Genomic DNA, 267,538 nt, shown 5'->3' with positions numbered 1-267,538 from the left:
GAATGTTGTTACTTGATACGCGACGATTCCTCTCGTTACTCTTTGCGCAGACTCAGAAAGGCCCTTTGAACCTGGAAAACCGACAGACAATAATTTTTGTATTATGAAAGGTCGATGTTTGGAAAAAAAATGAATTTTCATAAAATTTAGAGGATTTTTGGAATTATTTATGATTTTAACAAGGTTTTTAAAATTTTTGGAGAAATAAAAAAAAAATAAATAATTTTTATTTTGAATTAATTAAAAATTTTCTAAAAAAAATTATATTGTTTTCCGAAAATTTTATAATTTTTAAAAATTATTTCTAATTAAAATTAATAAAAATAATAATAAAAATAGCTTATTAAAGTTTAATTACAAATTTCATTTAATTTAATTCCAAACCTGAAAATTTGTCAAATCACAACTTAAAAATTTAAAAAAAAAATTAAAATAATATTTTAAAAAATAAAAATATAAATTAAATATAATATAAAATAAAATATATAATATAAAAACATAAAATAAAATAAATATTAATAAAATATAAGAAAAATATATATGAATAAATTAAGTTAAAAATATTTTTATTATATAAATTTTTAATTTTTATTTTTTTTTTTATTTTATTTTTTTTTATTTTTTTTTTTATTTTATTTTTATTTTTATTTTATTTTTTTATTTTATTTTATATCATTTTATAATTTTTTTACGTAAAAATTTTAAAATATGATATTTAAAAAAAAATATGATGGTTCAATTTTTCAACTAAAATTTTAAACAATAATTGTATTTTTAATTAATGAATATTAAAAAAAAATAAAGAAAATAATTTTTCTAACATCGGAAGCTTTAAAAAAATTAATGTTTATTAAAAAAATTTTATTTTCAAAGAAAATTTAAATAAAAAAGAATTTATCTTTAAGTAGAATATTTTTTAAAATATAAAGAAAATATTTTAATCGAATTTTAATTTTTTGTAAAAAAAAACATAAATAAATAAGACAAAAATAATTTCAACTTTAGAAAATTAAAAAAAATAAAATTAAATAAAATAAATTTAGAAAATTATTTAAATTAAAAACAAACAAAAAATTTAAATATTTTTTAAAGAAAAAAATTAATTTTAAATATCTTACCAAAATTTTTACATAATATTTTTAAAAAAATTTTGTAAAAATCTTTTAAATCAACACAACAAATAAAAAAAACTTCAACATAATTTTAATAAACTTTTATTATTAATTATTTTTTTTACAAGAGATATTTCTAACATAAAACTTTATCATCACTATACTATTTTTTTTTATTTATAATAATATATATATTTATATATTTTGTTTTTTTTTTTAAATTTATGCTTAGCTTTTAGTAGCAAGAAAATAAAGTTCATGTATTTACATAAAAAAAAATCCAATATAACATTAACATAAAGACATAAAATGGTCTTTTTCACATTTTTTCATGATTATGTGATTTTTTTTTCATCATATATGGAAATGATGATTTCTAATAAATTAATAATGTAATAATAATAAGTGTGAAATTGTTATTTGTTTGTTTTTCTCTAAATTAAAAACTATATAAATACAAGTTTATCGATTAATTATTACAATATTGAAACCTACGAAGCTTGTTCTGTCTAAATTAAAAAAAAAGTGTATCTCAATTTATTGCCGATGAAGTATTATGTAAAAAAAATATTCTCATACAGTATTAAAAGAGGACCTATTAAGGCAAGGATATATAATATATATATATATATATAAGATTTATTCATTTTTTTATATGTAACAGAGTAAAAATAGTTCAATTGCCTATTTTCCTATCAATGTTAGCTTAAATTATTATTATTTTTATTTTTGACAGATATATTTTGCTTAAAAAAGTTAAAAACCCTAACAATAGTTAAACGTTTACTTTTTAATACTAATTTTTATATGATCAAACAAGTATATTTTCTGTAGTAGCCTAATATTGTGGTTTAATATTTTTTCTTTAATTTTAGCTTAATTTTAAATAATACACATTTATTCATATTATAGTTAAAGTTTGGAAAGTATCAATTTTTGTTACGTACAGCCACGCAAAATATTGAATCAAAAAATAAAACGACAGTCAGTTTGGCTCATTTTTACATTTTGAAGCATATTTATAATTTTATGTCGTTATTTTTTGCTTATTTTGCGTGTCTGCGGTGTTTAAATATCATTTTATATACATTTGTTTCCTAAATTATTTTATCAAATGATTCATCATCATCATTCAATTATTTTTTTTTTCTTTAAAATATAAATTTTACTTTGTTTCCTATTTACTTCAGTGAGTTGAAATTGCTTGAGGCGCCGCTCTTCTACAGCTGCTCGACGAATTTCGTGAGTTGATCTTGGGCATTGAGGACAGCAACTTCGTTATTCGTTACCATGGGATCGGTGCCGGCGCCCGGCGTATTGCCCTGATGATGATGCATGTGGCCATGCACATCGGGCACGGGGGAATGACTTGTCAAGTGATGCGGCGAAGGTTGAGCGCGCGGCGACGCTCCAGGCCCCGCTCTCGGTGAATTTATGGGACGCGGCGACGGCTGAGGCTGGGGACTGCGAGTTGGCGGCGGCGATCTTACGGATTGCATAATTTGTTGCGTCGTCGGCGGACCCATGACGTTAGTTGGGAGCTGTTGTCCCGGCTGCAACATGTTATTTGGTCCTTTGTTGATATTTTGTCCCATCGCGTACTGATTGTTGTCGTTCATGTACATATTTTGGTAGGTGCCCATTTGTTGCATGCGGGGACGTTGCTGTTGATTTTGCTGGTTTTGCTGTTGTTGTTGCTGCTGCTGCTGCTGCTGATAATTGGGCTTGTGCATGTGCATTAGTCGTTGCATCTGGATTTGCTGCGGTTGCTGACCCTGCGATTGCTGCTGCTGTTGATCGTACCAGTTTTGTTGTTGGTTTTGAACTTGTCCTGGCATGTTGTTCATTCCTTGAACCTTTGAATTTAAATTTTTCATTAAAAATTTGAAAAAATAAAAAATTTCGTAAAATAAACTTACATTTGTTTGCATGCTGCCTCCAGCATTTCCCATGACTTGAACGGGCATTTGCATGCGATTCGGTTGAATTTGGCCCTGTACTGTTTGAATTTGCATCGGATGCTGTTGATTCATCATGATTTGTTGCCCGCCAGGATGTTGTTGATTTTGTTGTTGCTGCGGCATATTTTGCATTCCTTGCACTTTGATACCTTGTTGCTGTTGATTTTGTTCCGTCTAATTAAATTATTTTATAAAAAATTTTAAAATGCGGAAAAAAAAATTTTTTTTTTTTTTTGAAGGATCTTATGCTTGAAAATTTTTCAATACATAAAAAAAATTTTTTTTTAATTATTTCTTAAGCTTCAAATTAATCAAAAATTAAAAACTAAAAAAAAATCGTTTTTTTTTAAATTTATATTTAACGAAATTTTTGAAGAATTTATATTTTTAGGTACTTTTTTAAAAATTAATTTTCATAAAATTTTAAGAAATTTTTCAGTTGTTTAATTTTTTTTAATTTTTTAAAATTAAAAATTTTTTATAAAAAATGATAAAATGACAAAATCTTTCAATTTTCTTTAAAAAATTTTTAATTGATTTTTTAAAAGAAAAAAAGTAAAAAATAAGGGTCTTAAAAAACGTAAACTGAGCCAAGTCCCTTTTGTTTTCAAATATTTTTAAAAACTAAAAATGTGGAGTTTTTAGTCACATACTTTTACCTAAATAATCTTAAGAAAATATTTTTTTTTTTTATTTTTTCATCCATCTTAATAAATTATTTAAAAATAAAAAAAAAATTTTTTTTAAGAATTCCATAATTTGTTCTATCTTGAGCTTGAAAATTTATAAGTATAAAATACGTAAAAATTACGTTAAAAATACGTAAAAAAATACGTAAATTTTTTCGAATATTTTTTGATAGTTCTTAAGCTCCATTATTGGTCAAAAATTTGAAATTTGGTTAAAAATTAAAAATTTTCGATTTTTTTCAAAAATTAATAGTTGACGAAATTTTTAAAGAATTTTTGTTTTTAAGTCATTCAAATTATTTTTTAATAAATTTTTCATAAATTTTTCAGATATTTTTTTTTAATCCAAAAAAATAAAAATGTTTTAAAATTTTGACTCTGAATAATTTTTTTTTTATAAAAAACTAATAAAATTTAAAAATTAAATCTTTCAAGCTTTCAACAATTTTTAGAAAAATTTTTAATTCATTTTTCAGAAAAATAAATATTTTTTTTTTTATTTTTTTGTTCCGAAAAATTGAAAAATATTAAAAAAATTCTTACCTGTTTCTGTTTTTTAATAAGAGACGCCATAAACTGTGGATTTTGCTTCAAAAGTGCCAAAACTTGCGATTGATCTTCCGATCCGCTCTTCAAACCTTGAATTTTTTGCAAAAACTCTTGCAAAAGTTTCCGATTACCCGGATTGTCAGGCTGAATTTGCTGTTGGTTTATCATGCCGCCTTGTTGACGCACGCCAACCATGGATTGTCCATTAGGTCCCATCATGACTCCCTATAAAAAATTTTTTTTTCATAAAATTTTCTTAAAATTTAATTTTTTTTCAAGAAAATCTCACCTGTTGTTGCATTTGATTCGTTTGCATCATTTGCACATTGGGACGCATGCCTTGTCCTTGACTTCCCGATGCGGCGGGGAAACGTTGAACGCCCCATTCTTGCATCGGCAAGAGATTCGCTTGCACATTTCCGGGCACCTGTTGAACCATATTTTGCGTGACTTGTTGTTGCTGAGCATTTGGCATTTGACCTCCCATATGGGGCGGCATTTGTCTTTGCATCTGCGGCGGAGGCATTTTTCCGCCTTGCGCAGGATTAACTTTGCCAAAACCGCCGGGATGGGGAACGGATTGTTGTCGAGCTGCTTCTTCCTGAACCTTTAAATGAATTTTTTGGTTAAAAAAAAATTGTTTTTAATGAAAAATTAAATTTTTTCTTACTTGTTTGACAACTTGAAGTACATTCGCCGGAGGAGTTTGCGCTCCAGGTTTTCCGCTGACGTTCGTTTGTTGATGCGGGCTTCCCAAATTGCCCATGCTCGGCGATGGAATCGGTTGAGCGGGACTCAGGCTTGGGGCATTCATGTTAGAAGCCGGCGGAAGAGCTGCGATCGCATTCGACATTGAACTGGAAGCATTCGACACGCGAGTATTCATCATTGCGACTCGTCGTCTCAGGAGTTGTTGTTGTTGCAATCTGAAAAATTAATAAAAAATTTAGAAAAAAATTCAAGAAAATTAAAAAAAAAAATTTTAAAGAAAAATTAAAAAAAAAAAATTTTTAAAGAAAAATTTAAAAAAAAATTTTAAAGAAAAATTTAAAAAAAAATTTTAAAGAAAAATTTAAAAAAAAATTTTTTAAAGAAAAATTTAAAAAAAAAAATTTAAAGAAAAAATTTAAAAAAAAACTCTTAAAGAAAAATTAAAAAAAAAATTTTAAAGAAAAATTAAAAAAAAAAATTTTTTAAAGAGAAATTTAAAAAAAAAATCGAAAAAAAAAATTAAAAATCATATTTTGATTTTTTTTTTACAAAAAAAATAATTTTTTATCCTTTTTGAAAAAAAAAATTCAAACTCTTAAAAAATAATAAAACTAAATTCATGAAAAATTTAAAAAAAAAATTAAAATTTTGTGAAATATTTTTTTTTCTTTTTAAAAAAAATTATTTAAAAATTAATTCAAAATTTTAAAAAATAAAAAAAAATACCTTTGCTGCAATTGTTGCTGCTTCAATTTCTGCTTGATATTTGGACAGAAAGGTACTAAGCATTTCGCCTCTTGACAATGTTTCGCATGATAGCAACATAAGGCAATGAGTTGCTTGCAAATGGGACATCCTCCGTGCGTTTTTCGCTTGCAATGTTTCGTATGTTGCACGACACGTTTCATCTTTTGACACGATGGCAGACGACAATTTGCATCGCGACATTGACACGCGTGCACGAGCGACTGAATACACCGTTGAATCGATTGTTTTCGTGCTTCTTGTGGATTCGTTTTGGTCGAACCATCGCCCGGAGATGATCCGTCGTCCAAATCTAAACCAAGTTTCTCCATCTTATGCGGATGACCAACTTTTTCATTGCATCCGAGACACAAATCAAAGTCCTAAAAATTTTTTTTAATAAAAATTCGAAGAAAAAATTTGAAAAAAAATACTTACATCACAAACGGTACAATGATATCTCGTTTCAACGTGATTTTTGCAATTATTGCAAGTGTACACGAATCTATCTTGTCCCTGATTGTGTAATTCGTACAACATGCATAACGTACTGAATTGTGCCCGTCGCAGCGAAGAGAACTCGTAGTGCCTATCACGTGCTAACGTTAAGAAGGCATCTCTGCCATCCATTAAATCACATGAAATTAAGGGATCGGGATCTTGAATCGGCTGAAAATTCGAAAAATTCATTTTTTTTTAGTTGAAGAAAATTAATTTTTAGAGGAAATTTTGAACTTACTGCTAAACTAGCGGCAGATTGAGCTGAATGTAGTCGAATAACGAAGAACACTTCTTTGTGTTTTTCCATTGTTGCGAAAATTTTAGCACTCAAATCATTTCCATTTTGGTTATCGTTTGACTTTTTACTGTTTTTACGTTGAGCAGCTTTGGATTTGTTTGATTTTTTAGCCTTCTTTTGGCCCTTTTTCTTGCCGTCAGCAGATATTTCACTGTCGTCGTTCAGTGAAAGGGTCTGAAAAATTTTAAGAAAATTATTTTTAAAAAATGTTTTATTTTATTTTTTTGTCATTTTTCAAATTAAAAATTAAATGAATAAAAAAAATAAATTTGTTAAAATATTTTTAAAGAAAAATTTAAAAAATTCAAATTTCTCAAAAGAAATTTAATAAAAATTTACATTTTCTAAAATATTAAAAAAAAATTAAATTAAAATTTTGAAAATTTTTTTAAAATAAAAAAAATAATTTTCTTTTTGAATAAAAAATGTTAATTTGAACATTCAAAAAATTACTAAAATATAAAGTCAAAAAAATAAAAAAAAATATTTTTTAAAATTTTTTGTTTTTCAAAATATTTTTTTTTTCATTAAAAATTTAGAAAAAAAAGTTAAATTGTTGAAATTTTATACAAAATTAATAATTTAAATTTTTTTTCATATTTTTTTTTTGAAGAATTTTAAATATATTTTTTCTTTATCAATTTGATCCTTTTTCGATAAAAAAAAATAAATAAAAAAATTTTGTTCCACTAAAATTTTTTTTTTTCAATTTTTTTATACTTTGATAATTTTTGTAGGTATCAAAAAATTTTTTTTTTCAATTTTCAAAAATTTTTAATTTAAATTTAAATATTTTTGAAGAATTTTTTTAAATATTTGACTTAAAAAAAATTAAAAAAATAAAATAAGTTAAAATTTTAACTTACATTTGCTGCTTCTGCGGCTTCAGCTTGTTTCCGTTTCTCCTCCTCTTCCTGATCGAGCTCTTTAATGCTTTCTTCGAGAACATTTGGCCAAAAGTCGCCTTCGAAATACGGCAATTCCGTCGCCGATGTCAATTTATCTTCCATCGCTTGCTTCAAAATGTCTTTATAATCCTGTATGATGCGTTCAATCATACCCTTATCCAACATTTTCTTGTACCACTCTTGCAAACGCTTCGGTTTCGGAATCTTTTGCTCCGGCGGATGGCAATGGAAGATGTAATCGTCGCCCTCGGATGGCGGACAAGCCCAAATATGAGCCATCGTGTAGCCCAATTGCTTCGCGTAGTCCATGTAACCGAGCAAAATCTCGTGATAAACTGCCGTTCGGTACTGCTTTGGGCGGAAAAAGTGCACGGAATCCAGATACGCGATATAAACGCGTCGCGTATTTGGCGGCGGGCACTCGCTACCGTACTCTTGCACGTGCATGCCGAAGAAACAAACATCGATGCCATCGACTTCCTCGAAGGCGAAAAGTGCCTTGGCGCGATACGGGAAATCGTTCATCATTTCGTTGTTGTCGACAAAGCGACTTTTCATGCCGGGCTTGACTTCGACATTTTTATCGGAGCTCGAAACGACACGAATATGCACTTCGCCGGCACCCGCTTCTTTCTTCTTGAGGAAATTATTGACACGAGTCTCGATGTAAATGCCCAATTTTGACACGGGAAGGCGTTTCGCACTGAATTTGTTCTCTTTCCTCTTCACATTCTTCTTTTTCAGACAATTATCACACACAAATCCTCCGGGCCAAATTGACTCCAGATACAAAACGCAAATTTGATGTTGCTTTCGCCCACAATCGAGACAATCAACGAAAGGCTCTACTTCTAAATGATCATTTTTCATTTCTTTGAATTGTTCTTTCTTTATTTGACTACAAAAAATTTAAAAAAAATGAAAAACGAGAAAAAAACCAAGAAAATTTCGACTTACGTTTGAGACTGCAACGGATCGTCACCCAAAGTGACTGTGTCTCCGGGAATCTCGTTGAAGCATTTTTGACAGAATGTGTACCTGGGAAAGTTTTGCAACAAAGTACTAATCAATAATAGGTTACATCCATACTTGAAAGTAGTTTTTGGCGAGAAATGAACGGAAAATGGGCGCAAACTTACCTATTTTGGTAGCTGTAATATTTCGCATCTCGTGGAATTGTGCACAATTGTTTGCCGTAACAACATAATACTTGAGGATTAAACGTATACTTTCTGCCGCAACAGTAGCCCAACTGCTGCATTACTGGATCGATTTCTTGTTCGAAGACTTCTGACAACTATAAGGATTTAATTTGAAAAAAATTGTAAGTTTTGGATGTTTTTTTTTAATTTTAAGGAAGTTTAACGGGCAAAAATGTTTCATTTTTCTAAATTTTTTTTTTTTTTTTTTAAAAATTAATTATTTTAAATTTTTTAAAATTATTTTTAATAAATAAAATTTAATAAAAATTTTTAATATTTTTTTTAAATTAAATTTTTAATTTTTTTAAAATTAAATTTTATTTTTTTTTTAATTTATGAAAAAAATCAAAATGTAATTTATCATTTTTAATATTTTTTACCGAATTTGATAAAAAATAAAAAATTTGTTATATGAACTTTTCAAAAATTTTACTAAACGGATATATATGTATTTTTTTAATTTTAAATTTTTTTTATTTTTTTTTTTTTTGTAAATTTTTTTCGACTTGCTTAGATTAATCTCTTTAAATATTAAAATTTTGTAGAATTTAAAAAGTAGAAATTGGTTAAAATTTGTTGAAAAAAATTATAATTTGACATGTAAAAGTATGAAATTTCATTTTTAAAATGGGTCAGAAAAAATTTGAGAAAAATTTTTCAATAATTTTTTTTTTATTTCATTTTTTGAAGTCCTTCAATGATGTTAAAAAAATTTTTTAAAAATTTTAATTTTAAAAAAAATTTTGAAGGATTTTTTTTTAATTTCACATGAACTTTTACTTACTTTATCAAAATAAAATAAAAAAAAAATAAATTTAATTTAATTTTTTTCTTAATTATACGAATATAGTCGAGTCAATTGGTAAAATATTCAAAATATTTTTTGAAAAATTTAAAATTTTTTCAATTTTACAAAAATAGTTTTTTTTTATAATTTTGTAATTTTAAAAATTTTCGACGAAAAAAATGTTCTGAAGAAAGATCAGTTTTTAAATAACAAAATAAAATTTTTATTTTTTTTACTTCTTCAAGTCAAGTAAAAATGGACGAAAAAATTATTAAAATTCACAAAATATATCAAAAGTTTTAAATTTTCTCAAATTTTATGAAAATCTTGCATTTTTCGACAAAAAAATGAATTTGATTTTTTTTTTTTGCTTTTTGAAATTATAAGAGTTAGGTTAGTCAAAAATTCATAAAAAAAATCAGTTTTTTTTAAGTCCAATGGATAAAAAATTTTTATATTTTTTTTTTTTAAATTTTAGGAAAAATATTTTTTTGTTTAAATTCGACAAAAAATTATTTTGATAAATGATAAATTTTTATATACCTATCAAAATAATTTTTTTTTTTATTTTTTTTTTAGGAATTTTTCAAGTAGATTAAAAATTGGTAGAAAAAATTAAAAATTATAAAATATAAGAAAAATAATTTAAATTAATAATTAAAATTTTTGACGAAAAAATGGTTTTAATGAAATTGAATTATTTCTAACTAATTTTTTTAAATTTAATTTTTCGAAAATAGGTATTTGAGTCAAATGGTAAAATATACAAATAATTTTTTCAAAAATTTAAAATTTTTTCTAATTTTTTGAAAATAATATTTTTGCATTTTTTATATATTTTTTTTAATTTTTTAAGAAAAATTTAATGAAAAATTAAACATTTTTGCTAAATAAAATTTTAAAATTAAAAAAAAAAATAAACAAATTCTTACCTTTGTGCAATACCGATAAACGCGCGACGTTTTGCGATTATAAAGCCACGCATTGTCAAACATCAACCAGACATCATCGACATATTCCCACGGATCCGAATACTTCCCTTGGAGCAATTTGTTCTTAATTGTGCTCATATCCATGGGTTTCTTGACGATATCAAAGTAATCGGGAATGCCCAAAGTGGTTGGATCGACAGGTTGCCTAAACGGCATCGACTCGGGATCTTGTCTGTACAATCGCTCAAGTGTCGGCATCAAATGCTGCTGCAACTCCTCCGGCTTAAAGGAGCATCGTTTCTTCTTGTCTGTCGACGCGGACTGAATTGGCTCCGGCAGCACCGGTTTAATTTCCGTTTTAACCACCGCAGTTGTTGCCGAATCGTCGCCTTCATCTTTTTTGATGTGAGCTTTTCCATCGGATTTTCGATCGATATCCATTTTCTCGGATTTCGGTTCAATTTTGACAAAGTCGTTATTGACATTTTTGCCGCCGCCGCAATCCGAGTTGGAATTGGATTCGCTGTTCTCGAAGGTATCCATATCGGGTTTGATATCCTCCTCTTCTTGCTTGATTTCGGCTTTTCCGATGTTCGAGGGAGACATTGGCGAGTTATTCTCCTTTGTTCGGGTCGAATTTTCGAGTGCGGCAAATTGGGAGTTGATATTAACGGATCCGCCGGATGTTCCGATGCTCTTTGGCGACGACAACGACGGCGCTGGGGACTTTTCAGATTTGATATTGGACAGTGTAGTTGCTTGTTCAACCGATCCGGGCATCTGGAGACTTGGGCTTGCCTGCGGAAGTGAAATATTATCGATGACATTTTGATTCGCGCCCGTCATATTTTGATTCACGTTCATATTCCGTTGTCCCGGCATCAAATTTTGCTGTTGTTGTTGCTGCTGCATGAGATTATTGTTGCCCAAAACGTTACCGGGCAACTGCATTCCGCCTGTTTGGTTGTTAAAATTATTATTTCCCGTTAAAGAGCCTTGTGTCATACCCGGCGCTCCCGGAAGATGCGGCATTGTTTGACGATTTTCCGTATACGTGATATTCAGGATGCGTTCAAACTCGTTCAAACTGTTCGGTGAAGCATTTGGAAGGGAAGTCGACCCGTTGGATGTCGACATGAATGCATTATTTGACAAGTTTGACTGTTGAACGATCGTTCGATTCGCTCCAAAGCCGCCCTGATTGTTATTTGGACTAATTCCCGCTGCATTATTGGGCAAATTGCTGTTATTTCCGGGGAATGGAGCTCGTGGATGATTCAATAACGTACCCAACTGCGATGCTTGATGCTGATTTCCGCCGAGTGCATTGCGATTTGTCAGCTGATTCATGTTTTCGTTCGTGCCCTGTTGATTGTTCATGTTTGGAAGCAAATTCACGGAAGGCCCGACGCCACAAATGGCGGTTCCCTGTTGTTGTTGTTGTAACATTTGACTTTCCTTCTTCCGTTTTTGTCGTTTTTCCTCCAATTCTTTCTGAATTTTGTAGATTTTTTCAGCTAAAAGATGATAATATTCCGATCGAGAATTCGCTTGAACGTACATGTCGCCCTCGACTTTTCGCGAATATGCCACGAGATTTCCCATGCGTCGATCATGCATCGCCGACGGATCCGGAGTGGGAAAAATCGCTTGAACTAACTTATGGACCAAGTGATTTCGCAAGTCGGGCGTTACGGAATGATGCCAATCTTTGGAGCCGCAAACTTGAACGGCTTGCACTTGATTTGACTGAAAACCGCCGAGTTGTTGTTGATTCGGGCCGATTCCTGTGCCGGCGCCGGGTTGTGCGGCAGCGTTTGTTTGTTGTAACGCATTTCCGTGCATGTCAGAAGTTGTATTGAACATTGCGGGGATGTTACCTTGAGATTGAGTCGCCCCTGGTTGCTGCAAAGGATTGATTTGCGTTTGATTCGTGGCTTGTTGTTGCGTCGTTTGTGCATTTGCGATGTTAATTGCGGATCCATCGGTAGCTGTTACCGCGGTAGATGCGTTATTTTGCTGTTGTTGTTGTTGTAACGGGTTATTAGGGACCGCAAGTCGAATAGATGCCATCATTCGGGGACCCCCAAGACGATTTGCGTTCATTTGAGGTCCTGCAGGGTTCAAAGTGTTTGGTAAATTGTTCGCCATTTGATTAAAATTCGGTCTTAGCATCTCCTGCGGGTTCGGATGCATGGCATTTTGGGCATTAATATCATTAGTTTTGGTCATTTGAGGACCCACGGTTGAATTTGCGCCTTGCTGCGAGGCGCCTTGAGGCGTATTCATCGCATTTGCTTGAGCTCCGGGCGTATTTTGACCCGGCGTGGCGCCCTGTGATGTCGATTGCTGCTGAATTGCCGCTTGATTGGGAGCCTTTGACTTATCTGAGGAGTTACGCAAGTCATAACAAACGGGACAATCGGTTCTTTGACAACTTTTCCAATGGTTGATTATTTGACGCGACGACGAACAATGCGCTTTCGGGCAATTTTTCTGTAATTGACATGTCGTCATGTGCGTCAAAACGTCTTTCATCGTCGGGCAATGACTGACGCCGCATCGCTGCGGATTATTTGGGTTATCGCGTTCGCGTCGCTGACACTTGTGAGCGTGCAACAGCAATACGAGTTGCTGCTGAATCAATTTCCGTTTCTCCGGATCTTGAATTAACGCACTTCCTTGACCCGCTAACGGCAAATTCGGTTGATTCGGACGAACTTGCGGCGCTGAAGTCGGAGCATTCGGCATATTCGGCTGTTGCTGTTGATTTTGTTGCGTTTGTTGTGTTTGAACGTGTTGAGGCATTCCGCCGCCCGGCATTCCGGCGTCATTTTGCTGAACATTATTCAGTGTCACGCCAATCATCCGGGGATTTTGAACCATATTGATGTTCGGCGGGCGTTGCATTTGTCCCGTTGGCATGATCATTTGCGTGTTAATTGTGTTGTTGCCTTGCACAATGCCGGGTTGATTGCCGCCCGGATAGCCGCCGTAGTTGCCTTGCGCCCCTAAATTATTGACGCCAGGATTCATTTGCATGGGGGCGTTTTGGAGACGTTGTCCGATCATGTGAGGACCTTGCCCGCGATTGAGAATTGGCGGTTGCATGAGACGACTGTGGATCATGGGCCCGTTTGGCATTGCGTTAATTTGATGCATTTGTTGAGCATTCGGTTGTCCCGGTTGCATCATTTGCGAATTCAAGGGTTGTTGCTTGTTAAGCACTAAGGCACCTCCGCTCATGTTTCCCGCGATATTGGAATTTGATAATACCATGCCTGAAGCGGATGTATTGATGTCTGGAAATTATTTTAAATTATTTTTTTTATATTTGGATTTAAAAATTAATTTTATTTTTTTTTTTAATTTTTTGTAAATAATTTGCTCCAAATTTATTTCAAATTGTCATAAAATTTTAAATAAAATTTAAAAAAAAAATAAATTTCTTTAAAAAAAAAATATTTTTCATTATTTTGGACAAAAAATTAATATTTTAAAATTATTTTCTTACAATTTTTCAAAAATTGATGAATTATATTTTATTTATTTTAATTATTTTTTAATTTATTTTTTTTTATTTTAATTTTTTTTTATATTTTTTTTTATTTTAATTTTTTACTTGAATTATTCTGAATCTAATTTTTACACAAAATTAAAAATAATTTTAATTTAATTTAATTGAAAGTGATTAAAAATGATTTTTTTAAAGTCAAAAAATTAATTAAAATTTCAATTTAATTCGTACTTTTATTTTACGATAGATTTATTAAATTTGAAAAAAACAAAAATATTAAATAAATTGTCAAAAAAAAAAATAATTTGAAATTTTTTTGAATATAAAAATTTTGTAAAAAAAAATTAAGATAAATTAAATTTAATTTTAATAAAAAAATTAATTTAGTCATTTTTGTATGAAAATATTTTTTATCATTTTTTTTTTCAATATAAAAATTTCATAAAAAATTTAATTTAATTTTAAAAATAAAATGTTTGTTAAAACTGTTTTTAAAAAATTAAATTCAGTCATTTTTATATCAAAAATTTTTTTATCAATTTTTTTAATTAAAAATTTAGTAAAATATTTTAAGACACATTTAAAAAAAATTATAAAAATAAAAAAAAATTAATTAATCAATTTAAATTAATAATTAAAAAAAATTATTTAAAAATGATTTAAATTTAATAATTTTTGAATAAAATATTTTAAAATAATATTAATTAATTTTTTTTTAAATTTTTAAACTGTGAAAAAATTAAATTCAATAATTTTTATATGAAAAAAAAATTATATTTTATTTTTTTTTTTTTTGAAAAATTTCGTAAAATTTTTTTTTTATGACACAAAATTCATTAATAAATTTGGAGCGACGCATAAAAAAATGCAATAAAAAATTAATGTTAAAAGCAGAAAAAAAACTTACTAGGCCCCGACATCGATTGAACGACAACATTATTTGGCGGAACGATTCCTAACGAGCTTTGAATGTTGACTCCTTGAGGATTTCCTGGATTTTTCGCGTCTTGTGCCATAATGATTTGCTTTTTCTGAGTTTTTTAAAAACAATAAAAAAAAATATTCCGCGTGTTAAATTTTAGCATAATTTCGCAAAAAAAAAATTTGTTTTGTTTACCGTTTGCGTCAACATATGCGACGGATGATTTAGTTGTGAATGCACCATTTGCCGTTGTAAAACACTGTTTCCTGCTAAGGCATTTACATTATCCTCTCCATTAATTTGACCGCCAGGGCCAGGACCTTGCGCCGGAGGTTTGTTTCCCCCGAGCTGTTCTCCCCATGCCGTGCCTGTGCCCATTAACTCGTCCGGCAAATCATTTTCCAAGTCAAACATGTCAATTGACAGTACGTCTGTGTGCGGTGCCGGGGAAGAAGAGAAATTTTTCATTAATTTTGCCCGAAATTTCGTATGCACCCCATCGAGACGAGATTTTTTTTTTAACCCTATCTGACGATTTTTAGTGAAAAGAATTTTTTTACTTACCCGAAGTATCATTTTGTTGCTGATATTTTAACCGCTTTTGCGGAGGTTCATCCAAATGGTCCGTCATATTGTTTTATTATTGAAACTCTTTGTAGTTATTTGACTTCAAACATTGAATATTTTCGTGTACGCTCGCTGTATTTGTCGAAATTTTCGCTATTTTTTCGCTTTATCTCGGTTCTGAGTCCTGTTCACTTGTTTAATGCGCTCGCAATGAGCGTTGCAACTTGAGTTTTTTCGCGTAATTGTCTTTTTTTCACGTCGCGCATTCAATTTCCACTGCCATTTAATAAATAATAATTTTCAAATTTCATAACAATTTTTTTTTCTCCCGATTTTCGTCTATTTTAACGCAACGATTGCCTTTCTATCGCAATTATGGTGAATTTCAAACTCGTTTCGCACAGTATTTGAGGAGTAAAGTTGCAAATGTCTCTAAAATGGGCTTCGTGCAGCCGTGATAAGCAGTCTTTTTGGACAAAAATTTTTTTGACTCTGCTTTCCATCCATCTTTGATGTAAAAATAATTTACAATCACGAATATAGTCTATCTACAAGACACTACACCTAATTTTTCTTTGAAAAAAAATTAGACATATTTCACTTTATACGGATCTCTAGTGTAATAAAATTAACATATTTCTATTTTTCTCGTTCACTTGCACAATTTTAACCCATTATTTGATAATAAATTTTATAAATAGCTGGATATTTATAAAGGAGAAGCTTCCCAAGATATTCGCTTAAATTTCTTCAGGTTCACAATGGCGACCGTGGCTTGTCATGATTTTTTCGCCATACTCCCCTGACTTGTTGTACGTGCGTCGTATACGCGAATCCAGTTACCCTCTCGCTCAATCTTTGTGAAAAGGCGCTCATGCAACATTTTTTTCCGAGATTTTTTAAAATTATCTTATTTCTTCTTTCAATTCAATTTTTTATTTATATTTTTTGAAAATTTTATTTATTTCATTTTATTTTATGAAAAACTCTCATAAAATTATAATTTAAAATTATTAAAAGACCAGTTTCGTTGAGATGATTTTTTTAAACGTTTACGAATGATCATTAAAAGTTTTGAATTTTGCAAGAAAAAATTGATTTTTTTTATGACTTTTCACATATTTAGCTAATTTAAAGTGATTTTTTATTTTATTATTCAAATATTACATTTTTAATATTCTTAAAATATTCTTGCTTCAAAAATAATTTGATGTTTCATGAAGATTCAAATGTTACAATTAAGGTTAAAGTAATTTTTTGAAAAATTTTATCTAATATTGAATTTATTTGTAAAGTTTTATTTTTTTCATTTTTCAAAAAAATAAAATAATTTTTTTAAAAAAATAATTAAATTTTTAATCAACTCTTCGTTGAAATCAGTTCAAATCTCAAAATTTTGTTACTTTTAAGACTTTTGGTGAATAACATTCAGAATCTTTGTTACAGAAGATAATTAATACTCTTCCAAAAATTTTGTTCAAAATCTTTCGATAAAAGTTTTGAAAAAAAATTATTTAATATTTTCATAAATTTATTTCTTCAATATAAAGTCTCATGTCTCAATATAAAATTTTCTTAAAGATTTGCATAATTTGTTTTTTTTTTTCATGGAAAAAAATAAAAATCATTTAAAATGTATTTTAAACACATTTAAATATTTGCCATTAAAAATGTGAAAAAAAAATAAAAATATTTTAAATTTTAAACAAGTCGAGTTTAATTTTTTCTTTGAAATGCGGTTATTTTAAAACGAATTTTAAATTTAATTTAAAAAAAACTTCTTACTTTTTTTAAATATTCAATATTAAAATTTTGTTTAAGAAAATACGAAATTTAACATTTTTGAATACTTTCCTTGTAAAAATTTTTGGAATTGCCCGAAATCACAGAAAAAATGCAAGAGAATAGTTCCGTATGCTTTGAATCGTGAGTCGTATGAAAATGATAAATTCACGCCACAAAGGATACGCGTCAAAAATTGGAACTAAATGACCTGAAGCGCCCTCTGTGTAATTATCAATTTCATTCGTCTCAAAAAGAAATAAAGGAATTTGAATTTTTCAGTTTTTGAGCCAATTTTGAAAGAAAATTCCAGAAGTTCCCATCAACTTTTTTACTTTATTTTTTTTTAAACATTAAAAACATTGATTTAAAACATTTTCAAACAACTTAACATTACAATTCCTGAGGTATACATTTACGTCATTACATATTTTCTTATTTTTCTTATTTCTTATTAAATTGGCAATATTGACAAAAAAAGTCGACTTTTAAATTTAGATATACATTTTTTGTGCCCTTAAAGTGTTTTTTTTTTAAATTTAAATATTTTTAATTCTTAAAAAAAATAATTATTCAAATTTTAATTCAAATTAAAAAAATTGTTTATGATTTATAATAATTCAAAAATTATTTAATTGAAATAAAATAAGGGTTTTCCAAAAAACATAACTTTTTTGCGTTTCCTTCTCATCATTTTTTATTTTATTTTTATTTTTTTCAGTACATCTAATAAAGACTTCATTTATTTAGTCGAAAATATCAAGTTTTTTGGAGGAAAAAGCCTAGGGCCACAAAAAACCTCATCTCTTCTTATTTATACTTAATTCTAACAATTCTTTTTAATTCGTTCTTAATCACTAATTTCTTCTTAAGTGCGTTAAAGTCAATGTCGTTAGAAAAGTCATAATAAAATCTAATGCAGCGCGGGATTGGGGCATTATCAAGGTATTTCCTTGTTGTGGTTGACTGTTGAAGCGGTCTCGGATTTCTAAAGACATACTGGAGGTTTCTTTCAACGAATCTATTTTTCATGACGCTGGATAATCAATGATAGCACAAGGGACGATTATCAACAATTACTCATACATCACATATTGATTTTGAATTACTTTTTTTTATATAAAATTAGATGTAGGGCGTATAGAATGAAGTTGTTAGAAAACAACCCAACCTAAGTTTATTTTATTCTCCATTAAAAAACAAGCATTTTTTGTTCCAGCACTTTGGGTCTATCTCAAATATTCGCCATGCAGTGATTTTTTGAAAATAATTAAATAATTAATTTTAAATTAATTAATTAGTAAGTTAAAATAAATAATTTTAACCCAAATATCGATCAGAAATAATCTTTTTTACTCAAAAAAAACGTTTTTGAACACAAAACAATGACAAAAGTAAAATATCGGGACCAACCATGACGCGACTTAAATAAATTAAATAATTATTTAATTTAATTAAATAAATTAATTAATTAAAATATTAAAATTTTAACGCAAATACATGACACATAAACGGAATTCGCTTTAATAACAACAAAACGGACTCAGATTTTTTTTGATCGATATTTGGCTTAAAATTATTTGTTTTAACTAATTAATTAATTAATTTAAAATTAATTATTTAATTATTTTAAAAAAATCCCTGCATGGCGAATATTTGAGATAGACCCAAAGTGCTGGAACAAAAAATGCTTGTTTTTTAATGGAGAATAAAATAAACTTAGGTTGAGTTGTTTTCTAACAACTTCATTTTGTACGCCCTACATCTAAATTAAAATGACTGAAATTTTTTTTAAGAAAAATTTAGATGTTTTTAAACAATTTTGACATTTTCAACTATTTTACAGATTACATATATATGAACATTTTTAGTAAAAAACCAAGAAGTAATTTTTTACAAAAAAAGGGGCCAAAAGTTTGAAAATTAATTTTTAGAAAACTTTTTCAAATTATAGTTTTTGTAAAAGAAAAAATAAGTCAAAACTACTTTAGTAAAAATATCTTAGAAAATAATTCATAGTTGAATAATTTGTAAATTTTTGTATACGAAATAGTACCAAAAACCGGAAATTTGTATAAAATTTCTATATCCCCCTGAGGATTCTATATCCACGAGGATGGATTTTAACTAAAAATTGTAACGCGAAACAGAGAATATTTTTTCCGTAATTTTACATTACAAACCTAAATGATCTACGTCTCTAATCAAAGCATCAATTTCACTTTGGTTCGTTGTTTGTGCACTTGCGATGTTGATATCCATCTGACATGTTGATCTATCTGTGGCTAAGACAGCGGTTGATGCGTTATTTTGTTGTTGTCGCGGCTTAAACAAAACGCTACAAACGGAACAATCCGTTCGTTGGCAACTGTGCCAATGGTTGATAATTGTACGCGACGACGAACAATGAGGTTTTGGGCACATTTTCTGTAATTGACATGTCGTCAAGTGCGTCAAAACGTCTTTCATCATGGGGCAATGTTTGACGCCGCATATTCGCGGATTATTGGGATTTTCGCGTTCGAGTCGCTGACACTTGTGAGCGTGTACCAGCAATACGAGTTGCTGCTGAATCAATTTTCGCATTTCCTCCGACATATTATCCGGATCTATCTCGATTTTGCGTCCGGTTCACTTGTTTAATTCTCTCGACAACGCTCTTTTAATGCTCTTTTTACTGTAATTTAATAAATAAAATTTTTCAAAATTTCATTAAATTTTTCTCCCTATGAAAATTAAGTAAATAAATAAATGACACGAAGCGCCCTCTATGTAATTATCACTTTCATTCGTCTCAAAAGAAATTTAAATTTTTCAGTTTTCAGACAATTTCAAAAGAAAATTCCAGAAGTTCCCATCAACTTTTTTACTTTATTTTTTTTCGATAGTCAGACAGATTTAAAACATTTCCATTAACAACTTAACATTACAATTTCTCTGGTATACATTTACGATTTTTATGACACATTTTTAATTATTTTTTTCGTCAAATTGACTTATTGTCTTTTAAAATATTGTTGCCGTTCATTAGATCAAGCGAATAAATTTAGAGTCCTTTGTTGTAATAAACGACATCGTCTTTGATATCTGCCTTTTTGATTTTTTCCTTGAGATCGTCCTCCAAGTCGGCAACCTTGATCGATGCGATTTGACTGAACAGCGCGCAACAAAGTGGCGTCGCAAAAGTCAGACAGAAACCGCAAAATAGCGTTTGGATGGGAGCATTTGCCCACGGGTAACGTTTCAAGACGTTGCGTTTTTCAAGAGCGTTCATGAGAATTGGCGTGAATACTAAAAAAAAATTTTTTTTGTGATTTTTTGTTTGAATTTTTAATAAATTTTATGAAACTTACACATTCCAGGAGTTGCCATGCAAATACGACTGAAGACAACTGCTGCAATTCCTTGTTGAGCTGCTTTTTTCGATGGACCGATTTCGTTGCCATTTGAATCGCGAACAACGATTCCTGTTTTCAATTCTCTGAAAAATGGAAGAAAAAAATTAAAATTTTAAAAATTAAAGGAAAATTGTAAAAATTTTACTTACTCAAATCTCATCAATGGAATGTTGATACAATTTGCGCTCCAAACACTGTAACGGAAAATTATTAGAAAAAATTGTTTCTTACAAAAAAATTAAAAATATTTAGGTTGAAAATCAACAAAAAAAAAGTTAATGTATGAAAAAAGGATAAAAGCGAAATAATTTATCAAAATAAAAAAAAAATAAAAATTTAAGCCGCTTTAAATTTATTTTTTTTTTTAAGTTTTTGTTTTTAGAAAAAAGATTCGATTTAATTATTTTGATTTTTAAATAAATTTTAATTTTTTGTCCTCTTTTAAAATTAATTAAAATTGTATAAAATTAAATTTATTTATTTAAAGTAATTAGGTATTTATTTTAATTTATTTAATTCAATTTTTTTTTTTTTAAGGAAATCAAATTTAAATATTTTTATTTTTTTTTTTAATATTTAATCGGATTTGAACCCAATTTAAAAAATTTAATTCAATTTAAAATTTTGAGAAATTATTCACAAATTTTTTAAAAAATTTAAATATTTAATTTTTAAAAATATATAAAAAAATAATTTTTTTTAATCCATAAAATTTAAATAAAATTAATTAATTCATTTAATTCATCGTAAAATAAAAAAAAATAAATTAAATAAATAATATCATCATCTAATGTAAAACCCTAAAAAATAAAATTTAAAAAAATAATATTTTAATCACGTGATCAAATTTTTTTAAGCAAATAAATTTAAATATTTTTATTTTAATTTTATTTCTAATATTTAATCAAATTTGAACTCAAACTATGAAAAAAAAAATAAAATAAAATAAAATAAAATTTAAAAAAATATTTAATTTAATTAAAATTAATAAAAATAAAATTAATTCAATTAATTCATAATGTACCGCTAAAATTTTAAAAGAATTAAAATTTAAATTAAATAAGTAAAAAAAAATAATTAATTCACCATTTAACGTAAAAATTTAAAAAAAAATTAAAATTTAAAAAAATAATAATTTTTTTCAAGAAATAATTTTAAGATTTAATTATTTCTTTAAAGATTAAATTATTTCTTGAAAAAAAATTTTTTTTTTTAATTTTAAAATTTTTTTAAGTTTTTACGTTAAATGGCGAATTAATTATTTTTTAAAAAATTAAATTATTTATTTTAAAGAAATAAAAGAAAATTTTTCGAGACAAAAAAAAATTAAAATAAATTTAAAACGACTCAAAAAAAAAATAAATTTAGAACTTTTATAAACTTATATTATAAAAGTATTTCACCTTATCATCGGACTCAAGCGACCAACTAATGGATGCATGTTCTAAGGGGATAAATTCGTTATTAGTCACAAAAATTCATGCAAATTTATATTTTTTTGTTAAAATCGAAATTTATCATTTTTTTTAGCAGGATTCATTACTTCACACTCTTTTTTGTGCATTTTTTTCATAAAAAAACACAAACTACCGCTAAATACTCGTGAATATTTGTTACATACAATATGCTTGGGTCAAAAACAGAAAAAAAAGTCAAACCTGAAAACTTACCTTGAAAAGCTTATTTAAGCTCAATGCGGTAACGATGGCACCTCCTAAAGCCAAATTTCAATGAAATTTCGTTTTTTCACTTCAAACGGCGAAAAATCTCACCTGTTGCCGCACAATAAGAGTAAAAGAGAGTTTCATTGGAAATTGTGGATCCGCCAGATTTGTTTGTGTAATTGACGATCGCGTTAAAGGACTGATTGACCCATTGCCAAAAGAGAACAGCTGGCGTTGACTTGTAGAAGGTCATCATGCAACCTTTTAAAAAATCTCATAAAATTCTATTTTTAACGAATTTTCGAGAATTTTACCTGTGATCGTCATGTTCATGGGTACTTGAGCTGACATTCTCCCGATGAGGGTCATTTTCTCGCCCGTATCCGGATGAAAAGCCGACTCGTACAAATATTTTGCCTTCCATAACTCGTCGACGGATGTCACATCGGGAACTGGTTTTCCACGTCTACAACGAAAAAAAAAACAAAATTTTATGTATTTCCCAAATTGTTTTTGCCCTCGCTGACCTTTGGTCATAAAAAAAAACAACATAGAAAAAAATATAAAAATTACTTGTAATCATTTACGATCCTCGCTGCTCGATCCAACTCGGCATTGCTGGCTAACACATTTAACGGGTTGGTAACTAAAATAAAATGCTTTGCACGATTGAGATATGTCGATTGCTCGTATCTGTGAAGCAAAAAAAAAGATTGCAAAATAATTGAGAAAAAAATTTAATTTTCTTACCGTGGCTTTGAAATATCGACTTGAGGTAGAGACATCCTGCTGCAAATGTTTAAATGAGTTTATTTTATTTTTTTGAATTAAAAATCAATTTTTTGTTGTTGAACTTACATCGAGTATTATAAAACTGGAAATGACGAAAAAATTCGGAAATTTAATTGAATCACGGGTTGCCAATTAAGTGATATGGAACAGTGTTGTCAATTTTTATCATTTTCATTCATCTCAAATTAAGGGTGATACAAAGTTTAAAAATGTTTTTCGTTTTAAACATTTTTTTTTGTTAATTTTTTTCTCAAAATATAGTTTAAGAGTAACTTTTTACCTTTTCTCAAGTCAATATATATATTTAAGAATTTTTAACATAAAAAATTAACTTTAATTAAAAATTTGTCAAAAGTTTAGTAAAAGATCTAAGATGTCTTTTAAATACCAAAGTGAAAAAAAAAAATACTGAAAAAGTTGAAACATATTTTGAAATTGATCAAAAAAATATTTTTTTCAAAATAAAATCATAATTTTTTGATTTTAAAAAATTTCCTTTCACATAGTTTTGTTTTGAAAACTAAATCAAGAGTAAAACTAAATCAAAAACTGTGTCAAAGCAATTTTCGTCAAATCTTGCTCCAAATGGATAAAAATTTGTCAGAGGGCTCTAATTTATCATTTTTAAGCATTTTCTAACTCAAAACTGCCAAAAAATTGAAACTGAAAAAAAATTTTTTCTTTGACATAGTTTTGTTTTGAAAACTAAATCAAGAGCAAAAAAACTGTGTCAAGAGCAAAAAAACTGTGTCAAAAACTGTGTCAAAGCAATTTTTGTCAAATCTTGCTCCAAATGGATGAAAATTTGTCAGAGGGCTCTAATTTATCATTTTTAAGCATTTTCTAACTCAAAACTGCCAAAAAATTGAAACTGAAAAAAAATTTTTTCTTTGACATAGTTTTGTTTTGAAAACTAAATCAAGAGCAAAAAAACTGTGTCAAAAACTGTGTCAAAGCAATTTTTGTCAAATCTTGCTCCAAATGGATTAAAATTTGTCAGAGGGCTCTAATTTATCATTTTTAAGCATTTTCTAACTCAAAACTGCCAAAAAATTGAAACTGAAAAAAAATTTTTTCTTTGACATAGTTTTGTTTTGAAAACTAAATCAAGAGCAAAAAAACTGTGTCAAAAACTGTGTCAAAGCAATTTTTGTCAAATCTTGCTCCAAATGGATAAAAATTTGTCAGAGGGCTCTAATTTATCATTTTTAAGCATTTTCTAACTCAAAACTGCCAAAAAATTGAAACTGAAAAAAAATTTTTTCTTTGACATAGTTTTGTTTTGAAAACTAAATCAAGAGCAAAAAAACTGTGTCAAAGCAATTTTTGTCAAATCTTGCTCCAAATGGATAAAAATTTATCAGAAGGGCTCTAATTTATCATTTTTAATCATTTTCTAACTCAAAACTGCCAAAAAATTTAAAATTTTTTTTTCTTTGACATAGTTTTGTTTTGAAAACTAAATCAAGAGCAAAAAAACTGTGTCAAAAACTGTGTCAAAGCAATTTTTGTCAAATCTTGCTCCAAATGGATTAAAATTTGTCAGAGGGCTCTAATTTATCATTTTTAAGCATTTTCTAACTCAAAACTGCCAAAAAATTGAAACTGAAAAAAAATTTTTTCTTTGACATAGTTTTGTTTTGAAAACTAAATCAAGAGCAAAAAAACTGTGTCAAAAACTGTGTCAAAGCAATTTTTGTCAAATCTTGCTCCAAATGGATGAAAATTTGTCAGAGGGCTCTAATTTATCATTTTTAAGCATTTTCTAACTGAAAACTGCCAAAAAATAGAAACTGAAAAAAATTCTCTTTATTTATTTCGAGAACTGAAAATTTGAATTCGTGAGTGAATAAGTTAATTTCTTACAATCTAAATTAATATTCTTCAAAAATTTAAATTTTAAAAAAATCAAAAACATTTCCAAAACTTGTATCAGCCTTAAATTATTAAGATATTGTATTCATCCGATCACAAACCCCGTGGGTCATTTCAAGCAAAAACAGCAGTGAGTCGTATTAAAATGATAAGTCTGAATTAACATAAAGCAAATTATCTTATCATTCTCATTCGTCTCGACCATCACAGGTAACGTATTTTCTTGAACTGAACCCACACCTGAGTTTATTGTTCGCCGTAACACAGTAGCCCATAGATCTGAGACGAATGAAATTGATCGGACGACGAACGACATCTTTAATGCGGATTCGCTTTGAATTTTTCCATTTAATTTTAATGTTTGTGAGAAAAAATCCAGCAGAAAAGTGACTTTCTGTGGCTAAAAGTGCGCAAAAGTACATCGGAAACACGGCAAACGATTCCGCTGCACGCACGCGAAAAGTACAAAACAAATAATTTGATGCGGATTTGAGACGCCCCCATTTTTTAGCAAATAAACATTTGAGAAATCTTCTCTCAACGCGAAAAACGAAAGCAAAAACACGCATTTGCGGTCCGCGGGAAGCCTTGAAACGCGAAAATTTCGTGGCAAATTGCAAAAAAAATCACACGAGCTTGTGACTGCGAGAAAAAGCGAGCAATAAAAAAGAGATAAAAATCCAATATCAACAGGACGACAAAAAGGAGAAAAAAGTTGAAAATTAATGTCTACGAAAAATTCGGAAAAATAAAGTCGAATTTTGAGAGAAACGCGTGCAAAATCGAGTGCAAATCGGGAGAAAGTGCGAAAAAAGGAGGAAAAACTGCGATTGCTCGTGGCCCGGAGTGCGAAAAACGACATTTACATAGTATGTCAATAAAGTAAACAAGATACCATCTTGAAATGGATGCAGTCGAGTTCGGATAAAATTTCAAAGCTGAGTACACAAAAGAGAAAAAATTGATAATGAATGGGTTTAAAACATGGAAATAGATGTAAAACAAAGCACTCAAAGATCAAAACGAAGAAAAAGGGCTCAACGCATGCAAGCGGAGAGAGGGAAAGAGGTTGTTCGTGGGGGGGAAGTAGATAGTGGCGAAGAGGACTACGGCTCTCTTAAACGAGACAAATCTGTTCGTCCCCCCGTTCGACGTAAGCGAAACAAAGACATATCGCCAATCTTGGAGGAAGATATTATCGACGGTTTTGCGATATTAGCCTTCAAAACATATGAAGATTTAGAGGTAATTTTCCATTTTTCACGAATTTTTTCCGAAAAAATCTTTAAAAAATTTCATTTTTTTCAGTTTGCCATAAAAATCGCATCGAAACGTAATGAGAAACGCCTGTCATCGATAATTGAGCTGACAAAGTTAATGGCGGACGAAAATATAAGCGACATAATATCCAAGTCTCAAAAGTCAAATTCGACAAACGAGAACAAGCCTCGTGATGGCGAACCAGATCAAAAGGGCAAAATTTCAAATTATATAAATCAAAACGCGTACTGTCAGGTAAACTTCGGACTTTTCTTAAAAAGTGTTAAAAATCCTGAAATTTTTCTCAAAATTAAAAATTTTCTACCTTAAAAATCCAAAAAGTGACAAATTTTTAATTTAGTCAAGAAATTTTCATATTTTTTTCCACAAAATTAATTTTTTTTTCATAAAAATTCAAAAAAAATTTGAAAAAACAAATTTTTTTTAGCAAAAGATTGATTGGCGAGATTAAAAATAAATTCCCTAAAATTAAAATTTACAAGTTATTTTTAAAGAATTTAAATTTTTTATAATTAAAAATTCATTTTTTTCATAGTTTTTAAAATTTTCTTTAAAATTTAAATTTTTTGAATATTTTTTTGACTTTAATTATTTTTTTTTTTTAAGAATTTTAGAAAAAAAAAATAAGTTTGACAAAATTTCTTGTAAATTTTAATGATATCTTTCCAGAAGATTGATATCTTTCACTAAAAAAATTTGTTTTTTCAAAATTTTTTTGAATTTTTATGAAAAAAAATTAATTTTGTGGAAAAAAATATGAACATTTCTTGACTTTGATAATTTTTCTTTTCAAAAATTTAAGAAAAATTTTAAATTTGGCGTATTTTCTTGTAAATTTTAATTTTAAGAATTTAATTTTAGATTTCGCTAAATAATTTTTTCAAATTTAATGAAAATTTTGACTAATTTTTGTATTTTTTTAGGATGCTGGAACTTCTGACGATAGCGGAAGAGCGTCGGAAAGACTCACAACTTCCTCAGTTGCACAACGAGACGCAGAAAGTTCTCGCGATAGGCTAAGTGATGTAAGTTCAATAGCTTAAAATGGATTTTTCAACAAAAATTGCACAAATTTGCTTCGATTTATTTCATTTTTTGACAAAATTGAAGCATTTCTAACAAAATTTTTTTTTTTTTAAAATTGAATTATTTTTAATATTTTTTTTTAAATTTTTTTCTTATAGGCAAGTAGCAGATGCAGTTCTGGAAAGGGTTATATCGTAAGTTTTTCGCATTTTTTTCGATTTTTAAATAATTTTTAACGAAAATTTTCGCTTTTCAGTGTGATAGTGAAGGAGATGACGACAAAGTATCTGATGCGGGATCCGGATTCTCGAATACTCATCCGTTTACAGCGACAACATCAAAGTCCTCGAAGGCAAATAGCACGCCGCCGCCGCCCGTTGTCGATGGCAACGCGTCAACTAATAACGTAGAATGTAAGACTGATGTAGATCAGAAAGTTGCGACAGATCTTCCGCCGCCTGCGTTGCCGCTGTCATCATCGGCTCCCGTATCACAAATCGACAAGCAAAACGTTCAAGTGCCAAGTCGTATCGACGAAAAATGTAGCAGTGGCGACAAAAATACTCAATCCACGAGTTTGATACCTCCGTCGCCCGTCATCACGGTAAAAACCGAGGAAATTAGCGCCGATGTGAATAGTGTAGTGGTAGATCCCGCGGTAGATTCGAAAAACGCACTGAACGACCTCACAAAAGAAACGAAAAGCACAGAAAAACGCGAGAACGAACAGCCCTTCGGAGTTCCTATAAAAGTCGTGAAACACGATGCATCAGCGACAGACCCAAGCGGCAGTTCATTTCTGTACAGATCTCCGTATGCACAAACGCCTCCCGGATTTCCGCCGTATCCATATCCCGTTCCGCCGCTCGTTGATGCGAAAGATGCGTCTTCGATGCCTCCCGCGTTAAATAACAAACCTCTCATGGCATCCGGATCGAAATCCGGAGACAAAATGGAGAAAAACCCGTCGCTTCCTGTGAAGGAACGTGATAATTTCAGTGACATCGATTCCTTATCTGTATCCAGTGTGACGTCAAGCAATACAGCTGTTGTACAGAGCCTGCCGTCGTCAAAAGTTTCGAGTATTTCCTTTCCGCGACCCATGCCCACGAATGCATGGCCCCTAAGTACAACACAAACGACGACAACTTCGACGCCGGAAGTCCCGAAACCCGCAATAAGTGTGGGAGGAGCGAAATCTACGCCTCCTCCGTCGACGGCGACAACGAGTTCGTCGACTTTCGCAACGCCCTTACCGCCTCCAACGACAACAGCGCCATTATCGTTCTCAGCAGAGTCACTTTTCTCAACGAAACCAAAAGGTAAGGGAGTTAAAAGCGATTTTTTTGTTAAATATGTTTTGGATTTCTTTCGAAATTATTCTTTTCAAGTCTCGAAATCAAATTTTTATTCTCGAAATGAATTTTTCTTTTTCGAAATGAATTTTTTATTTTCGAAATGAACAATTAAATTCTCGAAATAAATTTTTTTCAATTCAATTTTCGAAATGAATTTTTTCATTTTCGAAATGATTTTTTTATCAAATTTTTATTTTCGAAATGAATTTATTCAAATTTTTATTTTCGAAATAATTTTTTTCATTTTCGAAATGAATTTTTTCATTTTCGAAATGAATGTTTTATCAAATTTTTATTTTCGAAATGAATTTTTTATTTTCGAAATTAATTTTTTCATTTTCAAATTTTTATTTTCGAAATGAATTTTAAATGAATTTTTATTTTCGAACTGAATTTTTATTTTCGAAATGAATTTTGAATTTTTTATCAAATTTTTATTTTCGAAATGAACAATTAAGTTTTCCAAATGAATTTTTTATAAATTTTTTTTATAAAATAATTTTTTTTATCAAATTTTTATTTTCGAAATGAATAAATTCAATTTTCGAAATGAATTTTTTATCAAATTTTTATTTTCGAAATGAACAATTCAATCCTCGAAATGAATTTTTCTTTTTCGAAATGAATTTTTTATCAAATTTTAGATCTCGAAATGAATAACAAAAACACGAAATTAACTTCTCTGAACATTTCAAATATTTTAGGTCTAAATTTTAAAAATTTCTATGAAATCCAAAACATTTTTCATCATTTTTTGATAAAAAATCATAAAATTCATGAATATTTTAATAAATTTTCTCTCTTTTTCAATTGTAGATCAAACAGATCTGTTACGTCGCGAACTAGATAATAGATTTCTGGATAGAGCTGGTCTCTCAACGTCATCGTCAACGAGTAATCCGCCGTATTTACGGCAAGAGCTACATCATCATCAGCACCAACACACACATTTGCATCAACATCACCAACAAATCATCCCGGCAGTGAATCCCGCTGCTCCCAACACAATTTTCTCGGCGCCTTTATTCAAAGACATTCCAAAAATTGGAGGCGTTGATTCTCCATTTTATCGTACTGGAATTAGTGTGCCCATGTATACAACATATCCCCCGACCATTTTGCATCCGACAATTGGAGCGGCGACAACGCAATTTATTCCGCAAAATTCACTGTCGACTTTTATTCCCAAAGTAAGATTTTTTTCGAAATTTTTATTTGAAAAAATCCAATTTTAATTTTTTTTTTTTTTTATTTTAGAAAACTGGAAGATGGAATGCCATGCACGTTCGAATCGCTTGGGAAATTTATTCGCATCAAACAAAGCAAAATCCGGAGAAAACGAATCCTCTGAAGGCGACGGAAGTATTACGGAATCCATCGCATCTGCATTCCCCCGCATCTGCCGGCGGATTACTGAGAACGCACGAAATGATGCCCGGATCGTATCCTGCGCATTTAATGGCAGGCAGAAATATCTTCGATTCGTCAATGAGTCCACAATTTTTAAGTTCATCTAGTCATTTAGGTAGAAAATTTTTTTGGTAAAAGTTGAAATTTTTATTAATTTTGAGTTTTTTTTCAGGTATGTCACCATTTAGTCGATATAGTGCACCGTTTCCTCCATCACCCTTTGCAACAATGCCTGGTTTCGCGAGAGATTCGGCGCTTGGGGCTCCATTTACGGGACTTCATGATCCATGGAGAAGGTAAAAATTGAAAAAAATTATTAATTTTTCATTGAAATTAGTCAAAAATGTCATCGATTTTTTCATTTTTATTTTTTTTGAAATTTTTACAAGAACAATATTTCACATGAAATCTCAAAAAATTAAGAAATTTTTCTATTTTTTCAACGATTTTGATAAAAAAAAAAAACGGAAAGTAAAAAAACGTAAAGTAAAAAAAATAAATTTTAATTTTTGTATTAAATATTTTTTATTTTCAAAAAAAATATTAAAATTATTATCCAAAAATTTAAAAAAAATTAATTTCTTTAACTAAAAAAAATTAAAACTTTCGTGAAAAGCTAGGTGAAAAGTAAAAAAAAAATTTTATTTAATTTAATTTTTTTTTTATTTTTTGTTAAAGAAATCTCTTAGTTTTTAAAAATAAAATTAAATTAATATTTATCCAAAAAATAAAAAAAAATATATTTTATAAATTTTTAAGATAAATTCTCTAAAAAACCAATCTCTTAAATTTTTTAAATTTTTCTTTAAAATTTTTCAATTTTATAAAAAAAATATTTACAAAATTTAAAAATTCAATTTCATAAAAAAAAATATTTAAAAAATTTAAAATTCGAAAAAAAATTATAAAATTATGAGAAATCGAAAATATTTTTGAAATTGAATTGAATTCAAATTTTAAAAAAAATCATATTAATTTTTTTTCATTTTTAGTTTACAAAGACCTTATTTGCCATCTCCTGCTCCCCCGAATTGGGCAATGAAGCCTGATGTGTCGAATATTGAAATCAGTAAACGTGAAGCGGAAGAAAGAGAGCGACAACTAAGGGAACGAGAAGAACGGGAGCGTTTGAGGCGTGAAAGGGAAGAAAAAGAACGACAGCGTGAAAGAGATCGAGAACGTGAGGAAAAATTAAAGAAAGAAGGTAAGAATTAAAAATAAATAATTAAAAAAAAATAAAAAAAATTAATTTAAAAAAAAATTAAAAAAATGAAAAAAGTAAAAAAAAAATTAAAGAAAAACTAAAAGAAAATTTAAAAAAAAATAAATTCAAAAAAAAAAAATTATAAAAAGATTGAAAAAAATATTTTTTTTTCTTTTGAATAAATAAAATTTCGACAAAAAAACTAAAATATTTTTTTTTATAATTTTCAGCTGAACGTGAACGCAAAGAAAAGGAAAAACGCGAGCAAGAAAGACGCGAAATGGAACGCGAACGAATGTTACAGCAGCAGCGAATGAACGAAATGAAACCCAATGTTCACAACAACGTCATGAGTCACGATCGATCTCCGTTGCGAAATGGCTGCGAACCCGATATGCGAATAAAAGAAGAATCTCGTAAAGATGACGACGTCATGCGAAACGATCCGTCACGCTTTTCATCGTCATCTAACCCAATGATGGGCACTCCAAGTCATGCCTACCTTTCGAGCAGGCACCCGCAACACGTATTAGGCGTTAGTCCGTCACACTTATCCCGCAGTATTTTACCTCCGCATCCCGGTTCGAGTTTATCGCACTTTCCGCCGCCTCCGCCTCCCTCAGTGTGGTCTGGCGTCGATCCGTATCGAGACCCTTATCGATTGGATCCGATGACACCGCTGCGATATAATCCGCTGATGGAAGCGATGCGCGCCGAAGAGGAACGCGCAAAGGCAATGTACTTGCATTATCGACCAAAAGATCCGGCGGCGTTTCCCATGATGCATCACAGGATGCCGACGGGCGGTCCGCCGCCACCCTCGATGAATTCGATGAAACCAAATGGACCATCACATATTCCGCCAGTGAGCTCAGATGCACTGAAAAAGGACGATTCGTCACAAAACCGATGATAAAACTCATGAATTAAGTTCATCTCATCTGAAAAAAACACAAAAAAAACTAAATCGTATTTTATCTGGCTGAGAAATCAGTGAATTAGCCAATATTACTTAAGTTTTACTTTTTATATAGAATTATTAGTTATTCCAAGCTACTTTTACACGAACAATTTACAAATTTTTTTTTTTTTTGGGTCAACTTTCAAGTTGATTTATTCCTCAATTTGCCCAAAAATACTGAAAATTGTTCAAGATGCTTTTGTACATGTAAAATGTAAATTGATAGATATTATTACAGTATGTATTAAAAATTAGGTAAAAAATTTTTTCATTTTTTTTTTAATTTGAAGCCTTACTTCATGCAAAAAATTGTAAATTTTTTAAATAAAAAAATTGCAAATATAAAAAAAATTGTGAGGCTTTCAAATCTTTAATCCATTGTAAATTTTTTGTGATCATGTAATAAAATGAATTACAGTAGTCCATGTGTGTTAGTTTATAAAGAAAAAAAGAAAAAAAAAATGTTAAGAGGAAAGATAAATATACTACTTAATATTAAAGTTGTTCCCGGTACTCTCGATCGAATTTTTTAAAAAATTTTCGGTCGAGTTGGAACAACTTTAAATCCTCTTGAATTACAAAATAACCCATTTTATACATACATTTTGATGATATTGTATCATAATCAACAACGTTTTAGAGAACTTAGCAGTGATACAACTTGATAATTAATTGAGTAAAGAAATAAATAAAAAAAAAATAATAAAATTAAATATTAAATGTAAGAGAATTACTTAGTAGATTTGTAGAAAAATAGATAAAAAAAAAACATTTACGTGCTTCTTGATTTTCCTCAGTAGGCATTTTTGCATTTTTTAGTTCAAACACTCGAAACGTAACAAAATTTAGAGTTAATTAATTTTATGTGTATCTCTACTCAAATTCAGCTTTATTTGAATAGAATTTAGCTTAATTTTTTAAAACAAAATATTTGCATTCAAAAAAATAATTTTAGTAAATTTTAATTGGGGGCGTTTTAAATTTATTTTAAAATTTTTGTCTGAATTATTTGAAAAAATTTAATTTAAAAAATTATTCTTACTGAAAAATTAAAAAATAAAATTTAAATTTTAAATTTAATTTTTTAAATTTTAAAATTTAATTTAAAAAAATTATTTAAATTTTCTTTTAAAAAAAATTTAAAAAAAATAATTAATTAATTGAATTAAAAAAAATAAAATTTAATTTAAAAAATTTTTTTGATTAAAAATTAATTAAATTTAATTTTGAAAAATTGAAATTCAATTTAAAAAATTTAAAATTTATTTTAAAAAATAAAAATTTGATTAAAAATAGGTACTAAAATTCAATTGAAAAAAAAATTAATTTAATTTTCACTTTTAATTTTTAACGTTTGTAAAATTTTATTTTAAAAAAATTAATTTTATTTTTTTTTTTCAATTTTAAAAAATTAATTTTATTTTTTTTTTTATCAATTTTAAAAAATTAATTTAATTTTTTTCATTAATTTTTAATTAGTTTTAAACATTTTTTTTTATTTTAAGACAAATTTTGTTTAGTCAAAGACTTGCCATGATTTTTCTATTTTTTATTTTTTTTTAATTAAAATTTCGAAAAATTTCATAATTTGAAAATGATATAAACCGGTTTCAAAACTTCATTAAAAAATTAATCTTCTAAAAAATTAATTAAAATAAAAATTTTAATAGTTAAAATATTTTAAAAATTTCTTCTCAAAAAATCACGAAAAATTAAAAAAATATTTTTTTGGACAAAATTTTATGAAAAAAATCAAACTAATTTTTTTAAATGAAAAAAGGACAAAAATTAAAAATTATTTGAAATTATTTAAAATTTTTTTTTAAAAAAAATTTATCATGAAAAATTTCAAAAATATTTTTTGAGAAATTTTAAAAAAAAATTAAATTAAATTAAATGAAAATAGAACAAAAAATTAAAAAAAAATAAATTTAAAACGCCCTTAAAATAAAAAAAATTTGAAACGCCCTTAAAATAAAAAACAATAGATAATTCATAAAAAAAAATAATTTAGACTTCTACTGAGGACATTTTGACTTTAATATTCGTTAGTCTCAATGAGTCAACGCACTGTTATTTAAATTTATTTATTTGTCTATTTAAGCATAAACTATGTATAAATCTGATATACTGATTATTAAAGTATGGAACATAAATAATTACTATAAAAAAATTAAAAACCTTTATTTGTCTTCACTTTTGTCATTTTTCATGTCAAGCAACAATTTACAATATTCAAAAAGTTCAGCATTGGCTTTTTTCAACTTTAAATTTTCCTCTTCTAGCTTATTGTCGTAACTACTTGATGCCGGCGTAACTTCTTCTTTAATGAAAAAGTCATAATACCCAAACTGTCTCGGGCATTGGAGCTCCATATTGGGATTACTCAAGTCACATTTGACTCTGTTCATGGTTTTTATCGTATTTTCCAAGCATCCTTCTTTGTCGTATTCCAAGCAAGAGGCGAACATTACAGTTATATTGGTAACTTCGGAGGTTTGTTGCAACACTTTTAACGCCTGACCTTCACTATTCCAAATTACAACTAATTTATCTGAACTTCCAGAGACCAGGCGGAGATTACAAGCCATCATTGCGAGCGACGTGATTTCTTTTTTATGCACCGGAGCGAATTTATTCAAATCTTTCATCTGATTTTCGAAGACTTCGTTCGTGTAAGGCTTGAAATTCGTCAAAATTACTTTGAAAATATTTCCGTTCGTGTCTCCCAAAAACGCACAGTGCTTCGTATCGCTAAAAATCGCAACGCACATGACAGATTCAAAGACAATTTTCAACAAAGTTGCTTTGCTGTTCAAATCGTAGATGCGACAAGTCCTATCCATGGAGGTAGAAATCAAACTCGACTCATAAAAATCCGCCGAAACATTAATATCCGTGATGGGAAGTTGATGATCGGAGAAAACGTGCGAACAAGTCTTCATCAATTGCTCATCGTTCGACAGGACTTTCGTCAAATGCCACAAAACGATCATCCCGTCGTCCCCAGCTGTGATAAAATGTGAACCTTCCTTCGTGAATCGCACAATTGTCACTTGCTGATAATGCGTTTTTGGACATTTAACGAACAAATTCATTGCCGGCTGCCAAACCATCACATCGCTACCCATGGCAATCGCAACGAAACATCCATCTAAAAAAAAAAAATAAGAATTCCAAACCAAGCATAAAAAAATTAAAAAAAAATTACCTCGAGAAGCGGCAACAGCATTCGGTTTCGCAGGCAAAACAATTTTACAAGAAAGCTCTTCTTCCCATTTTTTGAGGTGAAACGTGTGAAGTAACGCTTTTGCACTGTCTCCAATTAAAAGTAACTCATCTTTTAACAAGGTAACGTTATTCCTCTTTGCCGAAGAGTTTTTGTATGAACCTAAAGTGACGTGATTTTGCAAATCAATTACACTGGCGTTCGATGACTGAAAGTTAATTATCGCTATTTCAGACATTTTTGAGCAATTTTAAAGTCAAAGGCATGGATTTTGTTTACTTTTTAAGGGATTTCAAAAACCGGCATTTTTTAATCTCGAGAATCCGGTAGATGGCGCTGCAGTCAGCTTGTCAATATCCTGTTTGGAGCCACCAAAGCGGAAGTGCGGCAACATGCTGAACTAATTTTGAGACGAATGAAACTGATAACGAGCGCCAGAGGGCTCTGTAGGTCTTGTCAACATCCTGTTTGGCGCCACGTACGGCGGGAAATGGAACTAATTTTGGGTCGGCTGAAATTGATAAGACAACAGATGTAAATAAAAATCAAAATTTTGGGACCTCCGCGAAAATAAACCCAAAAAATCCGTGCCTCGTAATAAATTACAACCAAAATCAAACATTTTCCGTCCAAATTAAGGAAATTTTTAGCTAAAAAAAAGCGTAGTTTAAAAATTTAGTATCAAAATCGAATTCAATACTTACAAGAACAATCGTCATCAATTTTTACAATAATCATTGTACAATTCTAGAGTCAAGGTTAATGTTTTTTCTGTTCTTTGTCATGATAAGACGAAATTGACGATTTTATCTCGAGCTATACGTGAAAAAATTATTTGATTCTTGCCGAAAATTTCACTTTTTTTTTTCGACGTAATGAAAGTCGTCCTAGATTTCGTCTTCAAGTGAAGCTATTGTGTTGTAAATTAACTACGGAACGTAGTACATACTTCGAAACTCTTAAAAAATTTTTCATTTTTTTTTTTTTGCAGGTAGAATGTGGAGTCCAACTCATTTGGTTGTTACAGGTTCGATTTTTTCTTAAAAAAATTTTTTTTTTTTATTAATTTTAATTTTTTTTTCAGTTCTTAAAGCGAAAGGTCTTTTAATTAAGGGTAAAAATGGGACAAATAATTGTTTTGTGACAATTGCCTTGGGCAAGGAGAAATTTCAGACCACTGTGCAAGAAAAAGCCTTACATGACGTCGATTGGCACGAAGAATGTGAGCTGTAAGTATTTTACATTGAAAATTTCATGCAAGTAACGGTAAATTCATTGTTTATTTTTAGAACGATTCCGTCACAAGGCAACAAAGCTGAATTGATTTTGACGGTGCTGCATCGAAACAAGTTGGGTTTGGATGAGTTCTTGGGTCAAGTTGCGTTGCCCTTAAATGAATTAGACGTTTACGAGACTCCCAAATCGAAATGGCTTCGTTTAGAGAGCAAAGCTGGCAAAGAAAACAAAAAAGATCGCGGAGAATTGGAAGTTCGTATCTCTTTTACCGTGAAAGCGGGTTCTTTGATGGACTTGAGCAAAGTTGGCAAGAACAAATCATCCACGAGTTTGGCGAATATCGGCGGAAGTTTGTTAAGTTTGAGCACGTTGGACAAACGGAAGAAGATTAAGGACTTTACAAAGTCTCTCGGCGGCAAAATTAACTTTAAACGTAATTCTAAACACAAATCCAGCAATGAAAATGTCTCATCTGGAGGCGATTCGAGGTCCCCAAGTCTTCATAGTTACAATCATCACGATCGATCGGATATGCATCACGATCCCGGAGTCATTAGCGAGAACGAAGACGAATTTATCTTTGAAACGTTGTCCCAAAAGGGCTCTACAAGTTCGCTGAGCTTCACAAAAGACAACAACAGCTTCAATAAATACCACAGCAAGCCATCGACGCTTTCGCAACCACCGCCTGTCGATGAATGGCAACAAAAACTCACGGGAAAACGTTCGGAACTCGCGAAAACTCCCGAAACGGGAAGTCAAGTATCGCTGCAAAAACCTGAACCATCGCCAAGGAACACTTTAGACATCAAACCGAGACCAAAAAGTCTCGAAGTCGAAGAAGAAGAGGAAGATGTCCCCATTTACGAAGCACCTCCAGTTGTCAAAGAAGAGCCTTCAGAAGTTCACGAGAAACCCGAGAAGAAAGCTTCTGTCTTTTCCAAAATTGAACTAAGCGAAAAACCGGAGAAGAAAAATTCAGTCTTTTCGAAAATGGGATTCACGAATAATAATAAAAATAAAATTACGGAAGCGAAAAACGAGAAAAACCATCGCGAGTCAGTTATTCAAGTGAAGAAAACGAATGTTTCTGAAGCAATTAGCAAAAAATACGAAGGTTTAACACGAGAGGATTTGATGTTGCATGCGAATAAATTGGAAAATGACTTGACAGGTCATAAGCAGAAAATTAAGGAATTGGAAGATTATTTGGTAAGTTTTTAAATTTTTTAGAAGAAAATTTAAAAATTATTAAAAAAAATTTTTTTAAGGATTTATTGTTACTTCGAGTAATGGAAAGAGAGCCACGTATTTTACAAAATCCTTATGCGAGAACCAATCCAACTAAGAGGTAATTTTTATTTATTTAAAAAAAAAATATTTAATTTTAATATTTTTTTCTTTTTTTTCAGTGGTTAAAAAGTACTTCATTGTTAAAAATTTAAAATCATATTTTATTAAAATTAAATTTAAAAATAACAAAAAAAAAATCTAAAGTCTATCCAAAAAAAAAAGTTTTTAGTTTCGTTTTGAAATTACAAGAAAAAAAAGCTTTAAAAAATAATTTGGAGACTTAAACTAAATTTTTATCAGTATCATATTTTAAAATTTTTAATATTTAATTAGACAAAAAAATTCCATTTTAAAAATTTAATTTATTATTTCTCTTTTTATTATACTATAAAAAAATTGCAATACCAATGTGAAAAAAATTTACTGTAACTTTGGTGCCTTCTATTCTATTGAAATTACTAACTTTTAAGTTTTAATCAAAAATAAGACGAGCTTCATGCAATAAATTTTAATGATAACAGCTCGCGGTATGTTTTATGAATTATTTTATACCTATACGATCAAAAAGTAAACAAATAAAAAGACATTTTCTTATCAATTAATGAGTTTTCTTGTTGCTGTAAATTGTTTTCTTATGAGTCATGTGTCTCAAATGAACTTGAATAAAAATTAAAGTGAGTCTTTGAAAAATTGATAAATTTTATTTTTTTATTTAAATTTTTGTATCGAGTTTTTATACTTTTATGATAAGGAGTTTAAATTTTAAAATAAGATTAAAAATTTAAAAAAATTCAGCTAAGATTGAATTTTTGTCATAAAAAAATAAAAAATGCCCCATTGTGAAATTTGAATTAGCAAAGACAGATTTAGGCCTATGCAATAAATAAAAATGTTTTCGATTTTTTTTAAATGAATCGTGGGGGGCATTGAACAAATTTCATTTAATTTTAATGTTTCAGAAAAAGTTTTTTTTTCTACATTTTAAATGATTTAGCGGAAATTTTCTTAAAAACCTTCATTTTTTGTAAACTAAAACTAACTTCATCTATCAAAAGTATTAATAAGTAAGTAACATATCGAGGGTCTTAAAAATAGAAACTATCCAAATTTTCTTCTTTCAAACATTTTTGTACTGAAGCCAAAATGTTTTCTTCAAAAATTAAATTGTCTACAATTTTGCGTCGTCTATACTTTCGAAAAATGTTACGAAAAATTCAGAAAATGTTACGCTGTTGGTTTTTCAGATGTCGTTGACCTCTATTTCCAGAGTAAGTCAGAGCATGGTTTCATCCAATAAAACACCTTTGTAACAGCATCTTTCTCTAAAAGCTGCATGTAAATACCCGGATTCCCTTTGATAAAATTGTTGCAAACAAATGTATTTATTCAGCGGGAGTCTTCACAGCCGACATCTATGTAAAATTTTCTTCAAGGAAAAGCAAAAAATTCGGTTGATTTTTTAATTCGTTATCACATTTGTATTCACATAAAAGAAAGTTGAATAATCCGTACCACATTTTAAGAAATATTAAATAACAAGAAATTTCTAAGTGAGTGTTAATATTTAGCTGCCAGATCTTAAAAACTGTAAGTAATGATGAAAACTTCCAATCCGCAGAGTTTCTTATACAAGTTATTGGATCGAGGATCTCAAATTTTTTTTTCTGAAAAAGATAAATAAAAAAAAATTGTTAAAATCAGTTCTAAATTCAAAATTTTCATAATTTTTAAATTTTTATTGAAAAAATTAAATTGAAAAAAATCATTTGTTAATTTTCAAAATCTATCTACAAAAAATATGAAATTTTAAAAAATTCTAAAGAAAATTGAAATTTTTTATACAACAAAAGGTCTTTGAAACCGAAAACATTTTTGATATTTGTATCGGCCTAATGTGTCAAATTTCATATTGCTGGCTCTTTATTTACCTTCTCTTTAAAATGATTTAAAACTACTTATTAACGGGGAAAATTGTGTTGAATTGTACAAAAGATGAATTTTTCCGACATTCTTAATCTAGCAAATAGCAACACTCAAAATGATAAGAAGGCAAGTCTCCGAAAATCAACTTTTTGCAATATGTGAAACTTTTTTTTTGTAACTTCACAGGATGGAAACTTCTACAAGGCCAAATTTACTGCCCCGAAAAAGGAAACGAAAGACAAAAAGCTCTCGGCAAACATCCAAAAGTTCCTGCAAAAGCGAGAGCAGGAAGAAATGATAAAAGCCAAGGAAGCAGAGCAAAAACGTAATGCCCTACTTGCGATGCGCGACACCAAGGCAAAGAACAAAATTCGCAAAATGTTGAAAGTGATCAAATCAGCTGATAAGTCTGTGATTGAAGATGCAAAAGCGGGAGATGCACCTGCAGTAGCTGAACAACCAGATGAGGATGACTATGGATATGTGAGTCACGAAGCGAATGCCTATTATTCGAAGCTGATGGAGAAATATGGCACAAATACGCCCGAGGAGAAGAAACAACGAAGCAATGGTGATCAAAAAAAGTCCAAATTTTCCATCAAAGAAACGTTGGAACGAACAAAATCTCAACTGAATGCCGAAACATCGCAAAATGGAGGACATCGACGTGCCCATAAAGCACCCGAAAGAGCATATGTTGAACCCACAAACACTTCCAAGCCACAAACGAACGGCAGCAATAATTCAGCTGAATCTCAAAAGCCCAAGGAGAAACCCAAACCAACTCACAAAGCACCTCCGCCACTCGCATTTAGCGAATTGCTTAAAATCGCAGAGAAAAAACAACACGAACCCATCAAAATTAGCGTTCCCGTAGTGCCTAAACAGGAAGAGAGATTAATGTCGAGCAAAGAAAAATTAGAACACGAAGAACGGATGCGATTCCTGCAAAATCAAAAGAAACGAAGACTCGAAGCTGAACGAGGCTACAAAGCGAGCGAATCTAAACCAATTCCCAAAATCAATCAAAATCAAACTCCTTCGAAAGAGAAGAAACCCGAAATTGCAAAAAGTTCACAAATTAAACCTTCAACTCCAAAAGCGATGCCCAACAAACCTCAAGAGAAATCGAAACCTGAATTAGCGAAAAAACCTCAAATGCAACAAAAACCTTCCTCTTCTTCGTCATCAATGTCAACTTCAAGTACAAGACCGATCGATAGACATCAAAGACCTCCCAATGGAAAAATTAAGAAAGATCCGCCGCCCAAAAGAAGAATTTATGACGAAGATGACGAGTCAGAATATGATTCGATGGATTCGTTCATTGACGATGAAGGCACAGAAGATGTTTCCTCCTACATTAAAGAGATTTTCGGATATGATAAGTCGAGGTATGAAAATTTTCAAACGTGTAACAATCTTAAGATCTTGAGCAGGGTTGCCAAAAATCGCAAACATCTATAATTTTTCCAATTTTATGATTATTTTTGATACAAAACGGAAAATAAGCCTTAAATATTTCGTTTTGTATCAAAAATAATCAAAAAATCTTAAGTAGAGAAAGGTAAAATATGATGTTTGTGATTTTTGGCAACCCTGATATTAAGTTAAGTTAACTTTCATGAAAAAAAGTACTTTGTCTTATTGAAATTTGTTAATTTTTTTGAAAAATTATCGAGTTTGAACTCAAATTTTCAGTAAAATGAACAAATTTCAATAAAAAAAATATCTGAATTTTCATGAAACTTAACTTAACTTAATATCAGGGTTGCCAAAAATCGTGAACATCATTTCCATATCCTTCTTTATTTATAAGATTTTTTTGATTATTTTTGATGCAAAATGAAAATTTAAGGAAAATAAGCCCTAAAAATTTATTTTTGCATCAAAAATAATTAAAAAATCTATAGAGAAAATTTTTGTTCGCTATTTTTGGCAACCCTGATATTAAGTCGAAGTATTTTTCATGAAAGTTCAGGTACTTTTTTATTGAAATTTGTTAATTTTCTAATAAAAAATTGAATTTAAACTCAAATTTTCATTTTAGTGAACAAATTTCAATTAAAAAAAATTCTAAATTTCCATGAAAAATTTCTTGACTTAAGATCCTTAAGTTATTCTTACGTTCTTAAGTTACACGTTAGTCGCAAAAAAATTTCAAAATTAAAAAAAAAATTTTTTTTTAGATATCGAGATGATTACGACGACACAAGAGACATGGAATCCAGTTTTGCACAACAAATGCGAGAAGAATCGATCAGTAAAAAAATCGGATTGATGGAAGACTTGGAAGATATGAAGCAAGAAGAGCTGGCAAAGAAAAGAAAAATGATGATGAAAAAACGTCAAAGATTATAATGCTTAATTCACGTTACGAAGGTGTTCCAAAAATATTTTTTCTTGATTTTTCTAAAAATAATTTAAAATTATTTCAAGATATTTTTTGAGTATTTTACGAAAATTACGACTAAAGAAAATTTTTTATACAAGTATTTAAATAAAAATAAATATTTAATTTTGACCAAGTAAAATAAAAATTTAATAAAAAATGTACTAAAAATAAATATTTAAAAAAAATATTTTTGTAAATAAATTTTTAAAAAATTTATCAAAATTAAATTATTTTAATTTTTTTCATTAAAAAATTTTCAAAATATTTTTTTTATTTAAAAAAAAATAATTTAATTTTAAATTAATTAATTTTAAAATTATTTTAATTTTATTTTAATTTTTTTTTCTATAAAAAATAATTTAAAATATTTTTTTTTGTCTTTCAAAAATTTTTATTTAAAAAAAGAAGAAATTTTTTGGAACATCTTAGATTTTTACTTAGCTAATTTATTTTTTGTTTTTTTTTCTTTCTTTTGTACAAAAAAGGGAATTTATATATTTACATTTTTTTTCTAAAAATAAAGTTTTACATAAAATTAGAATTTTTTTCATGCGGAAATTCATTCAATGATGTCATTGCCTTTAAAAGATTGATAGCACCTACCGAATTCTCGCAAATCGCAATTCGTTACTTGTTGTCGTAGTGCACGAAAAATCAAATATTTTATTCATGAATCACAAGAAAAGAACAATTTAAATGACGAATGACCTCCGCCGCGAAACTTTTGCATAAACATGATTTTCGAAAAAAAAATCTTACATCACCTTCATCGATCTTCGTCTCTCAAGAAATCAACCAAAATCGCAAAACATTGAAAAATAACGACGAGATGCTTCATTTGAACCGATAAAAATCCATGTTCCTCTTGAGTGACTTCCGAATGACATCTATAAAAGTCACGTCTTGGGGGTGCGCCGTTCTAGTTTGCGCGAAAAAATTGCCCAAAAATGTCGTACATCGGTGAAAATTCCGACTTTGAGCAGTGTCCCGGCGATTCGATCAACCAGCAGCATCACAACCAACAGCAGCATGCGAGCAGTGAAAGTGGCGCAACGCCCAGCAGACCGTTCAAATCGAAGATTGCCATGAGTACAAAGAGCGCCTCACACGCCGCCACGGATCATCATCATCATCGGAGTGCCATGCAGGAATGGAATGATCGCAAAAACTACAAAAGCGACGATTCCTACTCGGAAATGTCAGATACGGATAACTTCCTTGCAAAAGGCGCTTTTCTCATTACGCCATCGCATGAGCTGACAATCGATCGCGCCGCCGTTATTTGTGAAAAAATGAGCTTTAAAGGATATTTCAGGTTTGTCTCTCTAAAAAAAATTTAAAAAAAATATTAATTTATTTTTTTTTTTTCAGTTTAACCAAAACAGCTACGGGAATTTTATTCAAATTTTCGCATCCAGAGGATTTCCAAGCGGTTTTCCGAAAGGGTTTTCATCGAGTAACGGGAGCACGTTTCTACAAAAAAGTCGCGATTCCATGCCGACCTCAGAAGACATTCACGTTGTTTGTGTACGATGTTCCAGGTATGCGGCGCACCTTTCGTCAAAGTCAGTCATAAATCTTGAAAAAATATTTTTTTATTTTTTTTTTATTTAGAGGACGTGCCCGAAGAAGATATTCGTCATTCGTTGTATCGATTTAATTCGATTGTCGAAGTTGTGCGTCTCGAAGTTGAATATAAGAAAAATGCGGAACCTACTTCGCTTCCAGCTAGCGGTAAGAAAAAGTTTTAAAATTTCTCAAAAAAATTAGAAAAAAAAATTATTTAAAAAAATTTTTAAAAAATTAAAAAAAATTTTTTTTGAAAAATTTAGAATTTTTTTCAAAAAAAAAAAAAAAAAAAATTTTTTCAAAAAAAAATGACAAAATTTAAAAAAAAAAATAATTCAAAATTAAATTTATTTTAAAAAAATAATTTTTATTTATAACTTTATTTTAATAATTTTTTTATAATTTTATTTTAAATCGATTTTTAATTAAAAAATTTAAATTTTATTAAAATATTAATTAAAAAAAATAAAACAACATTAATCTTATATTCAAATAAGAAAAAAAAATTGACAAAAAAATTAAATTAAAAAAAAAATAAAAATGCTCAAAAAAATGATGACAAAACTCTACAATACCTGCTTAATTTAAAAAATTATTTTTTTTAAAAAAAATTTTTTTTTTATTAATTTTTAATTTAATTTATTTTTTATTAAAACATTAAAAATAATAAATAATTTTAAATTTAAAAAATAATTTTAAAAAATTTCTAAGATTTTTTTTACAAATTTTTCCAATTTTTTTTATGTTTTTAACTTTTATTTTTAATTAATTTTTTTAATTTATTTTTTTTTTATTTTCATTGAAAAAAAAAAAATAAAAATTAATCGAAAAATACTGAAAATTATATAAAAATATTTTTTTGAAACCCAATTTTTTTCTCGTCATTTATAAGTCAGACAAAAATTGAAAAATTAAAATGATTTTTCAAATTATTTTTTTTTATTCAAGGAACCTCAACCCCAAAACCCGGTCAAAAAATGGAAACGGAGTCAGTGAATCTCACAAAGGAAACAAGTCTCCCGCCAATTCGCATCACGTTGGCATCATTGGAGGAATACAACAGTTTATTGACGAACGGTCTCGATTTCTACGGCGCAACTTTCTTCCCGACAGATGCGGAATTGCCATCGGATTCGATTGCACGTGTAGCAATTCGACGAGGAAGGTAATTTTTTTTAATTAAAAATTTTTTTCATATTTTTTTAATTAATTTTTGTCTTTTAGATTAACATACAAGAGTATTGCTGGACAAGTCAGAGAGTTACTGCCCGTGTTCGATGCTTCAGGATTTACTAAAATTCCGCCGCCAGCCAGCAAAACAATGAGACCCGGATATCACGGAGGAAAATGATTCGAAAAATTGGATGAAATCTCAGTATAAAATTTATAAATTTATTATAACAATTCGTTTTTTTTTTCACAAATACAAAAAAAAAGAAATGGATGAGGTTGAATTTTTTTTTCGAGTAAACACATTAATGAGTACATTCGTTAAAGATCTGTTTGCCAAATTTTGATGCAAAAGTTGCTTTTTTGCACGCCAGATGTAACAATTGAATGACTGTCTTTCGTTTCAATTGCTAAAATGCAATTTACGGTGTCTGAAAAATAGAGAGAAAGAAAAAAAGGTAAATTTTTGAAAAAAATATTTTTAAAAAATTCATAAAAAATAATAAAATTTAAAAAGAAAATTTAAAAAAAAATATTTTTTTTTTAAAAAAAAAAAAGTATTTTTTTTTTTAAAAAAAAAAAAAAATTTTTTTTTTTTAAAAAAAAAAAATTTATTTAACAATAAAAAAAAATTTTAAAAAAAAAAAAAATTAATAATTTAAATTTAATTTTTTTAAAAAAAATTATTTTAATAAAATTTAAATTAAATTAATTTAAACTTAATTTAATTTTTTGAAATTTAATTTAATTAATTTTTCAATTAAATTAATTTAAACTTTATTTATTTTTTTTTTATTTAATTTTTATTTTAATTAAAAAAAATATTTTTTTTTATAAAAAAATAATTAAAAAAGAAAAAAAAATTAAAGAAATTTAGAGAAAAAATTACCATGCGCTTGAAATTCATGAACGATATTTCCGTTCGTTAAATTGACAATTGACACTCTGCCCGCAGAGTCTCCAATCAAAATATTATCCGACAACCATTCCAAGCAAGTAAGATCTATATTACGTGAAAAACAGAACAACGACATTGTGGTCGAACAATCTATTAGAATCATCTTCGACACAAAACACGCAGCGACATTTAATCCATTTTTGTGATATTTGAGTTGAACGCATTCCGATTCGCCATTCATAACTCGTTTGACATTTTTGCTGCTTTCATTCATGTCATAGTCCCACTCGATGATGTCACCATTTTTGCAACCGATTATGATGACTAGGTGATTTTTCTTGTTTGTTTTTACGTCGATGCAATTTATTTTGTCATCAACTGCCAAGCAATCGAATAATCGATTTCGTTTATTGACGACTTCTTCTTCAGACCATTTCCAAATTCTAAAAAAAAATTTTTTTGAGAATTTGATGAAATTTTTGAAAAAATGATATTTACTTGACATAACAGTCGCTACTTCCGGATACAATAAAATTTTGATTTTGGACGTTAATTCCTTTGAGACAAGTTATGGAGTCATCGTGAGCTTCGAATTCGCCACAAACTCTTCCGTAGTCCAAACTGTATGTTAATCTGTAACAAAAAAAAAAATTACAAATTTTTCTTGAATTTTTTGAAGATTTTTTTTTTAATTTTTTAAAATTTTTATTATTTTTAAATTTTTTTTAATTTAAAAATTTTTTTTTTTTTTTTAAAATTTAAATTTTTTTTTTTTTTTACTTTTTTTAGTTTTGAATTAATTTTTTTCATTTTCAAAAATTTTTTGAATGTTATTTTATTTTTTAAAAATTTTCTTCATTTTTTTTTTTATTTTTTTCTGAATATTTTTCAATTTTTTAAAAAAAAATTCACTTTTTGTTAAAAATAATTAACTCACATCGAATTATCCCACGACGAACAAACAATTTGCGAGCTATTAACAAATTTAACACATGCACTCAACGGAAAATCCGACACTTGAACATTCCTAATCTGCTTATGCGACTTCACATTGTAACATTTAAGACTTCCATCCTTTCCCGTCGCTATCAACACCTCGTCGGAGCAACTTAAACCAAGGACGGCATCACGAAATCCATCAAAAACCTTCACAAGTTCCGTATTTAGCGGCTTTATTGCTGAAATTGAGTCCGATAACGACATTTTCGAGAGATGAATTAGCTTTTGGGGATGCGGCGTGGTGAAAAGTTGCTTTGGTATCTGACCAAATTCAAGAATTTGCACTTCCAAAGCGTGTTTAGCAGCCATATCCGAGACGTCAGACAGATTTACGGAACCTTCGTAACACAAATGATAAAAGAGATTGTCCGCTTTGAGTGCTTCTTCGCCGCGTTGCTTGTAACCGAAGATCAGGTCGATCCAATTGTTGATGTTGGCAGAGACATAATCGCTTTCGAGAGCTTCACGAAGGGTTTTGACGAATTTTTCTGCGGATCGTTTTGCCCATGGAGGGAGCTGGAATTAAAAGAAAAGTGTTAAAAATTTGATAATTTTATGAAATAATTAAAATTTTTTATTTTTTTAATTTTTAGAGAAATTATTTTTGTATTTTATTTTTAATTTTTAAAATTATTTTATTTTTTTTTTTTTTTATTTTTCACTATAAATTTTTTTAAAAATTTTTAAAAAATTTTTTTTTTTTTAATTTTTTTTTTTAAAATTTTGACAAAAGCTTAATTTTTGAAAGAATTTTTGAAAAATTAAGAAAAAAATTTTTTTTTTGAAAAAAGCATTTGCAATTATTTTAAAATTTTTTTTTTTTTTTTTGATTTTCAAAAATTTTAATATTTTTATAAATTCAATTAAAATTTTATTTTTTCAAAAATTTTAAAAAATTTATAAAAATTTTCAATTTTTTTTATTTCATTTTTTTTCAAAAATTTTTTTCAAAAATTTTAATTTATTTTTTAAAATTAAAAAAAAAAAAATTAATTTTTTTTATTTTTTTTAAATTTAATTTTTTTTCAATTTTTTTTTTCTTTTTTTTTAATTAATTTTTATTTATTTTTTCAAATATTTTTATTTCATTTTTTTTTTAATTTTCTTAAAATCTTTGCAAAGTCCTTCAAAAAAAATTTTTTTTTTTAAATTTTTGAATTCAAATTTTTTTTATATTTTTTTATAATTAAATTAAAATAAAAAATCACTTACTTGAACATCATTCACGATACTTCCATCCCATCGTTGCCCAAAATTAATTTTTTTCTTGTTTATCAGAAAGTCACACTTTGTAACATCATAAAATTCGGGCGTTAATTCCTTAAAATCGCTCATATTCGTCATGCAATTGTTAAAAGTATCCTGGACTGAGTTAAAAATTCTATCGGGATGATCAAATTTTCCATTCTAAAAAAAATCAAAAATTAAAAAAAAATTTTTTTTACAATAAAAATCACAAAAATTACCTGAAGACACAACATTAATTCCGGATATCGTCGTGCCAAATAAAAAATACAACTGCCCGGCATTGAAAACATCGATCCATACAAATATTTGGGCTCATCCATTTCCGTACATCGTTCTTTCAGCTTGCCCAATCGGTCTTCGTTCAACGCTCCTATGGGTTTTTGAAGATTTCTGTAGACCTTGACGTCATTCAAGTCAATTTCATCCGAGGTATAGTCCTTGATGACCCACGGAAACACCGGATATTGCGTTAAATCGTTGAAGGAGCGATCCGCTAAGCTGTTGAGATACAGCAAATAGTCGTAATTCGAGACATCGCCATGTTGCCATTTGATTATCATGCTATCACAGTTCAAATCTTCGACTTGGAAGGTTTCTTGTTGGGAAATGGCGTCGAAAAACTTGTCGCGGATGTCGTTCGAGATGAATGCGACATACAAAACTTTTTGATGAGATTCTTCCGTGTACTCGATTTCCAGTCCGATTTGTTTCAACATGAAACGACGTTTGGTCAGAGCCGAAATACTCGAGAGATTAATTTTTAGTACGGGATTTGTTTGGATATTATTGAAGGATTGAAAGTACAAAAGACTGTTGGTGAGTAAAAGTCTTCCGGGATTCGTCACTAACGGCTTAATATGGTTCACGGTACTCTCGATGATGACTTTTTCGTAAATACTCTCGAACCACAACGGATCAAAGGCGATTCGGTTATGCCAACTAAACGCAATTGTCGCAATCATCGAATTTTGCTCGTAAATCGGCAAAGTTGACGCTCGCTGCAACTGCTGAATTTTCGGCAAACACTCATCCGTCGACACGTATTTCAGCACAAACGTAAAACTCGTTCTTGCCTTGCTGCGGAACTTGAATGGCGAGATTATGTTGCCATCCAGCATCTCGACGTAGTGTTGCGTCACGATCCGCAACGTTTTGTTTTCACAATTTTGACCTTTCACACCGGAAATTTCCAGGCAGTCTTTGTAGTTGATTTTCGTGAGAGGCTTATCGATTTGCTTCGGCTCGAACACGACACTTTTCGAGCAAATTTTGAGTTTTCCATCCAAGGCGTCGGAGGATGATGGCGGATCGACGAGCATATCGGCGAAAAAGTCCTCGAAGTAGATCTCGTAGGGCTCCAACAGCAACAGACTGAAGCGGCTTTCGATGTTATCCATTTCGTAAACAAAAACAGACTGAACAGCTGTCAAGTGAAGGATTTTTTTGACGTTTTATGAATACGGTGACAAGATGTTGAAATAAAAATGTTTTTGATTTTTTTCTAAATTTTTGAAAAAATCAGTGCAAAAGTCGATATTCTCAAAATTTTTAGTTAAAAAACGTTTGAATATTATTATTTTAATTTTATTTTTAACAAATATTGCTTTGACACAGTTTTTGATTTGGTTTTGCTCTTGATTTAGTTTTCAAAACAAAACTATGTCAAAGGAAATTTTTTTTTTCAGTTTCAATTTTTTGGCAGTTTTGAGTTATAAAATGATTAAAAATGATAAATTAGAGCCCTCTGACAAATTTTTATCCATTTGGAGCAAGATTTGACAAAAATTGCTTTGACACAGTTTTTGACACAGTTTTTTTGCTCTTGATTTAGTTTTCAAAACAAAACTATGTCAAAGGAAATTTTTTTTTTCAGTTTCAATTTTTTGGCAGTTTTGAGTTATAAAATGATTAAAAATGATAAATTAGAGCCCTCTGACAAATTTTTATCCATTTGGAGCAAGATTTGACAAAAATTGCTTTGACACAGTTTTTGACACAATTTTTTTTTTTTGCTCTTGATTTAGTTTTCAAAACAAAACTATGTCAAAGGAAATTTTTTTTTTCAGTTTCAATTTTTTGGCAGTTTTGAGTTATAAAATGATTAAAAATGATAAATTAGAGCCCTCTGATAAATTTTTATCCATTTGGAGCAAGATTTGACAAAAATTGCTTTGACACAGTTTTTGACACAGTTTTTTTGCTCTTGATTTAGTTTTCAAAACAAAACTATGTCAAAGGAAATTTTTTTTTCAGTTTCAATTTTTTGGCAGTTTTGAGTTATAAAATGATTAAAAATGATAAATTAGAGCCCTCTGATAAATTTTTATCCATTTGGAGCAAGATTTGACAAAAATTGCTTTGACACAGTTTTTGACACAGTTTTTTTGCTCTTGATTTAGTTTTCAAAACAAAACTATGTCAAAGGAAATTTTTTTTTTCAGTTTCAATTTTTTTTCAGTTTTGAGTTATAAAATGATTAAAAATGATAAATTAGAGCCCCTCTAATAAATTTTTATCCATTTGGAGCAAGATTTGACAAAAATTGCTTTGACACAGTTTTTTTGCTCTTGATTTAGTTTTTAAAACAAAACTATGTCAAAGGAAATTTTTTTTTCAGTTTCAATTTTTTGGCAGTTTTGGTTTATAAAATGGAAATTTTTTCAGTTTCAATTTTTTGGCAGTTTTGAGTTATAAAATGATTAAAAATGATAAATTAGAGCCCTCTGACAAATTTTTATCCATTTGTTTCAAAAATGATAAATTAGAGCCCTCTGACAAATTTTTATCCATTTGGAGCAAGATTTGACAAAAATTGCTTTGACACAGTTTTTGACACAGTTTTTTTGCTCTTGATTTAGTTTTCAAAACAAAACTATGTCAAAGGAATTTTTTTTTTCAGTTTCAATTTTTTGGCAGTTTTGAGTTGCAAAATGATTAAAAATGATAAATTAGAGCCCTTCTGATAAATTTTTATCCATTTGGAGCAAGATTTGACAAAAATTGCTTTGACACAGTTTTTGACACAGTTTTTTTTGCTCTTGATTTAGTTTTTAAAACAAAACTATGTCAAAGGAAATTTTTTTTTTCAGTTTCAATTTTTTGGCAGTTTTGGTTTATAAAATGATTAAAAATGATAAATTAGAGCCCTCTGACAAATTTTTATCCATTTGGAGCAAGATTTGACAAAAATTGCTTTGACACAGTTTTTGACACAGTTTTTTTGCTCTTGATTTAGTTTTCAAAACAAAACTATGTCAAAGGAAATTTTTTTTTCAGTTTCAATTTTTTGGCAGTTTTGAGTTATAAAATGATTAAAAATGATAAATTAGAGCCCTCTGATAAATTTTTATCCATTTGGAGCAAGATTTGACAAAAATTGCTTTGACACAGTTTTTGACACAGTTTTTTTGCTCTTGATTTAGTTTTCAAAACAAAACTATGTCAAAGGAAATTTTTTTTTTCAGTTTCAATTTTTTGGCAGTTTTGAGTTATAAAATGATTAAAAATGATAAATTAGAGCCCCTCTAATAAATTTTTATCCATTTGGAGCAAGATTTGACAAAAATTGCTTTGACACAGTTTTTGACACAGTTTTTTTGCTCTTGATTTAGTTTTCAAAACAAAACTATGTCAAAGGAAATTTTTTTTCAGTTTCAATTTTTTGGCAGTTTTGAGTTATAAAATGATTAAAAATGATAAATTAGAGCCCCTCTAATAAATTTTTATCCATTTGGAGCAAGATTTGACAAAAATTGCTTTGACACAGTTTTTGACACAGTTTTTTTGCTCTTGATTTAGTTTTCAAAACAAAACTATGTCAAAGGAAATTTTTTTTCAGTTTCAATTTTTTGGCAGTTTTGAGTTATAAAATGATTAAAAATGATAAATTAGAGCCTCTCTGATAAATTTTTATCCATATAATTACGAAATTTTTTTTCAAAAATGTCTCCCCAATTGATTCAAAGTAATGAAGTCACCCTACTCAAAAGAGGCGTTCAAAAATGTGACACTCTGCAAAAAAGGCGCAAAAACTCGAGAAACAAGCAACCTGACTCCTGAATTTTAACTTTAAATCCCAAAAAAACCTTCGTAAAAATGGAAGAAGAAACCGAAAGTCAACGCCCGAAACGCCGTCGCGTCGATAAATCCGGAAGACTTGCTGCTTTAGAGAAAATTCGAAACTTAAAAGGAAAGAAAAACAAATACGATGTTGATGAAATGGAAAACGTCTACGACGTCGTGGATGAGAAGGAATACGCGAGCAAAGTTCATGAAAGGGCCTCCGATTGGATCGATGAAGATGGTAAAAATTAAAATTTCTCAATTTTTTTCAATTTTAAAAAATTTTAATAGAAGTTGGAGGCTACGTCGAAGATGGGCGCGAAATTTTCGACGAATGGGAGGAAGACGAACAACCAAAAGCGAAAAAACGTCAACGAGAAGTCGCAAAAACCGAGAAGGAAGTCTCACAAGCTGCTAAATTAACGAAATACTTCAAAAAAGACCTCGTTGATATAAAGAAGAAGGAAGCGAATGTCGAAAGTGACTCTTTATTGGCAAACATTCTCGGCGAATTGGAAGATCCGAACACGAAAAATACAAAAACGCAGGTGACTGTAAAGAAAGAAGTCAAGGTAAAATATTTTTTTTGAAAAAAAATCGACAAAATTTAATAAAAAAAATTTTTTTTTAGAAAACTGAGACGACAATCGAAAAACCCGAACCTAAATTAGAGCCTAAAACCGTAAAAATTGAGGAAAAAATCACTTCTGAAGCAGAAAAAGTACCCGATGCCCTATTTGAGGAATGGAATGAACCCGTAACTGATACAAAAATCACAGAAAAAGCCTCAAAACCGACAGTTACAACAAAAACTGAGACAAAATCTGAACAAAAAATCGAAAAAATCTCATATCCCGACGCTTTATTCGAAGAATGGAACACAACAACCGCCAACATTGTTCGCGAAGAAGCCTCCGATGACACCCAAGACATCGCCATCACCGTCAACAAAGACGAACCTCTCACAATGTGGCTCTGGGAGGTCTGGGAAGACACTTATCGCAAGCCAGGACACGTTTTTCTCTTCGGCAAAACCGAAATCAACGGAATTTTCACATCAACTTGCGTTCAAATCACCAACGTCGAACGTTGTCTCTACATCCTTGCCCGCAAAACGCATGCACAAACCAACGAAAAGGTAACTTTACAAGATGTGTACGAAGAATTTTCATCCGTCGCCAGTTCCATGGGCATCGAAGAGTACCGCTGCAAGACAGTTGTCAAAAATTTCGCTTTCCAAGTCCCCGAAGTTGATGTTCCGACCACTTGTGAGTATCTGATGGTTCGTTATAGCGGCGAAAAAGCAGTTCCCGACCCACGGGGCAATTATAACACGATCGCTTATATATTTGGCTGTAACACAAGTGCCACGGAAACGTTTTTAATTGAACGTAGTGTCAAAGGACCATGTTGGATAAGCATTTCTAACTCGATTTTACCGCCAACGCCGAGTACTTATTGCAAATTGCAGGTCAATTGCGCTTCAACATCGGATATTACCGTTTTAAAGCATCTCACGAACTCACCTCCGCCATTGGTGATGATGAGTTTGAACTTGCGCATCGTCCTTGCATGGCTCAAAATGCGAAATTGTCGCGATTTCGTGTCTCGTGAACAAGGGATATCACATTGACAAAGACACCCCCGAGCAATTATTCAACGAACATTATTGCTTGTTGTCGCATCCAACGGGAAAGCCATACCCGTTCGGGTTCAATAACGCCATCAAAGACAATCCGATAACAAAAATTCAAGTTTGCGACTCGGAACGGGGGCTTTTAACCTGTTTTCTTGCGAAAATTCAATCACTTGATCCGGATTTAATCATAACTCAAGACGCCTTCGCTCGACAACTGGATGTGTTGTGTAACAACATGAACGCTCTGAAAATTCCCCGGATGAGTCGCATTGGGCGCCTTAAAATGTCAAATATGACGGGATTTCGCAAAATTGAAGAGTTTTTCGTGGGACGCATGATTTGCGATGTTCGATCGTCGGCGGAGGAACTTTTGCGACTCCGAAGTTACGACATGGGGACCATGTGCAAGGAGATTTTGAAGATCCCCGAGGAAAAAAGACGCGAAATTTACTCCGATGACATCACGGAAATGTATGAAAAGACCGAAACTTTGCTCGAATTGGTCCATTTAACGATGCAGGATAACTTATATTCACTTCGTATCATGTATGACTTGCAAATTTTGCCCTTGGCTCTTTCAATCACCAATATTGCGGGTAACTTACTGTCAAATACGCTTCGTGGAGGCAGGTCTGAACGAAATGAGTGGCTTTTGTTGCATGCTTTTGCTGAAAAAGACTATTTGGTGCCCGACAAAGCAAGGAGAGAAGCGAAAAAGAAGGCAACTGAGCCGACAAATGGCGAACAAAGCATCGTAGCGAAGAAAAAAGCTCAATACGCGGGCGGTTTAGTGCTGGAACCGATCAAGGGCTTTTACGAAAACTTCGTTTTACTCATGGATTTCAACAGTTTGTACCCGTCGATCATCCAAGAGTACAATTTGTGCTTCACAACGGTCAAACTCGACGAAGATAATCAAGCAATCCTCCCGCCAGCCTCCGCTCAAACCGGAATTTTGCCCAGCAAAATACGAACTCTCGTCGAAAGTCGTCGCCAGGTCAAACAAATGCTCCAAAAATCCGATTTGAAGAAGAACGAAAAGCTAAAACTCAATATTCGGCAAAAAGCGTTGAAGCTAACCGCGAATTCCATGTACGGTTGTTTGGGTTTCGGCCATTCGCGGTTCTATGCGCAACATATTGCCTCACTTATCACGCAAAAAGGACGCGATATTTTGACACATACGAAGACAATTGTCGAAAAGTTGCAGTACAAGGTCATTTATGGCGACACAGATTCAATTATGGTCCTCACGAATGCCACGAACTTCGATGAGGTGCACGAAAAGGGCGTCGCCATCAAACAAACGGTCAACAAAGCGTATCGCCATGTTGAATTAGACATCGATGGGGTCTACAAATACCTTCTTTTGCTGAAAAAGAAGAAATATGCAGCGGTTGCCATTGCAAAAGATCCTTCGGGAAAACTTGTTGAGACCACAGAACTCAAAGGATTGGATATCGTACGTCGAGATTGGTGCAAATTCGCTCAAAATGCAGGCGAGAGAATTCTCACGGAAATTTTATCCGACAAGCAGATGGATGATCGAGTCGCATTTATTCACGAATATCTCGTAAGTGTCAAGGATAGTATTCGGGAGAACAAAGTTGAGCTCACAGACTTGCAAATTACGAAGCAACTGTCGCATAATATCGAGGATTATAAGGATACGGCGCAAAATTTGCCTCACGTTCAAGTTGCGAGTCGAATGAACCGAACGATGAACAGAAATTTTAAAAAGGGAGATGTTGTTGGTTATGTTATTTGCGAAGATGGAACCGATAATCCGTATATTAAGAGAGCTTATCACTTGGATGAGATGAAACTCAATAAAAATTTGAAAATTGATATAAATTATTATCTGGCGAATCAAGTGCATCCGATCGTGACACGAATTATTGAGCCGTTGCAGGAAACGAATTCAGCGAGAGTTGCTGAGCATTTGGGACTGGATACCCAAAAGTACATTGAAAGGATGTAAGTTTTTTGATATTATTTTGAAATTAATTTTTTTTAATTTTTTAAAATTTTTTTTCATTAAATTTCTTAAATTTTTTTTCATAAAATTTCTTAATTTTTTTTTTCATAAAATTTCTTAAATTTTTTTTCATAAAATTTCTTAATTTTTTTTCATAAAATTTCTTTAATTTTTTTTTCATTAAATTTCTTAAATTTTTTTTCATAAAATTTCTTAATTTTTTTTTCATAAAATTTCTTAATTTTTTTTTTTCATAAAATTTCTTAATTTTTTTTTTTTTCATAAAATTTCTTAATTTTTTTTTTTTTTCATAAAATTTCTTAATTTTTTTTTCATAAAATTTCTTAAATTTTTTTTTTCATAAAATTTCTTAATTTTTTTTTTCATAAAATTTCTTAATTTTTTTTTCATAAAATTTCTTAATTATTTTTTTTCATAAAATTTCTTAATTTTTTTTTCATAAAATTTCTTAATTTTTTTTTTTCATAAAATTTCTTAATTTTTTTTTCATAAAATTTCTTTAAATTTTTTAAAAAACTTCTTAAATTTTTTTTCATAAAATTTCTTAAATTTTTTTTTTCATAAAATTTCTTAAATTTTTTTTTCATAAAATTTCTTAAATTTTTTTTTCATAAAATTTCTTAATTTTTTTTTTTTCATAAAATTTCTTAATTTTTTTTTAATAAAATTTCTTAAATTTTTTTCATAAAATTTCTTTAATTTTTTTCATAAAATTTCTTAAATTTTTTTTTTTTCATAAAATTTCTTAAATTTTTTTTTCATAATATTTCTTAATTTTTTTTTCATAAAATTTCTTAATTTTTTTTTTCATAAAATTTCTTAAATTTTTTTTTTCATAAAATTTCTTAAATTTTTAATAAAATTCATTTAAATTTCAGGCGAATTCTCGGTCAAGGCGTGCAAGAAGACGTAAGCTTATTCCATCAATCCAAAGCCGAGCGTTTCCGTTTCTGCCACAAATTCATCTTTTCGTGTCAAGTATGCAAAAAATTGAATCCCGTAAGGAAAGCTTTTCGTGTCGAAAACAATCGCAAAGTTTCTGTCTTTGAAAAGTGCTTCAATCCCGAATGCAATGCAAAAGCAACGCAATTCAGTAATGCGGTTATAAATGAATTGATTATGACAATAAGGGCGGCAATTAAGCGTTTTTATGAAAATTGGTTGCTTTGCGATGAGCCGCTTTGCTCGAGTAGCACACGAATTAGCACGCATTGCGAGGAAGATGGAAAGCCCGTTTGTCCCATTTGTAAGAATGGCAATTTGGTGCGAATTTATTCGGAAAAGGAACTTTTTAATCAACTGGATTTTTATAAATATGCTTTGAGTTTGGAGGATAAGGAAATTAATGGTAAGTTTTTAAAAGATTTTTTTTTTAATTTTTCATCTAATTTTTCAAAATTTTAAATTTTTCGTTAAAAAAAAATAAAGTGAGACAAAAAAAATTAAAAAAAAAAAAAAATATATATAAAATTGGCCAAAAAGTAAAATATAAAATTTTGTATTGAAATTTAGCTTTTTGGGCAATTTTATATTTTTTTTTTAAATTTTTTTAAATTTTTTTTCAAATTTTTCTTTTAAATAATTATTATTAATAAAATTTTTTCAAAAATTTTAAAAATACAAAAAATTTGAAAATTGATACAAAAAAAATTTTTTTTTCAATTTAAAATTTTTGATAAAAAAATAATTTAAATGAAAAAATTTTAAATATTTTTATTATTTTTATTATTCTCAAAAATTTTTCAAAAAAATTAAAAATATTTTTTTTAAAATAATTTTCTAAATATTTTTTTAATATTTTTTTTAAATTTTTTTTTATAAAATTTTAATTTTTAATTCATAATTTTTTTTATTAAAAATAAACGAAATATTTTTTTTAACTTTTTAGAAAACCACGTATCAATTGAAGCCCAAAAACTGCATCAGGACCTCCAAAGAATCATCGATAACTTTTTGCAAATGTCTACTTTCGTTCATGTTGGTCTCGACGAGTTATTCCGCAAACACCCGAAGACCACAAAGCATATCGAGTCAGGCAACAAAGAAATCGATTGGAGACCCTTCATTAAATCAAAAACGGATAAAATCGTCAAAAATGGCATCAAAGTCGAAAAATAATTAAAAAATCAATAAAATTGCAGAAAATAAATTAATTAAGATTTTCATATTTTTCTAAATAATAAAATAAAAAAATTTCTTATGTAAAATTTCTTTTTTTTTTTTTATCAACAAAGTCTTTAAGCAGTCATTTGTTTCGTTTCGTTTGTTTGGCAATCACACCTTTATTACATTGTGCATCTTATCAAATTATTTTTATTTTTTTTATTCTAAACTCAAACTTTTATTATAAAATATAAAACTAAACATTAACAAATACATTTTTTAATAATTTTACTAAATCGAACTAACTTTCTAAAATTTAGCATCAGTTCAGAGCCTTTTTATCGAGATCGGCCTTTTTTGTGTTAATTTCTAAAAAAAATAGTAAACTGCAAATCATTTTAACAACTAAAGGACAATACTTTGCGGAAAAGAAAGGGACATGTTCAATCATGTGTGAGTTTTTATAAGTAAATATAGGTACTAATTAAATATAAGTAGTTTTTTTGGAGACAAATTTTTGTACATTGGTTTCTTAAATTTTTTTTTCAGTTATTTGTTCTCCGCGAGTTCAGAGTCAACAAAGAGTTCCGTTATTGTCATCAAGGGAATTTTAGCCACTTCATGGAATATTTTGTGCGAATATTTGTTCCTAATTGTGTTTAAACTGTCCTTTGGTTTTTTGTGTAAGCTGTTGTTCAAGAGCTGAACGATGTTTTCGAATTCAGCGAGTTTGTAACCTGAAAAAAATAATTTAATTTAATTTATTTTTTTTAATAAAATTAATTAAATTATTTAAATTTTTTTAATATTAATTTTTTAAAATTAATTTTAATTAAATTTTTTAAATAATTTTAAAATTAATTTAATTTTTATTTTAATTAAATTTATAAAATTAATTAATTTTAAATATTTAATATTTAAATTAAATTTTAAATTTAATTTAACAATTTTTTTAAATCGGATTTTAAATCAATTTAATTTTAATTTTTATTTAATTTTTATTTAAATTTTTTAAAATTAATTAAATTAAATTTTAATTAATTTTAAATTAAATTTTAATTAATTTTCCAAAACATTTTAGAAAACAAAGCATTAAATTTTAAAATAAAAATTGAATAATTTTTTTTTTATTAATTTTTAAATTAATTTAATTTTTAAGAAAATTAATTAAATAATTAATTTTACTATATTTTCAAATTAATTTAATATTTTTATTTTTTTTAATTTTTTTACCTGAATAATATTCAAGAGTGGCATTCCATCCTTTCATTTTATTCATTCGAAGAGCGATGAAAAGTGCGGCACAAGCGAGTTTCGAGTCGCTGAGATGAATCATTGTATAGTCCATTAACGAAAATTCCAGAATAAATCTTGCGAGAGTTAAAATTGGCATGGAAACCTTGGCGCACTAAAAATATTTTTTTATTAATTTTATTTTTTAATCAAAAAGAAATGAAGAAAAAACTTACTCTGGCATATCGGCGTAAGAAACGGTAAGACAAAGGCATACTGAGATCATAACCGACAGTTCGCAAAAGTTCCATTTCCATGTTGAGAAGTTCTTTTTGTTTGTAGGCTCCGTCACAGATGTACAGGAAATCCTCAACTAATGGCGGGGTGCGTTCCTATAAAAAAAATAAATTAATTAAAAAAAAAAATAAATATTAAAAAAATATAAAAAAAAATAAATAATAAAAAAAATAAAAGTTAAATAAAATTAAAAATTTTAAAAATAAAAATTTTCTAAAAATATTTTTTAAAAAATAATTTTTTGAGAAAAATTTTGCTTTGTGTGAATTAAATTAAATAAAAGCATGAAAAATATAAAAATTAAAAATTCTTCAAAATCGATACATTTAAAAATTTTCTAAAAAAATCTTTTTCTAAATAAAAATCGATTAAAAAATAAATTTAAATTTTTTAAAGAATTGATAAAATAAAAGAAATGCAATAAAAGTTCAAAATTTTTAAAAATATTTTTTCTTTGAGTTAAATTTTTAAGGGAAAAAATTTAGAAAATTGATAAATTTTTAAAATTTCTTGATGAATTAGCTTCAATTTTAGAAGAAATCATTATAATTATAAAAATTCGAATTAAAAAAGTTCTTTAAAATCAAAGTTTCTTTAAAAAATTAGAAAAATTATCAAAAAATCAAAATTTTTTGAGAAAATTTAATTTTCAAAAAAAAAAAAATAATTTTAAAATTTTTCAAACTTACATCAAATTTACATGCAATCAACAAACTTGCCGCTCCCAACAATTGCAAGGCATCCTTTTGCACGACAGTGTGACACAAGAAACTATCTACCAATTTAACAGCCAAATAAAGCGTTTCGTGATTCAGTTCGAACGATTCCTGCACTTCGACCATCCAATCGACCAAAAGTGCTCGCATCCACTTGGAAATGTGTTTTTGCTCGTGCATGTAGTCCTTCATGACGAATTTCGCTTCGCGCTCCTTCAAATAATTGAAAATATCCATTGCGTAGTTTGACACTTGGAAGGGATCGTCCCAGTTTTCCTTGTCAAAGTCAACCACGTCTTTGGGTAACGATGAAATTTTCGGAATTGACGTTTGCAACTTTTCGCCAATTCCCGTGTGGAATTCTGTCGTTGTTGTTTCGGTACTTGTTCTATTGAAAAAAAATTAAAAAAAATTAAATTTGAATTTAAAAATTAAAAAAAAAATAAAAAAACTTACAAATCCTCGAGAGCCGACACATATAAGCTATTTTCAGACTTTTCAAAATCATTTGATAACCTCCGCGTTGGTTTCATAAAATCGTCTTTGGGCTTTTGGAGGAGGGTAGGTTTCGTTGGTAATTTCGGTGCGACACATTGTGTGACGACAGGTTGGAGCTTGAGAGATGCTCGTGTTTGAATTTTGGCAGTCGGTTCTTTTGGCGCAACCAATTTCGGGTTATTTTCATTCTACAAGAATTTTTTTTGTTTAATTTTAATTTTTTTTAGGGAAAACTCGTTTTCTTACTTCTTCCTTGATGGATGTGATGGCACGTGTATTTTTGGTTTTTTGGATACCAAGAAATGTTTTTTGTACATTTGTATTTTTTTCGTTAAGGGGTAAATTTGTTGCATTCGCATTTGTTAGATTTCCTAAAGCTGATCGTTTTCTGCGTTCGCCCGGCGGCGAAGCATCTGCCTTTCTCTTAGTTGCCTTTAGAGTCGTTTGCGACAGAGCCGTCTTTGATCTGAATTAATTTTTTTTAAAATTAAAATTATGGAAAATTTTCATGAAGATAAAATTACCTCGTGGAAATTCCTAATTTATTCGGAATGGATGCGACTCCTGTCTTGAAAACATTCGTTGGCTTCATTGTGAAAAATTTCTAAAAAAAATGTGGGAAAATCCGATTAAAAATTAAGCGTCTTTTGTTCGAAATGTCATCTTTTGCATTGTTATCTTGTCTCTTTTTCACCCCACTTAACCGAAAAATGGTGCAAACTTGAAGATGCCGAAAATTGATTTAGCCGCGAATGCAACGTATTTCAACACCTGGCTTTGTCTGACTCTAAATTCGGAGATTTTTGAAGAATTTGAGGGTTTAGCGATAAAATATTGCGTTGAAATCAATTTTAATGCGAAAGAAAGAGATATTTCCGAAAAAAGAGCGTGAAAAGAAATGCATTGACCATCCATGATAAAGTCTTAATTTCTCAATTTTTTGTATGAAGAAGCAAATTTCTTACCTTTCGAGGGTTTCTCGAAGTCTCGGAGATAAACAGGAATCAAAAATAAGTTCACGTAACTACACAAGACGGTCACTAATTATTTTTTTGTAATTTTTTGTCGGGATTACAGCATAAACAACTTAAACGGATGATGGCGAATTGTAACTGACTTACTAAGGGTGTCAAAAGTGCGTGTCGCATGTAATGTAGAGATGTCAAGTATGAGTGTTTGAGTATTCGGTTTTGACATCTGAATGAAAATTTAATTTAATGACGGTTTGAAAAATATTATTAACTTGTGAAATTAATCAAATGGAATGGAAAATGTATCATAAACCGCGATATGATTGGTTTTTTTGTCAGTTAAAAAATTTATTTTTTTTAATTTGGTATGAAGTTTTTTTTTCAATAAGTAAATAAAACTGTCTAAGAAAAAGACCAAGGAAAAGCTTATGATTGAGTTTGGCAAAAATATGCTGTAAAAAAGCGTTTTTGACTCTTAAAATATGAATTTAAAATTGTAAATATGCAAAAAAAAAATATTAATTTATTGAAAAAATATGCGCTAAAAGTCAAAATATGCGGAATATGCAAAATGAAGTTGGGCTCAAATGAAACGGATTTCCCTATTTTTAGTTTTTCGATAGATCGACTGAAAAAAGATATGCATTTGTATATTTTTCCCAAACTTGCTTATGATTATTATCTAATTTAACAATTCAGATTTCAAATAGATCAGATTTGTGCCTTTCTTACAATACATTTTACATTATAATGTAATATTAGTTTCTGCTCATCAATATCTATGAACTACTCCAAAGAACACGTGCATCAATCAGCCTGTAGAAAAACAAGTCTTTTAATGTGAACCAAGGAACATCTCATGATTTCTTTTAAACTATCAAATAAATGTCAATTTCAATTTCTCAATGCTCAATTTATTTGTTGGCGATAAACATTTATGTGAGCAGATGGTTTTTCCAATTTAATGTTGCACTAAAACTTCTCTCACTTCAAGATTTTCACGTCTTGCCTGTTCGGAGACAGGATTATATTATTTGTTGATTAATTTTAGTTGAGCAAAATATAATCTATATCATCATTATCAATAACGAATTGTAAATATGCCTCAATGAAGCGATTTAGATACTTTTCTTATTTCGTAAACTGTTTCTAATTTCGTAAGTTTTAATGTTTTCTGAAAATAGTGGAATATCGACTTGTCTGAAAATTACTTACTTCAAATAATCTCCGAAGTTTTTATGTTATATACTTACAATAAAGTCTTATTTTTCTTATATGATGTATTCTGTTGAATATGTATTCCAAAAATTTAATTTCTTTGCCCTTTAAGCACCCTTTGTCGCTACGCACCTGTTAACCCTTAAAATAATACCTACGCTACTGCTTTAATTTTTTTTTAATTTTGAACTTTTTTATAAGAAAGGTATGAACTTAAAATAGTAATTTATTCAATTGAATTAAAAAAATCAACTATCAACTAATTATAATAATAAATATCTTGTACATAAGAGTTTGATGAATTCTACAACTAAAATTTACCAATGCTGAGTACTTTACATAAAAAATATCGAGTAAAATTTAAAAAGTAACAAATATGCTAAATACAATAAGAACGCATTCGAGGCGTAAACGACGATATAATGCAGAATTTTAAGTCTTAAAAAGAGAAAAAAAAAATTAAAATTAATAATTTTCAAAAAAAAAATAACAAAATCTTACTTTTTCATTCGTTTAATGGCGTCAGGAATTGTCGAAGGATCATCCTTCATCAGATATTGCCTAATACCATAAATTGACTCTTTTGTAAAGTTATCCCAATCAAGGTCACTCATATCAAAGTAGAATATTTGTTTGTCTTTTGCATCTAATTTCTTCCAAAGAGCCTATTTTTGAATTTTTATCAAAAATTTCAATCATAAAAATATTTATTTGAAATTTTTTTCAACTCACCATAACATTTGAATTTGTAAAATACCATTGTCGCGTGTTGAAATAAGAGATGACATCACAAAATTTATGGATTTTTTGATAAATTTTAACCATTCTAAAACAACAAAAGAGTTAAACTTAATGACTTTGGTACAAAAAATGTTTGTCTTACTTTGGTTTTTTGCCCGAAAACATGAGTCCCAAGTCCATAAAGAAAGCTGGAATCAAATGGTAGAAGAATTGCAGCAGCAAAGCCATCGGATAAGAGCCTGTTAGTGTAATTGTGTAGTACCAAATGGCTTTCAGAGTTGGTATTTTACTGCCATGCTCGATGCCCAAACGATTATACGTGTCCCATGTGATTGGATTTTCTGGCGAAGTTGTGTAATTATAAACTGGAATATCATCGCGTTTCGTTGTTCCAATATCCCAAGCGGCGGCGAGTAATGAATTAACGCACATATCTAAAGAAAATTCAATATTAAAGTTCAAGGTCATCCAAGGGCATAAGAAAAAACTCACCAACTGGCACAATTTCAGCATTTAAATTTTTATCAACGTAAATAACGCGTAAAAGTCCGGCGCCAACTCCGACAATAATTCCCGTAGGTCCGAAATGATTGTCAATCCATCCAACAACAGGTTCTCTCGACGTTGGGATTACGATAGCAGGTCTGAAAACCACACACGGAAGTCCTTGAGCATGCGTTTTAACGTAATCTTCAGCCAAATTTTTCGTAAATGTGTAAGTATTGGGGAAGCCTTTCGTGAGTTCCGGCGTAATTGTGTCCAAAGTTTTCTCGTCGAGACATTCTGACAATTTTATAGCATTTTCTCCCGTGATTTTGGGTTTGTAGAAGGTTTCGTCGATCTTATTGCGATTACAATTGGCATAAGCAGTTGATACATGAATAAACGCACTCAAATTCTTCACTTCTTTGCATAACTGAACAACTTCCTTCGTTCCATTGACGTTAATGCCCAAGGCAATTTTAAGTTTTTCATCAAAACGAACCGTTGCTGCGACATGAAATACAACATTGACTTCTCTTCGAAGCAATTCACGATCCGTTGGACTAATTCCCAAACCAGGCAAGATACAATCTCCCGAAATTCCGACAATCTTACTGCGAAACTTGGGTTTTTCTCGTTTTAAACGATTAAATAACTGAAAAAAGGTAAATTTTTAATTTTTTTAAAAATAATTTTAAAATTTTCACTTACAGCATCATCGAAAATTTCTTCAATCCGTGAATGCATTCCCTTGCCTTTCTTATTACGAATCAAAATGTAGAAGCATTCAATGTCACATGTCCTCAAGAGTTTGTCCATGATAATTTTTCCCAGAAACCCTGTTGCGCCGGTCATAAAAATCGCCTTGTTTTTGTAAAATTCTTGAATTGGAGAGCCCATAACTAAAATTAAAAACAAAAAAAAAACGAGTTTTTAATTTCACTTAGTCGATGCACAGTAATTCATTTCCTTGAATTCTATATCAATAGATCAATGTTAAGCGACAAAGTGAAATTTTGCGTGACCTCCAATGCGGCGTTTTGTCACATACAGATTTTTTTTTTCAATTAACACTGAACTTCAAGTAGGTACGGAACTATTTTTAATTAAATGTATGTTATTTATTACGCATTCGAGTCAATGTTCGCTACTGTGCGAAAACAGATGAAATACAATAAATTATTGATAATAAGTTTATTGTTGATAATTTGATGATAAATCAACAAGTAATTGAAAATTAATTGTATCGAAGGATTTCATCGTAATTTAAAAAAAAAATAATTTCAATATTTTTTGTAAATTTTTTCCTTATATTAAAATTCATTTAAAATGTGAGAATTTTATAATTTGTTAAAGATTTTATCAAATAAATTATTTTTTCATATATTTTTCTAAAAATTTTGAATTAAAGTTATTTTTTTTTAATAAAAATTAATTAATTTTCTTTATTTAATTAAATTTAAAAATTTAATTTTTTTTTAATAAAAAATAATAAAAATTATTTAATAAAAATTAATTATTTTTTTTTTAATTAAAATAATTTATTTATTTTTTTTTTAATAAAAATTAATTATTTTTTTTAAATTTAATTTAATTTATTAATTAAAAAAAATTAATTAAATTAAATTTTTTTCATTGAAATTATTTATTGTTTTTTAATTATAATTAATTAAAAATTTTTTAAATTTATTTTTTTTATAATTTTTTAAATAAAAATTAATTATTTTTTTTACCTAAAATTATTAGATTTTTTTTTATTAAAATTAATTTAATTTAATTTTTTTTAATTAATTTTTTTTTCAAAATTCAGCTAACCCTTATCAACAAATTTAACTAAAAATTTACTTATATTTTTTTTATCACTTTTTTAATGAAATTTTAGAATTAATTAATTTTTGTTAATTGATAAACTTTTCACATCTTCGATAAAATTCCAAAGAAAAAATTATTTAAAAAAAATACTTACATTGTTGGGTATCCATTTCTGTAAGATATTCGTGTGACGCAACCATATTTTATTTATTTTTGTAATTCACAGTCGCTAATGTAATATTCCGATAATTAGATCCTTATTTTCTCATGTGAAGTCGCTAAAAAGTAAATTTACACAAACCATTAGAATACCTTGGCTTTTTTTTTGTTGAATAGTCATTAAGATGAGCAAGTGATTTTTTTTTTGTTAAAAATTTTTTTTTTCGATGAATTATTTAAAAGATCACTTAATCAAATTGAATTTAAGTTTTAAAAATTCTTTGACGTCAGTTTAATTTTTTGTGATATTTTTTCAAAATTAATTCTTCTTCACTGATATTTATAATTTATTGACAAAAAAGAGAACATAAGAACATAAAAGAATTCAAGAATTTTTTGCGCACATGGATTTAATTTTTTAGAATGCAAAAAAATAATTAGCATTTTTATTTTTAATGTCCATCAATCAAAATTTGAAAGTTCGTTCCTCTGTAAATATATTTTGTGATACTTCATTAAACCTAATGAAGTTCAACTCCCGTTAATGATTTTTTATAAGTCTTAGAATTTTGCATATTTTTTTTTTAATTTAATTAAATTAATTAGTCTTTGTTTTTTTATGCATTTTTTTACTTTTAACACCTCATTAATCTATTTATAAATTTTTTTTGACCATCACTTCAGCATAAATTTCATAACTATGGTAATTTCATTTTTTTCGATAATTTAATTCTAATCACTGTTAATTTTTTTTTATAATAATCGTAAGATTTTATAGTGTTCACTTTATTTTTATAGCATTTTAGTTTTTTTTTTTAATTTTTTATAAAAATTTAAATAATTTTTGTGTCACTCAACTTGCCAGACGATTTTTTGCGGAAATATTTTTTTGCGTATTAAATATTTCTTGCGCTAAATCTAAAATGGAATTTTGTCCAAAAAAAATTGACCAACCTTTTTTATTAATATTTTTTTTATTTCCAAAAACGTGTGTAACCTTCGCGAATGTCCAAAAGAAGAGGTCTTGTCGCGTCAAAGTCGTATTCAAAACTGAATCGCACATCAAAAACTTTTCAATTATACCTCAACTACAACTTATTACTTTACATCATATTGTGTGTTTGAACATCAAACAGCAGAAATTATTTGAATTATATTCTGACTTGTACGGCGTTATGTGTAGTTGGCACAATGTTAAACTATGTAAACATTAGCTATGTGGTGTAAACATTGTTGACGTCACACAATTCGACGATTCGTCTACATTTCTTGTTTCTTTTTTTTGCAAACACACTTTTCTCATAGAAATTCAACTTTACTCCGGTCTAAGCAACACCGTGTTGATTACTAACCGTTTCACGTTTCACAAAGCAAAAAAAAAAAATTAAAATTTCATCAAGAACCCGTTGATGTTAATCCAGTTGAAGATGCAAACCAGTGTTTGTACAAAAGAAGACACTGACGTCAATAAACGTGCAACGAATACAAAAGAAAGAGAAATAGTGCAAATTTAATAGAAAAATAAACAAGACTTGTAAGTCAACGAGAGATACCAGAGAAAAGATATGCGAATGATAAATTGTTCATCAGGTAAGTTAATGACGGGATATAAATTGCATAAAAAACCCATCATTAATTTTACGTCGCATTGACACTGCGTATCAAAGGACAATGGAACTGAAATGCATTTTTTTTCTCATCAAATTACACAAATGTTCAATTTTTTTGCTCCCAATTCGAAAGACGGGAGTAAAAAAGCTCAAAATTTGTTTAGAGATCTCTTTGATGAGAAAAAAACATATCAAGTTTTAGTTCAATTGTATTTTGATCAATTTATGTCCTTTCCAAACAAATTGATTGCATTTACTCCTTATTGATTGGAGAGAGTAAATTTACTCCTGAGGTTTTCAACTCTAAAGGGATTGATTTAACTTTAAAAGGAGTTACCAGTTTCAATAAGAAACTATTTTACTCCCAGTTTACAATTTTTTATCAATTTTAAAGGAAGTTGATGAAAAATTGCTCAGGGAGTAAAATTGCTCAGGAAGTAAAACTGCTCAAGAAGTAAAACTGCTCAGGGAGTAAAACTGCTCAGGGAGTAAAACTGCTCAGGGAGTAAAATTTCTCAAGGAGTAAAATTGCTCAAGGAGTAAAATTGCTCAAGGAGTAAAATTGCTCAAGGAGTAAAATTGCTCAAAGAGTGAAATTGCTCAAGGAATGAAATTGTTCAAGGAGCAAAATTACTCAAGGAGTAAAATTGCTTAAGAAGTTAAATTGCTAAAGAAGTTGAATTGCGCAGAGAGTAGAATTAAACTCACAAGTAGTTTTGCTAACTCCATTTAAAAAATTTTCTTAAGGAGTAATTTTACTCTCTTTGAATTCAGTTCTAAGTTTAATTTCAATCTCCATACTTCTAATTCAAGTTCAACGTGAACTTTTTCCTCAAATCAAAATCAGTGGATTCAAAACTAAAGGAAATTCATTCGAGGAACTTGTTCGAAAAAGTATCAAATGTAGTTCAATTCTTAAGAGGGAGTATCTGTACTATTCATCTTCTATTCGAATTTCCGTTCAAACAACTATTAAAGGTCATTACGGTTCACACTAATCTCACGCAAATACAAAAACCAAACAAACAAAAAACCTGAGCTTTGATGAAAACGCTTCAGACTCCAACCTTACTCAAAGTCAAGTACAACTTGTAAACTTTTGTTTGTTCGGTCAAATTTACAAACGTAAATTGCTGTAGCCTAAAGTTCACCTCCTCTAAAAAAAAATCTATCATTCCGTCATCTCATACACAAATATTTACTCCATTATATCGTAAACTTCAAAGAAAAAAAAACTTTGAAAAGAAAAAAAATTGTCATCATACATGTTGAGGTCAGTAATGAACAGTAACTTATTAATCTCATTACAACGCAATTATTCAGTGAGATTTTAACTACAAACCTTAACCCAGAAATAGGTTCGTTTCTTATACTCGCAAAATGTCTTTTGTTCGATTGAAGCTATTATTTTGTCACACTGCAATAAAAAGTTTATTTGCAACGTAAACCGATAAAAGTTGCAAGTGCAATTACTTGTAAGCACTTTGAACTCATTTCTTGTTTCTTTATTTGAATATTTTTGGTTTTCTGAACCGGATTCGATTCTTTTCTGCAAAACCACAAAATTTTTCGACATTCCTGAAATTATAAACTAATTAGACGAGCGACAACAACGTGCGAGCATGACTTTCAATGTTTTCAAATGTGTAGTCAAAAGCAAGGTGACGACGATATTATACAATATTATTACAATGTGTCGTCCAAATGGAATTGTCATAAACTATGATATAAGATTCATTAGCTAAAGTGCTGATTGATATGCATAAATTTGCAATTACATGACAGATTTGTTGAATAATGAGAAATTCATTGTTTCAATTCAAGTATCTCGCGAGCAATAAGTGTCGCTGTTCGCGTGAAGATTGTATGCTTTCGAAGCTTCTAATAATAGCTACTTGGTTGCTATTAAAAATAGCCTCTAACGTGAAATCGCGTGAGCTTGAACTTGGACAGAACGATCGCGTGAGAAGCAGCAGGAAAGAAGCCTTCCAAAATTTCCGGATGATGTAGAGAAGATTGATGAACTTACGGATGCAGGTAAGAAAAAAAATTAAAACAATAAAATTTTTTCCATTAGTCATTGAGATACTGTGATAAAATCCACGAACTGAATTTTTTGTGAAATTAATGAAGGAAGCCGGATACTTGAAAGAAGATTTTTTTATACTAAAGATGATCATCAGAATTGGTTTAAGTACGTCAGTATATCTTAAAGCTTCTGAAATTCGCTTAAAATCGATTTAAAATATGTGAGTTAATGGCCTGGATGAATCTTTTACCCTCTAAATTTCATGAAAAGGTCCTTTTTTTCAAGAGAAACTTTAAGCATGTGCTTCATGCGGAACAAATTACGATTCAAGTACACCCCAAGTACTACAAAGCTAAGCAATTACTTATTACTTCTCTGTAAAAACGCTTAATCGATTGATAATTAATACATACACACCCAACGGCAAAAACAGACAAAAATTCGCCTTGAGTTCTATTTGTCTAATCAACGTCTCTCTGGCTCGTACTATTGAATCACCTTGGAATATTTATTATCTTAAAACATTAATTCAAACATTACCGCATTCGTGTTCATCTTCTCAGAAATATTTTTCGATGAACTTTTCGACGAAGAGTTTTCAATAGGTCACAATAGGTCTTCGGACCGCGGTGATGCATTCTCAAACCTAACCTAACCTAAGGGTTTTCCTGAAAAACACAACTTATTCGCCCAAACCGCAGCACCTTCCAAGGTTCATTGCATGAATAAATATCGATCGATGACAAGCTAATAATTTACTTATCGTGATAATCTCATGTCATCAACAATATCTATTGTTACTCATCTACAAAAAATTTATTATGATAAAATGCAAATGCAATTGTTACCCCTACCATAAAAATTCCTTTAAAACATACTCGGCGCAATTATATCATTTTTTTTTCACGAGACTCCGAGTTGCAGTTCAAGCACGATTTTTCTTTGTGTGTCATGAAATTATCAATCACTTAGCGTCGAACCATATGGCTTCCTTGTCGTCGTCGTCGTCGTTGTATTGACTTAGCTTCAAACCCTTTAGAAAAATATGCGATGCGGTAATAAAAAAATATTGTAATAAATTTCTTTTGGCATGGGTCATCATAATGCTAATCGGGCAAGCAAGTCACGTCGAAAAGGTGCTGTACAAATAATGGTAACATTAAATAATATTGAAAGAAAGTGAAATTGTTATGCAAATATTTTTTTTTGTGTAAAAATGCATGGCAAAAATTTAAAAAAAATGATAAACACACCTTTGACAATCAAAATAATTAGAAATTAGTGATTGCAACAGTACAAAATGGTTTGTCCTCTTTTATTTATTTTTTTAGCCGTTAAATTTGATGAAATTTTGTGAAGTAAATGTCATATAGGAGAAACCGCATATATGGAGTAAGTGAACCAAAGTTAAATGAAGAACATAAAAAGGTGAGTTAAATTTGCAATTTAATGAATAAAATAATAATAAAATAAATATATGTAAATAATTACAGGAATTAAAACGATTCAGAAAAAATATTGTATCAAACTTGGATAAAAAAAAATTAACCAAATATAAAATTGAAATTAATGAGAGTACATATTGCAAAAGTTGAAGTAAAAAACTGCAAAGGAAACGTCTTGAAATCCTGTGTTAACTCAATTGGAACCTTAACAGCGGGTTTTTATTAAATTGAATGAGATACGAAGAATTATTCATGATGCCTTTTGTTCAAGGGTATTAAAGCACACAGATTCTGTACATAGAAAAAATTTCTTATCTTCAAGCGTCATATTGAATTAGCATCTCATATGAATATCATCTATTAACAAATTATATTAACATATGCAAAAAAGAAGAGAATTTTAAGGGCTTACGGAAGATGAATAGCGACAAGAGCAAAGGCAACGACTGCGGTCCTTTTAGAGTTAAAATAATGCTAAACTTGATTAATTGAAACCAAGACGAACATTGTGTAGTTTTAAGACAAATAATTTTAATAAAGCAAAGAAGAAGAAGATTCCATCCTCAAGGCGAAATCATCCTACAGAGCTCTGATATTCTCCAAGACCTCATATTTTAAAAATAATCTTCAAAAAATCTTTTCTATGATACATCGATGATGAAGATTTCAGACAAATAATAAAGATGCTTCAGACATGGTATTAGAAAGATATGCTCTAACATCTATGGAAGAACAGGATCTCTTACATGAAACATAAGCTTTAATATAGCAGTTGAAACTATCAATTTGAGAATCATTTTTTCTACCAAAACTACCCAAACATAAAAAAATTCGCCAAAACTGCCCATATGCGATTCATCCTGCAAACCTCCTTTATCATTGCTTCATTACGAAATGTTCTACGAATATGAATCTCTTTCATTAATGTAATATCTGTGGGTGACAAGTGTTAATACTCATTCAAACTTTAGCAATTACATTGGAGCGATATATTGAAATATTGACTTTAAGATGATGATGATACATCATAAAATAGGTTAACAATATTTATGTTAAAATCAAGAGTGTGATTTTCAAAAGTGTTGTTTGAGTAGTTGAGGAATGCAGACGCACAAGGCCATTCACAATTATTAGGACAATAACATGTGTTACCTTGAACGATACTTTCTTCTGCGTGGCACAGCTGAACATTGGAGAAAGTTCTCGTTCGCCATGATAATATTTTTTACATGAACAAGAACCTTTCATGCTTCATCGAACTTTGTTTTGAAATCAAGTTCTTGCTTCATAAATAAGTTTTTACGGTTCATCGACAAATATCTGCGAAACTTTGGACATTTACAAAAAAAAAAGTTTCGTGCATGAATAATTTCCTGGTTTAATGTAGTAGAGCAAAAACAAAGCAAAAATGACCTAATATGACGATGAGAGTTAATTACATGAACACTTGAAGAAATAAATTAACTTATATACATACCTAACCGAATTTGTGACATGTGTGAATGCCATGATGAACTTGAACTTGGACAAACGAGAAAAATTGAAGATTACTTCGGCTGAATACCAAATAGCAGGTACTTGAACTTGTTGCGTCAAAGATGGTCAATTAAGCTTTTTTTGTGAGTGAAGAAGATTAATAACGCTGAGTTGTGAATTTTGGAACCAATTGAAATATTTTTATAACGAGAAAAATTTGTGACTTGACGTAATTTTTGATTTTATTGACGTCTTGCCAAAAAAAAAGTAATTTACGGTTTAAAACGGAAGATCATACTTACTCGAATGTTCCGAAAAGAAAAAAAAACAAATTTTTATATAATTTCAATATACCTATATTATAAATGTTATTTACTTTTTTTTTATAAATAATACAATGTCGATACTTAATTCTTTAGGTTTTTAATGTGTTCATTTAATTTATATCAAGGGATTTTTTCTTACTTTTTTTTCTTACAGAGTTTCTCTTAAAATTCTAAACTCCTTCAAAGTTTTTTATCTTCATTTATTCACTTATCTAATAAAAAATGCTGTCTATTTATTTTGTGAAAGTGAATTTTTTCTACGTTTTAAACTATAGTTATGTACTTTTTTTTTATTTATCATTCATCCATTTTTAAACATCATTCAATGTTTCTTTCTTTTATACAAACTGACTAAAAAAGTCTATTGAAGATGTCTCTAGCGACATCTTTTATGAATAAATCTGGTATGAAACAGCCATCAAAGGACATTGATATTTAAAACTGTAACTTGTTCCACTTTTTTGTTTTTTTTCTCTATATAAATATTCTTAAAATTTCACCAATAAAACATTTTTTTGTTTCGTTTAAAATTCTTGTATTAATATGATGTTTAGTCAAAAAAGTATTTCATTTGTGATGTTTTTCTTTAAAAAAAAAATTTTTTTTTTCCAATAATAAACAAAAAGAGGCAAGATTACTGTATGGCAAATAGAAAAGATATTTTTTTGATTTAAAATAATTTTTTTTCCGAGATTCACACAAACATGCGCGATTAATTTAGCTTTAATTTTAAATATTTACTCCATCACTAATTTAAGACTTTTTTTTACGTTTTTTATACTTTAACATCTTTATACACTAAAAAGACTTTCAGATACAAATATACCATTGTGTGTGTGTGTGTTCTTTAATAAATGTTTTTTTTTTAATTTTATTTATTTAAATTTATATTTTTTTTTTCAAGAATATTTACAATTTTTTTGTGTGCTTATTCGTTTCCATTTTTTTTTTGTGTGTATCTGTGTGGAAAATCACCTAAATAATAATTTTTTTTTCTGATCCGGAAAAAATCCCAACTAAAACTATAACAATATTAGAAATAATAAATATAGGAATAGCGAGATCATGAAATGACAAAAAAAAAATGACATAGAAGTGGAAAGTGACTCGTAAATTTTAGAAGGGATTTTTTATTTTGAGGAACTTAAAAACAAAAAAAAAATAGGAATATTTATATTTATAATAATTATTTTTATAAAAACATTTTTTTTTTCTATACATCTTACGTTCAATTATATTTATTAATTTTATTGGAGTTCTCATTTAATTTAAATGAAGTATTTTTATTAAATTAATTAAACAATAAGTCATTCGATTTTTTTTTTTATTTAAATAATTATAAATTTAACAAGGATGGAGATTTTTTAACGTACTTTATTTTTTTAAGTAATTATTTACCGGTCTCTATTGAATTGTCAAATTATTTATTTTTTTTTTGTATTTTTTTAAATTAAATCCTAAAAACTTATAGATCTTGTCTGGTACAGTAATAATAATAATAATAACGTTACTTAATACTATAACCATTAAAAATATCTCTTAAAAATATCTCACGAAACAGACTTGAATGAGATGGTAGAGCAGTGCATCATCATGTTAAAAATGTCAATAAATAGGATAAAATGCGTGTTGTGTGAATTGTGTATGTGTGATAACATTTTTTTAAAAAAAGGAGATAATAATAAAAAAATAAAGATGAAGTCTTAATGTACAAGATTCATGAATTGCTCCATGGTACATTGTTGAATTGCTGCAAAAATAATAAAGAAATTTTTTTTATGAGAAGTTAGTTTATAAAAGTTTTTTTTTATAAGAAAAAAAATTAAAATACCAATTTTGCCCTTTTTTCAAAGTCTTGGCTTGACAGGGCGAACGCGAAAATGTGATGCTGACTGCTGACTAACTAACACTATTTTTTATTTTTTTTATAATAAACCACAAATAGAAGCGTTAGTTGTTCCTTTAATAGAAATATTTTAAGCAGGTTTTACTATTATTATTATTACTGAACTCGAGTTTTTGTCTTATTTTAATGTTTTTATCATATAGGAAGTTTTTTGCTTGACCAAAAATATCACATCCTCTCGACAACGAGAGACGAATTATATAGGTTCTATTCTAACATAATAATAAATATAATAATTAATAATATGATTAAGTTCCTTTTCTTTATCTGTCGTCATTATACTTTTATTTATTGGTAAATTTCAGAAATATTATATTAATAATTGGTACAAAACAAAATTAATTAAAAAAAAATCTGAGGTGTGTTTGTGTTTGAAGAAAAATAGGATTTTTTTAGGTGATTTCTCTCGTTTTTAAACATATTTTTTTTAGCCTTTGGATAAAGGATGTTATTGCATATAATAATCAGGATGATCTGAGTCTTTCTCAAAACGTTTCGCCTCTTCCTGCATACTTTCCTTTATTTTGAGTATAGCGGCTGACTCTGTTTGGTCCTGGAAATGATTTTTTTTGTTGTTTACATTTCTTTTTATTTATTTATTTTTTTTTTTTTTGGTTTTTAGAACGTTATACACCAAGACAAAAATAATAATAATAATAGAAACATTTTCGTGCAAAATTATAAACATGGATCCCCAAAGAAAATTATTCACAAAATTAATTATTATTATTTACAAAACGTAAAATGACGACTTTTGTATTTTTATTTACAATGTCTTGATAGAAAAGAAAAAAAAAATTTTTTTTTGAAAAGATTGTTAGTCATTTATTCGTGTAGAAGAATAAAAGTCTAAATAAAATTTTGTTATTGACAACTCGATTAATTAATATAAAAATTAATATTAAAAAAAAATAAAATTCACGATTTTTTAATTAAAATATTATTATAAAAAAAATACATCAATCACCTAAACATATTTTTTTTTTTAAATAAAATACAAAAAATAATCAGCAAAGAATATAAACAATCCATTTTGTCTCAAAAATAATAATAATAATAATAAATAAAAGCAGAATCAACATCACATTTTATATAAAAGAGGAACGAAACATATTGAGAAATAAAAGTTCAATATATAATTTTTTTATGTTAAAAATTAAAAATAATTTAAAATTTGGAAGAATTAAAAAAAAATAATTTTTTCCAAATAATAAACGAAAAAAAATCTTAATTCTAATTTACTGTGAATTTGTGTCAAAAAAATTAAAATAAAAGAAAACCAATCGGTGCATGTGGTTTGAAAAAAAAAATCATAAGTAAGTAAAAAAACACGAACCTAATTACCATAACGACACATTTACAAAAGATCAAAATCAAAATGATATATCCAAGAAATTGTCACTTACATTTTCTCCGGGTCCTCCAAAGCCGCCCAAATTATATTCGCCCATGCCGCTGCCCGAGTCTTCGCGCGGAGTGCCCGGTCCTCCGTTTGCCGGTGAATTTTTCATGCCGTCTAAACCATCGCCATTAAGTACAGGTCCCATTGTATTAGGCCCCATGGGGCCCATTGAGCCACTTCCATCGGGTCCGCCGCCCAACGGAAATTCCTGCAAGCAAAAAAGGGACATGCGTGAGTATCGACCATTCGAATGCGCCGAATTTGATTTTGAAATTCACTGATTTAATAGTTACCCCTCCCATATTTCCACCAGATACGGGTTTCATTATCGTGTACATGTTTTCGCCGCCGGAATTCGATGAGTCTTGGGGAGATGGCATTATCGGTGTTCCAGGGCCTGGAGGTCCTCCTGATCCGGGAGGTCCCTGTTTGGAATAAAAAAATTAATTAGTTTTAATTTTTTTTAATTAAAATTAGGCGACTTTAATTTTTTTCATATTTTTTGCCCCAAAAAATTTTTTTCTTATGAATCTCGATTTCGAACAATCTTAAAAAAAAAATTTATTTAAAAAAATTAAAAATATTAAATTTTTCTTTGAATGTGTTTTTGATGGTTCTTAAGCTTGAAAATTGAAAAATAAAAAATACGTAAAAAAATACGTAAAAAATACGTAAAAAAAATACGTAAAAAAATACGTAATTTTGACTTTGAGAGTCCATTTGATGATTTTTAAGCTTGAAAAATTTTTTAAAAATAAAATTTAAAAAAATTGAAAAATTTAGAAAAATAAAATTTTCATTTTAATATAAAAAAAAAATATTCGAAATCGAGTTCTTGAAAAATTGAAAACCCAAAAAATGACAAATTTTGGAAATTCATTAACTTTTCATCTTTTCAAAAGAATAAAGGGACAAAAAATTTTGAAAAAAAAAAATTAAAGCTGCCCGCAGTAGAACAATTACCCCATAATTGCCAGGTGATGATGATGAATAGCTCATTGGTGTTGATGTATTAGGTTGCCATTGCGGTCTTCCGCCTTGCATTCCCATGCCGGGTGGCATTCCGGGACCCGGAGGAGGCCCTCGCATGCCAGGCCCGTAACTACCCATTGGCGGCATTCCGGGTCCTCGTGGCGGATTCATTCGTGGATTCATTGGTCCCATTCCCGGAGGACCTAAAAGACACAAAAAAATCATTAAAATTTTGCTTTTTTTAAATCGAAGGTTGATAGTTATTTACAAAGAAAAAAATGATGATATAGAGTTAGAAACATGCAGAAAAATGGCTTCAAAATTGCTAATAGAAAGATTTGCTCGAGAAAAGTTCGTTTAAATGATCATTAAATTGTTGTTTTAATTTTCTATTAGCAGATAGAAGCCATACAAGAGGAACGTTAGTATAGAGATTAAACAGATGAGCTTGTAATAAAAGAAAAAAATGAGAATAATGCAACAAAAAATAATAAATACAGTTTCAGAAATCTTAATTTCATTTTTTTTTTGTCAAAAATTTTAAATAATTATTTTATTTAATTTAATTTAAATAATTATTAAATATTTTTTTAAATTTAATTTAAATTAAAAATTAATTTTTTAAAAATTTTTTAAGAATATTTATGAAATTTACCTTAAATTAAATTAAATTTTTAATTTTTTATTAAAAAAAAATATTTTACAAAAAAAAAATAATTTAATTTTTTTTTTAAATTTTAAAAAATTTATTTAAAATTTTTAATTTTTTAAAAAATAAATATTTAAAAAATAATTTAATTTAATTTTTTTTTTTAATAATTAAAAAAATTTAATTTTTTTTTTAAATTTTTTTTAATTTTTTATAAAAAAAAATATTTTTAAAAATAAAAAAAAAATTAAATCAAATTTTCATTAAAAAAAAATATTTTACAAAAAAAAAATTAAATTTTAATTTAATTTATTTTTTTAAAAATTTTAATAAAATTTAGTTAAAATTTTTAATTTTTTAAATATTTTTTAATATAAGAAATTTTAATAAAAATATATTTTTTTTTAATTTAAAAATATTTTAACAAAATTAAGATTTTTAAAATACTGTATAGTACATATTAACAGAAGATTTTCATGTACTTTTGATTTTTCGCCAATTTTTGTTATTTAAATAATTTTTTAATTATTTTTTTTCCTAAAATTTTGATTAAACATGAAATCAACTGTCACAAAGCTTCCATTATATTTTAGGAAAGATTATAATAATACAATGATGTTGTTCTTGTAAATGCAAAACATTTATAAAAGTTGATATATATATATATATTTTTTTTTTTTTTGAATAATGATAGAAATCTAATATAATTAACATGAACAGAGATATAATATTAGGCAATAACAAATATGTGTAGATGAATAAAATGCAAAAAAGTAGCTGACAAGCGACATATATAATGATATAATCGTACCTTGCCACGCTACAAAATCTCCAGCTTCACCTATAGAAGGAGAAGAATTGGAAAATATTTTAATAATTTTTTTTTGTATCGACGACATTGTTGTTGCACTATTGTTTTAATCATTTTTTTTGATAAAATTAAATAAATTAAATTTTTTAAACTATAACCAAATTTTCTACCCTTTTTTTAAATTTTTTTTTTCATAATTTTTGAAAAATGTTAATTTTTTTATGAATTAAAATTTAGAAGGCAAAACTATAATTTAATCCAATTATTAAAGAAAACCGAGGGAAACGCCACAATAAATACCTTGCCGTGTCGGATCCATGTTATTTGGCATCATCGGTTGACCAGGTGGCTAAAATATAAGAAAAAAATTAAAAAAATGATTTTTTTTAAAAAAAAATTGAAAAAACTTACGCCATTGAAGTCATTTCCCATTCCTTGTTGCATTCGTACTCCAGGTCTTGGTCCCGGAGGATATCTTGGGCCTCCCATAAATGGCTGTAAATATTAAAATAATTAATTTAATTTTTTTTTAATTAAATTTTTTTTTTTTAACTTTTAGTTAAGAAAACATTCAACATGAATGAAAAAAGAGTTAAAAAACATCGATGGGTTGCATTGAAGGACAGAAAGAGAGAGAGAGATACATAACACATAAAATATTTAAATTTATGAAAAAAATATTTAAAAAATAAGACACATTCACTAAACATGTAACAATTATTTTTCCTCATAATTGGAGGAAATTAACAAAAAAAATTAACCAGGCGTATCCCCGTTGAAGTGTTAGTCGAGTGTTTGTGTCTTTTTGAAAAATATGTTTTGGCGCGTGGTGAGTTACTAACCTGACCCGACATCATTTGACCGGAAGGAGGTTGATTGGGATGAGGGGACGGCTGATTAGATGGATGTGTGGGTGGTGATGGTCTCATTGACGAGTTCTGAAAAAATATTAAATAAAAATAACAATCTGTCTTTTTCCCTAATTTTTACTTCAAATCAAAAAATTAAAAAAAAAAATCTCAAAAAATAATTTTTTAAATAATAAAAAAAATAAATAATATTAGCTGCTTTAAAATTAAAAATTATTAATAATAATAGAAAATCTAATTTTTTTTAATCTACTTTTTAATTTTAATTTTTTTTTGCAAATTATAAAAAAATGCTCCTAAAAACTGTTAAAGGCTCAGCAATTTAATATTTTTTTTAGTTGATGATGATAAAAATCTACATTTTTCCGTTAATCAACGTTAATGTGGTTTTAATGATAATTGCAATATATTTATGGCGTTAGTAGCATACAAATAACTAGTTAACACGATATCGAACAAACAAGCATTAAAAGGATATGGAAACGAGAGAGAAATAGCTTCACAAAACAAACATGCATTTTAAAAGCTAAAGAAGCAAAATCCACAAAAATGATAGATTTTAGCACGGAAAAATTACTTACAGCGAAGAATCCGGGACCCATTGGACCTCCTGGCATGCCTTCGTTTGGAGGTATTTGCCCAAGCGGACTCGGAGCAGGACCAGCATTGTGTGCGACTCCATTTATGTTGTAACCCGAACTCACAAATCCCTGAAAAAATAAAAGAAAAAAATTAATATTTGAATTTTTTTTTTAAAAAATATTTTTTTTTTTTAATTTTTAAAAAATTAAATTTTTTAATATTGAAAAATTTTAAATTTTTATAAATAAAAAAATTTTTTTTTAATATTGAAAATTTTAATTTTTAAATTTTTAATTTTTAAATTTTTAATTTTTATAAATAAAAATTTTTTTTAAAATTTTTTAAAAATTATTTTTTTTTTAAATTAAAAAATTTTTTTTTTTTTTAAAAAATTTTTTTTTATGAATTTAAATTTAAATTTTTTAAAAAAATATTTTTTTTAATGAAAACTAAGCATAAAAAATTTTTTCTTTGAAATACAATAAAAAAAATTATCATAAGCATCGAACGATAATTAAACTGATGGGCAGATGCATCAATGTCACTCATTTACTAACAAACGACAATAACAAATAATAATAATCATCATCACTTTTCACTGACTTTGTGTATCGTATAACGATTTCCGTTTTAATATTCAAGACAATACGTTAAAATGTCTCATTTATAAATAAAGTTGTTTATGATAACACACTCTCTATATGAAAAGAACGAAAATGGACACAAGGTTATATCATATCAAGAGTGTGTGAGCGGCAAATGCGACAAAAACATTATTATCTTCGTAGTTATTCTTGATAATCTAATTTTTTTTTTCGTTAATTGCACCTCAATTAATGATAATAATATTTATACTTTTTTTTCTTATCAGTTTTTAATTTTATTTTTTGACAAAATAATGAGCATATTTTGATTCGTGAATGCAAAAAAAATTTTTTTTTTGTTAAACACTTTTATAAAAAAAAATCTAACACGCAATGGAGTTGGGTTTTACTGTGAACGTGCGAATTTTTGAGAAAATTTACAATTTTTTTCAAAAATAATTTTTTTAATTAAAATTAAATTTAATTTTATTTAATTATTTTGATTATTTAATTAAAATAAAATTTATTAAAAATTATTTAAAATTAATTTATTAAAAATTAATTTTTTTTTTGTAAATTTTATTTTCATTCAAAATTAGAAAATTCAATTATTATTTTTTAGAAGTTGAAAAATTAATTTAAATTTTAATACATTATTTTTACAAATATTTTTCATATTTTTTCATTTATTTTTTAATTTTTTTATTTATAAATTTTGAGATATTTTATTTATTTTAATTACCTAATTAATATTTTACAAAAATTTTTGAAAATTAAAAAAAAAATTGAAAATCCATAAAAATTTTGTAACGCTATAACTCAACTTTTACTTTAAGAATCTCTTCGGAGTTTTTTGTAATTTGTCAGTTTTAGCTATGAGAAGGTTTATAAGCATAGAAAAACAAGAAAAGTATATAAAAACTCGTAAAAAATTAAGAAAATGACATGAAAGCTTCATTGCATACCCAAAGGAGCAAAAAAGTAATTTTTTATTTAATTTTAATTTAATTTTTTATTTAATTTTAATTTAATTTTTTATTTAATTTAAATTTTTATTAATTTTAATTATTTCAAAAATTGAAAAAAATACGTAAAAATTACAGAAAAAAAATTACTTAAACTTAATTTTTCAAAAATATAAAAAAAAATAAATTTCTTGCAAAAAAAAATATTTTCATGAAATTTTTGTAAATTTTCTCAAAAACTCGCAGTTAAACAGGCAACTTTCGCATCGCCACACGGCACGACAAACAATATGTGCTCCTCTACAAATATTTTGGTTGGAAAATGTGAAAATGTGCAACGAAGTGATCGCTCCGATGTCGTCATTGAAACAACACCGAAATTGAATATTTTCCGTGCACGAACGTGTTAGAGTGTGGTTTAATCAAAAAATTATCCTCATACTCGCGCGTCGAATAGAACGGACGACAATTTCTGTGGAATTATGCATGGAAAAGTTTTGTCGTCGTTTCATTTCATTGAACGGAACATTTTGAAACGGTGAATATATTGATCTTGCAAAAAATAAAAAAATTCCGATGAAATTTCACACATTTTCTATTCAAACACACGATTCGCTCAAAAATCAATTAGAACTCGCTAATTATTATTTTTATTAGAACAATGCGAATGAAACCAACATATGGTTTGTCATCAGTGCGAATTCTATTTATAGACGAAAAATTTTATTTTTTACTTACATAATCATGAAAAGCTTTGGCCTCAGATGAATGCTCACAAGTATCCCTCCTTTCGGGGGCTGCGCAGTATAAATCCCAAAAAACACTAAAAAAATAATTTTTTATTAATTTTTGAATTTTTTTTTTAATTTTTAATTGAAAAAAAGGAAACTTACCACCACCAAGAATGCAGAAACCCGGGCGGTTCGCCTAATGTGATATTCTTTTCCCATCTGATTTCCGATAGAAACGTTTGTGCTGCCTTTTGTGCTCCTACATGTAATAAATATTCATACACATAAAGTGCTAATCTGTAAAGAGAAGAAAAGGAAAACAAAGAATTAGTAAAATGTCAACAGAATCGTGATCTAAAAGTGTCGCGGATGTAGCAGGTGAGTTATTTTTTGCGATTCAGAGACGGAAAAAATTTTTTAAAAAATTTTTTTATTGACATTTTTTATTTTTTAGCTTAAAAATTCTGAAATTCTTACTTCAAAAGAAAAAAAATAATTTTACGACAAAAATTTTGAAGTTTTTGAACAAATTCTCAGACTAAAAATTAAAAAAAAAATTTTTAGGTTAAAAAAAAAATTTCTAAAAATTTTGAAATAAATTAATCATGTCCCTTAAAAAGTCAAAAGCACCTAACGTTAAATATTTAAAAAAAATTGTATCATTCCAGAACAAAAATAACCGTTTTTTTAAAAATATTTCATACACTCATGTCTCGGGTCATGGCGAAGAAAAAAAAAATGACTTGCTTCTGCTCGTTATTTCATGATTTTCGCTCAGATACGCAAGAACAAAAATAACAACAACAACAAAAAAAAAGTACAATATAATAGTAACTTTTATAAGACAGCGATGGCCAGCAAACAGTAGAAAGATCAATGCATGACAATCTCTCTACTTGCTCGCTTTATGTTCGTATGACCGTCGTTGTAGAAAAGAAGAGAAACAGGTTTTCATAATAATCATCAAATGTTTGTTACTTTGCTTTTTTTCTGTTTCTTTGTGCTGCCTTTGGAATGCTCAGCTTAGGTTTGTTTAGCAAAGTTTCAATTATTTTGCGAGGTAAAAATTTTTTAAGACGGATTAAAGAAAATTGAATTATCAATCTCTTGCAATTTTAACTTGAAATAAAGAAATTTCCGCGCCAAGTGAAATTAAGTAACAAGATTCATTAGGAATCCTATCATTTATTGGGCTGATGCAAAAATCAAAAATGTTTTCGATTTTAGGAGTTTGAATATCTAAAAAGTAAGAAAATTATCAATTTTTTTGTAAAATTTTGTACAAAAAAAAGTTGTTAAAATATTTTCGAAAATTAAAATTTTATTACTTTTTTCAAATTTCAAGTTTAAAATTAATTATTTTAAAATAAAATAAAAAAAAATATTTAAAAATATTTTTTTTTAATTTTCAAAATTATTGTACAAAAATATGAAAAATTTTTATTATTTATGTTATAAAAATATATTTAAATTTTTTTTTAATTTAATTTTTTAAATTATTTTTTTATTTATAAATTTTAAAAATTAAAAGAATATTTTCACAAAATTGAAAAATGTTAATAAAAAAGATAAAATTTTAAATTTTTTGAAAATAAAAAAATATATCAAATTCAATTCAAAAACTTGTCAAGATTTTTCAAATTTTAATTTTTTTTTAATTCGAAAATTGATTTCAAAAACTTATAATACAATAAAAAATACTAAAATTATTCAATAGAAAAAAACTTTAATTCATATTTGTATGAGTTTTTAGATTTTTACGAAATTGAATATTTTTAATTTAAAGTTTAATTTAATATTAATTTAATTTAATTTTTAATTTCAATTGTTTATCATTAAAAACATTTAAAATTATTTTAATTAAAATTTTAATTTTTTTTTGAAAAAAATAAAATTTCCTCAAAAATTTGAAATTATTTTGACGAAATTTTTCATCTTTTTTGAAAAAATTATTAAAAATGTAGCAAAATTTAAAAATTTTTTTCAAAAAATTAAATATTTTGAATTAAAAAACTAAAAAATGTTTAAAAAAATTTAATAAAATTTTAAAATTAATTTAAAAAAAAAATTGTTTAAAAATGTAAAATTTAATTTTTTTTTTCATTTCACATATTAAACCTTTCTGAGAATTTCTCGAAAAAAATTCTTCAGAAGCAAATCGAAGACATTTTCGACCATCGTTCTCGCCTTACTGAACTAATTATTTTTGCACGGACATTCTCTCACACGTCACAAAGGTATTTCTTCTTGCTTAATAACACTACTCGCCATACTTGTGCATGCCACATACCCACGTGACACTTGTAATGAAGTTAATGTAATATTATTACATAATAACCGGAAAATACTCCTAAATTCTATTAAGAAAACAAAGTTGACTCACACCGTGAGCGTTCCGTGTGTAAAACGAGACGAATGTCACGAGAGACGACGACGAACGACAACAACATGTAAATAAATGCCACAATAATATTTATAAACGAGTAAATGATTTATGATACCGGCTTTTAATTACCGGTTTTAATGACGACGACGACGATGATGATAAAATAATCAACACTCTCATTTTCATCTTATAATTTGTTTGAATCTTGATTGATTACAGCAACACGTCGTCGTATGCGACACAGAAAAAACTTTTTGAGGGCGATTATCGCATTATTTGTTGTTGTTTTGATAAGAAGAATGTACAAACAAAGTTAGTTTATAAAACTTTTCCGGGTAGCGTTCCATATGTCTTAAAGAGAGACGAACGTAAACAAAAAAAAACTTTTTTTCGAAACTACTTTTGCTTATTTGGGTTGAGGAAACGAGAAACAAAAATATTTTGATAAAAGTTGCTGGGTCAATCAAAAGTGCAGCAGCAAACATTTCATAACAACGTTGACAGTGAGTCTGACGTCGAAAAAGTAAACAAGGCAGACATTCCTCAGAATCTGAATATTTTCGATCGAAATTTATACTTGTTGAAAATTTTTGTTTCGTACGCACAAACACACATACACGTCCTTTTTTTTTGTTTTTCATTCTCTTCCATGATGATGATGAGGTACCTACACAATAACCAGATCATATCGGATCCACCTATATACAAAAAAGTTGTTCATATATGACAGACGATGCGACACGTAAAGTTCATGTTGGCTCGCTGGTACGCACTCACACAACAAACGAGTCGAGTCGTCGTCACAAAAGTAAATAAATAAATAGAATATGCATAATTTTCGTTGTGCACCGTACAGAAAGAGAGTAAATACAGGAGGTACATAATTTACTCACAAACACGCGTGCGTGATGGCAGGGAAAAATGAAAAAAGCTCTCGTTGTGTGTGTTTGTTTTTATTGTTGATTGTAATGAGTTTCTCTGTGTGTTTGTGTGGGTTCGAGAGAGATTTGGATTAAGTAGGGTGTTAATTTAAACACGGGGTTTTGACGCGATGAGATTTTCTCAAAAGACACAGACACTTACAGAAAAAAACTATCATGTAATATCTTGGTGTAAGTGAGTCTTATGTACAGCATCTTTTATATAAAACTACATATATGCTCACACAAACATTATCAAGTTATGAACAGGGTGCCCTTTCAATTCAACAAATCCCGGCAAATTTTTAAAAACTTCTCAAATTACAAATTTTATATTGAATTTAATTCAATTTAAAAAAAAAATTATTAAAAGTTATCATAAAGTGCAACATTTTTGCTAACACCCTGTGATTAACACAAAAAATATAAAATAAAATTTTACATATAACAAAAATAGCGCGTGTATAATATGATAGACATCATGTATTTATTTACTTGCACATGCCGTGTATGTATATATATATATTTTGTCCAAACAAAAAACTATATACAGACGTTTAAAAAAGTGTATAGTAAAGTTATATTTGACTGAAAAAAAAACTCAAGGTAGCCGCGTATTTCTTGTTTTTTTTTTGTAATTTTTCAACTAAACTTCTACTTAATATTGGTTTTGTCTTTTTGGTTTGTTTTCATTTCATTCTATTTAATTTTTTTTTAGTTTTGCAATCAATTCTTGCAATCCCTTAATACGTCTTAATCCTAAAACTGCAAGAGATACGCGCTCAACTCGCATTATTATTATTATCATCATCGTGAAAGAAAAAAAAACAGGTTTATGTTCGAGACAACGAGAGTGAGTGAAATACTAGATCATGGTAAAGGTTTGCAAAAAAAAAATAATGATAATAATAATTGTGTAGCTTTTTTTGCACAGTAACTGCTTTCACTTATACTTTACATTTTTGCGTTGTAGAGTTTTGCTACATTTTTGCAAAAAATAAAAAAAAAATTATATACAATGGTTGGTTGAAAGCTACCATTCCATTTCATGAAATATTTTTGAATAGAATGTTGTTGAGCTCGTTTAAAGAAGAATTTTTGTCATTTTTTGTTGCTTTCATAAAATCGCATCAAGACTATTCATCAACGAGTAATGAGAAGCAAGTAGACGCGTTGGCGCCATTAATTGTTGATAGTTTTTCTTAATTGAAAGTTTATTTAATAAACAAAAGTCATGTCTCGTGATAACGTATAAGAAAAAATGAATCATTTAGATTCTAATGATGTAAAATTGTTTGAAAATGGAGCAGAAACAAGTCTGTTCTGTATTCAATGAGGTTCTTTTAAATCAATTCATAGAATCTTAAAGTTTTCATTTAGTCACAGCTTTGGTTTTGGATTTGACAAGATCACTTTAGTATTAGATTTGAAGGAGGCTATCGGGTCTTTTTCAACAATTTAAGGGCCTATTTTAAAGAATTTTGTTCTACAGAAAGCTCGGGGCCTAAGGCTTTAGACCTATCAGCCTAAGGGTAAATCCTTAACTGCTTAGACCTCTTGTTTATGGCATAGTTGGTCTGAGACATTTAATAGATAGATATGAAAGGCTTTACAGCGGAGTTCAAGATCCTATTTGAGTATCTTCAGTATCTCCGTTTGAGCATTGAACGAGCAGAATTCCATATTAAAAGCATTTTAAGTAACTTAAGTTACATACAAAATTTTATAAACTTTTAAAGAGATTCTTCTTTTTCTTCAAGACTTCTGTGATGATCGGGAGTGTATCGAACATCTTTCTGTATTAAATTTCTTGCAGCAATTCTCATTACCATTCCAGTGACAATAGTCTTCAAAGGAATTGAAATTAATAGAAGCTAGTTAAGACTTTTCAGTATTCACAAGTATATCCCAAAATCTAAGTAATTTAATTTGAAAAACCTCAATCCATCAAAAAGTTTCATGATACCAGTCCATTTCGAATGCTTGTAGTAGTTGACTGTGCACATGATGTTTTCAGATACCTCAGGTAAGGGACTTTATGTTGCATCGAATTTTATATTAGGCTTCCATTTTAAAAACAATCCAGTACATTGAAATAATTTACATGAATCGGCTTATTTAAGTTACATACAAAATTTTATAAACTCTTCGGGAGAGATGATCGGGAGAGCTTCGAACTTCTTGCATCCAAAAATGTCTCGTATGGGAGTGTTTTTGTCGATTTTTAGCTTCTTAACTTAAAAGTCTCGAAGTTTGACTTCGACTAAGATACTTACTTTTCTCGTGCTTGTGCATCTGACGGCACTGTGGAACCTTTGCCTTTTGCATACATTGTTAGATTAATTTTATTATTGTTTATTTCCTAATTATTTATTACACTAAAGATTTGTGGTTGCTTCTTTTTATCTTATTTTTGATCACACTTTTTCGTTATTTAGATCAATTTTTTGTTTTTTTTAGAGTTATAATTTTTTTTTGTGTTTATCACTGAAACCACAATTTTTTTTACAAATCCTGTCGTTGTTGTTGGTCTCTCAGAGTGCAACACGAACTTGTGACATTATGTTTTTGCACTACTAGTTTTAGGTTACTATCACTATTGTTAGACTGCCTCAGTATTGTTTTAAGCCTCATTATTATGATTTTCTCTGCTTTCATATTTTTTCTTCTCTCTGTTTTACATTTCTTTATTTTTTTTTTCAACAGCGAATGTTTTTGCAACGCACTGCCATGAAGAGCTATATATATTTATAAATATATGTGTGTATCTTATAATAATGGAAAATCAAGTGTTGTTGCGATTTTGTGTAGTGCGAGGCAGCCAGCAAATAAGTAAAGTGTAATAATAATAAAAAAAAGACAAGAAGAAGAGGAGCACGCTTGTATGAATTTTTATATTATTTTTTCGTGTGTAATAATAAAATTTGAGTTCAGCGTGTCGTCGTCGTCGTCGTCTCGCAGTCAATGAGAGCGTAGATTATTCTTGTCTCTGTATGTTTGTCTTGTGTTTTTTTTTCTACACACTTTTCTTCACAATTTTTTGCTTTCTTCGGTATCTGTATCGAATGTACAGAGATCTACTCATTTTTTGTTGTTCCTAATTTCAGCTCTTTTGTTTTTTTTTTTTGCTTTTTCACTTGTTCACAGCTAATTTTTTTAGATTTTTTTTCTGAACTGATGTAACGAATTTTTTGCGTTTTTCTTTCACAAAAATTTCAATATATTGAATCCGATATTTTTTCTATGTTTCACCTCACCGCGCGTTCAAATGTATATATTTTAATGTCGCTGTCGGTTTCCATATACAACCGTAACAACAGCAGCTAAGCAGCAGAAGAGCACATAACGCTTGTCGTTGTGTTGGTTCACGCTTGTCCGTGTATTGGTGAGGCTAGAATGGAAATAAGAAAAAAATAGTGCATTAGTATTGGTTATTTACAAGAGGAGCGCATTAGGATGGGATAGTTTTTTTTTTCACCTGATTACTTAAAAAATGTGAAAATTTTAATAATTTAATTTTAATTCATTTAAAAATTTTAATAATTCAAAAAAAATATTTATAATTAAAAAAATTTTTTAATCAATATCAAATTTTATTAAAATTAATTTTATTTTGAAAATTTTAATTAATTTAAAAAAAAAATTTATTAAAAAAAATAGTAAATTTTAAAAAATATTAATTTGACTTTATATGAAAACTTTAAACCTTAACCTCGAGTTTCCGAAATTTTTTTTTTCCTTTTTTTAATTAGTGAAATAATAATTTTTATTTTATCAAAATTTTTTAATTAAAATTTAGTCTTAAATTCGTTATTAAATTTACTTTAAATTTTCTAAAATTAAAAGAAAATAAAATTGAAAAAATTCAAAAATTTTAATTCTATAAAAAATTTAGAAATAAATTCATTTAATTTACTTTTAATTTTTAAAATAAAAATTAAAAATTTTTTGTTGTAAAATTTTCAGGAAAAATTCATTAAAATTTCTAAATTTTTTCTAAAATAAAAACAGAATGAAAATAAAAAAAAATATTAAAAAAATAATTCTATTAGAAAAAATTTAAAGCTACTTTTTTCAGTCAATTAGACTCTTAAAATCTTAATTTGAAAATTTTTAAAAATTATTTTTTTTTTTAATTTTTTTTAAATTAAAGTTTAGGACATTCAACAATACTTCTGAAATTTCTTCAAATAATTAAAAAAAATCTGTATATCGGAAATTCACAAAAAAAAAATCGTTTCCTCCCTAACCGAGTCTCTCATCTGCTGAGTAAAGTACACAACAAAAATAAAGTGTACCCTCTCCATTATACATTCCTCTATGTGTATTTGTGCATGTGCGAGAGTGTATTTGTCTTTCAATATACTCCGTCATCTACGACGATGGCTGGCGCAACAAACTGGCAACGAGTCGATACATAAATCGCACAGAGCACACCAAAAAAGTATATAAACTATTATTCGCTTGAATGTGTGCGTCTGTCGTCGTACGTAGGGGGAAACTGAGTGATTATTTGACTGGATTTTTTGTCATGTTTGATGTTGTGTACCGTGCACAAAAACACGCCAGGATAATAATTGAATGAAAAAAAAAAACCCGAGTATTGACAAGGAGATAGTGAGCAAATCCATTGACGATCCCTGATGATTCAGATGCAGTTGTGTGTGAGGAGTAAGAGCGTTTTTTCGTCGTTTTTTGTTCTTCTTGCGTCTTCTTCTTCTTCGTTTACCATCACACATAACCAATGTTATCAGAACGCGGCAAGATCTCGGTTTTAAAGTTGCTTTAATATTTCACGAAGAAAAAAAATCCGTGTCTTTTTGTGGTTTTGCATGTTGCACCTGTGCATGTTTTTCGCCTCTTTTCATCATTATGCGTTCGTTGTAATCCGTTTGCGTGCGTTCTGCCAATCCTATTTCGTCATAGAATGGAATCCTTCAAAATCATCAAGTGTGCACAATATGACGACATGTACATCCATCTAGCCTACTTGTGTCAAGCGAGCATTTCCATCATCATCATCCAAATAGAACACCTACTTTTTTAACTTGCTGCCTGCTGCTTGCTTGCTTACTTGCTCCATCATTATATTATTAGGTTGCTTGGATTGAAATTGTACGAAATATATAAACGCACAACGACGAGCATGCGCAATGTACCTTTTTTCTTCTTCATTTCACTTCATTCTATTCTATACAATTCCAGCAACAACAATAACACACCACACTCTTTAAGCTCACCTTCTTGTTCTCTTTCGGTTTTTACGTTATGTGCTCCTCATTCTAACCCAACGACGACGACGAAGTTAGCACAGAACTCACTTTTTTTGAATCAAAAATCGAACGAAAAATGAAGGAAAAGGGAACGAGAGAAGAAGAGCTGCTTATAATGGCATGCCAGGCGATGGAACACAAAATAACAAAAAAAAAACTAAAAGCGTAGGACGAGTTAAAAACATGATTTTTAATCCGAATTCGAGCATAATCCGATGCACTTTTTCTTACTTGGCGATTTATTATTTGCATTTGCAGCAACCTGCCAAAAACTTCATCCTACGATGAGATTAACAGGTGGTTTTAGCCAAAAACAGAAATATTTCGCCTACTATTTATTTCTTTTTTTTCTCTTTTTTGGTCTCATGTATGGGTGAGACGAAACCACGAAAAGTTGGCCATTTCATGTCACATACAAAGCAAAAATCAAAAGAAGAAGAAACATGGTCAAAGTTATTTTTGTGGAAGTTTATTGTACTTATGAGTACTCAGCTAAAAAAATTTCTATTTAAAGAATTTCATAAGAAAAGGTAATTTTTCAATTTTTTACCTTTTTTTGAAAAATAAATAAATTTGAGATTTTTTCATTAATTTAATTTATTTTTTTCAATTAAAATATTTGATTTTTTTAATTGAACAATTATAATAATTTTTAAATTAAAAAATTTTTTAAAAATAATTTTAATGTTTTTAAAAATATTTTTAACTTATTTTTTAATTTTAAAAAAATAAAATTTTTAATATTCTTAAAATTTTTAAATTTTTTTTAAAATATTTTTTACATTTTAAAAAATTAAATTTTTAAATTTTTTTAATATTTTAAAAATATTTTCCATAAGTTTTTTTTTATTCTTTAACTTTTTAAATTTAAACTTGAAATTATGTTTTTAATTAAATTTTCTTGAAAATTTATTTAGAAGAAGTTTAATTTTAATTTGATAATTTTTTTTTTAATTTTTTTAAATTTTAGAATTTATTTAATTTAAAATTGAAAAACTTTTAATGTTTTAATTTTTCTTGAAATTATTTTTTAATTAATTTTTTTCAAATCTCTAAATTAATCAAAAACCTCAATGTAAGAATTTTATAAAAAATATTTGATTTTTATAATTTAATAATTTTTCCCTAATTTTTTGTAATTTTTAAAATTTTAAGAATTTATTTAATTAATTTGAATTTTAAAAATTTTTAATTTTTCTTTAATTTTTTTTTAATGTTTAAAAATATTTTTAATTAGTTTTATTTCAATTTTCAAATTTTAGCTTGAAATTAATTTTTTTAATTAATTTTATTTATTTTTTTTATACCTGTAAATTTATTAAGAATCTCAAGGAAAAAATTTTTAATTCTGTAAATTGCTTTAATTTATTTAAATTTTACATATTATTTTAAAAAGTTTGAAAATTAAAATATTTTTTTAAAAAAATTTTAAAAATTTAATTTTATGAAAAATTTTAAATCAAAAATTTTATAATTAAATTTTCATAAAAAAAATATTTGAAATTGACAAATCTTGGGAAATTCAACAAATTTTTAATAATTTGAATGAAAAAAATTTAAAATTTATCACAAAAAATTTTTTAGCTGAGTACTCATCTACCTACAAAAGGATAAATAAAGACGAAAAAGGGAACGAGAACAAGATTTATGCAAATGTTCATGTACCTGTCTTGCATTCATAAGCATCTATCTGACCTATTGTGTGGACAAAGCTGTGTTTGGAATTTACAGTAAATAAAATATGGGAGCAGGTTATCATTCCACGGCGAATGCGGTTGTTGTTGTTATGGAAAATTATGACAGAAATTATTGTTATTTGGCATTCATCCAGAACAAAATTAATAAATAACTTGCACCGCTAAAAAACCGTCTCTCGAAAGCGCCTGTAATTATTATCATACTCTCTGCATATTGACTTGCTCACTGCACGTAAAGAACGCAGCCAACTCGCAACATTGACGATCATTGTTGTTGTTGTTGTTTTTATTGTTACTGCGATAGCTTCGCGGATTTGTTTCGAGTCATGGCGTGTATTACTGTCAAGTACACAGGTAGATATTTCTCATTATGTACTGCTCGGGTAAATAGGCACATAGAGCGAGATTGTGCCTCGTCGTCGTCGTTTCGTATGTAGAAAGTCAAATACGAAATCATCTGAATTATTTACTTAATGTTTGGCTGCACAACTTCTCGGGAGCAAACAAGGATCAAAATCTACATTTTTTTCACAAATTCTTCATTTTCAGCGAAATTTTTCAATTAAAGGTTGAAGAAGGGTCTCTAAAGAGTCATATTGAACTTCATTCTTCAGTAAACTCCGAAAAATGGGTCTCAGCTTTTTACCTGTCATCCCAAGCAGGCGCCCTCAAAATTCACTCAGCTCTTCCAGAAGGTGCCAAAACACTAATTGGAGTCAGAAAAGTTTTTCATGATTTCGAGTCTCGAACCGACGACTTTCAACTAATCACTTTTCTCCCTTTCTTCACTGAAAATCCGCGTCAAATTGTCGTAATGTTTCCCGGATTTTTCATCCTTCCACACAAAACGCAAAACAACCGCATCTCCATGTTTTTGTACGGCATAGATGCACGCCAAAAGCAAATCGATAAGTCGGCCATAAATAAAGCGATTTTCTTCCGACGCAGTTTTCGACGGCTAGTTGTCAATGAAAGTTGGGATTTTTATGCACTGCACTTACCTCGTTCGCCAATCTGCTGAATTTGTCTGGATTTGCAGCACTTTTGTCGCGTTTGTCGGCTAATTTTGAGGATTTTAGGGGGATTTTGGCTCTCGTCACTGAAATGAACGCGATCGGAATCTCAACTTGAAGGCCTGAACGAACGGAATGCGATGTACGATAAACGGAACGGAATGGATGAACGATCGGAATGAAATCCATTAAAAATTGCCTTTTGCTAATTCAGTCGTTTAAGAATCAATGAGACGAATGAAATTGATAAGTTTTGAATTTACAAAGGCGAATTTATCATTTTTAACCGCCTCAATACTTAAAGACTTTAAAAGGCAACTTAAGATCCTTAAGTCTTAAAATCATTGAAAAAGTTGAAAATTCTTGAACTGGATTGAAAATTTTAATAAAAATTTGAGATTTTTTTCATAATACAGTGAAATGTTCCAAAATTTGTACAGATATCAAATTTTCAAGAAAATTTTTGATCAGTAATGTTAATTTTCACTAAAATTTTTAATAAATTATCTAAATTTTTACTGAAAAAAATATTACAAAAATTTCTAAAATATTCTTTATGAACTTCAAAATTTTTTTTTATTTTCTTAATTTTCTTAAAATTTTTTTTTTCAGTTTTTTATTATAATTTAGATAATTTCAGCTCATTTTTTGTTTTTAATTGTAATTTATGAACTTTAATTATTTTTTTGAAATAAATTGTAAATTATTTTCAATTTTAATTAGTTAATTTTAATAAAATTTAAATAATTTTTTTTTTTTATTTTTTTTTTTTAATTTAAAATTTTACCATTTTGCGAGATTTCACTTTTCGTAATTCAAAAACTCATAAAAAATGAATGTCTAAAAAATACTTTTAATTTCGAATTCTTACAAAGTACAAAGTATGTTCCTTAAGATCATTAATACAATACGTAAAAAAAAAATTTGCATCACGAATTTTTTTCTGAGAGCGTCTAAATTACATCCTTGTGTCATCAATGTGCATCTGAACCTCGGGAACAGCAACTTTCGTATCAGTATTTCCATTTGCAGTTGGCAGTTGTTCCATCGAGTGTCTTTTCAACTCTGATTTGCTGTAATGTTCAATGATCTTTGCGCCATACGAATCTCCAAGGACATTTACCAAAGTACGGAATCGATCACTATTTAAGAAAATTTTATTTAATATTTTTATTTCAGAAAAAAAATTGAAAAAAAAAACTTACAGTAACCAATCAACAGCAACGATGAGAGAAACATCAGCAGCTGGAAGACCAATTGTATCGAGAACCATTACTAATGTCACAAGACCTGCTTGTGGGATGCCAGCAGCTCCAATACTGAAAAAATTAAGTTTTTGTTAAAATTTGTTTTTTTTTTAGAAAAATTTTTAAAAAATTTCTTACCTTGCAGCTGTCGCAGTAATACTGATAGCAATAATGTTTCCAAAAGACAATGCTCTTCCTCTCAACTGAGCAATAAAGATCGCAGCAACTGCCTCATACAATGCCGTGCCATCCATATTAATTGTCGCCCCAATCGGAATAACAAATCTCGATACTCGAGGATCAACTTTAGCATTTTCCTCCAAACATTGCATCGTCACGGGCAACGTAGCTGAGCTACTTGACGTTCCAAAAGCCGTGGCAAGAGCTTTTCCCATCTTCGAGATAAATACATAGGGGTTTTCACGTGTCAACACGAAGAAAATCAAGGGTAAAACGACAAATCCATGAAATAAAATGCCTCCAGCAACGGTTATCGTGTAAAGACCCAAACTACCAAAAAGTGTTCCCAAATCCTCCATTTCCAACATTTTGCTCATTATGAGGAAGATGATACCGATTGGCGATAACCAAATAACCCAACCTGTGATCTTCATGATGACATGACTGAATTCGACGACAAAGTTCAAGACGCTCTTCGTTTCGTTCTTTGTGCTGCTGAGGGCGATACCGAAAACGATGGCGCAAATGACAAGACCTAAAATGTTCATTTGGTCAATGTATTCGTGTTTGATGTCCCATTTTGCTAAATCAGATTCGGCGGGATTCTCTGAAGGTGGTTTGAGTAACGTTTGGTATTGTTGGATGCAGGCTTGAACGACATTTGGAGGAAACATGTTTCTGAAATGAAAAGGAAAATATCAAAATTAGTGACTTGAGATCAGGTAAGAAATAAACTTTCAATTCAATAGAGATGAAAAACGACAAATTATCAACTTAGGAATTGATGAAGTCATCAAAAGAACGAAGCTCGATTACTTTTGGTATCTCAACTTTGGCGATACGTAAGGCAAAGAGTATTGGTTACGATCAAGGACTGAACTGAACTATAAATATTTAATGGAAAATCCTTTGGAGTCATCGGCATAAACAACTTTGAAAAATTTACTATTCTATAAAAAAATCAAAGCAAGGATGCTTAAAAGCTCATCATGGTTAAAGCAAAAGGAGAAAATCTGAAAAATCACAATCCACAAAAGAATTAAACCATCCAACAAATTTCCTTCTGACATGAGATGAACTGAAACTTAAAATTTAAGGCGAAAATGAAAATTTTCCTATCCATTAATTATTAATCTGAAGTCTTAATTAATCCTTCAATTCATTAGGATATTAATTACAATTTCAAATCAAAATACAATATACGACTCCAAACATGGAAACAATATTTGAAGGTACATCATAAATCAATTCGTTAAGGATGACAATAACTATAAAGCAATAAATTAGCGGCACGATCGTTTTCAATGAAATTACGCTCGTAAATAGCCACTAACGATTGTTATCAATGTTTATGTTTATTCACCATAAACCATTCAAAAGTAAACATTTTCCGCACTGATTTGTTTTCTTCAAAAAAAAAATCTTCAAGTTGCCGTGCGAAAAATCGTGATGTGAAGATGTTGAACAAAGGAATTCCATTTGAAACATAAGTTGATGTATGATAGCATCACGTATTCGGCTCATGTTATTGCTAAACCTTTAAATTAACTTCTCGGAAAAACCAAGGATGAGAAATGACATCAGAATTCTATACTAAAAAGAGATTTACTTATCTTTATAAACAAAATGATGACGTTCTATCAAAAATTTAACAAACAACTTGTTTTGAACTGATGGACAACAACAAACCGGTTTAAGGTGTTTTACATTTTTTTGGGAAAGTTTCCGATGAATGAACTTTTTTTGCGTCATTAATTATTTCAAAGAATTTTAATCTTATAAAATGATAAATACAAAGTGACTCATTTCGAGAATATTTCTAACAACCACGCAAAAAAATCCATAACTTGACACATCTACGATTGAATGCAAAACCAAACTTATGAATATTCAATTAATCCGGCAAACTTGCAGTTTATTGCACAAAAAAAACTAAAAACGTGACTTGACGATCGCTCGTTTAAACAAAAGAAGTCCCACAGTAGTTAGTGAATGAAGTGTTCCATGAAATTTTTTGACCTGTTTAAGCAAGACACGAGCATCCAACTATAAAAAGTCTGCAAAAATGTATCCCTTTGTATGTTACGATCAAGAGGTTGCGAGCACATTAATAACAACTTTTTACAAATGACTTGTAAAAAAAGGCAAAAACCTGTTTTTTGTCGTAGATGATCTTATTCAATAATGCAAGACTGCTGCAAATGGCAGTTTTCCTGTTTTGCAGTGTTAGAGCTCGTAATGAGTGGCTATTAAAGGAAAAATATGTATTTTATTGTTCGAGACATTGCATTTGTTTATTCACAATAGCATGACAAAACGTTGAAAATTATTTAATAGGAATTGCGTCAGTTGAGAATTTCTGAACGAATTTCGAGAAGCAATTAAAGGGCTTTAGAAAAGAAGTCGCAAAAATCTCACACATGTCAAAAATTTAGAACAATAGCTTACTTTGAAATTGAAATGAGTCTCGCTAATATTAAATTAAAGTTACATTATGATGAGAATTTCAAGCTATGAAGAACTGTTCACAAATGACCTCACACGAATTTCTTATGCCTTGCATATTAAGCCGTTTAACGATCATTGACTTCCTCCTCGGCTCGACGATGTCAATCACAAAAGCCAAAACAAATAAATTCTGACTTTGTACAGGTGTGTATTTATGTCTATGTATTTCTTTCGCAACTATTCAAAGGTAAAAAAATTGAACAAAAAATTGATACTCATCCAATTGAGTTAAAATAAAATTAAATTATTCAAGGTCACTTTTTGCCGATGGCAATGATGGGACGTTAATATACGGTTTTAAGAATAATCTCTAATCTACCATTTTTCACGATTTTGTAATTTGAAGAGTTAACAAAGAACTACGTCTCTGAATCTCTTGGAGATAATCAGTGAATAAAATTAATAAATAAATAAGAAAAATTATCACCGTTTAAGTCAACTGTTAGACAAACAACAACTTTGAAATTGAAAGCAAACATAGTTGAGAGGAAATTAGCAATTATAGGTGCTTTGAACATAATGATATTCATTACAAGTAATGAAACAAAGGTAAGATAAATCAAATAAGGCTGTTACAATTATGAAAAATGTTTTGAAATTCCTTATTTTTAAATTCTAAAAATGGATTTTCAAAATCAAAAACAGAAATTGTCCAAAATTTTTCACATTTTTAATTTTTTTAAAAAGATTCAAATTTTAGTTCAAATTAATTTAAAGTCATTTTTTTACATGTTCAAATTCTTAATGGAAAATGTTCAATTTTGAGAAATCTAAATTTTCAAAATTGATATATAAAAGTATTTAAAAACAAAAATTTTTGTACATCAATTTCGAAAAAAAACATGTTTTTTTTAATTAAACATTTTCACTTAAAAATTTGAAAATGTAAGAAAAATTGACTTTAAATTAATTTGAACTTACATTTCAATTTTTTTTAAATTTTTTTTGTTAAAAATGTTAAAAATGTTCGACAATTTTTTTCAGATATTCGATATTTCCTTTTATGAATTTTACGATTTGAGAATATTTTTAATTTTTGTATTAACTTAAATTTGTTTTTCATTTTCTTTTTTAGATCGAAAACTGAAAACTTTTCCAATATCAAAATTTCTCCTCACTATGTGGTCTTCGCCAAAACTAACAACTCTACTTCCGAAAACTTTTGTATATTTACACATCACTTTACACTTCAGTAGCTTCATGTTTGTCATTATTATCATCATTGTCTTCTTTTGTTTGCACCTGATGGTTCGTCGTCTCTCAATCGTTGATTTACATACATTTGACTAGATTTTAATATCTCTATTTCATTATTATAGGTGCTGTACGAGGACAACAAAAAAATCAAACAAACAAAGAGCTTGTAACATGTTTCTCTTTTTTTTTTGTTGTTCAAAGTGACGCAACACCTTTCATTTTATGCTATTCATCATATTTCGACTTGTCCAACATTAGTTCGAGACAAAAGAGCAGACTCAGTGATGGTGACGAAATTTACAAACAAAAAATGTAAATAAACAACTTCACGTGAGTGTAAAATGGCACAGGGTCGGTAAATTCTAACGAACAGAAGAGGAGAAATCTGATGAGTTAATTATTTTATTGCTACTTAATTATCTTGTTTTGAACAATTTTAAAGGAGATTGTTATCGTAAACTCAAGTAGATCAGTTCTCACTGGATTTTAATTGTTGCTGATATCATTTCTAAGGGAAATCAAACAAATTTTGAGGAAAGTTACAATTCAAAAAACAATAAACCACACAATTCGAGGAACGTCGCCGCGATAAGATAAGTGTTAAAAAATTTTTGTTTGTCTGATAATTGTCACTTAATTGGGGCCTTTCTTCGGCAATAACAAGGAAATTAAACCAGATAAGACGACGACACGGGAGAAAATTGAAAGTTGTGGTAATTTCATAGAAATGCGTGCATTCAACTGGTTTTTTTTTATCCAATTAAACGAATGCATCGTGAAAGAGTCGTAAAGAAGAATGTTTATCATCACTCCGCTAATCTCCCTTTTTAGTCAGAAAAAAATGTAATTTACCTCACAAGATCAAGTAACGTGTCAGTAATTGTGATATTTCTTCCTTTACTGTTCGCTGTTTCGATGTCAGTTTCGCCAATTCTGTTACCCGGTTGGATTGTGGTTACCAAAATGATGCCCAAAACAACTGCCATAACTGTTGTCAACAAATAATAACCGACAGCTCGACTTCCAATCTTTCCGGAAAGAGACAAATCCAAATTTCCCACAGCTGATATCAACGAAGAAACGATCAAAGGCAAAATTAATGCCTTCAGCATACGAAGGAAAATATCTCCGATGAAGTAAATGTAGGAAATCTCCCGTTCGGTCCATTTATCTGTCGTGAAACGAACAATTAATCCCAAAACGATGCCCAGGATGACTCCCGAAACTGTAAGTATTGTCAGGAGATTTTCTCGCCACACGGGGCTTAACTTCAACTTTTTCACTTTCATCAACTTCATCGTTTCACAAACTGAAGTGTTTTCAAAGTATTTTATGATATTTATTAAAACTGGTACGTATATTTGACAAGGTAAATATTTGTTTTGTGATAAAATATTTCTGTGAGATCACTTTTTTTTTCACTAAAATAGGGACATTCCCTAAAGTTCAACTTATAAAAAAAAAATAAAAAAATAATTTAATTAAAAAACGAAACACGTCTATTGAACGCGAGTTCCTCAAAGCAACTGCGGATCCGATCAACATTGCATGGAAATATAGCGGAGTTACAAAGCCATACAACGTATACGAGCGTTTGAGACCAACAGACAAACATGATCAAAACAAAACTGAAAAACAATGCAAAAGATAGGAAGCAGACTGGAAGAGTGGATATTGTTGGATGAAACTGGACTGTGAGTATTAGATAATTTTTTGACGGGTTTTATTGATAAGATGTTTTGACTGTTAAAAAATTATTCTTCATTGAATCATTTCCTATTGAACAGGTGACAAATTTTTCGCAAAAACACAAGTGGATGGAGCTTGAAAGTATGCAATGAATTAGGTAAGTAATTTTTTAAACGAAAATTCTGTTGATGAACTTTAAAAATTTTCTGAGCATTTTGCGACTCTCTAAGCTATCAAAAGTGAAAAAGAGCAAAAATAAAGAAGATTAACTGAAAAATTTTCGGATCTGAGGGACTTTTCCAATTTAAGAGTTTTATAGCGAAAATTCAAGGAACGTTTTTGCTCTATATGAGGAAAATCTTTGAATAAGAGACAAAGCCTTAAAAAAGTAAGTTTAAGTATCTTAACTTTCTTTTCATTTTTTACTTCAAATTTAATTCTACTTTACTTTCAGACGATTTCTTTCAAATTTTCCTGAAGATCATGTTGAATGACACAGACTTACTTGACGTGAAGCAAAGAGTTTACTTTAATACACTTTAACTGATTCACAAAGCTTTAAAAAGGATACTTCCTGAATATTTGACTGATAAACTGACATCAAAGCCTAACGAGCTTCGGAGAAGAAATGATTTTAGACTGCCAAATTACTTGACAAATGGAACACAGAACTCATTTTATTACAAAAAACTTGAAAAATTTTAGAACAGCTCAAACTTTATGGAAAAAGCATTAACCTCTCTTAATGAGAGTTCGCTATTCGACTTGAAATCAACAAGAGATGGAATAATCGGAAAAGTAAAGTAAGTTGTCAAGAAGCTCTTGATTACACATTTGGTTAGCAATTTCAGAGAGCTTTCTGAACAAAAATGTGTAATCTTAAGAGCTTCTTTTTGCCCAGAGTAATTTTGTCAGTTTGCCCAAACTCATAAAGAAAACGAAAACATCACTTACCTTACGAGATCCAAAAACGTATCCGTCAAAGTCATATTTTTCGTATGAACCTCAACAGCAACCAACTTTTCGTGCATCCTCGAGCCCGGCTTTATCGTTGTCACTAAAATAATTCCCAACGTTACTGCCATCACAGTTGTCAACATATAATAAGCAATCGCTTGAACCCCAATTCTTCTCGATAATGACAAATCCATCCTTCCAACAGCTGATATCAATGAAGAAATAATCAATGGCAGGATCAAAGATTTAAGCATGTTGATATAAATCTCTCCCGGATATAACAAATACATGAGTTCTCTATCTGATTGACGATGCATCTCCGTATAACGAATTATTGTCGAGATTATTAAACCCACGACGATTCCAATGACAGTCAAGAGCATTAACAAATGTTCCCTTACTTGAGGATGGACAATGAAGATGGATTTTCTTTGCAAATACGTTCTCAAGGATTCAATCGACGCCATTTTAGGAATTTTTAAAAACTCGAATTCGAACAAAAGTAAATGACACAAAAAATCAAAGGTTACTTAACGGAAAAATCGAATTGAAAATCAAAAGTTGTCTTTCTCGGAATAAAAACCCGACTCGAAACCGTTAGTACCGTTATTGTACATGTATGGAATTACATATGCATCGCAGTACGAATGGAAACTCGCAACGAGGAAAGAGTAGACATTCGTGTACTACCAAAGTTTTGTGTCTAATTTGCCAGTCAGTCAGTCAATCTGTAACAATCAGACTAGAAAGGGGATATTAAAATTTATCGTCTCTCTCTCGAGTTTTTTTTATTATATTTTTGTCTATGTTATGTTACGGTGAAAAAAAAGTGCACCACAAAGTGATGATAGTACTTGTTAAAATCCAAAAAAGCCGGATTATTGAAAAACAAACCGATTAAACTGAAACAAGAAACAGCAAATGAGAATTATCGCGTAGAATTTAATCGCGAAAATACACAGAAAAATTTTAACGACTGTGAAAAACACAGTATCGATTTTCTCATCATCCCATTATATGTACTTTTTCGTGTGTACACTCCGTGTGCAGCACTACCTGGATTTCTGTCTATATTTATAAATTTTTGCAAAAAGCAAAAAAAAAAAAGAAAAACTATCAAGTGAACATCATCAACGAGCGGGCAAACAGAGGAAGTGTAATTAAAAAATGTACGTAAAAATCCAATTTCTGTTCGAACCGTCGAAAATTCGTGTGACATGACAGACGATGTGCAAATTTGACGAAAAAAAAAGTGACCGGGGAATTGTGTGCCAAGAGTGATATTTATTTGTTATTATTATTTGTTGATATTTTCACATGTAAATTGCGTAATGTAATGAATGCGGTGTTTATAGTGAAAAAGTTGTTGATGAATGCAAAATATTTTTGTGTTTATTGTAAAACTTACCGAAAAAACATGAGAATTTTGCAAAACAATTTTTTTTCTGAGGAAACGGGAAATTAATGAACCTTTTCCGAACATCTGTGATCTGAAGTTTAAATTATCATCACATTGTCTTTTCACGGTTACAAAAATCATTCAACCGGAAAAATTCGATTGTTGTCGAAAGAAAAGTGAAAATTTGAGACGTAATTCGAAAGTGCTTACCATCTCGATTGCGTAGAGAGTCGGTAGTCGTCGGCAGTAGCGGAAAACCTCTTAGACATTCAGTGAAAGTTCTAAATTTATTATTAAATCCAAACACGAGAAACGACGTCAAGTGTGAAATTTTTCTTCTCGTACGTGTCTCGTGGATTCTATTCAAAAAACTATTTTTTTTTGGCCATACATCTATGCAAGCGTTTACAATTAGAAACGTGAATCTAAGCCAAACATATATTACGTCGTCGGTCGTCGTGGCAATGATGCTGAGAGTTTCTAAAGACAAAATAATTTATAAAGCTACACGAGAACGAATAGTGTTTGAAATCGAGACAAAAATAATTTACGTCTTTTTTTGTTGTACACGTAGAATAAATCTACATGTTTGATCATCTTGTCGTCATAACTCGTGTTTCGTGTAAAAGTTAACAAAAAAAAAAAAATATTCAAATGACTTTTTTTGATGTTCAATTGAAATATGAGCGTATTTCACTTGCAAAAAAAATTAATCTTTATTTAAATTTTTTTTTTATTTTTTTTTTCAATTTTTTTATTAATTAATTAATTAAATTTAATTTTTTTATTTAAATTTATTTAATTTTTCATATTAATTTTAATTAATTTTTTTTTAATAAAAATTATTTTTTTTAATTTTTTTTTATTTTTGAAAACTTTATTTTTTAATTTTCAAAAATTCAATTAATTAATTTACAATTTTTTTTTAATTTAATTTAATTAATTAATTCATTTTTTTAATAAATAAATTTATTAATTAATTTAATTATTTTTTTTAAATTTATTAATTTTTTTTTTTTTAAAATTTTTTTAATTAATTATTTAATTATTTATTTTTTTTTTTATAATTTTTTTAAAAATTTTTTAATTTTTATTTTTTTTTTTATTTATAATTTTTTTTTTTATTAAAATCACTTTTCTTAAGAATTTCTTTTGATGATAAATAGCGGTTTCTGCAATTAAAAAAGTGTCAAAGTTATGAATGACTTCAGTCTTTTGCGTTGTGCAATTTTTTCAAAAAATTCTTCTGAAAAAAAACACATTTTTTTATTGCCAGTTATTAAATAAAGAATTTGTATCATTTTTTTGCCGTCAAAAAATATAACTTTGCATTGCATCTGTTTTACAGATTAAACGAAATTTTTAAACATTTGTTTGGCATCGGCAACAACATCGTCGTCGTTGTCATTCGCGTTCTTCACACAGGTCATGAATACTAAAAAAAAATCTCGCGAATGTTTATCAAATATACAATAAAAAAAATTTTTTTATTAAAAAAGGATGAACTTTCAGCATGACATTTATATTTATGATAATTTAATTAAATTGAATTGAATTAAACAACCAACAAGTTGTTGTCGTCGTCGTTGATTAATGACGATCGCGATCAAAAATGTTTCATTTTTTGGTAAGGTAGCTGCTTCCTGTTAAATTAAAAAATTGACTTTGAGGTCTCGTTTGAATGCGTGTCGAAAATTTTAATAGATGAATTTTTTATTGAAATGTTAAAAGAAATTTTTATATTTTTTTTTCTAAAATAATTCAAGTCACATTTTGGGATTTTACAAAAATTTTTAACGATCGAATTAACGGGTAATATCGTACGAGAAATAATTTCGGTGAAAACGGAAAATATTTAAAGGTCACCTTTCTTCTGCGTTTTACTTTTCCGATCATCCAACATTTTCCAACAGAGCGACTATAAACATTGGTTGCCATCAATTTAGATAAAAATTCTTGCTACAAATCTTAATAATAAATTTTCTATATTGGCGAGGGATTGTAAGAGTTTGAATTTTATGAAGCTCGAGTCTCGTAAAAGAAAATAATTTAAAAAAAAATAAAATTTTTGCTTAAAATTAAAAAAAAAATTAAAAAATGTCTTAAAGTTGATAAAATATGAAAATAAAACTTAATTTTTTTTTATAAAAAATTTTTTGATCAAATTTTAAATTTTAATAAAAAAATAGTTGCATGAAATTTTTTCTTAAGTTAATTTTAAATTTTTTTATATGTAGAAATATTTAAAAATTCAAAAATTGTCAAAAATTCTTACTTTTTTTAAAAAATTAAAATAATTTAATTTTTACAAAATTGACTACAAATTTGACAAAATTTACAAAATAAATGAAAAAAAAACTTAAAAAATATTTTTAATTAAATATAAAAATTAAATTAATTTTTTTTTTAATTTAAAAAAATTTACTTTATAATGAATATTTATGCAATTTTAGGCTTAAAACTGGTCAAAAAATAACTTGTTAAAAAAATCAGCGTTTGAGCATAAATAAATAAAATTTAATTCAAAAATTAAAAAAAAAATTATTAAAATAAATTTTAAAAACTAATTAAATTTTTTTTAAATAATTAAAAAATAAAAAAAAATCAAAAATATTTAAAAAAGATTTAAAAAAAATTGAAAAATAATAAAAAAAAAATTCAAAAATTTTTTAAAAATAATTAAAAAAATTTTTTTAAAATTAACAAAAAAATTTGAAAAATAATTACAAAAATTAAAAATTTAAAAAATTTGGTAATAAAAAAAATATTTTAAAAATAAAATAAAAAATAACAAAAAAATAAACTATCGAATAACTTACAATCCCCAATACCAACACATGTGACTCTCTTTCGTCGGAGAAAAATCGATAAAAGATACGATACCGGTCGACAGACGACAACAATATGGTGCACGTGCACCCATTTAGCTATTTACAGCACAGTAAATATTTGTACGTGGATGTCAAATGCCGTCAAATGCATTTAACGTTCTGCAGTAATTTGAGATTGTGATCAAAACCGAAGAAAATTACGGAAATATTACTGTTGAAAGAGGATCAATTTTCGCATGCAGTTATTCAAACAAAGACTGAAGGAAAATAAAAACAATAAACAATAATTAAGATTTCATCAGACCCATCGGTCTTTTTCCTTAAACACGTATTTATTTATTATTTTTAGTGAAAATGGAAGTGACAAATTCATGGGTTTGCGTGTTGAAAAAAAGTTCCCCTAACGTAAATGCACTATTCTAGTGTCTGTCTAATCTCTCTAATTTTTCATATAAATTCTTCCCTTATTCTACAAAAATCCCTCTTACGTGCCATATTCGAATGTCCGAGTAAAATTTCGCAATACTTTGGCGAAATTTTGTTGAAGTTCGAGTGCTTGATTCAGTTTTTGAAACAAATCATCAATTCGTTCTTCCAAAACTTTCAATCTTGTATCATGTTCGTTCATCTTATCGCCATCAAATATCCCATCAGAGGCTTTATTGAGTCTCGCTGCCAAATCGATACATCCAACGCCATTCACATGCGTCGAATTTTTCACCGTCAAATCGTCCCTGATACTAATTTCGAGTCTTGCGTGATGTTCCTGGTTCAACTGTTGCATCAACATTCGCAGATAGGTACAATTAAACTTGTTATCTGATATCTCGAGTGCCCGTAAATTGGGAAGGATACGCCCAATTGGCGCGATATTCAATTCCGTCAAATTATTCCCGTTCAACTGAAGACTTCGGAGTTCCATAACACGAATTTGCATAAGGTTGATTTCACGCAAGTCATTGTAGGACAAATCAAGTTCTTTGAGTTCTGACATTTTTCCGAAGGGATTGTCGTTGGTACTTGAAACATGTCCAAAATGGAAGCCGGTATTGGAAATGTTTAAACTCCACAAATTTTTCATGTTATCAAAGGGATTCAGTTGATCCAAGGAATCAGGTCTGTGATATGCTATCAAATTATTTGCCAAGCTCAGTTCGAACGAGAGATTCAGTGATGTGACGTTCGAAATGTCATGAAGATGGTTATTCTCCAATCTAAGGATTGAAATATCGCCATCAGGACGAGATTCAGTTTTGAAGTCAACTTTGAAGCTTTCAATCTCATTGAACGCTAGATTCAGCATGAAAAGTGAATCGTGAAAGACCAAGTTGAAGGTCATCAGTTGGTTATGCGAAACATCCACAAATCTTAAGTTACGATTCCTTTCAAAGATCGTTCTCGGTAGGACACTTAATCGATTGTGATCTAAATAGATAGCTTCAAGCTTCTTCAAGTTCGTGAAAACTTTTTTATCCAAGGTTTGAAGTTGATTTGATGAAATGTTCAAATACTCCAGTTCCGCCATTGTTTTGAAAGCATTTGGATGAATCTGGCTGATTTTGTTATGAGACAAGAACATCCATCGTAACTGTGTTAATCCGGAAAAATGCTTTTCATCGACAGATGTCAAAAAGTTCTCCGCCAAATTCAACGTGTACAAGCCGAAAAGTTGCTTAAAAGCCATCGGTTGAATTTGCCCGATTGCACTTCGAGTTGCGATGAAGTTGTTAATGTTTTCCGGTACACTGACAACGACACGAAGTATCTGCGGTATTACGGAATCCTTGAACTCGATGTGATCATCAAACTCATCGAGCCGTATGGTTATTTCGTGGTTCGCGGAGATCTTGATGTTGTCCGAATTGCATGACTGCCCGTTGCAAACGAAGGTAATGGCATGAGTGTCAAGACAGAAGATCAAGAGACAAAGTATGCCAAATTCGAGATGTTTCCTGTAAAAAAGAAAAATTAATAAAAGTTCGTGTCAGAGAATAATTTTTACTCACATTTTCACAAGGGGGGAAATTCACAAATACAAAAAAAAATCTAAAAGAAACGAAAGATGTGAACTTATTAAGAAGAGAGTCACAAACTAAATGCTGCCTGTGTGCTCATTTTACGAAGATTAAATTATTGTACATTTTTCTTTCCAAACAACACACTATTATCTTAATTCGAGGGCAACTACACCACATATGTGATCCATATGTATTGAACTCTATACATAAATTTAATAAGACGATAAGAAATTTTATATATTTTGTGCTAGAGAGCAAGCAGAGTGCCCATTTGAACATTTTCAAGTCATCTCTCGAGAGACGAAAAAAACTCAAAACGATTCACTCTAACTTCCCATTTTATGAAGAAAGGAAGTTTCAGTCAGTGGCTCACTTGACTTTTATTAATGTAGGTGATGCAAATCGTTATTGTTATAAAAAAAAAACTTACAACTGAGCTCTGTAAATATATAGAGACAACAATGGATGACGAAGAGTAAATTGAAAATAATAAAAACAAAAAAGAACAAACAAACCAATTGTATTTAATGAAGAAAATGATAGAAAAAAATTATTTGTAAGAAAACGAAGAAGAGATTATGCGAGAAGTAAATAGTAAATAGAGTTATCAGTAAATGAGTGATTCATGAGAAGAAAATTGAGAAATTTATTATTTCGTTGGAAGAAATGCCGAATTAATGTCCATCCTATTGGTCGAAACTCTATGGGAATTGTGAGAAATGCCCTTTCATGAGTAATACTACAACTCCAAAAATATTTCTCTCGGCATTTCTTATCAGTACATTCCTGCCTTAAACGTAAACAAACGAAATCGCATATGTTTAGTAATATACCGACAGGGCTGGAAAATCCCCCTTTTCGTACAATATGATCATCCCAACGAATCTACATGAATTGGCTTTATTTAATTAAAAAAATATTTTAAAAAAGTTAAGATTTTTGCTTGGTTTGGATTTTTCTAAAATTAAAAAAAAATTTTAAAAAATATTATTTAAAAATATAAAAATAAATTTAGTTAAAAAATAAATTAAATAATAATTTAATTTAAAATTTTATTAATTTATTTATTTTTTTAATATTTATTTTTTCATTTATTTTATTTTTTTTTAAATTAATAATTTAATTTTTAAATTATTATAAATTCTTTTTTTATTTAATTTTTTAAAAATATTATTATAAAATATAAAAAATATTAAAATAAAAAAATATTTAATTATTAATTAATTAACTATAAATTTACTTCATTTAAAATTTTATATTTATATTTATTAAATTTTATTTTAAATTAAAAAAAAATAAATAAAAATTAAATAAAATTTAATTTATAATTAAATAAATTAAAAAAATAACTGAATTTAAAAAATTATTTTTTTATTTTTATATTTATTTTATTATATTAATTAATAATTTAATTTTAAATTAATTATAAGTTTTTTTACTTAACTTTTTTAAAATTATTATAAAATTTAAAAATAAAAAAAATTTATACAAAAAGATTAAATTATTTAAAAAATAAATAAAATAATTTAATTAAATATTTTAATATTTTATTTATTTTTAATTATTTAAAATTTTCTAAAAAAAAAATAAAAAATTTATTTTATTTTATTGTAAAAATATTCTATTAAACAAAAAAAAATACTTACCAGTCCTGTTCGTTCTTCCATTAAAATGATAAGAAAATGGCATGATTTTTGTTTTCATTTAATTTTTTTCTATTAATAGAAAACAATTTGCCGAATAAAATAATTAACGAAAGCATCTCCAAGTGAAAATAAAAAGTCGTAATTTTTTCCTGATAACAATTTAATTTGAAATTAATAAAATAAAAATTAAAAAAGAATATTGACCTTTTACGCAACACAAGCAATAATTTTAAGCAATCAGGTAGTTAAAAAGTGATCATTGCCAAAAATTCAATAGATATCGTTTTGATTAGCTTGCTGAGAAGCCTAAGCGATACATAATCTAAAAACAGGTTGGTAACTGTATCATTCGATATGATGAATGTGATATTGTAGCAAAAGTTGTGTGTGCGGTAAAAAACTCGGAGAAGAACGATGTAATTAAATTTCTTTTGTATTACGTCTTGTCGTGCTTCCTTTCTTCTTCTTTCTCTGAAGAACGACACATTCTGTATTAACAGCGATTTACAGTTACAATGTATTTTATAGACATATTTCAATTAATTTTTTTTTCTTTTAGAAAAAAAAATACAATAAAAAAGTAAGAAAAAAAATTTTTATGAAAAATGGAATTTTCCATCAATTTTTTTTTGCTTTCAAAATATGTCAAGAATATCGCGCTGTGATATCCTTTTATAATTAGTATAATTTTCATTATCGCATATAATATCCAGACCACACCCAAGTCGACGTCCATTTTCCATCATGTGTGTTTTTCCAATTAAAACAAAGCACTTTTCATGGTTGTCATTGCCATGTGACTTTATTTACCTTTTTATGTTGAACTCTAATGGATTTTAATGTGATATCGCCACAAACTTTTTTTTTCTTTAGTTCTCGTAACCTGATTTACGTTTTTTTTTTTAGTTAAACGAATGTTAGAATTGTTGCGGTAGAACACATTAAAAGTATAGTGAATGATTTTTTTTAACCCAAACAATAAATAAAGTTTGTCAGAAATATTTTGGCTTTGATAAATACAAATAAGGCACGAACTTTTTATGGGGTTTCCTTATAAAAACAAATGAATGTTTTTTTTGCTTTGTTTTGTTTGTGTATATTGCACACGTAATGACATCAAATCGAACACCCAAAAAATATTCGTAAATGTCACCCAAAAATATCAATATTTTATGAACAAACAATAACAATAACCATTCAACACTGATTTCCGAGTATTTTTTTTTTAATTCGCTTGTCTATTGTGAAAAATTTATGTTTCGCATTTTCTATCGCGAAATGTACTTCTGAATATTTTTTTAATTTTATTTTATTTAATTTTAATTTTAAATTTTATTTTTTTTCTAATAATTTTTTTTATTTTTTTTAAATCAAAAAAAAATTTTTTTTTTAAATTTTAATTTACTTTTATATTATTTTTTTTTTAATTTTTATTAAAAATTTATTTCAATTTTTCATTTTTTTAAATTTTATTCAAAATATTTTTTAAAATTATTTTATTTTTTATAATTTTATTTTAAAACTTTTTTTTATTATTAATCCAAAAAATATTTTATTTTTTTTTAACTTTTTGTTTAATATTTCTTTTAATTTTTTTATAATTTTAATTGAAAAAAAATTGATTATAATTCAAAATTTATTTGATTTTTTTTCAATTTATTTAATTTTAATTAAAAATTTATTTCATTTTTTTTAAATTTTAATTTAATATTTATTTTAATTTTTCTAAATTTTAATTGAAAATTTATTTTTTCAAATTTAAATTAAAATTTTATTTTCTTTTTTAAATTTAAATTTTTTTTTATTTTTTTAATAAAATTTTTATTTTATTTTTTTTTCACCTTTTTTTGAGCAAAATAATAAAAAAAATAATTTTAATTTATTTTATTTTTAATTAAAATTAAAATAAACAATAAATTTTTTATTAAAGTTTTTTTTAGAAAAAAAAATAATTTTTTCAAAAATTTAAATTTAAATAATAAAAAAAAATTTATTAAACCTAATAAATAAAAATTAAATTATTTTATTTTTATTTTTAAATTTTTTTTTTAATTAAACTATTATAATTTTAATTTTGAAAAAAAAAACTTTTGAACATCTTACAATTTTATTTATTTGAAAAACTTTAAAAACTGATAGAAATAAAAATTCATAAAAAATTAGAACCTTGCGAAACACAAATTTTTCACAACATATCATTCTTTTAAAAAAACAAACGCAATTAATAAACTTCATAAACTTTTTGTTTGTTTCAAATTATGATTATTATTAATTTCCGTCTTGTTTTTTGAGATCACCAGAAGAAATCGTGATGAAAGCATTTTTTTATTATATCTTGGACACTGTAACTGAGATTTATATCTTTGTATCTTTTTGTGCCTTTCTATACATGCCTTTAATTATTTTAGCAGTTCATTAATTGAAATGTTAAGCAGGCAAAACAGTTAAAATTCGTATTTCGTGCCTTTCTAGTCAAATATTTTGTTTTTTTTTTGCGTTTTTATGAAGACTTTAAAAAATAAGAGTTAAAACTTTGATGCGATTAATCATGTCGTGCCTTTAATAACTTGCCTTTTGTGTGTTTTCATAATCATTTTATTTTTGTAAAGTATACAGCACGCGAACATAAAACTCTCCAAATCTCGAAGGGGAACACTTTTTAAGTAGCAGCAATAAAAATGTTGAGTTTTTTTTTTGAGAAGTTGTGATGATTAGTTTGTGTTTTTTTGGATTTAAAGACGTCGTTTCTCATGCGAGTGACTTGATAAGATGATCCAAAAATAAATTTATAGTTTCCTAATCTAATTGAAGTAAATTGAAAAGTTTTGTGTGAGTTTTTTTTTCTTAAATCTGATTTTTGTCATATTTGGACTTCCTCGTTGATGATTTGACTATTTTTATTATGTGCTAAGTCTCGAAAATGGTTTTGTTCACACATAATACTCATCATTGTCTGTTTATTTTTCGTTTCAGGTTTCCTTGTTCCAGCGATGATCATTAAAAAGTGCGTGTAATTACCGATGTAGACACAAATTGCTTATAGACACTCAATAAAAGTCTCTTGAAGAACCCATAAAAATGTTGTCGTACATGATTCCCGTCGAAGAGCATTCACCAAATCGTAATCTAAGTCTCAATTTGAATAACATCACAAATACCACAAATAATGGTAATAGTGACACAACGACAACGACAATTATTACGATAAATAATTTGCACCAAGACGAGCAAGACGAAGATCTCGTCGACGAAAATACCAAATTACTGAGCTATGAGAAAAAACAGGCGAATGGTGATGCAATAAAGACACAACTGAGTGATCAGCAGAAGAATCAAAAGAACATTTTGAAGAACGCAGTGTCAAATTGTGATGAGAAAAAGAATGGACATGCAGTAAAAAGTGATAATAATGTTGAGTATTTGGGAAATAAGTTGAAAAGCATGAAGAAAAACATGGAAGAACAGAAACAACAAGAACAATCACAAAAGGAACAGATACAACAGAAAAAAGTCACACTAAAAAGGTGAGAAAAACATTTTTTTTTTGATTCAATTAATACTTGAACAAACAAACAAACATACGAAAAAAATAATTTAAAAAAAAAATTAAAAAAAAATTTAAAAAAAATTAAAAAAAAATTGAAAAAAAAATTTAAAAAAAAATTGAAAAAAAATTTCCTCTTTTTATTAAATTTATTTTTTTTTATAAAAAATAAAAAAAATTTTTATTTAAATATTTTATAATTAAACAATTGAAAAGAATATAAATATCTTTAAATAAAAGATTTTTTTTTGAAGAAAAGTAATAATTTTTTATTTCGTAAAAAATTAAAATCTACGATTTGAAAATTTTTAATAAATCATAAAAATTGATAAAAAGTCAATTTAAATAAAAATTTAAAAAATAATTTTAAAAAAATCTAAAAAAAATTTTTTTTAATTTTTTCTTCAAATTTATTAATTTTATTTTATTTTTTTTATTTCAAATTTTATTTTTTTATTTATTTTTATTTTATTTCGTAAAAAACTAAAATCTACTATTTGAGAATTTTTAATAAATCATAAAAATTGATAAAAAGTCAATTTAAATAAAAATAAAAAAAAATAATTTTAAAAAAATTTAAATATTCAATACTAAATTTTTTTTCAAATTTATTAATATTATTTTATTTTTTTTTTTTAAAAAAAAAAATTTAAATATTTTTTAAATAAATTAATTGAATAATTCGTAAAAAAAATAAAAATTGTCAAAATAAAAAAAATCTGAAAAATTTAAAATTTTAACAAAAATAATAAAATATTTAAAATTAAAAAGTTTTTTAAATTAAAATAAAAAATCTGAAAAATTTGAAATTTTTACAAAAATAATAAAATATTTAAAATTCAAAAATTTTTTTCGAATTAAAATTTAAATAAAAATGTCAATTTTCATAAAAATCACATAAAATAAAATAAAAAACAAATTTCGTAAATTTAAAAAAATTCCTCGGTTCAGAAAGTCTGTCGCAATTAACATTTGCATTCAAATTTAAACTGTTTTAGCACTTGTACTAAAACATCTATTTAATTTTTTTTTTTTTTTTTTTTGTTAAAAAAATTATATTCACGTAATATAATTACAAGGCATGAAGATCTATAAAAAACAAGTAGAAAGTCTCAACGAATTTTTCATTCGAAAGCGCATTTTTTAACATTTCCAGATTTTTATTTGAATTCCCATAAAATGCACTTCCACGCTCACTTGATTAATAATCCAGATGTTGGCAGATTAAATACTTTTACAGTAACCTAGAAAACCTATTGTTACTGCCATTCTTCGTTTTTCTCGCATATATGCACTCCTCCTTTGATTCTCTAAATGCCTACCATTAGTAGAGAATAAAATGCACCATATATAATTGCTTACTGCGAAATAAAAGCAGTAAAAAATAAAACATCAAACTGGATCAAACTTTTTTTATAATCTATAAATATTTTCGTAATGCACGCGGCGCAAATAAAAGGCAGAGCAATAGGTTAATGCATTTTATTTAATGCACACCAGAATTACTTTATTGTTCTTGTAATTACTGGTCAGCGTAAATGAGAGAGACGCGTTGATTAAATGATTGATGAAATAATAATAAATAAGTACAGCGACTATGCCAAGACTAAATGCACAATAAAAAAGCTGTTTTTAATTCAGTTTCGTGAAAAGGCGTTGAACAATAAACTTTTGATCGAGTTTATTTTAATTTAATTAAATCAATAAAATAATAAAATGAAGAGTAAATAGCAATGACATCAATCTCGAAAAAAAAAGACAAATAAAATTAATGAATTAATGTAGGAAAGACCAGACGCTTTAACCCAAATCGTTATAATTGTTAGTAATAACAAAAAATGAAATAAAAAAGCGTAAACAGATCATATCTTGGCTCGGATTCCCTTTACGATAGATATGAACACATACGTTAGTATATTAGAAAAAGTTGATAATTGTTTAGCGGTAATTATTATCATTTATCACCGCTGCTTCTTGTTAATGACTTTGAAAATGTATTCACGGCGATGACGCAATGAACTTTATCATTATCGATGATATTCGTATGATGGAGTCATTTTTTATGTGCATGATGGATTAACGACTTATTCAGTCAATATTTGCGATAATACTTTCTAATGCATTTTCATTAATTTTCAAGGGAATGTTACTTTTTTATCGCATTTCAAAGAAAAAAAATATAAAAAAGTTGTTTATAGGATTGACTAACTATACGGATTGAAAAGGGATGAAATTAACCTCTTTTGAGTGACAAGCGAAGTTCAATTAATTCCTTACTGATTTCTTAGAATCCTTAAGGAATTAATTGAACTTCTAAATATAATTTTTAGAGGTTAATTTCATCTCTTTTCAATCCGTAAAGTAGTTTAATTTGTTTATTCTAATGTTTCAAATTAACCACGTGACCTTTTGTTTTAACCACGTGACTTATTTCATTAAACGTCAATCCCTGTAATATCGCATTTTTCTTCTAAATGTAGAGAAAATGCGATATTAAACAGGGATTGACGTTTGATGAAATAAGTCACGTGGTTAAGTTAACAAATTAGATGAAAAGGTCACGTGGTTTTATTGAAACATTTGAATAAATAAAAAGAGGTTGATCCATTTTTCTTAGATGTTAATTTCATTTCAATCCGTAAAGTAGATCAAAGAATTCTTTTTATTTATTAAAATGTTTCAATTTAACCACGTGACCTTTTGTTTTAACCACGTGACTTATTTCATTAAACGTCAATCCCTGTAATATCGCATAGTTCTCCTAATTGTAGAGAAAATACGATATTAAGCAGGGATTGACGTTTGGTGAGATAAGTCACGTGGTTAAGTTAACAAATTAGATGAAAAAGGTCACGTGGTTAAATTAAAAAATTTGATTCTAAAGACAACTTTTAATAATTTCACAGTTAAAACCTTCAAAAGTCAAACCTTTAAAAGTTCGAATCAATATCATACTTGACCCTTCGTCACTTTTTGACTCGTGCAATAATCAACGAGCAACAAACAATTCTTCCAATCTAATTATATGACAACACGGCGACAACAGAGCTTGGTTGCAACAAATGCAACAATACCAACGTTTATAATCACCTTTAATAGCTTTAAAATAATAATGTTCCTACACACACCCAACCGATTGAAATAAATGGCGCAGTTAATAAACAAGCGAATTCAGAATCGCTCTATTTTAATTAAAATACAAAAAAAAAGAAGAAACAAAACCGCACATGTGCTTTCGTTTATTTTCTATTCAACCAAGAACACATCAAGATATAGAAAATTGCACAAAAAATAAAAATAAATTGAATCAGCTTTACCCACACAACCTTTCCTCTATCTCTCGATGTGCCATACAAAAATTTCAGATAAATATTTTTTTTCCTTCCCCACACACTCGTTTTATTTATTTAATTTATTTTTAAAATACTAAATCAATTATTGCAAATATTTGTGTGCTTTTTCGTATCGTGTTACTTTTTTCCCATTGATTTTATGCTATGGCACGTCGACAGATGAATCATCATTTTCGTGATGTGACATACCGGAACAAGACAAGACGCCCATCATTATGCGCCATTGCGTGTTTTCTCTCTTTTTCTCTGATAACTATGATAAACGTGATGATTACCTACGCAAAGACGTCAAGTTTAATTACTGTGCAAGAGCAATCTTCCTTTTGAAGTTTTTTTTTCTCACATTATTTGGGAGAAAACAAAAATAGATGCACGTAATGATTTATTTTGATGTCATTTGTCAACTGTTGTTTGTTTGATAGCTTTTTAATATTTTTCCTCTTAAAAATAGATTTTGGTAGAGGGACCGGCTCAAAAATGAGCGAAAATGTACATTTCGAACACACAAAAAAGAGAGAAAATAAATTCATTAAAATGCAAGAGATTTAAATAAGCCGGTTATGTGTTTCGATTTTCGAAAACCCCACCAATTTTGAATGAAAAAATAAAATATTTAATTTTTTTTACAAAAATAAATAAATAAATCAGATTTTCTTTAATTGATTTGCAATTATTGATCGATATTATAAGAAAAAAAAAAATTAAAAAAAAGTAACAAAAAATTTGGGCTTTCATCGGGAATCGAACCCGAGACCTCTCGCACCCGAAGCGAGAATCATACCTCTAGACCATGAAAGCCTTATGCAATACGGACACTTTTTACCGTACACTTACTACAGCAATTTTTCCCCTCATTTTTGGCGAACTTCCATACCGACTATTCTACTATTTGAATTTGCGTGAAGGCGATTTGCATCGATTTCAAGTGAGACGAATGAAATTGATAAAATCGAATTAGCATATATTTTTTAATTTTTTTAAATATTTTATTTAAAAAAAATTAAAATTAATTAAATTTAAAATTAATTAATTTTTAACATTTTTTTAAGAATTTTTTTCAATTAATTTAATTTGAATTTATTTTTTTAATTTAATTATTTTTTAATTAAATTTTTTTAACATTTTTTTTTCAAATAATTTTTTTTAATAAAATAATTATTTTTATTCATTTATTTTATTTTAAATTAAATTAAAAATTAACTAATTAATTAAATTAAAAAATAACTAATTAATTAAATTAAAATTAATAGATTTATTTTTAAATTTTTAAATTTAATTTAATTTAAAATTTATTTTTTTTTTAAAAGAATTTTTATATTTTATTTAAATTAAGTTAATTTTAATTCTAAATTTTTTTATATATTTTTAAATAGTTTTAAAAAATAAAAAAAAAATATTTTTTTAATATTCAATTTTTTAATTAATTAATTTTTAAAAATTTAATAGCAAAAATATTAATTAAAAAATAATAAAAATAAAAAATTAATTAATTTGATTTAATTTTTATTTTTTTTAATAAAAATTATAAAAAATAATGAACCAAAAATTATAAAAATAAAAAATTAAATTTTAATTAATTTTTTATTTAATTTTTTTTATTTTTTTTTTTAATTATTTTTTTTCATGTTATTTTTTTTTCGAAAAACAAGTGAAAAAAACTTCTCAATACTTTGTTTATGAAAAATTTGTTTAATTTTTGCAAAACTACTCACAGCAGTCTACATCGTTTGTTTATATTCAATTCTGTTAATTTACGACTGACAATGACAATGAATTCGAGAAGAATTTTTCATACCAAAATATGACTCTAACCAACGAATGTTTGACATTTTTTAATTAACTTTTCGCCTAATGAATGGCTATTGAATGGAATGGAATTACAGCTCACTACTTTTAATTTATTTGAAAATTAGAAAAAAAGTAATAACAATAAAAAAATGTATGTAGGTTATGACTTAATTTATTGACTCTCGGAACAATTATGTTAAATTAGCATAGAGATGATTAAGATATATTGAGGTATTTTTTTTTGTGTCTGGATGAGTAATCCGCGATATTTCAAGCAAATTTGTCTCTGAAGTGAAATCGAATTATGTCATATTCTGTGCACGTTCGAGACACGCTCTCGTTTTGTGTCTCGTTCAAGTCCATCCAGTTCAAGAGCACGTCTCATGTTTACACCATTTCGTTTTCCAAGCATTTTTCTAATTAGCAACAAGCTGTTTATTGTCACAATCGCATCAATTATAAACACACATTTTTTCAAGTTTAATGAACAACGACAATAATTAACATGCAATTATTAACATGCATTTGTCGTGTTTCTCTATTGCACAAACACACTGGTTGACATGCCTCCGAGTACCAAAAGGAACGACGACGCGTCGAGAAATTTTTTAATTTTTACAAAACTGTACTTTACAAGAATTATAGTTGTTAAAGTAAAAAAAAACCGGCATATGAAAAAAAATGCCGATGGACGACCCATTTGTACGGAGAGAAACATATTGAAAATTTACTGTAAATCTTGGGTTGTTAATCTGTGTGATGATGATGTTAATAAGAAAAGTATAGAGATAGAGCTTAATATCATTGACTAACATCTGATATGTAATTATTTTCTTCATGATCATCATCATCATCATCAGAGAAATTCCGAAAATAAAAAAAATGTAAAAGTTAAAAATTCTTTCGTGTGCAATTTTTGTAATTTTTTGCTAATCTCACAAAACAAATGGAAAAATTAGATTTGAAAATTTTCTCTGTTTATTTATTTTTTTTTATTTAATAGTTATCAAAAGTTATCAGATGTAACTATAAAAGTAACTAAAGCGGATTTAATTTTTTTAAAAATTATTTGTAATCTTAATTATCTTCAAGAGGTCAAATCGTCTTAAATGGATCAAGTTGACCTTATATTGATCTCTTAAGGGATCAGATTGGACTCGTTTAAGGAATAAATTGATCTCTTAAGGGATAAATTTGACTCCTGAGGGGTCAACCTGATCCTTAAAAGATTAATTTGACCCGTTTTTCGCCCATCTATAGATAATAAGTTTCAATAAACGATAATAAATTCTATAGATAAAAAAGCTGATGGACATTTATAAGAATCCAGATCTTTCGGAACATGAATTCAGAAAAAGACTTCTATGGAAGGCATTTCATACTATGTTTTAAAAAGCTATAAGGAAAGATATTGCAGATCGAGATTCCTCGTAAATTTTTTGTCTAACATCCTTACGGGTCAGAATAAAACTTAAAGAACTGAAGTTTCGTCTTGGAAAAGCATTACTGAATATGTTTATCATGATGACTGCACAAAAAGATATTAATTTTAATTTTTTCTAATAGTTTACATTTCCTTCATGGCCAATTTTTTGATAAATGTCGTTATACCCTCATTTAATTCCTGCAATACCTTCAGCATAGAAGATCAGAATTCGTTAGTCCAGAATTTTGTTCAGATTTAAAATGACGATTCTCGGTTCGGTTGATATTCCCTTTAAGCCGACTTTAAGCATATAGACCTTCTCTTCTCGTTTAATAGGAAGCTTAACTCTCTTACAGATCGAATTGTTCTTCAGCACGTGACTTTTTTTAAATTTCTTCTTCCAATTACGAAAACTACGTACAGACTGACATTCACTAAACCACAAAGTCGCATTTTTTCCTTTTTCAAAAACGCAAATGCAGTTTTATGGGAACCTTGATGCCGACATTTGCAATTATTTTCGAGATCTCGGAATTATCTAGAGTAATTACTTTGATAGACTTTCTTTTGTTTTGTTTTATTAGGACACGTTTCTCTGCAGCATTTCTGATCAATAAAGATTTAAACTCTCATCAATTCAAGTCAAGCGTGTAATTACAAAAACACAGACAAAATTAGGTTAAACCAGCATCGGCTATATGTAAAACACTTGACGCAAATAAATCTCTCGTTTCGTTAGGTGAAGGGACAATAGACTTTCTTCTTCTTCGTTTTTCTTCTTCTACTTGTTAGCATAGCAAATTCTTGCTGTTTCTGCTTTATCTCTCATTAAATCTCCGATGTCTTGTTTTCTTCTCTCGTATGGTTAAAATTGTAACAAGTGCGCGAATGAAAAAGTATTATCTTCATTAAAATATCAACTGTACACCGCACTTTTATTTTATTATTATTGTTACTCCGCGCACCACGCATTATGATTGAAGTTTAGTTTTTGCTCTTTCCGTACCTTGATTTATTATTAATATTTTACAACGGTGAATACAAACTATCTTTAATAGTCAGACAAAATGTTTGTAATAATAATAGAAGTTATAGACACCTTTTATGATGATTTTTTTCATTTGTTGTTGTTATTACAATATCTGTCAGTACATTCACCTCCCGCAATGTACTTCATCTTCTTCAACTTCAACAATGTCTTGTACGAAATCACGTTCCAACTTTATTACATGTTTCATTTCCCTTTCTCATCTTCTTTCTTTCACAGAGTCTCATTCGGTTCCTCGAAAGGGTCAATGGTAGAAACAGTGGTCTACGAAACGCCAACTCCCGTTTCCGAGTATCCCGAACGGTTCATTGGCTATCACTCGGGGCATCCAACTGTGCCAGTTCATCAAGTAATCAATGGAAATAACCACCACCAACAACTGAACGACACTCCTCCCAATGCCTCAGCCAGTACAAGCCTTAACGATAGCGGAATCGCGGAAATGCAACAAGAAGAGTAAGTATTGTGAGAATTTCTGTCGACTTTTCTGCATGAATTGAGATTTATTGTTGTTGATGCAAAAAAAAATTTTGTTGAATAATATGTTGAGAAGTTGGCTATTACGTCAAAACACACATGTTTGCCGATATGCCGCTCGAACAACAAACAGCTTACAATGCGTTTTGTTTATATTTTGTCTTGTTAACGTTGATCTTTTGTGTTCTTTTACGAAGTGTACAATGAAATCTTTCATCACTCCATCAGACAACATGTATGAGAAAATGCAATAAAACGTCGAGTTATTAATAAAAATTTCAAACTTCAGGGAATTTCATGCATGTGGTTGATGTAATGGAGAATATTAAGGATTAAAGTGGTTTCTTATTTTTTTTAAATTTAAACAAGAAAAAAAATTTTCCAATAAGATTCGTATGCAACATTGTTGCATTCACGCCTTATGAGTTCCCTTCAGTACATTTCTACTGCGTTAATTCCCAAGATGAAAATAAAATTATTATTCATGTGAAAAAAAATAAAAACAAAATTTTATTTTTTCTTTAAAAGTAGAATTTAAAGGTCAAATAAAATTGTGGGATGCGGGAAATAATAAAAAAAAATATAAATAAAATAAACGTAGGCGAATCATTTAATTAAATCGATTTTTGTTAGAAATAATCTTGAAAATATGGAAAAAAAATTTAAAATATTTATTAAAATATATTTTAAGCCAATTTTTATTAAAATATTTTTCGTTAAAATATTTTTTTAACTTTTTTTTAATTTTATCTAATTTTTCATTTATTTTTCAAAATATTTTTAATTTTAAAAAATAAAACAAAATAAATTTTCATAATTTTTTAATTTTTAAGAAATTTTAGTTTAAATGTTTTATTTGAAATTTATTAATTTTAAAAAATTATTTTATTTTTTTAAAGCATTTAGTTTAAAATTTAATTTTATTTTTTTAAAAAATATTTTTTAAAGTTAAAAAATTTTTTTAAAAAAAAAAAATTAATTTTCATAATTTTTAAAAATTATTTTAATTTTTAAACCATATTGATAAAAATTTAAAAAAATTATTTATTTTAATTTTAAATTATTTTTCATTATTATTTATTTTTAATAATTTTTTTTAATTAATTAATTTTGAAAAAATTCTTAAAAATAAATAATAATGAAAAATAATTTAAAATTAAGATAAATAATTTTTTTCAATTTTATTTAGTTCTTAAAAAAATATTTATTTAATTTTCAAATTATTATTTATTTTTTTTCCTTTTTAAAAAAAAATAAATTTAAATTAATTTATTTTTTTTTATTTTATTAAATAAAAAAAATAATAAATTTTTAATTAAAAATATTATTAAAAAATCAAAATAATTTAGAGAATTAAAAAAAAAAGATTTTTTTTTCATTTAAATATTTTTCTAATTAATATTTTTTGACTTTTATAAAAAAAATCCCTTCAAAAATAAAAACTATAGCAGAAAATGTTTATAATTCAAACCATGCCACATAATTCGATCGCATGCTCCAAACATTGAGTCGACCAAAAATGATAACTATACATAAAAATTCTCTCTCTCACCGCTGCAACAACCTCTCTTTCGCCGCGCACGATTGTTGCCGTCTCATTCGGTCTTTCCATTAATGCTAGACACAGTGCTTGCCTCGCACGTTACTTTATAAAACAGTAATATTTTGACTGTCAAGTAAACTCGTTTCATTCGAGAACGTTTGTTGGAAAATATATATATAATATTTGTGTATGCCGAGAACATATGTGAGCATCAGAATATCAGAAGGGGATTTATATACGGCGGATTATTGCGCATGTCTATTGAATAAATAAAATACGCGGTAGATGTACTGTCTATGTATTGCGAGTATAAACAAAATTTATTATAACATTTTATGAAAAAAAAAATACCACAAAAATAATACAGATAGAAATTATCATCATTCTTTAAAACGTATTATGAGGAAAAATATTTCATTATAACGACAAAGTTGCAGTAAAACTAGTTGGATTTTCATTCTAATTGGAGGTAAGTCGAAAAAAAAAGTTTTTTTTTTGCTGCTCATCGGGAATCCCCTTCATTATTTCCCTCATCCAGAGCTCAAAATCGGACAGTGATTGAAAATAATGGATTTAGTCAGTGAAAGATTGTAAATAATTCAGCAAAAAAACAACTTGGAGAAACATTCATCTCCGTGAAATAGACAAGAAAAGTTCGTGTCATTGTCTTAAAATAAAACATTTGTGTGTTTGTGTTTATTTATCCCACAAGTGTAACAAACTGTGATATTGCTGCTATATTAATATTGTTATAAAATAACCCAAAATTGGATTATAATAAAAAAAACACGAAAGCAACAAGCCAATCGAGTTGTTGGCAAGACAAGTGTCATGAATGAAATGAACGACTAGTTGATTTTTCGCTATAAAAGGCCATTATTAGAGAGAAATATTTTGGCGTCGTTACATTTTTTTTTTCATAATTTTTATAATAAATAGAAAGTTATGATTATTGATTTTAAATGCCAAAATTAAAGCACTTTCTCTGTTATTTGCGATTTCAGACTGTTCCATATCAAAAAACAAAATAAAAAAAAACTTCTCAAGGTCAATAAATTTTTACTTGAGAACGAAACAAGTTTTTTAAGGCATATGGTTTATATTTATTTATTTATTATTATTTAACACGTTGCTATGACGTGATTCATACAGCCAGCCCTCAATGTAGAAATTACCGGTCTTTTTGTGCTTTAAAACAACAAAAATTTATTTAATGATGAGTAAATAAGGCAAGTGCAGTAAAGGAAAATTTTAAAAAATTAAATTTTAGTAAAATTATGTTTAAAAATTTGAAAAGAAAATTATTTTTTAAAATTTCACATTTTCGTACTCCTCAAGACATTAAATTTTTTTAACATATTTTAATAATAATTTGATAATTTATAATTTTATAATTTTTTTTTTATTATTTAAAAACGAAAATATTTATTCAGGCAATTGCAATGAACAAAAGTATTTCATGTTCAAAATATTAATAAAATTTGAAGAGGAGTATAAAATTGTGAAACTTTTAAAATTTTTCAAGAAAAACTTCTTAAATCGTTTAGAAAAACTCTTTTATCGATTGGAATTTTTTTTTTGAGTTATGAGGAGTTCTAATTTAAAATCAATTTAATTTTTAGATCTAATTTAAAGTTAATTTAGAACTCCATATAACTTCTTTTTCTAATTTAGGGCTCCTCATAACTCAAAAGAATTATCCTATCGATAAAAAAGTTCTTTCAAACGATTTAAGAAGATTTTCTTGACAAAATTTGAAAGTTTTACATTTTCATACTCCTCATTTCACATTTTTATACTCCTCAGAATTTTTTTCTCATATTAAATTTATATAATTTATTTTCACAAACGAAAAAATATTTATTTAGACAATTGCAATAAACAAAATTATTTCATACTAAATCTTAAGGTTTGAAGAAAATTTGAAGAGGAGTATAAAAATGTGAAATGAGGAGTATGAAAATGTGAAACTCTCAAATTTGTCAATAAAAACTTCTTAAATCGTTTTTAAAAACTCTTTTATTGATAGGACAATTTTTTTGAGTTACGAGGTGTTCTGTTTTCTTATTAAGAGCGCCTAATAACCCAAACGAATCATCCTATCGATAAGAGTTAAAGAAGATTTTCTTGACAAAATTTAAAAGTTTCACATTTTTGTACTCCTCTTCAAATTTTCTTAAAATATAAAACATGAAACATTTTTGCTTATTGCAACTGCCTGAATAAATATTTTTTCGTTTGTGATAATAAATTATTTAAATATAAAATGAGGGTCTCATAAGTAATCGTCACGATGATTGCGATGCTAAATGAAGATAAAACAATACGTGGTATGTGTTAAGTATTCTCGAATTTGAATATTTTTCTCATTCAAAATTCGAGTTTATCCGCCCGAAAAAATTCTTCAATGCCAACATCTTAGAATGACCATAAAAATTGTTCGCTAATTTTTTATGCACACCAAACTTGTTGAATCACAGCAGATGATGATGATCTAATAGGTCTTTAAAAATGTATTTCTTCAAAAAAAAAAGATTATTTGTTATTGCGAATTTTATGCCAGAAATTTCTTTCTTAATTCCAATTTTATTGCTTTTTTTGAATGTCATTCTAAGTAAATTATTGGAGAATTAAATTAATCGTCTACTAACCTTAAGACTTATTAAATAGGTATTTCTCTGTTTACATTAAATTATTTCTCTGCACTTGTCGGCATAATGATACGAGTGAAATGACATCATCTAACGCGACTGCGCATGTGCCTATTCGTTATTTACGACACTTTACTTGTGTCTTGCACTTACTACTTACGGTTTCTTGTACAAATAAACGGTAATCTTATCACACATTTGAAATTTCAAGGGCATAAAAAAACTAAGTAATCATCACCGTTCCTCCAACAATAGATTGTGTCACTTTGTCGACTCTAAACATTTACATAAAGCACTTGCTAATGATGTGTGTCATAAATAAATATCGTTGTTTCATGACATGTTAAAGGTTGACCATTCATGCTGTGAAAGGCGCCGCAAGAACTTGTTGCAAGAAATTTCCATTTCTATTTTAGACTAGATGACGACGATGACGTTACAACCCACATTACTTTGGCGTGACAGGTACAAAAGTGAAAAGTGAATTGTAAACATTCGACTTGATAATATGTGTAATGCGGAGGAGGCGACGTAATTGAATTATGTCATGTGCCTGTTTTCGTTTTCACTTTCTTGAATGATCTTTAACATTTTGTCAAGATTGGCCCTAATTAGAAACTTTTTTTAAAAGCTTTAGATCAATTTACAATCAATTCACGACAAATTAAGCGATAAACATCCGATTATTTTCTGTAACGGGATCTAATCTTTTTTTTATATGGTTTCACACATGAGTATCAAAACGAAACCAACCAATCAAATTCAATGATAAATAATCACTACCTAATGTAAAATACTTCGTTACAATGTGAAAAGTTACTGTATCGCAGGTTGAAAATTATGCGAGTTTGGTTCATTAAACTTTTCAATCTTTGGTTTCAAATCTTGCTCCAAATGATTAAAAATTTATCAGGGGGCTCTAATTTATCATTTTTAATCATTTTACAACTCAAAACTGCCAAAAAATTGAAACTGAAAAAAAAATTTTCCTTTGACATAGTTTTGTTTTGAAAACTAAATCAAGAGCAAAAAAACTATGTCAAAAACTGTGTCAAAGCAATTTTTGTCAAATCTTGCTCCAAATGGATAAAAATTTATCAGAGGGCTCTAATTTATCATTTTTAATCATTTTATAACTCAAAACTGCCAAAAAATTGAAACTGAAAAAAAAAATTTCCTTTGACATAGTTTTGTTTTAAAAACTAAATCAAGAGCAAAAAAAACTGTGTCAAAAACTGTGTCAAAGCAATTTTTGTCAAATCTTGCTCCAAATGGATAAAAATTTATCAGAGGGCTCTAATTTATCATTTTTAATCATTTTTTAACTCAAAACTGCCAAAAAATTGAAACTGAAAAAAAAATTTTCCTTTGACATAGTTTTGTTTTGAAAACTAAATCAAGAACAAAAAAACTGTGTCAAAAACTGTGTCAAAGCAATTTTTGTCAAATCTTGCTCCAAATGGATAAAAATTTATCAGAGGGCTCTAATTTATCATTTTTAATCATTTTTTAACTCAAAACTGCTAAAAAATTGAAACTGAAAAAAAATTTTTCCTTTGACATAGTTTTGTTTTAAAAACTAAATCAAGAGCAAAAAATCTGTGTCAAAGCAATTTTTGTCAAATCTTGCTCCAAATGGATAAAAATTTATCAGAAAAGCTCTAATTTATCATTTTTAATCATTTTTTAACTCAAAGCTGCTCTGAAAAAAAAATTTTCTGTGTTTTGTTTTTTAAAAACAAAGCTGTGTCAATTTTTGTCAAATCTTGCTCCAAATGGATAAAAATTTATCAGAGGGCTCTAATTTATCATTTTTAATCATTTTTTAACTCAAAGCTGCTAAAACTGTCAAAAACTGTGTCAAAGCAATTTTTGTCAAATCTTGCTCCAAAAAATTCAAAAAATTGAAACTGAAAAAAAAATTTTCCTTTGACATAGTTTTGTTTTGAAAACTAAATCAAGAGCAAAAAAACTGTGTCAAAAACTGTGTCAAAGCAATTTTTGTCAAATCTTGCTCCAAATGGATAAAAATTTATCAGAGGGCTCTAATTTATCATTTTTAATCATTTTTTAACTCAAAGCTGCTAAAAAATTGAAACTGAAAAAAAAGTTTTCCTTTGACATAGTTTTGTTTTGAAAACTAAATCAAGAGCAAAAAAACTGTGTCAAAAACTGTGTCAAAGCAATTTTTGTCAAATCTTGCTCCAAATGGATAAAAATTTATCAGAGGGCTCTAATTTATCATTTTTAATCATTTTTTAACTCAAAACTGCTAAAAAATTGAAACTGAAAAAAAATTTTTCCTTTGACATAGTTTTGTTTTGAAAACTAAATCAAGAACAAAAAAACTGTGTCAAAAACTGTGTCAAAGCAATTTTTGTCAAATCTTGCTCCAAATGGATAAAAATTTATCAGAGGGCTCTAATTTATCATTTTTAATCATTTTTTAACTCAAAACTGCTAAAAAATTGAAACTGAAAAAAAATTTTTCCTTTGACATAGTTTTGTTTTGAAAACTAAATCAAGAACAAAAAAACTGTGTCAAAAACTGTGTCAAAGCAATTTTTGTCAAATCTTGCTCCAAATGGATAAAAATTTATCAGGGGGCTCTAATTTATCATTTTTAATCATTTTTTAACTCAAAACTGCTAAAAAATTGAAACTGAAAAAAAAATTTTACTTTGACATAGTTTTGTTTTGGAAACTAAATCAAGAACAAAAAAACTGTGTCAAAAACTGTGTCAAAAACTGTGTCAAAGCAATTTTTGTCAAATCTTGCTCCAAATGGATAAAAATTTATCAGGGGGCTCTAATTTATCATTTTTAATCATTTTTTAACTCAAAACTGCTAAAAAATTGAAACTGAAAAAAATTTTTTACTTTGACATAGTTTTGTTTTGAAAACTAAATCAAGAACAAAAAAACTGTGTCAAAAGCAATTTTTGTCAAAAATTAAAAATTTAATCTATTTATCATTTTTAATCATTAATTTAATACATTGAGATGTTAATATAATACATTCAGGGGTTAATTTGAACCCTTGAAAGGCAAATTTAATCCCTTTAAAAAATTAGATTGGTTTCTTCAAAAGGGATTACATTTGCCTTTTAAGGGTTCAAATTAACCCCTGAAGGTATTAATTTAATTCCACAAGGGTTTAACTTAAACTCGTAAGGGGTTAACTTAACCTCTTAATGACTCAAATTAACCTCTTGAAGAATTTAATTAACAACAGAAGAGTTTTAGTTTCACATAAATCTTTTAACTTTGCGAGACATCAACTTCTCACAATAACCTATTGGAATGTCATTTAGTATACGTTAACACTAATGCGATGAGACGTGAATTGAAACAGAATACTGTGACGGAAATTTAAAAATTCTAAACAGGTGTACAGTAGAAATGCAAGTGTCTATTTTTAGACAATTATATTAAATTCGAATTCGAAAACAAAAATCCGAAAGTAAACAAAATCTGTCATCAAAGTCCAATGGTCGGAAGAAGATAACACACTCTGGTCACACCAATTATCAACCGTGCATGTTAATTACACACATGACTGGTTTCGTTCTATTTCATTTTTTTTATTTTTCAATAGAGGCACTTTTTATGATCGATCACAGTCATCCGTTTGTAGCAACAGCTGAGATTGTTTTGTTCTGATAAAATTTGCAAACATTGTTTAATTAAAAAAATATCTAAAGAAGAGAAAGAGAATAACGGCATTCGGCACACCTAAAATGCTTGTTAGATTACATCACCGTAGGCAGTAAACAAATAGTTTTTAAAATCATAAGTTTTCGCGTTATCGTGAGGATGGTTATGAATATTTACAAACTCATTTAGAGTTTCTTGAACTTTTAATTCTCGGAAAATTAACTGGAGTACTACGAAAACACGACACAACCCCCCGAATAAAAATAAATAAGCTACAAACAAAATGAATTATTGCCATGTCTGTCCCCTTGAATAATTGTATACATTTCGTGGTGATGTCATAACGATCTCAATACAAACCACTCTAATCAACATGCTGCCATATAAGAGGTCAATCAGCATTGTCAACATCAATTACCATACCTACTACCTCTCATAACTTCACGTGTTCAAACTTGAAGATTCGCCTCACTTGACTTTTGACACCATTAGACGAACAAAAAGCAAAAAAACAGCAGCAATCTCCTATTTTTAAATGTTAACGGTAGTCAGATGGTACACAATGAAAACAAAATAGCAAATATGCAGATCGGTGAACAACGAAAACAGATCAGTAACTGCCTTTGCCTCTGCCTCGTGCGTACACAAAAATTCATGAACTAGTTTGCCTTTTTTGTGTGTACATTTTGATTACTTTTATTTTTATTATTATGAAAAAAAAGCCATACGACACACACACTCGACGCACAAAATAAAACTGACGTAATTCGGCATTTTTTTTTTCGTAACTTTTACACTGGAATCTGTATATTATCAAATTTCTCAAATACTGTCAGTGTTCGATGTTTACTCAACGCATCGAGTTGACTCTTCCTCGTCGCGAAAAATATTTGACCTTGACTCGAGTCAAAAGTCGAGCTCAAAATTAAATTAAAAAAAAAAAAAAAAAGAAATTAGTGAAAATTGACATTAATTGTAGTAAATAATAAATAGAACAGTAATCCGCCGAGTTCGCTAATTGGCGACGACTTTGTGCCGTCAATTTATCGATTTTATTTAATTTGAGCGGAAGAAAAGAATGGCCTTGGATGATTCAGAGTACAAATATTCTATAAGCAAAGCTGAAAGTTATCGATACAAAAAAATAATAAACAATTTTTTCTTTCTTTTTAGGATTGAACGTTCGAAAGTACGAGTAAGTTTCTTCGAAAATAGCAAACCCCAAGTTATAAGTTCGCCGGAATTCAATAGCTTGATATTATACGGAGACACAGTATTTGGAGATACATTTGCCAATAGTCAGGAAGTGTATGTTAACGGTGATTTAGTACAATATAGCGGTGCGAGTGATCTCTTAGGCAGCGACGAAAACTCAAATAAAATGGCAACAATGACAGAATTACCACCAAACTACGATAGACAACACAGGTAAGTTTTTTTGCTTTGAGTTTTATGAAGGAAAAAGGGTTTCGAAGAATTATGCTTGGTTTGGATTAATTGATTTTTTTTTTGAACCTTTGAGCTCAAGTGAGCTTAATTGCTCATGCATTTTCAGTGAGATCGGGTATGTCAAAGAGGTACTTGAATATACCAAAATGCACTAAAAAATGTCTAAAATCTCAAAAGCTCGTTCCGGAATTTTGAATTTAGGATTTTTGGACTACTTTAGGCCTAACTAACACAAAACCATCAAAAAATCTCATGCCATTTATTTTTCGATGAAATGCTGATATGAGTTGTGAATGAACTTATCACCTTATTGATTCCTCAGCCAAAAAATAACAGAAAAAATTCTGGAATCGAACCAGAGTCTTCCATTTTCCAGCCGGATGTTCTAACCATTAAACTATGTCTAAACGGGAACTTTCTTCTGCTATTTTCTGTAAAAAAAAATTTTCAAAAATACTTACCATCGTCGCCAATTATGTCAAATATCCTCGTCGCCAATTACCGCAACTGCTTCTTATCTCTCGTTTTCATCTGTCATCAACTCTAAAAGTAGAAAAAAAATGTTTACATAATCTCAGAGAAACGCCCTACTTCTAAATCTTACTTCTCATCAAAGAAAAGCTTCTCTAAATATTTACATTTCTATTCATCTCAATTCATCATCATCATGAGCTTTTACAAAATATCTGCAAAAAAAAACAAACAACAAATTTGGGTTACAAATTGCACAACTCCTTTCAACATCCACGTTATAAATTATAAAACGCAACAACTCACGTCAACAAAAATGCATTCGTTGAACTTTCAACCAAAAAAAAAAATCCTTTCTCTATTGTACCTAAGTATGTACGTGAATATCGTTGACAAGTTGTTTGGCTGAAGAGTTTCTATGGGTAACATTTTTTTTTACAATTTTAAAATACAAGCGCCTCAAAACATATTTTTCTATTTATATAAGTTTGCTTTTTAAAATTGAATGAAAATTGCAATTCAATGAAAAGTTATTGAACTTTTCGTGTACCGATGTACGAAAGATCTTGAGTTGCATTTTATGCTCTTTTGAGCAATTTGGCGATAAAGGAATTGATAAATAAAAGTTTTTCTTGGTTTGGCAACGTTCCTAATATCGTTATGAAAGTCAAATATGAGAAATTTTCGTGAAATATGATAAAGTTCAGAATAATTTCAAACCGCTCAAATACTTTAACAGTAGAAAATCGGTCATACGATAACTGAATAAATTCATAATGGGCGAAAAAATTCGTATTTATAATTGTATTTATATTAGAAAATTGATTATTCATGGTTTAGTGACACACATTTCCCTTTTGGTTAAACAACAGCCTTTTCAAAAGGCACTCATTCTCGATGCCTTTTAAAAGAGCAAAACAAGCAAAACAAAAGGGAAAAGGTTGTAAGAGAGTGCGCAGAACCCACAAAAGAAAGGAATACTACGAAAAGACTTTCGTTCAAAGAACAAAATAAAAACAACTCATTTTTTGGGGTGTACGACATACCAGGCGCATGCACTTGAACGCTCAGTGAGCGAGAAAACTCGTGAGACTGTCACCCGTACAGAAGTGAAAAATTCAGAGAGTAACTCTCGCATATTCTCACGATATGGCACCACTGACACAGTAGTGCACGAGCGACAGAGCTACACGTTTCCTAATGAAAATTCCATTTAAAACACATATAAAAAAATATTTTTCGCTTTCAGAGTTGATTGAGTAGAAAAAGTTTTTTAGTTTTATATGTCATGCAATCTAAAATAGACGAAACCATTTGAAAATTTCTGTGATGTGAGTCGCAGCAAAAATTCCTCATTTAAAGTGCAAAAAATAAACAAATTAAAAAGCGTCGGATTTGTGTGTTGAATTTTATTTAAATTTATCGAAAAATTGAAGCGCAAATTGTACAAAGTAACAACAAAAAGTGTAAAAATTGTGACAAAAATGTCTAAATATCGAACAAGAAATTTAAGGAATGTGAAAAAGTGTCATTAAAGGGCGTCATATTTTACATCGTTGACAAAAATAGATGAAATTAGAACCAAAAAAAATGTGTTCCATATATTACGCCATCAGCTGCATTTTTTCTCGATAAAGTCGGTCGTCAGCACAAACAGAATGAACAGACCCAATTTTCGATCTAATTAACTATGAATGAGTTTTTCACTGACACATATCGTTCGACCTTGAAAACGTCCGTTTAGGAAAATCTGTTTATATTTACATTAAAGTGTTCCGTTTTCATTTTTTTTCTGTACAGTTACTGTCTATTTTCAAGTCAATATTGATTCGACTTGACTTGAGGCATTTTTTTTTTGCCAAAAAAATATTTCGACAAATTTGGTCAAGTTCAACGACGTAATTTGTCATTTTAATGTCTTCAACAGATTTTTGAACAATGATGATAAATACAGACAATGCTGTTGTTTACGTTTCACAACAAGGGGTTCATTAACTCAATAAATGACAGGCCTTGTAGTTGTGCGAATTTTGACTCATCTAAAAGCATTTTTATATATTTTTAAAACTTTTTTAAAACTTACCTAAAACGTGTGATTCTATCCAGAGTTAATTGCGCATCACGATAAATATAGCATGGAGATGATAAAATATAAGTTACCCTGAAACACAGTATCATCAGTTAGGTGCAGTTTTTTTATTGTTATTTCGTTTCGTAAACATTTTTCCTATATACATAAACTACCAAATCGCCAATAAACACGATATAGAACACATAATGAAACGGAACGTATGATAAATGATGTAATCGTGAGTCGGTCATTTTCAGGGCACGATTTCAAAGTTCAGAATCAAAACATTAACCCATCCATTATAAAAATTATATTAAAAGTTTTCGATCTAATTAGAACGAAGAACTATCCCGCATTTTAGTTTGAAGTTTTTTAACTTTTTCACATTTTTATACTCCTCGAAATTTGAAAAAATTTACATTTTCTTACTCCTCAAAACTTGAAAAAGTTTTTTTACCTATTTCAGGGTTTAAAATCATGAGGAGTATGCGATTGTGAAATGAGGAGTACAAAAAAGTGAAATTCATATCTAAAATTCTTAAAGTGATGGAAAATTTTGATATTTTTAAAGGTTTAATTAAATTATGAGGAGTAATAAATTGTTTTGTTTCTCAAAATTTTTGAATTTATTCTTCTTATAATCTAAAAGAAATCTTTAAAAATTTTCAAAATTTCCATGAACCATAGACTTTTTATTACAAATTTCTCTTTTTCGTACTCCTCAATTAAAAGTTGCTTATTTCTCATGATTTTAGACCCTGAAAAATGTAAAAAAAAAATTCTTCAAGCTTTGAGGAGTAAGAAAATGTAAAATCTTTTTAAATTTTGAGGAGTATGAATTTTTTTTCAAATTTATGGAGTATGAAAATGTTTTTTTATTTCAAATTTCGAGGAGTATGAAAATGTAAAATACATAAATTCAAACTGAACTCAGACGATTTTTTGAATTTTCTTCAAAATGCGTTAAAAAAATTACGACTTTTAATCCGTATCTTTGTTCGATATTTAGACATAAAAAATTGCGATGTAATGCGTTCCATCAGAACCTAATAAAAGTTTAAAAATAATTTAATTAAAAATTATTACAGAAATAAATTAGATACACTGCATTAGATCGAATTAGAACAAACAAATGATCGAAACGACGTAATTACCAAGAAAAAGAAGATAAAAAATTACATAGAGAGAAACTGATAAAAGTGCATCATTTCATTATAATAGACTTGATTATATCATCTTTCTCGTTATAAAGTTGTAAATAAAAAACGTATAAAAATTTAATAAGCAATGGTTAGTGGAAAAGTGACGCCATCTCAGTCTCATGGCGGAGCGTTATACTATTTAGTGCAAGTGCCTCGCGAAGAGTACGAAAAAAGTTTGCGGGAATCCGAAAGTCACAGAGAATCGCATCAAGTTTTGCATTATTCGTTATCGACTCCCGCGATTCCTACAAAGCCTGTGTAAGAATTAAAAAAATAATTTTTAATAGTTTAAAATTTTTTAAAAAATTTCTTCGAAACCTTTTTCACTTTTTTTTCACATGAAAAAATTTTTAATATTTTTTTTAATTTTTTAGCACGGATTCTGGTTGGGATAACCCTTTCAGACCAGATGGCGATTTATCCAAAGAAGCTGATGAAATAGTTAATTTAATCAAAGGTAAAAAAATAATTTTAAAAAAATTTGGAAAAAAAAGTTGATGCGACTTCGGCAGGACTCGAACCTGCAACCTCTTGATCCGTAGTCAAGCATTCTATCCAATTGAACTACGAAGCCATGTTAATATAGGTCGTCTTATTGCGTTACATAAGTTCGGTATCCATTCTCCCCCCTTCTGAATAGAAACGTATGTCGTTTCGTTGTATAGACAGATGTGCGTACGAAATGCCGGCACATCATGAAATCGCAATTAACCGGCATACAAATACATGGCTTCGTAGTTCAATTGGATAGAATGCTTGACTACGGATCAAGAGGTTGCAGGTTCGAGTCCTGCCGAAGTCGCATCAATTTTTTTCATAATTTTTATTTATTTTTTTTTAAATAAATTTAAAAAAAATAATTATTTTTTTAAAAAATAAAAAAAAATTAAATTTAAAAATTTTTTTAATTTTTAATAAAATTAAAATAATAATAATTTAATAAAATAAAAAAATTTAAATAAAACAATAAAATAAATTTTAATAAAAAAAAAAATTTTTATTTTTTATTTTAATTAATTTAAAAAATTTAAAAAAAAATAATTTATTTAATAAATTTTTGTAAAAATTAAAAAAAAAAAAAATTATTTTAATTTTTTTTTAAAATTAAAAAAAAAATAATTTTTTAAATAAAATAAAAAAAAAATAAAATTTAAATAAAAATAAATTAAAAAAAAAATAATTTTAATAATAAAAATTTAAAAAAATAAATTTTATTTAATAATTTTTTTAAATAATTAATTAATATTTTTTTTTTTAAATTTTCAGGAGGCAAACCAATTACCCCAACGTCGGAAAACCACATGAACGGAAACGGAAATGCACTAAAGGACAGTGTGATTACAGAAAATGGAACAACAGTCGTTGATGGTGCTGTCAAATCTGAAGTAAATCCTTAAAAAATCTCAAAATTAAACCAAAAAATTAAAAAAATATTTTTTTAAATTTTAGTCAAAGCAGCTACAATCATCAAAGTCCCCCACAAAGGCAGCAACAAAGAACGGTGATACACAACAAATTTCAAATCAAGTTATACCGGGTCCACAATCCGCCACAAATGTTGTCATCGACGACAAAAAGAAAAAGAAAAGATGTTGTGTAATACAATAGGGCAGTACTAATAATAATAAAAATAAAATTTATAAGAATAAAACTAATAAAAATGAACATATTCAGAAAAATAAAAACTATTATTATGATAAGAACATTTTACAAATTTTTATTATCTTTATCGTAACTTTCCTTTTAAGAGTCATTAGAATTTTATAATATGTTCAAACAATAGATTTCCTCTTTTTTTTATTAAAATAATTCACGTAGAAAAACTTTTCTACCAAAAAAATAACTAAACTTATTAAAAAACAACGGTAAAGACTTCCTTTTTATTAAAAATAAAAAAAAATAATAATAAAATAAATCTTTTTGTATTACCTTAGTTCCAAAATTAAAATAAAAAATTTTTATATGATGAAAAAATTTAGAATGTGTAACTTTTGTAGGCAAAGGTATAATAGCGAAGAGTAATTAAACTTGATTGAATTCAAAATTTAATTAAGAAATTAATTGCTATTGATGTATATTATATTATATAAAAAAAATAAGAAAACTACAAAAAAGGTAAATTCATTAAAATTAATATTTGTATAAAAAAATGCTTATTTATATAGAATTTTATTTTACAAAAAATTGTAAATTTAAAAAATGTCTGAAATGTACTATTTTTTAATATTATAAAAAAATAAAATAAATGTTTTTATTTATTTATATTTTGAATTAATCATTTCTCTATAAGTCTATTATTATAATTATTTTTATTATGGATTGTGTTAAAAAAAATAGCTTGCAAGATAATAATAATAAATAAATAAAAAAAATTAATGTTCAACATTTTTTTTTAATTTTATTATTATTATTATCATTAATTTGTTACAAAAAAACAACATCTACCAGCTTAAAATATTTGAAAAAAAAATTAATGTAAAAAACAACAAATGTGCTAAAAAAAATAACTTTAGTAGAACGATCGAACGAAAAAAAACTAAAATTATGAATTTGCGATCGAATATTACACGAAGAACATGGCTTTTAACGTATTTATTATATATATAAGAAACATCTTTAATAATATAATAAAAAAATATATATTTTTTGATGATGATAAAAAATTACACTTTTTAACTTAACAGAAGGAAAAATTGAATTAAATTTTATTTAATTATTAAATTAGATTAAAAAGTAGTAAAATATCTAAAAATAATTAACAATGAATGTCAAAAAAAAAGTATTGCTAAAAAAACATATATATTTAAAAAATAACCAACATAAATGTTTTAAAATATAAATTTATGAACATAAGTGCACCCACGAACTTTCATGCAGCTAATAACATTTCCGTATGAAGGATGCATGCCTATTAAGCAATACACATTGTTAAGAAATTTGCCATCATCAATCAAGTTTCAAAACTTTAAGCCGGTTCTTCTACAATTTTTCTGCATTAATATCCAATTAAAAATTTATTAATATTAAAAAAATAAAGAATCTCATCATCTTTATTCAAATTTACATTCACAAGTGATCGAATAACATCATCGCGCGTCTTTGACGTAACACACAGGCAGAAAAAAGAAGTAATTAACAACAACATTCAAAATATATTATGATATAGAGGAAGAAAAAAAGCTGTGTAAAATAGAGTAAATGATATATTATATAGTGTAATAATATATAAAAAAAAACAAAACAAACAAAAATTAGCAAAAAGAAGTGAAATAAAACGATAATATTAACTGAGAACTGGTTTCCTTTTCAATTCAACTTTGGATGAAAGTAAAAGGGCTTCAAACCGTTATATGATTGCTTCGACGTTACCTAAGGATATTCGGTAAGTTTCCTTTCTTCTTCAATAATTAATAACATAAAATTACTAAAATCATGATTATTTGTTCAAAATTATCGATAAGATCGAAGATCGTGACAAACTTTGCATAATCAGAAATTGCTCGAATTATGATGTTTAAAAAAAAAATAAAAACAAGAGAAAGGATTAATTTTCTTAAAAATAAATCGAAAAACGGATTAAATACACAACTTTTATGCAAAACAGCACCCGATCGACACAGGTCAAATTTTTCTTTCATTACAATTTATTTTTATTTATTGTTATTATTCAAGCAGCATCTTATCTTTACTTTCAATAAGTTTCAAATAATAAATTGAAACGAAAGGGAAAATAATAAACATAATGAAAAAAAAATAACAGGTAGTCTTGTCATCAGGTTGTCAAAATCAAACAATTGTACAAGACAAGAAAAGAAGAAGAAAAAAAATTTAAATTTTAAATCATACATAATTATCGAGAAAAAATTGTTATTTTGCCTTTTATCGCATTTTTGTACCTATTTTATAATTTTTTATGCAAATGAAGTTTAACAAGTATTTATTATACTTTTTGCTTTTATCAAATGTTGTTAATGCTTGTTAAACAATAGGTTAAGATCTCTCGCATCAACAAGAGAAATGTACCTGAATTGATTTATTTTTCTCTTGTTTATATATTTTCTGTTAATTTCTCAGTTTTAGAGCGTGATAAGACAATTACGATACAGGTAGAAATAAATGCATGCCATAAAACTTGCAACTAAGCCTTATACGATGCAAGTGTTCGAAAATGTCAAGACGAGGAAGACAACATCTAATCAAGTGAATTCCAAGTTTTTTTTGGTGTTGAGGTAAGTACAACTAATGAAAATTTTCCATGTAATTTAATTAATTTTTTTAAATTTTGTTTTTAATTTTTTTTTATTTTTATTATTTTAACGATTTTTTAACAAATTTTATTTATTTTTTTGATTTTTTTTTTAATTTAAAAAATTTTTTATAATAATTTTTTCGAGTAATTCTTCATTGGAAAGCTAAGTTATAAATTTCATAAGATTTCAAATAATTGTTAAATTTTAATTTAATTTAAATTATTAAAATTATTATAAATTTAATTCAATGTTAATAAAAATATCTAAATAATTTCTTAATAATTTTTAATTTTTTTCAATTTTTATTAAATTTTTAAATTAATTATTTTTTTTAGTTAAACTTCATTGAAAAAGTAAGTATTAATTTTACAAAAGAAATTGACGAAGATCTCAACCTGGAAGAAAATCTTAACACTGTGATAAAAAAAATCTGAAAGATATACAAAAATTACTCTATCAGCTCTGCACCAAGCCACAGAACAAGCTCGAAATTGGTTAATGGAACTCGATCTGAATTTATAAATTAATTTGTTGTGATTACATACGATGAAAAAAAAAAACAAAAATTACGCCTATATTCTAATCGATTTTAGAAGTTTTAGATATTTTTACATAATTGCTTAATTTTAATTTATTAAAATTATTTTAAAAAGTTTTTTAAAAATTAAATTAATTTTTTTTAAAATAAAATTAATTTTTTTTAAAATAAAATTTGATTTTTTTTAAATTAAATTTTAAATTAATTTTTTTTAAATTTTAATTAATTTTATTAAATTATTAAATTATAAATAATTAATTTAAAACTTTTAAAAATTTTAAAAAATAAATTAATTTAATTAATTAATTAAAAAAAATATATTAAAATTAATTGTTTAATTAACTTTTTTTATTTGAACTTAATTAAATTTTGAAAGATGTAATTAATTGTTAAGAATTATTTAGTTAATTTTTTAGAATTATTTTTTAATATGTGATTTTATCTAAAAACCCTCGAGACATACTAAAGGAAACACTTTCCTCTATTACATTTGCCTAAAAGCGTGAAATCCAGTCAATGTATTAATTATTAAGCAAATATTGAAACTGAATGATGATCATCCCACCTTGTTGATTATTTATATTAACAGTTTTCTCTCTTCACAATCATTACACTTTACTTACAATTTTTTTTCTAAAATTCAATGAGGCATGCTCTTCGAGAGGCTCCTCTGAAAGTACGCCACTGGTTTGTTGTTAATATTTGCACAAAACCGGTCGTTTATTCGATCTGTACGCCGTTTTTTTTTCATACACGGTTCAAGTTTAGTTATCTTGTCTACACAACGCTTCACGAAAAAAAAAGAGTAAATGAACTGAGTAAAGAGAATCGTAGTAGTGTGTGTATAGAAAGGAACATTTAACGAAAAATGCTTGTTGAAATTTCTTCACTTTTTTGTCGATACCTGTCCCGGGCTAAGATACGTACTGTAAATGCACAACGCACATGTATTGAAAATTTGTTGCACACACAGCCTCTACTCGAAACTTTATTAAATTTGGCTCTTTCAGTACGAGTTTTGCTTCAAAAGTGTACGATCGTCATTTCGTAGTTGTAGATAAATTTTTAAAAAATTATTTTTTTTTTTGTTCATTTTATATATCTATCAATAAGAAGGCAATATAATGCAATAAATGTGATTAGACTTTGTGCACTTTTTTACATCTCTCTCTCTCGATCGTGTGTTGAAAATTAAATAAAGCAACAGGTCCATCAAGTTGTTACTTCAGGAAACTTTTTTGTTAAATAACTCGCCAATAATTCATAATTAAATGTAAGAATAGAGAGAGACTGATTATAAATATTCGCCATACGGTACAAAACGTAATTTTAAATAATTCAAAAAATTGCAAAGGAGTAAATTAAAAAAGATTAGTGTCGCTAAAAAATATTGTTCGGACAGCATTCCAACAACAGCTCCCACATAACGTTTCTTTGCATATAAAACTGAAGGAAATTTGTTCTTTTGTTTCAAAAAAAGAAAAAGAGTGCAGTTTGTTACAACTTTTGCTTGCTTATGCAAATAACCAGGTTGTTGCTGTTATGTTATAAATAAATAACTCTTGTTTTAATAAAAAAAAAAAGTAGAAGAAAAAATATCAAAACTGTACAATGGCTAATAAGTGGTAGTTTAATCTTCGTATCTCTTCTATCTACACGCGAAAAAAAAAATTGTTGTGAAGAATTTCTTAATACAAAAATAATTGCCAAGTGCAGATAAAGTCCTACTTACATGCAAACCGATATACGGAAATTCGCAAGATAATCGTTGTTCAGAGCAATAAAGAACCTGATATTAAACAAACTTACACACATAAGATGGCCTCCAATACAGAACTACAGTTGGACTGGTTGATTTTGTGCAAAAATAAAGAAAATTGGGATAATACAGGTAAATATCTTTTTTTTTTCGTCCGTTCATTAATATTATAATTTTATTGTATGTTTAACATTGACGATCGACGAGTCTTGTGTAAACATTAGATCATACTTTTAATATAGATATTTCGCTGAAAAGGAATTTACATTTCACACGAGACGCGGGGTGATTCAAATCAGAATTTTAAGTTGATTTCTTGATAATTTTTTTAAAAATAAAAAAAATTCAAGAATTTAATTTTTTTTTTATATCATTCAACACGATTTTTTTTAATAAAAATATGAAAAAAAATATTAAAAATTAAGTAAAAAAAAATTATTGAAAAATTTTAAAAAAATTATTGAAAAATTTTAATTTTTTATTTAATTTTTAAATATTTTTTTTATGAATTTGCAATTATTTTTAAATTTTAATTCAAATAAAAATTATTTATTTTTTTTTTAATTTATAAAAATAAATTTATTTTTTAGATTATTTTTTATTTATTTAAAAATTTTTTATTTTTTAAAATTTATTGAAAAATTTATAAATTTGACATATTTAGGATTTTTTATTTTATGTATTTTATTTTTTTTGGTTAAAAAAAATTAAAATCTAAAAATGTAATAAAAAAATTTATTTAATTAAATTATTTAATTAGATTTTCAGTTTTCTAATTTTTAACTTAAAAAATTTTAAATATCTTTTAATTAAAAATATGCCAAATTTATATTTTTTTAAATAAATTTAATAAAGGTAAATTTATTTTTTTCCCTTAAAAATTTATTTTAATTAAAATTTTTTAAAAAATAAAATGTTCAATGAATTTTTTTTTAATATTTCGAATATTTCAAAAAAAAAAATTAAAAAAAAATTTAATTATAATTATAAAATTATATAATTTTTTATTTTTAAAAAATTTCATTAAAAATTATTTTAAAAAAATTAGATTTTCCTCATGAATTAATTTTTTGATAATTTACACAAATTTTTTATTTTCATAAAAGTTTATTTAGAAAAAATCAATTAACATTAGTTGACAAGTTTTTTATAAAAAAATAAAAATTTCCCACACTTTCATCCTAAGTAACCTTTTGAAAGTTCAAATTGAATCTCCCTGCAATTACTAGTTTTTGCCGCAATTAAACGGAAGATCACTTGGTCTTGAACTGATTAGAAAAACACGTATCTGTGTTAGTAGATATGATCGCGCGCTTATACAAACAAAAATAATCGAACGATTAGCCCAAATTGGATAATTCGAACACACGTTTTCGCATATGTGAGAGATCCAATTAACGACCTCTGCCTGCCTCCCTTTTAAATATTTTTTTTTTGTTTATATTCAATCTTCAATTATTTCATTAAACAACTCTTATTTACTCACTCATTCATTTACGAAGAAAATAACTTTAGGTTTTTTTTTCGAAAGAATTGTAGTTTTTTACGTGTGGTTTTGTTTCTTCATAGATGAATAAATAAAGTATGAAAGAATTTGTTTTAAAATGCCTTGATTTCTTGCTACACACTCGAATATTAATATGCTTTCATTGTTTTTAAACGAATTTTTTTTTCGTTAGTTCGTTTCGTACGTATTGATTATTTGTTGTTTTTTTTTCGTATTGAATATTCCATACGTTTATGCCACATTAAAATTATAAAGACTTTATTATTATTAATAACCGTGAGTCAGTAGATTGTGCTGCTCGTTTAAACGCTTCAACAAATTCCCAATCTACCTAAGTAGTAGGTACTGCGAAAGAAATCGTAATTTAATTTTGTTTCTTTAATAAAATAATAATAGTTTATTGTTTTCGCAGTGATTTTGGTGCAAGCTATAAGCAAACAAATGTTTCGTTTGACATACATTTTATTATGTATGAGTGCATCTAATTGACATACAAAAGAAATTATGTTAAGGAAGACGTTTAATTGTTCAATAAGAATCGTTTTTTTTCGAAGGTTTGATCGCTATTCAACCATAACTTCTAACACAGATATCAACTTGCCGGATTTTTCCATTTGCAGTGTTTGAACTCTTCGTTGCATCTTTTTTTTAAACATCAATCAATCTATTTACGAAAATTCAATTGATTTGTTTTTACAAGTCAACTTGTAACTTTTTTTTCTTAATTTTTCTCAATTTTAAACTTAAGGATCCAACGTAAAGCTTTTTAGTATGAACGTAAGAATCTTAAGTCATTTTTTTAAAAAAATTTTTGACTTAAGATGCTTACGTTCATACAAAAAAAAATTAACGTTGGGTCCTTAAGTTTAAAATTGAGAAAAGTTACGTTAAATTTTATGAACGTAAGGATCTTAAGTCGACCAGATTTTTATGAAGCATCAGATTTCGATTTTACTTCAAAATCTGATGATTCATAAAGTGAATTTAGATCCTTAAGTTCATACTAAAAAGCTTCACGTTCGGTCCTTAAGTTCAAATTGAGAAAAATTACGTTAAGTCTTATGAACGTAGGATCTTAAGTCATACCTTAAGTCATAATTTTCATGAATCGTCAGATATTTTTACTGAAATTTGTTCAAAAGCTAAGAAATTTTCGAGCTTTTTAACAAATTTCAGTAAAAAATTATCTGATGATTCATGAAATAATTTTTATACTTGACTTAAGATCTTACGTTCATACGACTTAACGTAATTTTACTAAATTTTCAACTTAAGGACCTAACTTGTAACTATCTAGTATGAACATAAAAATCTTAAGTCATTTTATGAATCATCAGATTTTGAATTAAAATCAAAATCTGATGCTTCATAAAAAAATTTTTGACTTAAGATCTTTAAGTTCATAAAAGTTACACGTTTAGTCTCTTAGAAATAATTTTTTTCTAAAGGACCAAACGTGTAACTTTTTAATATCAACTTAAGGATCCTTAAGTCAAGTATTTTTCATGAATTTTTAAGTTCGGTACTGAATTTGTTCAAAAATGAGCAAAAATCTAAAAGTTCATGGAAAATAATTATTTGACTTAAGCATCCTTAAGTTCATTAAGTCACGTATTTCACAAAAAAATCAAAATTTTTTAAAAATTTATACAAAAATTGATTTTTTTAATTCAACATTGATCATCAAACTGAATCTTCGTAATTTTTTTTTATGTTTCAATCCATTTCTGATCTGCAATAGACAACTTCATTTCATTGTTCAACTTCAAAATGTCAAACATCAAAATTTCTAACGTGTTCGCTGAAGGCAAAATGAAGTATGTTGTTTTTTTTTCTTGTATAATCTCCTCAAGTCAATCCATTTGAAAGACTTCCTTGATTTCCTACACACACACAACTTCACATGCCAAACCCAATGAAGCAGGCGGCATAAAAGGTCATTGAATTTCTTTCTCTTTGCGTTTCTCAAGTGATTCAAATCTGCATTTTCTATGCCGGTTACCGTGGTCGTCGTCGCCGTCGTCGCAAATCTACTTACCTTCTAATAATATGATAAAAATGCAGCAGAAAAAAAATTCAATGCACTTGACGGAGTATCCACTTACTGAAATTTTTTACTTTTACAAGCGAGCATTTAGAATTGCATATTATCGTGTTACTTGTTTTGTTATTATTTTACTATTACTTTTGTTTTGTTGGTAACTTTTTAACAACAAATATATTTATTTACACTTCAATTAATTTTATGTATTTGTAGGATTTCGTTTCGAAAAAAAAAATGTTTTTTTTTTCTGAAAATGAAAAAAAAATGAAACAAAAAGTATGAATTTCAAAGTGAGAGATTTTATGTTTTTTTTAAGTCTCGATCGTGTGCAGCGTAAAAAACACTTACTTTTTAAAAAAATCGCCAAGTAAAAATTTTAAAAAGCGAAGATGATGGTACTTGTCTATTGTACCAAAGTGAAATGAATCGTACGAAAAAAAAAATATTTTCTTTTTTTTTTCTTCAACGCACAAGCAAAACAAAAAGACGAGCAATGTTAAAAATGTTTAACTATTTTTTTTTCTGTTTTGCGTCTTAAGCCAGCAAGTGAATGACTTTTGTCAGGTCAACGCGGCGCGGCGTGTGAATGCGAAAGAGTAAAAGGTAGATCAGTCATCGATATAATTTGAGTGAGTAGCGTTTTGCAAGATTTTTTTTTTTGAAACGAGAGAAATAATAAAAAAAAAAATGAATATTAAAATGGTAAATCAAGAAATTTAACTTTTAAATATTTTTTTAACGAGTGATGCAATAAAGTTGTAAAATAAATGCATTTTATAAGGTGCGAGTGTTGTTCATAATATTTATGATTTATCAATCTCGCTGTTGTTTTGTGTGCTAATTATTATTATTGTTATTTATTTTATTATTATTTTTTTGAAAAAATGTGATTGCGATTTCATGGGAATTTTTCGTTGTTGTCTTCGTGGAGCAACATCTGATAGAAATGCAGTAAAAATTTTCATTCATAAGATTGTTTGGAATTTTTTTTGATTTTGTGTCTTTTTTCTCTAATTAAATAAATAATTAATTATTTAATTAAAATTCAACGTTGGATTTGTAATTATTTGAAATTTATTTTATTAAAAAAAACAATTATTTTTGTTTTAATTTTTTTTAATTTTTTTTTAAATTTAAAATTAAAAAATTAAAAAAAATTATTTAAAAAAATTAAAGAATTATTTTTAGTTAAAACTATTAAAAATAAATTTAAATTTTTTTAAATTTTTTTTTTAAATTTATTTAATTAAAAAAATTTAGAATTTATTTAATAATTTTATTTAAATTTAATTAAATTTATTTTTTTAAAATTTTTTTAAATTAAATTTAATCAAATAAATTATTAATTTTATTTTTTATTAAAAATTAAATTAATTATTAGTTTTGTAAAAAAAATAAATTTTTAATTTTATTTAAATATATTTTTTTAATAAATAATTATTTATGAAAAAATTTAAAAAAAATATTTCAAAAAATTAATTAAGAAAATTAAATAAATTAATTAAAAGTTTTGAAAAAATAATTAAATTAAATTAAATTAAATAAAAAATATTTTTTTCATTTTAATTTAAAAAAAGAAAAAATAATTAAAAAATAAATAAAATAAAAAATATTTATGAATTACATAAAGCATTAAAAAATTTAATCAATTAATCAATAAAAAATTTTCAAAAAATATTTTTTAATTTTTTTTTGTTAAATTAAAATTAAATTCTTTTTATTTTAATAAAAATAAAATTCATATAAAATTATTTTAAAAATTATTAAATATAATAAAATAATTTTAAAACTAATTAAAAATTAAATTAAAATATTTATAAAAATTATTTCTTCTAAAGAATAAAAAATATTATAAAAAAAATTATTTTTTATGAAAAAAAATATTAAAATTAAATTCAAAACAATCAAAAATACATTTCAAGGACGCACGTGTAAAATCAAAAAAAAATCTTCTCTCATTCTCATTTTCATCTCTCAATGCCAAATAGAAGAAAAATGCATCTTCCAATTTCTACATGACACGCAATCGTCTGCATTTTCATTCATTACAATTTATATTACGGCAAAAAATGTTCATTTCTACGTCACGTCATCGCTGCACTCTTGTTTTGTTGTTGTCGGTGTCGTGTCAGAAAGAAAACCTTCACCGACTTGTAACTAGCCGAAATATACGAAGACAAGGGGGTGAAATATGACATAAATGAATGCATAATCAACTGCGCACGCGCTTCCTTCATTTTATTTTGTTTTTGTGTGTTTTTTAAAAGGGGTCGAGAACAATCTTCAATTTTTTGTGTCCAAATAAAACTTAAAAAAAAAGAAAAAAAAATTAAAAAATATCAAGAAACGTGTAAATTAGTGTTCAGTGTAAAATATTTCAAAAAACGTACCTTTTTGAGCATCATAGTGATTCCCCTTCTTGGCAACATATGCAAATTCGCCGACATTTCCTTTAAAACAAAAAATAATTAAAAAAAAGAGAATAAAGTACAGTATGTCAATTTTTTAATGGGAAAGACTTCCTGTATACTTCTCTTTTTTTTTAAGTTGTAAAAAAACAAGCACCTACCCAAAACAATTTTGTTGTCCATTCATTTAGTTAAGTGCCCATTGACAGCACAAAAAGTTGTCTTTCGGAAGAAGCAACGCAAAAAAAAAATATTATTCAACTTCATTAGTTTCTTCGACGGTAAATTGTTAGGACGTGTGTGTGAACAATAGTTATTAGTTCACCGAAAGGCCGTGTAATGCAAATAAATGTGGCCTTTGATTTTTTTTTACGATCACGTCGTGCACAAAATTTTTTTTGGAAGAGACTCAAAACGATGTGAATTTTTTTTTAAACATTTAAATGACACAAAAACACCGTTAGCGAGAAATATTCCGACTAAAAAGCTATTATTAAATAAATTTTGAATAAATTACCAAATTATTAGCTAAGAGTTCATCGATAGATCTTCTCATGGGAGAAAAGTTGTAATAAATGTTCATTCAGGTGTCGAAAGATGGTCAAACATGTAACTTTGCTACGAATTTATGACCTTTTAAATGAATTGTCTTCCTATTTTTGTAAACTTTCGCTTATTTACAAACATTTTAGGGTCATTTGTCTTTTTTTTTAATGAAAAATATTTATTTAATTTAATCACCTACTAAATTTTTTTTGGATGTCAAAATTTCTCAAGTACAAAACAGTAAAATAAATAATTTGCTTTGTATTCAAGAAGATGCTCAAAAGTGTGCGAATACTTGAAAAAAAAATTAATTTACAAAAAAAAAAATAAATACTCGAAGATTTTATTATTATGAAAGATCATCATGATAAAATGATTTTTTTTTATAATAATATCTTCGATAATTTTTTTTTTTTTTGTAAAACGTGATGCGACGTAAATTATAATTTTTTTAGACATAAATCAGACACAAAAAATAAATAATAATATACTGATAAGAAATTATTGAGATAAGATTCACTATCAAATGTTGAAAAAATGAGTCGACCATTGTCTGAAATTAGGGAATCAGATGTTCCAACCATTCTCGATGGTAATTGGAGTTCATTAATATGTCATCAATACAAAAAAATTTAAAAAAAAAATATTTTTTTTCTCATTTTAGATCTTCAATTAGCTGCTGAGTTGGGAAAAACTCTTTTAGAACGGAATAAGGAGCTGGAACAAGTTTTGAAACATCATCAAAATGTCATTGACGATCAAGCGCAAGAGATCGAAGTACGTTTTTTACTTTTTTAAGCAAATTTGTAACTTTTGTATGAACGTAAGGATCTTAAGTCATGTTAAGTTGTGTTAAGTCAAGAAATCATCAGATATTGTACTGAAATTTGTTCATAAGATAAACGAATTTCGAGCTGTAGAGCTCTTTTTTTGAAATTTTGAACAAATTTTAGTACAAAATTTGATGATTTTTTGACTTAACATGACTTAACGCAACTTAACATGACTTAAGATCCTTACGTTAATACAAAAAAGTTACAAATTTCTTCCAAAAACGTTAAAAGAACTTTTTTAAATGATTTTTTTCACTATTTTCAGTACCTTCGAAAACAAAATGCCGCATTACGTGAAGTCAACGACTCCCGTCTCCGGATATACGAGCAACTCGAAGTTAGTATTCAGGATCTTGAGCGTGACAAACATCGACTCGCTGTCGAGTATGCCAACGACAAGAAAAAGTTCAAAAGTGCTTCGCAGAATATCGAGTGTCTTGAAACAAAATGTGATGAGTTGTCGCGTCAAATCAACGAGCTGCAAACGATGCTCGACATGGAACGTAAGAAGAACAAAAGACTGCAAGAAGAACGAAATGCCACACAGCAATCGCCAACAACAACACAAAAAATCTCGCCAAATAAATTCGAAACTGCCATGAGTTTGAACTTGGATCGGCACGAAGACGATCACGATGAGGCTTCCATCGCTACGCCAACCAATAACGAGGATATCAATGCAATTTTCATCGCCAAATCGAACCAGAAGACAGAGTTGAAGACGACGACAAATGGAGATGCGAATTTCGACACGAGTACAGAGGAAGCGGCTCAACTTAAGGAATACGAGGAGATTAGAGCTAATTATATGGCAATGTGTGATAAAATTACCGAATTGGAGGAGCAATTGAGACATTTGCAAGAGGAGAATCAAAACTTGCAACTGAAGATTGCCACGGTTAACGAAACGGAGGAAATGAGATCTGTGCAAGACGAATTGGCGATCCTTGAGGAAGTGAGGTAAGAAATCTGATTTGATCAAACGACGTAAGAGAACTTAAGGATCTTAAGTCATTTTATGAATCATCAGATTTCAAAGGATGAACTTCAAAATCTGATGCATCATAAAAAAATCAGTTCGACTTAAGATCCTTAAGTTCATACAAAACATAAACTTAATACTGACCAAGAACTTAACCTTTCAATATGAACGTAAGGATCTTAAGTCATTTTATGAATCATCAGATTTCAAAGGATGAACTTCAAAATCTGATGCATCATAAAACAATCGGTTCGACTTAAGATCCTTAAGTTCATAACTTAAAAATTTAAGTTTACCTTCAAATAAAGATTTTAATTTTTTTTTTCCTTTTTTTTAGACAAGGACAAATGTGCACTCGTTGCCTTCGAAACACAGATGCCCGTTTCGTGCCAGAGGAAGATATTTCCTTCATTGGAACTGATGATGGAGATGACGAAAGCTTAATTGACTTAATTCGTAATAGCGAGCCGGGAACACCAATGGTCTATAGATCAACGCTCAATATCAAGGTGAATTGTAAATTCAGAGCATTAAACTTAGGCTCACTTTCTGTCATGAAATTAGCATTTACACGTAGACTAACTTAACTTGAATGGCTTTTTTTGTAGTTAAGGTTATTTTTTTAGACAAATGCTTGCTTAGCTGATTATACTTTGCTATTATTTTATACTTATTATTTTGTAAATAAGTTTTAAATTTCTAACACTTTGTGCTTTCTCACGCTTTAGTTTTAATTTTTATAACTCTATTAATGCTTTAGTTAATGCAATGTAACCTTTAGTTGGATTTAGTTTACTAACGCTTTTTTTAATTTATGCTTTTTTAATGTAAACTGCTTTTTGTGGTATTATAAGTATTTTGTAGTTAAGAAACGGACAATCTCGCATTATATGGACAATAAAGTGATAACGCCTTCACAATTTGGATCAGTTCATTTCAAGGATTATTGGTTCGCCTGATATTTAACAACTGTAAAAAAGCTCAAGTTTCACTTAGCGTTTTCAGACTTCATATGAAGCTTCTGAAAACGCTAATGGAAACTTAGCTTAACGACTGAGATCCATGATGATTACAAAAGGTCTGATGGTTAAGATTTAAAACCAAAAAACAACAAACTTTATTAAACGAAATATTTGCCCCAGATTTAGAGAATGGAAAAAACGTTATACTCATGATTGAACCGATACATACATGCCACAGAAATGTTGTTCTACTTTACTGTTTTCTTTCGGGCTTACCCTTTCCCTTGTTGGGTCTCTTGTTACTTCTATTCTTTATGGAATTTTGAATGCCGCCCGTTTGTGTAATAGATGTAATGTTTTGGTTTTGGAAATTTATATTTCCAGGCGATCCTCCAATGGTTGTTTCATTCATGTTAGGACCTTGCATTTGTGGAAAACTGAATGTTCTGTTTTGAATTCCTCCTGTTTGTGTGATGCTCGAGATGTTTTGATTTTGAATGTTTATGCCTGAGCCTCCGATATTTGTTTGATTTTGAAAGCACCGATTTGATCAACTCCTCCGATAGTTTGATTCATTTGAGGCATTTGCATATTTCCCTGCATTCCTTGCATTTGACCTTGAAGACCTCCGATGTTTGTTTGGTTTTGTAAACCTCCGATTTGATCAACTCCTCCGAAGCTTTGGTTTTGTAAGTTCATGCCTCCCATTTGAAATCCTCCAAGGTTTGTTTGGTTTTGTAAACCTCCAATTTGATCAACTCCTCCGAAAGATTGATTTTGTAAGTTCATTCCTCCCATTTGACCTTGAAGATCTCCGAAGTTTGTTTGGTTTTGTAAACCTCCAATTTGGTCAACTCCTCCGAAGCTTTGGTTTTGTAAGTTCATGCCTCCCATTTGACCTTGAAGATCTCCGAAGTTTGTTTGGTTTTGTAAACCTCCAATTTGGTCAACTCCTCCGAAGCTTTGGTTTTGTAAGTTCATGCCTCCCATTTGACCTTGTAATCCTCCCAGATTTGTTTGGTTTTGTAATCCTCCAATTTGATCAACTCCTCCGAAGCTTTGGTTTTGTAAGTTCATTCCTCCCATTTGACCTTGAAGATCTCCGAAGTTTGTTTGGTTTTGTAATCCTCCAATTTGGTCAACTCCTCCGAAGCTTTGGTTTTGTAAATTCATGCCTCCCATTTGACCTTGAAGATCTCCGAAGTTTGTTTGGTTTTGTAAACCTCCAATTTGATCAACTCCTCCGAAGCTTTGGTTTTGTAAGTTCATACCTCCCATTTGACCTTGTAACCCTCCTAGATTTGTTTGGTTTTGTAACCCTCCGATTTGATCAACTCCTCCGAAAGATTGATTTTGTAAGTTCATGCCTCCCATTTGAAATCCTCCAAGGTTTGTTTGGTTTTGTAAACCTCCAATTTGATCAACTCCTCCGAAAGATTGATTTTGTAAATTCATTCCTCCCATTTGACCTTGAAGATCTCCGAAGTTTGTTTGGTTTTGTAATCCTCCAATTTGGTCAACTCCTCCGAAGCTTTGGTTTTGTAAGTTTATGCCTCCCATTTGAAATCCTCCAAGGTTTGTTTGGTTTTGTAATCCTCCAATTTGATCAACTCCTCCGAAGCTTTGGTTTTGTAAGTTCATGCCTCCCATTTGACCTTGTAATCCTCCCAGATTTGTTTGGTTTTGTAATCCTCCAATTTGTTCAACTCCTCCCAAAGATTGATTTTGGAAGTTCATTCCGCCCATTTGAAAACCTCCAATGTTTGTTTGGTTTTGAAAAGCTCCAATCTGTTCGATTTGTGGAGCAGCTGAAGCTCCAAGAATGAAGCAAAATATTGTCACAAGTTCAATCATCTTTGAAGTAAATCCAATAAGTGAATGATGGTAACAAATGCAAAACTGAGCCTTTTATACTGAAATAAAATTCATAATTATTATTACATACTGTCTAAGGTTGATAAGGAATGAATTTTAATATCCATAGTAATAATTATTTCCAACTAAAAATTATGAATTAAATTTATGGAAATGGATCATTCGATAAGTCTTCAATGTCTGCAAACATTAAGGCCTTATGTTTAGGGCTAAAAGTTCAGACAATATAAATTTTCTTTTTGCTTTTACTTTTAAAAGGATAAATCAGAAATTAAATTAAAATTCTTAAGTTAAGTTAAATTAATTCAACTTAAAGACTTTATGTTAAAAATCAATTTTAGCAAATTTCAAATTAGTTTTTGAATTTTTAAGACATAATGAAATACTGAAGTATATTTGTCTTAAAATTTTCAAAATAAGTTTTAAAATTCGCTAAAGTTAATTTTAAGCATATGAAAGTATAAGCGTAAGTTGACTTAATTGAACTTAACATAATTTAATCCTAACTTAAGACTTTTAAATTTTTCTAAAGAATAAGTCAAAAGAAGCTTTTTGACTGATGAGTTCTTAAGTTATTTTTTAAACAAATTTTTGTCACAAATTAAGTTTTTTAAGTTGAATTAACTGATATTCTTCGAAAAAATCAATTAAGTCAACTTAACAAGTCAAATTTGTGTCAAAATTTAAAAATTAAAAATTTATTGACTTAATCTTAAGTTTCAGTTTAAGTCAAATGATTTGTTAAGTTTTGACTTAAGCTGAAACTTAAGATTAAATTAACTTAATTTGCTTAAGTTCAAACTTAAACTTCTTAAGTTCTTAAGTCAAAAAAGTATTTTTGTCCCTGCTTTCGATGTTGATGTATTGTAACTTGTTGATTTTCGCTACTGACCTACTTTGACAATATTCAATGTTCGCCAAGGCAACATTTTTTTTTTGTACAAACGTGAATTTCTTTCCAGTTTTCGTCAACTTTAAACCTCCGAAAAACTACTTTAGTAACTTACTTATAGGGCTATGGTGGTGCGTAAAATATCTCTTAAACCGTAAAACTAACTTGAGAAGTAGATCACCTGTTAAAAAAATCATCCAAAAGTAATTCGAGCACAGAAAATTTTTAAAAAATTGAAATTTCAAGTCATTTTAAAGAAACGTTTCTCGTTTCCGTTTTTAGGGAAAAACATGTCGATGCTTTGACTCCTTATGTCCCTCTTGTCTTTCATGCACCGCCCGTACGAGCAGCAATCCAATTTGTCACTTGTTCTGTACACCATATGCCATGTACATCTACCGAGCTGCCATGATGCAAATTTTGTTCATGCGAAAATGCTGGAAAGTCTTTCGCCGGCACAGTCATTTGATTCTGAACTTGTTGCAGTGGCCCACGTTACTTTTATTCCAGCTAATCGACGCGGCACCGCTATTGAATGAGGACAGTCTCGTTTTCAGGCTCATGCAACAACACGACAGGGACTTCATTTATGACTGATCTTTATTTTTTTTTATTTATTTTTGCAGTATTTTATTTTTTTTTATTTAATTTTAAGAAAAAGACTTTGTTTCCTTAACACTTGTAGTTAGATTTAGCTTTAAAAAAGTGAGAATGCCATATAATTTATTTATTTTTTAGTTTAAAGTGCATGGCTTAAGTCAAAAAATGTTGTAAATATGGTTACAAATTTTAGTTTTTAGATAGTTTGTAAATATTTAAAGGTATAAAAATAACAAAAATGGCGCAAACATAACCTCAAAAACATGTTTTAAATATTTTTCTTCGTTTTCGACATTCAGGACAACTTTTGCAATATCAGCTCGAATCCATATCAAGAGCTAGTCGACAAATACGAAGCCTTGCTTGAAGTACAACGACGCAAAGAGCCTAATTACACTCACGAACCCGGAATGAGTTTGCATGAGGAACTAGCGGCATCTATGAACGAATCATCAAAAACTGGCGCCAGACCTAAAGATCAACGAAAGACCCCCACAAACATGTCCGAGACGGAAACTCTCAGTTCTGGCTTCTCCGAAGACACGTGTCACAAAACCACGCAAACGGAATGTTTGATAAACGCTGCGGCAGATCTCTTCGAAGAACGTGCCGATTTGCTTGATTGTCGTTTCCAGAACAAATTGGAGTACAAAGAGTTGTTCAAGGAGATTTTCACGACTCTCAAGAACGCCACAGACCCGAAAAATATCGAAACTGATGAAAATCCCTTCATTGAAGTCGCCTCCAATAATCGTTACGAAGAACTGAGCGAATGCACAGAAGATGCCCAAAGCATAATCTCATCTGTCATGTCAGATCAATCTTTGGCAATGTCAGAATGCATCACAAAAACCGAGCGTCGTCGCATCAAGAAGCAACAAAAAACGACGGAAAAGGAAAAAACCGGCGAAGAAAATCGTCCGCCTGTCGTTTGTGGCGTTGCTGCCAATGGAAGACTCGTGACGCCATACAACCGCGATCCGTTGCTCGATGCGATCAATATTTCGGGCAAAAAACGCGCGCGTCGCAGCAAGAATAAGAAAGATAAATACGCGAAACCACTCGCCAGTAATACGAGTGAAAATGCACAACTGCAATCGACAATGCTCTCGTGGAACGCAGAAATGGCGGAATTTTATTCGCGCATGGATTCGCCAACGCCATCTCTCGTCGGGCGTTACAAGCAAGAAGGCACGTCAGAAGTAGAGTTTAAACCGTCGTCCGCTTCCAAGGAACTGCATAAACTGAAGAAATTGGATTTGTCGTATGCCGAAGTACTCAAGTCCACGCCAAAATACAAGACACGTAATTATCGTAAGAAGTAAAAAACTAAAAAAAAATACAAATCAAGTCAAAAATTTATTACGCTCGCGCTCCTTAGTAGAAATTCTAATCATAGATTTAATCCCAAAAAAACGCAAAAAAAATTGGCAAAGTCATTTGAAATTATTTTTTTCATGGTAGGTAAGGATTTGTAAGATGAATGTTTGTTTGATTGGAAGTTTTTATAAATTGCAAATTCAATCGTATAAAAAAAAGTCAATAAATTATTTAAAAAAATATTTTTTGGTTTTAATTTTTTAAATTAATTAAAAGTATCAAAAGGTAGGTAAAAAAAATAAAATTTAATAAAAAAAAATAAATTTAAATTAAATAAAATAAAAATAAATTCTTTTATTAATTAAAAATTAATTTAATTTTTTTTTAAATTAAATTAATTATTTTTTTAATTTTTTTTTATAAATTTTTTAATAAATAACGAAATAAGTAAAATATTTAAATTTATTTTAAATTAAATAAAAATATTAAATTTATTATGTTTAATAAATAAAATTTAAATTACTTCAATTAAAAAAATTAAAAATAATTTTAATTATTTTTTTTTATTCACCAAAAATTAATTATTTTTATTTATTTATTCAAAAAAAAAAATTAATAAATTATATTATATAAATAAAAAAAATAAATTAAATTCTAAAATATGTTTTTTTTTTTAAATTTTGATACATTTTTTTTTAAATTTAAATTTATTTATTAATTATTTTTATTTATTTTTAAAAAAAATTCTTAATAATGAAATAAATAAAAAATAATTAATTTTCATTATTTTTACATTTTTTTAAACTTCTGCAAAACGTGAAAAATCTAAGAAAATAAATTATATTTTTTGTATATTTGCTAATTTAAATTATTTTCATTTAATAAAATTAAAAGATTAAATATTAATTTTAACACCTTTTGAAAAAAAATTATTTTAAATTAAGAAATTTAAAAAAATGAAAAAATCAGAAAATTTGGTGAAATAAATTTATTTAAAATTTTAAAAGAAAAAAAAAATTAATTTTTTTAAATTTAAAGAAAAAAATAATTTAAAATTAATTATTTAATTAATTTAAAATAAAATAAAATTTAAATTGAAAAAAAAAACAATTTAATGAAAATTATAATAATTAAAAAAAATAAAAGTAAATGATAATTTAAAAAAAAATAATTTAAATTAATTTAATAAAAAATCTAAAATTAAATAATTTTTTATTTAAATAAATTTAATAAAAAAAAAATCTGAAATGAAATTTAATGAATTTTTTATATTTTTAAAATGCAATAAGAAAAATCAAAATTTTATTTGTGAATTTTTATTTTTATTTATTTTCTCCATTTTGATTGAAACTATAATACTTTTGCAATAAATGACGATTTAATGAGATATGACGACAAACATTTCATACAATTTATATTATTTAGTTTCATTTTTTTTCTAATCGAGTACGTGTTTTTTTTTCGAAATTATATTAAATTTTTAAATATTATAGTTCGAATTAGAAGTTAATTAAATAAAATAAAAAGAGTTTTGTAAGTTGTACATTATTTTTTTTTCTTGTTTATACTTAAATATTGGTCTTGCACAAATGCCTCCTTCACACACACTCTGACTAAATTACGACGACGACGACGACGAAAACGACGAAAAAAAAAGCTACGACAGACACTCGAGCGCTCATAAACGTTTGAGAATTCGTTTTTTCTCTTTCATTAATTTTTCCTTCTTTTTATCCTGCACAATTTGGATCTTTTTACTCTTCGACGACGACGGTTGGTCATCGTCGGCATCGTCTGTGGCGGTTGTCGTCGCGGAATTCGTTGCGTTACTGCAATTTCCGCTGCCACAGGATTTCGGAGGTTGCGCATGGATTTCTGTGTAGATTCGAGCACGTTGTGAGTAGTCGTCGTAATGTTCGAGGAGAAGTTTTCCAGCTTCCTCATTAAGAGCGGATTCGGGATTAGGTACAATGAGAAGACATTTGATGGTCTAAAAAATTTTTAAAATAAATTTTTGATTTTTTTTGAGAAAAAAAGTGACTTACAAGTAAAATATGTTGAATTCCTAAATCAGACTTCCAATCTTTCTTTAAGGTATTGACGCAAATTTCGCCGTTGGGCGCGACATTCGGATGGAAAATTTTCGTGAGGAAGAATGCCTTTGGCGGATGCGACGGAAAATCCTTCGGGAGTGTCAGTTTGACACGAAATGCCCCGTTCGCGTATGGCGTTCCAGCGGGACCTTCAATTATTGCTTGGATATCTGTCACATCAGCATCGTTAATTACAACTTTGATTCCCTCCAAGGCGTTTGTCTGCAGACCTTGCAACTCTTTCACGACTTGCCTGATGATTTGCGGACTCAAATTTTCCACGTTGGACATTTGCTGCAAGCGAAAAACACAAAATTAGAGGAGAAAACTTGCGAAAGCGCCATGGGAAATTCGAGAAAAGTTTGTTGACGCTCAAAATTACGCACATAAATTCATCGTATGAGTCGTGCGAGCATCGATAGTCGATATGGGAAGGAAAAATTTGTACACAAACAAACTTACAGAATTCATTTTTTCCTATTTTTGCACACAAAATTCAATTATTCTAATGTCTTTTGCACTCTGCCACGCCAATTGCTCACTTCCAAAGCCAGATTTTTTGGTTTTCAGACGGGATTTTAGCAGATTTAATGAAATTGAACGACGAATGACAAGATTCCCAAGTAACTTCAAGTATCGTACAGAAATTGTCAAATACCAAATACTTGATCAATTTCAGTCGACTCAACTTCATTGAACGAAAAATCCGTTAAAAATAACTTTTTAAAAGGTTTCAGGATTTTTAAACCAGTTCGAGAAATTTCTTGAGCAGTAACATTAACAAAAAAAAAATATTAAAAATAAATATTTTTTCGATTTTTAGCTTAAAATTCATCAAAAATTGATTTCTAACAAAATTCTAATATTTAAGTTTTTAATTTTGGAAGCTCCAAATTTTTTTCGAAATTTTTGTCTCATTCAAAAAAAGTTAAAATTTCATAAAAAATAATTTTTTTAAAAATTTTTCACATTTTTTTTATATAATTTTTAAAAAAAATATTTTTTTAATCTGAACAAAGTAAAAAAAAAATAAAATTATATATAAAAATTATAAATTATTATTTAATTTTAATCTTTAAAATTTTTATTCAAAAAAAAAATATTTTTTTTTTCAAAAAATAACATGAAATTTATTTTTTTTTTATTTTTTTAATTTTTTTTTTAATAAAGCCAATATACTTTTTTTTTCTTTTTTTTTTTTTTTGAAAAAAAAAATCTTTTTTTTTTAAAATACAAAAGAAAATATTTGAAAGTTATTGTTAAAAATTTCATTTTTAGATGAAAAAGTATCTCAAAATTAAATTTTTTTTTTAAATAAAAATAATAAATAAATAAATAATAAAATAAATAAATAAAATAAATTTTAAATTATGTAATTTAATTTTAAAAAAATATGAAATTAAAATATTAAAAAAATTAAATTAATTTTAATTAAATAAAAAGAATAAAAATTAATTATTTTAATTAATATTTTAAATTAAATTTAATATTTCTTTTAATTAAAAAAAATCTAAAATAATTAAATTTTACCTTAAATCGTTGAAATTTCAACAGAAATGAATTTTAAAAAATTTATTAATATATTTTTTTTTAATATTTCTCATTTATTAGCACTTTCCTCAACTACCTACATTAAAAAACTCTCAACAACGGATGCTCAAAGAAATACCTCTTCGAGTCATAAAGTTGCTGGGCAATCCTCTTATGGTTCTTATCATGCGTCGTATACGCATTGTCAACAATTTGCTCCGTCAAAATCTTAATTTCGTCGAAAACTTCCATCGTAAATGTGTGTGCCAGCATTATCTCGTCATCGCAATATCTCACGCCGATGCAATAAGACCTCGAAGCTCTCGAAATGGTCGCCAGCACGGCATACAACAAAGTCGCGCATCTCGAAAGTCTCTCGATTTCCGTGTGTGCGAGCACAATTTCTTGCCCGTGTCGCGTCAAAGCCTCTTCCATCGCGATATTAACCCGTTTCATGGCGACTTCGAGCATTTCGCCAGCTGCCTTGAGCGACGGATGCAAATTATGATCAAAATGCATCGTAATTTTAATTCTGTCAAGGGGAGATCCGCTTTCGAAGAGACCTTTGAAGAAAGTTTTTTGCGGATGATCTGTTGGATTTCGATTTTCCGATACGACGTCCTGAAGATCTTGTGCCGCGTACTGAATCGCCTGCAATCCGAGATACATTTTGATCATGTCCATGGTGTCGCCTTGCGAGAGAAGTTGCAACGCGTCACGAGCGTTTTTTGCGGTAATTTCATCAGTTAACGTCGCTTTTTGACCAATTGTGTGGAAGGGAAGCGATGTCATGTCGATGAGACTTTGCATGGCGAATAATTTTGTTGCTGCGATTTCCAGATCGATGTCTTGAGACTCGTAAGCGTCAGCAAGTTGCGTTGTGAAGTAAATCATGCTGTCGAGAGCATATGCTTTGGCTGCCATTCGACCCAAACGAACACTTGTGATTTCCAAATCTCTGTTGAAAGGGAGAAAAAATTAAAAATTTGGTAAGTTTTTTTTTTCTTAAATTGATGAATTTATAAAAAAAATATTAAAATTTAAAAAAAAAAAAAAAAAAAAAAAAAAATCAGATTTTTTTTAAATTAAAAAATAATAATTAATTAAAAGTAATAAAAAAAATTAAATTTAATTTAAAAAAATATTTTTGAATTAAATTTAGTTGATTAAAATTTAATTAAATTTTTTAAATTTTTAATAAAATTTATTTTTTAATTTAATTTATATTAAAAAATAATAAAAAATAAAAGTAAAAAAATTAAATTTTTAATTTAAATAAAATTTAAAATTAATTTAAAAAATTAAATTTTAATTTTAATTAAATTGATTAAAATTTAATTCAATTTTTATTAAATTTTTAAAAATTTATTAAAGATTTTATTTTAATTTTTTAAAATTTATAAAATTTAATTAAAATTTTAAATTTAATTAATTTTGAACATTTTTAAGTAAATTTTAATTTATTTTTAAATTCAATTAAATTTTTAATTTAATTAAAAAATTTTTTTTAAAAATTAATATTTTTAAAAATTTTGAAATAATTTAATTAATTTTATTTTATTTTTTTTTTTAATTTAAATAAAAAATTAAATATGGAAAATTAATTAATTTTAAAATTACAGAATTTTGATTAAAAAAAATTTTGTTCGATATGTGATGAAAAATTAGATAAAAAAATAAAATCTTACTTTGGATATCCATTGGTAATCTTCGTTTCGATACAATATCTCGTAAAATGATTGATTGTTCGTTTCATCACTTGACTCGCCATCGTCGTTGCTTGCAACCGAATCATTTGAATCAATTTTTTCGCTACAACATCTACTTCATTTATATTTCCGATCACCCGATTCGCTCCAAGGGGCACTTTTCCGAAGGTAAGTGTACATTTTTCGACTTCTTCACATCCCAAAGTGTCAATTTTCTTTCCTCTTACTACTCCAGGATCATTCGCTTCGACCAAAAATGCCGAAACGCCCGGAATTTCCTTCTTTATGTGAATCCTCTTCATCGAACTGGCAACAACGAGGAACAAATTCGCCTTTTCGCCGTTAATAACAAAGTCCTTTTCGCCATTTAGCTCGAAATTGTTGTCATTTGTGAGTGTCGCGAGCGTATGGAAAGGACGATCTTCGCAAATTTCACGCTCAAAAACAGCAACTGTGCCGATTAATTCGCCATTTGCGAGTTTCGGGAGATATTTTGCTTTTTGTTCGTCAGATCCGAAATCAACAATGGCTTGAACTACCAATCGATGTTGGTTAAGAATTGAACTGGCAGCAAAATTGCAACTTTCCAACTCAGCTTCTAACGTTGTTTCGGTCAATTCGTATCCGTTTCCGTTGAATTCCTTGGGGATACTGTACCCCAAACAATCGCTGGACCGCAAATTACTGAGACAATTCTTTGGATCTGCAGTTTGTGACAAAAATTCCGCAGTTTTTTGTTGTCTTTCGGCAAAATACTTGTCGACATGCTCCTTTTTGATGACCTCCAAGTACGGGAAATATTTTTCATCGATGCGACCCAAGAACATTTCCTTAATGAGAGGCGGCAAAGCTGGTTGTTTCTTCACAATTCGTGCTTGCAAGTCAAATTTACGGAAATCTAGTTCCAATTTTTCATCTTTTTTCTCAACTTCGGCTTTTTCACTTGCTTGAGAGGCGAGACAACGTCGGAATATTGGATGACGAACACGATGGACCTTTTGGCAGTGACGCGAAATGTGTTTCAGCAAGAGACTCATCGTAAATTTCCTCCAAAAATGATGAAAAAAGTGCAAATTTGTCGGAAAAAAGTTGTGTTTTGATTGCGAAACGAAACGTGAGTTTGACAATTGTCAGCTGGAAATTCAAAAAAAAAGTTCGTTAATTTTTTGTTGAATTTTTCTAAATTTTTTAGCTATTTTTTTATATTTGCTCCCAAAATTAAAAAAAAATATAACAAATTGTTTTCAAAAATCTAAAAAATTTTTCTAAAAATTTTCTAATTTTTTTTTTATTTTTTGAATTTTTTTAAAAAAATTTTCAAAAATTAGCTTATTCAACTTTTGTTAATTTTTTTGATAAAATTTTAAATTATTTAAAGAAACTCTTAAATTTAAAAAAAATAAAAATAATTTTTTTTTAAGAAATTTTTAATTTTTTTTTTATCAAAAAAATATTTCACAATATTTGAAAAAATTATTTTAAAAAAATTTTAAATTTTTGTTTCCAAAATCTATAAATTTTTTTTTAAATTTTCTGTATTTTTAAAATTTTCTTAATTTTAAAAATTTTCTTAATTTTTTGTTATTTTCTTAATTTTTAACCAATGTCTCTAAAATAATATTTTTTCAAAAATAAAAATTGTTCAAAAAGCTAAAAAAAATTATTAAGAATTTTTGAAATTTTTTTTTGAGAAAATTTTAATTTTTGTATAATTTTAAACAATTTTTAAATTTCTTTAAAATAGTGTTCAAATTTTTAAACAAAACTTTTTAAAAGTTTTAAATTTTTCAGAAAATTTTGATTTTTTTTTAAGAATTTTTCGTATAGTTTATTGATTTGTTTTTTCAGATTTACAAAAAAATTTAAATTTTTCAATTTTTTAAGAATTTTTTATACTTATTTTGAGCTTTTTGAGCAAAATTTTATTTTATTTATTTATTTTTTTTTTTCGTTTTAGAGACATGGGTAAAAATTAAGAAAATTAAAAAAAAATCAGAAAATTTTTTATAAATTTTTGAAAAAAAATTTGTTATTTTTTATTTAATTTTGGGGACAAATATAAAAAATTTTGAAATTTTTGAAAATAATTTTTTCAAATATTTGAATATTGTAAAATATTTTTTTAATGAAAAATGAAAATGATGAAACGAAAATTGTCAATGTCAGCTGGAAGAATTTAAAAAAAAAGTTCGTTAAAAATTTTGTTCATTTTTCGAAATTTTTAAGTTAAACAATGATAAGCTTATCAAAACTCTTGACAAATAAACAAGTTACGTGAACTTTTTGATAAGCAAAGCGATACAAAATTATTATTTCTACAATTTATTGGTATCTATGTGACAAAAAAAGAATAAAATAAATGCAAACTGTTTACAGTTTGTGACCAGCTTCACGTAGAACGAATTCAACTAAGGTCCGCAATGGGCGCCCAGACATGCCTTTCCCTGTATACGGTTGATCCGTGCAATTTCCCATGACGCCAGCGATATCGCAATGCATCCATTTGGTGTCTTTCTTCACGAATTCTCGCAAAAAGGCGGCGGCGGTGCACGAACCTGCCCCAATTACGCCTTTTCCGATGTTGTTGATGTCGTAGCCCTCGTAATCCGTCATTTGTTTCGCGTAATGTTTGAACAGCGGCATGCGCCAGACACGATCTCCCGTGTTCATTCCAGCATCATGAATGGCATTCCATAGGTTATTGTCGTTTGTGAAGACTCCAGAGACGCAATCGCCCAATGCACTGAAATATTTTTAATTTTTTTAACAAAAAAATCGATTTTTCGTGGGAAAAATGACTTACATGCGAATCGCTCCGGTCAAAGTCGCGACATCAACGATGTATTTCGGGTTAAAAGTCTCCGCATAGCACAAAGCATCGCACAAAATCAATCGTCCTTCGGCATCGGTGTTGTCAACGACAATAGTTTTGCCATTCATAGCAGTTACCAAGTCGCCTGGTTTCGTAGCTGCTCCTCCTGGCATGTTTTCGCACAATGGAATCAACGTTTTGACATTAACTTTCGCTCCCAAACGGGCCAAAGCGATTGTTGTGCAAGCCACATTTGCGGCGCCGCCCATATCGGCTCGCATATCATCCATTTTTGCCGATGGTTTTAAGCTGATACCGCCCGTGTCGAAGGTTACGCCTTTTCCAACTAAGCAAATGACGTCTTTGGAAGCCGAATCTCCCATATAAGTCAACTCGAGGAACTTGGCAGGCTCCTTTGATCCTCGTGTAACACTCAAAAACGAGCCCATTTTCATCTCTTCGGCCCATTTTTCGTCATGTGCTGTCACATCGACCTTCAAACCGGCACATTTCTCCCGGACTTTGTCACAAAAAACGCTCGGAGTCATCAGATTCGCCGGAGTTTCGGACAAAATTCGACAAAAATTTTGCGTTTCAGCGAGAATTGCGCCGCGATTCCATGCCTCGACCTGTTCGGAGTTTTCTAAAAGTTTCACCGGAGGGATTTTCTTTTGTTTTTCTGCGTTGCGGAACAGCTGAAATTTATAAGAGCCCAAAAAGGCACCTTCCGCTGCTGTTTGCCCGTCTTCCATGTCATCGACGACAATTTCATCTACCTTGAAGTCGATTAGCTGACGAACGCCAGCTGCTGTCGCATTTCGGATGTTCTCCTTGTGTTGATCAATTTCCTCATTCACGTCGGCTTTTTCCTCAGGATTTCCCAAACCAGCAACTGCGACGACAGGAAATTTCTCGGAAACATTCCAAAAAACACGAACGCTTCCCGCATCAAGAGGTCCGAGAATTTTTATCTGGTCCGCGAGTTTGTTGCCCGTTTTCTCCTTGTTGAAGGCATCGGCGAGTTTGCTTAACCTCAGTTGCTTGTCGGGCGTTTGGAAGGCACCCAAGACTAAGCCAGCTTTTTGCGATGATGACGACGACATGTTACGTTGAAAATTGCGTTGCAACTGAACAATGTTCGTTAAAATTCTCTGCCTGACAAAGAAAAATCCCATAATCAGTAGTAATAAATGAAAAATATGTGTGTTATTGTGTGACACTGTGCCTACAGTGTATTGTACTACTGCAAAGTTCCCCTTTACATTTCGTCGTGCGACGATATCGCGTTCACAAAATGTTGAGAATGGCACTAATTGAATTAGCGATTGTTGTCGTTTGAAGGTCCTGAGTGGAAGATTTTTCTCGAAAATTCGTAAAATTTACTTTTTTATGGAAAAATTTTCTAAAAACTTTTTTAAAAAATTAATTTTTAGAGAAATTATTCACAAATTTTGAATTTTTCTTAAAATTTTTGTAAAAAATTGTGATTTTTTTTAATTTTTTACAAATTGTTATTTTTTCTGATATAAAATTTAAAATTATTTGTAGAAGTTCACAACAAATTATTTTTTTTTTGAAAAGTTCTTAATTTTTGAGAAATTCTTAACAAATTTTTTATTGTTTTTTGAGAAAGTTTTACCAAATTTTTAATTTTTTTAAAAATTTTAAACAAATTTTTAGTTTCCAATTTTTTTGATATAAAATTTAAATTTTTAAAAGAAAATTTTTTATTTTTTTGAGAAATTTTAATATTTTTGAAGAAATTCTAATCAAATTTTATAATTTTATTTTTAGAAATTCTTTATGAATTTTGAATTCATGAAAAAATTCTTAATTTAATTTTCATTTTTTGATATTAAATTTTAAAATAAATTCTAAAAAAATTAGAATTTATAATTTTTTTTTTTTTTTTTTAAAAAATCATACCGAATTTTAAATTTTTCTCAAATTTTTAATTTCTTTAAAAAAGTTTTGTTTAGAAAATTTTAAATTTTTCAAAAAAAAAATTTTTTTAATTTTTTTAGAAAATTTTTTAAAATTTCAAAATTTTCATAAAAAAAATTATTTTCGAATATTTTGAAATTTTTCGTAAAAATTTTTATATTTTTTACAGCTTTATGAACAAAATTTTAAACTTAAAAAAGATTTTTTATTTAAGAGACATTGGTTAAACATTTAAAAATTTTTAGAAAAATTTAGAAAATTTTTAGTAAATTCAAAAAGTTTTAGTAAAATCTCATGAAATTTAACTTTTTTGAAAACAATTCGTTATTTTTTTGACTTTTGAGAGCAAATATAAAAAACTTAAAATTTTTGTAAAATAATTTTTTTAAATTTTTGAATATTGTGAAATATTTTTTAAATTATTTGTTAAAAGTTTTGAAATTAAAATAAAAAATTATGAATTTAAAAAAAATGTTTAAAATTTTTGAATTTTAAGGTCATATTAGTTATAAACTTTGAATTTTTCTAAAAGAATTTTAACTTTTTTCATAAAAAAATCATTAAGAATTTCAACTTCTTAAAAACATTGAAATTGATGAAACAGGAGAAATTGAGTAAAAAAAATCAACTGCATGACAAATAAATGAAATATCACATGGAGAAACTTTGCGCCACAAAGAATCAAATTTCAAGCTCAAATTCGAACGAGTGACTCAGAAAGTGAAAAAGATGACTAAAGAACAGAAAAGAAACAAAAAATACTTAAAGGGGGTGTTTTCGCAGACTTTATTGGGAATCAATTGTGTTTCAATCTTAATCCTTTCTATATATTCAGTTTATTGATGTAGGTAAATTGTTGCTGTTCGGAAGACAATTGGGAGGAATGCATTCCGGCAGCAACAAAAATATTAGTTGAAATACAATTAGATGATCGTACAGACATTCGTTTCTTATAACAATATTTTTTATGATAAATTTTCAAAGAGTTTTCCGTTTTTTAAGCGTTTTTCGGGCGACTTTATCCTTCTTCGTGCGATTATTAGAGATTTTTTTTGCTACATTTGATGTTTTTTTTTAATTTACGAGTGCGGCAGTTAGTATCTAGTGTGGGTTTTTAGTTGGCTTCCTTGGCCAAGCGTTCAGCCTTCTCGACAACCTCGTTGATGGGACCAACCATGTAGAATGCAACTTCGGGCAAGTGATCGTAGTCGCCAGCCAAGATCTTGGTGAAGCCCTTGATGGTCTCATCCAAAGGTACCAATTTGCCGGGATGGCCTGTGAAGACTTCGGCAACTTGGAAGGGTTGCGACAAGAAACGTTGGATCTTGCGAGCACGGGCGACGGTCAATTTGTCCTCTTCAGACAACTCATCCATACCCAAGATGGCGATGATATCTTGCAACGATTTGTAATCTTGCAAAATCTTTTGCACGCCACGAGCGATGTTGTAATGCTCGTCACCGATGATGTTGGGGTCCATGATACGTGAGGTCGAATCGAGGGGATCGACAGCGGGGTAGATACCCAATTCGGCAATAGCACGAGACAATACAGTGGTAGCGTCCAAGTGAGCGAATGTTGTAGCGGGAGCAGGATCAGTCAAATCGTCAGCTGGCACATAAATGGCCTGTACTGAGGTAATTGAACCCTTCTTTGTTGTGGTAATACGTTCCTGCATAGTACCTGAGAAGCAGAAATTTGAAAGTTTTTTTTAATTATTTTTGAAATTTAACTTGAAAATTTTATCATATGACCCATTTTCGAATCCAAAATTCATTTTTTTGGGCGAAAAAAGTTCAAAAAATGCCCGATATAATTATTTTTTTTAATATTTATAAAAATTTTCATTAAAAATAAAAAAAAAAATATTCAAAAATTTTTTAAAAATTCATTATTGTTGAAAATTTACTTTAATTTTATTTTTTTTATTTTAATAAATTATTTTAATATTTTTCTCATTAAATTTTTATAGAAAATCATGCATTGAATTAATATTTTTTTATTTTAACGAAAATTTTAAAGAAAGTTTATTTATTTTATTTTATTTTTAATTTTTTTTCATAATTTTTTGTTTCAAATGAATAAAAAAAATTAAAGCAAATTTTGACAAATTGAATTTAATTAATTTTGACAAGATTTTTAAGATTTTTTTTTATTTTAAAATTTAAATTAGATTTCAAGTGAAAAATAAAAAAAATATTTGAAAATTAAATATTTTGCAAAAAAAAATTTGGAGGAAATTTTTAAAAAAATTCTTAAAATCAAATTTTGATAAAAATGTATTTTTTTTTCAATAAATTTTTTTTTACATTTTTAAATTTGTTTAAATATTATTTTTTTTTAAATATTTTTTTTTATTTTTTAAAATTTTTTTTTTTTAATATTTTTTTTTATTAATTTTTTTTTAATTTTTTTTTTAATTTTTTTTTAATTTTTATCAAATTTTTTATTAATTTTTTTTTATATATTTTCATTAATTTTTTTTACAATTTTTTATTAATTTTTTTTTTTTAAATTTTTTTTTTACTTTAAAATGGGTCAATGAATAAAAGATTTGAAAATTAAAGCAAATTGAATTCTTACCCATGTCAGTAGCCAAAGTTGGTTGGTAACCGACAGCAGATGGAATACGACCCAACAAGGCAGATACTTCAGAACCGGCTTGAGTGAAACGGAAAATGTTGTCAATGAAGAGCAACACATCTTGTCCTTCTTGATCACGGAAATATTCGGCGACAGTTAAACCAGTCAAAGCGACACGAGCACCTTTTTCGAAAAAATTAAAATTTTTAAAGATTTTTTTTTTTAATTTTAGAAAAAAGAAAACTTACGAGCGCCTGGAGGTTCATTCATTTGACCGTAGACAAGAGCTACCTTGGATGTTTTGTCCTTCAAGGAGATGACACCGGACTCAATCATTTCATTGTACAAATCGTTACCTTCACGCGTACGTTCGCCGACACCCGCAAACACGGAATAACCACCATGAGCCTTGGCAACGTTGTTAATAAGCTCCATAATCAAGACAGTTTTGCCGACACCGGCACCGCCGAACAATCCAATTTTGCCACCCTTTACGTAGGGAGCCAACAAATCGACGACCTTGATACCTGTGACGAGAATTTCCTGCTCGACAGACATCTCAACGAATTCGGGAGCTTCGGCGTGAATGGGAGCGGATTTTGTGGTTTCGATGGGACCACGTTCGTCAATTGGTTCGCCGATGACATTCATGATGCGACCCAAAGTTTCGGCGCCGACCGGGATACGGATGGGATATCCGGTATCCAAGACTTTTTGTCCGCGCACAAGACCTTCGGTACCGTCCATGGCGATGGTGCGGACGGTGCTTTCTCCCAAATGTTGGGCAACTTCCAACACCAAGCGCTGTTGACGCCCTTGAACTTCCAAGGCGTTCAAAATTGGGGGCAAATCCTCGTCGAATTGGACATCGACAACGGCACCGATTACAGCAACGACCTATTTTCGCGTGAAAAACGTGATTTTTTTGCCGAACAAACACACGAAAAATCCACGGAGCGATACTTACCTTGCCTTGGGATGCGCCAGCGGCTTTAGCTGCTGCCTTTGCTGCATATTGACGGTCTGTGGAAAAAGGAAAAACGAAAATAGCAATAATTACATAACCAATCTTACATGCATTTACGCTCTTAGCTGACGTAACGGCAATTGTCGCGGGATTTTCTGAGATTTTTTCGCAAAAAATTTGAAAAAATTCTAAAAATCTTTCGTTTCAGGAGTTATCAATTAATGACCATCGAAAATGGTGATGATAAAAAAGAACGAAAGACAAGATGTCGGTCGGATATTTTTTTCCGTATACTCTACGGGCATGGGTGTGCTTTCTGTAGTCAATGTATGCGACGAGTTTTTCGCTAAAAATTATGTAACAGAATGTTCCAAAGCAGAGTTTCGTCCGAAAATTCACTTTTTCGCATCCTTTCACGCGATTTGAGGGCAAATTCTTGAAGAAATATCGCGTATTACTGCGAGAACGGGGACTTTTCCATGGAGGTTACATAACACGCAACCACGGCGAGGCACAATTTCGGGATTTGGCAACTTTTTAGCTCTAAAACTAACATAATTCCCGTAAAAATACTTACTTGCAGTGGTGAAGAAGGATAAAATCTTCTTGTCCGCCTTGGTAGCGGCTCTCACCGCGGTATTTAACGCGGAAAACATCTTTTTCAACTAATACTCGAAGCGACGATGAAGGCGAATGTGAAGATATTGCTCGAATCCCTGCGTTTTCATCCGAAAATCACTTTCAGCCGACTCACCGAAAAATGATTTGCGGATCCGAGGAATACGGTACTGTATTTTTTTGAATGAAAACCACAAAAACAACCCACAGGTATGAAATTTTTTGTTGAAAATTTAAATTTTTTTGATTAAATTTGATGATTTTTGATCTAAAAATTAAAATTTCAGGTAAAAAAAGTCAAAAAATTAGAGAAATTTCATAAAAAATCGTAAAATTCAAACACTTACCTAATGCAAATTTGATTTTAAGTCACACATCCCATTGCACAATAATTGCCCCACACGCTGCACGTAACATACGACCCGTACCGAACAATAATCAGTCCTCCATTTCACAAATACAAATATTTTCCTCGTCATTTTCCAGGCTTCTCTGTGTACTGGCAGCGACTTTTCGTGCAAATAATTGACGATGAACCGCGGAGTTGTGCAAACGCAATAAGGAACAAGTGACGGGCGCAGGAAAAACACGCAAAATAACCGAAAACCAAGATCCCCCTTACTGAGCTAAACCGAGAGAAGGAAGAAAAAAGACACCAAAAATGTCGGATATTGAAATGGATTCGAACGACGGCTACGACGATTACTACAACGGTGAGTCAGACCAGAATTGCCGCAATTGACATTGACAAAAATGCATAAATTCTGCAATTTCAAAAAAAAATTCCTCAAACAAACAAGGAAGTAATTTTTTTTCGACTTCTTTTGTGGGTCGTCGAACATTTACGCACAAAAAGCAAGAGATCAATGCTTTTTTTACGACTAACTGATAACGAAGCTCAGTGAAAGTGCAAAAACAGCAAAAGTGAATGTCCTTCGAAGAGTTCAATCGCCAAATCTCGCGTATCTACAAGCTACGAAAGGGCAATGACGGTCATAAATTTCACGTAAACACGAAAATGACGTCCTTCAATCCTTGATTTTCCTTGTCGTGTGTGAAAATTGCCTCTTAATTGGCGAAATTGTTGCCTTTTCGAGGTCGTGCATATTGATTTTAGCGTTTGCGAGACTTGTTTATGGAGAAAAAATAATTGAAAAAAAATTAAATTGGATTAAGTCATAAATATTATGCTATTTTGAGGCAAAACAGGTGATATAACACACACGGATACCTTTGAAATGTCACGAAAATGCATGCATTTCGTTAAAAATAGAACAAAATTGCACAATTTTTGCGTGAATGAGTGTCAATGGGACAATTAAACATTTTTTTTTTTTTGACTCAATTCAGTGATAATTTTTTATAAAGCTGATCCAAAGGAAAATCAAAAACAAAAATTCAAACTAAAAAAAAAAATTTCATATAAAATGACAAAAATTTAACAATTTTTGAGCGTTAAATAATATTTTTGATGTTTGATAAAAATTAAAATTAAAAAAAAAATAAAAAAAAAAAAAAATTAAAAAAATTTAAAAAAAAAAAAAAAAAAAAATAAAAAAACAATTAAAAAAAAATAAAAAAAACTAAAAAAATTTAAAAAAAAAAAAAAATAAAAAAAAATTTAAAAAATTTAATTTTTTTTAGAAAAAAATTAAAAAAAAAAAAAAAATTTTTAAAAAAATTTAAAAAAAAAAAAAAAAAAAAAAAAAAAAATTTAAAAAATTAAAAATTGGAAATAATTTAAAAAAAAAATTTTTTGAAAAAAAATTAAATTTAAAAAAATTAAAAATTAAAAATTAAAAAAAATTTAAAAAAAATATAAAAAAATTAAAAATAGAACAAAAATTAAAAAAAAAATTAAATAAAAAAATAATAAAAAAAAATAAATTAATTAATTTTTATTAATATTATTAATATTATTTAATTAAGTATAAAAAAAATTTAAAAAAAATAAATAAAATTAATTTAAAAAATTTAAAAATAAATTTAGAAATTTTATGAAAAATATTTTTTGAGAAGAAAATTTGAGTTAAAATATTATTTTCACAAAAAAATTAGTAAAATTTATTTTTTTTATTTTTAAAAATTTCTTGAAAAATTATGAAAATAACAAAAAAAAAAATGCTAATGAAATTTTTAACTTTAAATTTTTTAAATTTATTTTTGATTTTTATTTGGAGCATCCTAAAAAATTTTTTTGCTCATTTTTAAATAAAAAATATTTTTTTTTAAAACTTTACTTACATTTTTTTCACTTTTAGGCGACGACGATTGCGACATCGAGCAAATTGACCCACGTGACAGTGATCCGGAGTACTTTGTATACGATTGTCTCAACACGGAAGAAGTTGAAAAGCTCCTCAACGAGTCTGTAGAAAGTCTCAGCAATCAATTACAAATCACGCCGTCGCTCGCCAAAGTACTTTTGCACCAACACAAATGGAATATGACCGAAGTAACGGAAAAATATCGCAACAACGCCGCCGGACTTCTCGTGAGTGCAAAAGTCAAATCCGTGAAACGTCTTTCGTCGAAGAGTCAAACGTGTCCCGTTTGCATCACGACGCATCGAAGCGACAAGTTTTACTGTCTCTCGTGCGGACACAATTTCTGCAAGGATTGCTGGACCCAACACTTTGAAATCCAAATTGGGCAGGGAATTTCGACGCAAATCGGTTGCATGGCAGCCAAATGTGATATTATCGTGCCCGAAGACACGGTTTTGCAACTTCTCAATCGCATGGATTTGCGCGACAAATACCAGAAATTCGTTTTTGCGGATTATGTGCGATCGCATCCGCAACTGCGTTTCTGCCCGGGTCCCAATTGCACAATTGTCGTACGTAGTACGGATACAAAACCGAAGAAAGCGTCGTGCAATCAATGCAATACGGCATTTTGCTTCAAATGCGGCACGGATTATCATGCGCCAACGGATTGTACGGTCATTAAAAAGTGGTTGACAAAGTGTGCGGATGACAGCGAAACGGCAAATTACATTTCGGCCCATACGAAGGACTGTCCCAAGTGTCACATTTGCATCGAGAAGAACGGCGGATGCAATCACATGCAATGTTTTCACTGCAAATGGGATTTTTGTTGGATGTGTTTGGGCGACTGGAAGACTCACGGCTCGGAATATTACGAGTGTTCGCGTTATAAGGAAAATCCCAATATCGCCAATGAATCGGTGCATGCCCAGGCACGAGAGGCACTCAAAAAGTACTTGCATTATTACGAAAGATGGGAAAATCATTCGAAATCGTTGCAACTCGAGCAACAGACTCTCGATCGGATCAAGGCGCGCATCAACGAAAAAGTCATGAATGGACTCGGAACGTGGATCGATTGGCAATATCTCTTTCATGCTGCCAGCTTACTTGCTAAATGTCGTTATACCTTGCAATACACCTACCCCTATGCGTATTATATGGAATCGGGATCGCGAAAAGACTTGTTCGAGTATCAGCAGGTGAGATTTTTTTTTTCAAAAATTCAAACTTTTTAAATTTTTAAATTTTAATTAAAATTAATTATATTTATTTGAATTAATTTAATTAAATTAAATTCTCTTAAAATTTAAAATTTTTAGAAATTAATTTTTAAATTAAATTAGGCAATTTAAAAATTTAAACAAAAAAAAATTTAATTTTCTATATAAATAATATTTTCCATTTTTAATACATCAAAAATTTTTTTTTTTAATTTTGATGGTTTTCAAGCTTAAAATTGATCAAAAGAAATGGAAAATGCCTTTGGATGTCTTTTTGATGGGTCTCAAGCTTGAAAATTGAAAAATAAAAAATACGTAAAAAATACGTAATTTTCATTTTGAAAGCCCATTTGATAATTTTTAAGCTTAAAAATAAAAAAAAAATATAAAAAAAATTAATTTTTTCCTCTATTTTATTTACTTTTCAGGCTCAACTAGAAGCTGAAATCGAAAATCTCTCATGGAAAGTTGAGCGTGCCGAGACGACGGATCGTGGCTCGCTGGAAAATCAAATGGATGTCGCCGAAAAACGACGAACTACATTACTTAAGGATTTCTTTCCCAACGACGGTTAATTCTATTTTTCGGAATAAAAAATTTATTTTTTAAAACTTTCACTTGTATAGACTTAAAACAGGAAGAAAAAACTGTTGTGTGCTAATTAATTAATTAATTTATTAAAAAAAATATTTTTTTTTTTGTTTGAACCCACGAAAAATTTCTCGTACATTTTAAGCTAGAAAAGGCCAGAAACCGTAAAAAAAATAAAAATATATTTAAAAGATTCCAGTTAAGGTTCTGTCGTATGTCTGTAATATGTTAGAAAAATTTATAGCTAATAATTGAAGTTCATCTGCTTGAAGCGTGACGTGAATTATAAGAATTATATTGTAAGAATGTTAGTATTAGGAGTCCGTAGCTTACGTTTTACTATTAATTAATGACTAAATAATTTTTGATCTTCATTTTCCTCAATATTACTGTAGATTAGGTAGATTTAACAAAACAATTGAAACAAAGAACAAACGTAGAAAAAAAAAGTCTTAATGTGACAAATTCTTCTGGAACAAAACGATTTTTTTGGGACTTTTTAAAGAAAATAAAGTTACGTGCAAAAATCAAATAGAAAAATTTTTGTTTTAAAGTCTCGTCCATTCGTCGTCGTTGTTGACTCGTTCGAGTTCTGCCATTGCTTGACTGCGTGCAAAGTACAAAAATATCTGTTCCAAGCTGGTTTGCCCGAGGGAGTAATCTTCGATGTCGTATTTGGATTTTGCGATCTCCATGAGACCGAATAATTCGCTCCATTTTAACGTGGTTTGGGGGAGATGGTATGTGAGCATTTCCGAATGTTCTTCCCTAAAATAAATAAAAAAAAAAATTAAAAATAATTAAGAATTGAATTTCTTAAAAATTAATAAAAATTTAATTTTTTCAAAAATTAACAAAAATTTATTTTTTTTTTCAAAAATTTATAAAAGTTTAATTTTTAAAAATTAATTAATTTTTTTTTTCAAAAATGATTAAAAAAAAGTATTTTTTCAAAAATTAATAATTTTTTTTTTTAAGTTAATAAAAATTTATTTTTTCAAAAAGTAATTAATTTTTTTTTCAAAAATTATTTAAAAAAATTTATTTTTTTAAAAAATAATAATTTTTTTTTTCAAAAATTTATAATTTTTTTTTTTTCAAAAATTAATAAAAAATTATTTTTTCAAAACTTTGCTATTTTTAAATTAATTCAAAAATATTTGAATTATTATAAAAAAAAATTAAAAATTATTTTTAGTGGATTTTTAGCCAATTTTGATAGAAAAAATTTTCAAAATTGAAAAAATTTCTTAAAATAATTTAATTAAATTTTTTTCAATGAAAGTTTTTTCTCTTATTTTTTGCTTTTTTAAAAAAAGATTTTTAAAAAAATCATTAAAGTTGTAAAAAATATCAAAATTTACCGTAATTGAGATCCAACAAAGCATTTTTCAACGTATTCCTTGATATTCCGCCCTTCAAATTCCTCACTTCCCTCCAAACTGTGACAAATAACGGGATTCCGCCTAAGTTTAATCTTCAACGTGTACCCCTTGGAAAATTTATTCTTCAAATGTTGCACGCTTCCGAGACACCGAAACTCTCCTTTCACCATAATTGCAATTTTCGTGCACAAATTCTCACATTCCTCCATGCTGTGCGACGTCAGTACCACAGATCTTCCTTCATCACGCAATTTCCAGATTTTTCGCCACAATAATCGTCGTGCGGCAATATCCATACCCGCTGTTGGCTCATCAAAGAACAAAATTGAGGGATTTCCCAAGAGAGCTATTGCTGCTGAAACTTTCCTCTTATTGCCGCCGCTGTAATTTTTGATTTGCTTGTTGAGATGTTGCTTGAAATTCAGTTCGGCAGCGATTGTGAGGATCATATTGTGAATTTCGGGCGACGGAACGCCTCGTAGCAAGGCAAAAACGCGTAAAGTTTCGTATCCGGTGAGTTCTTGAAGCATGGCGTCGTATTGCGGGACATATCCGATGAGTTGAGAGGCTTTTGGCATGTCCGTTTTTAAACTGATGCCTTGGATGAAGGCGTCTCCTTGAGCGATTTTGACTTCTCCTGTGAGCATTTTGAAGGTAGAAGTCTTTCCAGCTCCGTTTAAGCCTAAAAGACCGAAACAATCGTCGTTATTGACTGCAACGCACATGTCTTTGACAGCAACGTAACTCCCGTAAGTCTTTTTTAGGTCCTTAATTACCAAATTATACTGCGAAAGTTCCTTTTCTTTGAGTCTTTTAACGAGTCGTTTTTCTTCCAGGACATCACAATCGATATTTTGATCAATTTCGTTGCTCTGAAGATGATTTTTGGTGAAAAAATTAAAATTTTTTCTTCGAAGGACTTCGATAAGGATGATAATAATCCATGAAATGACCCCTGATGTCATCATTTTGACCAAATGTTTGCCCATTCCGGGATATTCATACGCGAAAAAGTCCATTTTCTCTGAAAAAAATTAATTTTCATCAAATTCAAGGAGGTTCAAGGTCAAATTCTTACCACAACAGCTCGGCATGATTAAACAAAGTACTTGATCGTTGCATCCCTCATGTTGTTCGCACTCACTTTGACAAATTCCCTTCGTCACGATGATATAATCGATCGTATTTAAGGCATCCGCAACCGCAAAATGTGGAAACATCATGAAAATTTGCTTCATTATCTCCGTGTCGACATTAATTTTCAACGCAAATATTATGCTGATGAGGAAAAAAGTCATTGCTCCGTTCAGCAGGAAGGACATTGTGATTTTAACGAAGCCCGTTGTTGGATTTTTGTACATAAAAGAGCCCACATAGGTCATTGGCAGTGCTGCCCATACAAAAGTTGCCCATAAAACTGCTAAACGACCTGCGTGAATCATCGTTGACCATCCCTCCTCTTGCGACAAAGCGATTGTTCCGATGTAAAAAACGCCGCAAATGCTAAAAAGTAGGAAATCGAAGATGAAAGAGACGATCCAGTACACGGAAATATTGAGTCCACTCAAAAGTTGGAGTAATTTTGAACGAGTAGCACGCTCCTTGAGATAAAAAATGCTGAAAAAGCCGGAAAGGAAGCACAAGGCGAAGGTTGTGTTGTAGGCAAGTTGATATCCGAACCCATTTCCTTGAATTAAAACATTTTTCTTTGACATACTGCTGTAAGGAAGGGGCTTGTTCGTCACTTGAATCGAACATTCTGCACAAATTTCCTTTAAAATGGTGTTAAATACCGCATTTAATGCTATTGGAGCTGTGTGATATGCGTTATTATTGAACCAAGCAACGATTTCTGTACGATTTTCGACTTTTTGTTCAATGGAAGCTCCAATCAAGTACTGCGAATTTAATTTATGAATGTCCTGAGTGCTCTAAAAACATGAAAAATAATTAAAAATATTTTTTTTAGGAAATATTTCACTTACGATACTCAAAATATGCTCTTCCATCGAACTTTCGATGATCTGAACCTCATTTTTTACGTCCATCTCTTCAACAAATGACTTGTAAGAGTTAATAATCGAGCTGGTGTCATCCAAATTGCTCTGTACCATAGTCACAGTCTTGCCGTAACTTCTTAATTCAAGTTCCAATGATGGCAAATCCTCTTTATTGCGTAAACTATTGACCGCTAATACAGCAATCTGCACGAAAATGACAGGCATGATCATCATAACGAGCAATAAAATGGGACTTCGTCGTGTAAAAGCGAATTTTTTGAGAAAAACTGCTTTTATTTGATTTATTATCAATGATGTGCCAGTTAAAAGTTGAGGTATGAGGTCTTCAACTAAAAAGAAATGAACAAAAAAATATTTAAAAAAAAATTGTTAAAAAACATTTTTTTAGTTTTTTAAAAATTTAGATAAAAAATAATTTGAAGGTAAAAAAAATTGAAGAATTGAAAAAAAAGTTTAAAATAATTAAAAAAATTATAAAAAAATAAATTTATAAATTTATAAAAAAATAAAATATTCAAATTTTGATGAAAACCAAAATTCTTTAAAATTTTTTTCTTTTGAATTTAAAAATTTTTTTTTGATAAATTTATGAAACAAATTTGGTGAAAAAAAAATTGAAAAATTTTTGGTTATCAAAATTTATCAAAATTTTCAAAAATATTAAAAAATTTCACTTTTTTGGAAAAAAATTTGAATTTTATCATTTTTATTTAATAAGATGTTTATAATTTTTTTTTTGTAAATTTTTAAAACTTTTTTGGATTTTAGGTAAAAAAAATATATTTAATGAATTAAAAAATATTTTTAAAAAATTAAAAAATATTTATTTCTAAAAATGTTTTAATCAATTTTTGATGGATTTCAAAGCTAAAATTGAATAAATATTCATTCTAAAGATGATTTCCATCAAAATCTTCTTGATTTTTGAAGAAATAAAAAAAAATTTTTTTTCCTTGACCGTTTTTCGAGAAAAAAATAAAAACGGTCATGAAATTTTTCAAGTCAAGATCTAACAAACTTTTGATGGATTTCAAAGCTAAAATTGAATAAATATTCATTCTAAAGATGATTTCCATCAAAATCTCCTTGATTTTTAAATAAAAAAAAAATTTTTTTAATTTTTTTTTTCAATTTTTTCTTCGAAACGGTTAAAAATTCACACAAAATTAATTTTTTCTCATAATTTTTACTTATTTTAATTTTTTACGTTTTTTGAAAATTTTTCAGAATATTTTTTTTTAGAAAAATTTAAAATTTGAAAAATTTTAAATTTGATGAAACTATTTAAAAATAATTTTTTTTCTCAATGTTTAATTTTAAATCAATTTCAGTTTTTCTTATAATTTTTTAGCATTTTCAAGGCCAACATTAAAAGAATTTAATTTTTTTTATAATTTTCTCAAATTTTTTCTTAAAAACAACTCACCAGTATTCGTTGATCCATAATTCTTCGACACAGGATTCAAATTTTCCTCCACAGAATGTGTCCTTGTCATTGGAATCGCATCTGGAAGGTTCATTTTTGTATTACTGCCAACTCTAAAACCAAAAACTCAATTAAAAATCATAAATTTTGTAAAAAAAATTCAAATCATACTTCATGAAAACATCTTCTAAGGTACTAAGTGACACCCCAAAACTCGCAATCGACAACGAATCCATGTTATTTTCGAGATCCTCGAATATCTGCCGAAACATCGAGGTGTAAAACTCGTTCAAGACATACGTCAATTCCGTGCCAATATCTGTTTCAACCTCAATTTCCGGGATATATTTCCTCAGCAAAGCCGTTACGAAGGTCGCATCACATCCGCAACGTTTCACACAAATGAGCCGATAACCCGTGGCGTATTTTTTCTTCAAGTAGAACGAACTGCCGACACATTCGAGATTTCCCTCGTTCAAAATCGCAATTCGATCGCCCAGGACTTCGGCTTCTTCCATAAAATGAGTCGTCAGTAAAATCGTTCTTCCTTGCTTTTCTTCACACAAAAGCTCCCATAAAGCACGTCTCGCACTCGGATCTAAGGCGCTACTTGGTTCGTCGAGCAGCACAATTTTTGAGTCGCCAACGAGCGATAAGACGACTAAAAGTTTTCTTTTTTGCCCGCCCGATAAATTCTTCGAAAGTTCATCCAATTTATCGGTTAATTCAATTTTTTTCACAAATTTCGCGATTTCTGCTTCGATTTTTGCCTTCGAGATGCCTTTTAGCGACGCGTAAAAGTAAATGTGCTCCCTTACGGTCAAATCTTCGAACAAAATATTGTATTGGGGACACAGCCCAAAGGATTTCTGGATGCGTTTCATGTCACTTCGGATGTCATAGCCATTCACAATCGCAGTTCCTGACGTTGGTTCAAGCAAACCCGTGAGCATCGACATCACAGTTGACTTTCCGGCGCCATTATGACCCAAAAGTACCGTTATCTGATCCCGATACATGTTAAGAGTGAGTCCCGTAACGGCAGTTTTTCCATCTGGATACGTTTTTCGGAGATTTTTCAACGTTATACCCGAAATTTTGCCCGTAAAATCATCTTCCGCATTCGAAATCGGCGGAAAATCTCCTTCATCCATCTCCAAGTCGACACTTTTGTATCGCTTCGACCAAAATTGTTCAATTGGGAAATACCATTTTTCAGGAACGGAACTCCCGGAGACGAGAATTCGCTCAAAATATAAAGTAAAGACGAGATAAATGACGGAATCCAAGAGCATCATCACCAAACAATAGCCAACGGTGAAATTATCGCCAGGAGCGACATGACGAAAGAGATTTTTCCATTGAAGTCCTTCTCCGGTGCCTTCAAAACGGATAATTAACTGCAGTGCCATCGCAATTGCTGAATTAGAAGATAAACAAATCATGGATTTGGCGAAAATTGAGTTGTCGGAGGACATTGTGATGGCATATGGAGCATACGAGATTAGCCATAAGATGCCAGAAGCCAAAGCAGCGACGTTACCTATAAAAAAGAATTAAAAAAATGTATTTAAAAAAATATTTAAAAAAAAATATATTAAAAAATATATATAAAAATATATCAAAAAAAATATTTAAAAAAATTCAATTGAAAAATTAGTCTTATATTCGTCAAAAAAAATTAAATTTAAATTTTATATTTTTTACCGCATTTCGAAGAAAAAATGCGGTATTAAATTCGACTTGTCGTCTGTGTGTGTGTGTGTGTGTGAATATTTATTCAATTTTAGGCTTAAAAGTGATCAAAAAATGACTTGCAAAAAAAATCAGAGTTTGAACCTCCAAACTCTGATGTTTTTGTTACGTCAAATAGTGCCCCAAAAAATTTTTTTTTTATTTATTTAAAAATCATGGAGATTTTGATGGAAATCATCTTTAGAATGAATATTTATTCAATTTTAGGCTTAAAAGTGATCAAAAAATGACTTGCAAAAAAAATCAGAGTTTGAACCTCCAAACTCTGATTTTTTTGTTTCGTCAAATATCGACCCAATATGATAAGAAATGAACTTTAGAATGAATATTTATTCAATTTTAGGCTTAAAAGTGATCAAAAATGACTTGCAAAATGAAAATCAGAGTTTGAACCTCCAAACTCTGATTTTTTTGTTACGTCAAATATCGACCCAATATGATAAGAAATGAACTTTAGAATGAATATTTATTCAATTTTACGCTTAAAAGTGATCAAAAAATGACTTGCAAAAAAAATCAGAGTTTGAACCTCCAAACTCTGACTGAACTTTAGAATGAATATTTATTCAATTTTAGGCTTAAAAGTGATCAAAAAATGACTTGCAAAAAAAATCAGAGTTTGAACCTCCAAACTCTGATTTTTTTGTTACGTCAAATATCGACCCAATATGAAAGAAATGAACTTTAGAATGAATATTTATTCAATTTTAGGCTTAAAAGTGATCAAAAAATGACTTGCAAAAAAAAATCAGAGTTTGAACCTCCAAACTCTGATTTTTTTGTTTCGTCAAATATCGACCCAATATGATAAGAAATGAACTTTAGAATGAATATTTATTCAATTTTAGGCTTAAAAGTGATCAAAAAATGACTTGCAAAAAAAATCAGAGTTTGAACCTCCAAACTCTGATTTTTTTGTTACGTCAAATATCGACCCAATATGAACAGAAATGAACTTTAGAATGAATATTTATTCAATTTTAGGCTTAAAAGTGATCAAAAAATGACTTGCAAAAAAAATCAGAGTTTGAACCTCCAAACTCTGATTTTTTTGTTTCGTCAAATATCGACCCAATATGATAAGAAATGAACTTTAGAATGAATATTTATTCAATTTTAGGCTTAAAAGTGATCAAAAAATGACTTGCAAAAAAAATCAGAGTTTGAACCTCCAAACTCTGATTTTTTTGTTACGTCAAATATCGACCCAATATGAACAGAAATGAACTTTAGAATGAATATTTATTCAATTTTAGGCTTAAAAGTGATCTTTAGACTTGCAAAATGAACTTTAGAATGAATCCAAACTCTGATTTTTTTGTTATCAAATATCGACCCAATATGAACAGAAATGAACTTTAGAATGAATATTTATTCAATTTTAGGCTTAAAAGTGATCAAAAAATGACTTGCAAAAAAAATCAGAGTTTGAACCTCCAAACTCTGATTTTTTTGTTACGTCAAATATCGACCCAATATGAACAAAAATGAACTTTAGAATGAATATTTATTCAATTTTAGGCTTAAAAGTGATCAAAAAATGACTTGCAAAAAAAATCAGAGTTTGAACCTCCAAACTCTGATTTTTTTTGTTTCGTCAAATATCGACCCAATATGAACAGAAATGAACTTTAGAATGAATATTTATTCAATTTTAGGCTTAAAAGTGATCAAAAAATGACTTGCAAAAAAAATCAGAGTTTGAACCTCCAAACTCTGATTTTTTTGTTACGTCAAATATCGACCCAATATGATAAGAAATGAACTTTAGAATGAATATTTATTCAATTTTAGGCTTAAAAGTGATCAAAAAATGACTTGAACCTCCAAACTCTGATTTTTTTGTTACGTCAAATATCGACCCAAAATGAACAGAAATCAACTTAGGATGAATATTTATTCAATTTTAGGCTTAAAAGTGATCAAAAAATGACTTGCAAAAAAAATCAGAGTTTGAAACTCCAAACTCTGATTTTTTGTTTCGTCAAATATCGACCCAATATGAACAGAAAACAACTTTAGAATGAATATTTATTCAATTTTAGGCTTAAAAGTGATCAAAAAATGACTTGCAAAAAAAATCAGAGTTTGAACCTCCAAACTCTGATTTTTTTGTTACGTCAAATATCGACCCAATATGAACAGAAATGAACTTTAGAATGAATATTTATTCAATTTTAGGCTTAAAAGTGATCAAAAAATGACTTGCAAAAAAAATCAGAGTTTGAACCTCCAAACTCTGATTTTTTTGTTACGTCAAATATCGACCCAATATGAACAGAAATGAACTTTAGAATGAATATTTATTCAATTTTAGCTTTGAAATCCATCGAAAGTTGATTAAAACTTGACTTGAAAAATTTCATGACCGTTTTTCTTCTTTTTCGAGGAGTACGAAAATGTGAAATTAGGGGTACAAAATTATGAAATATATGCATTTCAATGGAAAGTCTGTAGTTGATAAAAAGTTCGGAAAATTGAAATGAGGAGTATGAAATTGTAAAGTGAGGACAACAATAAAGATATATATGTAATATCGAAATGCGGTATAGTATGTCGTTCTTTAGACGACTACTTTTTCTATTTTTTTAATTTTTTTTAATTTTCTTTTATATTTTTTTAAATTTTTTTTTATTAAAATTTCTTACCTTTTGTGAAAAAAACGCTCGTTAGAAAGCAAAAAACGATCGACGGGATGCAATAAATAAAAAGTACGAAAAATAAAACTCCCCAATTGGATCTTGTGAGCACTGAGGCGTCATCTTTTATCGGTATCTTCAGTAAAGTTGTGAGTAAAACAACCGTTAACGACAGAATTTGCAAATTTTTCACGAAAAAAGCGGCCCAATGCATGTTATTCGAGATTCCCATGGTCATCATCGCCTCTTTAAGTCGTTGTTCCTTCTCGTAATTCACGTGTCTTGCAACATTTACCACAGATGACAAGAAACTCAGCAAAATAATCAACGGCAGAACCAATTCCAAGCCGGAAAGTAGTTGATCCGCAACAAATGGCGGATGCGGAAATCGTTGCAAGTAAATTTTATTCACTTTTTCTTCATTTTCTGTCATTTCCTGTCTTTTTAGACGAACAAAGGCACGTGAAATTGCAGTTTGTAGCGGTAAAAATCCCTCTTGACAGTATCCGGGCGGCAATCCGCCATCTGTATCATTGAAATTTCGAGGTCCATATTCGGGAAAAGTTGGAAAGAGCTTCGACGTGAACCAATTATAACGTTCAACGGGCATTCCGCGCGGGATAAAACGAAGTTCTGCGGGAAATCTCAACGAAAATTGAAGATCCAACGGTAAAAAAGTGATATTTTGATGCGAATCGGGAAATTCAACTCCTACAAAGGCAGAATGATTCGCTAAATGTCGTTCTAAAACTGTTCCATTGGCAAATCCTTCGATTTTTAATTCATTTCCGCCTTCGATTAGTTCAATGGAATCCTTTAAAAGCCCTTCGTAGATGTCATTCAACGGCGAATAAGCGATTTTCCATTCAGTTTTTTTGCGTACCGTTAATTCCCGCAGTTGTTTGATCGAGTTACACTCAAATTTCGGAAATTTTAATGTCGTTTCGTGGTACGTTGGTGTCACGAGATGCCGTAAAACGAGCAGGAGTGAGGCAAAAATGACCGGAATGACAATTTCGAGGAACGTTTGGAACTTGTGACGTCGTTGGATGACAAAATTTTTCCACAAAAGCAACTTGAAGACTCGCCAATCGCTCATTATTGACAACTTGCTGCGGAAAAGTCGTAATGTAAACTGATAAAATACCGATAAAGACAATAGAGAGACACTTGAATTCGTATTAGATGATGAATGTCGTGTAATGTTTGTTTACCGAAGGCCTTTGAACACCTGTACAAACCATTGAGATGCAGATTTTTCGTCTTTTGAGACAAAAGCGAGGTAAAATTACAACGTTTGAAGCCCTTGAAACTGTGAATCATCGAAAATTAATCATTTTTTAAGGAATTTATCATTTATTAGACTGCATTTCTTAACAAATACCTCACTGATTGTTGATTTCGTGAACGACTTTTGCCACGGAATCATCATACGCGACACTTAAGAAGCAATTTCCATCGTTGTCAAGTATTTTTTGGTCTGCTCCAGCTTCCAACAGTGTTCGTAAGCACCCGATATGCCCGCAAGACGCCGCATAATGCAACGCAGTTTGTCCATCGCCGTCTCTGAGATTGATATCAACACCTGGTTGCTTCAAAAAAAGTTTTAAAAGTGCTTCATGCCCGCGATCTGTGCACCAATGAAGCAATCCCATACCTTGTTCGTCGATTTCATTGACCTCAGTTGCAGATAATCTCGCTAAAAACGAAGAAACTTGCTCCAAATTACCATCTTGAACGAAATCGGTCAAAGTTTTTCCCGCATCGTCTATTTCCTCGTCAAAATGTGGGCGAGAAGTCGCTACCCAAGACGTTCCTTGTTGGGGATTTGAGTTTTCCTGCCAATTTTCGAACAAATTATTGACTTTTTCGACGTATTTTTGCATGGCATCGTCATTGGACATGCCTCGTAAGTTATTCCAGGCACTCCATTTGGCGCGAGATGTCATCTGAAAGATCCCGGGTTTGGAAACGTTGCAATCCCCGACGAGGCCTTGCTTGTAAAAGGCATAAAGATCCAACAAATCATCGGGCATGAGTTTATCGTGATGCGTTTTAAGATATTCGGCGGCTCTGTTGAATTCTTGGTACAAGGGCGACTCCGTTTCGGCAATTAGTTCGTTCAAATCCGAATAATCCATGATCGTTACTACTAAAAAACTACTTAAAATTATTTTTTTTTATGTGAAATTTTGCTTTAAATGTCTTCTTGGGTCGTGTGAGGAGCTACAACAATTTTTCTTCCTTCTAAATTGTGAGATTTTGAGTCAAGAACACTTTGAACACCTTTCTCGTTGCCCATAACAACGAATCCGTAATTTTTGGAGAAGCCTGTTTTCTTGTCGAACACGACGTTGACACCGTTGACCTTTCCAAACTGCGAAAAGTAGTCCCGGAGTGAGTTGCGACACGTGATCCACGATAAATTCGATACGAAAAGCTTCCGACTTGCCACTGATGCCATTCCTCCAGCGAAAAAAATAAATAAACTCTGCAAAAAATAAAGAGAAAAAAATATTTTTTAATATTTTTGCGGCGAATTTCTCACAGAAGACGCAACTAATCTAGTGTGCTTAAGAAATAATTTGGGGAAATAGCGAAAAATTCAACGTTGGTCACGATTGTCTGCCTCGTCGTTCCATGTGCAACTCGTACAGCAATTTGTTCTTCCTATAGTACAGCGGATTCTCCTCCTCAGTCAATTCCGGGTTGTATGGCTCGTAATCCATGGGTTGGTCTTCGTCTTCGATGACATTTGGCGCCGAATGATGCCCATTTTGTGATGTTTGTTGCTGCTGCTGATGATTTTGCGTCAAATGCAGATTATTGATACGTTTCGAGAGCGGAGCAGCAAAGTCATTGTCATCCTCTCGACCGCGTTTCTTTGTGTTGTTATCCGACGAAGACATTTTTTCGCGTGAAAATCATCCGTAGCGAGTTCTCGTGTGTTGCTTTATATCACAGACAGGTTGAGTGAGAGTATTACCTGATTTGGGAAATGCGTTGCTGGACTCTTGCACGGATTTTTCGCGAGTTTCTGTCGAGAATTCGCGACTTTCGGTCTCACACAGAACGAAATGTCAAAGAATTTAAACAAATACTTCAAAAATAATCAAATACCAAATACTTGACGTTTGTCGTTCAAACGAAATTTGTTCTAAGAAGCCGTTGAAATCCAAAACTTCACCGAAAAAGATGATTTCAAACGTCAAAAAACTCAAATTACTGCTTTGGAAGAACTTTAAGATCCAAAAAAGGCATCCTTATAAACTTTTATTGGATATTCTGATACCCATCGTGCAATGTTTGATCCTTTTGTTCCTCCGCGCGAACATCCATGGCGATAAAAAACTGAATTTTCCAAGTTTTAACCTCACTTTTGATCGTTTGAACCATGATGCAGTGTTTGAGAAGGCAATTTTTAATGAAAAACCTGAAAATATTGGCTTTGAAATTGATGAAATCACAAATAATAGCATTTCTTACCGAATAAAGGCTTTGGAAGTCATTGATGATTCAACTTTGATGGATATTTTAAGGACTCAACGATTTATTAACGAAGCTTTTATTGATCATAACCTTCATAACCTCAAAATTTATGACAGATCAAAAGATCGTTTCTTGGAATTTCTTCAAGAATACTTGCAAATTGTGGTTTTGATTTCCTTCATAAAGCCTGTAGCAACAATTACGGGAACGATCTCTCTTGAAAAGGAAAATCATTTGAAAAGTTACATGAAAATCATGGGGATCCCGAGTTATTTGCATTATATCGCTTATTTTTTCACTTATTTCGGTCAAATTATCATCATATCAGTGATCGTAGCAGCTGTTACCAAAATTGACTTTGGTTTGGAGAACAAAGTTTTGCCTCATTCAGACTTTGGAGTGATCTGTATTTTTCTAACCTCATTTGGAGTTTCTGCAATTGCCTATAGTTTCATGATGAGCAGTTTATCAATGAACAATGCGAGTATCTCGTCAGTTATTGCGGTGATTTTTTGGTTTATCAACTACTTACCGTTCACGATCAACAGACATCAGTTCACTTCGAAGCCTTTGAGTCATCAAATGGGGTTATGTTTGTTCTCAAATACCGCAATGGCATTGGGATTTTCGAAAATTGTTGAATTGGAAATGTTTAAAAGAGGTTCAACATGGGAGAATCTGTTTGATGTTTCAGGAGATCGTGAATTGGGGATTGGGCATGTTTGCATCATGTTGTTCATAGATGCTATACTGTACAGTACAATTGCGATTTTGGTTGAAAAAGGTTCGGAAATGAAGTTCAAAAAATTTTGGATCAAATCTTCAAATGATGTGAACTTCAAATCACAAGAAGATGTCAATGAAGATCTCTTTGAAGTACCATCAACTACGAAAAAAGTAACTGTTCAAGTTCAAAATCTCCGTAAAAGCTATTCCGGTGAAAGATTCGCAGTTAAGGGATTGACCTTCAACATGTTTGAAGATGAAATCGTGATCCTATTGGGACATAATGCTGCCGGCAAATCAACTACAATTTCAATGTTGACAGGTTTATTGCAACCATCCAGCGGAAAAGTATTGATTTTCGGCAAAGATGTTGTTGAAACCCGAACTTCAAACATCGGGCTTTGTCCTCAGCACAATATTTTGTTTGAAGATCTCAATGTCAAGGAACACATCATCTTCTATAGTTGCTTGAAAGGATTGAAATCAGCAGATATTCAAAGAAACATCGATCATCTCGTCAAAGATTTGCAATTGGAAGATCAATTGAACGTTCAAGTAAAAAATTTATCAGGCGGGATCAAAAGAATTCTTTCAGTATCTCTCGCATTTTGTGGAGATCCGAAATTTGTAGTGTTAGACGAACCAAGCAGCGGATTAGATCCTATGTCGATGCGAACCATGTGGCAAATGTTAAACTTACGAAAAGATGGAAGAACGATTTTGATTTCAACACATTCGATGGAAGAAGCTGACATCATTGGAGATCGAATTGCTGTGATGTCGGAAGGTAAGTTAAGTTCAGTTATTCAATTCAAAATCGTGATTCAACAACTTTTAAGGATCACTCATGTGTTACGCAACCTCTGATTTCCTAAAGCAACGAATCAGTGAAGGTTACAAGTTGACAATTAAGTCAAATTCAACCATTGAACATGAAAGTTTACTTCATTTAGCTAAAAAGCAAGTTTCAAATTTGAACATGAACATCACAGATAATGGTTTGATCGAACTTCAACTGAAAGATTCAACTGTGAAAGAAATTGCTTTATTGTTGAAGGAATTAGAAGAAGTAAGATCTGTACTTGACATCACATCATTGACGATCAGTTCGCCAACCATGGAAGATGTGTTCATGAAGTAAGTTGAACTTTTATCAACCTTCAGTATTTCAAACTTCTTTTTAGGTTAGGAAGAGAAGTTCCTGAAAAACATCAAGAAGTAGAAAATTTCAATGAATCAAAAGCTACATTCGCAACTTCAGAACATTTCAAGATGAACAGTGAAATCCATCGCACATTGAATCAAATCAAAGCAATGATCTACAAACATCTTTGTTACCTGAGACGAAATTACAAGTTGATCTTATCCTTTTATGGCGTCACGATTCTTTTCATGTTGATAACTTACATGAGGAATATTCAATCCAATGAAGCGTTGAAGGGTAAAACTTTGGAAGATGTTGTTGATTTGTGTCGATCGATAGTTCAAACCACTTTTGGTTCAAATCAGGTTGAAGATCACAGTGAAAGGTAATTTTTTTTGAAATTTTTAAAGCGCCATCTACCGTCAAAATTAAAATTATTGAAATTTTTTTAGGTTATGTCGCAAATACTTAACTTATCCTCCTGAAGATCAACTTAAACCACAAATAATATTGCATCAAATGAATCAAATCTATGAAGATCAACTTCAAAAATCAAATTCTAACCTAAAAATCCAAACCGTATTCGAACCGCTGTTATTCAAAGATATCGGCTTCAGTTTTTTAGGGATTTTAGAGCTTCTGAGACTCAGAGATCTCAAGTACAACATCATCATCCAATCAAACAATGCATTTTTCGGTGCTCTTGGGATGTTGTTTGCTGCTGCGGGGATCTTTTTATTCTACATCAAGGATCGCTTGTCACTTTTTCGTCTCATTCAACGAATTGCGGGCGTAAATACCGGAATTTATTGGTTCGTTGGCTTCGTAATCGACTATTTAGTATTCTTAACAGTGATTTTTGTGAACTTTACAATGATGTTGCTGCTTGAAATTGAATCTTACGCATCTTGGGATGAAATTGAACCTCTGATTGTTGTAACTTTGCTGTTTTGTGTGACAAGTCTTCCATGTACATACCTTCTTTCAACACATTTTGACCATGCAATGTTCGGATTCATCTTCACAATTGTCTCGTACATGTTCTTTGGCGTCATAGTCGGCGTGGTTTTCCTTACTTTAACCTTTGCCGACGAACCAATGTTCAATCTTCAGATATTTTTCATGTTTATACCTCCATATGCCTTTACAAATGCGATTGTGAGTGTTGGGCAGCAAAACGCGAATCGCCTAATGTGCAAAGAGGCATGCGAAAAACATGAAACTTGCTTCAAGGAACATCAAGGATGGATGTGTGAACAAGCACCTCGTATCTGCTGTGACAATTTCGAGTTCAAATACGGTTTTGAGTATCCGGGAGTCGGATGGAACATTGTAGCGTTGATATTTATGGCGATTTTCTCAATGATCCTATTGTTGATAATCGATTTTGAAGTTTTTAAACAATGGATTTCGCGATTTCGAGACCTGAAAGAAAGAAATTACGAAAATTTGTTAGAGAATGGCGACCCAAACGTTAATGAAGAAGTAAAAAAAGAGAAAAATCGGATCCGTGGCATGACCAAAGATGAAATTCAGAATTATCAGTTAGTGACAAAGGACCTATCGAAGTGTTTTGGTAAAGAAATCGTCGTTAACCAACTGTGTCTTGCCATTGAAAGGTATGAAAATTCAAATTTTTATTAAAAAATTTTAATAAAAATTAATTTCAGGTACGAATGTTTTGGAATTTTCGGGAGAAGTTCAGCTGGAAAGACCACAACTGTAAATATGATATCCGGAGTCCTTCTAAAATCATCAGGAAATGTCTGGATTGACGGTTATAGTCTTTCACATCATCTGTTTCAAGTTCAAAAAATGATCGGATACTGTCCTCAGGTAAAATTTTCTTCAATTTTCATCAAAAATCTCAAATTTTCTTTTAATTTTTTTTAGTTCAACGGACTTTTTGAAGACCTAACCGGATATGAAACGATGAAAATTATCGCTATGTTGCGTGGTTACCCCAAAAAACGATTGAATTTCATCATCAAATCCCTCGCTGATGACTTTTTCTTCGCCAAACACCTTCACAAGCCCATCAAAAATTACAGCGGAGGCACAAAACGGAAGCTAAGTGTCGCTTTAACACTAATTGGCAACACTGCAATTGTAATTTTGGACGAACCAACGACCGGAATCGATCCTGCTGCTCGAAAACAACTGTGGAATGTCATAAACCAAGCACGGGAATCGCAAAAAACGATTTTATTGACGAGTCAGATGATGGAGGAGTGTGAGACGTTATGCACAAATTTGTCTGTTTTGCATAAGGGGAACTTGAAATGCATGGGAACCAAAGAATATCTCAAGGAAAAGTACTTGAATGGATTTATTTTGGAGTTAAAGTTGAAATCGATGCCCGAAGGAAGTTCAAACGTGAAAGCAAAAGAATATTTTTTCAAATTATTCGAAGATGCTGAACTAAAGTACGAGTGTTGTCATGTTATTTAATTCAGAATTCAGATAAAAAAATTTTTTTCAGGGAAGAATACTTAAAATCGCTCATTTATTTCATCCCGTCGGAGAATCACAAGTTACATGAAATTTTCGAAGCAGTTGCGATGTCCAAAGAATTCCTGTTAATTGAAGATTTTGCTGTTAAAGACGCGACTTTGGAGCAGATTTTCATGTTTTTTTGAGTGAATTCGAAAAATTGCGAGAGAAATTAATTTTTTCTCTTTAAATTTTTTTCTCTCGAAGAAAATTTAAAAATTTCGTCGGTTAAAGTGATCGTCGATTACATTGTATAGTTCAAATATTTTTACAGATTCTTTGGATTATCAGCAGAAGAAGAACAATCGTATCAAACGCTATAAATAAAATCCGTACAGCGTGAAAGAGGACTTTAATCTTTACTTTTTACTTGCCGCGTGCCATCGATCGACGCCGTCGTCGTCGTCGCATATTACAGTAAAAATAAATGTACTACTCAGCTCCGTGACTCTTATCAGTTATTTTTCGAACTTCGACTGCGTTAGACGTGAAACGCGAGTTTTTAATATTTAAAAATTTTTTGTTCTTAAAAAATTTATTTAAAAGTGAAAAAAAAAATTTTTTTAAATTAAAAAAAAAAATATTTTAAAAAAAATCCAAAAATGTCATTTAACAGTTCAACAGGAATTTTATTAAACACTTTCCTGTTTCTCTCGAACCACACGCCACAAAATAATATTTTTGCTGATTTAAATAAAGCTGCAGCAGCAAATAATCCCGGTAATGCATTCAAACCCTTCATTTTAATAAAAACAAAAAATGTGAAAATTTGAAAAATTTTAATAATTTTAAAAAAATTATTTTGTCTAAAAAAAGTAAAAATTCATCATTTTTGTGTGACGCAGACGATTCACGCCAAAAAGGTTATTAAATTTTGTGTTATCAGCACAAGACGAATTCCATTAAAAAAAAGTGTATAAAAAAATCAATTAATATGTGGAATATTATTAATGTAAACATTTGTGCAAAATGAGACACGTTATCACACACGAAAAAAAAATGCTGAAGTAATCAGAAACCCGGAATTAAGTTAACGAAGAATTTTTAATCAAGTGTTGGTTAATGAGTGGATTTTAACCGAAAATGTGTGACGAGAAATTAATTGAAATGAGAATTTTCGAGAAAATAGTGAATATTAGGATTAAAAATCGGTTGAAAATTGCCCTTAAATTTCTAATTTTTTTAACCGAAAATGTTAAAAAATAATATCTTGTGAATATTTTTTAATTTTTTTAACCAAAACTGGTAAAAATTAATTTTTTTTTTATTTTTTGAAACAAATAATTTTTTACTAAAAATTTTTTAATTTTTTCTTTTAAAAAAAATGGTTAAAAAATAATTTTTGAAAAAAATAATTTAATTTCTTGAACCAAAAATGGTGAAAAAATTTTTTTTTTTTTTTTTGAGAAATTGACAGATTTGATTTTCAAGTAAAAAAAAATATAAAATTTTTTTGTAAAAAATTAATTTTTTTTGAATTTTTTATGTTGAACCAATAATGGTAAAAAATAATTTAAAGAAAGAAAAATTTAAAAGAAAAAAAAAGAGAAAATTTAAAATTTTTTTTTTTTTAAACCAAAAATGAATATTTTTTAACTCTCAAATGAGAAAAAATATTTTTTTAGTATAAAATTCAAAAAAAAAAATTCATAAGGCAAGGCGTCTCCATGTAACATTTTTCGCCGGAAATAATGTTCAAAAAGTTCAAGTTTAATTTGAAAACCTACTGAATTTTTGTAATTAATTCGGCCTTTTAATCGAATTTTACGATAAATTTTGTCCGAATTCCAAAGAAATGCAACTAATTAATGACATGCAATTGATCTTTATGCAAATTTCCAGCAAAATTCTTAATTGACGTAATTTGTTTATTGTTTTCATTATTTGTTGCGGTTCGTCATCCGCGACGAGACAAACCTGATCCGCTTTCAATTGATAACAATTCAATTTTTCCTTATCATCGTCTCGCAAATTGAATTGTTTCTCGCTGAAACTCGTTACTATTTGTGACAATTTAATTGATGACTTTTCATTAAATATCATAGATCTCTCTATATTTCACATGCAAAAAAAAAATCGATTATTGTACAAAATGAATTATTAAGTTAGCTATTGTGACTATTAGCGTTGTACTTTTGACGACCCCAATGAGACTGGCGGTTGAATTCACGGAGCAATTGTTTTCTTCTAAGTGATCCTCGTTTCCTTCGAAGACGATCCGTGACTCGCGTTGAAGGTAAACTGGAGTTTTACGGGCCAAATATTGAATTACGTTGTCAATGTCGATCAATTTTGTGATGTTGCCGGGCTTGTTTTTTAACATTGTGTATCCATCGCCTCCGTGGAAGGGATATTCGTTCATCAAGACGCGATATGTTTCGTTGAGTTGGATGGGGAAGTATTCGGGAACGCGACATGAGGCACATCGAACTAAAAAGAAAAATAATAAAATTAAAAAAAAAATATATTTTTTCTAAAATGCATGAAAATCATCGAATTTATGAAATTAAAGAAGAAAAAGTAATAATTTTGATTTTTTTTTTTTTTTTTGAAAATTTAAAGATTTAAAAATTATTTTTTTTACATTTTTTGATAAAATAGAAACAATATTTCCATTAAATATGTTAAAAAAAAAATTAATATTTTCTTACTTTTTTCAACTTTTAGTGCAAATTGTTAACTTTTCAAAAATTTTTATGAAAATTTTGTATTTTTTTATTTTTTTTTTTGTCAAAAATCTGCTGAAAATTTATTTTTAAAAATTATTTTTGTCAAAAATTAAATTTTAAATTCTTTAAATGCATGAATTGTGAAAAAAAAATAATTTTTAAAAATTATTTAATTTATTTTTTTAAAATTAATTTTATTCTTTTTTTTTAATTAATTGAATTCGTTTTTTTAATTAATTTTATTATTTTTTTAATTAATTAAATTAAATTGTAATTTTTTGTATAAAAATTAAAACTTATTTTTAAAAATTTAATTTTTTTTAATACTTTTTAACGTGAATGTGAATTTTAAAAATTAGTTTTAACTTTTTTTTTAAAATCATAAAAAAAATAAATTTTTTTAAAAATATTTACCAACATTTTTGATTAAAAAAAAAAATTACGTAAATTTTTGACAAAAAATATTTTTTGAAAATTTATAGAAAAATTAACATTTTGCACTAAAAAAAATTTTTAAAATGTTAGAAATTCTTTAAAAAGATTCTTCAAAAAAAAAATATTTTTAATTTTTTTTAATAATTTTTTTTTTGTTAGTCTTTAAAAATTAAAAAAAATAAATTCTCACCTTCGACATGATTCACTCGCTGCCCGACAGGTTTAGACACATTATATCTAATTTTCAATCCCGACACTTGCATAAATTCGCCATTTCTCACAATCGGATCGTATCGATGAACACTATGTTCAAGCACTTCCACGATATCCTGTCCCATCAAGTCCAAAATTGTAACTCTATCCTCAAAAGGCATCACCGTGTTCAAATTCAGCTTTGTAATATTCGTATTTTCATCAATTGTACCCCGAATCCCGCCTGCTTGCATCATTCCAATTGCCGCATCAGTCCATTCGCCACTCGAACTCGTATAATTAATCGCATGTTGGAACACCATCGCATCAGTGATAAAATTTCCAAAGTTACATTCGCGATAACGACACGTATGCCCGTCGAACAGCACCGCCGTATATCCAATAACGAGATTTCCGTATTCTTCAATTGCTGGTCTGTACTTTTCGAGCATCGCTTCGATGTCGGATTCTTTCGGGATTTTGTTGTCGAGTAATAAGGGAGTGCCGGACCATGACAAAAGGTTGCCCTGAGTGTCGAATTTCAGCAGGAGACTTCCCATGTACTTTGTGAAGGCATAAGCTTGAACAACGGGCACTTTGCGTTTGGAATTTTTTTGCGTCACAACCATCGGATAAGGTCCGTAAGGCACTTCGATGTCTTGTTTTTTGCCCAAATACGTGTGAGAATGCGCTCCAACGACAAGATCGACTAAAGGACACTTTTCAGCGATTTCCAGATCTTTCTCGATGCCCGAATGCCCGAGTGCAATAATGATTTTTACATCTTGCGAACGTAATAATGCAGCTTCCTGACTATTATTTGATAGAAAAAATGAGATTAGATAAGAATCGGAGATAAAAGTCAACGTGCATACTTAATTGCTTCAATTTCATCGGTAAAATCCACGTATTCAACGAGAGATAATTCATTCGTTTCGGGTGTGATGTATCCAATAACCCCAACTTTCGTTCCATTCACATCCAAAACTGTCGATTTCTTCAGTTGCTCGATCGATGACAACTCTGGTACAGCGGAATAGTTCAAATTAGCCGCTAGAATGGGAAATTTCAAGTCCTTCAAATGCGGTGCGAGATGCTCCAGCCCGAAATCGAACTCGTGATTTCCCAAGCACTGAAAAAAAAATTGAAAAATATTTAACGCACGTGCTTAGAAACAATTTTCACATTAAAAGCAGATGTCGAAACAAAGTAACATTTGTTCGAGGAAATTATTTTTTTTTTCTGAGATGCTATCTCTAATTACTCGCAATAAGAAGGTAATTAGAAAATATTATTCCGTGAGAGAAATGCTAATTTTTTTGAGCTTACCATCGCTTCGGGTGCTAAAGCATTCAAAAATTCAGTCGTGATGTTCTCTTTGTTGAGCGAAAACCATGGAGTGCCTGTGTAAGTGTCGCCGGCATTTAAGTAGAGCACGGGAGGTCCATTGCCTGATGCGGCGTTTTGACGATGTTTTCGTATCCTGAAAGGAAATTTAAAAGAAAATAATTAATTTTTAATTTTAAAATTAAATTTAGGCTTTAAGTTCAGTAATGAGCAATTATTATGAGCGATTTGTTTTAAAAAATTGAATAAAAAAACTAAAATTTCACATTTTTAATCAAATATTTAAATCTAAAAAAAAAATATAAAATATTAAGAATTTAAAAAAAATAGGAATTTTACTAAAAACTTTTGATCAATTTAAATATAAATTTTTATTTATTTTTTTTTAAATTTTTATTTATTTATTTTTTTAAATTTTTATTTATTTTTTTTTTTTTTTAATTTTTATTTAATTTTTCTTGAATTTTTTTTTATTTCTTTTAAATTTTTATTTTTATAAATACCTATAATTTTTTTATTTGTTAAAAAATTTAATTAAAATTTAAAAAAAAAATTCAAAAATTAAATAAATTATGAAAATTTATCGTTTTCCAATTTTATTTTCGAATTTTTTTTGTTAAAATATTAAATAAAAATTTTTATTTTTTTTTATAAGCTACAAAAAAATTATTAAAAATTAAAAAAAAATTAATTTAAAAAATTCAATTGAACATTTTTTTCTGATTTTTTTTTAATTTTATTTTTATTTAATTTTTTTTCTTTTGTTAAAAAATTAAAATCTTATAAAATTTGATTAAAAATTAGAAAAAAAAAATTTAAAAAAATTAGAAAAAAATTAAAAATAAATAAATTTTAATAATTAAATTAAAAATTTTTTTCTGAGGATTTAAAATACATTTTCGGAAATTTTTTTCGCCTAAAATATTTTTTTTTTGTTTGATAAATTTTAATATTTTTTTTTAAATCAACAAATGAGTCATTCAATTGTTCAGAACAGATAATTCCATCAAGTTTTTTTTTATTTTTTGCTGTTTTTTTCTTTACAAAGCTGCAACATCAGCAAAATTTTAATCAATAATTTCCTCTTTTTAACACATAATTTATTATTTTAACAGATAGTTCCTTATTTATTTATTTATTTGTAAATAAAAATAAACAAAGTTATTATTTGGCCTTAATTTATCGATAAAATACGGCAAATCACTTATTTATAAATTCTTCACATTTAATCGGTTTGACAAAAATTACACCGGTAGTGAATGTCAACTTGAAAGTGGTTTGTTATGGTCACACGTGACTAACGTTTTATAATTTATTTAATTTTTGATAAAATATTAAACAATTCACTGATTAAACTTACACGTTTGCCACTCTTGCAAAGCCGCCATAGCATTTATTTGCCTTTTTGTCTTCCTTCGGGCAATCATTTGTGTATTCGTCGGTCTCCTCAAATCGCCCGTGCATGTCATTATTGTGCAGCAAAAGAAATTCGAAGGTTTCTTGATTTTTATTTGCTGTAATTGTCGCAGCATTAATACCAGAAATGACGAACAAAGCGATGAAAAGTGAGAAAAATGCAATTTTTGTCATTTTTATGTAATTTTTTGACACGTTTTTATTTTTTTTTTAATTTTGGGACGGTTTCACAGGTACATGAATAATACTTTTTTTTATTGCTTGATAATTTTTTTTTGCATTAAAAAAACATTTTTTTTTTGTGTGTAAAAATTAGACACTTTGGTTTTGATTTATCAGAGAGAAACGGAAAATTTTCAACAAATTATCACGCGAGACACTGTTTACAACAGTCGAACGTAAACTAAATTTAATTTTGCCAACCACGAGTCCAAGAGGTATTATTATCATCATCGGCAAGCAATTACTACTACACAACGACGAGTTTGCGGCACGACAACGTCGACGCTCGCTGTAGTAAACACAGAAACGGAATGAATGAAAGGAACGTTAGTTTAGATAAAAATACAGCAGGTAGCAGACAACATTCTCTCATCACATAGGCAGACGTAAATAAACATGAAGCAACAAGTGCATCTTCTATTTACATCTCAGAAGAAAAGTTCTTTCCAGTACAATCACTTTTGCCATGTGACGCTCGCAAAAAAAAATATTTCGATCGAGTTTCGAATTTCAGTTGAACAAACATTGTTGACGACACGTTGACACGATCGTAAAAAAAAACATAATGAATTCATCAAACGAGCTCAACTTTCTTTGGACGAGTTCAAATTGTGTCATAAAAGTGCCGAATTACTAATTTATAATGATGATCGATTTATGGTTTTATTGTCACATTTGATTAAAAAGCAGGTTTTGTTGGCGTTTCATTTTGCTACCTTTTGATTTTTGATAAGTGATGATGTATGGTTTCTAATTATTTACTATGAACATAAATAATATTTTTTTTTTTTGAGTTTGATGGATGTGAAAATTGCACCGATCAAGATTTTATCGCGAAAAAAAGTCAAAGAGAGGAAGAAATTATTTATAACTTTTTTAATTATTTTATTGATTTTTTTTATTTATTAAATTTTTAACTTTTAGGTACTTACATATTGAAAATCTATGGAAGAAGATGAAGTGAAGTTACATAAAAAGTACAAATTCCAAGAATGAATATTTTCAACAACTTTTAAAAATTTTTGTGAATTCAGGCTTACAATTTTATTACAAAAAATTTTCATATTCAATACGATCTGTCAAGATCAATGCAATAACAATGCAAGCAAAAATATTAAAGAAGTATCTTTAAGCAGTTCGAGGATCATAGAGAATAAAAATTGACTTCGGCGATTGAACTCAGTATAAAAGATCTAACGAACAGTTTCAAACAGCCTAAATTTTTACGAAAGACCGTTCGAAAAAGACCATGTACTTGACTGCCGTTCGCCATGAGCTTCGGATAAAAGAACTAAAAGAAGACAAATCAATGTCAGGAAAAAATATCGTACTCCGTTCCCTGTTCATGTCATTTAAAGTTTCAAAATAAGCACTGAACATCAATATACCATCAGCGAAACGAGCCAGAAAACATAACTATAGAAATACCTAATTTTCAATATCCAATAGACCATATTATGAGATGTTTAGTGAAAAATCACATCCTCAGTGCAAATTTTGTCTCCGTCGAATGAACTCAGTATAAAAGATTCCTTCAAAACATCGATATAACAAGATTGAACTGATTTAAAAATTAAAATTAACAACTTTTTTGCTCTCGATCAAAAATTTTCTGAAAATTTTTAATTTTGTTCACATAACGTGTTAAATTTGTTTTTGATTCTCATGAGAAAAAAACTATAAACTCCGTGTCTAACTTCACACTCACTCATCAACAAATTCATCAGAATCCTAAATAAATATTTATACCGATAACGTTTTTAAGTAAAATGAACAACAAAATACCTTACGAATCACTTGGGAAACAAAAACGTTACAGAAAAAGAAATTCTACGAAAGACAATCGCGTTCGATGTTCTTGACTATATAAAGCGACGAAATTTTGCTAGACACATCAAAGTCTGACAAACATATCATTAAAGGAGGAGACGCGACTTTTTTTCTCGTATATGTGTGTGTGAAATTTTAAAAATACCCATTAAGAATGACGCACAAAGCAAAGAAATAATCGATCCACGTGGTTTTCATGCTGCTATAGTAGAAAATACAACTCTTTCATCACTTTTCGTCAGACACTGCCTAAACTTTTGTTTTCTCGAAAGACATCTGTAAACCGTGCTAAGTAGTATAATTAGAAATAAATAAATAAATATCTTATCACATATTTTCGAAATGTTTGCTATTTGTAAAAGTGAATAAATATTTAATTGGCTGCGATCGACTCGTCACTATTTCTTTTATTTATTTATTTTTTTGAAGAAGAGTTCGATGTGAGAGAATTTTATAATAAAATATTTATTGGACGACCTTGCTTCTGAGTCATCCTAATTTTTTTTGTTTGCATTAAATAATAAGACGTAACTGTGATATAAATAAATGAAATATTATCATAACCGTTTCTTTTTGTCAAATTTCATGGGAACATAATGATAATTGAGTAAAATTGCCAAATTACATCAGTATGTAGTGTAATTATTTGGGTCTCTTTTATCTCACGATTCTCTAATTACTTTTCTTTTGTTTTAAAATTTTATTTATTATTTTTTTAACAAAAAAATTAATAAAAGGATGGTTTGAGAAATTTTTTATTTGGAATATAATAATAATAATTCTTGATCTTGTGATTGATTAAAATAAACAACATTGTAGTTGATGACTACCTTTAAAGTCAACAGATTGGAACAAATCACATTTTTTTATTTTTTTCTTGATAACTAATGAATGAGTTATCTTGTTTGAACAAATAATAAATTTTTATTAACAAATTCATTATTTTTTGTTAATTATTGTTTAATTTCTTTTGACTAACATCTTCAAATTAAACAAAAAATAAAAAAAAAAATTAATATTGAAAATATTCTTTTTCGTTCAAAAAAATAATTTAAAATAATAAAATAAAAAATAATTTAAAAAAATAAATATTTTAAAAATTTATAAAATCTTAAAATTTTTATAAATATTTTTTTTTAAATTTAAAATTTTTTTAAAGAATAAAAAATAAAGAAAAAAAATTAAAAAAAAATATTTTTAAAAAATAATTTTATTATTAAAAAAAAAAATTTAAAAAAAAAATATTTTTAAAAATTAAAAAAAAATAATAAATAATTTTTATAAATTTATTAAATTATTTTTTTTAAAATATTAATTTTTTTTAAATTTTTATAAATATTTTTATTTTATTTTTTTTATTAAAAAAAATTTTTTAGAACTTTTTTTTATATTTTTTTTAATATATTTTTTGTTTTGAGACAATCGAGTCAATAAAAACGCTAACAAACGCTCTTTTCAATTAAAATTAACGCAAATTTTTCATTTTAGCGATCACCGATGCGATTTGTTACGGCGTTTACGGATGTTTCAGTTTAGCACCTCCATGGTCTGGGGACACAGAACGCCCGTTAACATATTTTCCCGAAAGCCCGAGCGAGATGAACGTCAAATTCAGACTTTACAATCGACGGAACAAAAATGGAGAATTTTTCGTGGATTTAAATGATCCAGATAAAGTAAAAACTTTCAAAATTAACAAAAACGCAAAGTTATTCTTTATCACTCACGGTTATTTAGAAGGAGGAGAACAGCCATGGGTAAGAATTTTTAATTTTTCTCATTATAAAAATAATTTTTTGAATTTTTTTGTAGTTATTGGATATGGCTCATGCCCTTTTAGACAGAGAACGCGACTCATCCGTCGTTATTATTGATTGGCGAGGCGGAAGTTCGCCTCCGTATGCAAGGGCAGCTACCAATATTCGTCTTGTCGGTGCAATGGCAGCTCATGTCGCTCATTTAATTTATGTAAATATCAAAAACTTACCGTAAAAGTTGTAAATTTCGTCAATTTTTAATGTCAATAGGAAGAGTGTCACTTTCAAAACTTGAAAAATGTGCATTTTATCGGGCATTCACTCGGCGCACATCTTAGCGGATATGCTGGATACCATTTGAAACACGATTTTGGCTTGAGTTTGGGTCGTATAACGGGAATGGATCCCGCTGAGCCTTATTTTTCCAAAACTGATCCTCTTGTGCGGTTGGATCGAACAGGTAAAATCCTCGTTTTGACGTTTATTTCAAAGATTTCACATGAAAAATTGTTTTTAGATGCGGATTATGTCGATGTCATTCACACAGATGCCAAACCTTTTGTCTCGTCAGGCGGTTTGGGACTCGCCGAACCCATCGGGCATGTCGATTTCTATCCAAATGGAGGACATACACAACCGGGATGCAATCAGGGCGTCGGACAATTCATCGAGGAACGCGAATCTTTCTTCTGGGGCGTGCAAAAGTACTTGGGATGCGATCACGTGAGGAGTTACGAGCTGTTTATCGAAAGTATTAAGAACCCATCGACGCCGTATGCGATAACGTGCGAGTCACATACCGAATATTTGCTTGGAAATTGCTTCACGTGCGGCGTTGACGATCATTATTGCATCAAATTCGGCTATGGAAGTCGCGAAAGCTACCAATCTCTTTATGCGACGCGAGATTTGGTCTCCAGCGAGGCTTTAGTTGCTTACATGTTGACTGTTGGCAAGAAACCGTACATCAGTAAGCATTAAAATTAAATTTTTTAATGATTTTTTCGTGAAAATTTCAATATTTTAGGAAACCAATACAAGATCACAGTAAATGTATCGAACTCGATGGAGAGCAAAATCCACGGCGGCGAAGTAGGAAAGCTAAAAATTGTTCTTTACGGCAAAGATAGACGAAATCACACACTAAAAACGGAAGAAATGTTCTTCTCTGAGGATCCAAAGTAAATTTTTCTTCAATTTTGAACCAAAATCTATCCTAAAAATCAAAATTTCTTTAAAGATTATTCGAACCCGGGCATAAAAACACCTCAGTAGTTGCTGGAAGTGACGTTCAAGCTCCCATTCATGCAATTTTGGAATGGAAATACTCGACAAATCCATTAAATCCTCTCACATGGCGTCTTTTGAAGTCACCTCGTATATATTTGGCTGATATTACCATCGAATCTTTAGAGCATCGATCGAAGTAAGACCCAAAATTTAAATTTTTAGACAATTTTAAGCTTAAAATTATTTTTTTGAATTAAAATTTTTAATTTTTAGAGAATTTCAAGCCTAAATTTATTTTTTTTAAATAAAATTTTTAATTTTTAGAGAATTTTAAGCCAAAAATTTTCTTTTTTAGGATTCGAATGTGCCCTGTGCTAAATGAGCCCGTCGTCGAAGGCAGTCAAAGTCATTTTACGCCGGAAAATTGCGAAGTTGAGGATTGGAATAACGTGGATCCCATCGCTGTACCGTACATGCAATAGAAATGAATTTTTTTAGAGTTATGAAATTTATTTGTGATTTTACTGCTATTATTGTTCAATGCACTTTATAGGCACTTTTAGTTATTATTTTTTTTAAAGTTAGTCTAATGCTAAAAATCTCTCTTTTTTTATATGGATGAGTAAGAAAATGACTCTATTTACAATTTTTACTCGCTATAAGGCTATCTAACTTAGCTTAGAATATTAATAGAACGAACCTAATTTTAATTTTTAATCTAATTTAATGTCCTTTGGTTTGATTTTTTTTAATTTTACGAAATCTCAACAGCAAAACTCTCTAATTTAGTTAGTTTTTAATCATTAATTTTGACTTTTTGTCACAATTTTCAATTCAAAAGATCAAAAATTCTCTATTTATAATTAATTTTTTAAAATAAATTCTGTTAATAAGACATTTTAACGGATCTTTGGACAATCAAGTCAATTTTATCTCCTGCTGTAGCGATCAAAGGAACGGTAAGGCAACAATCGAAGTCGACAGTTTTAGTTTCATTGACCTAAAATTACAAAAAAAATTTAAAAAAATATTTTTTTAGTGAAAATTATGAAAATTCTCACCTGCATGATTCGATCAAAAGGTTTTAATTGTCCCGTGAGATCAGCAGGACCTCCGCTACGGATTCTATTGATGTAAACTCCCTTATCGTAGAGGCCATCGGACACGGAGAACCCATAATCGTCGTATACTTTGTCTTTGTGCAGCGTCACATGAAGCGTTCGGAAGCCGTCACTTGAGGTAGAGGAGAGATTGTCCTTAATCGATGGGCTTTTCGACGTTTTCTTCACGACTTTGGCATAAATGGCTTGTGGTTGCGGGATGTGACTCGGAATTTCAATGTCTTCTAAAAATTTTAACAAAAAAAAAATTTTTTTTTTTTCTGAAATTGACAAAAAAAATTTCTTACTTATTCTCGATAAATGCAAATAAACGACATCATTGAACTTGTGAAGTAACTTTGTGGCATCGGACAGCGCCATGTTTTGCACATTTTGACCGTTAACTGCCAGCAGTTGATCTCCGACTTCAACTTCGCCCGTTTTTTGCGCCAAACCGCCGTCGGCAATTGCACTGATAGTAATTGGTTGTCCAAGTTGCTCGCTGCCAGCTAAAGTGATGCCTAAAGGACCGGAAGTTTTTTCCAATTTTACGACGAAATTTTGCTCGATTTTTTCAGTCTTCATGGTTTGAGGAGGAGGAAGGGCGGGGGAAGCGACGGTATAGTGTTCGATATCTGTATTGAAAAGAAAATTTTTCAAATATTAAACTTTAATTTGGATAAAAATTTGAAAAATTTTAGAAAAAAATTCATATTGATGCTTCTTTGGGTAAATTTTTGTTAAATTTTCAAAATTTTCAAATAAAAAAATTTTTTTTTCAATGAAAATTGTATTATTTTACGACAAATTTAATTAAATTTTGAAAGTTAGAACTAAAATTTGTTAAAATTTTATCTAAAAATCAAAGAGCTGAAAAGTTAGCTCTTTTCGTTTAGGGCTAAATTTGATTTTTTTGGGTTAGTTTTAATAATTTTTCAAGAAATTTTATCATATTTTGAATTTTAGCTCAAAAAATGTTAAATTTCTTTCAAAAATCAAAAAACTGAAAAGTTAGCAAATTTAATTAAATTTTGATAAATATAACGTGAATTAAGAATTTTAAAATTTTGAAAATTTTATCTAAAAATCAAAGAACTGAAAAGTTAGCTCTTTTCTTTAAGAGCTGAATTTAATTTGTTTTGTGTTAGTTTTAATAATTTTTATGGTTTTTCAACGAATTTTATCAAATTTTGAATTTTAGATTAGAAAATTGTTAAATTTCTTTCAAAAATCAAAAAACTGAAAAGTTAGCTCTTTTCTTTAAGAGCTGAATTTAATTTGTTTTGTGTTAGTTTTAATAATTTTTATAATTTTTCAACGAATTTCATCAAATTTTGAATTTTAGATTAGAAAATTGTTAAATTTCTTTCAAAAATCAAAAAAACTGAAAAGTTAGCTCTTTTTCAATTTTTTTAGTTTTTATGAAATTTTCATCAAATTTTACTAAATTCAAAATAAATTAACTCACCTTCATTAATTTCTTTATTTTCATTATCGAACCACTCTGGCGGCGGCGGCGGATGTTGAAAGTTCATGTTATTCAATTCGATCATCTCGTACATTTCTTGCCCCACGGGCGATGGAGATCGTTGTTGTCCCGTATCGCCAAATTTGGGACTTGAATTATACGAACTTTCCGAGTTCTCGAACATGAAATTGCTCCGTTGTTGTGCATCAAAAAGGAAATCCGGCAAAATATTCCTTCTAATAGTCAAAGTTACACAATCGCCTTGTGTCTCTTTCAGCAAGGAATCGATGTTGAAATGTTCCACGGGATGAGAATCAACCGCAATTACTGTATCTCCGGGTCTCAAAGCTCCCGTTCGATATGCTGGACTTCCCGGTTTGATGTGAGAAATGGCATACATTCCATTAGAACTTCCATTTACCGTGATTCCCAATCCGGATTTGCTTCGTTTCATCAATTTCACGTCAAAAATGCCGCATTTTTGGTTTGTCGCATCCGCAATGTCGTATTCAATTTCCAGCTCGACCCACGAATTGAATTGATTCGAAATTTCGTCGCTTGGGAAGTCGCCGAGCATTTGTCGTATCGTCATGAGATCCAAATTGTAAGTTTTGTTAACAGCTAAGAGACGATCTCCCTTTTGGATGCAACCCGAACGATCGGCAGAGGAATCTTGAATTACGTGATTGATGATGAAACCTCGACCATTGGGTGCTGGCGGACCTAAACATATCCCGGAGCCTTGAGAACAGTCGATAATTGTGTGAACGAGCTCCGAACGGTACAAACCACTGTTCGCATAAATTGCCATCGGATCGAAAATCTGCGATTGATAGTTTGTCTTGCGATTTGAGAAATTACTGCGACTTCGAACCGTTTTGCGGGAGTCTATCGTATTGTATCCGTACAAATTTTGACTCATTTGCATCTCTGAAACGAGAAAAAATTAAAAGAAAATCGTAAATATCACGTTCATTCATAAATTTTCGCGGAGATCACGGTCTCGAATCGCAATTTTCGTCGAGAGACGTGCTAAAAATAGCAAATCCTTAAGTCCGACGTGTGTTTTTAAGTTCCGTTATTGGCACTTGATTTATGCGGTGACACGAAAAATGATCGATGTGAGCAGTTGGCATACATTTTTTGGCTTAAATCGATTCAGTTACAAAGTTTTCCCTCGAATTTTCCGCTTTTCAAAGCATTTAAATTAAAAATTACGCGTCTTTGTGTCGTCATCAAAGTCGTTAGTTGGAGCAGCTGCAACACATAAACGTGTGTCATTTTGCTTTTATTTTTCTAACACGCGTCTTTTTCTCTCTCTTTTACTCTCGAAAATATTAAAATTAACTCGCTTCCAACTCGAAACTAGTAGCGAAAAATGTGTGTTCAATAATGTTTGACAACAACAACAAAGAAACTCTTCCAATCCGTGTTGTCGTTTTTTTTTTCGTCGTGATTTTCATGTAATTAATTTTATTTTTACCAAAAAGTAATTAAATGATGTTGAAACACGTTGTTGTAATAATTTAAAGCAAACAAGATTTTTTTTTACGTAATTTTAATTTTTTTTTTAAAGTTGACTTCAAATTTTTTAACTTTTTATTCATAAAATTTTTTTTATTATTTTTTTTAATTAATTTTTTCAATTGATAATTTTTTTTTGTTTTGTTTTATTTTTGTAATTTTAATTTTTTATTTATTTAATTTTTTTTAAATTATTTTTTTAAAATTTTTTTTTTTTATTTAAATTTTTATTAATATTTATTTTTTTTTTTTTATTTTTGCTTTTTATTTATATTTAAAATCCATTAAATTTTAATTTTTTTATATTTAAATAATTTATTTTTTTTTTTAATTTATTTTTTTAATTTTATTTTTTAGTAAAAAATTTTTTAAATTTCATCAAATTTTATTTTTTAAAATTATTTTTTTACATTTTTTTACAAAATTTTTATTTATTAAAATTAAATTTTTATTTTTTTTTTTTTTTATTTTATTTATTTATTTTTTAAATGTTTTTTTATAATTTTAAATAATATTTTTAATAATTATTTTTTTAGTAATTTTTTTTCAAAATTTTAATAAAATTTATTTTTTTAATTATTTATTTTTTATATTTAAAAAAAATTTAATTATTTATTATTTTTTATTTTCATCAAATTTTAATTTTTTTTTGAATTAAATTAATTTTAATTTAAATTATTTTTGAATTTGCTTTTATTTTGTTTTTTAATTTTTGATTAAATTTTTTTTTTTCAATATCATGAAATTTTTTAAATTTGAAAAAAAAAATTTTGACTTACCTCTCCGTCTCGCAAGCGCATGTATCGGCATTATCTGAATTTGTAAGTATCCGAGTGCACTGCTGGCATCAATGAGCTCCGTTACTTCTGTCGGATTATACGACATGCCTTCGATGATCGTTCCATTAACGGAAATTAATTTATCTCCGACGGAAAATGCGCCGCATCTAAAAATTTTCCATTAAAATCGATTTTTCAACAAAAAATTGATGAAAAACTCACCGATCCGCAATACTTGCTGGTATAATATTCGCCACATAAATCTGATTTGGCTTCATATCGTCGACACTTTGATACTGACTGCTCTCAAAAACGCTCGAATAGTTGCTCAGCACGAGACCAACACGTTCATTGGGACCTCGTTCGATCTCTATCAGCAACGGGCCCACGGAAAATTCTAAATTTTGGATGACGGAGACGTCGTATTCGATGGTAAGGTTTGAGAGACGTGACGCATCGAACGTTTTTAGTAACATTTGGGCTTCAGCGAGGGTTTTGTTGATGAGGGAGATCTAAAAAAAAAATAAAATTTAAAAAAAAATTTTTTTAAGCGAAAAAATTTTCTTACATTATCCAATCGAAGAATTCGATCGCCCGGTTTTATGAGTCCTGTTTTGTAAACTGGACCTTCTGGTCTGACATTTGTTACAATTAGGGGCAACTCTCCTCCGCCACGCAACGTTAAGCCTAAAAATTCCGTCTCTCGTTCTATCGTGATTTGAGCAATTTTGGAAATTACCCTCAATTTATTTTGAGAAACTATAAAAAAAATTAATTAATTTCATTCTGAAGTACAGGGTGTTCAATTTTTTAGATTTCAAAATTTTTTAGGGTGATATTTTAATAATTTTTATAATTTTTTATAATTTTTTGAACCACTTTCAAATAAAAAAAATTTTAAAAAAATTAAATTTGCCAAAAATTATCAAAATTCGTAAAAAAATTTTCAAAGTTATAAATATATTTTAAATTTTTTATAAAACTTCAAAATACAAAATTTTGAGCAATTTTTAAAAAATTTTGATAATTTCTGTAAATTTTAATTTTTTTTTTGGAACAAATTAGTAAAAATTAAGCGAAAAAAATAATTAAAATTTAAAAAAAATTGAATTATCAAAAAATTCAAAATTTCTTCAAAAATATCATTAATTAATACCCTTAATTCAAAAATTGAAACACCCTGTACATGAAAAAATTAATTCCTCACCATGCTCGGGCAAATAATACTCAATTTCGACAGTTGCTGGACCATCTCCGTTACACAAAAGATTAAAAACATGCTGATTCGTCAATCCAATTGTCGAAATCCCGTCAATTTGATGAATTCGATCGCCGGGCGACAACAAATCACTCGCCGTTCCAAGTTCATTTATCGATTCAATGACTGGCGGATACGAAATATCAAATCTATCGGCAAACGTAATCCCTAAACTCTTCGCATCTTCACGCGGAATCGTAATTGTGGTGTAGGTCGTGGGACGATCAACTGCCAAACCCGAGTCTTCAGACTGCGCGGGACTCATGGCACGATTTCCTGTGAAAAAAAGTCATTAATTTTATTAATTGCGAAATTTTAGTTTTGATTTGTGTGACAAAAAATCGTCTCGTCTGCCAAAATTCGAGTGAGAAACATCAAAGTAAGTAGTTTGATTTATTGTGAGCTATTTTAATTTTGTAATAATTTTTTTTCAGACAATTTTTAATCACGTGCGACAACTGAAATTCAATGCGAAACGAAAATCTCACACATTTACATACAAAAAATTGTTTGTGACGTTCATTCATTATCTCTCTCGGAAACATTTTAGATTGGAATTTATCAGCTAAGTCGAAATATTTACTTGTTTTTGTTATTTTTCGTTAGTTTCGTTCATCTTTTACGGTATAAAGGTTGACCAAATCCCAAAATTATGGAAGATTTTACTCAACTTAATAATTTGGCCTCGAGTTCCGTGAGTAAATTTCAACTTTTCTTTGAAAAAATTTGTTAATAAATATTTTTTTTAGAATTTTGCTAAAATTTGTTTCGCTACGGATGATTTTTTTGCACCGGCAGAGAATTTGTTGAATGATGCAGAACCCCTTTGGATTGGAGATAAGTTCACAGAGTTCGGAAAATGGATGGATGGATGGGAAACTCGAAGGAAACGCATTCCAGGACATGATTGGTGTATAATTAAACTTGCGGCGCCCTGTGAGATCAAAGGTAAAAATTATAAAAAAAAAAAATTTAAATTAAAAAAAAATTTTTTTTTTCATTTAAAAATTTTTTTTTTAATTAAAATTTTAATTTAATTTTTGAACAGAAAATTAATTTTTTTTTTAATTAAAAATATTCTTCAAAATTATTTTTTTAACAAAAAATTTCATTTAAAATTATTTAAAAAAAAAATTAATTTTTTTTTAATTAAAAATTTCATTTAAGATTATTTTCTTAAACAAAAAAAAAATTTTTTTTAATTAAAAATTTTCTTTAAAATTATTTTTTTTAATAAAAAATTTCATTTAAAATTATTTTTTTTAATAAAAAATTTTATCTAAAATTATTTTTTTAACAAAAAATTCAATTCTTTTTTTTAATTAAAAATTTTCTTTAATATTATTTTTTTAACAAAAAATTCAAATCTTTTTTTTTAATCTTTTTTTTTAAACAGAAAATCAAAAATTTTTTTTAATTAAAAATTTCCTTTAAAATTATTTTTTTTAATAAAAAATTTCATTTAAAATTATTTTTTTTAATAAAAAATTTCATTTAAAATTATTATTTTTATTATTTCAAAATTATTTTTTAACAAAAATTTAAATTAAAATAATTTTTTTAACACAAAATTTAATTGAAAATTTTTTTTTTTAGGAATTGAAGCCGATACAGCTTATTTTACGGGAAATTATGTACCTCAAATTTCGGTTCAAGCAGCTTTTTTGACTTCAGAAGGTTTTTAAATAATTTTTTCATTATAAAAATGAATTTTTATGATTTTTAAAAATTTTTTTTAGACGAAAAATTATTTCCCGTGCGCGAAAAGGACAAAATGGGAACCGCTTGTACGAGCGACGAATTAAAACAAGTCAACAAACTCCGTTCCGATACATGGCTTGAAATAGTTGAACGTTCAAAACTCTCCCCCGGCTACGAAGACACCCGAAAATCCCTTTTTCCCGTAAATTGTTCGAAAATTTTCACGCACGTTCGTTTAAATTACTTCCCTGACGGAGGAGTTGCGCGTTTTAAAGTCTTCGGAATCGTCAAAGTTGATCCTCAGTCCTTTAAAGGCTCAGAAATGGTCGATTTAATTTCCCTGCTGAACGGCGGTTTGTGTTTAAAATATTCCAATGCGCACTACGGTCATCCCGGAAACCTCATAAAACCCTCAAAGGGCTTCAATATGGGCGACGGATGGGAAACAGCAAGACGTCTCGATCGACCTGCGATATTAACGGCAAACGAAAATGGCATCTTAAACAATGTCCCGGGATGCGAATGGTGCATTTTCAAAGTTGGTTTGAAAGGAAGAATCGACCACGTGGTTATCGATACGCGTCATTTCAAGGGAAATTTTCCGGATAGTGTGAGGATTGAAGGCACCCAAGACCTGGAAAACGCAAAATGGGAGGAAATTCTCGCAGAATTTAAGCTTTCGGCGCACAAAGAGCATCTCGTGACCCAAGAAAAGCTGAAATCGCATGGACCATTTACCCATGTACGAGTGACTATAGCACCCGATGGCGGAATTAGTCGTGTTCGTATCTTTGGACGACCCGTGTAACGGAAGATTTATGAGAAACACTCCATTCGACGTTCATTCCGACGAAGAAAAGAAGATAAATTCGAGACAAAATAAGATGTTTGTTCTCATTTTGTCATTTTACATGCACGTGAAGCGTCTCGCAAGAAAGATGTTTTCTTTTTTTCAATGAAAATTTATTTCATGCAGTTAAATTTTTATTATTTTTTTTAAATTAAATGAATTTTTCATGTTAAAATAAAATATTCCATACTTTTTTCTCTCTTTTTTAGTTCGATGCGAGGGAATTCCTGAGATATTTCGTGAACAACGTCACAAAAACTCACAAAAACGCGAGATGAACGTCTTAATTAATGAAAAAACATCAAAAAGCGATCGAGATTAAAGTAAAGTGTCGGTTGTGCGGCGCTTCATGCTTCCAAAAAGAAAACAAAAGTCGTCTACGTCGTAAAAAAACAGTTGAGATAACAAAAGAAACGCCAAAGTATCAAATTTTTATTATGTTTGTAAACCCACAGAATGCCTCTAATTAATTAGAAACCGTTCATCTCGTCGCCACTTGCGTACAATAATTGATCACTTTATTTATTTAACGAGATGCGATGGGAAGAATTTTATTTTTCCACAATTTCAGCTTTTTTTTTAAAAAAAACTTGCATCGATCTCATCTCATTCATTAATTTATTGCAGTGTGTAAGTGATAAATTTCTTGCATTTTTTTTTTCTTTTTTTTCGTGGGACGTTCAAAAACTCTTGACCGGAAGACGCGAGAAACATTGTTAAAACATAATTTTTTGACCCCCGTTTTCTCTTCTGACTGACTCAGAATTGTTGATTTATTTCTCCGTTAATTGTTGAAGAAGAAAAAAAATTATTAAGTCAAAATATTTTTCTTTTATATGATGGATTAAAGTGTTAATTGTTCATTCATTATTTCAAGAGATAAATAAATAAAATGTGAAATAATTGCACATCGGAAGGAGTCGACGAGCAATTAAATGAAAAATTATTACTTTCGAAGACGATGATGATGTCGCAGTTTTAGTGAAACTTTGTTCCGTGTTGCAGTTTATTGATGAGTTATGAAGAAATCATTTGTTTTAATTATCCAAGATTGCAACTAGAATGAGGTCAATTAAGTGGTTTTGTTGTAGAAACAATAAAAATGTTTTATGATTTTCGAAAATTTTACTTTAATTTCGAAAAATTTTACATTGACTTCGAAATTTTCGAAAATTATTCCATTGACGTCTCATATTTTCGAAAATTATTCCATTGACGTCTCATATTTTCGAAAATTATTCCATTGACGTCTCATATTTTCGAAAATTGTTCCATTGACGTCTCATATTTTCGAAAATTATTCCATTGACGTCTCATATTTTCGAAAATTATTCCATTGACTTCTCAAATTTTCGAAAATTATTCCATTGACGTCTCATATTTTCGAAAATTATTCCATTGACGTCTCATATTTTCGAAAATTATTCCATTGACGTCTCATATTTTCGAAAATTATTCCATTGACTTCTCAAATTTTCGAAAATCCTTCCATTGACTTCTCAAATTTTCGAAAATTATTCCATTGACGTCGAAAATTATTCCATTGACTTCTCATATTTTCGAAAATTATTCGTCTAAATTTTGACTTTTTCTCGAAATTATTCGAACGTCTCATATTTTCCAACCGAAAACCAACCAAGAAAGTTTAAAAAACTAACAATCAATCACTGTATTACTGACTCCGCATGCAATTACACGCAAAGTCATTCGCGTTATAAATTTATGCACAAATTGAAATATTTACGAGACAAAACAATTATTATAGTCGCTGCGAATGCGAGATTTGTGTCCAACTATAAAATTAATTATTATTTTTTTAGACGACACAACATTCACTTTTTACAATTGATGCAATTGAAGTAACTCCAAGAACAATCACAAGCCATTCAGTCGACATTGTATGCAAATCTGAAGAGAAGTGAAGTGAAGCGTGCCACTCGATTGACACAATTTCTCTGTTTCAATTTCCTATAAGTTTACTTGATCTTGAATTTTATTAATTCAGAAGAACTCGCAACCCTAAATATTTATTTTTTTGTGGGAGACACGCGACATTACCAAGAATACGCGACGACATGTCGTTTCCCATTCATGCAGATTTCATTTAAATTGAGTTGGAAGTGTGACTCATTCACGTTTCCGATTTTTTTTGTTGTCCAACTGTTAGTCATCGAAAGTGAAAATTTATCGATTTTTCAGGAAAAAAAAATAAATTTATGTTTATTGATGACCCGGCTTTATTGATAAACATTTGTCATTCAACAGTTGTAAAACATCGAAAAAATGCCTTGAGAAGTAAAAACAATAGACCCTTCGGAACTGTTAAAAAAAAGTTAATTTTAGAAACATATGTCACTTTTTAGTACATTGGCAGTCGTCGCATGATTCTGCGTAGGAATAGAATAGATCGTTAATTCGTTAGTGAAGCGTGACATGAACATTATTTTGGTTCTTTATCGTGTTCATTATCATCTGAGAGATTCAGAGGTTCAAGTAAGTATTCTATTAAAAAAAAATTTGCCCCAAAATATAGCAAAACAGTTCATCCCAGTGCATATTTTAACTTTTTAAATTATTATACACTCGACATTAGCCCCAGTTTATATTTTAAAATATTTGTCCCAATGCATTTCTATCATTTTTGCCCCAGTTGACATTCTAAAACATTTGTCCCAATGCATTTTCATCATTTTTGCCCCAGTTGACATTCTAAAACATTTGTCCCAATGCACATTCAAAATTTTGACCCAATGCATAATTGAAAATTTTTCCCAAAATACATTTAAAAATTTCGCCCCAGTTGACATTTTGAAATTTTTACCCCAATTCACATTAAATACTTTTGTCCCAATGCACATTTTTGGTATTTTTTTTTTTGCTTTATGGGGATTCATTAAATAGGAAGTTGTACGTATTGAAAAAAAATATAAAAAAAACTTAAAAAATTAATTTTTTTATTCCAAAACTGAGCAATATTTTAAAAAATTCAACTAAACGACAATTTTTGGAAAAATTTCTCGAAGGAAAATAAATGAAGTGCTAAAACAATATGGAATTGTCGCGTGTCAAAAAATAACTAAAATCACGTGAATTGAATCTCTTGAGGGATTAAAAAAAATAATTTCTCAATCTCAAGAGGAAAAAAATGTTTTTCTTCTATTTTTTAAAAGAATTCATTTATCACGTTAATCTGTTTAAAGTCAATTTTAAAAAGAAGTCAAAAAGTGAAACGTGCCATACTTGTGCCCTCGCATTATGACAGCAGCCGACACTCAAGTCCCTCAAGGAAACAGCAGCTGATTGGATTTGTCACTTCGCCGCATCTCGAAAAGTTCTTTCAACTTGCCTCAATTTATAATTTTAGAACCTAGACCGAAATTCGTTCCACATAAATCACGACAAATTAGCGTAAAAACCTCAAAATTTATTCCGTTCATCTTTTGCCAAACCAAAATTTCTCTGCATCTGCATTCTATTGAGGTGACGAATGATTTACTATCAAAATATTTTTTTTCTCTTCGTACCATAATAATGTGAATTTAATTTACAAACTAACGTCGTCTCATAAAAAAAAGTCGTTATAATTAACATTAGAGCGGAATCTGAAAGAGATGCGAAATGTTGATCGTCATCATAAATCACCTGGTAATGTCGTTCCATCAACAAGAACAACAGAAAACATCGCATTGATGTCGCTTCGCAGCGTTTTTTTAGGTGCAAGATGCATGAAAAGTACAAAAAAGATGATTAATAAGAACATAAAGTGTCGAGTGAAACAACAAACAGGAAATTAAATGTATCTACTCGAGATAGATGCGAGTTGGAGTTCAACAACTTTTGGGAACAGAATTGCGTAAGATGATGGAAAATGGCGGATTTGCGATTTTTTTCTTATTTTTCTCTTAAGATTTTTATATTTTTAGTTCATAAAAATTCATTTTTTAAGGAAATTTCATTGAAAATCGACAGTTTTGGAATTTTTTTGCTTTAATTTATTAAAAATTCTTTTCAATCTGGTAAGATTTGTCCTTGAAACTCTCAAAATGAGACATTTTTTATTAAAATGAAATTTTTTCTTACGAAATTTGGCTTTTTTAAATATTGTTAAGTAAAATTTCTTATGAAAATTTTAACTTTGAAGCGTAAAACATTTTATAAGTTCATCAATTCTTAATTTTTAGAACTAAAAACGATAAAAATTGATTTTCAGTAGTTTAATGAGTTTCTTCATCCCAAATTATCTTATTACTCTTCAGGCCTGTAGTAAAAAAGGGCCTTTTATGAAAGCATAAAATTTCATTTTTTAATTTTATGTTCAAAAAGTTCATTTTAAAAAATAAAAAAAAATTATTAAAATTTAAAAAAAAAAAAAATTAAAAAAAATAAAAAAAAAAATTTAAAAAAATTAAAAATTAAAAAAAATTAAAAAAAAAATTTAAATAAATTTTAAAAAAATAAAAATTTTAAAAAAATTAAAAAAATATAAAAATATTATAAAAAAAAATAAAAAAAATTAAAAAATCTTAATTTAAAAATAATAAAAATAAAAAAAAAACTAAAATAAAAAAAAATAAAAAAAAATATAAAAAAAATTTAAAAAAAAAATATTTAAAATATATATATAAAAAAAATTAAAAAAAAAAAATTTTTAATTTTAATTAAAAATTTTAAAAAATAAAATTTAAAAAATGACAAATTTTTTAAAAAAATTTAAAAATTAAAAACTTTAAAAAAAATTATAAAAAAACATATAAATTAAATATAAAAAAAACTTAAAAATTAATTAATAAAAAATTATAAAAAAAAGTTAATTTAAAAAAAAAAATAAAAAAAAAATTATTTTAATTAATTATTTTTAATTCTGTACAATTTAATTTTATAGTTACATCTCTGTAACTTTTCCTTCCAAATATTCTAATAGAATGATAAATTACTTTCGAAATTCAATCTCCAACCAATACGATCTTACTTCATCTCCCCAAATCTCACAAAAAAAATCAAGTAGAACAACATATTTTCACTTGTACAAATAATTTTTTTTTCATGTCTTTTCTCAGAATTAATACGCCAACCCTCGTATTTTGTGTGTGATTAAGCGATCTGTGAGTAAATTTAATCGTTTTCCAAAGACTTCTTGTACTTTAAAGAAGATCTTTTTAACAGTTTGACTCCTTTCCCCTTTCATTTCAGGCCGAAATTGTAATAAAAATAAAAGAAAAGACAAAAAATTGTCGAATAAAGTGTGAGAAAAATGCATAACGAAAGAAGAGAAGGAGACTTTCAAGACCCAAGGAGACAAAAAAATTCAAAATTACTTTAACAGAGTGACAAATTTTTATTCGTAATTAATATTTTTTTTAATTTAAATAAAAATAAACAAATCCTGTTCGTACATTTAAATATTATTAACGACGAATTTTTTAACGATATTTTGTCTACTACAGATTTTTTTTTCATTTTTAGAGCACACATTACGCACAAGGTTATCCATCCATCACAATACAAGCCTCTCGAAGAGAAGAAGAAAAAAAATATGAAACACGACAAGAACTGTCTGTCTCCCACACACCCGAAAAACGTAAGTAAATAATAATTTAAACGACAAAAAATAATTTTAAAAATTTACGGAAAACGTACCCAGTACAGGTGTCGATTGCGAAATTGGCGCCTTAAATTTATCCTCGTCTGATTTCGAGTTGTTGCCTGAGACGCAACTTGTGCTTTTCCGCGTTTTCCACAACTTCATTCTTCGATTTTTGTATTTTTAGATTTTTTTTGTTCGTTAGTTAATTAACGAAGAACTTTGAAATCCGAGGTTTCGCTCGGAAAAATATCAAAAGATTTTTTTTTATTTATTTTATGATGTATCACTCACTTTTCACTGACACCTTTTCAACTTTTTTTTTTAATTTTCGTTATTAACTCATATTTTTATTATTTTATGATGGCTGACGTGAAAACCGCACACACCATGATGATTTATAATTTATTTTTGTTTGTTGTACAGCCAGCTTTGTGCGGGGAAAAACCTTTGATTCGTCGAATCAGCTGAATTTTATTTGATTTTATGACGAAATCGGACACTTTTTTATTATTGACATAATTTTTCAAGATAATTTTTTTTTTTTTTTTTGAAAAATTAACTTTTTTTTTATCTTACAGAAGAAAAAATTTTCCAAGTTGTTTAATGATGCTGCTCGTTAAATCTATGGTTGAAGGTATATATTTAGTTTTCACAACAACAACAAGACGACGCGCTATTTTTGAATGTCTACTGCATGTTACACGGTGCCGCGCCGTATGATATTCATAATGCGAATAAAAATAAAAAAATCGGGAAAGACCATTTTTTGACGACGACGATCGTGTATTCCGTGCGAGACGACGATCAAGACTAACTTTGAAGATTTTTACTCATTTTCTGCATGCACTTATGATGGTTGATTCATTCATTCAACCAAGAACGACGAAAAAAACTCGCTACTAAAAATAACTCACTTAGGGAGACGAACGAACGTACGACGTGCACGAAAAAAGAGAATGAAATGAGCAAGAAAATGAACAAAACGATGACGATACATTGGAAAATCGTTTGCGGTTTTTTGTAGCGAAACTCTTGTTTATTTATTTATTTTTGCAAAAGTGAACGAATTGATATTTCTCGTGGAAAATTAATAAAAAAGGAGTCGCAGAAAGGAAATTGTCACTCAAAAGTCGAATCGTTGTCGTTCCAATTACTCAACAAATAATAATCATAACTTATGAGAACATTAGTAAATAATAACCTGCCAAAGACATCATCAGAAGATACTCCCACTATTGAGTGAAGAAGAAAAAATTGTTGTTTCTAATAAGCAGCTGTTCCATAGTAAATAAAATAGTAAAAGTTGTTCGATGAAGATGACACACGAGGGAGGTTCTTTTAATCCATTTTCAAAAAAACAAACGAAATTTCAAAGCGGCTGGGCTAATAAAATGCCAAAACAAGTAAGTAATTAATTGAAATTTTTTGGGTCTCTCGTAAATAAGTAGATTCATTGTTTTTTCGTTTATGACACGCAGAAAAAAAATAGTTTTTTAATTAGACGATGAAATGTCATAAAAAATGTATGAATCAGTCATTGTTTGATCAAGTTTTTATTATTTTTTTTTTTATAAAAAGGTTTGATGTTCTAAGAAGGCACGTTATTGATGATGCCCAGCGGTAAGAAAATGTTTAACTTTTAAAAAGTTTATGTATAAAAAAATTTTTGAATTTTTTCCTATAGCAAAAATTTAAAAAAATTGAAAAAATTATCTTGCAAAATTTAATAATTCTAAAATCTAAATTTAAAATTTTCTTGAGAACTTATAAAAAAAATTCCATAAGATTTTTTTAAATTTTGTTTCTTTTCTTCATTAGGTACTTTAACTGAATGGAAGATTCTTCACATGAAACTCTTGTTGAGCATCAATTTTGAAAAATTTTCATCTAAAATGAGATTAACACGAAACTGGAGACGTCTCGAAACTTAATTTTAATCACAATGATTACCTAACGAAGCTGGTGTTAATTAATATTTGCAAAGGATCAAATTTTAACACAAAATCATCGGATATTTTTTAGTATGTTGTCAAAACGTCGATCATAATTCATAAGAATATCGAAAGTTACCACACTTAAGCATTTGGAAACACTAAAGGAGCCTCCAATATGGGCCGAGCCACAATTAGAATTAATTCTCAACAAAGCTGCGATTTTAAACTATTAAAAGTCATTCAGAGTATGAGGATTTTTGGTTTATTTTAGAAAAATTATTTGAATTTTTATCATCGTCTTTGTCTGTTTCGGTACTGATAGAATTACATATTCATTAAAATCTATGAGTTAATGTTCAGTAAGAAAATATCTTAATACTTTTATTTTATCATTTATTGAACATTTATTTGATCATCATAGTAAGCAATATTTCATGGCAGATGTTAAATAGCCAAAAATTATACATTCCCTTAAATTTTCATCATGTTGCCAAATAAACTATCATAAAATCAAAAAATTTCCTATTATCACGTATAAAGTCGCATTGGTTAACAAAGTCAAAACTGAATCTCGTATATGAAAGAATCTCATAAAATACCGCATTTATTTCCCACAGGGCAATTTTTTTTGCTTGAACAGTCACGATACACATAAAAAAATTAGATCATGGTTGATGATTTGATGAATGTTCTAACTCTTTTTTAATCAATATTTCAGATTTTAATTAGCGATTCTGCAAAAATATAAACACAAATGCAACTTTTCTCATTAATTCAATTTAAAATCTTAAAAAGACATTTTCTCTGTTTCTACAGAAGTAAAATAAGAAGACAACAGGCATAATTTTTGAATTATTATTATTTTTACACCAACAAATAACATGTCGCCGTTGAATATGCGTTCCCATATGTTAACTTCAATTTTATTTTAGAATTTTAAGGAAGTTGAGTGCCAACACTTGAAATTGCATGCAAATTATTTGCATTAATGTACAAGAGGATTCATTAATAAGTTAAAATTCGTGCTAAAGTGCGAACAAATTTTTAAAATAGACATTTTATTTACTTGTTTTAGACAAATCGTTTGTTTGTTTTAACGAAAAATATTTATTCGATACTTCAATTTTTGATATTTTTTGTTTGTGACATGTGCTTGCAATAATAATGCTACCGAGGAGGTCTAATGCATTTCTAACTGTCGCAGCTGTTCCAGCGAAAATTATGTTGAACCATAAATCTATGGTGACACTCTCGATTGGTACATTGACCGCAAAAATTCGAATCTCATCCGGTAGCAAGAACAATTTCATGTCATGGAAAAAATGTTTTTGTGCCATTAAAAATATGATAAATTTCTTGCATTAGACATTTTTCTTACGAAATGCAAATTTATCAAAAAAAAATCTCTGTTTTGTGTCACAGATGTGGGTTTTTTTTTGACAATTAGTCGAAAGTGTTTGTTATCTAACGCCTCTCGAATCAATTGTCGTTGATGGAAAGGATCGATCAACGAAGAGAAAATTATTAAAGACGAAAGTTTACTTCATTACTTAACGCGTGTCTAATGAAAAACAAAGAAATAAAATGAAATTTGATCTTTTCATGTTGATGTTTTGTTGTGTTTTTATGAGAAAAACTTCAATAACAAAATTTTAAAGTATAGAGTTGAAGAGTAGAGTTAGAGCGTATAATATGCTAAATGTGCTATAATTACGGTAGACACTATTTTGTATAATTAAGTTAAAGAAGCGTGACATGGTAAATATAGGAAATATTGGATTATGTGGAAATCTTTGAGATGACTGAACTCGTCAGATTTTTTTTTTTTTTTTGAAACACGTGTTGCGCATTATTATTAATTTTAATGAAAAATGAGACGAATTTCTCAATTTTTTAAAGAAAGTAGAGCTAAAACGTACAAATTATGAACTTTAAAAAAAATAAAAATTTTAATTTTAATAAGAAAAATCATTTGACAAAAATAATTTTTTATTTCAAATGCAAAAAAATTTTGATCTTCGAAGCTTTTAAGTTCAAGATTATTTTTTTTTTTTAAAGTAATTAATTTAATAATTTATTACAAGTTAATAAGAAATTTTTAAGCTTCCTATAGAAAAGTTAATTAAAATGTGTGAAACAAGAAATTCTTTGGAAAAAAAATTAATATTTTTAAGAAAATAAATTAATTTTCTACAAAAATGTGTAAAATGTAAAAAATTAAAAACAAAACAATTTTTTAAAGAAAAAAAATATTTTTCAAAAAAAAAATTATTGTTAAAAAAATTTAATTAAAAAATTTAAAAAAAAAAATTAATAAAAAAATTTAAAAAAAATTAATAAAAAAATTTAATAATAAAAAATTTAATAATAAAAATTTAATTAAAAAATTAAATTTTAATTAATTTTTTTTAAAGCAAAATAATTTAATAAATTTTTAATTCTTGAAAAATAATACCTACACTAAACTGAAAAAAAATTAAATAAATTTTAAAAAATAAATTAATAAATAAATTAAATAAAAAATTTAAAAAAAAAATTAAAAAAAAAATAAAAAATTAAAATTTAAAAAAATTAAATTTAATGAATAAATAAATTTTTCTTAAAAAATGCGCTAAAAAGTACAAAACAAGGAAATTTTGTAAAAAAAAATTATTTGAATTTTTAATGAGAAAAAATTATACAAAAATGTGTGAAAAAAGAAATTTTTTAAAAATTATTTTATGAAAAAAATTCATTTTTTAATTTCAAATATTTATTTAGGGTACAAATACTTACAACCAAAAGTAATTTTTGGAGTTCTAATAATTCTACTATTCATAATTTTGTGAAATATCCCAAAAAAATTCAATTACTGAGATTCTTTAGTCTCGTTATTAATTTTATCTTTAATTAGCAGCTGCTTGATAGTCCCGAATTTGGATGCACTGAAATTTAATTTGATCTTGTATAGCTTGGAAACTCTTCCCTTTGGTTTCCGGCACGAAAAATATCACAAACAAGAATCCAAGGACACAAAATGCCGTAAAAAGATAAAAAGTAGGACCATTTCCGAGAGCTTCCTGAAAATTCGCGAAGAATTTCGTAATGACAAACGCAAGTAACCAATTGAATGTTCCGGCAATCGCTCCAAGAAAGCCCTTGATGTCGGGAGCGAAGAGTTCGCCAGCCATTAACCACGGCACAGGACCAAAACCCAAGGAAAAGGCGATTATAAAGATGCACAAGGAGGTCACAGGAAGCCAATGAAGACTTTCAACGACGGCATCTTCGTTGTCTTTGAGATTAAAGAAGATTCCAAGACCCGCGAGACAGATTCCCATGAGAACGATCGATAAAAGCAGCAAGAGACGACGTCCTAATTTGTCTACGATGATTGAGGAGATGAAAGTTGCGACAACTTGGATGATTCCAACGATAATTGTGGATAACTGAGGATCAATACTCGAACCGGATGCTTTAAAAATGCGCGTTTGGTAGAAAATTACAGCGTTAATGCCCGACATTTGCTGGAAAAACATCAAACCGATGGCGATAAATGCACTTCTTAAGGATTCAATTCGCATCAGGGCTTGTCCCAAGTTGGTAGAGTTACTTTCAACAGTTTGCGCTTCACGTTTCAACTCTTCCAACTCAGCGTTGCAGTTGTAATTTTCACCGCGGAGACGTTTTAGAGCATTTAATGCGTCATCATGTCGTCCTTTCGACACCTGTAAGTAATTTTTTAACATTTTTCAAACAATTCCTCATAAATTTCAATCTTACATAAAACGTCGGGCTCTCTGGCATGAAGAAAAATACCAAACCAAACACCAACGGGATAATTCCACAGATTAAGTTCAAGTAAAAGACACTGACACCCGCTCCAACGGCATAAACAAACAAAATCCCGATGGTAATCATCAACTGGAAGAAAGTCCCGAGTGTTCCTCGTACCTCATTTTGCGCAATTTCACCCGTATACATGGGCGCTGTCACACAAAACGCTCCTCCGGCGACGCCAAGCATGAAACGACCCACATACATCATCGTCACATTTGTCGCGAACAACATAAGCGCCCATCCAACGGTAAACGGGATCACTAAACCCAACATTGTCATCTTTCGTCCGAATAATCCAGCGAGAAACCCCACGGGAATGCAAATAAAAGCAGCTCCAAGTGTCACAAAAGCTCCAATCCACGAAAATTCCTCTTTGCTGACGCTAAAATCGTAATGAGAATCTGTGAGATCATCTTTCACGAGTTGTCCCTCAGCTGGAGCAGTCCATCCGAGAATCGTTCCAGCAGCTAAAGCACCGCCTGTGGCAGCAAGGGCAGCGATATATTGCGGGAGCTTTCTCCCAGAGGTAGATGCTTCACCCATTGTTGACTGAAAATCAAAAAAAAATTATTTTATTTTTTTTTTTAGATAAAAATTTATCAAAAGACCTCATTTTGGTTGTCATATCTCGCCGTCGACGATAAATTTGGTATGAGTCTCGTACGTTCGTCTGCAAATTCGTCATTTTCTGACATTTTTTACTTTTTTAACTAATTTTCTTTTAATTTTTAGCGAAAAATGGACAAGTTACACTCATATTGAAGCACAAAACACTTTGATAAAGAGAAGCAAAGAGCTTGTTTGGACTTTAAAAGACAACAAAACACAGCTGTGAATATTTATTCATCATGATTCATTCAAAAACTGCTTTCATTCAAGACGAAATTTGAAATTTTCGTGCGTTAGATTTAATTGAATGACAAAAAATGCAAGTTTATTCAAATGTATGTGCTTGGATGTAAAAATTCCTAAAAGGCAGTTTTCAATGAAATGACACGTTCCGACATTCATTCATTCAGTCAACTTGTCGAATAATTAATGAGCTAATAATTAATTTAATTTATTAAGGAATTTATTTTTTTAAACAAAAATTTACATTAGGAGTCTTGATAATAATTTTCTTATCATTAGATTTAAATTTGATTAATTGAAGGAATTTTTTCGTAAATGAGATTAAGAAGAAGAGCTTATCTAATGATAAAAAAAATTAAATACTGACCTTTTTTTAGATTTTTTTCGGTATTTTTTCGTTTGGTGACAAAAAATTGACGAAAATCCGTTACTTGAAGCCTTGCTGATGTTACAAAGTCACAGGTTGCTATAAATTAAAATATTTATTTAACATCGATTTTATCGAAAAAAATGTATTTTGTGCTTAAATTGCACGTGATTTTGATCGAACAAGTAAATATTGGAATTTCGTGATACGTGAAACGAATTTAAAGTACTTAAAATTATGATGAAGTGTAATGATGAGTTATTAAGTAACAAAGATGCAAAAATGAGAAATAAGAGAAGAAAAAAAGAAAGAAGATAAAAAGGAAGAAATTCGAGGATGGACAATGAGAAGGCTTAAATACAAAATTTTAAAGAAAAAAAAAAATTGTGTAAGTAAATATTTTTTGATGAAAAAAAATTTCATATTAGGAATGCGTATTTAGATTAATTTTTTTTCGAGCTGAAATTTTGAACAAAAATAATAATAAAATTTTTTGAATTTTTTTTTTTTTAATTTTGATTCGATAAGTAAATAATTTATAAAATAAATTAAATAAAATTTTAATAAATTTAAAAAATTCAAATTCAATTTTTAACTTCATATTTTTTCTTTTTTATTTTTAATAAAAAAAATAATTCAACAAATTCAGCTAAAATTTCAAAAAATAACATGAAATGAATTATTTTAGCATTCAAAATAAAATTTAAAAAATTTCTTTTAAAATCCATAAAAAATAAACTTTTATACAACTTCAGTCAAAATTTTAAAAAAATAATATTTTTATAGCTTTCTTTGATTAGATTTTTTTCGAAATATTTTTAATTCTTTGTTTAAATTTATTAATTTATTTAATTTAATTAGGGTGTTCCAAAACCGTTTTCTGTTTCGCGTTTCATCTTTGAAATAAAAACCATGGGGGATGGGGGATATAGAAATTTTATATAGATTTTCGTTTTTATTACTATTTTAAAATGCCCCATTTTAAATTCTAAATTAAATGGGGCAAAATTAAAAAAAAAATTCATCAAAAGTTACCGTTTTTTGGTATATTTTCTTTATTTTTCAAGAATTTTCCAATGAAATTTTTCAATTTTTAGTAATTTTTGTATTCAAAATCGTTTTTCGACATAAAATTTAATTTTAAAAAATAATTTGAATTTTGAAAATGAAAATTATTGAAATTTTTTTCAAAAAAAAAATTATGAGAGTTTAGTTTTATTAAAAATTTATTTTTTCTAAAAAAATCTTTGAAAAATAATTAAAAAAAAAAAATTAATTGAATTTAAAAATATATATATGTACAAAAAATAACAATTAATTAACTAATAAAATAATTTTTATTTTTAATTTTAAAAAATCTATTTTTTACAAATTGATTAATTAACGCATTAAAAAAATAAAAATAATTATTTCTCAGTTCGTCAAAAACTTCAAATGTGCAATTTATCATATACGCCTTCAACTTATCAATCGCCAAATTTTTTTTTGTCAATTCCGAAAAAAAAATTCATTGCAAATTAAATTTTTTATTGCAGATTATCAGAAGAAAACAAAAGATAACTGCGATTTTGTAATTTTTTTTCACAGAAATTCCACTCAATAACTCGTTCATGAACAAAAACAGATAAATTTTTACATATTTACCTGATATGATAGGCACATTATCATCGCTTATCGGCAGTGAAGAGTCATTTTTTCGTTCTACATAATACTTGAGTCGCGTAATAAACAGTAAACTACCAGATAAAAGTACTTTTGGAAATGATTTGATAAGAAATTTTTATGATAAATAGGTTGAGACATTGAAATGTCACTTTTTAAAATGATTTTCAATGCGAGAAAAATTGAAACCGCAGATTCACGTGGATCGATAAAAATTTAATTGGATCAGTTGTGACAACAAATAATTAATTTCTTGAGTGAAGTAATAAAAAAATCTCGAATTTTAAACAAAAATTAATTTTTTAATATTTTTCTATACAATTTCTGATGTTAATGGTGCACTTAAAATGCATTTTTTTTGCGTGACGTTTTTTTTTAAATGCCATAAAAAATTATATAATCGTAATAAATTTAAAAATACAAAAAAAAAAAACAATTAAGCTGTTACTTTCTCTGTGGCAGGTTCATCTTTCGGCGTGTAATCCACAATTTGCAAGCATTGATGCCTAATTTGATCCTGGATCGTTTGGAAGCTCTTTCCCTTCGTTTCGGGCACAAACAATATCACAAAGACAAAACCGACGACACAAAATCCGGTAAAAAGCCAAAATGTCGGACCACTTCCCATGCTTTCTTGCAAACTAGCGAAGAATTTCGTGATGATAAAGGCCAAAAGCCAATTTGTCGTGCCTGCAATTGCACTAAGGAACCCTTTGATATCGGGGGCGAAGAGTTCTCCCGACATCAACCACGGCACAGGACCAAATCCGAGCGAAAAGAAGATCATAAAGACACATAACGAGGTGATTGGAAGCCAACTTAAGCTGTCGATGCCATCAAAATTGCTATCTTTCAAGTAGAAAAAGACTCCCAAGCCACACAAACAGACTCCCATGACGACAATTGAGACGAGAAGCAACAAACGACGTCCTAATTTGTCAACGACGATGGACGAGATGAACGTGGCAACGACTTGAATGGATCCCACGATGATTGTCGAGAGCTGGGGATCGATATCGGAGCCGGAATCCGTGAAAATGCGAGTTGTGTAGAAGATTACAGCGTTAATTCCCGACATTTGTTGGAAAAACATCAAACCGATGGAGATAAAGGCACTTCTGAGGGACTCGGTTCGCATCAAGGCTTGTCCTATATTGGTTGTGTTCGCTTCCAAAGTCTCACGTTCCTTCTTCAACTCATCCAATTCGCCTTGACAGTCGTAATTTGAGCCACGAAGCCATTGAAGTGACTTTAGAGCATCCTCATGACGTCCTTTTGAGACCTAAAAATGTAATTTTAATTAATTATCATGTTAAATTTTTAATTTTTTCAACTTTTTTTAACTTACATAATACGTAGGACTCTCCGGCATAAAGAAAAAAATCACCCCAAAGGCCAATGGGATGACGCCACAAATGATACTCAACAAAATAACGTCAACTCCCGCTCCGACAGCATAAACGAACAAAATTCCAATCGTCACCATGAGTTGAAAATAACTTCCAAGACTTCCCCGGATCTCTTTTTGCGCAATTTCTCCCGTATACATGGGCGCTGTCACGCAAAATGCTCCTCCCGCAATGCCAAGAATGAATCTTCCCACGAAAATCATTGTGAGATTTTGCGCCCAAATCACGAGAGCCCAACCGAGCGTAAACGGGATGACAAGACCCAACATTGTCATTTTTCGACCAAACCAGTTGGCGAGAAATCCAATGGGATGCAGATAAAAGCAGCGCCGAGTGTCACGAAAGATCCAATCCAGGAAAATTGCTCTGTTGAAACTGCGAAATCGTAATGCTCGCCGGGAATGCTGACATTTGTGATCGGATCGAGGACCTTGATGTCAGCTTCTGAGGGAGAAGTCCATCCGAGGATTGTGCCAGCTGCCAAAGCACCTCCAGTAGCAGCGAGAGCGGCGATATATTGGGGAGCTTTTTTGCCTGTGTCGACATCGTTCACGTCAAAGCTCGTTCCTGTCATGGTAATGAACTGAAATTAAAATTAAAAGCGATTAATTTATTTGAAAAATTACAAGTTTAGAGGTAAATCGCATAAATTTTTGATATAAAGATTAAAAAAAATGAGATTTAAACTTAAGCTTGAGTAAAAGTATCAAATATTTGTTAAATTAAAAAAAAATTACTTTTTGAAAAAAAAAACTTAATTTAATTTTTACTTTTTAAACAATTTCTTGAAAAAAAATTCAAATTTTTGCAAAAAAAAATAAAAATTAAAAAAAAATTAATTTTAAAATAAATTTTAAAAATTGGAAAAAAATAAATATTTTTCAAAAAAATTCATATTATTTTTAAAAATAATGTTTAATATTTTAATTAATATTTTTCAAAAAAAAAAAAAATAATTTTTCAAAAAAAATTTTTCAAAAAAAAACAAAATAATAATAAATAAAATAAAAAAAAATTCAAAAAAATTTGTTAAAAAAATTAATTAAATTAAATTAAAAATTAAGCTTAAATCTAAAGCCTTTTAAGTCAAAAAATTATTTCATTTTTACTCAAGTTTAACTTTAAATCGCATTTAATAAATTTAATTATTTTTTTACTTTTTTTTTTTTTTTTTTGAGAAAATATGGCTTAAATTAATTGTCTTATTTTACAAAAATATTTAATTTAAAAAAAAATTAAAAAAAAATAATTTTAAAATTTTTAATATTTTTCAAAATAAAATTTTTCTCAAAATTTGGTAAAAAAAATTTTAATTAATTTTTAAAGCAATTCATTTTTAAATTTCATTTTTTTTTTAAATTGAAAAATTTTGTAAAATGAGACAAATTAATTATTTAAGCTTGATTTTCTCAAAAAAAAAAAAAAAAAAAAATAAAAAATCTTAAAATTTTGTGAAAAATTAATTAATTTAACTAATTATAAAATTTTAATTTTTTTTTAAACTTTTAACTAAATTTAACAAAATCTCATAAATTTTTCTGATTCATACCACAGATACTTCATAATAGAATGATTGCTAATAATTGCATGAAAATTACTCACAATCAATATAATTAAATCAAAAATTAGTGTCATCTACTCTAATTACTGTGTGATCAAATCTCGAGTCTCAAGTACCGTTATAAAATGGAAAGTGTCGTCAATTACGAGAAGAATTTTCTCACACAAGGTTGTCTGTTATTGCAAAAATTATCGAAAACAACGACAACACGTGTTCACACGACAAAAATTGTTGTTTATTCAAATGATCATGAATGCACTTTTTGTCATATATGCGGAAGCCTGGTGCATTGTACTCAACGAAACAGACGACGATAACGAGACTGATTCACACTTGTGCGAGAAAATAAGCATCCATAAGTTCCGGTGATGAATTTTATTCTAATTAAATCGAATTTTCAACTCTTAATTTCAAACAAAGCACATTTTACGCTTTGATTTTCAAAAGCAATTGTTAACGTTTTTTTTTCTTTTGTAATTTTAGGTCTATGGGAATGCAAGTTGTTACAAATAAATAAAAAATTTTGATTAAAAAAAGAGGTTTGGTACGGGAAAACACGTGAAAGTCGTAAAAAAGCGGCAATAAATGCAACCGTAATGAGTTTTAATGATGGGTTTGACGCTAAACATGAAAGAGAATGAAGTTGTTATCAGGCGCAAGTGATAGTAAGTAACTGTCAGTGGCTTATTAGTTAGCTAGTTGACTCGAGTGATTGACAGGTAACTGAAAAACAGACAATAAGCCTTGATTTCGAGTTAATTCTAATTAATTATTTGTGCAGTTTTGATGGGAAATATGTTTCGATTGCTTAAGTTTTGAACTTTTTTGAATTTTTTTAGACCTATTTTGATACAAATTAATTTTTAAGAAAATAATATGATATTTTTTACATAACTGTTGAGAAAATTTCTCAAAAAATTTAATGAATTTTTTAAAAATGAAATAAATTAAATTTACATTAAAAAATTAAAAAAAAAAATATTCAAAAATTTGGAAAAAAAATTTAAACCAAAAAAAAAAATTTGTGAAGAAAAAAAATTTAATTTGGCAGCTGTCAATTTTTTTTTTTACTAAAATATATTTTTTTATTATTTTGAAAGTCAAAATCTTAACAAAATAATGAAAAACGATGAAAAATTGCCTTAAAAACTAATTTAAATTAATTTTTTTCTAAAATTTTAATTAATTAATTTTTATATGGACACGTTTCAAAATTTTTAATTTAAACAAACTTTTAATTTTTTTAAAAATTAATTAATTTTTTTTTAAAAATTAATTAAAAAATTATAATTAAAAATTATATTTGAATATTTTATTTTTTTTAAATTTAATTTTTTTTTAAATTTTAATTTTTTTAAATATTTTTTATTTTTTAAATTTTATTTTTTAAAAAACTTTAAATATTTTTTTTCAATTAAATTTCTCGTATTAAATTTTTACCAAAAATATTTTTTTTTAATTGTCACATTTTCATTCAATTAATTTAAATATTTTATAGCTTGTTAAATAAATTAATGACATATTTATACAAAAATTCCCATCAAAACCTAACAAATAGAAAAACATCAACTTTTTGCTATTCACTCCTATTTTTCATTCAAATCCACTCCACAATATAAAACTACAATATAGAACACATGTAATTGAATTCACATCACAAAAATGCGTAAAATCTCGATTATTTAAAATTAAAAAAAAACTTGTTCGAAAAAAAATTTCATTTGCATAAAAAATCTCATTATTGGCGACTTGGAATAATTTACCGATAAATTTTCTTCAATTTATGGTCGGATGCACAACGTTTAAATATTTACAAATTCTTATTGTCGTCGCTTTATCATTGATTCTAATGAATAACATTTAATTTTTTTTTTGTCTATGGCAATAAACAAATTAATCATCTGCTTAACAAATACAAGGTTCGTCATTAACACTTTTTCCATTTTTTTCGTTGTTTGTGTGTGAACAGACGATCGAAACAGTTGTTTTGCATGAATATTTTATTTTTTTTTTTGAAGTTTGTTTGTTTTTATTTGTTTTTATCATTGTAAAAAGTTTTATTGATCTCCTTGTTTGTAATTTTATTTTACTATTTTTACCTTACCTTGTAGTTGAATTTTTATTACTTTATAATTTATTTAAATTTAATTTAATTTTTTTTTATAATTATTTGATGGCACTTTAATTGTATTTTTTTTTTCTCAGTCTCTTATCACTCAAATTTTTTTTATTTATTGCTTTTTTTATTTTTCCATTTTTTTACAAATATTTTTTTTTTATTTTTTAAAACGACAAAAATTTTAATTTTTATTTTTTTTATTTTTTTTAGAGACAAGTCTTAATAGTAGGACGATCCGCAACAGACTGAAACCGAACCTGTAAGTCGAGCGAGTGATAACATTCGTCGTGTACTCGATATCAAATATCAAGCGTGGCTTAACAGGTTGTGAACAGTGCTTGATAAATATCTTTACGTACTTTGTTTTTGTTTTGTGTTTTATTGATCCAAAGCCGTTATCTTGTGCAAATTTCTGCGAATGTTTGAGGTTCTGCGAATTTTTTGGCGGAAATAATGGAAAACCATAAAAGTATGGCACGCTTTTAAGAGATCTAAAATAATATTGATTATTATTTTTGTGTAATCTACTTGAGTTCTGTTGATATATTATTCAATCTTTATCTTATCGACTCAGATTGTGGGTTGAAAAATTAAAATTTTACGTGAAAATAAGTATTAAAGTGCATTTTTATAAAATTACTTGTAATTTTTTTAAGTTTTCAAGAATTTTGTGATTTTTTATAAATTTTCACAAAGTTTTTTTTTAGATAAATTAATGAAATTTGATGTAAATTTAATGTTAGCTTGAGATCATGAAGTATTGATTTTTTTCGAAATTTTTTTGGATTTTTTTTTTTTTTTTGAAGATTTTTGATTTTCGAAATTTTTAAAATTATTAGTTTTAAAAAAATAAAAATATTAAAAAAAAATTCAAAGAAATTAGAAAAAAAAATATTTTCGAAGAATAAATTCTAATTTTGATTTTTTTTTTTATTAAAATTAAAAAAATTCAAAATTCTTCAATTTTTTAAAAAAATACTTTAGAATTAAAATAACAAAAATATTTAAAAAAAATCAAATTGTCTTAAAAATTCAAAGAAATTGCAAAAAATATTACTGAAAAAAATTGCAATTTTAAAAATTATTTATTAAATTTTAAAAATACTAAATTTCAAAACAAAAAAAAAATAATAATTTAATCATAATTTATCATAAAAATAATTAAAACATATTTTTAAAAAAATTTATAAATTATAAAAATCAAATTGAAAAATTTAAAAATAAATTCTAAAAATATTTGATACATTTTTATATTTTTATTTTATTTTTATTCATAATTTTGAAAGAAAATCCAAAAAAAATCATGAAAATCTTTAAAAATTAATAGAAACCTTTGAAAAAATCATTAAAAACTTATAAAACTTAATGAAAATGTTCGAAAAATCATGAAAATTTTGAAAAATTTTCTATGTCTCGTTAAAAAATTGCCTTCACAAATTCAAATTTATCAATTCCATTCGATTTCCAAGAATTTGCCAAAAGTTAATTCAATATTAATCACTTTCATTCGTCTCACCTGGGATTCCCGTACACGCGCCTACAGAAACACGTATAACTTTGCGCGTCCATATCTCATGCCTTTTCCACAAATTTTTAAAAAAGTTCTTTTAAAAAATGTAGATTTCGAGCTCCTCTTTCAACTTTTCAAGGGTTAAAAGTGTCTAAAACAACGAAAAATGGGAGAAATTGAGGGTTAAAGTTTTCATGCAAGTCGGCGATGCAAGTTACAAGTTTTTGGTGCAAGTTACAAGTTTTCCGTGCAAGTTCGCTTCTGACTGTCGCCAATAGGACAATATTTTTGCTAGGCTCGAAATCCCAAATCTATGAAGACTCTATTTATCGTAAAAAAGTGTACAAAGAACATAGCCTTTTAACCGAATTGCTTAAATTTTGCATTAATGGTAATGCATGCAAGGAACAAAGAGCGTATCGATGGGTAAAACACACTTTCATTCCCTTAATTTTGCGTTTCTGGCAAAGCGATACCAATTTTCGCCCGAATCGCCATTTTCATATTTTTTAGTAGACTTTTAATTGGATTTTGCGACTTTCTCGCATCGCATTTCTCGCATTTTCAGCAAATTTGCCGCATTTTACTAACGAATATCGTTTTGTTTCTCTCGTTGCAGGTATTTCGAGAAGTCGTATCAGGTAATTGCTTGGCATTTTTGCAGCTTTCCATTTTTTATTTCAGCGTTTTTCCACGAAAAACATCCGAATTTCTCGCGTCACGCATGCAAAAAGTGCCCAAAGTTGACGAATTGTCACGATTTTGGCACTTTTCGATGCTTATTTGACCGGAAAACATTCACATTACAAAATTTTTATTGATCCAAGATGTCAGATTTCTTGTTATTTTTTTCCTCTCCCAAAATATCCACGTAAATTATGAACAAATTCCGGTCCAAAAACGCGCACGAGACACAATTCGAAGCGAATTTCGTGCGAAACTCGAGCATTTTGGGCGAAAATCCATTTGGGACACTTGAATTTTTTTGGCATTTCTTTCCCGGAAGTCACGTCGTGCGACGCTGGCAGCTCCAAAAGAGCAAAAAGGTCAAAACGTTTTCCCCCGAAATGCGTTTTCAGCGAATGTTTTCCGGGTTTTTGGGTGAATTTGAGGCATTTTGCTTAAAATTTTAAATTTTGCTTTCAGAACTCCAAATATAGCAGCAAGCGAGACTATGACAGAGATACGAACAGCAGGTCCAACTATCGAGATAGGGATTCACCGATAAATAATGGTAAGGAATTGGCTTCTTCTCGCTTTTTTTGAGACATTTCCGACGCAACGACAGGTCGATGACCCTTGCACATTTATAAATTGATACAACCTTGTAACTATTTCGTCGAATTTGAATAAAATTAGAATTAATGGGACACTGCGCGAAATTTCATCGTGTTTGTGGAAGGTCATTCAATGCTTTTTTTGTCGTTTTAGGCCGCGGCGGATCGTACAGGTCCATTTCGCCAGAGTGTGATTCGCCACGAGATCGGCGCGATCGCTATCAAAGCTCGAGTTATTCTCAAAAAATGCGTGACAGGGACTACAAAAAGGATAAATATTCTGGTAAGATGCTTTTTCCAATTTTTTTTTTGACAAAATTTCATTAAAAATAATTTTTTTATAGATTCACGGTCACAAAAACGAGGAGGCTATTCGTCACAAAAGAGCAGAGACCGCGAATACAGCAAAAAGGATAAATATTCGGGGGATTGGAGTGAGCATGTAAGCTCCTCCGGCAAAAAGTATTATTACAACTGTAAAACCGAGGTGTCGCAATGGGAGAAGCCGAGGGAATGGTTGGACAAGGAGAGGTTAGATTGGCAAATCTACGAATAAAAGACATTTTTTTGATGGAATTTTAATTTTTTAGGACAACGTCGAAAGATTCGAGAGACCGTGATTATAGTCATAAGGAGAGGGATCGCAACGATTATCGGGAAAAAGATGTGCGAGATCGAGAATATAGGGATAAAGATAGGCCATCGGGATATTCAGGTAGCAGTAAGTCACATTCCAATTCTCGATCGAGGTGGCCAACGCACGACTCGGATCTGCCTCCGCATAAGAGGCGACGTGAAGGTGAGTTTTTTATGTCTTTTTCTTCAAGTTTTTGTAAAAATTTTTTTTTTTTTATTTGAAGCAAGATAAATTTTTCGATTTTTAATTAATTTTAATGAATTGAAAATATTTTAATAATATAAAAAATTCATTTTTTTCTTATAATTTCGAAATTTTTAATATAATTTTTCTTAAATCAACTTCAAAAATTATGAGAGATGAATATTTCTATTTCTCTTGAACGAAAATTTTGATCTTTTTGACAAAGTTTTAATAAAAAAATATTCATTTAATTGATAATTCTCGCACGTTTTTGATTTTTTTTTGAGATCTTGTCAAATATTTAAGGAAAAAAAAAAATAAAAAAATTTAAAATAATTAATTTAATTAAAAATTAAAAATTAATTAAAAAATTATAAAAAATTTTTTTGGAAAAAAATTTACTTTTTTAAACAAATTTCAAAAGAAATGATAAAGTATAAAAAAATGCTAAAATTTTCTTAAAATATGTTGAAAAAAATTAATGAGTAAAATTTTGTTCATAATTTAATATTTTCTATTGATTAATGAAAAATAATAAATTTAAAAAAAAAAATATTAATTTAAAAATATTAATTCTATAGAAAATTTCTATTTCTTAAATTTCTTTCAAATCAAAAAATTTTAAATTCTGATCTTAATTTTAGGATTTCAACAAAATAACTTATCTAATTAATAAAATTGCTTATTTTTATTAAAATTTGTAAAATTAAATTTAATTAAATTGAAAGTTTAAATAATTTCCTAATTAAATTTCTACAAATAAATTGTTTTTCCATAATTTTTATTTTTTTTTATAATTTTTTTTTAAATAATTTTTTAAGGTATAATTTTTTCTATAAAATTTTCAAAATTTAACGAAAATAATTCGATAATTTATTTGCCATCTTTATGTTTAAAATTTTTTGAAAAAAAAAATTGAAAAATGTGAGTTAATTTTAAATATTTTTTTTTTAATTTTATTTTTAAACTCCATAAAAAATGATTTGAAATGTCTCGCAATTTTTTAATTAAAAATTTCATTATTTTTTTCAGAAAATGTCGACATGGATATCAGTCCGGGCGATTCAACGCCAACATCCGAAACGAGTTATTCCCATTCGAGTACGCCGACGACACTTGCGCGACAACAGCAGCAGCAACAGCAGCATCAGCAACAAGAACTGCCGCCACACATCAACAACAGTAGTAGTAGTAATGTTAGTAACAACAACGACGGCGGCGTGGTTCACTTGGCAAACGCCTTGCCACGCTTATCTTCGAATCCAGCTACGCCCACGGGAAACAATTCGAACAGCCAGTCGTCTCACAATAGTAATAATAGTAGTAGTAATAATCACATTTTGCACAAGATGCACCACAATTCGCAGCAATCGGATGCCGCATCGCCGATCCAAGGCAATGGGCAGAGCGATGCGATGCTGATGTCAAATACTCCGGGTCCGCCTGGCAGTAATTCGAACGTTTCAAATACCTCTCCGCCCGTGGTTTCGATGGCTGGCTTACCAAAAATCCTGTCGCAGATTACGGGCAACAAGCAACTCGAGCAAAATGACCTGAATCCTCAAAAGGCACTGCAAACGATTAATAATGCGCTGGCACGGCAACATGCGGGCGGCAATAATAATTGTGTGTCGTCGGCAATTGCCAGTTGTAGTAATAGTAGTAATTTAATGCACGAACCAAGGTGAGATTTTTAAAATTTCCGTCCCAAAAAATCAATTTTTAATGAAAAATTTGAAGTTTTAGGGAACGCGTATTGAATTCGCCGCTATATACATCCCCTCACTATAATTACAGTGTCAATTTAAGTCAAAGTAATTTAAGAGATCACGGAGATGGAGCACCAACACCCACACAGGAACTCGATTTAGATTCTAGGAGACGTAAGTTCATCAATTTTTCCCCGAAAATTATTGAAATTTTATTTTTTTTTTTACTTTAGACGCTCAAACGACATCCGTTAGTAGCTTACAAGGTGTCATGACATCCTCACAAATAGGCAGACTGCAACATGGTCCAACCTTAACGCCCTCACATTCAAAATACATGAGAACAGATCTTATCTCGCATGTTACTAACTGGCCTGCTGAAATGTTGGAGAAACCGGTATTTAAAAATTTCTCTTAAAAAAAGACAAAAATTTAAAAAAAAATTTTTTTAGGCACAGAAATTGTCGGAAGAAGCTCATCTGCATGGTGATTTACATTGTAGTAAGGTGTCAACAGAGTTAAAATGTGCAAGAAGTTTAGTTAGGATTACAGAAATAACAGCCACATTGCAGGAACAAAAGTAATTTTTCTTCATTTTTCTCTTCACTTTGATCGATTTTTAATTTTTTCCTTATTTTTCCCTCAGAATTATGTATTTACGACAGCAAATTCGCCGATTAGAAGAATTAAAGTCACAAAACTCCTTTATGTCTGACGATCTATAGCGTTAATATCTTTGTTACATTTAGAAAGGTAATTTAAAAATTTTATTATAAACTCTGCTAAAGAGAAGCTTAGAAAAAAAAAATTAAAAAAAACACACAAAAAAACAAGAATTATTACAAGAGAAAAAAAATGAGCTACTTTTAGTCGTATAAAAAAAAATAAACAAAACACAAAAAAAGTGACTACAATTCAAAATTTATTATTATTAATTATTATATTGTATTTAGGAACTTTACCCTTATAAAGTTATTGACTAATAAAACTTATATAGGTAGAAAAGTAGTTTAATTATTAAAATTATTAACATATATGACTTTTCATAAAAAGAAACAAAAAATTTATAAAAAATATTATATCAAAACACGGAACTTGTAAAAAAAAGCACGAACAAAAGAAAATAAATCTAATCAATGGTATTTATTTTTTATTTAGGCCCTAAGCTCATGGAAAAAAAATTAACAGTTTAAATTTTTTTTTTAATTAATTTTTAATGGATTTAAATTTTAATTTTAATTGAAAAAAATAAGTTAAAAAATTTTAATAAAAAAAAATTAATTTTTAATTAATTAATTAATTTTTTATTAAAAAACTTATTATTTTAATTTTTAAAAATTAATAATAATTAAATAAATTATTTAATTTAATTTAATTTTTTAAAAATTAAAATAATAATTCAAAAAAAAAAATATTTCATTGATTAAATTTTAATTTTTTATAAATAAAAAAATAATTTAATATAAACATTATTTTTTTTTAATTAAAATAAAAATTAATAGAAATTCATTAAAAATTAATTTTTTTTAATTAAAATAAAAATTTGAAATTATTCAAAAAATTAAATTAAAAAAAAAAATTAAATTCAAACTGTTTAAATTTTTTTTTATGAAATCGGAAAAGTAAAGAAAAAAAATCAAATTTAAAACACATGAAAAGGCATTTAAACTTGATTTAAATAATAAATTTAAAATTATACCGAAAATTTGGGGTATCCATAAGTTATTATTTGCTTATTTTCTGCTAAGTAGTAACTGACTAATGTTTAAAAAAAACACAAAAAAAATTGTGTTCCACGAGGAGCTCATGAAAAAAATATAACTTGACCTCTTAAAAGGCATGAAAGAAAAAAAAATAGTAAAAAATAAGGAATTTGTTAAAGCATGGAGATAGTATCACGTTAATTGACTTCCGATGTCCGTTTTTTTTCACGAAGGACATTCAAACATGTAAATAGTTTATTGTTCACGGGCCGACAAAAAATAAAAAAAAAATATTGCTTTAATAGCGCAAAGAGACTGTCATCTAAAAAATATTTTTTTTCATTTAAAAATCATTTTTCGGTTCGTTCGTGTAAAAAAAAATGAAAAAAAAACTTGCGATGTGATCAACTTTTGTAAACTTGTTAGGAGATAAAAATTTGTTGAACAAAAACTATTTATGGTTCTTTGAAATGTTTTATATAAATAAAATAAAAAATTATTGGTACCTCTCCAACTCCAAATAACCTTAAATAAAAAATAAAAAAAATTCTCTTGTACATAAAAAAAAATACGTCGTCGTTTAGGTTTAGGTGTATTATTATGAATATTATTATTATTAAATATTGCTAAGATGAAGAAGAGTTCACTCAATTGCATAAAAAAAATAAATAAATAAAAATTACAAATCAAAATAGATCAAAATTCATGTTTCTTGTTCTCTCTTGTAATAAAAAAAAATGAAAAATAATCACAAAACACAACAAAAACATGTTAATAAAAAGTCAGAAAATTCGTGTCGAGCGTTTTTATGAAATTTATGGATATTATAGCTCCACAGTTGCGAGAAAAATGCATGATATATAAATGTTTAAGACTGTTTTTTATATAAAGGAACCATTTATCACATGTAAAATATTAACTAATTAAAAATATTGCATTCATGAATATTTTTTACAGGTCCTCGATTAAATTTTTTTTAAAAATATTTTTTGTCAAAATTTGTGAAATTTTTAATTAAAATTTAACTTTTTAATATAAAAATATTTAAAAAAAATAATTTTATCAAAAATATTAAATTTAATTAAATTAAAATAATAATTTTTTTAAATTAATTTTTAATTAATAATTAATTTTAATTTAATTAAAATAATTTTTTTTATTTAAAATTATTTTTTTTATAATAAAAAGTTAATTTTTAATTAAAAATAACACATTTTTTTTAATGATATTAACTTCAAATTAAATTTAAAAAAAATCCATAAACCATTCTAAGTTTGTAGAAAAAAGAGCCTTAAAAAATCAATTCCTCAAAAAAAAAAAAATAAAATAAAATAAATCAAGAAAAATCACAAGAAAGTTAACTAAAAAAATTAAAATTAAACATATTTTTAGTTAGTAATTTAAATTATTTATTATTATGATTTTCTTCTATAAATTTCGTCATAAAAAAAAATAATAAATAAAAATATTCAAAAAATTAGTAGAACAGGAATCATGCATCATACCCTATCATTAATAAAAAAAAATACACACAATAAAAATATAACTTTAAATAAAAAAAAAAAAATCAAGCAAAAAATCTGTAATCAGAAGGAAGAAAAGTAATTGTTTGAAAATTCTTCTTTAAAACAATAGGGTTATTAAATTAGATTAATACAATTAATATTGATAAGAAAAATTAATAAAAAATGCAAAAAATTAATAATCATCAAGTGAAAGTTTTTTTTTGTTTTTGGTTCATCTAAAATAATTTATTGTTACATTTTTCTTTTATTTAATTTTTTTTTTGTTAAAAGACATTCATTCACGTATAATTATAGAGGGAAGGTTATACGTTCATTAGTGCTAAAAATGCAGTTTTTGAGTATTATGACAGCATGGTAATTTTTCATTTGAGTTTAAAAGGTTACATAAAATTTTCATAAAATTATTTGACAGAAAAAATATTTAATTTTAAAATTTTTTTAAAATAATTTTTGTTAAAAATTTAATTTAAAAAAAATTAAAAGAAAAATAATTCATTAATTAATTTCAAAATTTTGATTTTAATTAATTAATTAAATTATTTAACAATTAATTTTAATTTTTTAAAATTTTTATTAAATTATTAATTAAATTAAATTAATTTATTTTTTTTTTTAAATAATTTTGGTTAAAAATTTAATTTAAAAAAATATAAAATTTTAATAATTAACTAATTTTTTAATTAAATAATTTAATTAAATTAAAAATTTAATTAATAATATTTTAATTTTAATTAATTAAAATTAAAAAAAAAAAATAATTTGAAAATTTTTAATTAAAAAATTAAGTTTTATAAATCAAATTAAATTATTTAATAATTAATTAAAGTTTTAAAAAATTGATAAAATTATATAAAAAATTTTTTTTTATCATTTTTGGTTAAAATTTCTCATTTAAAATTTTTTTCTGTCAAAATTTAAATTTTATGAACAAAATTTAAAAAATATTTTTTCCTTTTCAAGTGATTGACTAGATAAATTAATATCGTTCACTGATGTGTGTGACACTTAGGCTTCACTAAAACTAATACTAATTTCATCCATAGACACATCCTTCTCGATATCATCATTGGATTTCTCATTTTCCAGAATTTCCGTTACCAAATTTGTCCATTCGTGAAACCCGAAGCAATTTCTCGCCGCTCTTTCGTACATGATCCATCGCACAATGGCATCGCCGACCCCAAATCCCAACGACAACAAGAGTCGCAACAAGTAACATCGAGTATAGTAACTGATTGGAGCATCGTCATGCCGAAATGAACGATTGAACGTCTCTTTGAGCGTAAAATCGAACGCTGCTTTGTCGTTCCAATGGATGTGTTGGTAGTGACATTGCAATTTTTTCATCAGACAATCGATGGCGAGAATTATGCCGTGTTTGAAATTTTCTGTCGTGTGTGATGCAAAAATGTATGGAATGTAGGCGATGACAGCACGAGGTATTTCGTCGTGATAATGATGAAATTGAGCGAAACAAAGGGCAGCGAGACGACGAACTTTGTCGTTTTTATTTCCCAACATTTTCCAAAAACGAGCACGATAGGCATTGGTAACTTCCGTAATTCGACTGTCTGCGGGGTTTTTCACCTCGATATTTGACAAAAATTCCAAATACAAGACGGCACTCGATGTTGGGAGGTTGGATTGAAGTTCACTCAAGATGTGACAATTGACTTTTGGCATATTTCGAACGAGCTCTTCCAAATGAATGTAAACCACGTGTTGCCAAGCATCACTATTGTTGTCAGTTTTTGGCTTCTGTTTCATGATTTTCGGTATGAGAGACCCAAAAAGTGTCAAACTCGCATTTTTGATGTTCCAATAACTAGATCTGATGTAACTGAAGCTTATGAGAATGATTTGTTCCAAAAAGGGAATGACATCGTCCGTTAATTCTGTGTCGTTAAAATATTTGCTGAGATCATGCAGGAACAAGGAAATCAAAAAAGGAACCATTGGCTTTGGTTCATCCGATTCTGATAAATTTGTGAGACGTTCGATGAAGATTTTTAAGCATTGTTGCCGCATCGTTCGCCCGATTGTCATGTCGTTCTTGAGGACTTGCATGTGAAGCAGAATTAATCCGCGATTGCAACGAATATCCAAAGTTTGAATTTTATCCAGGGGGCGAAGGATTTTGTTCATGTATGGGTTGGAGATGCTCTCAATTTCCTCCTCGGAGAAGGACTGAAGTTGTTTGATCCAGTTTTTGGTGAAATAATTGAATAAACGACCGATTGCATTGGAAGCTGATTCAATGGAGCCTTTGTGACAGCAGAACACGAGAATGTTGATGATGATGTCGGAGCAGAAAAGGAGCCTTTTTAGCGGTTTGGTGTACTGTTGACGATTTTTGATGACATAAATCCCGTAATTGGAGGCCAATTCTGAACAAGCCTGAAAAAAAATTGGATTAAAAAAATTTTAGGTGAGAAAATTATTACGAAATTGTTTAATTTTTAAACTTAATTAATAAAGAGATATTATAATTTTTTTTTTAAATTTATTTAAAAATTCGTTATTTTTTAACTTTTTCAAATTTTTGGTGAATATTAAAGATTTTTTTTAAGAAAAATTTTATTTTTTCAAAAAATTTTTTTCAATTTTTGTCAAATCTTGCTCCAAATGGATTGAAATTTGTCAGAGGGATCTAATTTATCATTTTTAATCATTTTATAACTCAAAACTGCCAAAAAATTGAAACTGAAAAAAAAATTTTTCTTTGACATAGTTTTGTTTTAAAAACTAAATCAAGAGCAAAAAAACTGTGTCAAAAACTGTGTCAAAGCAATTTTTGTCAAATCTTGCTCCAAATGGATAAAAATTTATCAGAGGGCTCTAATTTATCATTTTTAATCATTTTATAACTCAAAACTGCCAAAAAATTGAAACTGAAAAAAATTTTTTTCTTTGACATAGTTATGTTTTAAAAACTAAATCAAGAGCAAAAAAACTGTGTCAAAAACTGTGTCAAAGCAATTTTTGTCAAATCTTGCTCCAAATGGATTGAAATTTGTCAGAGGGCTCTAATTTATCATTTTTAATCATTTTATAACTCAAAACTGCCAAAAAATTGAAACTGAAAAAAATTTTTTTCTTTGACATAGTTTTGTTTTAAAAACTAAATCAAGAGCAAAAAAACTGTGTCAAAAACTGTGTCAAAGCAATTTTTGTCAAATCTTGCTCCAAATGGATAAAAATTTATCAGAGGGCTCTAATTTATCATTTTTAATCATTTTATAACTCAAAACTGCCAAAAAATTGAAACTGAAAAAAAATTTTTTCTTTGACATAGTTTTGTTTTAAAAACTAAATCAAGAGCAAAAAAACTGTGTCAAAAACTGTGTCAAAGCAATTTTTGTCAAATCTTGCTCCAAATGGATTGAAATTTGTCAGAGGGCTCTAATTTATCATTTTTAATCATTTTATAACTCAAAACTGCCAAAAAATTGAAACTGAAAAAAAATTTTTTCTTTGACATAGTTTTGTTTTAAAAACTAAATCAAGAGCAAAAAAACTGTGTCAAAAACTGTGTCAAAGCAATTTTTGTCAAATCTTGCTCCAAATGGATAAAAATTTGTCAGAGGGCTCTAATTTATCATTTTTAATCATTTTATAACTCAAAACTGCCAAAAAATTGAAACTGAAAAAAAATTTTTTCTTTGACATAGTTTTGTTTTAAAAACTAAATCAAGAGCAAAAAAACTGTGTCAAAAACTGTGTCAAAGCAATTTTTGTCAAATCTTGCTCCAAATGGATTGAAATTTGTCAGAGGGCTCTAATTTATCATTTTTAATCATTTTATAACTCAAAACTGCCAAAAAATTGAAACTGAAAAAAATTTTTTTCTTTGACATAGTTTTGTTTTAAAAACTAAATCAAGAGCAAAAAAACTGTGTCAAAAACTGTGTCAAAGCAATTTTTGTCAAATCTTGCTCCAAATGGATTGAAATTTGTCAGAGGGCTCTAATTTATCATTTTTAATCATTTTATAACTCAAAACTGCCAAAAAATTGAAACTGAAAAAAATTTTTTTCTTTGACATAGTTTTGTTTTAAAAACTAAATCAAGAGCAAAAAAACTGTGTCAAAAACTGTGTCAAAGCAATTTTTGTCAAATCTTGCTCCAAATGGATTGAAATTTGTCAGAGGGCTCTAATTTATCATTTTTAATCATTTTATAACTCAAAACTGCCAAAAAATTGAAACTGAAAAAAATTTTTTTCTTTGACATAGTTTTGTTTTAAAAACTAAATCAAGAGCAAAAAAACTGTGTCAAAAACTGTGTCAAAGCAATTTTTGTCAAATCTTGCTCCAAATGGATTGAAATTTGTCAGAGGGCTCTAATTTATCATTTTTAATCATTTTATAACTCAAAACTGCCAAAAAATTGAAACTGAAAAAAATTTTTTTCTTTGACATAGTTTTGTTTTAAAAACTAAATCAAGAGCAAAAAAACTGTGTCAAAAACTGTGTCAAAGCAATTTTTGTCAAATCTTGCTCCAAATGGATTGAAATTTGTCAGAGGGCTCTAATTTATCATTTTTAATCATTTTATAACTCAAAACTGCCAAAAAATTGAAACTGAAAAAAATTTTTTTCTTTGACATAGTTTTGTTTTAAAAACTAAATCAAGAGCAAAAAAACTGTGTCAAAAACTGTGTCATTTTTGTCAAATCTTGCTCCAAATGGATTGAAATTTGTCGCAGGGCTCTAATTTATCATTTTTAATCATTTTATAACTCAAAACTGCCAAAAAATTGAAACTGAAAAAAATTTTTTTCTTTGACATAGTTTTGTTTTAAAAACTAAATCAAGAGCAAAAAAACTGTGTCAAAGCAATTTTTGTCAAATCTTGCTCCAAATGGATTGAAATTTGTCAGAGGGCTCTAATTTATCATTTTTAATCATTTTACAACTCAAAACTACCAAAAAATTGAAACTGAAAAAAAATTTTTTCTTTGACATAGTTTTGTTTCAAAAACTAAATCAAGAGCAAAAAAACTGTGTCAAAGCAATTTTTGTCAAATCTTGCTCCAAATGGATAAAAATTAGTCAGGGGGCTCTAATTTATCATTTTTAATCATTTTATAACTCAAAACTGCCAAAAAATTGAAATTGAAAAAAAAAATTTCCTTTGACATAGTTTTGTTTTAAAAACTAAATCAAGAGCAAAAAAACTGTGTCAAAGCAATTTTTGTCAAATCTTGCTCCAAATGGATTGAAATTTGTCAGAGGGCTCTAATTTATCATTTTTAATCATTTTATAACTCAAAACTGCCAAAAAATTGAAATTGAAAAAAAAAATTTCCTTTGACATAGTTTTGTTTTAAAAACTAAATCAAGAGCAAAAAAACTATGTCAAAAACTGTGTCAAAAACTGTGTCAAAGCTATTTTTGTCAAATCTTGCTTCAAATGGATTGAAATTTGTCAGAGGATTTTTAATCATTTTATAACTCAAAACTGCCAAAAAATTGAAACTGAAAAAAATTTTTTTCTTTGACATAGTTTTGTTTTGAGAGCAAAAAAACTGTGTCAAAAACTGTGTCAAAGCAATTTTTGTCAAATCTTGCTCCAAATGGATAAAAATTTATCAGAGGGCTCTAAAAGGGCTTTAAAAAATTTTTTTAAAAAATTGAAAAAGTTAAAAATTAAATGATTTTTGAATAAAATTTTGAAATTTTTGATGAAAAATGTATCTAAAATTGAACAGTTTCGTAGTTTTTACATAAAATTTTTTTCAAAAATTATTTAGGGAAGAAAAATAATCAATTTTTCTGAATTTTTGACCTAAAAAAAGTTAAAATTTTTAAAATAAAAACATTAAAATTTTCGTTAAAATTGATTAAAATTTTAATATTTATCAAACTTTTTGAATTTTTTAAAAGAAATTTTTTCTTTTTTTACAAAAAAATTTAAAAGTTAAAAAAATAATAATTTTTTAATACATTTAAACGAAATTTTGATCATTTTTGTTAAAAAAATTTTTAAAAATTAAACGATTTTGTAATTTTTAAATAAAAAATTTTTCAAAAAATCATTCAAGAAGTAAAATTATTGATTTTTCTGACTTTTTTAGGTTGAAAATTGAATTTCTTAAAATAAAAATAGCAAAAATTCTTACCCTGAGAGTATGCCAGAACGAATGCAGCAACAATTTCTTGTCCTTGTCAATATTTTCCGACCTGGCATTCGATTGCCCAACCAAACATTCAAGATTTTCATCCAATTTACTAAAATCCAAGCCTTGCTCCTTCGAATTAATCAATCCAATAACCACATCAGACACACATTTCACAACTTCGATCAATTCTCCGTCATTTTCAAACTGTTCCAAGGTCAAATCCGCCTCAATGTTCAGATATTCGTTCAAACAATCCAGCGGTTTGTACAAATTCACGTGATGAATCACCGCCGCCAGCGGATCGTCTTTCATATGCTGCAACGAAGTCTGAAGTACCTCAAGTGCGTGTTTAAAATGCTCCGCTAAAATTAATTTTTCATCATTTCCGCCGTACTTTTTGATCAGCAACTTTGTGTGATAATGCGGATATTCCTGCTCGTATAAGTCATCAGGCGTCGTGCAATCTACCGTCATGTATTTAGTGATAAGCTCATAAGTTATTGCCCGAACATCGTCAAAGTGCGAGTTGCAGGCCAAGGAGATCAGGAGTTTGTGATATGTTTCGTCATGAATGTTCCATAAATTTTCCTCGATGAGCCGTTTTGTCGTTTTTTCATCGATTATTGGTCGTTTTCCGTCTTGCACGTGCCGCGAATCGAAGAGACATCCACAAATCGCTTGCAAAAGTTTGACGGCGAATATTTGTGGTTGATACACGTCACTTTGGATGCCCGGCAAAAATATTTCCTGTTGCAAAAATAGCAAAAATTGTCGCACTTCGACGTTATCAAGGCCGATTTTCATAAGATACAGCAGCATTTGTGGTAGTTTTTTCATCAAATTTTGACGGAATGACGAGTCTGAGACCTCGTAACGGACTGTTATGAAGTTTTTGAGGAAATCCAAGCTCCCGAGGTCTGTGGCGAGATTTTCAACCATAATTTCGTACACGTGAACTTCAATAAAACGCGTTCCTGACAAGTTTGCCCATTTATCTCGTATCAAAGGATCAACTGTGGCATGCATTTCAGCAGTTTGTTTCGCGAAAATCGATCGAATCAGCACTAAATTCACAAAAGCTTCATGTTCTAACTTCGCTTTTTGCACCAGAGAGTCCAAATCGACGAGAGAAGCGATATTTTTGAATACAAGTTCCTTGTCGCGACCATTCATGATGGCACACCAATGCTCTACCATGTACTTTTTCTCCGTAAAATTCGAGGAAATGAGGATTTCGGCGATTAATTCGTGTAATTTGGCGATTTCTTGCTTCAGAAGTACTTTTATGACAGCTTGACCGGCACTACAGAGATGTTTATATTTGAGTGACAAGCAAATTCCCTTGAAAAAATGATCATTTTTTAAATTTGGCTCTTCCAGACCTTGTAAAGTGTAGTATTTTTGCTCATCCAGCAACTCGGCGAGCAAATAAAACTTATTGCGGTCGTTCCAGGGGCGTTTCAAGAGTGACGGAAGTAATACTTGTCTCGCAAATGTGTCGTTTTTGACTAATTTCGCGAATAAACTGAGACATCGATCCCGAACTCCTTGAATGCTTGTCTCTAAATGCAAATCAATCATCTCCCAAACACGCCCCAAGTTGTCCAGCGACTCCGTTTCGGCTCCGTAATACTTGAAATACGAGATTAAATTCTCCACAGACAACACGAACAAATATTCGTTCTCTTCCTCTTTGGTTTTTCTCGCACTTTCGATGAGCAAGTTGAAACACAGCGCAAACATCTCCGTTCGAGCGACATTTTTATCGAGTTGCTTGCAACTATTGAAGAAACCGTAAAGCATGATGACTTTTTCGTAGCTGTCTAATTTGGCTTGGAGCGAAAGTAACACGTCGATGCTCGTGATGGACACTTTTGCGTGTGATTTTGCGAGATTTTTAATGGTTATCAAGTCGAAAGCACGGCCATAGTGCTGAAGTAATGCGTGGTTCAGAGCATTGTACTCCGAGGAATGGAATTTTTGTGCATCGAAATTTTGATAAATGTCCTAAAATTCAGAAAAAATGTGAAAAATTAATTTTTATGAGATAAAAAAGGACACTTACCTTGCAAATCGTAATTAATTCATCCTGTGACGTCAAATTGTTCAGAGTATTGAGCCATTTTTCGATTTTTTTCGCATTTTTGTCGTCAGTCTCTTCCATTTTGGGCAAGTGTAAGTACAGAAGTTGATAAGAATCACAATTAGAGTAATTAAGGATGAGAATTTATGTCAAAAATGCCTAAACTAAGGACGAAAATTTTAATCGTGAAAAATCAAAACAAACTTTGCGATAAATAGAATATGCAATAGGAGAAACAAAAATCATGAGCTTTGAAGGGTGTCTCACATATATGAAGTTTTTGTCTTTAAATCTCAAAAATAAAGGAAAAATTATAAAATTAAGCAAAATTTAATTATTAAAAATTTTTAAATAAAAAAAATTAATTATAAAAATAAAATAATAAAAATTATCAAAGTTAAAAAATTTCAATATTAAAAAAAATTAAACAAAAAAAATTATTTAAAAATTCAAAAAATAATTTTAAATATATAAAAGATTAAAAAAAAATAAAAATTTTAAAAATAATATTAAAATTAATTTTGAAAAATAAATAAAATTTTATTTTATCGTAAATTTTCAAAAAAATAAATAGGTATGAAAAATTATGAAATTTTGCAAAAATTAAAAAATTGATAATTAAAAAAATTAAATAAAAAAAATATTAAATAATTCAAAATTTAATTTAAAAAATAAAAACTAAAAAAAAATTAGAATAAAAAAATAAAATATTGTAGATTTAAAAAAATAAATTTAAAAAAAATATTAAAATAATTTAAAAAAAAATAGAAAAAGTAGTCGTCTAAAGAACGACATACTATACCGCATTTAGATTTTACATACATATCTTTATTGTTGTCCTCACTTTACAATTTCATACTCCTCATTTCAATTTTCCGAACTTTTTATCAACTACAGAATTTCACATTTTCGTACTCCTCGAAAAAGAAGAAAAACGGTCATGAAATTTTTCAAGTCAAGTTTTAATCAACTTTCGATGGATTTCAAAGCTAAAATTTAATAAATATTCATTCTAAAGTTCATTTCTGTTCATATTGGGTCGATATTTGACGAAACAAAAAAATCAGAGTTTGGAAGTAAAAACGCTGATTTTTTTGCAAGTCAATTTTTGATCACTTTTAAGCCTAAAATTGAATAAATATTCATGCTAAAGTTGATTTTTGTTCATATTGGGTCGATATTTGACGAAACAAAAAAATCAGCGTTTGGAAGTAAAAACGCTGATTTTTTTGCAAGTCAATTTTTGATCACTTTTAAGCCTAAAATTGAATAAATATTCATGCTAAAGTTGATTTTTGTTCATATTGGGTCGATATTTGACGAAACAAAAAAATCAGCGTTTGGAAGTAAAAACGCTGATTTTTTTGCAAGTCAATTTTTGATCACTTTTAAGCCTAAAATTGAATAAATATTCATGCTAAAGTTGATTTTTGTTCATATTGGGTCGATATTTGACGAAACAAAAAAATCAGAGTTTGGAGGTTCAAACTCTGATTTTTTTTGCAAGTCATTTTTTGATCACTTTTAAGCCTAAAATTGAATAAATATTCATTCTAAAGTTGATTTCTGTTCATATTGGGTCGATATTTGACGAAACAAAAAAATCAGCGTTTGGAAGTAAAAACGCTGATTTTTTTGCAAGTCAATTTTTGATCACTTTTAAGCCTAAAATTGAATAAATATTCATGCTAAAGTTGATTTTTGTTCATATTGGGTCGATATTTGACGAAACAAAAAAATCAGCGATTGGAAGTAAAAACGCTGATTTTTTTGCAAGTCATTTTTTGATCACTTTTAAGCCTAAAATTGAATAAATATTCATTCTAAAGTTGATTTCTGTTCATATTGGGTCGATATTTGACGAAACAAAAAAATCAGCGTTTGGAAGTTCAAACTCTGATTTTTTTGCAAGTCATTTTTTGATCACTTTTAAGCCTAAAATTGAATAAATATTCATTCTAAAGTTGATTTCTGTTCATATTGGGTCGATATTTGACGAAACAAAAAAATCAGAGTTTGGAGGTTCAAACTCTGATTTTTTTTGCAAGTCATTTTTTGATCACTTTTAAGCCTAAAATTGAATAAATATTCATTCTAAAGTTCATTTCTGTTCATATTGGGTCGATATTTGACGTAACAAAAAAATCAGAGTTTGGAGGTTCAAACTCTGATTTTTTTTGCAAGTCATTTTTTGATCACTTTTAAGCCTAAAATTGAATAAATATTCATTCTAAAGTTCATTTCTGTTCATATTGGGTCGATATTTGACGTAACAAAAAAATCAGAGTTTGGAGGTTCAAACTCTGATTTTTTTTGCAAGTCATTTTTTGATCACTTTTAAGCCTAAAATTGAATAAATATTCATTCTAAAGTTCATTTCTGTTCATATTGGGTCGATATTTGACGTAACAAAAAAATCAGAGTTTGGAGGTTCAAACTCTGATTTTTTCTGCAAGTCATTTTTTGATCACTTTTAAGCCTAAAATTGAATAAATATTCATTCTAAAGTTCATTTTTTCTGATCGTAAGTCATTTTTTGAAACCTAAAATTGAATAAATATTCATTCTAAAGATGATTTCCATCAAAATCTCCATGATTTTTAAATAAATAAAAAAAAATTTTTTTGGGGCACAGCGTTACTGACACACACACACACACACACACACACACACACACACACACACAGACGACAAGTCGAATTTAATACCGCATTTTTTCTTCGAAATGCGGTAAAAAATAAAAATAATAAATATTGTACAAAATTTAATTAAAAAAAAAATATAAAAAACTGAAAAAAAATGAAAATTTATTTAAAAAAAATTGAAAAATGAAAATTTAATAAAATTTAATTTAAGTAAAATTTAATTTAAAAAAAATGTAAAAAAATTTAAAAAAAATTAAAAAAAATAAATTAAGAATGAAATAACCAGCTAAATAATATTTTTCAATTTTAAAAAATAATTAAATTAAAAAAAAAATAAATAATAAAAATTATTAAATTTTGCAAAATCTAATTAAAAAAAAAATTAAAATAAAAACTAAAATAATGCATAAAAAATAAAAAAAAATTATAAATAGTTAATTTTTCTGTTAATATTTTATCCACTTCGAAAATTTTTTAAATAATTTTTAATTCACAAAAAAACAAATTTATCTTTATTTTATTATTTAGTACGAGGACAGAAAAAAATACTATATAGGCACTTCAAAATTAAATTTTTCTTGTAATAATCTCAAAAACTTCGAATTTTCATGTAAGAGTAGGAACCACAGTCTCCGCAGCTTTTTGCAAAGTCTCCATACGCTCAATAACTGTCGGATAAGGATCCAAACAAAGTCCCTGAGGCGCCGTATTTTCTCTCTTCAACTCCTCCATGCGTTCCAACCATTGCGAAATCTTCTTCTGCATCTTCTTGAACACTTCGCCATCCATCGTGAGCTTTGTCGGAAATTGGTTTTCGTATTGCGCGAGTTCCTTCGACTTTGGCATCAAACGTTCACAATCGTCATGATGAAAGTTACGATGCCCTTCCATCATATTAACTCCGCTTCGACGAAAAAATTCTTCAAAAATCAGCTCTTGTGACTTGCGAACCAAGCGATTTCCGAACTCGGCATACAGGTAGGAGGCATCATACTGAATTGGATTCACGGTAGTTCGTTCTGCGGGCGGCAAGGAGCGACGAAATTGAACCACGAGATACATCACGACGCCGATAATGTGTTGCGCTTGCTTGAAATGATGGATATTCGTAAAGGGTTGCACGATATTGATGGCGAAACGGACAAACATGTGCAACGTTTGGTGATTTTGGTGCCCATGCATGAGAGTTCGCAACCCATCGAGACCATATTTGCGGATTTTTGGTTCGTTTTCTGTCTTTACCGCGAATTCCATGAGCAAATGTTTGATTGTTAGCTCACGAAACTTCCGAAAATCATCCGCTAAACCGCATTTCAGTTGATTTCCTTTGTCATCGTAGCAGCAAAAGATCTCATCAAGGCCCCATGGCTTTTCCATATTGAAGTGAACAAAGTCCGTGTAACGTTTCTCGGCATCTTCGACAACCATCATGCCCTTTTTGAAGTCCTCTTGACACCGAATCGATAACCAAGCGTAAGAATTCGCATTTCGCATGTCGATTAGTTGCAAATAAAGCACTTCGTTCATCACGTAAAGCCAAACTCCCTCAGCCTTGTTCTTGTACGGTTTCAAGACTTTTTCACATTTAACGATAATTGGCTCGGCTTCTTGGATAAATTTCTCCGGTTTCGTCGCTTTTAGGCCCAATAAACGACGGATCACGCAAAATTGTTTGATGAGCAAGAGATTCAAATGAAATTTGTCGTCTTCAGAAACTTTGGATAAGAGACGATCAGTCTTCTTTTCAATTTCTTCCATGAAAACGATCCATTCTTCGTTGTATTTTGGAGGAAAACACTCCAAATGCAGGGAATTGTGACCAAATTGCTTCTTTTTTTGCAATGCAAATTTGTAAAACTCGCGTTTTAATGCATTTAATTCCTTTTCGACATCAAATTTTGGAGTTTTTTGTTTAGCTGACATTGTAGGAAGTCAGTTTTGGTACAGAAATGATTGAATTTTTGATTGTTTATGCAGATTTTTCAATAAAATGTGAAATTATTGAAGTTTGGTTATCAATAAGACGCTTGTTTGGGTGTAACTGAGCAAGATGGAGGATATTAGGTTGAAGCAATTAGGAAAAGTGTTTCACTTTATTAATTTTTTTTTCTGAAAAGGAAAATTTTTGATAATTTTTAGATTTTTTAAAGTAAAAAGGTTAAAAATTGTTTAAAAAATAAATTAAATTCAAAATTTGACAAAAATTTCGAAAATTTCAATTCAAAAAATGAACGTTAAAAATTGTTTAAAAAATAAAAATTTTGTCATTATTTAGTTGAAAATTTCTTAAAAAGGTTAAATTTAATTCAAATTTCGGCAAAAATTTTGAAAAATTTCTTAAAGAAGTCAAATTTCAATAAAAAATGACAAAACAACAAAAAAATTTCGTAAATGTCAATTCAAAAAAAGGCGTTACAAAAATTTATGAAATTTTTTACCAAATATTTTTTAGAAAAACAAAAATTTTAACAGTTAAAAAATTGTTAAGAAAGTTAAATTTTATCCAACTTTTGAATTTTTTTTTAAATTGCTCAAAAATTTTAATTTAATTCAAAATTTTGGTAAATGTCAATTCAAAAAATGACCGTTAAAAATTTGAAAATCGCTTTCTGCTAATTCAACCTAAAAATATATACTCATTAAAAATTCAGCTAAATTCGATTAAAATAAAACTCAAATTATTAATTATTTATTTACAGTCAAATTTTTTTTATTATTCACTTTCTTCACATAAAATTCACTTGAAACTGACAAAATTCTTTTAAATTTTTTGGCATTTTCGATAGATTTCCAAAACTACTGAGTTCAGATCATTTCCAAAGGACCAAATTTTCTGAAAAATACTGTTTTTGCTTTCGTTCCTGATACAAAAAAAAAATATTAAATTGTTACAATTATTATTTTTAAATTATTTATAATTTTTTCTTAGAGGCAAGAGTCTGTGTTTCTTCTTGAGTAATTGATGTTTTTTTTTAAAGTTAATTATTTAAATTTTTAATTGGCACACAATTGCAGTGTTCGGATGTCATTTAATGCAATTCCCTGATATTATATTTTTTTGAGCTACTTTCCGCTGTTTTTTAGTGATCGTTAATTAATTTATTGGTCTTAAATACGAAAGGCACAATATTTTTTTTAATATGATCTTTTTTTTCACTTTTTATTTGGGACGGCTCACTGCTCGGATTTGCCAATTTCTTCAGAGAAACTCTTGTATTTATTATTTTAAAAAATTATTAAATTTATTTATGTTAGGAACCCATAAGACATTTATATTAAAATTTATTACATAATTAAAGCACTCGAGGAAATAAATATGAAACTGTCTGTTTTTTTTTTGTATTTAAAATAATTATTTAATTATCATTTATAATAAAAAGAGGAGTAAAATTATATAAATGAAGGAACTTTTGTTATGATGAGCTTTAAAATGGCATTTTTTTGTATTTAAAAACAGGATTTATTTAAATAAATTATAGGCGTGGGAGGACTTTAAATATTATTAAATTAATTGTTGTTGCTTATTCGACGGTTTTGGCGGGAAAGTTCAAAAAATTATTTTGACAATTTTTTTTAAATAATATTTTAAGAAATTTTTTAAATGTTTTTTTTTATATTAAAATCAAAACATTATATAATTTAAAAAAAATATATATTTAAAATTTTTTTTTTATTTCTAAAGGACTTAACGTATTTTATTAACTTAACGAACGTAAGAATCTTAAGTCAAACATTTTTCATGAATTAATATTATTTTTATTTAATTTGTCACAAAATAATAAAAAAAAACTTTTGAAATTTTATTATTTTGTAAATTTGAAATCTGAATTCATATAAAATGTTTGACATTCTTACGTTCGTTAAGTAAAAAATACGGTAAGTTAATAAGAAATGAAAAAAAGTAATTTTTAAATAATTTTTGATATAAAATAGTATTAAAAAGTGAAGAAAAAATTAATTTTTAAATATTTTTTACCAAATTTATATTTAATGTATAATATTTGAAAATTTAAAAAAAATTAAAAATTATTTTTTTTATTTCTTAAGGACTTAACATACTTTTTTTTTACTTGACGAACTTAAAAATCTTAAGTCAAACATTTTTCATGAGTTATCAGTTTTTTTTTTTTTGAGAAATTTTGTCACAAAATAATAAACTTCTAAAATTTTATCATTTTGTGACAAATTTAAATTTAAAAAAAATCTGAATTTATGAAAAATGTTTGACTTAAGATCCTTAAGTTCGTTACATAAAAAATATGTTAAGTCAATACGAAATTTAAAAAAAAATAATTTTTAATTTTTTTCAATATTAATTTAATATTTTAATCAAAAAATTTTCAAATGAAAAAAAAAATAATTTTTTTTTTATTAAATTTTAATTATTTTTAAATATCAAAAAATATTTTAAAAATTTCTTAAAAAAAAAAATTTGTCAAAAATAATTTTTTGAACTTAAGCTCCGTATTATTCTATGGGGGTTGCATTTATTTAACTTAGAGCATTTGATGAGACGAAATTTCATTTGAAATCTTTTAAAATCTCCATTTACTCGTTTTGCTTTTTATTATTTTATTTTATTTAACTAACTAAAACTATTGCATTGATTTAATGTTTCTTAAATATTTTTTTTTCTGTCTTGCTTTCAATTTTTTTTTTATTTATTTCCATCATTTTTTTTCTGGGTAATTCAATTTTTCTAAGTAATATTTCTATTGTCGTTTTTGATGGAGATGATGAGATTAAATTCTGTTACAATAAATATTTTTTTTAAAGAATTTTTTAAATAAATAAAATAGATGATTGTGTCGCAGTAATACCATTTTGTTCATATTTTTTTGTAGAACGATTAGTTTTTTTTTAAGTAATTTAATTTTATTTAGTGAATTAGAGGCAAGCAAACCTACAAATTTGGTTGTTTTTTCTGACAAATGAGGGAAAGACCGATCTCCGATTGAGATCCCTGCAGCAATCGTTTCTCGCAAAACAAACTGCCAAAAGGTGCTGCGACGGCGGCGGTTGTGCTAAATGTCGTATGAAGACTTTGCGCACGTTCGGCAGGTTTGAAAATGCCCGCGTTATCGTCGCCGCTGCGATTGAGATCTTTCGTCGCAAGTAGTTTACTGCGATCCCTGATGGGAAATTTGTTTTTCGTGCAACTCAAGTCGAACGCGAACGTGTTAAATCGCGGTCTCATGTAGTTATTAGATTTATTACTATTATTATTGAAGTTGCTTACGCTACACATATCATTAGTAGTAAAAATATTTCTATTGGCAGTTTCGGTTAAAGTCGTGGCTGAGGAGCCATCGATGCTTTGTTCGGTTCTGAATTTGAGGGTTTCGGGCGTCGTTACGTCATCATCGTCGTCGTCGTCGCCGTCTGGCTTGTTAGGAACTGAAAGAGGATTTAACGAGGAGCGTTTTGAGTTTAGCGAGTCGGTAAGGAGGTTTTCGGCACTCGCTTCGTACACACTTGCCAGTGCGGGCGGCTTGAAATGCATCAAATGAGTTTTTACAATTGCTGAACTGCTACTACTACTACTACAATTACTATTAGACTTTTCCGCCGCACCGGCTAGAGACGACATCTTCGACATCGTTATCACATTTAATTCACCAGAAGTATCACTCGTTTCGATAATTTCCAACGTTTCGTCGCTAAACAGCTCGCGTTGCGTCTTGAGGATCTCCGTTGTGTCGCTGAAGAAGCAATCAAAGTCGAGATCGTAGAAAATCTCTTGAATAAACCTTCGTGCCCACGGTCTGTAAGTATTATTTCCCAATATTTTGCACACTTCCGAATACAAACAGATATCCTGAAAGGCAGCCGGTTGCTTATTCTTCAACTCGAGCAACGCATTCTTCGATTGCTTACTCCACACAACCATATTTTGCACGTGACGCAATATCTGGTTGCTAATGCGACCCGTGCCGACACTCTCCTCACTAAAAACACTTTCTGGCGAATTATATGAGACATCCATCGAAGCCGTCAGGATGCTTTGTGGCGCGTAAGATCCGCGTTTTCGCGACGTTGATGCCGAAATATTCAAGTCGCTGCTGATGCACGACGACGAATTGAGGCGACTTCCGCGTTGACGGGCGCAATAAAGACACTCGTTGCGATCGTGTTTGCTTACCATGCGGCAACGTTTACTCGTTGTTGAGACATCCGACATGCTTGATACCATGCCAACGTCTGACATGCTATCCATCATGTTGGGAAGATTCGTGATTTGGGGTTCGGCGACGACGTTAACATCGTCTGATGTCGTCAGTTGCGTCATTTGGAGCGATAAGTCGGCGACAAGTTGCACGGCGGAATCTGCGCCGTTGAGTTGCGACACATAAGTGCCGGCGTTGTGAACAATTGGAGGAAACAGATCGTTGATGTACTTTGGAAGACAAATGCCTGAAAAGAAACAAAGAAAATTTTGTTAAAATGTGAGGAATTTCAAAAAATTAAAAAAAAAATATCGAAAATTTTTTGGATTTTCTTATAAATTTTTTGAAAATTTTTAAGAAGGATATTTAATCGAATATTAAACAGCATAAAAAATATTATTTTAAAAATTCTTAAAATATTTTCGAAAAATTCAATTTCATGACATTAAATTTTTTCATGATTTTTAGTGAAGTTTTAATGAATTTCAAAATAAGAAAAATTAAAAAAAAAAATAAAATTAAAAAAAATAAAATTAAAAAAAAATAAATTAAAAAAATTAAATTTAAAAAAAAATTAATTAAAAAAAAATAAAATAAAAAAATTAAATTAAAAATTAAAAAAAAAATTAATTAAAAATGTTCATTTTTAATGAATTTTAAATAAAACATTTTTTTCAAAAAAAAAAAAAAAAAAAAAAAAAAAAAAAAAAAAATGAAAAAATTTTCTGATGATCAAGCTCAAAGTATAGATTCGTATTTTTTTTTAATGTGAAAAAAAAAATAAATTTTCTAACAAAAATTATCATTTTCCCAATTTTTAAAATTAATCTTAATATAAAAATATGCAAAATAATGAAGAAATTTATTGATAATTGATTTAAACTGTGAGGTTTTCATATTTTATTAATTTTTTCAATTAATCCAAACCAAGCAAAAAAATTAAAAAAAAATATTAAAAATTAGTGCATTTAAAATTTTTTAAATTTTTTTCAAAAAAAAAAAAAAAAATAAAATAAAAAAAATTGCAAAATTTTAAAATCTTAATTTTTTTGAATATTTTGAATTCTCAAATAAATTAATTCGTAGCTTGATAAAAAAAATAAAAAATAAATATTTAAAAAAAAATATTGAAAAAAATATAAAAAAAATAGAAAAAATTTTTCTTGATTTAACTTAATTCATATTTTCAGAGGTTTGTTTTATTAAAAAAAAAATTTTTTTTCTCTTTCTTAAAATTTTCAAAAAAATTTATGATAATAATTGTTCAATTTAAAAAAAAATTCTTTTGAAAAAAATTGAAATAAACCTAATTTGAATTTTTTACTCAAATTTTATAGAAACTTGGATTGGCTTAATAAAAATACTCTAAATTTTATACTGATCGATATCGAAAATGTCAATTAAACCCAAAAAATTTTCAATTTTCGACATTAATGGAAAACTTACCAATATAACAAGGTCCTTTGAGATTGCTTGTTTTAAGAAGACGATGAGAAAGTAAATTTTGTTTGAAATCTTCATACCTAAAAAAAAAATTTTTTTCATTAATTTCAATTTTTTCACAGAAAAATAAAATAAAATTAATCAAACTCACCCACTAAACGACGAATGTCGATCTAAACTCTTGGATTTGCTGTAAAACGGTCTATTTGCCGTACTTTGAACCTGACTCTCACTAACCGTACTGCTGTTGTGATCTTCCGCTGCGGATTCTGACCACACAGGTCTATTTCGTCGTATCGATCGAAATGCAGCAACGCCATGAATATCCTGTGGCGAAGGTCCCATATCGTTAATGGGCACACCCGTAACGGAAATTCTCCTTGGTCTGGGTCTCTTGAACTCCATCAGATTCGACGAACTCGGGATCGGACTGAGGGTATGATGTTGCGTTGTGAATTCCGGTGCATTTCTCCCGCCAACCGAGTCACAACTACTTACGCCCGACGTGTTAGAATCCGTGCCTGAATTAAATCTCTGCCGATGTCGAATATCCGGATTGTTAATAATACTCAAACTGTCTGCGGTTTTCGATTCAGACAACGATCGGTTGTGTTTTGAACGCATTGCACGTGCTGTCAATATTTTATCTGGCAAAGTTCGTGCTTTGGCGGGTACGGAAGGCGTTGTTGATGTCACTTGAAGCGGCGCGACGCCACTCATATCGACTGTGTCAATTTCCTCTCGTTGAATATCCGTGATACTGTCATTCGGATCGTCAAAATAAAACGAAGCTTGACCAATTCCCGACACATTCAAGTCCCTCTCATCGATTCCCGTGTAATTGTACGGCGGAAAACTCTCAAAAGCATGTCTTACAGGCGAAAGTTTCTGCGAAACCCAGTCTTCGGGTTCGTTAACGGGCCACAATGTGTTTCGATCGTGTCTCACACAAAGCCAATCGAGTTTGTACAAGACATCAGCACCGGGTTTTGTACTTCCAATGAGTCCCAAGACGTTTATCGAGGTTGCGCGAATCGAATAAACGGGACACGTTTTCGCCAAATAAATTATTTTCTCATAAACGCGTGTCACGGGATCATTTAAGAACTCCACGCCCTCCGCTGATGTCGATAAATGTCCCAAAACCCACAACGACGCCTTCAAATTCAAACATTCCGTGTCATTACCGCATCTGGCATTCTCCAAAGTCTCAATGTGTTGCACCAGCAATCCGTAACGTTGTAAATTCGCCATCCCTTGAGAAGTTTGCACAAGTTGCCCGTACAAATGAGGCAAAATATTTGGCGGAACAATTGTTGGGCGATTGCTACAAGTCCGTTTGCTGTAAGTTTTGTCCTCGTTTCGCGTATGGAGCGTTAAGGAGGCATGCGTATCCGCTTCGAGCATGAGAACGTATTTTTTGTTGAACGAATCCATCCAAAGTTGAATTTCTTCCTTGACGTGAGCTTTTGTGTGATTTATTCCGCGAGGGATGGAATAAAATTTCGTCATTACTATTCTGCCGTCATCCTCGAGACCGGCAAGCTCTTCGGAGGGCCATAAATTGACAATTTCCTCCAAATAGGTTTTATCGTGACACGCTTCCAGCAGGATATCGAGAGCTGTTAGCGAGATGAGACGTTCTTTGTCACGTAATTGGTTGATGATCAATGGGATGCCCTGAAATTAAAAAAAAAATAATTAATTTTTGGATTTAAAAAAAAAAATTTTTGTTTTGCTTCAAATGAAATTTTAAAATTTTGTCTTCATTTGAAAACTAAAAAAAAACGAGTGAGAAAAAAAATTCAAAAAATTTTCAAAAGCTTCCAAAAAATTTTCTAAAATAAATAAATTGAATAATTTAAGAAAAAATTAAAATTTAATGGTAGGATTTTAAATCATTTTTTATTAAATTTTTTAAAGTCAAATTTTTTAAATTTAAATTAATATTTCATTTAATTTTTTTTTTATTATTTTAAAAAATTAAATTTTTAGATTTATTCTTGAAAAATTTTTTAAAATATTTGGTTATGGATTTTTAATAATTTTTTTACTGAAAAAAAGTTTGAAGAGTAAAACATACAAAATTTAATTAATTAAAAATTTAATTTCATTTAAGTTAAAAAACTGAACCTTTTTTATAATATTTTGAAAAATTTAACAAAAAATAATAATGAGCTCATGAGCTCATACTTTTAAAAAAATTTTAATTTTTTTTTTTTGTATTTTTTTACAAATTGAAAATCAATAAATTTTTGATGAATTTTTATATTACGCCTACATAAATTAAAAAAAAAATTGAAAAATTTGAAAATTTGTAGAATTTAAAATTTCTATAAAATTGAATTTTTTTTTAACAGTAGGATTTCAAAACATTTTTTAAGAAATTTTTAAAATTTAATTTAATTTTTTAAATAATTTAAAATTTAATTTAATTTTTTAAATAATTTAAAATTTAATTTAATTTTTTAAATAATTTAAAATTTAATTTAATTTTTAAAAAAATTAAAAATTGAACTTTTTTAAAAATATTTTAAAAAATTTTCAAAAAAAATCATAAAATAATTTTTAAAATTTTTTTTGAATATTTTTCAAGCTCAAAAATCAACCAATATACTTTAAGAAAATTTTCGAATTTTTTACGTATTTTTTTACGATTTTTTTACGTATTTTTTTACGTATTTTTTTCACGTATTTTCATATCAATAAATTTTTGATGAATTTTTATATCACATTCAAATTATTTAAAAATATTTTTAAAAAATTTCAAAATTTGTAAAAAAAATTCTCTTAAAAATTTTTAATTTTTGAAATTTTTTGATATTCTTTACAGCTTCACACGTTTTTTAAATTTTAAAATGAAAAATTAAAGTCGTAAAATAGTAAAAAACTTACATATTCATCGAATTTGGGAACTTTAGCTCGTAACAAAACCAAAAGAAATTGCGTGGCGTAATGACGAGCTGCACGTTGAGGCGATTTTAATGCTTTTTCTGCGAAAAAAATCAACTTTTTAGTATTTTTCGGATTATGAAATCAAAAAAATCTTACCTAATATCTGTCGAGGAACTCGATACGAATAATCCAAACCCGACACAATCAACTTTACATAACAAATATGCGTTTTTGTACTGGAAACCAAATTACTTAATCTAAAAAAAATTTTTTTTTGTTAAAAAATTCGAAAAAAAAAATTAAAAACTTACTGTTTAAACACATCCGTGTTCGTGAGAACATTCAATCCTTGGTCATTTTTGCACAGTCGACCAATGAAGAGAAAATATTGCTGACACATCGTCGATGCCATGTGCTGCGGACTGAAAAGACAGTTGTGAGCACTGCGCGACGTACTAATTGCTAAAAGATGAGTTTTGATGTCGGTAAATAAATCCGTGAGTAATCGTATACATTCCAGCTCCGACGACTTCAGCAGCCAATCGAGCAAATCCAAGCCGGCAGTAACGAACGACGGCACTTGACGTTTTTCCGTGAGTTCTTCGTGCGAAAATAAATTCAGACTTGGTTTGTAGTAAGAGACTAAGGTACGAATAAATCGCGTTTGCAGGTCATCCATCTTGCCGAGCATGTCAGATCGCAACAGTGTGATGACAATATCCCAATCCCATGTCGCGGGATTATTCGTTGACAACACTTGCGAGTCATGAATCAATTTTTCGTATTCCTTCGTGTTATCGAAGAAATGCAAAAATTTCGCGCGTTTTTGGGTAAAAGTTCCCTTGATACTACTCGAACTTCCGATGCCGGCGCCATCTCTTCCATTGTCGCTGCCATCTTCGTGATTCGAAGACGAGCCTACCGAGTCGTAGCGACGCCTTTCGAGAGTCGCGCGTTTTTTTGGTAACAAATATGCCTCTTTGGTACTGATCTCCCGATGAAAGATCCGCGAATTGATGAGTTGCCCACTCTGGATGATCGTGTCGAGGAACAAACTGCAACTCGCCGGCCGATTTCGCAGCATTTGATGGTAACTCGTAAGTGCGGCAATCGCTGCCTTTGCCCGATCATTTCCTTCCGCCGCTTTCATGATCAACGTCGGAAGACAATGATTCGTGTTACACACATCCGCTGGCAGCAACTTGTGCATCAGCTCCAAAAGTCTCCCAAGCAGGATTGTAGCCCGTACTGACAACGCATTTTCACTCGTCACAATCACCTGAACGAGCGCATTCAACAAACTGTTTTCCACGAAGCTGTAGAGTAGCATGGAAAGATGAATTTCCGTGATATTGGGCACACTATGAGCCAATGTGGGCAGAATTGAGCGTCCTTCGACTGCGACGAAACCATCTGTGATGCGCCATGCGTCTTGAAAGTCGGCAGGATCGACAACTCCGAGCGCGACGGAATAATCGATCGATTCGTCGTTCCATTGTGGCGTTGGAAGCCCAATTAATTCGTAAAATAAGTCTAATATTGCTTTCTTGACTTCGTCTTGGTTCAAATATAACACCTCGATGATCGCCTTTAGGCCTGACGTGTTATTCGGATTGCAAAATTCAATGATGCCGGCGAAGCTTTTCAACACGGAGAGTAACGCGATGCGGCTACTTGTGAAACGAAGATCTCCGGCATTCCTAAAAATGATAAAAAATTGTTAGAAAATTTTTTTTAACACGAAATTTGAACTTGGAAAACATGTTAAGAGTTAAATTTTTATTTTTTTTAAAGAAATATTCATCAAAAAAATTTTTTTTTTATTTTTTTGGGAAATTTTTTTTTCATGGTACAAAGCCCAAAAAATGTTTAAAAATATTTTTTTTCATTTTAAAAAAATATTTTTTTAATTAAAAAATTTTTTTTTAATTAATTTTTTTGATTTTTTTTTTTTTATTTTTTTTTAATTAATTTTTTTTTTCGTATAAAATTTTGACTTTGAAGAAATTTTGATAAAATTAAAATTTTTTCATCAAAAATTCAATTTTTTTAAAAAAATTTTTGAAAAACTAAAAATATTTTTTATAAAATTTTAAAATTTTAGAGACAAAATAATTTTTTTCTTAAAAAAATTTCGATTTTAATTGATATTTTTGTCTAAAAATGTCTAAAAAAATTTTTTTTATAAAATTTGGACTTGAAAAATATTTTGGGAGTTAAATTTTAAAATTTTCTTAAAAAATTTTGGAAAAATTTATAATTTTTTCATCAAACATTCAATCAAAAAATTATTTTTAAAATTTTTTATTAAAAAAATAATTTCTTTATGATTTTAAGTTGTGTGTTTTGGAAATCCTCATAATGTCTAAAAATAATAATTTTTTTTTTAAATGAAATTTTGAGATGTCTAGATAAAAATTTTAATTTTTCAGAAGAAAAATTGTAAAAATTTAAAATTTTTGAAATTTTTTATGAAAAAATTTTATTTTTTCCATTTCGCATGTTCTCCAAATCCAAAAAAATATCTCAAAACTTACTGTTTCTTGTAGGTAATATCACAATATGGTGCCGCGAGACATTCCAATCGAACGCCCGCCAGATTCCTCGTGCACGGATATTCCAACAAGTGCAACAAAACCCCACACAACGACTCCGCAATCCGAGGACTGTGCGTTTCGAGTACATTTCGTCGTATCGCACTCACGCCGCCACACATTATCAGCAAATTCGGATTCAGGACACCAATTTCGCACAACGTTGCCAGACAAGCACGCAAAATACGCTCCTTCGTGCCCGATTCCGCCAACGAAACGAGACAATAAACAATTACGGGACTAACGTGCTCCGGAGACACTGCCAACATTTTGCGGATGAGCTTGAGGGCCTGCAAACGTTCCTCTTCGTTGAACAAGACGATATCGAGACTGCGACAACACAAATAGGCGAGTTGCAACTCGTTGAACTTTTGCAAATCATTTGGGTGCGACAGCAAATGACGAATTGCTCGCAAAGTCGCTGCTCGAATTTGACACTGATGATGCACGAGACACGTACTAAATCTAAAAAAAATGAATTTTTGGTCAATTTTCGTTAAAATTTTTGAAATTTGAGAAATTTTACAGATAAAGCCACTCCTCGACTGTAAATTTGAGAGAATCCGGCTTGTGTTCCTCGAATAACTTGACAATTTCATTCAAAAAGCACACACGAAGACTATCGCTTGTTTTCTTATTACTTAATCCTTTGTAAATTGTGTAGGCATTCTCGACGGGCGACTTGTTCTCATCCAGTCGGAAGTACTCCTCGGGCGATAGTTCTGCAAAAAAACGCAAAGAAAATTAGTGAAAAAAGGCAATTTCCATCGCGTTTTCCCCCTGGATAATGTGACACACACAAATATACACAGGAGAGGAAAAGAGCACGCTAAAAATGCTTCGACAAATTACTTCGATCTCGGTAGTTAATGCTGCGGTTCCTCACGTTCCAACCAGCCATCATCATTGTCGCATTATCTTGGGTGTGTTTACAGGTATTTTACGCTGGTTTTCATCGCTTAATTTGCTATTTTCTTCAATTTTTTACAAATATTTATTTTGGTCGAGTGACTGACAGGAGTATTTTGAGACGAATTAGCGCGATAATGTAAATTATTGAATTAGAATCGCCCATTTTGTTATCACTTTCATTCGTCTCACACGTTTTTGAATTTAAGGGGATTCACTGTATTTCAGGGATGTGGCTTAAAGGGGCTCAAATTAAAATATTTTTTTTAAAAATTTGAAACTTTTCAAAATTTTAATTTTTTTTAATATGAAATTCAATAAAAATTTATTTATTTTATTTATTTATTGAGGAATTTCAATTTTACTTTTAATTTAAAATTCATTAAAAATTATGTTTCTGAAATTTTGAAAATTTTTGAAAATTTTTGAAAGTTTTTTTTTGAACATACAAAATTTAAAAATTTTAATATAAAGAATTTGAACCAATTTATCAAATTTAACGGAATTTTAAAATTTATTTTGGTTGAAATTTTCTTCTAAATTAGATCAAAAATTCTTATAGTGTTACAAAAATTTTTAAAAATTCTAAAAATTTTTTCATTTTGAAAATTTTTAATGATTTTAGACTTTTAATTTTCATAAAGGACTATCAAAAATTCGAATGAAAACTCTTCAATTTGATTAATTGAAAAATTTCAAAAAATTTTTAAAAATTCTAAAAATTTTTTCATTTTGAAAATTTTTAATGATTTTAGACTTTTAAAAATAATAGATTAAAAAAAATCTTTCAAAAATTGAAAAAAAAAAAAGGCAAAAATTTTTTATATTTTTTAAATTTAAGAAAAAAGAATTATAAAATTTTTGACCAGTTTATCTTATAAGAATTTCGAAATTTATTCTTGTTGAAAAAAAAAAATTAAATTAAAAAAATTAATTTTAATTTTCAAAAATTTTCAAAATTTTTATTTTAAAAAGAATTTGAAAACTAAAAAAAATTAAATTTTTGAAAAATTTTAATTTTGATTTTTTGAAGATTTTTTATTATGTTGGATATGTCATATAGATTTTGTAGTTTTGAAGAGTTTCCAGAAAAAAATTAAATTGAAGAAAAAAATTAAAATTTTACTTTTTTAAATATTTTAATTTAATTTTTAATTTAATTAAATAAATTAATTTTTAATTAAAAAATAAAAAAATATTCAATTATTAATTTTTTTTTCAAAAAAATAAAATTTAAAATTGCACAATTTTTCTAATTTTATTTTCAGGTCAAAAAATTTCACGCCCCATAAACCATTCTCTATTGACATCCCTGACTTGAATTCACACGAAGCAAATTCATCACAATTCACAAGTGAAATAATATTGTACATCCACTAAAGTCCTCAATAATAATGTGAAATCGGAGGAAATTTCCGCATTTAAACAGTTTATCGAGAAATAATTAATTGTCCATAATTCGTGAGAATCGTTAGAAAGCACTTGACGACTCTCCATTTGCACAATCGAGGAACGGAATCGAGACAAAGGAGGTGAGACCCAAATAATTTACCAAATTACGCATCGCAGACACGTATGTAGGGTATATGTGAAGTCACGAATACCCAAGAAGAAGAGACAAAATCGCGAAAAAAAAAGTGGTAGAACGAGCCTGCTATAGCATTGTTATATTATGATAAATATCTTTCGCGAAAACAGGTCTTATTATTCATCGTCAAATGCCACCGCGGTATCGTATGGCAATAGAAACACGGAACACTTTAAATGAAGCTATTAAGTACATGTTATTTATGTGTGTACTTGATGCGAAATTCAGTAGCAACATAAGAATTAGTGAGCAGTACGTTGATTCGTCCTCGAAATTTCAAACATTTTTTCTCGAAATCACGAACAAAGTTAGCTTTGACTCGATTTTTCAACGTAAGTCATCCTAAAAAAAATTCAAAAATGGGGAAATTAAATAAACAAACAGAGAAGAAGGTTAAACAAACAAGTTGTGTGTGTGTTTTTCACTGAATTAGATTAAAAAATTACGTTTTTGTTCTCGTTTCAGATGGCAACTTCATCAAATGGATTAAAATTTATGTGGATACCCGGCAAGAAGCGACACGATCGCAAAGGGCAATACAACACAACAAAAAATTATCACAATCCGTACAAAAATAGCAACCAGGGCGGACATCAGCAACGCAAGAACGAAGCATGGTCCTTGGGAGGCACACGAGGACAACGTTCAATCATTAACACGTACGTGTAAAAATTTTTTGTACCGCAAAAAATGGTCCGAATCTGCTTTTAAAACAACTGCGATTAGTATTTAGCGAGATTTAACGGAGATCGCATGATGCTCTATGTCAAATACGGTCCACACAACAATAAAGCACCACTTATTTGTGCTCATTCGCATAAAATTTGTCACGCAGATGACATGCAGTTCGTTCCATTTGATTAAATTCACCTCAAAATCCGACAAAAAATAATTTTTTAATTTTTTTTTATTAAAGGGACGCCAGCGAAATACTCGGAGAATCAACTGGAGCGGCTTCTGCGGCAAATTTAGTCGGCGAAGCAGCGTTAAAAGTGTCTGGGACAGCAATTCTGGGCACCGCAAGTACAAGTGCGCAAGTAAAACTCGAAAATGATGCCGATAAAAAGCTCGAATTAATCAAGGAAAATGTCGAAGCAGCCAATGAATGTAACAAAGAGTGCGATAGCAAGACGAATTATCATAACGCATCGACTCTCGTGCTTGGGGAACGTCGAAAAAAGAGCAATGGATCAGACGTAAGTGATTTTTTTCCAATTTTAACTTAATTTAGAGCTTAAAAAACTTAAATTTGGTAATTTTTTAGCAAGATCTCGATTCAATCGAACAACTGAGCGAAAGTAAAGTAGATCTGAACGAATCTACGGACGGAGATGTTGATGTCACGGATACCGCTTCAACGCAAAATCTTCAAACGAAACACAAACGACGTCGAAATAAGAATAGGAGACGATCAAAAGCTAAAAAGGAGGAAGAAACACCGCCCGAAGACGACAAACTCGTTGCTTGTTTGTACTATTCGTTAGTTTGTTGTGATTGTACCATCTCCTAAAACCGCGGAATCGTCGAAAATGTAAGCAGTATTAAATATTTTTAATACCACGAAAGCAATTCCATACGAAAAAATTCCATTTTAACGCACAAAAGTACTCTCAGAAGCAGGAATCTTGCCTAAAATACAAAAAAAAAATTTTTTTGATAAAAATATACAACAAAAAAAATTAACGTCAATTACAAAAGACTCGAATCAAGTGTCTTCCAGGTGTTTTTTATACAAGAAAAAAATTCTAAAGCAAAAATCATTCATAATAATCGATCAATTAGCAAAAGACTTCTAAATGCGAGTTTTTTTTTACTCGCCAATGAATTTTTTTAAATTAAAGTAACACACTTTTTTACTTGTGACATGCAATTTTGCTTTGCTTGATAAAATGAACAATAAAAGTTTATTGCCGTAAATTAAATGCAATCAATTGAAAGTCCCATATACACAAATTCGAAGCGAAATTGCATTGTTTTGTACTTGCAGAGATTCTCTTTGAAACAATTGCCAATATCAAACAAAAATTCCTACAAAACTCGACTTGAATTCATAAATTATACATTTTTGTGTACGATTGCACGTAATTCCTATACTTACGTGATCAGTGTTTTTAAATATTCTATAAATATTGTGTAGTCTTTAAGATAAAAAAAAGCCCCTGAATTTTTAGAGTAGCTACTTTATTTCATTTTAGAGCTTTATTTCACTAATTTAATATATATATCTTTTGTATATTTTAAATAAATAATTAATTTTTTTTAAATTAAATAATTTTAAGTTGGTATAGAATAAGAAAAAAAGGGTAGCTATTAACAATATTTGACTAAAAATCAAAAAAATATGAAAATCTCATCCGTGCTGTATAGATATTTTAATAATTATTTTACTCATTACACTTGAGAATCTATTTTTTATAATTATATTCTTATATAGGTGAAGTTTTGTAAGAATTTCCAAAATTTTGAAAAAAAATTTTTTTTTCATTAAAATTTCGTTAAAAACATTTTTTTTTAAATAAAAATGTATTTTTAATAATTTTATAAAATTAAAAATTGATTTAAATTTTGACACTAAAAATACTTTAGAAAAAAAAATATTTTGAAAAATTTTATAAAATAAAAAATTTAATAAAATTTTGAAACTATAAAAAAATAAACAAAATTAAACTAAAATAAAAATTTATTTAAAAAAAAAATTTTTTTTCGATGGAAATTTTTATTTTGTTAGTAAGGCCGCTCCAAATTTTTTTTGAACTTTTTGTCCCATACCCCATTTCAAAAGTCGAAAATCCAATGGGGCAAAATAAAAAAAAAAGTTGAAAATATCATCAAAATTGACCGTTTTTTGGTCTTTTTTCATAATTTTTCAAGAAATTTTAAAATATTTAATATTAAATTTTAATTTTTAAGAATTTTCGTATTGAAAAACGAAATTTAACATGAGTTTTCTTCTCGAAAATTTTTTTCAAAAAAATTATTTTTCAAAATTTTTTGACAGTTATTTTTATGAAATTTTTTTATTTAAATTTTTAACTTGAAATTCTTTGATATCAATTTTAAATTATCGAATCTCAATATAGTTATCATAAAAACAACTAAAATATTCAATATTGATCAAAAATTGTTTGAATTTTGTCATTTTGTATGAAAAAGTATTTCAAATTTTTTTTTTTATTTTTTTGCCCCCCCCCATTTTGAAAAAAGTTTTTGGGACAAAAATTTCGAAAAAAATTTGGAGCGGCCTAAATTATTTTTTAAATAAAAAACATTTTTTAAAATATTTTTTATTTTTTAAATTTAAAATAAAAAAAATTATAATATTTTATGAAAAAATTTTAGAAATTTTTAGTATATTCTTATGTGAAAAATTATAATTTTTTTTAAATATGACAAATTTTTAAAACTTTCATTTGAAAAATGTTAAAAATGTATTGAAAATAAATTATTAAAATTTTTTAGAAAATTAACATAAAATTTCATCAAAAA

At 28.4% G+C, this 267,538-nt stretch overlaps 36 protein-coding genes and 3 non-coding genes across 47 annotated transcripts; 13 read left to right on the top strand and 26 right to left on the bottom strand.

Annotated features, from left to right (window-relative positions):
• Positions 1-1,800: 1,800 nt before the first annotated feature.
• LOC134835748 (CREB-binding protein) lies at positions 1,801-16,149 on the bottom strand. Of its 2 annotated transcripts, none has more exons than XM_063850690.1 (15): positions 15,398-16,149; positions 15,029-15,264; positions 14,819-14,942; positions 10,395-13,696; positions 8,613-8,770; positions 8,431-8,535; positions 7,432-8,371; positions 6,506-6,739; positions 6,205-6,435; positions 5,749-6,149; positions 4,982-5,237; positions 4,601-4,918; positions 4,306-4,536; positions 3,032-3,247; positions 1,801-2,968 (listed from the first exon to the last, which is right to left on the bottom strand). In XM_063850690.1, exons 1-15 carry the CDS (start codon positions 15,462-15,464, stop codon positions 2,333-2,335), a joined length of 7,455 nt encoding a protein of 2,484 aa, XP_063706760.1. In that variant the 5' UTR covers positions 15,465-16,149; the 3' UTR covers positions 1,801-2,332. The 2 variants fall into 2 exon arrangements, with proteins under 2 accessions (XP_063706760.1, XP_063706761.1); XM_063850691.1 differs by having other exon boundaries at positions 8,431-8,511.
• Positions 16,150-20,024: 3,875 nt separating this feature from the next.
• Positions 20,025-23,175, bottom strand: LOC134833047 (sideroflexin-1-3). Of its 2 annotated transcripts, none has more exons than XM_063847211.1 (10): positions 23,103-23,175; positions 22,995-23,033; positions 22,818-22,937; positions 22,559-22,710; positions 22,353-22,505; positions 22,251-22,294; positions 21,984-22,024; positions 20,730-20,774; positions 20,536-20,663; positions 20,025-20,473 (listed from the first exon to the last, which is right to left on the bottom strand). In XM_063847211.1, the coding sequence occupies exons 2-10, from the start codon at positions 23,027-23,029 to the stop codon at positions 20,229-20,231; spliced, it is 963 nt and encodes a 320-aa protein (XP_063703281.1). In that variant the 5' UTR covers positions 23,030-23,033; positions 23,103-23,175; the 3' UTR covers positions 20,025-20,228. The 2 variants fall into 2 exon arrangements, with proteins under 2 accessions (XP_063703281.1, XP_063703280.1); XM_063847210.1 differs by having other exon boundaries at positions 22,995-23,030; positions 23,103-23,164.
• Positions 23,176-25,228: 2,053 nt separating this feature from the next.
• Positions 25,229-32,734, top strand: LOC134833306 (autism susceptibility gene 2 protein-like). Its single transcript, XM_063847585.1, has 10 exons — positions 25,229-26,156; positions 26,220-26,426; positions 27,116-27,217; positions 27,377-27,412; positions 27,475-28,540; positions 29,393-29,766; positions 29,834-30,101; positions 30,159-30,282; positions 30,979-31,190; positions 31,421-32,734. The coding sequence occupies exons 1-10, from the start codon at positions 25,896-25,898 to the stop codon at positions 32,101-32,103; spliced, it is 3,333 nt and encodes a 1,110-aa protein (XP_063703655.1). The 5' UTR covers positions 25,229-25,895; the 3' UTR covers positions 32,104-32,734.
• Positions 32,735-34,310: 1,576 nt separating this feature from the next.
• On the bottom strand, positions 34,311-35,706 carry LOC134833913 (WD repeat-containing protein 18). The gene is made up of 2 exons (XM_063848412.1): positions 35,363-35,706; positions 34,311-35,305 (listed from the first exon to the last, which is right to left on the bottom strand). The coding sequence occupies exons 1-2, from the start codon at positions 35,616-35,618 to the stop codon at positions 34,335-34,337; spliced, it is 1,227 nt and encodes a 408-aa protein (XP_063704482.1). The 5' UTR covers positions 35,619-35,706; the 3' UTR covers positions 34,311-34,334.
• Positions 35,707-35,926: 220 nt separating this feature from the next.
• LOC134835526 (protein SPT2 homolog) lies at positions 35,927-42,241 on the top strand. Its single transcript, XM_063850404.1, has 9 exons — positions 35,927-36,138; positions 36,372-36,407; positions 36,465-36,609; positions 36,670-37,828; positions 37,888-37,967; positions 39,478-39,496; positions 39,902-39,958; positions 40,019-41,226; positions 42,022-42,241. Exons 2-9 carry the CDS (start codon positions 36,377-36,379, stop codon positions 42,191-42,193), a joined length of 2,871 nt encoding a protein of 956 aa, XP_063706474.1. The 5' UTR covers positions 35,927-36,138; positions 36,372-36,376; the 3' UTR covers positions 42,194-42,241.
• A 955-nt stretch (positions 42,242-43,196) lies between these two features.
• LOC134833154 (uncharacterized) lies at positions 43,197-45,164 on the top strand. The gene is made up of 5 exons (XM_063847383.1): positions 43,197-43,542; positions 43,599-43,768; positions 43,842-43,961; positions 44,745-44,961; positions 45,021-45,164. Exons 1-5 carry the CDS (start codon positions 43,313-43,315, stop codon positions 45,145-45,147), a joined length of 864 nt encoding a protein of 287 aa, XP_063703453.1. The 5' UTR covers positions 43,197-43,312; the 3' UTR covers positions 45,148-45,164.
• Positions 45,165-45,168: 4 nt separating this feature from the next.
• On the bottom strand, positions 45,169-49,502 carry LOC134833153 (protein FAN-like). Its single transcript, XM_063847381.1, has 6 exons — positions 48,330-49,502; positions 48,076-48,270; positions 46,802-47,379; positions 46,363-46,497; positions 45,856-46,307; positions 45,169-45,397 (listed from the first exon to the last, which is right to left on the bottom strand). Exons 1-6 carry the CDS (start codon positions 49,428-49,430, stop codon positions 45,288-45,290), a joined length of 2,571 nt encoding a protein of 856 aa, XP_063703451.1. The 5' UTR covers positions 49,431-49,502; the 3' UTR covers positions 45,169-45,287.
• Positions 49,503-52,146: 2,644 nt separating this feature from the next.
• LOC134833404 (DNA polymerase alpha catalytic subunit) lies at positions 52,147-58,011 on the top strand. The gene is given in 6 exon segments (XM_063847713.1): positions 52,147-52,414; positions 52,465-52,745; positions 52,805-53,742; positions 53,744-55,789; positions 56,690-57,159; positions 57,700-58,011. Coding segments are annotated over 6 exon segments (4,173 nt in total). The 5' UTR covers positions 52,147-52,206; the 3' UTR covers positions 57,930-58,011.
• Positions 58,012-58,014: 3 nt separating this feature from the next.
• Positions 58,015-61,759, bottom strand: LOC134833405 (G2/mitotic-specific cyclin-B3). Its single transcript, XM_063847714.1, has 8 exons — positions 61,624-61,759; positions 61,183-61,262; positions 60,905-61,124; positions 60,617-60,846; positions 60,134-60,548; positions 59,384-59,539; positions 59,148-59,322; positions 58,015-58,651 (listed from the first exon to the last, which is right to left on the bottom strand). Exons 2-8 carry the CDS (start codon positions 61,248-61,250, stop codon positions 58,464-58,466), a joined length of 1,452 nt encoding a protein of 483 aa, XP_063703784.1. The 5' UTR covers positions 61,251-61,262; positions 61,624-61,759; the 3' UTR covers positions 58,015-58,463.
• Positions 61,760-63,132: 1,373 nt separating this feature from the next.
• On the bottom strand, positions 63,133-67,080 carry LOC134835049 (fatty acyl-CoA reductase wat-like). Its single transcript, XM_063849901.1, has 8 exons — positions 66,997-67,080; positions 66,038-66,161; positions 64,783-64,973; positions 64,081-64,726; positions 63,731-64,022; positions 63,580-63,673; positions 63,349-63,512; positions 63,133-63,285 (listed from the first exon to the last, which is right to left on the bottom strand). The coding sequence occupies exons 2-8, from the start codon at positions 66,081-66,083 to the stop codon at positions 63,183-63,185; spliced, it is 1,536 nt and encodes a 511-aa protein (XP_063705971.1). The 5' UTR covers positions 66,084-66,161; positions 66,997-67,080; the 3' UTR covers positions 63,133-63,182.
• Positions 67,081-74,323: 7,243 nt separating this feature from the next.
• Positions 74,324-93,791, bottom strand: LOC134833508 (single-stranded DNA-binding protein 3). 5 transcript variants are annotated; one of them, XM_063847838.1, is made up of 13 exons: positions 93,677-93,791; positions 87,982-89,096; positions 82,562-82,696; positions 82,407-82,491; positions 80,119-80,247; positions 79,511-79,606; positions 79,080-79,163; positions 78,969-79,017; positions 78,669-78,698; positions 77,200-77,411; positions 76,515-76,661; positions 76,241-76,444; positions 74,324-74,678 (listed from the first exon to the last, which is right to left on the bottom strand). In XM_063847838.1, exons 2-13 carry the CDS (start codon positions 88,035-88,037, stop codon positions 74,646-74,648), a joined length of 1,260 nt encoding a protein of 419 aa, XP_063703908.1. In that variant the 5' UTR covers positions 88,038-89,096; positions 93,677-93,791; the 3' UTR covers positions 74,324-74,645. The 5 variants fall into 5 exon arrangements, with proteins under 5 accessions (XP_063703908.1, XP_063703905.1, XP_063703906.1 ...); XM_063847835.1 differs by lacking the exon at positions 74,324-74,678 and adding an exon at positions 75,244-75,387; XM_063847836.1 differs by lacking the exon at positions 74,324-74,678 and adding an exon at positions 75,244-75,387 and having other exon boundaries at positions 76,530-76,661.
• A 730-nt stretch (positions 93,792-94,521) lies between these two features.
• On the bottom strand, positions 94,522-100,330 carry LOC134833482 (excitatory amino acid transporter 1-like). Its single transcript, XM_063847802.1, has 4 exons — positions 99,673-100,330; positions 95,074-95,793; positions 94,894-95,007; positions 94,522-94,830 (listed from the first exon to the last, which is right to left on the bottom strand). Exons 1-4 carry the CDS (start codon positions 100,116-100,118, stop codon positions 94,647-94,649), a joined length of 1,464 nt encoding a protein of 487 aa, XP_063703872.1. The 5' UTR covers positions 100,119-100,330; the 3' UTR covers positions 94,522-94,646.
• A 1,129-nt stretch (positions 100,331-101,459) lies between these two features.
• Positions 101,460-101,933, bottom strand: LOC134835525 (excitatory amino acid transporter 3-like). Its single transcript, XM_063850403.1, has one exon. It carries the CDS (start codon positions 101,931-101,933, stop codon positions 101,460-101,462), a length of 474 nt encoding a protein of 157 aa, XP_063706473.1.
• Positions 101,934-102,200: 267 nt separating this feature from the next.
• LOC134833197 (uncharacterized) lies at positions 102,201-135,912 on the top strand. The gene is made up of 7 exons (XM_063847435.1): positions 102,201-102,635; positions 112,334-112,884; positions 120,739-120,975; positions 130,021-130,275; positions 134,415-134,497; positions 135,307-135,425; positions 135,490-135,912. The coding sequence occupies exons 2-7, from the start codon at positions 112,439-112,441 to the stop codon at positions 135,646-135,648; spliced, it is 1,299 nt and encodes a 432-aa protein (XP_063703505.1). The 5' UTR covers positions 102,201-102,635; positions 112,334-112,438; the 3' UTR covers positions 135,649-135,912.
• On the bottom strand, positions 105,984-107,882 carry LOC134833554 (chaoptin-like). Its single transcript, XM_063847906.1, has 2 exons — positions 107,703-107,882; positions 105,984-107,648 (listed from the first exon to the last, which is right to left on the bottom strand). Coding segments are annotated over exons 1-2 (1,470 nt in total). The 5' UTR covers positions 107,705-107,882; the 3' UTR covers positions 105,984-106,180.
• Positions 116,984-117,055, bottom strand: Trnap-cgg (transfer RNA proline (anticodon CGG)). The gene has a single exon. It is a non-coding gene; the product is annotated as a tRNA-Pro (tRNA).
• On the bottom strand, positions 134,541-134,614 carry Trnar-acg (transfer RNA arginine (anticodon ACG)). Its single transcript has one exon. It is a non-coding gene; the product is annotated as a tRNA-Arg (tRNA).
• Positions 134,769-134,842, top strand: Trnar-acg (transfer RNA arginine (anticodon ACG)). Its single transcript has one exon. It is a non-coding gene; the product is annotated as a tRNA-Arg (tRNA).
• Positions 135,913-139,856: 3,944 nt separating the features above from the next.
• Positions 139,857-154,825, top strand: LOC134835737 (cerebellar degeneration-related protein 2-like). Its single transcript, XM_063850679.1, has 5 exons — positions 139,857-140,719; positions 147,757-147,869; positions 148,191-148,885; positions 149,245-149,416; positions 153,536-154,825. The coding sequence occupies exons 1-5, from the start codon at positions 140,647-140,649 to the stop codon at positions 154,559-154,561; spliced, it is 2,079 nt and encodes a 692-aa protein (XP_063706749.1). The 5' UTR covers positions 139,857-140,646; the 3' UTR covers positions 154,562-154,825.
• Positions 149,739-151,681, bottom strand: LOC134835739 (epsin-like). 2 transcript variants are annotated; one of them, XM_063850683.1, is made up of 3 exons: positions 151,279-151,681; positions 150,496-151,188; positions 149,739-150,382 (listed from the first exon to the last, which is right to left on the bottom strand). In XM_063850683.1, the coding sequence occupies exons 1-3, from the start codon at positions 151,613-151,615 to the stop codon at positions 150,123-150,125; spliced, it is 1,290 nt and encodes a 429-aa protein (XP_063706753.1). In that variant the 5' UTR covers positions 151,616-151,681; the 3' UTR covers positions 149,739-150,122. The 2 variants fall into 2 exon arrangements, with proteins under 2 accessions (XP_063706753.1, XP_063706751.1); XM_063850681.1 differs by having other exon boundaries at positions 150,496-151,681.
• A 1,046-nt stretch (positions 154,826-155,871) lies between the features above and the next one.
• On the bottom strand, positions 155,872-157,292 carry LOC134834230 (ubiquitin-conjugating enzyme E2 S). The gene is made up of 3 exons (XM_063848815.1): positions 157,112-157,292; positions 156,602-156,943; positions 155,872-156,546 (listed from the first exon to the last, which is right to left on the bottom strand). The coding sequence occupies exons 1-3, from the start codon at positions 157,118-157,120 to the stop codon at positions 156,235-156,237; spliced, it is 663 nt and encodes a 220-aa protein (XP_063704885.1). The 5' UTR covers positions 157,121-157,292; the 3' UTR covers positions 155,872-156,234.
• Positions 157,293-158,219: 927 nt separating this feature from the next.
• LOC134835145 (complex I assembly factor ACAD9, mitochondrial) lies at positions 158,220-160,990 on the bottom strand. The gene is made up of 2 exons (XM_063850015.1): positions 159,868-160,990; positions 158,220-159,137 (listed from the first exon to the last, which is right to left on the bottom strand). Exons 1-2 carry the CDS (start codon positions 160,923-160,925, stop codon positions 158,282-158,284), a joined length of 1,914 nt encoding a protein of 637 aa, XP_063706085.1. The 5' UTR covers positions 160,926-160,990; the 3' UTR covers positions 158,220-158,281.
• Positions 160,991-162,194: 1,204 nt separating this feature from the next.
• Positions 162,195-163,951, bottom strand: LOC134835738 (cytosol aminopeptidase-like). Its single transcript, XM_063850680.1, has 2 exons — positions 162,692-163,951; positions 162,195-162,631 (listed from the first exon to the last, which is right to left on the bottom strand). Exons 1-2 carry the CDS (start codon positions 163,873-163,875, stop codon positions 162,259-162,261), a joined length of 1,557 nt encoding a protein of 518 aa, XP_063706750.1. The 5' UTR covers positions 163,876-163,951; the 3' UTR covers positions 162,195-162,258.
• A 1,455-nt stretch (positions 163,952-165,406) lies between these two features.
• LOC134835126 (ATP synthase subunit beta, mitochondrial) lies at positions 165,407-168,912 on the bottom strand. Its single transcript, XM_063849994.1, has 5 exons — positions 168,772-168,912; positions 168,195-168,250; positions 167,476-168,124; positions 167,228-167,410; positions 165,407-166,327 (listed from the first exon to the last, which is right to left on the bottom strand). Exons 1-5 carry the CDS (start codon positions 168,848-168,850, stop codon positions 165,759-165,761), a joined length of 1,536 nt encoding a protein of 511 aa, XP_063706064.1. The 5' UTR covers positions 168,851-168,912; the 3' UTR covers positions 165,407-165,758.
• A 335-nt stretch (positions 168,913-169,247) lies between these two features.
• On the top strand, positions 169,248-172,917 carry LOC134833430 (potential E3 ubiquitin-protein ligase ariadne-2). Its single transcript, XM_063847745.1, has 3 exons — positions 169,248-169,525; positions 171,074-172,284; positions 172,734-172,917. Exons 1-3 carry the CDS (start codon positions 169,474-169,476, stop codon positions 172,878-172,880), a joined length of 1,410 nt encoding a protein of 469 aa, XP_063703815.1. The 5' UTR covers positions 169,248-169,473; the 3' UTR covers positions 172,881-172,917.
• A 178-nt stretch (positions 172,918-173,095) lies between these two features.
• LOC134833431 (phospholipid-transporting ATPase ABCA3-like) lies at positions 173,096-183,222 on the bottom strand. The gene is made up of 7 exons (XM_063847746.1): positions 182,132-183,222; positions 177,900-179,271; positions 177,729-177,841; positions 176,267-176,631; positions 175,360-176,212; positions 174,261-175,305; positions 173,096-173,664 (listed from the first exon to the last, which is right to left on the bottom strand). Exons 1-7 carry the CDS (start codon positions 183,219-183,221, stop codon positions 173,445-173,447), a joined length of 5,058 nt encoding a protein of 1,685 aa, XP_063703816.1. The 5' UTR covers position 183,222; the 3' UTR covers positions 173,096-173,444.
• Positions 183,223-183,470: 248 nt separating this feature from the next.
• On the bottom strand, positions 183,471-184,405 carry LOC134834436 (acyl-CoA-binding domain-containing protein 6). The gene has a single exon (XM_063849088.1). It carries the CDS (start codon positions 184,261-184,263, stop codon positions 183,508-183,510), a length of 756 nt encoding a protein of 251 aa, XP_063705158.1. The 5' UTR covers positions 184,264-184,405; the 3' UTR covers positions 183,471-183,507.
• Positions 184,406-184,631: 226 nt separating this feature from the next.
• Positions 184,632-185,098, bottom strand: LOC134834437 (uncharacterized). The gene has a single exon (XM_063849089.1). It carries the CDS (start codon positions 185,029-185,031, stop codon positions 184,738-184,740), a length of 294 nt encoding a protein of 97 aa, XP_063705159.1. The 5' UTR covers positions 185,032-185,098; the 3' UTR covers positions 184,632-184,737.
• Positions 185,099-185,317: 219 nt separating this feature from the next.
• LOC134835523 (ATP-binding cassette sub-family A member 17-like) lies at positions 185,318-190,120 on the top strand. Its single transcript, XM_063850402.1, has 7 exons — positions 185,318-187,124; positions 187,177-187,474; positions 187,522-187,866; positions 187,934-189,100; positions 189,152-189,317; positions 189,375-189,907; positions 189,964-190,120. Exons 1-7 carry the CDS (start codon positions 185,318-185,320, stop codon positions 190,118-190,120), a joined length of 4,473 nt encoding a protein of 1,490 aa, XP_063706472.1.
• A 336-nt stretch (positions 190,121-190,456) lies between these two features.
• LOC134834446 (pancreatic lipase-related protein 2) lies at positions 190,457-201,948 on the top strand. Its single transcript, XM_063849098.1, has 8 exons — positions 190,457-190,694; positions 199,574-199,842; positions 199,898-200,053; positions 200,113-200,302; positions 200,360-200,812; positions 200,870-201,023; positions 201,083-201,268; positions 201,428-201,948. The coding sequence occupies exons 1-8, from the start codon at positions 190,577-190,579 to the stop codon at positions 201,552-201,554; spliced, it is 1,653 nt and encodes a 550-aa protein (XP_063705168.1). The 5' UTR covers positions 190,457-190,576; the 3' UTR covers positions 201,555-201,948.
• LOC134835076 (protein 5NUC-like) lies at positions 191,730-196,500 on the bottom strand. Its single transcript, XM_063849931.1, has 5 exons — positions 195,978-196,500; positions 194,600-194,753; positions 194,146-194,402; positions 193,269-194,083; positions 191,730-192,404 (listed from the first exon to the last, which is right to left on the bottom strand). The coding sequence occupies exons 1-5, from the start codon at positions 196,205-196,207 to the stop codon at positions 192,055-192,057; spliced, it is 1,806 nt and encodes a 601-aa protein (XP_063706001.1). The 5' UTR covers positions 196,208-196,500; the 3' UTR covers positions 191,730-192,054.
• A 9-nt stretch (positions 201,949-201,957) lies between the features above and the next one.
• On the bottom strand, positions 201,958-215,771 carry LOC134834448 (glutamate receptor-interacting protein 1). The gene is made up of 9 exons (XM_063849100.1): positions 215,390-215,771; positions 207,151-207,477; positions 206,512-206,702; positions 206,166-206,455; positions 205,944-206,110; positions 203,641-204,570; positions 202,481-202,807; positions 202,134-202,417; positions 201,958-202,072 (listed from the first exon to the last, which is right to left on the bottom strand). Exons 1-9 carry the CDS (start codon positions 215,496-215,498, stop codon positions 201,959-201,961), a joined length of 2,739 nt encoding a protein of 912 aa, XP_063705170.1. The 5' UTR covers positions 215,499-215,771; the 3' UTR covers position 201,958.
• Positions 207,784-209,947, top strand: LOC134834447 (allantoicase-like). The gene is made up of 4 exons (XM_063849099.1): positions 207,784-207,895; positions 207,951-208,149; positions 208,798-208,878; positions 208,941-209,947. The coding sequence occupies exons 1-4, from the start codon at positions 207,854-207,856 to the stop codon at positions 209,708-209,710; spliced, it is 1,092 nt and encodes a 363-aa protein (XP_063705169.1). The 5' UTR covers positions 207,784-207,853; the 3' UTR covers positions 209,711-209,947.
• Positions 215,772-220,033: 4,262 nt separating the features above from the next.
• On the bottom strand, positions 220,034-221,885 carry LOC134833492 (facilitated trehalose transporter Tret1-like). The gene is made up of 3 exons (XM_063847816.1): positions 221,698-221,885; positions 221,033-221,638; positions 220,034-220,977 (listed from the first exon to the last, which is right to left on the bottom strand). Exons 1-3 carry the CDS (start codon positions 221,782-221,784, stop codon positions 220,156-220,158), a joined length of 1,515 nt encoding a protein of 504 aa, XP_063703886.1. The 5' UTR covers positions 221,785-221,885; the 3' UTR covers positions 220,034-220,155.
• A 2,348-nt stretch (positions 221,886-224,233) lies between these two features.
• On the bottom strand, positions 224,234-229,295 carry LOC134834716 (facilitated trehalose transporter Tret1-like). The gene is given in 4 exon segments (XM_063849467.1): positions 224,234-225,252; positions 225,319-225,692; positions 225,695-225,962; positions 229,045-229,295. Coding segments are annotated over 3 exon segments (1,479 nt in total). The 5' UTR covers positions 225,954-225,962; positions 229,045-229,295; the 3' UTR covers positions 224,234-224,406.
• Positions 229,296-230,859: 1,564 nt separating this feature from the next.
• Positions 230,860-235,327, top strand: LOC134833038 (WW domain-containing adapter protein with coiled-coil homolog). Its single transcript, XM_063847193.1, has 11 exons — positions 230,860-230,995; positions 231,189-231,210; positions 231,716-231,803; positions 232,001-232,129; positions 232,191-232,377; positions 232,437-232,645; positions 233,699-234,350; positions 234,407-234,549; positions 234,609-234,772; positions 234,828-234,955; positions 235,022-235,327. The coding sequence occupies exons 1-11, from the start codon at positions 230,958-230,960 to the stop codon at positions 235,098-235,100; spliced, it is 1,839 nt and encodes a 612-aa protein (XP_063703263.1). The 5' UTR covers positions 230,860-230,957; the 3' UTR covers positions 235,101-235,327.
• Positions 235,328-238,500: 3,173 nt separating this feature from the next.
• Positions 238,501-245,915, bottom strand: LOC134834151 (uncharacterized). The gene is made up of 3 exons (XM_063848719.1): positions 245,794-245,915; positions 243,729-245,735; positions 238,501-240,001 (listed from the first exon to the last, which is right to left on the bottom strand). The coding sequence occupies exons 1-3, from the start codon at positions 245,890-245,892 to the stop codon at positions 238,610-238,612; spliced, it is 3,498 nt and encodes a 1,165-aa protein (XP_063704789.1). The 5' UTR covers positions 245,893-245,915; the 3' UTR covers positions 238,501-238,609.
• A 5,265-nt stretch (positions 245,916-251,180) lies between these two features.
• On the bottom strand, positions 251,181-262,561 carry LOC134834272 (rapamycin-insensitive companion of mTOR). 2 transcript variants are annotated; one of them, XM_063848864.1, is made up of 10 exons: positions 262,408-262,561; positions 262,082-262,277; positions 261,499-262,020; positions 259,273-260,661; positions 259,118-259,218; positions 258,962-259,059; positions 256,218-257,746; positions 256,070-256,146; positions 253,364-254,870; positions 251,181-251,317 (listed from the first exon to the last, which is right to left on the bottom strand). In XM_063848864.1, the coding sequence occupies exons 1-10, from the start codon at positions 262,460-262,462 to the stop codon at positions 251,218-251,220; spliced, it is 5,574 nt and encodes a 1,857-aa protein (XP_063704934.1). In that variant the 5' UTR covers positions 262,463-262,561; the 3' UTR covers positions 251,181-251,217. The 2 variants fall into 2 exon arrangements, with proteins under 2 accessions (XP_063704934.1, XP_063704935.1); XM_063848865.1 differs by having other exon boundaries at positions 253,696-254,870.
• A 1,245-nt stretch (positions 262,562-263,806) lies between these two features.
• Positions 263,807-266,213, top strand: LOC134834661 (uncharacterized). Its single transcript, XM_063849400.1, has 4 exons — positions 263,807-263,996; positions 264,518-264,711; positions 264,969-265,248; positions 265,317-266,213. The coding sequence occupies exons 2-4, from the start codon at positions 264,518-264,520 to the stop codon at positions 265,560-265,562; spliced, it is 720 nt and encodes a 239-aa protein (XP_063705470.1). The 5' UTR covers positions 263,807-263,996; the 3' UTR covers positions 265,563-266,213.
• The last annotated feature ends 1,325 nt before the right edge of the window (positions 266,214-267,538 follow it).

The sequence above is a fragment of the Culicoides brevitarsis genome, chromosome 3 (assembly GCF_036172545.1).
Source record: "Culicoides brevitarsis isolate CSIRO-B50_1 chromosome 3, AGI_CSIRO_Cbre_v1, whole genome shotgun sequence".
In the NCBI taxonomy this organism is placed as follows: domain Eukaryota; kingdom Metazoa; phylum Arthropoda; class Insecta; order Diptera; family Ceratopogonidae; genus Culicoides; species Culicoides brevitarsis.
Note: the sequence above shows the minus strand (reverse complement) of the source record. Positions and strands in the feature narration are given on the sequence as shown.

Excerpts from the sequence above, each read along its gene's own strand:
- LOC134835748 (XM_063850690.1), bottom strand. The coding sequence starts at position 15,464 with ATGACGGACCATTTGGATGAACCTCCGCAAAAGCGGTTAAAATATCAG. Across the intron at positions 15,265-15,397 it reads GCAACAAAATGATACTTCGG|ACGTACTGTCAATTGACATG; the intron begins GTAAGTAAAAAA and ends CACCGCACACAG. Across the intron at positions 8,536-8,612 it reads TATTACAGCTACCAAAATAG|TACTTTGTTGCAAAACTTTC; the intron begins GTAAGTTTGCGC and ends ATTATTGATTAG.
- LOC134833047 (XM_063847210.1), bottom strand. Across the intron at positions 22,938-22,994 it reads GTCGATATTTCAAAGCCACG|ATACGAGCAATCGACATATC; the intron begins GTAAGAAAATTA and ends TTTGCTTCACAG. Across the intron at positions 22,711-22,817 it reads AGGATCGTAAATGATTACAA|ACGTGGAAAACCAGTTCCCG; the intron begins GTAATTTTTATA and ends TTTTCGTTGTAG.
- LOC134833306 (XM_063847585.1), top strand. The coding sequence starts at position 25,896 with ATGGAAATAGATGTAAAACAAAGCACTCAAAGATCAAAACGAAGAAAA. Across the intron at positions 26,427-27,115 it reads ATCAAAACGCGTACTGTCAG|GATGCTGGAACTTCTGACGA; the intron begins GTAAACTTCGGA and ends GTATTTTTTTAG. Across the intron at positions 27,218-27,376 it reads CTCGCGATAGGCTAAGTGAT|GCAAGTAGCAGATGCAGTTC; the intron begins GTAAGTTCAATA and ends TTTTTCTTATAG.
- LOC134833913 (XM_063848412.1), bottom strand. The coding sequence starts at position 35,618 with ATGTCTGAAATAGCGATAATTAACTTTCAGTCATCGAACGCCAGTGTA. Across the intron at positions 35,306-35,362 it reads TGCTGTTGCCGCTTCTCGAG|ATGGATGTTTCGTTGCGATT; the intron begins GTAATTTTTTTT and ends TTTTTTTTTTAG.
- LOC134835526 (XM_063850404.1), top strand. The coding sequence starts at position 36,377 with ATGTGGAGTCCAACTCATTTGGTTGTTACAG. Across the intron at positions 37,829-37,887 it reads AGGAATTGGAAGATTATTTG|GATTTATTGTTACTTCGAGT; the intron begins GTAAGTTTTTAA and ends AATTTTTTTAAG. Across the intron at positions 41,227-42,021 it reads TTCGGATATGATAAGTCGAG|ATATCGAGATGATTACGACG; the intron begins GTATGAAAATTT and ends ATTTTTTTTTAG.
- LOC134833154 (XM_063847383.1), top strand. The coding sequence starts at position 43,313 with ATGAGTACAAAGAGCGCCTCACACGCCGCCACGGATCATCATCATCAT. Across the intron at positions 43,543-43,598 it reads AGCTTTAAAGGATATTTCAG|TTTAACCAAAACAGCTACGG; the intron begins GTTTGTCTCTCT and ends TTTTTTTTTCAG. Across the intron at positions 43,962-44,744 it reads TACTTCGCTTCCAGCTAGCG|GAACCTCAACCCCAAAACCC; the intron begins GTAAGAAAAAGT and ends TTTTTATTCAAG.
- LOC134833153 (XM_063847381.1), bottom strand. The coding sequence starts at position 49,430 with ATGCTCGTCGATCCGCCATCATCCTCCGACGCCTTGGATGGAAAACTC. Across the intron at positions 47,380-48,075 it reads GTATCGTGAATGATGTTCAA|CTCCCTCCATGGGCAAAACG; the intron begins GTAAGTGATTTT and ends TTTTAATTCCAG. Across the intron at positions 45,398-45,855 it reads TCATGAATTTCAAGCGCATG|ACACCGTAAATTGCATTTTA; the intron begins GTAATTTTTTCT and ends TCTATTTTTCAG.
- LOC134833405 (XM_063847714.1), bottom strand. The coding sequence starts at position 61,250 with ATGAAGCCAACGAATGTTTTCAAGACAGGAGTCGCATCCATTCCGAAT. Across the intron at positions 60,847-60,904 it reads TCACATCCATCAAGGAAGAA|AATGAAAATAACCCGAAATT; the intron begins GTAAGAAAACGA and ends AAATTCTTGTAG. Across the intron at positions 58,652-59,147 it reads CACTCTTGAATATTATTCAG|GTTACAAACTCGCTGAATTC; the intron begins GTAAAAAAATTA and ends TATTTTTTTCAG.
- LOC134835049 (XM_063849901.1), bottom strand. The coding sequence starts at position 66,083 with ATGGTTGCGTCACACGAATATCTTACAGAAATGGATACCCAACAAT. Across the intron at positions 63,674-63,730 it reads TTTTCGGGCAAAAAACCAAA|AATGGTTAAAATTTATCAAA; the intron begins GTAAGACAAACA and ends TTGTTGTTTTAG. Across the intron at positions 63,513-63,579 it reads TTACAAATTCAAATGTTATG|GCTCTTTGGAAGAAATTAGA; the intron begins GTGAGTTGAAAA and ends ATTCAAAAATAG.
- LOC134833508 (XM_063847835.1), bottom strand. The coding sequence starts at position 88,037 with ATGTATGCAAAAGGCAAAGGTTCCACAGTGCCGTCAGATGCACAAGCA. Across the intron at positions 79,018-79,079 it reads TGGGAAATGACTTCAATGGC|CCACCTGGTCAACCGATGAT; the intron begins GTAAGTTTTTTC and ends CTTATATTTTAG. Across the intron at positions 75,388-76,240 it reads TTGGAGGACCCGGAGAAAAT|GACCAAACAGAGTCAGCCGC; the intron begins GTAAGTGACAAT and ends AATCATTTCCAG.
- LOC134833482 (XM_063847802.1), bottom strand. The coding sequence starts at position 100,118 with ATGAAGTTGATGAAAGTGAAAAAGTTGAAGTTAAGCCCCGTGTGGCGA. Across the intron at positions 95,794-99,672 it reads ACGTTACTTGATCTTGTGAG|AAACATGTTTCCTCCAAATG; the intron begins GTAAATTACATT and ends TTTTCATTTCAG. Across the intron at positions 94,831-94,893 it reads GTTGCTGTTGATTGGTTACT|TGATCGATTCCGTACTTTGG; the intron begins GTAAGTTTTTTT and ends TTTCTTAAATAG.
- LOC134835525 (XM_063850403.1), bottom strand. The coding sequence starts at position 101,933 with ATGGCGTCGATTGAATCCTTGAGAACGTATTTGCAAAGAAAATCCATC.
- LOC134833197 (XM_063847435.1), top strand. The coding sequence starts at position 112,439 with ATGTTGTCGTACATGATTCCCGTCGAAGAGCATTCACCAAATCGTAAT. Across the intron at positions 130,276-134,414 it reads AACTACGATAGACAACACAG|CACGGATTCTGGTTGGGATA; the intron begins GTAAGTTTTTTT and ends TTAATTTTTTAG. Across the intron at positions 135,426-135,489 it reads ATGGTGCTGTCAAATCTGAA|TCAAAGCAGCTACAATCATC; the intron begins GTAAATCCTTAA and ends TTTAAATTTTAG.
- LOC134835737 (XM_063850679.1), top strand. The coding sequence starts at position 140,647 with ATGGCCTCCAATACAGAACTACAGTTGGACTGGTTGATTTTGTGCAAA. Across the intron at positions 147,870-148,190 it reads ATCAAGCGCAAGAGATCGAA|TACCTTCGAAAACAAAATGC; the intron begins GTACGTTTTTTA and ends CACTATTTTCAG. Across the intron at positions 149,417-153,535 it reads GATCAACGCTCAATATCAAG|GACAACTTTTGCAATATCAG; the intron begins GTGAATTGTAAA and ends TTCGACATTCAG.
- LOC134835739 (XM_063850681.1), bottom strand. The coding sequence starts at position 151,615 with ATGGGCGGAATGAACTTCCAAAATCAATCTTTGGGAGGAGTTGAACAA. Across the intron at positions 150,383-150,495 it reads AAACCAAACAAACATCGGAG|GCTCAGGCATAAACATTCAA; the intron begins GTCTTCAAGGTC and ends CAAATATCGGAG.
- LOC134834230 (XM_063848815.1), bottom strand. Across the intron at positions 156,547-156,601 it reads GAATTCAACATATTTTACTT|ACCATCAAATGTCTTCTCAT; the intron begins GTAAGTCACTTT and ends AAAATTTTTTAG.
- LOC134835145 (XM_063850015.1), bottom strand. The coding sequence starts at position 160,925 with ATGAGTCTCTTGCTGAAACACATTTCGCGTCACTGCCAAAAGGTCCAT. Across the intron at positions 159,138-159,867 it reads ATTACCAATGGATATCCAAA|AGATTTGGAAATCACAAGTG; the intron begins GTAAGATTTTAT and ends CCCTTTCAACAG.
- LOC134835738 (XM_063850680.1), bottom strand. The coding sequence starts at position 163,875 with ATGGGATTTTTCTTTGTCAGGCAGAGAATTTTAACGAACATTGTTCAG. Across the intron at positions 162,632-162,691 it reads TTGACCGGAGCGATTCGCAT|TGCATTGGGCGATTGCGTCT; the intron begins GTAAGTCATTTT and ends AAAATATTTCAG.
- LOC134835126 (XM_063849994.1), bottom strand. The coding sequence starts at position 168,850 with ATGTTTTCCGCGTTAAATACCGCGGTGAGAGCCGCTACCAAGGCGGAC. Across the intron at positions 167,411-167,475 it reads GAATGAACCTCCAGGCGCTC|GTGCTCGTGTCGCTTTGACT; the intron begins GTAAGTTTTCTT and ends TTTTCGAAAAAG. Across the intron at positions 166,328-167,227 it reads AACTTTGGCTACTGACATGG|GTACTATGCAGGAACGTATT; the intron begins GTAAGAATTCAA and ends TCTGCTTCTCAG.
- LOC134833430 (XM_063847745.1), top strand. The coding sequence starts at position 169,474 with ATGTCGGATATTGAAATGGATTCGAACGACGGCTACGACGATTACTAC. Across the intron at positions 169,526-171,073 it reads CTACGACGATTACTACAACG|GCGACGACGATTGCGACATC; the intron begins GTGAGTCAGACC and ends TTTCACTTTTAG. Across the intron at positions 172,285-172,733 it reads ACTTGTTCGAGTATCAGCAG|GCTCAACTAGAAGCTGAAAT; the intron begins GTGAGATTTTTT and ends TTTACTTTTCAG.
- LOC134833431 (XM_063847746.1), bottom strand. The coding sequence starts at position 183,221 with ATGAGCGATTGGCGAGTCTTCAAGTTGCTTTTGTGGAAAAATTTTGTC. Across the intron at positions 177,842-177,899 it reads TTAGAAGATGTTTTCATGAA|AGTTGGCAGTAATACAAAAA; the intron begins GTATGATTTGAA and ends TTTTGGTTTTAG. Across the intron at positions 173,665-174,260 it reads TTTGTTGGATCTCAATTACG|GGAAGAACATTCGGAAATGC; the intron begins GTAAATTTTGAT and ends TATTTATTTTAG.
- LOC134834436 (XM_063849088.1), bottom strand. The coding sequence starts at position 184,263 with ATGGATTATTCGGATTTGAACGAACTAATTGCCGAAACGGAGTCGCCC.
- LOC134834437 (XM_063849089.1), bottom strand. The coding sequence starts at position 185,031 with ATGTCTTCGTCGGATAACAACACAAAGAAACGCGGTCGAGAGGATGAC.
- LOC134835523 (XM_063850402.1), top strand. The coding sequence starts at position 185,318 with ATGATTTCAAACGTCAAAAAACTCAAATTACTGCTTTGGAAGAACTTT. Across the intron at positions 187,867-187,933 it reads GTTGAAGATCACAGTGAAAG|GTTATGTCGCAAATACTTAA; the intron begins GTAATTTTTTTT and ends AAATTTTTTTAG. Across the intron at positions 189,908-189,963 it reads TTCGAAGATGCTGAACTAAA|GGAAGAATACTTAAAATCGC; the intron begins GTACGAGTGTTG and ends AATTTTTTTCAG.
- LOC134834446 (XM_063849098.1), top strand. The coding sequence starts at position 190,577 with ATGTCATTTAACAGTTCAACAGGAATTTTATTAAACACTTTCCTGTTT. Across the intron at positions 200,054-200,112 it reads ATGTCGCTCATTTAATTTAT|GAAGAGTGTCACTTTCAAAA; the intron begins GTAAATATCAAA and ends TAATGTCAATAG. Across the intron at positions 201,024-201,082 it reads TTCTTCTCTGAGGATCCAAA|ATTATTCGAACCCGGGCATA; the intron begins GTAAATTTTTCT and ends ATTTCTTTAAAG.
- LOC134835076 (XM_063849931.1), bottom strand. The coding sequence starts at position 196,207 with ATGACAAAAATTGCATTTTTCTCACTTTTCATCGCTTTGTTCGTCATT. Across the intron at positions 194,754-195,977 it reads TTTGCAAGAGTGGCAAACGT|GATACGAAAACATCGTCAAA; the intron begins GTAAGTTTAATC and ends ATTTCCTTTCAG. Across the intron at positions 192,405-193,268 it reads GCGAGTGAATCATGTCGAAG|TTCGATGTGCCTCATGTCGC; the intron begins GTGAGAATTTAT and ends TTTTCTTTTTAG.
- LOC134834447 (XM_063849099.1), top strand. The coding sequence starts at position 207,854 with ATGGAAGATTTTACTCAACTTAATAATTTGGCCTCGAGTTCC. Across the intron at positions 207,896-207,950 it reads ATAATTTGGCCTCGAGTTCC|AATTTTGCTAAAATTTGTTT; the intron begins GTGAGTAAATTT and ends TATTTTTTTTAG. Across the intron at positions 208,150-208,797 it reads GGCGCCCTGTGAGATCAAAG|GAATTGAAGCCGATACAGCT; the intron begins GTAAAAATTATA and ends TTTTTTTTTTAG.
- LOC134834448 (XM_063849100.1), bottom strand. The coding sequence starts at position 215,498 with ATGAAGTTGTGGAAAACGCGGAAAAGCACAAGTTGCGTCTCAGGCAAC. Across the intron at positions 206,703-207,150 it reads GTATTATTTGCCCGAGCATG|TTTCTCAAAATAAATTGAGG; the intron begins GTGAGGAATTAA and ends TTTTTTTTATAG. Across the intron at positions 202,418-202,480 it reads TTTGCATTTATCGAGAATAA|AAGACATTGAAATTCCGAGT; the intron begins GTAAGAAATTTT and ends TAAAATTTTTAG.
- LOC134833492 (XM_063847816.1), bottom strand. The coding sequence starts at position 221,784 with ATGTCAGAAAATGACGAATTTGCAGACGAACGTACGAGACTCATACCA. Across the intron at positions 221,639-221,697 it reads GATATGACAACCAAAATGAG|TCAACAATGGGTGAAGCATC; the intron begins GTCTTTTGATAA and ends TTTGATTTTCAG. Across the intron at positions 220,978-221,032 it reads CAGAGAGCCCGACGTTTTAT|GTGTCGAAAGGACGACATGA; the intron begins GTAAGATTGAAA and ends AATTACTTACAG.
- LOC134833038 (XM_063847193.1), top strand. The coding sequence starts at position 230,958 with ATGGTAATGCATGCAAGGAACAAAGAGCGTATCGATGG. Across the intron at positions 230,996-231,188 it reads AACAAAGAGCGTATCGATGG|GTATTTCGAGAAGTCGTATC; the intron begins GTAAAACACACT and ends CTCTCGTTGCAG. Across the intron at positions 234,550-234,608 it reads CGATTTAGATTCTAGGAGAC|ACGCTCAAACGACATCCGTT; the intron begins GTAAGTTCATCA and ends TTTTTACTTTAG.
- LOC134834151 (XM_063848719.1), bottom strand. The coding sequence starts at position 245,892 with ATGGAAGAGACTGACGACAAAAATGCGAAAAAAATCGAAAAATGGCTC. Across the intron at positions 245,736-245,793 it reads AATTAATTACGATTTGCAAG|GACATTTATCAAAATTTCGA; the intron begins GTAAGTGTCCTT and ends TCTGAATTTTAG. Across the intron at positions 240,002-243,728 it reads CGTTCTGGCATACTCTCAGG|GCTTGTTCAGAATTGGCCTC; the intron begins GTAAGAATTTTT and ends ATTTTTTTTCAG.
- LOC134834272 (XM_063848864.1), bottom strand. The coding sequence starts at position 262,462 with ATGATGATGGCTGGTTGGAACGTGAGGAACCGCAGCATTAACTACCGA. Across the intron at positions 262,021-262,081 it reads GTCGAGGAGTGGCTTTATCT|ATTTAGTACGTGTCTCGTGC; the intron begins GTAAAATTTCTC and ends CATTTTTTTTAG. Across the intron at positions 256,147-256,217 it reads CGACATTCGTCGTTTAGTGG|GTATGAAGATTTCAAACAAA; the intron begins GTGAGTTTGATT and ends TTTTTTTTTTAG.
- LOC134834661 (XM_063849400.1), top strand. The coding sequence starts at position 264,518 with ATGGCAACTTCATCAAATGGATTAAAATTTATGTGGATACCCGGCAAG. Across the intron at positions 264,712-264,968 it reads CAACGTTCAATCATTAACAC|GGACGCCAGCGAAATACTCG; the intron begins GTACGTGTAAAA and ends TTTTTATTAAAG. Across the intron at positions 265,249-265,316 it reads AAAAGAGCAATGGATCAGAC|CAAGATCTCGATTCAATCGA; the intron begins GTAAGTGATTTT and ends GTAATTTTTTAG.